At 38.1% G+C, this 288,358-nt stretch overlaps 2 protein-coding genes across 4 annotated transcripts in view; both read left to right on the top strand.

Annotated features, from left to right (window-relative positions):
- Nucleotides 1-70,372: 70,372 nt before the first annotated feature.
- Nucleotides 70,373-254,200, top strand: LOC5569022. Of its 3 annotated transcripts, none has more exons than XM_021844115.1 (8): nucleotides 70,373-70,587; nucleotides 108,601-109,028; nucleotides 147,194-147,498; nucleotides 182,021-182,122; nucleotides 182,185-182,293; nucleotides 253,221-253,397; nucleotides 253,720-253,833; nucleotides 253,890-254,200. In XM_021844115.1, exons 2-8 carry the CDS (start codon nucleotides 108,920-108,922, stop codon nucleotides 254,012-254,014), a joined length of 1,041 nt encoding a protein of 346 aa, XP_021699807.1. In that variant the 5' UTR covers nucleotides 70,373-70,587; nucleotides 108,601-108,919; the 3' UTR covers nucleotides 254,015-254,200. The 3 variants fall into 3 exon arrangements, with proteins under 3 accessions (XP_021699807.1, XP_021699806.1, XP_021699805.1); XM_021844114.1 differs by having other exon boundaries at nucleotides 70,373-70,686; XM_021844113.1 differs by having other exon boundaries at nucleotides 70,373-70,959.
- A 31,310-nt stretch (nucleotides 254,201-285,510) lies between these two features.
- LOC110676393 overlaps nucleotides 285,511-288,358 on the top strand; it is a 12,775-nt gene continuing 9,927 nt past the window's right edge. The window contains exon 1 of the mRNA XM_021844112.1: nucleotides 285,511-285,702. Coding sequence (XP_021699804.1) covers nucleotides 285,667-285,702 — 36 coding nt within the window. The 5' untranslated portion in view covers nucleotides 285,511-285,666. The remainder of the gene's footprint in view (nucleotides 285,703-288,358) is intronic.

Raw genomic sequence — 288,358 nt, 5'->3', positions numbered from 1 at the left:
TTTGGGTATGCGTTATGAGATCATGAAAACATTTTATTAATACTTATTTATTTATTTATTGTTATTCAATTTTTTTACAATATCGAACACTTTTGCATCATTATCAGTACAGTTCGAGTATAGTTTTGCTTTAATTTTATTTTCTGACAATGGAATGAAACAGTGAAATTTTTGGGTTCCTTGGATCGTTTTCGCGTTATTATATTGCTCGCTGAGCTCTGATGCCGTTAATTCGTACTCTTCAGTAGTAGTAAAACAAAATGATAATTTTGTTAAATCTTCTTCTTTTCTGCGATTCGCCCAATCAAATAGTTTTTTTGCAGTTTTAATTGGATGCTCACGTTCTTTGGCTAAACTTGCTCTTGTGGCCATGCGCTTTATGGTTCCTCCAATAGCATCACAAGGACCTTTGCCATGTGACGTAGCAAAGAAATGCCATTCTGCATCAATTCCGTACTTTGATTTAAATTGACATAGGCTCGAAAAATTCTTACGGTTTTTGTACTGCGATGCTGCTGCATCAGACATGAAATATATCTTTCTGATTTCTTTATCCTTATCAACGCGTAAAAAGTTAATCATTTTGGCAATGAACAAATTTACAGATACTGAGTCGTGTCTTAAATCTTCGGAAATTACAATAAAACTAAAATGTTCAATTTGCGTACTTCCATTGAAATAAAGAACGAATGGATGAATTGTAGCTTGTTGTACGTTCCAGTGATGGGACTGCACTTCATCTTGCAATACAAAGCTATAGTTTTCAGAAAAATCACAAATGACTAAAAATTCACCATCTTGTAATGTATTTTTCGTATTTTTTAAAAAGCGGGATTGCTCTGTTTTAATAAAGTCGTGAGGAATTAAACTTTCTAATTTCAAGCAAAAAAATGACACAAACTCATCTACAGGTTTTACAATAGTTTCTAGGTCACACCTATCCGTGGTCACCCATTGCTCAAATGATAACTGATCAATATAATTTTCTTCAAACTCAGCGAATAAAGTATTTTCCAATGATGAAGAATCTGGACAATCCGAACAAGATCGTAGATAGCAATTTGATGTTGTATTTTCACACAAAAGACTACCAGTTAAGATTTTAATATCCTTTGATAAATTGATTCTTTTCAAACTATGTAAGATTAGGTTAATATTTTCGTGTGTTGTGCACACACAAACATTATGTGTTCCTGAATTGGATAGAAGCTTGCATTGCCTTGGACGAAGGCTTGCAAATGAGGAAAAACCTACCTTAATATTTTCGTTAATTTCCTTGAAGCGTGTATACGCTTCTTTCAAAGTAGTCATCATTAATCGTTTTTGGATTGCTTGACGCTTTCCATCTTTTTTTACAGATACATAATCTTTTTGGCCAGGCATAGCTCTACTTACTTCATCGTCTTCAAAATATTGAATTATTTTTTCTTTTGTCTCATCTGTTAATGAAGTACTCGACCTAGCATTTTTGGTTGCAAGACAGTTATTTTTGAATTGTTTTGCCTCTTTTGCTGTATTTCTATTGGTTTTGAACTCATCAATGGCGTCTTGAATAGACCACGAGCTTGGCAGCATCGACAAAATCAATAATTTTTCTTTCCTTGTCGTGGCTAGATTCGAGAACCTTTCCTTCATATTCATAATTACCTCATCGTAGTATTTGTATTTTCCACATCCTCAGGTCCTAATTTGAAGAGGTTTCTTCGTACAGCTTCGTTGATTTCACGGTATTTTTTCTCGGGATAATTGACGTAACCCATCTTCGTCCATTTAATCGGAGTCACTTTTATTCCAGCTATCCCTTCGTTGAAGCGTTCGATGTTGACCTTCTGGATGCACTCATCTTCTGATTGATTTGTTGAAACAGATGTCGCTGATGGTACCGTGGCAAGACTATCTGCACTTGGTACTTCTGGTAACTCCTCAGTTGTTGTCGGTGCATCTAGTAATTCCTCAGTTGTTGTTGTTTTCGAACTTCCTGCAACCTGATCCACCGATGATGTACAGATTGCCCTTTTGTCAACGTTTAAACGGCAGGACGTACAAATGCGTAAATTTGTATTCAAATTAGACATTGGAGCATAACCAGCCGCTTTCAGTTTATCTATGGTGCTTTCGGTGAGATTTCGTAGCTCTTTCGAACACTTTTTTTCTGCAAACGGCCTGCAACAGTTGAGAAAGCGACTACTCATGTTGCTCGTTAGATTTTAATAAACAAAATCACTTTTAAGTTTTTACTGACTAGTTTGGTGTCGTTTGCTTGACTGAAGAAAAATTTTACAATTAAATCTTCTATAACCATAGTGGTAGTATATTTTTAGCTTCGTGAGTATGTTCATGGTATGTACCTATCATGTTTTTGATGTTGTTGAAGTTACTCGCTTTCTCCCAAATATGATTAACAAAGTCTATTCTCTACCAAGGCGGGTCTATACCCAGGTGTAATCAGATTTTAACTTTGTGGAGAAAACCGACCTGCTTTACGTATACTAGATCACCTGGGTATAGACCCGCCTTGTTCTCTACGAGGTAAACTTTTTTTCAGGTAAACTAGTCGTATACCTGTATAGAAAACTTTTTTTGTAGCTTTTGTCTTCAATACTAGATTTCTTATAGGTTTCTTTTATCAAAAGGTTTCAACACTATTGAGAGAATTTTTCTTCAGTTACGTACAATAAAAAATATGACACTATCAAGACTTTAGATCACAACACTGGATCGCGTCTAACTTTCTAATAGATGCTATATTAGTTATGAATAATGAAATAAAATATCATGAAAATGTGCAGTATGATTCCTGATACGCTCACCAATTCTAGCTTTTCATCACCGCCTACAACGCTACTCGATTTTCGGATACTGGGACGCACTGACACTAGCATCATGGAAGCCCCAGAGCCCCCCGCCACAGTCGAGCTAACTCAGCCAGCGATCGACAGCCGTCTCAGTCCTGTGTGCGGGAGCGGTGCAGGGGTCTTCCAATCTTCCGTCAATGGCAAGTACGCTACTTTATCGAACAATGCAATCGTTGATGTAATGACCGCTTCCAGCTCATCACTCACTGTCGACAATGCTATCATCGCTACCTGTTCTCCGTTTCAAGTTGACAACATTTGGCTGTATTACCAGAACGTTCGTGGGTTAAGAACGAAGATTGACGATTTCTATCTCGCCACCAATGACTGCAACCTCGATGTCATTATTCTAACTGAAACTGGTTTAGACGATTGCATCAACTCTATACAGCGGAAGGTGCCATTGGGTTCGTGGAAGCAAATCGACGGAACGGTTGGTTCGACGAGGAGTGTCAGACGGTTTTGGACGAGAAGAATGCAGCGCGGGCGATGATGCTGCAGCAAGGCACCCGTCAAAACGTGGAACGATACAAACAGAAGCGAAGACAGCAAACCCATCTATTCCGGGATAAAAAGCGCCGCCTGGAAGAGTTGGAGTGCGAAGAGATGGAGCAGTTGTATCGTTCTCAAGAAACACGTAAGTTCTACAAGAAACTAAATGCATCCCGCAAAGGCTTTGTGCCGCGAGCCGAAATGTGCCGGGATAAGGATGGTGGTATCTTGACGGACGAACGTGAGGTGATTGAAAGGTGGAAGCAGCACTACGATGAACACCTAAACGGCGCAGAGGAGGAAGATCAAGACAGCAGGAGGAATGGCTTCATCAGTACGGCGGATGAGGGAGACGTGCCAACTCCCACAATAGGTGAAGTTAAGGATGCTATCAAACAGCTCAAGAACAACAAAGCAGCTGGAAAGGATGGTATTGGAGCGGAACTTATTAAAATGGGCCCGGACAGGTTGGCCACTTGTCTGCACCGATTGATAGCCAGGATCTGGGATACAGAACAGCTACCGGAGGAGTGGAAGGAAGGAATAATATACCCAATATACAAAAAGGGTGACAAGTTAGAATGTGAGAACTATCGAGCGATCACCATTCTTAATGCAGCCTATAAAGTGCTTTCCCAGATCATCTTCCGCCGTCTATCGCCACTGGCAAGCAGATTTGTTGGAAGTTATCAAGCCGGATTTGTGGACGGGCGATCGACGACAGACCAAATCTTCCAAATGTTGCGGCAGATCCTTCAAAAGTGTCGCGAATATCAAGTCCCTACGCATCACCTATTCATCGATTTCAAAGCGGCCTATGATACCATCGACCGCGAAGAGCTATGGAAGATTATGGACGAGAACGGTTTTCCCGGGAAACTGACTAGACTGATCAAAGCTACGATGGATAGTGTACAGTGCTGTGTGAAGATATCGGGTGCTTTATCGGACCCGTTTGAAACACGCAAAGGACTTCGACAAGGCGATGGTCTTTCCTGCCTCCTGTTCAATATTGCGCTAGAAGGTGTTATGAAACGGGCGGGCTTCAACATGCGGGGCACGATCTTCAATAAATCCAGCCAGTTCATTTGTTTCGCTGACGACGTGGACATTGTCGGAAGAACGTTCCAGGTGGTTGCTGAACAGTATACCAGGCTGAAACGTGAAGCAGATCGGGTTGGATTGAAGGTAAATACGTCAAAGACGAAATATCTGCTGGCTGGAGGAACCGAGCGCGATAGAGCTCGCATAGGCAGACGCGTGACGATCGACGGGGATGAGTTCGAGGTGGTGGACGAATTCGTCTATCTCGGATCATTGATAACGTCGGATAACAACTGCAGCAGAGAAATTCGAAGACGTATCATCGCCGGAAGTCGTGCTTACTATGGACTCCACAAGACCTTGCGGTCTGGTAAACTTCACTTCCGTACTAAGTGTACCATGTACAAGACGCTAATAAGACCGGTAGTCCTCTACGGGCATGAGACGTGGACAATGCTCGAAGAGGACCTGCAAGCGCTAGGAGTTTTTGAACGACGTGTGCTTAGGACGATCTTCGGCGGAGTATGTGAGAACGGCGTATGGAGGAGAAGAATGAACCACGAGCTTGCGCAACTCTACGGTGAACCCAGTATCACGAAAGTCGCCAAAGCTGGAAGGGTACGATGGGCGGGACACGTTGTGAGAATGCCGGACAACAATCCCGCAAAAATGGTGTTCAACTCAAATCCGGCCGGTACAAGACGAAGGGGAGCGCAACGAGCTAGGTGGTTTGACCAAGTGGAGCAGGATCTTGGAAGTGTGGGGCGATCGAGGAATTGGAGGTTAGCAGCCATGGACCGAGTTAGTTGGCGTAACATTGTGGCGCAGGTCATGTCTTGAAGGACGTAGCGCCAGCAAAAGTAAAGTAAGTAAGTATCAACTCTATACAGCTCTTTGGTACTATCTACAATGTATACCGCTGTGATCGCAGCACCAGAAATAGCCATAAGACATGATTCGGTGGCTGTCTCATTGCTGTTGGTCAGCAATATCCTAGCTCATTGATTGAACTAAGTAACGGCCAAAACTTGGAACAAATTTGCGTATCATCTATCATCAAGGGACAAAAGCTGAAACTGATGGTGGTCTACATTCCCCCTGATCGAAGCCAGGATGTTTCAACAATTGAGGCACATATCGCATCTGTGCAAGAGCTGTGTGACAAAAGCTCCTCGGATGATAAAGTTATAGTATGCGGGGATTACAATCAACCGCGATTGTCATGGACGGTTGGTACCGAAGGACTTACCCCCAACGGTTCTCGTGTCCTACCCCCTGCCGCCGCTGCTTTAGTTGACGGTTTCGACTTCCTCAACATGACACAAGCTAACAACCATCTCAATCATCTCGGCAGAGTTCTGGACCTTGTATTTTCCACTTCCGGAGACATCAACGTCGTGAGAGCTGACTTCCCGTTACTGCCTATCGATCCTCATCACCCTCCGTTAGATATTTCCGTGGCTGCTTCATCTACGCTACGTAGCACTTCTAGTCATCGAGAATCCAGAGTGCTAAACTATCGTCGGCTCGATTTTGTTGCGCTTACCGAGTACTTGTCAAACGTGAATTGGAACGAGTTGTTGAACGTACAAGATGTGAACGAAATGACGGAGCGTTTCTGTCGCACTATTTGCTCTTGGCTTAATGACAACCTCCCTGTAAAAAGGCCACCAGTTCAACCAGTATGGAGCACTTCAGAACTGCGCAGGTTGAAGCGTGATCGGAATGCCAAATAAAGAAAGCTTCGTAGACATTGGTCTGCCGAAAATCAACGAGCCTTCAAAACAGCTGCTGACTCTTATCATCGGTTGAATACTATCTTGTATAAGTCACACGTTTCGCGTGTTCAAGCTGGCATTCGTAGAGACCCGAAAAATTTCTGGGGATTTGTGAATTCAAAACGAAATAGTCCGTCCATCCCGTCCAACGTTTATCTCGACGAAACTGAGTCGGCTTCAGTGGACGAATCTTGCGAGTTATTTGCCGAGTTTTTTGCATCCGTTTTCTCACCATGTAGTACTTCTCAACAGGAAGCCGATGCTGCAGCGTCGAGTCTTCCTACTGACGCTGTCGACATTGATATCTTCAATATTACGTCGGATATGATTATCACCGCCTCCAGGAAATTAAAAAGTTCATACTCACCAGGACCAGATGGTGTGCCTGCAGTAATTTTTCGTCGCTGTATTGCATCTCTAGCCGTTCCCTTAAGTCGTATATTCAATACGTCTTTTGAGCAGAAAACCTTTCCTGATATGTGGAAACAATCTTTCATGTTTCCCGTTTTCAAGAAAGGTGATAAAAGAAATGTGAAGAACTACAGAGGAATAACCAGCCTTTCTGCCGGATCGAAGCTGTTTGAAATTATTGTCAGCAGTGTCATTCTCAACTACAGCAAGAGCTACATCTCAGTGAATCAGCACGGATTTATGCCAGGGAGATCTGTCACATCAAACTTGCTTGATTTCACCAGCACATGCATCTCACAGATTGAAACTAAAGCGCAGGTTGACGCTGTGTATACGGACTTGAAGGCCGCCTTCGACGTTATAGATCACCGTATTCTTCTGTGTAAACTTTCTCGCATTGGCATATCTGATCGACTTTTGTCATGGTTGGAAAGCTATTTATCTAACCGAATTCTGCGAGTTAAGCTTGATTCCGCTGTTTCGCGTGCATTCAGCAATAGTTCAGGTGTCCCACAAGGAAGCAATCTTGGCCCTCTGCTTTTCGCATTATTCTTTAACGATGTTGCACTTCTTTTGGGTTCCGAATACGTGCTTATATATGCCGATGACCTGAAAATTATTCTTGCTGTCAAATCTGTTGAGGACTGTAGGCGGCTTCAAGGTCTGATAAATACTTTTGCAGACTGGTGTAGATTGAACAAGCTTTTAATAAGCGTTTCTAAATGCATGGTTATAACATTCCATCGATCAAAAAATCCCATCATCTTTGATTATCGCATTGAAGGGAACGTACTTGAACGAGTCGATCAGATAAGTGATTTAGGTATCATCCTGGATGCTAAACTCAGCTTCAATCAGCATATTTCGAGCATGATCTCAAAAGCATCTCGTCAACTTGGCTTTGTTACGAAAGTTTCTCGTGAGTTCACTGACCCGCACTGCCTCAAAACTCTCTACTGTGCAATAGTACGCCCAATACTCGAAAATGCTTCGATTATATGGACTCCCTATCATCTGTCATGGAATATCAGAATCGAGCGTATTCAGCGCAGATTCATCCGTATTGCGCTACGAAGTCTGCCTTGGCGAGATCCACAAAATCTACCACCGTATAATGAGCGATGTCGGCTTCTAGGACTTGATTCACTGCAACGACGGCGAAGTATCCAACAATCTATTTTCGTTGCTAAACTGCTGAATGGAGAGATCGATGCACCTGCGCTTCTAACTCGTGTCAACTTCCGTACAATGGGTAGGCAATTGAGGTCTTCAACTATGTTGACAACAAGATTTCACCGCACTTCTTATGGCTGTAACGAACCACTGACCGCATGTTTGCGAACCTTTTCTTTAGTTGAAGAGCTGTTTGACTTTGGAGAGACTACTGGATGCTTCAAAAGGAGGGTGACTAGTTTAAGGATGCTACAATAACTATTAAGTATATTCATGTAGACAACTGTCAGATGAATTAATCAAATAAATAAATAAATAAATAAATAAAACAACTTGTTAACCTCATGTGGTACCCTTAACAAAAAATTCAGCAACAAACTGCGGTCCTAAAAAAAATTAACAATGAAAAAAAAAAAAAAATTTCACTAAGTGTCAAATTTGTGAAATATTTGAAATGTCATAACTTTTTTGTTTATTGGCTTACCATCACCAAATTTTTATGGTGGATAGCTAATATAATGGACCGTTTTTCCTCAAAAAATTACGTTGGTATTCCGATAGGGTTTTGAGATATTTGAGTTTTTGTGACAAAAATGATGTTTTTTAATGCAAAAAAATTTTTTTTTTTACTGTGTGTATTTTTTTTGGAATCTTTATTTAGTTGTCTAACTTTGTTTCTTTAGTTGTCTAACAATCGAACGAACCGTTTTTGCTGTGCAGCTTTTTGAATATTTATGAACCATTTTCACATACACCCTTTTGAAAAGTTAGTCGTGACTCAACTTGAAGATTTGATATCGGAAAATGACGATTTAGATGGAACTGAAAAACTGTGCAAAGTTTCAGATATTTTTGAAATGGTCGATCAGAATCGACTTGCATGCCTCCGTGGAATCCCTCTTTTACATCTCAACTAACAAGACATTCATTCGTGAAATTTCTTGAAGCATTTCTAGAGTAATCCCTGGATCCCTATTGAAAGAATTCTGAAGAAACACTAAAAATCGTCTAAAATGTGTCTGTCACTATTTGGATGAATTGTTGAAGGAAATTTTCAATATATTTTATTAGGTATTCCTAGAGAAATACCTCAGGTAAAAAAAATATTTTGAAGAAATACTAGAGGAATATTGAGAAAAAATATATTGTTATTTTGTTATTTCAAACGATTGCAGAAGAATTGATCAAAATGATTTGTTTTAAATGGTGTAATTTCTTTAATAATTTTGTATGATTTGATGGCTATCCAGAGAAATTCATGACTGTGACATGTGGTATTGTTAGAATAATGCTTGATACTTAGAACCCTTGAAAGTTTGCTTTGCGAAAAACTTTGATTAATTTACGATAGAATCATTGCAAAAACTACAGGATCAAAAAAGTAATGTTTTTAAAAAATTACAGGATCAAAAAAGTAATGTTTTTAAAGCAATATATTTGAAAAAAAAAATCCATTCAATTTCTTGTGGAATTTCTGGAAGATGAAGGTACCAGAAATGCCTAAAAGTATAACTGGAATATTGACTACTGGTACACAAAGAAAAGAAAAATTGGTGTTTTTTGGAAAAAAATCTAAAAGTTTCGCTGGAAAAAACTCGAAGATGTTGTACACCATCCTTGTATTATTCACACAGTTGAAAACCGGAATTTTCGACACCCGAAGAACGGATTTTCTCCAAACCTATGCGTCGGAGCAACGTCGGGCAAGGTGCGCTGGGTAGTCCACCAGATCCGCTGCCCAGCGCACTATGCCCGACGTTAGGTTCAACGCATAGATTTTGAGAAAAATCGATTGTCGCGTGTCGATGATTCCGGCTTCTAACTGGAGTCGCGATATAATCCAGTAGGGAGGGAACTCAGATTGACCCTGGAACTCCTACTAATCTAGGCATAGATTGACCTCCACAACCAGCCCCTTGTTGCCCTAATCAAATAATTAGGTATTTCTTGTCACATTGCGGAACACTTCGTAAATTGAGAATTGAGAATAATTGAGAAAATAGTGTTCCAGAAATACGAAATAAACGCACCGAGTATTTTCTATCCTACGGTACTTCTTTCATATGTAAATTCCCAAAGTAGCATTTATATCAGAACCTTATTATTAATCTCAATCTGCTGATCTATTGCAATAACAGAACCATTTGACAGTTTCGTCATAGTGTGCGTGAAATCTCGCATCGTGAAAGCCCGGTGCACGCCAGGTATGCACGGTCGCAGTGTGAACTGAACGAAAAAGCACCGTCGCAAAATACAAACTTCCCGGACCCGGCCCCGGCCCGGCACGGCGCAATGAGAATAGCCCTTTAAAGTTTTCAAGATCTTTATTTGACCAGAAACCTTAATGCTTATTACTCAAAAACGGCTGCACCAAATTGCTTCATTTTTTCACAACATACTCTTATTAATGTATTGTTTCGAAAAGAGAATGTCCGAATACGATAAAAATTCTGTAGCCTGAGAAATTAATGGGGGTGTGGGGGGGTGGTTATGGTTACGCGTCGGTCCCCCAAGGAATTTTGGAATATCTTCATAACTTTTTTTCGAGAAATTATGAGAAAATGGTGCGAAAATATCGAGAAACAAAAAATCGTGATTTTAATATTCTTTTTGCAGTAAAAAGTGAAGCTGCCGGTAGAGTGGCTCAAAATCCGGACGAGATAAAATATTGCTGAATTTGGCATACGTGAGTGGAAATTTTGAAAGCATCTTGAAGAGAAAACATGCGGCAAATCTAGTAAAAGCGTTATGTGACCCCTCACTTCATTTTCATCCAAAAAGACTGTACTATTTATGTGATGCCGCAGTTTCAGATACAAGCGTTCAATAGGATGTCTACCCGAGCAGAAGAAAATAACTAATGAATGCCAAACTATGGTATTCCATACCAGATAATTTCCAATACCTACAGTTGTGTTCAGAATAATAGTAGTGAAAGCCGATTTTCATACAAAATGCTCAACTTTGGCATGCTGTATCTTTGTTTCCATATGAGCAATCGGCATGAAATTTTGGCAGTGAACTACAAATATACTCAATTTCATTATCACAAAATTATTTTGAGCGATTTCATCTGATGTATAACTTTTTAGCCGGTAGTGTGAAAATTTTCAAATTTTGTGATAATGAAATTGAGTACATTCGTAGTTCACTGCCAAAATTTCATGCCGATTGCTCATTTGGAAACAAAGCTACAGCATGCCAAAGTTGAGCATTTTGTATGAAAATCGGCTTTCACTACTATTATTCTGAACACAACTGTACAACCTGAATTAGGTATAAAGAAGCATAAGAGGTAAAATACCTCAAATAATACCTTCTGCATATTCTACCAACACTATATAATACAAGATGGATTTTCATATTAAAGTGGAATTTTTAAATAGTAGTTCAATACCTCTAGCACAAGTCTCGGGTGATTTACTGATTTACTTATATTTCACATATTTTTGAGCAAGGTAGAGTAAATGAGTGCATCAAAAACGTAACTATGCGGTGTTTAATTGGATTAAGGAACACTTATTACCTATTTTACGAAAATATTTCATGAAGTTATTATTTTGATTCACATATGCCCGGATTTCAAGACAAGGCTTGTTCCAGTTTTCCGAATATAAGGACAAGACAAGAATTATTGTTTTGACTATTTAAATAATAAAATCTTCATTTTCAATCAAAACTCCTTATCATTACTTAGATAAGATATGAATCTATATGTTGCAGCAAGGAACATTATTTAATTGTAGAGATAATCTATTTAAAATAGAATTTGAACATTGGTCCGTTCCTAAGCGTCCGGGTATTGGTTCAGCACGGTTTATCGCCTCCCCTTTTGTACTCTTATACACCATCACATACACACTTAGAAAAAAAAATGACTGAAATTTACGACATATTGAAGCAAGTAAAATTACATTTATTTAAGTTACAAATGGCTTTATATTCCGTCACGTTAAAGTAAAAATTGCTCTGATTACAAAAGCTTTCGGTTCCATTGGACGTAATTTTACAAGAATGACGTATTTTAAAGTTTAAATACCATCAAATTTACTTTATTCAATTTTTTGCATCGAGTATTTTGCTTACCAGTACACAGCAAAAAATAAAGTGTAATATCAAGTTGAATTAGATGCACATCAACCACGTCTCAATTGTACCTCCCATTAATGTTTCAATGTTGTATTGGAATAACAACATATAATGTCAATTAAATGTTTCGATGTTATGAAAAACGTACATAAAAGCTGCCGGCTGGTTTTCATCCATATATATTGTTTTCCAAATTCAAAGTTTTTTTTTTTATTTTCGCATTTTTTTCATTATTTAATCACTTTTGTTAAATCCTTTATAATGAGGGCGGGGGGCGATTTTCAGCTTCAGGGGGGCGATAATTTATAATTCTGAATTTGGGGGGCGAAAACACTAGAAAGGGGGCGAATATTTTAGTATTATGGAAATTGGAAATTCATTACAGGCAAAACTCGGCTTGGTCAATAACACAATATTGGTATTAAACATTCATTGTTTCCACTTCTAAAACACAAAAATGGAATTAATAGTTTTCCCTACCGATAACGGTGATCTCAATAATTTGTGGTTACAGATATCATTGTAAGCATTGTTGAAGTAAAAAATACGTAAGAATTCATTACAATCGTCACATTTAGCTTTCTCGATTCTCGATATTTTAATTTCAACCGGAACTCAACTAACAAAATGCTTTCATTACGAAGGTCACGAAGCACGATTCACTGATACTGGGCTTCTATTTTCTGAGATCTCATGAAATTTCTTTACCGACTACTTGACTGTGCAAATCTCGATTTAAATTAGCCGAGATTGAGCATCCTATGCTAAGAGCGATTGTCTATTTTATACTCTATAAAAAATATCTGAATGTTGTCTGGAAAATTTTTTCTAAACCACAAAAAAAAAATGTTTTTGTAAATAAAAAAAATAGTAAACTGTTACCTTTTATTTGTCTTCGTTAATGGCTTTTCACGGCGAGTTCACCACTCAAATATGAGTGAAAACATTTTCTGGATTTTTACAAATATTTTTGCTCTCAAAGCCCTGGATTGGAAAAAATGTGTTCTCAGAAGTATCCAATGTTTCTGAATCTTATGTAGCATTTTAAGATATAACAGCAGAACATAAATTCACGTTCAACGAACCAAATTTTATTAGATTTGTAAAGCAGGGAGTGGAACATCATTCTATCGATAATCGCAGTTAAGTGAAAACCCTAAATCACATAGGATTTTTGCTAACGTATTTCGAATCGATTTGGTTGATAAGTAATTCCCATTTTGACCAATTTACGGGACCCTTATGCTAAGATATTGATCAAAGCTTCATTATAGTATAATGTTCGGTTTTAAATTTTCAATCTACGCATCAGGGGGCGATTCTTAAATATGTTGGTCTCAAGGGGGCGAAAGCCAAAAAAAAGTTTGGGAAACACTGCTTTAAATCGTCATTTATTTCGATTTTTCTGATTGTTATGTATTGAGTATGAGGGACTTACAAATTTACTCCAAATGATCCACTTACTCCACCGTGGGGGGGCAATAAAAATTATCTATTCTCAAAACAAATGTGGTGTAATTATGTATAGTAAGAATGATATTACTCTCGTTCTTGTTATTAGTGTTAGTAAAGTTACATTTTAATACTTTAAAATTAAAAAGTATCTTTATTTAATCAAAATATAATGAAAAATATGTGTACATTAGTTCACACTGATTCGAATAAAAAAAAACATTGTAACTAGAATAATGAGGAGAAAAATCATTCATTTATACACATAAGTTATACAGAAGTATTGTAGGATAATTCCCAACGATGTTTTCGAAAAATACTCGTAGTTTAAAAATATGAGTAACAGTAACTTTTAAATGACAAACTGAAATCCTTTTATTCTATTTATGAATATATTTGTACGAACGGAGATGAACCAGCCTAGGGCTGAAAATCTCCTTAATAAAGCTATAATAATAATATATTTGTACGAAATGCGAAATGTTAAAAGTTCGTCATCGTAAAAAGCTCGTTTTGGTAAGAAAAAAATCAGGTAAAAATTTGAAGTCTGTACGTGGAAAGTGGTCCCCCAACGACCCTGAAGGTATTAGGTGTAGATGACCCCGTGCGCCAAATCGAGCTCGCTGCTCTAGTGTATGCAACATGAGTACGAAAAGCCACTAGTAACAAATTGATAATCGGCATATAATTTGAGGTAAAATAATATTTTATACTGTGGATATCTTCATAACACTGCACGCTGATATAAAATTCATAACTTCAAAGGGATTGTTCAAATATTACGTAACGCAGCAGGGGGAGGGAGAGAGTCTTCCGTTGTATTACGGTCCACACAAAAATTTTAATTTTTACATACAAAAGTTGTTATGTGGGAGAGGGTCTGAAATTGGCAAATTTTGCGTTACGTAATATTTGAATCATCCCGAAGAAAACAAACTTCTATGCTGATTATCAACGCGCGCAGAACAATTTGTTATTGGTGGCATTTCATACTCATGCTGCGTGCACTAGAGCAGCGAGCTCGATTTTGCGAACGGGGTCATCTACTCCTAATACCTTAAGGTCCGTTGGGGGACCATTTAGCGTCCACGTACGGATTTCAAATTTTTACCTGATTTTTTCTTACCAAAACGAGCACTTTACAATGACGAACATATAACATTTCGCATTTTCGTAAAATAAGGGACGGCCTAATGTACACTTTTAGCTGTCGGTCCAATCGCGCACAGTCCTCATGGATAGCCTTATTCGTATCTAGTATCTAACAATATTGCAAAAGAAAGTACTCACGGTTCCGATTGTAATCGTTGTTTGTGCTTAATGTTCACGAAACAGTTGTTTTTAACAATCTTGTTCACAACACGAATAGACGACAAGAACTAGCGCCGTTATGTTTGGTAGAAACATAAGCTTTATTATTGCCAGTATTTCCACATCATTCTACGTTTTTTTTTTAAATAATATAACGCTATATGTTGTAATATCTTTTGTTATATTCAACATTCAGTTTTTGGACTAAGTGACACCCTGGAAAAGATTTTTGTTTGGCATTTTTTTCGCTCTGATGGAATACGTTCATGTAAAAATGTTTAGATAGTTTCCTAAGTTCGTTTATTTTTAAATAAAATTTCTAAAAGTATGAAAATTGACCCATTTTCACCTCCTTGAGGGAATGAAATTTTACAGTGGTCCGCAGTGTTGATAGACTCACACTCAAAATCTCAAACAATACGCTCTCCCGCGAGAGCAAACTCATTAGAGATCTGCTTCGCAAATCTCATGCTTGATGCAAAATCAACTCAATCAACTCAAACCGTAAAAAATGATTCAGTCGCAAAACCCGGAAAAAACTCGTGAAACCCGATTGTTGTTGTTTACGTTAGAAAGGATTAATATAATTTTACCAGACTAACAACAAATTATTGCCGTGTGTGAGTAAACTGTGGAAATACGAGACAATGATTTAAAAAGGTGAGCCAACTCATCCATGATTTTTGACTGCTGAGTTGCATGATTGACAACTCACGCATGAATAATCTCAAGCGTGAGTTGTGAGAAATTGAGTTTTTCACAATACTGGTGGTCCGGCAAGCAGATATACGCTGGAAGATGCATTTTAGCTTAAGAATACAAATATAGACGAAAACTGCCTAATACAAAGTTGTTTATATTAACTAGGCCCTTTGTTTGGTATTGTTCAAAATTAATGCTTACATTTAATTTTAAGCAACTTTTGCTGCTCTTACTTTAACTGATTTAAAGAATTTTTCCAATATTGACAAGTGGCAGTCCATTAACAACTGGTTTCCTTGCTGTTGCGTTTTCAATTTGAATATCTCATCAAAGCTAACTATGAACCTATGAACCACTTTCAGACTTTTATTTGGTGACGGAAGGAGCTCGCTATTCCTTTCCGTTTAGAAGTTATTGATGGTTTTCTTGAAAAAATATCATGCTTATGTCGATATAAGTTGGGGCAAACATAAAATCAGCTTTTGACGGCATTCAAAAGACGTAATCGATATCATAACTCGATACTGAAGGGATCATCGAGTTAGAGAGATATCGAGTCATAGAGCAAAAACCATTGCAAACGTGATCCTATGGAACCAACTTTTACTATGGTTCTCTAACTCGAAATCGAGACACGGAATATCGAGTCAGGGAGAGCCGAATGTAGTCTATAAACGACATTAAGAACTTGAAATAGATCAAATTTACAATCAATAGAATGTTGAAGTCTGTTTTAAGTCAAAAGTTATTGAAGTTTTTGTAATTAAAATGAACTGGTTTTGATTGCATTTTATTAGTTTTTGATAAAATATAGAAGATTTTGTATTTTGAGTGCCATTAGAGATATTTGTTATGTTTGCCTCAATCAGAGTTATTCACAATCGAAGTAAGCGTGTCTATGCAAAAAAAAAAATTTCAATGTTCTAAAAATGATTCAAAGACTACTTCAATGAGATATCACCATTAAAAACGCTAGAGCCAGAAAACCAGTTTCCGTTGATTACGATCTGTCAACATTAAAAAATTCTCCAAAAAGGTAGAGCAACAAAAAAAAACTTTTCTGGAGCATAGTTCACTGGAATATTCAAATAATTAGTCCAATGAAACACAAAGAAAGATAAATTGCAAAAGGTTGTTTTGAGAATTTCACCATCTCCTACTTGAAAAATCAATTTAGATAATACCCATATAATAGACATTAAGTTTCATCATTAATACTTAAAGGTAACTCGAGTGGCATGTTCAAACCAGAACATAATATTTTCTTATTTTCTCAAATATATCAAATACGAATGTTATGATCCTTCCACGACTACTAACCTGAAGCAGAAGTTGTTAGATCACCAAGCCCTGTTAGAAATAAAATATTTATTTAAATCAAAATTTGCATATATGGTCGGTGTTCAGGCAGATTGGACTTAGTGCTTTTTGATGGTTTCAGGAAAACGTACCCCAGGCATCCTAAATATCGAAATATTTGCATTGTTTGCTGTAAAAATGGTACTTATCTATTTGATGATACATCTGTATGAAACTAGTATCGAAAAATTTAGAATTGATGAAGTCTTTAACGTATTTTTAGACCACCAAAATATCATTTAGTCCGGTCTATCTGAACACCGACCACATGTGAGATACAATTTTGCTTAAATACAATAATCGGGATAAAGATTATTTTTATTTCAAAATACTGTATAACTAATTGACTCAAATAGTTAAAAATTTGCCTAAACAATAAGATTTTGATTCGTCGATTTTCTATTTTCCATCAGCTTTTCATTTTCCGAGCTCCGTTCCGTAGCCACATCTCACATTTTCCAAAATGCAATATTCGCCTCATAAGCTACAAACTGTGTAAATAAAAATAAATTTCTGAAAAGTTATCCCTCCTTAACTTGTTTTTTTATAAGCCACGATCTGCAGTTAGTTGAGCCGCGTCTTCATGAATAATGAAGCAAAATTGAAGAGCAGAAGGCCGAAAATGCATTTTAGTCGCTGAATGCACTTTTTTTGCGCTTGTGGTAACTTTTTCAGTCCGAAGGAAGTTGTTGGGCGGATTTAGAGCGAATATAAACTGGCAGCTGCAAGTTTCGAATAATAACACAAAGTTCCTTCATTCGTGGCACGTTTCATCTAGCATTACTTTTTTCTTCTCAGACTTGAAAATAAAGACTGATGCTTTCTTTGGCGGTAAGACAGCGTTAAACTTTTCCTTTGTGTACATTTCAGTGTGCTTTTGTTACGGGCGGGAAAACCTTGCCTTTGGTGACATTGTTTGGCATCGTCTACGGTATCCGGGCAAATTGAGTACATGTTGTTCCAACCAAGTCAAAATAATTTTCTTATTCTGTTCGGAGCATCTTTATTTTCCGCATGCTAATTAGAAATGCCCCGAGAAGGTTATGTTAAGAAAATTTCTAATGGTTGAATAATTGAGATCTACAATACATCTTATCACCAGGTATCAAAAGGCTGGCTCTAGAGCAGTGCCTCCCAAATTTTTTCAACTTTCACCCCCTTGAGACCAATAGTTATCTGAAATCGCCCCCCTGATATGTAAATTCAATATTTTAATTTAATTTGATTTTCCTAAATGTGTACATTTTAAAATATTTTCTGAAATATCGATAACCCTAACAATTATCTATATAAATAAAAATGGAATGGTGTTTGTATGTCACGAAATGGCTTGAGAACGGGTGATTGGAATTACATGATTCCTTCACAGTTGAATTCGCCCGGAGCTCCGACGTGTTTGTCAGAAGAAAAAGTTCAGGAAAGTCTTCAGGATAGTGGAAAAAACGGGAGAAAACTAATCTGTCATTTTCTACACGGGACTTGCTTAGCGTTTTTAAACAGCCTACTTGATGGCAAGACGAAGTTTGCCGGGACCACTAGTTAGGAATAATTTACTGGACTGCAATTTATAATAGCAATTTTCACAATATTGTGCGTGCATTATAGGCTACTGAATCAGTTTTAGATACAATTTTGGCCCAACAATTGTAAAACAAAATAATGTAATATATGCAAATGCGCCAATTTGTGGCGTAGTTGGGGGATGATTCGTAATTGTGATTTCATACTGATTTATCCGCTATTTCTTTAATTACTGCAATAATCACAGTTTGACAAAAAAAGTTGATCTGAATGCACAGAGACGGGAGACCCCGGACTTGAAAGTATAAAAATAAACAAAAATAATGGCGTTTTCAGAATGTTCGTGTCTGCCCCAGGTCATTCATGAAATTCGATATAAAGAGTTGTACTAAGATTTGCATGGAACCCCCCCCCCCCTTTTGTGTGCTCTCCCCATTTTCAAAGTATCGTAAATGATGGAATATTTGATGTAAATGGTTGAAATAACACTGCGGAACACGATTTTGTCTCAAGCACCAAAATACCACTATTTACTTAATTAAGGGTTGCTGAATCCATTTCCATTTACAGAAATATCATAGCTTGTTTTTGAGATATTGACTGTTGAAAATGCTACATTTGACTATTTCAACCAACTTGTATGCAAGTTTTTCAGCTTGTACGGCAATTTATTTGCTTAATTTGCCTCAGAACTCAAACTTCATGTGTATAACAATACTTATAAACAAAGTTCATAATACTTCCGATGCTCAAAATTTATTTTTTATTGGTTTACAAAAGTATTGTATTTTGCCATATAAGAGAAACGAAAAATTTAGTATGGAGACTGCAAGCATGTTAAAAAAATCGATTTAACTTCAATAAAATCGTGCAATTTCAAACAAGTTATATCTAAAACGAAAGTTAAAGTCCTATTTTGCATGCTTGGTTGATTAGAACATAATATTTTTGGATAAATCATTGTTTAAATTTTATGGGAACATCAATGAAAGCAATGTTTTATACAACTTTGGCGACCTGTAGCTAAAAATTATGACGTGCTGGAACATTTCTGAGAACGGCATCAGATTCAGCAATTCTAAATCTACTAGAGACACATAATTTGATTCTTGAGACACGCAAAAATGTCATTTTTGTTACGCTGTGTAAGCGATTTTAGTGATACTATGAACCACCAGCTATCTTTTCAGAAATATCGTGGTTTATGATACTGTGAAGCCGTCCATAAATTGGGTGTTCGTTTTAAGGGGTGGGGTCTGTTCAAAAATTACGGTTATATAATTCATATAAATAAAAATAAAAAAATTAAGAGTTGACCACAAGGGGATGGGGGATAAAATTACCAAAAATATAATCACGTAGTTTATGGAGGATCCCTTTCAGGTTATTTTGTTTCTTGTTTACTATAGTGAATTTAAGATTAAGAGTCTAACGAACTTTTCATTTATTTCTATCAAATTATAAGCTAGTGTGATGGCTATATCATCTTTGCTTCATTTATCATATATAAACAGGGGGCCCAGATAGCCGTAATGGTAAACGCGCAGCTATTCAGCTCGACCAAGCTGAGGGTCGTGGGTTCGAATCCCACCGGTCGAGGATCTTTTCGGGTGAGAAATTTTCTCGACTTCCCAGGGCATAGAGTATCTTCGTACCTGCCACACGATATACGAATGCAAAAGTGGTCATTGGCATAATAAGCTCTCAGTTAATAACTGTTGAAGTGCTCCTAAGAACACTAAGCTGAGAAACAGGCTCTGTCCCAGTAGGGACGTAACGTCAGAAAGAAGAAGAAGAAGAACAGCACAATGAGAATACTTCATTTGACCACAAAAACTGCCTTTTAATTGTTATTGGGCATTTAATCATTTTCCAAAAATAAAAAATTTAGATTTTTTCGGTGGATTGTGAACTGTATTATGTAATAGGAGCTGTCTATTAATATGAAGTATTGTGATTACGTGACTCATCTCAAATTTTGATAAAATTGGTAGGAAAATGCAGATAAAAACTTATTAATGCAAATATGAGGTTTTCATGATAATATTGTCAAAAGATGTCCCATCGCATTTGTAAATTTAATTGAGATGGTTTTGGAGCTATTGATGCTTTAAAGTACTACCTAGGTCCTAGATAAATAATAATAATATAAGGTTATTTCCGAGGTCTTTTTGGAAAACATTCTAGGCTTCGTGGGCATGTGTTAAGTGTTGTCGAGCATTGAGTACATTGTGATATAGTTGTGCATATTGGAAAATTTTCGTTAAGATTTTTTCCGATCATGCCACTGGGTGTTACATGCAAAACCGTCATTGGGTGGGGTGCTTTATTTAAAAGGCAAATTGGACACTTAAAAAAAAGACACCGATACGATAATGCTTCCAGTGGACGATTTGCCCTTTGAAGGAAGCTCCACACTAGACAATGGACTAGCATGCAACGCCTAGTGGCACAGTCGAAATACTTTTCTTACGAAAAGTGTTTCGGACTGAAGCGGGAATCGAACCCAAACCCTATGACTCGATGCGGCTAAATGCTTGGTAACACTAACCACACGGCCACGAAGCCCACTTGCCCTTTTCAAACTTGAAACTTGTTGAAATTGTCCTTTTTGACAAGGTTTCTCTGCACTGTTCTAGGATACCAATACTACATATAAGTATAAAAATCTTGTCAAGACCATGTTAAAACAGGAAATTGAACCATTTTCAAACAGTTTCAATAAATTATACAGATTATTTTGTAAGTTAGCTGTACTATTGGATACAATAAATTCAAATAGCACATTAATTTGTTAAACGAAATATTTATTGAAATTTTTTATCGGTAGGTGAAACGAAAATTTCAATTCTCTTAGATAAAAACTTAAGCTGGGGCTGCTATGAAATAAGCTGTGTAGTAAAACATACTACGTATATTGGGATAAGCACCTATTCACGATATCAGCAAAAGTCTACTTTAGTTATTTTCTAAACATCCGTACAATTTACTCGTACCTTTTAATTACATAAAAACATTTTCAATTGCACTTTCGTTTCACGTACATTTTCCATTTGTTGAACACTAGCATAACAAGACAGTCTTTGTTTCATCAACAGTTTTACCAGATTTTTTTTATTTTAGTAGCAAACACCTATATTTAAATACAATATCGCATTACACAATATAGTATTGTTTATTGCTTTAAATATCTGTTGAATAATTACTATTAAAAATATCTTATAATGGTGTATGTTGCAATGATGAAAAACGCGATTCAGTAAAGTATAATCAATTGCATCTCTGGCTATATCCTGAATCTTTTTCGAATTTCACTATCTTCACTATGGCATCAATGCCATCACTGTTTGTTTGTTTACATCATGATTGAAATTACACATCGGCTGCCGATTTATGCGGAGTATAACCTCAATCTCGCGATTGATGCTGTAATGTCGAAGGTAATGTACATTAGGAGAAGCCGCTAAAGTCTATGGAGCGCCGAAGGGGACGATTCACTTCCGTCTCAGCCCAGAGTGATCAATGAACGTGCTTCGCGGACCTTACCCTGTCCTCATAACCGACGAGGAGCGCGAACTTGCAAGTTGAATGAACGCGGGAGTAAAGCGATCAACATTTAGCGACAATCGTTCAACATTAGGATAAGATGGGTTGTTATGTATGTGTTCAACAATTGGGTATAGAACTATCTTTTTAAAAATATATTTTTTTATTTCAAAATGGACATTACAGTACACATGTAACAGGAATAATGTTAAACAATCGCCTACGGTGTTGAATGCTTTTTTTAGCAACCTTTCTATCAGAATTTCCATTAAAATCAAATAACATAAAACGTCTATCTTAACCGTTCAACATTTGGCGATTTACCCTAAATAATCGTTCACAATAAAAATTTTGATTTTAGAAAATCAATTCTTATCTGGCCAGCACGGACCCTACATTTTGTTTTTGTTGAAAAGTAACTAGATAATATATTTTTATCAAAATCTTTTACCGTGGTGAGTTAAAATACATTGTAATAAAGATATTTTACATATTTTTTTGTTTGAAATTTCATTTGGCTTTGTTAGAGAACACTTGAAAAATGGTTAAATTTGAAAAATCTCGTATTTTTCTCTCCGCGTAAGACAACATCACGAAGTTATAACTCTTCAGGTATTTAAAATAGTAATAAAAATAATACATTTTAGATTTACGAAAGGTCAATCCCTATTCTCTTGGATAGGCAACTTAAATTTTTGATTTATTCATGTTTTTACTAAACATAAGGATTTGTTGTTTGGCCATTTTTAAATCAACCACGGCATGAATCGAATTTTTAGTTCCAATACAAATTTCACATGCTTAAGTTTAAAATTTCAATTTGAATAAGTAATGGTCTGATCAATTATCATATCGTCGCTGATTAAAATATTTTTTAGATATTTATTACAAGCACGTTCTGACATAGAACAAATTTTGATAAACAAACAAGCAAAAAAAAAAACCGATTTGTGCAAGGCTGATAAGAGACACTTCAAAGAAATGTTACTTTATTAACACATTAATAATTAAATTATCAAATAAAAATCGGAATTTTTAGTTCCAATACAAATTTCACATGCTTAAGTTTAAAATTTCAATTTGAATAAGTAATGGTCTGATCAATTATCATATCGTCGCTGATTAAAATATTTTTTAGATATTTATTACACGCACATTCTGACATAGAACAAATTTTGATAAACAAAGTCGCAAAAAAAACGCGATTTGTGCAAGACTGATAAGAGACACATCAAAGAAATGTTACTTTATTAAAACATTAATAATTAAATTATCCATTAAAAATCGGAATCTACTCTTGTTGGGTACAGTAATCAAATGTGTAAAAATCAGATTTTCATCTTTACTTGTCTTGAAATTGCAGTATGGTGAAGTCGTGTCCATACTTTCTAGGACACCCTATATTGTACAAGTGCACTATGGTCCAGAAAGCAGATTTACGCGTAAAGATGCATTTAAAGTTTTAGAATGAAACATTAGACAAAAATGTCTACTTCAAAGTTGTTTGAATCAGCAAAAAAAAATTTTTTTTTGTCAAAATTAGAGTGGTCCTCAATTTCATAGACATCAAATAGCTAACTATCTTATTAGTAAAAATTATGGCATAACATGCTTCAGCAGCAATGTTATTAACCATTAAATTTCGAAAAACTTTGCCAAAACAGTTTTTTTTTTCTTAATTTGACTTATTTAACCCCATGGGAATATAGACAGTATGAACAATAATAACTATCAGAATAACACGAAAATGGACCAACCGAAGAGTTCCTTACAGACTGCACATACATGCCTTGAGATTATTTAGTCTTAAAGTTGGAAACCTTTCAATGGAACATGAGATCTAGAACAGGATTTCTCAACCGGTGGTCCGCGGACCCCTAGGGGGCCGTGAAGAGTTCTCAAGGGGTCCACAAAGCCATCGAGAGCAAGTGTCGTTTTTCCTAATTGATGAATAAATCTCGCGTAACAATTCAAAAGGGCCAATTCTCAGATCGTTGATTCAGATAAAATTCGATGTGAATATTGTTCATCACATTTTCAATTCCTATTTCTCAGTATTCGCAAATTGATCTATATGATTTCTTGCTCGTTGATTGACGATTTACTATTACTACATGTTAATAATTGATTTTATTCTGAGAACTGCCAAAGAAGTGGAATAAAATATGAGTTTAAATGCTCGGCCCATTTTTGATTTGCAAGCAGGCATTGGCCTATTTATGAATTTTATTAGCGTGCCGTGGTCCAAGGCTAGGACTTGGGTATCGAAGCCCGATTTGTTTATAATTTGATCATTTAGAATTTAGAATTATAGAGCGAGAAATGTGAAGTACTTTTAAACTGAAACTTATTTTGTTTCTTTCAACTGTGTGAATACTAAGAAATACCATCAATGTGATCCTGTCAATTAAGGATTGCAAGTCAACTATAATTAGTCAACGCACATCCATGAAATTATATCCAGTGTGATCTTGAAAATTAAAAACTAAAATAATTTCTGGGGAGTTCCATAGGAAATATCTGGAATATTTTCGGCTTAATCCTTATTAGATTTTGCCAGCTTACTGGCGACATCCAAGGTTTTCGGAGATTTACAGACGATATTATCCCTACGGATTTCGAGGAACACATGAAATCTGCAAATAACTCCTGATAATATTTTTGACGGTTTTTAGCGGAACTCGGAGTGTTTCCTTGTGAAGTATTTTATTGTTTGCAGTCCTGATTCACTTCGACATGTTTTTTTTTTTAGAACTCTGAGCTCATATTTGATCACAATATTCACTGTTTCCAAGCGCTTTTTATTGCCAAGTTTCAGTCAATTTGGCCGAGAGAATTCACCCTGTCAAAGTGAATCCTGGAAGTGCCAAAGTTTGTTACTTCATTCTGAAACGTACATAAATGCGACTTACTGTTGTGTTTTAGACAATTGGATGGCAAAAAACCCCAAGGGTTTGTTCTACTTGCCCTGCATAAATTGTTGAAGTTTATCAAGATCCCTTATGGAAGTTCCTTGTCATATTATTCGAAAACTACTAGGTAGATTCCTGACTCAACTCATAGTGGACTCATCCAATAAATTACAGCGGAGTTCTTGCGTTGACGATTTTTCCATTAAGATCTGTTGTGGATCCCAGACATGATTTGTAGGAATGTCTTCCCAGTATTGCTGTTTTCGTTTGAGGTGCAAATCATGCCCAACTGGGCTTCAAATGCGGTAGCACAAAGTAATCATAGAGATCCTTAGCAATCATGGTACATATCATCGCCAACCTAGCAAAGAAAATCAATCTTTTAATTCGCCTTCCTTGTGAAAAATCTTATCGCATTTGGTGCTCTCGCATTTGATATTTGAATTTCAAACTCACACAGCGAAACATGAGATAACACTTCAATAGTCGCATTGTGTATATTATGCAACACAGTTGATAACACCTCGCTTTTCGTTCACAGCGCTTTTCGTGGTGCTTCTGGCAATGGTCAACCGCGTGTCGATCGGAAGGGTAAATCATTGGAGAGATTCGGCATTTCCACAAACATTGATTCTAAGGACATCCATCTTTAGGGGTCCGTGAGACGTTTGTAATGCTTTAAAGGGGGTCGCGACTCCGAAAAGGTTGAGAACCACTGATCTAGAAAATGTATCTGCATGATATATAAACAGACTAAATTGAATTTGCAATCGGATTTTTTGCTAAACAAAATCCCACCCGTAAAAAATCTCGATCTAATGGAAAATCTAGGCCGACCCTTAACCTCGCTCACTAACTGAAAATATGGTGATTCTAATTATTACTGCTCATATTTTTTCAGGAGAATCGCTGAAATATTTCCTATCTATGTGCTACTAACTTAGCCGGTAAATCTGGTTTTCAAATCAAAATAGCTAACAAAAGCTAAAATCACGTTTTTTGTTGCCTTATTGATAAATGATCGGCGTTAAGTCAGAGTGGACCAAGTGACCAAGTGATCATTGACACATGAGCCAAAATTTAAAGCCATTTATCCGCCTGCATTCACACAACACGCATGACATTTATCGTTCGTGGAAGATAACGAGCCACGAAAAAAAAGACAGACATACACCACCCACTGCTGGGCGCCGATCGCTGTGTGTCACCACGTGTTACATTCGCAGACACATTCTCATTCTGATCAATAAACAAAGGCGAATATTTTCCATTTTCTGTGCTATGTTTGCAACCACAATGTTGTTCGGTGATCCAATAGATTATAATTAAGTTGTTTAAGGTTGTACCTACCAGAAAATATGGAAGGTGTTACTAATTCTACGCAAAACATAAATTACCCTAATGGCTCGACACCATTGTAGTCTGTGAGAGTTACTGCTCTTGAACGCTCTTTCGCCACGAACCAAACAAGAGAGTGAATATAAACATTCATAGTGCTCTCCGATTGCAATGTGCCATGTCGTTATGGTTCGTGAACTGTTACACTCTCTGAATATGGTTCGATCGGCTTATTCGAATCGAAATCCAAACACTGAGCCATCCAAATATAGTAAATGGTCAAAAATCTGACACATTGTTTTCATGATTCTGTCATTACTTTGTTGTAGAAGTACTGGTAAAAAAAAAACATTAAGGCCCAATGTCACCCCAAATCATTTGTTTAAACATTTTTTGACAATATTTATTTTATTTTTTTCTTGAATACCTTTGCGGGAAATGTCTTTTCGAAAAATGGGGTATCCGGGAAATGGTATTGAACCCAGAAAGCACGTATGTAGTTACATGTTTTAATTGCACCTTCAAAATGCAAAAATTCCTAAATTTTTTCAAGGGGGAGGAGAAAGACGAAATATAAAAAAAACTGGCATCTGTCTAATAGGATTTAATTTGTCTTGAAATCAATTTCATCACGCCACAGGTTTATTAAATAAAGTTTCCAAAGTTATTTGCGCTTTTCTCGGTCATTTATTTCCCTTCAGGAGCATGAATGGAGCAAGACAGCTGTATGCCGCCTTCTATCCACACCCAGCAACAAGACTTATCGTTGATTGTGAGTTACGAACGAGGAAAGATGTTGTCGAGAGATTGGCTGGATTGTAATTACCATGAGCTTTCCATCCACTGAACATGTGAGTCGCAATAGCGGAAGTGTAAGCTGGTTAAATTTGAATATCGTGATAGCTCTCTCTCTGTCTGTTGTCTCGTACTCGTCTTGGAACAGAGGGGAAAATATTGCTTCCCAGTCCGCGTTCGGCGTTGTCGATTTCAGAAGCTTGTATGTCATGGCAGTTTCCGTTTTCAGCCATCTCACTGCTCCTAGGGAGTATCTGTGAAAATTTTAAAAAATCAGGATGCATATTTAAGTGAAAATTTATTAATGTAATTAAATTTGAGCTTCATATTTCTTTATTTGAAAAACTTGAGAGGAAAGTGGAATTTGTACGCTTATAAAATTATCGTATTTAATATATTTTGTGCATGAGCAATTCTCGCTGAAACCAGGCCGCCATCGGCACCCATCATTAGAATTCCAATTTTATGTCATTGATCGCTAGTTTTTGATAAAACTTAAGGGTGGTCCTTTCGGTTTTCTCAAATTGGTGGACCCCTCGTACGCCAGCTAGCTAAACAGTTTGCGAAAAAGCTCATTTTTTTGATAAATCTTGAGTATTTCTTCACGTGATATATCTCATATTTCCCTTGGAACACATAGCAAACTTAGTGGCATCGTTTAGAAAAAATATATAGCTTTAATTTGAAGTTAAAAAAAAATTGAATTTTGTTAGAAAAATCGATTTTTCACCATTAGCGCACCGCTCGTTTTGAATTCTGTGATCACCATCAGAAAGCTGAGGAAAAATTGCGTAAGATAGGCTACAAAAAATAGGTGAGCAATGGTATTTACCCTATGAAATGAACGATTTTCTAAACCATGTTTCACGATTTTGACGTATATGGCGAGTGCAATCAATGCAAACATTATTTTTTGTACAACAAAGAAACAAGTTTTCAATCGTTGGTGTTTTATTTGAGTCGAGTGAAGAATAAGAATATTATTTTGAGTGATAAATTCTGGCGGCCATCTTGGATTTTGACGCCATATTGGTTTTTATTAATAGAATTATAATTTTATTTTAATTTATTTTTTTATAAGCTGTTCAAGAAAATCAAGGCGTATCAAAAATTTAAATTTTGCTATGTTAACCAATATTATGACAGAGGTTCAAACCGTATATTTGTTGGAAAACAAAAGTTTATTGAGTTGAATTAGACTTTTCTATTTCAAGCATTATTATTTTTTTGATTAATTTATATGATGAATATATGTAGGTTATTAGTTTGTGGAAGATCCCAACGACTTACATATAAAGAAACTAGGTATGAATAATCTTTGGTGTGTTAACATTAGAAGATCTTCGATTATTATCACAGAATACATTGAAACATGAGCTTTATGCAAAAACTGTTATGCCTACCCTAAATTGCTCATACGCTCATCGGTGACGTCTGCCTCTTGTCTGATGGCTATATGAACGATATGCTGGTCGGCGACGTTATTGGATAATTCAACTGTTCATGCTCGTTTTCTCCATTGCGAAGTTTGCTTCCTTGCTCTGATAACGAACTTTGGCACATTGTGCTCATATTTCATTGAAGCTTGAAATTGTGTTGAAGTTGAGTTTTAAAATAAATATTGTTCCTGCCACTTGTGCTGCAGTTGTTTGTGAGCGTTGGCCATATGGGTTCGTTTACGTGCAGATGTGCGTTTGTAGGGCAATGTGTTCCGTGTGGGTTTGATCTTCTGCTGCATCGAAAATTGAAGCATTCCAAAATTTGTTTAGACTGGACCTTTTTGCAAGCTGATGTTGCAAGTTTTTAGTTCGTTGTATAGATGAGCTCATCCTTTATTTATTGAAACAAACTTTTGCTAAGCCATATCTTTAATTTTTGCTTCTTGGAGAGCCATAGCAGTGTACGTTGTTATGGTCTAAAGGTCATTCTATGCATTGCCAAGGCCTAAGGCTCAACGGTGTAGCTAGGGCCACGGCGTGTCTGATAGAACACTATTATCACAAAAAATAGGCATTGCATAATCTATCACCATTCGAAAACATAGGTTTTAAGCTTTCACCGAGGGATCCCGAACATCTTTTTTAATTTTAATTTTTTGTTCCTTGAAGTACATTATTTTCAAATGTATTCATGGTAAAAGGCAGTTTTTATTCTCTCAAGCTCGATGGTAGCCTAAATGTTCAATGCAAGTTGATAAAACATAGATATAGAAGGTAACATATTTTAATGAACAAAACTGTCCTTTGTGATCTTGTGGATTTAATGAGCCATAGGACACTTAATCGTACAGTGAAGGACACACTCAGTTGAGTTCAACTAATTTTCATTCTTTTACATTATTTTTTTTAATTCCACACGCCGAGCGGTCAGCAAGTTAATTGTATTTGATATGTTCGCAAAAAATTAAGTTTATTTAAAGTAGCACCTTTGAGTGCCGCTGACAGCAAACGTCACTTTTACTGAAATATTAGCAAACGACCATTAACCAAGATTTGCACTGCTGAGATCGGTATTCTGATTTAAGCAGTGAATGAAATTATCGCGGAAATGAGACGAAAATAAGCATTTTTCAAGCAACCCGACAATTAGTTGCCGCCTTTATCTGCGAGAAACAGATTTCGTGAACTGCTATAATTGTTGATCATTGTGCTGGCGAAAAGCCAAGATCGATTCGATCATATGCACTACTGATCCAACTTTATCGGCTCTAAACTTATCGCGATAATTGTCAGACGGGAAATAACAAAAATATTTGCCGACGATGGGGTTCGAACCCACGCCCATGAGCAAAAACGTTTTCAAAACGCGCGTGCGCCATGACAACTCACTCGGCCACGCCAGCTGAACGAAGGGGGAGAGAAATTTGGTACATAAAAGCTACATGCGGAAGCGAAGGACACTCAAAACGACGAAACAAGAGAAGAAAAGAAGGAAGCCAACTTTTCGTTGCTGGTGATAGGGGAACTGGGGGTAATATGCCCATAGGGGGCAAAACGCGCCACCATCGATTTCGACGAACGATGTGTTTTAGAATGCTTTTTTTCACCATAAATCATAGAAAATGGATAAAAATGCTTTTCCTAACATGTTTCTATATGTTTTTCTCAACCAAATCGATAAAAACGTATAAAAACGTTTTTCGCTGTTTTCGTTGCAATTTTGTGCGATTTTCAATGCCATTTTTTAGGGTAAATAACCAAATTTCTGAAACTATTGCCGAGAGCCAACTTGTGCACTGTCGTAATTTGTATTACGCATAAGCAAAACTGTTTCATTTGAGGAACAGAAAATCTATTAGAGATTAAAAAAATGCCATTCCATGACCAAGTAGTTACAGTTTGGACCAGCGTTCGCGCCAAAAGAATCATTGAGTCATTTTTTTTCAAACGGTACGAAACAGTCGATGGAATTCAATTTCTTTGGAAGTTTGTTTATTATGTCTTTCCGCAAATAAGGGTTGATTTGATGATTTGATTTTGATGATCCTAATTTGACTCCTCCAAACGCCAAACCTCAAATTTTCAAGAGCACGAATCTGGAGAACCAAATATCCGATTAGGCTGAAAACTTAATCGATTGGTCACTAGCTGGTGGTGACCAATCGATAAGTTTTCAGCTCAAACGGGTGTTCGGTTTTCCAAATTTATGCTCTTGAAAATTTGAAGTTTGGCTTCGATTCATCTTCACCTTAAGTTTATGGAGCTATTTGAAAAGCAAAGTGTATGAAAATCTTGGACCATTGACGAGCTCAAAGCAAATCCTTGTGCCGATATCATCGCAAAATGCTCCAAAAGGTAATGAAAACAGCAAAAGGAGCTCATTTTGCTACGACCAATAAATGCAGCCACTTGATTGATGTTGTTTTCATGAGATAAGCCCAAATATTGAATAAAAATACCTCATATATAGAAATTGTTTGATTTTTTACAAAGTTATCCAATTTTCACATTCCGACGTAAAAGATTGCGCACCCTGTATTTACTGATGTGCCTACGAATGGGAAGGTATTTTTTCGAGATATTGAAAAGAAAGTCTTAAAAATCTTCTGTAAAATACAGTTACGGCAAGAGGGACACATGAAATTTTACTTGTTAGCCTACTTCATAATACTTACCGTTGCCAATAACCACATAATTAACCATATTTCATGTTGAAAACATATATCATTTGAATATGGTATCAATCTAAAAGAAGTATGAAATGGTAAAACTTGCTTGTTTTTAATCTGCTTATGTGTTTTATTTATTTATACTGCAGTAATTAGTAATTGTGAAAATTGAGTTATTGTTGTAAGCGTCAGAAAAACCACTTTTTCGTTGGAATTATTTTTAAAGGTTTGATTGAACAGGAAATATCTTCCACTATATTCTTGTTAAATTTATAAAATCTATGTATAAAAAATAATCTAAATAATTTCAATACTTTAAAAAAAGACGTTGGATTGTCACTTACTTCGGGGTGCCTCAATAGTATGTTAGGATTTTTTAAACTTTTTCTAAGGCTTGATGTATAGGGCGTTTAATCATATTTCGTTTCCTTTCACAGGCTGTGCAAAATTGTGTGAAGGTTTCAGGCGAACATTTCAGTTCGTTTGGATCCCGCCGGAGACTACGACAAGGTGATGGACTTTCGTCGTTGAGTCGGGCTGAACAGCCGGGTTATGATTTTTACGAGATCCAGTCAATTTGTTTGCTTCGCGGATGATATGGACATTGTCAGCCGAACATTTGAAAAGGTGGCAGACTTGTACACCCGTCTGGAACGCGAGGCAGCAAAAGTTGGACTGATGGTGAATGCAGCCAAGACAAAGTACATGTTAGCTGGTGGGGCCGAGCGCGACAGGGCTCGCCTAGGTAGCAGTGTTACTATAGACGGGGATACGTTCGAGGTGGTCGATGAGTTCGTCTACCTTGGATCCTTACTGACGGCTGACAATAACGTGTAACCACTATATGATTGCAGCGCCACCAGCTGGAGTGGCGGGTATTGAAACTAACGCTGTAAAAACAACTATAGCCAAATTTGAGAACTCCCGTAGATTGGGTTTGGATCGCACTACTTTTTTGGAGGTTTATGTCTCCGATAAACTCACCACAATTTCTAGTCCATATTTAAGTATTAGAAAATCATGCGATATTTTGTGGTCCAATCAGAGCAGGACACGTTAGAAATTGCTTCGGGTTTCAATACGCGATGTGGGACAATCCGTCCCCAATATGACCTGATATGAACAAAGATTAATTCCCGTCTAGCCAGTGAAAGTGATCAGTTCATATTCGCTTTCGAGATCGCTGCAGAAGTGGACTACAAATTAGTACGGAATTTTAAGACACCGTGTGAGCAAATTATAAGAAAATTTGTAAGTCATCCTAATACTTTTCTAGTGTAGAAGTTAATTAATATTAAATTCCTCTAGAACAATAGTGAGAGCCGAGTATTCACCTGTGAAGTGGAGCGTGTATCCTTACTTTGTATTACAAAAGTGAGTCCAGCATAAAATGTAAATTACTTAAACAAATACGAAAACTATTGAATGTATTTAGGCGATCGTGAGTAGTTCTTCAGAACGGTGAATTTAAAATTAGCGGCCAAGAGCCTGCATTTAAGGTAATTATACTTGCTTGTATTTAGCTGACAGTATTTAACTGAAGTTGCTCGTATTCGTCTGAAGAACCTTCAGGCGAAGGTTTTTTTTTGGGATCAGGTACCGTCGTACTACCAGCGTCAGCCCGATAGCGCCCTACCGGCGTTTTCACACGTGGTGCTTCGAGTAGCTCCTTGGAGGATCAAGTCGTAGCTAGGCCCACGTGTGCCCTCCCCCCTCAACAACCACGAGCAACTGCCTTCCAGATTTCACGAGCCACCGCTAGGATCAACGAGAAAGATTTCAGCAGCATAACACGCAGGTTAGATCAAACCATTTATAAGAAACGTACACGTTTAGGGCCTTAGGTTGAAAGCTAGGAGAATAAACTTGGAGAAACATTTATATTTCTCCCTCGTGGTGTATATCAACCATACAGTGAAAGAATTTTAGTTTCTATCAGGTTTCGGTTTAGTTTGATACGGTTTTGTTTGGGCATATTTGCCAATGGTAGTTCTTACCTGACCTGCCCTGAGAAGAACTAGCCGGGTACGGTATTTTGAACACGCCCTTTCGCAGTACGATCCGTCGTACTGGCGCTTAAGCGAAAGGGTTTCCCAAAGGGTAGTTCGTTGAAGAACTTGCCGGTTTTGCGGAAATAGTTTGAAAATATTTGGCTGTAAAAATAGCTATGGCTTAGCGTATTTACCCTCTACTTTCCACCATTTCCTCCTATGCAGTCTACCAACTGTTACAAACGTTAGCCGTGAAATACGGAGGCGCATCATCAGTGGAGGTCGGGCCTAATATGGCCTCCACAAGAAACTGCGGTCAAGAAAGGTTCACACCCGCACCAAATGTGTCATGTACAAAACGCTCATAAGGCCGGTAGTCCTCTACGGGCATGAAACGTGGACGATGCTCGAGGAGGACTTGCAAACACTTGGAATCTTCGAACGTTGGGTGCTTAGGACGATCTTTGGCGGTTTGCAGGAAAACGGTGTGTGGCGGCGAAGGATGAACCACGAGCTCGCCCAACTCTACGGCGAACCCAGTATCCAGAAGGTGGCCAAAGCTGGAAGGATACGATGGGTTGCCGGACAGCAACCCTGTAAAGATGGTGTTCGCATCGGATCCGGTTGGTACAAGAAGGCGTGCTCCAGGCGTGCAGCGAGCTAGATGGGCGGATCAAGTGCGTATCGATTTGGCGAGCGTGGGGCAGAACCGAGGATGGAGAGATGCGGCCACGAACCGAGTATTGTGGCGTGAAATTGTTGATTCAGTGTTATCTTTATAGATGTTAACTAAATAAATGAAATGCTCAACTAACTCTAAGCTAAAAAGCTTGCTATGTCCCAGCAGAGGTGTAATGCCAGTTAGAAAAGAAAGAAATTTAATGTATTCTAACCATTAAATGAAACAGTGTCCGGATCGTTAGACTTCCACAGCACGAATAATTGTCCAACAATCGAACTTCCAACAAGTCAAATCGTATATGTGTCCTATGGCTCATTAAATCCCCAAAATCACAAAGGTTTTGTTTTTTTATAAAATGAAACCTAATATATATGTATGTATATTTATTTTATGAACATTTATATGGAATTTAATAACATATAAAAATAATGTACTTTAAGGAACAAAAATTTACAATAAAAAAAATGTTCGGGAACCCTTGGAGGATTTTTTTGGGGGACACGTCAAATGGAAGCTAAAAACCAATATTTTTGAATGATGAAAGATTTAGCGATGCCTTTTTTGTGATAAACCTCTCCCATATACACGCCGTGTAGGGATATTTGTCATCAAATAATAGCAGTAAAATTCATATTAGAATTGACGTGTGAGAGATATTACCTTTTTGTCTCTAATCAAAGGAAAATAATTATTCTTCAAAAAGTTCATATAGACCACAATATTCACACTTCATTAAACTTTGACGAATAATAAAGGCTTATCAAATATATAAGACGCCAATGCTCTCAAAACCATATATATATATATATGCCATGTGCGTAAATAGCCATCAGACTTGAGGGGGGGCACAGCCCCTTCTCATGAGAGATAAAAGTCGTAAAGGATTAAGATTACTTAACAATGCTTGTTTTAATAATATTTGTGAACGGATTATAGTGGCACACTTTCAGAGATAGTTCAAAGCCTAAAAATCGTCCAAAACCGATTGATCAACTTTCTTAGATACCAAATGTCACTTTTATGGAGAAATAGTAAACGTATTTAAAAAACTATTTTTTCTTCTTATATTGCCAAGATGACTTATTCAACCCAGTCTTATAGATCTCGAATAGAATACAACGATTTAAGAGCATACTTTTTTCAGGATTTGCCTTTTCAATCCGATTTGAACTAGAATTTTTGCAAAGCTATAAAACAAGATAAAGATTTAAATGTATCAGTTCAATTAAGCTTCAAGATGAATGTGAAATTCAAACCTCTTGAAGCCGACAAGTCAAAAAAAAAACCTAAGCCTTTGATAAAAAACGCTTGCTAGTTTGAAAATATGGATTATTGTTGCTCAGCATTTCTGCAGCGAACGATTCATTCATCTAAATCTCTAGAAACCAAAATTTTAACAAAGGATTGAATAATACCTGTTTTGTTAGAGTTAAAACCTTTAATCCTTTTTTTTCGCTTGCTGAAGTTTCTGCGAGCTTTCATGGGTTGAACTTTTGCCCTGCTAATTCAAACTTTTGCCACACTATGGGCCAAAAATTGATTCCAAGCAATTATGTAGTAACTAATACACCTCTACGCATAGCCCTTACAAAAAAAATCAAAGAAGATTTTATCCTTATTTATTTCCATGCAATGCAAGTTTGACCAAATTTATAATTTTTACGTCAAAAAACAACAAATATCCATAATTTTTCCAAATCACAATCGATTCTTATGATATTTGTAGTGAAAGTCTCTAATTTGAATACTATGGCATTTATAAGCTTTGATTTGAATTGAGCTAGAAATCTTAAAAAGAAAATCTTGCCCCACTCTCTCTAGTAATGTTCAATTTTGGGCTACTAAAATCTGAAAATAAAATCCGGCCGGTCTTAAAATATAAATGTACGTTGAAAAACAATCGATTTTATACAATAGATTGACATAGATGTAAGTAAAGGTCGCCTAACAAATGACTGGACTTGGTAAAATAAGAAATCTGAACCAAGAAAAATTTAAAAATGTTTTGTGATTTTACATGCATAAAATTCTAACGTTAGTGTCACTTACCGAAAATTGATTGCGGTTAAGCTTTCTAGATTTGTTCAAACTTGCAATAAGAACATAGAAAAATCACATATAAAAAACATAGCAGTACATCATCGATATCTCGTCATTAATCTAGAAACAAGTTTTATCTATTTTTATTATAAATAACACAACGTTGTCTAATTACAGAAATTTTACATGAATACTTTTATATTTAAAACGAAAAAACATCTCTACCGAATTTATGTGGGGACGAACCTGGTTCCTGGTTCCAGGCCCCCCTGCCCCCTCCCTATTTACGCCAATGTATATGACTCTGGAAAAATACATTCGACTCTCTATTACTCGATATTCTATGGATTTTTCGTTCCCATAATAACTCGATACATCGTGCACTCCTTAAGTCGATATTTATATAGTTCAATATCTCCACTAGTCGATGTCACGAGAGTGGTAAATTACTCTCCATAACTCGTTATCTGTTCTAAAAATCTTCTTATTCGAGGAAACTTGGACTAATTTTTGTTTAGAGTTGAATAAATATTTGCAAGTTGTAATAAAAGCTGAAAAGTATGAGAATAAAAATTAAAAAATACTGTCACTTAAAATAAATGAATTTTTTAGCATTTCGAAAAAAGTTCCCATATAATAGTTTGTAGAATACTATCAACAAAATGAACACATGTATGTATTAGAATATCAGGTATTTGTTCTTTCGTTTTTGAGATTCTTCGAATAAACCGATTTCATAACTCGATAATTCTTTAAGTCGATGGTTCCTTGAATATTGAATCATGGAGAGCCAACTGTATGTTATTGTGGGTATAAAAACAACGTTCTCCAAGACTTCATCCATCAAAGAGCGAACAAACTTATATTACACATAATTATATGTGATTTTTAAAGGTACAAAGTTTATCACCAGTGTTTGTAACGATCAATTGCTCATACAAGACAAAATAAAATGAAAGTAATGGCTGAATTGGATGGCAAGATATTCATCGGAGGCATTTAGGAATTTTAGTAAAGGTTTTTTTTTTTCATGAAAATGGCTAATGTAATTATGGTTCTAAGTGTAAAAAGTTCAAAAATCCCACAACTAACATCGACAAAGAGGCCTGGGGCTAAGATGCTATAAACTTATAATCCAATAACACAATTTATTTTAACCTTTCGAATTCTTGACAAATTTGAGAGGTAAGTAAAATAAATTATAAACCTTACACGCTAATTGAAAAAAAAAATTAAAATGTAAAAATAGATTGAAATTTAATCAATATAGTAAAATTTCGTTTTAAGGTGAAGATGAATCGAAGCCAAACTTCAAAATTTCATGAGCACGAATCTGGAGAACCAAACATCAGTTTGAGATGAAAACTTAATCGATTGGTCACCACCAGCTAGTGACCAATCGATTAAGTTTTCAGCTTAAACGGATGTTTGGTTCTCCAGATTCGTGCTCATGAAAATTTGAAGTTTGGCTTCGATTCATCTTCACCTTAACGTTATTTACGTTTATTCATGATGGGCTTTTTCAGCCTTGGATACAAAGCAATGCGCTTGATTCTCGCACGGTCCAGAATCTTTTCTTAGTTCATATTTGTGCATCTGCTCTTGGAACACAGGATCTCTTCCAGTAGAAACGTACATTCATGAAGAAGATAATTATTTTGCTTTAAATTTTCTCAACACCGAACTAATTGATTGATCTATTCGTATAGCTTCATAAACACATATTTTATAATTTTAATTTTACCCTCGAATAGTATGGTACTAAAAGGCTCTCCTTATCCTTAATACGCTCTGGTTCAATGCAAAATGACTATGCAGTACACACGGGAGAATAGACCTGAACATATGAGTAGGCATTTGAGAGCACTAGTCTTCCTAGACGTAGAAAAGCTTTCAGTTTAGTCATGGTACATCAGCATGCACAGTTGTCTTATGCAGATTTCGTAATAAATGATAGCCTTTACCCAAAATCTGCACCTCTCTCTCTCTGCTGGAAACGATGAAATATTGTTCCCCTGCCCAACACTTGAGAACTACATCTACTTGCAGGACTGGTCTACAGTTGATAATAACTGTATGGCGTATTTATATTGAGGAAATTAATTATCTTATTTCATGATACTGTGCGTAATAAATATGTTTGACTAAATTTGAATCAACATTTCTTAAGGGATGGGTTCAACCTTCCAGTCGTCGCGCAGTTTTCCACCGTCAGATCTACCCCGCTGCTGTTGTGCACGAAAAGCGAGGTTTTTTTTAACAGTGTTGTACAAAATACAACAGCGCGACGACTGAAGTGTTAAAAATTAAATGTTAAAGTTTAAGTTTAAGTTAGCAATGTTCTACGACTTTGCCGAAGACCTCATGTTGAAACATCGTCAAAAAATAGTAGCCACCTGGGTATCAGTTGTTAATATAGTGATACTTGATATAGTTCATATATATGTCAAAAATAATACCATTATCAAGGAAAGTTTTTCATTATTTTGGACACCCCAATATATTTTGGACCCTCAAACTGTATACTTCGATCAACCGGCCTTTACATTTAATTGGGTACAAATTCTAAGACACTGTTTGTTTAAGATGGTTGCGCAAAATCTTTTAAATTGATAAAAAATGGAAACCCGAATAAATTTTACACTTTGAGTCCCGAAGATTGAAAAAAAAAAATGTTTTAGTTTACATTTGAAAATTTTCTAACGGCTTAAATTTCTGTGTGTTGCGTGTTGTAACGATTTCATGAATGAATCATTGAGTTACATTAATTCAAGTCAAATAAAGTTATTTTCTAAATACAACCGGTTTATGTAAGTGTGAAACAGTCATATTTTTACAAATGACTTGCGAATTGAGTTGGTCTTTTGGTGTATGCAGGTAAATCTGTTGGCAAATATCCCAAGGGGTTCAAATTATATTGGTAATTTGGATATGTGTACACTACACTGCGGCAAAATAACATTTTCACAAGTCACATAGATCAAATTATGTGTCTCCAGTTATTTTGCGGCAGCTGAATCTACTGTCGCTCTCAGCACGTAACTATTTTGTGATACAGGTCATCAAAGTTGCATGAAATGCTGGTTAGATTGAAGTTTAAATTACAGTCGACTCTCCACAACTCGATGTTCTATAACTCGATATACTCTATAACTCGATGGATTTTTCGGTCCCTTCGAATTTCCATACATCGTGCTCTCCATAAGTCGATATTTCTATAACTCGATATCTCCACTAGTCGATGTCATTTGAGAGGGAAATTTCTCTCCATAACTCGATATTTATTTTAAAATCTTTCTTATTTGGGGAAACGTGGTCTAATTCTTGTTTGGAGATGAAAAAATACTTGCAAATTGTAATAAAAGTTGAAAAAACATGAAAATAAAATAAAAATGTTAGTCAAAATAACGTGATTTTTTGAGCATTTCGGAAAAAAGTTTCCAAACAATAGTTTGTAGAGTACAATCAACAAAATAATATTAATTTCTTACAGACGTGATCATTTATGCATTAGAAATACAGAAGTTTTTTCCATCGATTTTGTGATTTTTTGTTTCGGTACATTCTATAACTCGATAATTCTATAAGTCGATGGTCCTTTGAATATCGAGTTATGGAGAGTCGACTGTATATTATAAATATGATTAGCTTCCCAGACAACCAAAAGTCGCACAATAGTTCACGTAATAACTCGTTCATTCATACAAATATCATCAAACCCGCAAAACACGGTGCATGAAATCGTCAGATTGATAATCTTCCTCGCATAAAACGCTATTTTTTGAATTCATTTGTACATATTGTTTCGTCCTGTACACTCGTACAAAATAAGTCGAATCAATCCGTAGCAGCTGTCAAATCAACACTTGTTATCATAAATTAAGTCGCATAAGATCGCAGACTAGTTCGATAGAAAACTTATACACTCACATTGTATGCCATTTGTCATCACATAATATCCACGTATATCGCCTCCACTTTTAAACGTAGAAGACCTTTCCGCGACATCTTATAAGTGAAATTTTGCACATGTAAGTCTCGCATAACGCAACGTGACTTAGTTATACGTACATTTTGTTGTCTGGGTTATTTTATGATAATTCAGTTCATCAAGCTTGCAGAAAAGGCTATCAACTTTTATATGTATCTAGTTGTCTCGGCAAAGTAGTAGACTGTAAAGTAGTCCATGCATAAATTGCTTACAAAATGTCAGTGTGTTACGTCACGATTTGTCCCCTTTTTCCTGTTGATTTTCATCAATGTTTTGACTCACAAACACGTCGTATCTCTTGTCGAATCCAACAGTGAAAGAATGATATCGATTCGTTGTAACGTTCTCGAGCCATTTAGTGATTTTTATTTATATAGATAGAAGACAGAAGATAGATAGATATTTTTTGATTGGAATTTCCCAACTATTTATCGATTTAATTGTTTTTATTTTGACGTAGAACTACGTCTTTCTTCTCTATACAGGAGTAAAATTGGAATTTCAAAACCAAGAGCGTTACGTTGGCATGAAATATTTTAAACGTTTATAACTTTTGGCTGGCTTAACGAAATTCCTTGATCAGCACTTCAATCGAAAGACAAGACATCAAACGTTCATGTCGTTTACTTACTGAATCCCGCATACCTGTTCAAATAGTTTAATAACTGTTTCAAAAGAGAACGTTGATTGTAAGCAAATCTATAAATAGGGGTGCTAGAGAAAATTTGACGTCATTTGCTTTTCACTCTCCGATTGGCTCGCATCTCAGCAGGCAACAGATCGGCTTGCTCTGACCGGGCGTGCTTCTCAGGCACAGACATCGATAGCAAATGACCCCCCTGTTTGCCTTGCTTCGCTCAAATTAAACTGTCGAGCGAGCGAGTGAAGATGCCGTCCGAAGCCAAATCCATCACCGCTGCCGCCGCCAAGAAAAAGAAGAGGAAATAGTCCACAGGAGAATTTGTGGTCGAACTGTGAACACGGTCAGGCGAGTCATTATCGCTTTGCGGTTCACCGCTTGTTTGCGTTCACCCAGCCATCGTCATCGGCCGAGGATCTGCTGACCCGCGCTTCAAGATTTTGACTGGTGATAAAATCAGCATTGGTTGTCAAGAAGCAATCCCGTTATGTACACATACCGAGGATCTGCTAATCGAGCGTTGGACTAGTGAAATCGCTCAAGATTTCAAGAGAGAGAGCAACGTTTCTTGATTTCGACTTAAGCCCGGTGATCCACTATCCGTTACTGTTGTGCGCCATCCACTCCACGAAACATTCTGCTGGTTCGTCGTATAAGCAGATAACTTGTTCAAATTTATACATTTGCGTTGAGGATTCCCCGTTTGTCCATGGCAATCAACTGATAACATCCCGCAGTGTTATTTATCTGTAAGAGCATCAAAGCTAACAAAGTCATCGGCCCTTTTCAGGGCCATCAAATTAGTGGGAAAGAGTTAAAAGAGAAATATTTCCGACTTAATTTATGACTTCTTATATTCCTAAATCAATTTCACAGTTTCATATAAAATTTCATTTGTCATGAATAATTGATGACTCAACAATTTGAGACTGTATTCGCGGACGCTGCTGCAGTGCCGTCGGGGTGAGTGCTCAACATTTCACAACGATTCCAACAGCGTCTTTGATGTTCCATATTTTATGGGAACACTTTGATTACGAAAATTATCACATGTAACAAAATTGCGACATATTTAGAATGCTTTTGAAAAGACAACAATTGTTATAATTTTGGCACCCACGGATCAGCTATTTATCTTCATAATAAAGAAAACTATTGATTATCAATAGCTCGTATCGAATATTTAGTTAACGTCAACCCTTCTAACTATGTTCGACCAATTTCTCACGCATTAGCATTCTCCGCAATTTTCAAGTGATTCTAAGCCCTACACATTATTGGCACATACCCATTTCCCAGATTGGTCGATCAGAAAGCGAAGAGTACAAAAAGGAGGAGCCTGCTATTCTACGGTTATAAAACATGCTTTCTTCGTCGGATTCAGTTTCATTCCATTTTCGCTTTTGAGCTGGTTGAGCTCCTCCGAACTTTCTTAGCGAGAAGTACCTCGCTGCTAGAAACCTGCTGAGCTGTTAATCTTCAAGCTGCCAATCCAGCATCTGGTTTGTGAAATCGCTCAAGATTTCTAGGTTGACCGATCCGCGCTTCCAGACTTCGACTCGTGATAAACTCAGCATCGGTAGTGCAGTCAAGAAACAAGCCCGCTAGGCACCAATACCAGAGCCCCCTGAGTAGCTGATCCGAGGAGCTGCTTATCGAGCGTCTTACTTGTAAAATCGCTCAAGATTTCAAGTTTGAGCTACGTTTCCAGATTTCAACTAAATCCCTGTGATTCGCTACCCTGTTGCTGTTGTGCGCCCATGAAATATTCAGCTGGTTTGTCGTATAAACGGAGAATTTATTCACATATACACTTTCGTTGGCGTTTTCCATGGCAATCAACTGATAACATCCCGTAGTGCTATTCATCTGTGACAGCATACAAGCTCAATCGGCCCTTTTCAGGGCCAACAAACGTTGTTAAAAGGGTTTATTGAAAAATATTTCCTGATTTATCTATCATGATCAAAATCTCGTGGTATTCTACTAAACTTGATTTGGTTCACATAATTTATCCCACATAATCTTATGGGGCCTTCCTTAGCCGAGTGGTTGAGTCCGCGGCTACAATTTGCTCGAAGGCAAAACATTTGTGTTTTGACATTGGATAACGTCTAACGACAACATACTGGGGTACAATTTTGAAAAACGAAAATCGTTCGCGTCACGAAAAGTGGTTAGAATTTGACTGTTAATAACATACTAATGCCCGGATAGATTTTTAAGACTCTTGCACTAATCGATTAGAAATCTTACGAATCGACTCCAATAATGGAAACTATTGATTTTTATGACTAAACTATTGAAAAATGAGTAAATATCGAGGTATGTCTTATTTTCCATAGAAAAGCACATTTTTCTTGTGTGTTTCTAACACAGACATCATTAAGCGATATCTTAGCCACTTTCGTCATTCACAGGGAAACGCCCCTTTCGGTATTCTTCTATCGTGTTAAGTCGAAGCTAGCCAAACTCCAATCAATCACGCGCGCATCAGTCAATCGTCGACCATCAACAGGAGAAGGACTCCTATCGGAATAAATTTTACACGTTCGTCGCTGCTGCTGCTGCTGTTAATTCCCAAGCTAAAACTGCGGGTTCCGTGAAATCGCTCATCATGGCCATTGTCACAAGCCCATCTAATTCGAGGAGAACGCGTCCAGAAACCTTGATACCGTCGGAGGAGTGAGCAAACCATCGAAAACAAGGATGGAAGAGGAAGCACACAATTACCGATCGCATTTTAATTTAATCATCTTCGATAATTTTTTGGTGTGTTTCTGTCTGACAATGGAATGAAAATTCAGTTCGATCGACACAGTCACTATCTCCAACCGTCCTTTTCAGGACAAGAATTTCATTCTGAAAGAGTTATGAGAATTTTCCACTGTGAAGAACGACATTACTTTGTTGGCGTTTTGATTTGGTAATATGAATCGAAATACGCACACAGAGAAGACTGCAAAAATGCTACCGCCGTCCGACCCAAGCGACGGGAAACTATGTGAAACTTTGTTTGCTATTTATCTCCGTTGGAATCGAATAATCCGAAATTATAATTGATAATTAAATAAATTAATTAATCAATTGTGGCCTTGAAATGGGCCGTTGTTTGAAATTGTGCCTCAATGCAATTTAAGCGCGTTCGCCACGGATACGACGAGCCAGCTGGATGTCCTTCGGCATGATGGTGACACGCTTGACGTGGATCGCGCTTCCTGCAGGGCCAACGGTCGAGCTCTGGAATCGCAGATCGGTCTTGATCAAGAAGTCCTGAGCTATTTCACGGCCAGGCACTGGAATGGCAACCTGCGGATCTGCAGCTCCGCAACAACGATTGATGTGCCGCACACGATTAGCAAACTCTGCACCTGTTATGATGTAGAACTGGGCTTGTTAGATGATTATGGTGATATCTGCGCTGCCGAGATCACTATAATGAATTGCCGGGCACTACTAGTTTGCCTCTACATTTACTTCATGCGTGGACCTAACGTTCAACCGGGATATTTGTTCGGAGAGCAAAAGTTACCGCTCATGCTTCTTCTTCCATCGACCCCAATGTGTCGTGTTATTGTGTGCTACGCTTGTCTTGTCTAATTCGATTCTTGTTTATATCAAGTAATTCGACTGTATTTTGCCTTTCCGGAGCTGGATTGTGAAGCTGTGAATTTCGCTTCGAAACGTGCGTCGAGCTGAATTGAAAGCAGATAGCTGTAGCAACGATCGAGCAGTTATTACCCGGATTTTTCGTTTCCATCGATGATAACTGCCCTGAATATTCATCAATACGGACCCCGCCATCTCTAACTGCCGACGTTGTCTACACCGTCCTAATCAAAACGTCATCAATATCAACTAAGCGACTGTGCTGCCATCTCTACATGAAAGTTGTAAAGTATTGCTAAAGATAGGGTTTACCGAACCGCAAAATGGCAAATCAATGTACCGCATGTAAAGTTGAGTTTTGCGCTGAAGACATCGTAGTATGTTGTGAAGGATTTTGTGAAAATCTACCTCAATTTCACGCAAAATGTGTCGGATTAACCTACGATGAAGGTTGCGCATGCTTGCACCAAAATATATTTTGAATGTGCGATTCTTGCAGAATTTACATTGAAAATGGTCGCTTTCGCAATACGAAGAATGAGGAAAAGACTAATGATTTTGCGACGAAAACGGATGTTACTGCATTGAAAACAGAAATAGAGCGTATTAGCCAGATCGTATCTGAAATGTCCAGTAACTTCACTATACCGAGGGAAACCTCACCGCTACCAGTTAATCTCGACCTTACTTCGCACGCTTCTCCTTTATCATCAACAAAATTCATCGCTGAGGATCAAACTGTTAGCACTCCTGAAGAAACGTGTCTTGACCTATACGTATCGAATATTGCAGTCGATGTTCCCGAGAATGAAGTAGCACAAATGGTGTGTAAATCTTTAGAAGCGAATGAGGTTCTTCGTGTCAAACGACTTGTTGCTGCTGGGAAGGATATTTCCGTCGATGCGAGATTCCGGAATTCTGCCACCAGGCGATCAATTTGGCCAGATGGAATAAGATGCCGTGAATTCAAAAAATAGTTGTAGGACCGCGTGGAGACCCGAAAATCGATCGATTCAAGGGTAAGCCAGATAAGCATGTGTTTTGTTCGTTAACTGTTAATGAAAATGTTGTAGCAAATTGTAATGTAGTATAGTTTATCGCTCTTTGAAGTTTTTGTATAGACTTTGGTGAATGAACGTTATGCTTTGTTGAATTAGTACATAAGAAAGTAATCTGTGCGACCTAGTCGAAGATGAATAAATAAATAAATAGACCGGTTCTATCGGTGTTCAAGTGTTAACCGAACCAACCAAATAATAACACACAATGTCCATAATAGATCAGAATTAACATGCTATGAATAGTGTGAAAATTGATTAGATCTTTAGGAGTAGAAATCTTTCACAAGTTCGTGACGGTCTCAAGCCAGGAAATAGAAGAAGCTAACGTTATCCAATGTCAACTTGGCGGTCGTATCTCGGAAACAACCTCTTATTTTTTTCGTTTATTGTAAACTATTGAAATAATAATGTTTTATTGTCCATCCGATTGTGTCCATGAATTTTCAAAGATATGTAAATCCTTAACCAAGACATCAACTCCATTTACCTTATGTCCCAGATTGGTCGATCAGAAGAAGGCGAAGAATACGAAAGGGAGGAACATCATTTGCTATGTAAATTGTGTAAAACATACTATTTTCGACTGATTCGATTCATTTCATTTAAACTTTCGAACTAGTAAGAGCTCCTCGTGATAATCGGCCAAGGATAAGTTCAGCGTTCCGGAGCATGTCCGCACTCAGAAGATGTCTTCTAGTGAAGACAGTCGAGGAACTGAAGAAAGTATAGTTTTACATGCAAAAAACGGTTGATTCACAGGTTGTGCAGAATCTTATGGCCGGGGTTAAGGCCAAGGTGCGGGCATTTGCGTATGGACTGTAAATAAAATACGAGTAAAATGGTTAAATAAAGTTTAATAGTTATTTTTAAATCCCTGAAAACTTGATGGCAATCGGATGAAAACTCGAATTTTGCGAATCAATTTTGTGTGTGGCAATTTCATCGTGAACATGCCCAGGGAAGTCAAGGAAATTTCCATTACGAAAAGATCCTGGACCGACCGGGAATCGAACCCAGACACCTTCAGCATGGCTTTGCTTTGTTGCCGCGGACTCTAACCACTCGGCTAAGGAAGGCCCCAACAAACAGGAATCATTGAAACAGTAATACAGAAAGGGTTTCGCCAGTTCCAACCTAGGTCCAACAACAAATTTGACATAAATAGCCCATCGTAAAAAAATACTAAGCTTGAGTGGCAATTTTTGGCTAAGTTATTGCGATTCTTTCCATTGTATGCTTGATTAATATACGATCTGTCAGTTTATACAACTTGGCCCGATCTTGGATTATTCTATTTACGACATGGTTTGTTGTCAACAAAGATTGTCGATAATGAACCGTAGTAGAAAATTTTATACAATTTGTATTAACATTTATTATGTTGGCATATCGTACGATTCTGATTTTAGATGTACGAATATGTGATTTTTGTCACACATTGTTATACGATACGTGGTTCACTGGTAAACACGAATATGCACCCTTTATATTTGATTGGCGGCGGATCGTTCGAGCTATATCGTCTTCATTTTTTTGTGCTTAGTCAAATAGCGCCTCAAAAGACCGCCTTCTTTTGATTGTTTCCTTTCTTTCTAGGCTACCGTCCTGACATTATTCTTCTTACTTTTCAAACCATTTTTTGGGGAAATAGATTATTCGGGAAACTAGCATTAGTAGTGCAAATGACATCCGAAGAAAAATAGCTCAATCGTGAATGTTCCTATAGAACACAAGCTGATAAAAAGCCTTTCTCCTAATAGCATCGTAATACATATTGTAAAAATCATCAAACATTCATCAATGCAGCTGATCCGAAGCAATCAAAGAGGAAATACTACAAGAGATGAACATACTACGTGGATGCAAATATCACCTGTAAAAAGAAAACCGTATATGCGGATCAGAAATGCAGTCAGCACAGGAGCACCCAGCAACAGAGTGAACCAACACGGGGTGCAGAGGGATGCAAATTTATAGTTCAATATGTTAATGGGACACCACAAAACCTAACCATGTTCGATTCGTTCAGCTCTGGTTACTGCCGTTTCTGCCGATGAATACCATGCTATTTAAATCCATGTATACATGGATACAGTAGCAGCAAATAACACTGTTATACTGGCGCTTCCATATATTAATAGGTGGGTGGGATTCGGCATATTTCAGAGCCATACATTAATAAAGAGCAGTATTCAAAAACGGTTTCTTATTACAAGGTGTCTGTGTTTGAATCCCTGTAGATTTAGGATATTTTAGAAATGGGCATTTCCTTGACTTCCCTTGGCGTAGAGTTTCATTGTGGCTGCCACACGATGTGCGAATGTGAAAACGGCTTCTGTCAGATTACAAGCAAAATTGCAGCACATCGGCATGAAATAGATTACCTTATTGTAGTTGTTAAATTAGAAATAAAACAAATAATTTTGACAATAATTTGAGTACTGTTGTAAATTCCGTTGGATTTCTGGAGGTTGAAATCATACCCGATACACTTGTTCTGATCGTAACGGATGTAATAGTTCTCTCACAGGAAGTGCCTGGATTAAAAAAAATCCTCCTATTTTTATGAACAAATCTTATGTTGATATCCTCTACTATTCTGAAGGTAAAGATTAATGATTTCAATTAATAAGATTCCTCTAATCGCTGACACTAGGTCACTCTAGTTTTTTTTTTCTATTTCTATTAACGAGATTTTTAGCCCCCCAGACAACCAGAATGTACATATAACGAAATCACCTTTTGCGTTATGCGATGCTTATATGTGCAAAGATTCCGTATAAGATGTCGTCAAAAGGCCTTATGCGTACAAAAGTGGAGGCGATATATGTGCATAATTTATATGACGAAAATTGACATACAATGCGAGTGTACAAATTTTATTACGAGTTAATCTGTAACCTTATACGACTTAGTTTATGATAACAAAGTTGATTTGACAGCTGCTGCGGATTTATTCGACTTTTTTTGTACGTTTATACTGAACGAAACAAAATGCACTGATGAACTCAGAAAATAGCGTTCTATGCGAGGAAATTCATCAATCAAACGATTTCATTCACCATTGTTACGTGAGAATGGTTATGCGAACCCCTGAACGCTGTCGGACTACGTGCAATTATATGTATGTCAAACTTCGGTGTTTTCGGCTTTGCTTTGTCGTTGTTGATTATAAACAACAGCAGAAGAACCAAGTTTGTTCTTAGACGAAAACACCGAAGCTGTAAGTAATGTCGTATTTTTATGTTTATACTAAAGTATTTTAACAATAAATTTTAGCTTTATAGCATGTGTTAATGGAAACTACCGTGTGTTCATCATTATTGCCCTGCTAAAAGAACGGTGTCTTTCGCTGTTTGTAATAACCATGTTGTGTGGGTGTGATGTAATTCGCACAAGTAAACGACTTTTTATGAGAATTAATATGCGACTTCTGGTTGTCTGGGCCTGGGCTAGTTCATCTTGGGACCAACGGCTTTACTTCCCTTCCGAAGGAAGACGTCACTAAAATTTTTAGTGACTATCTCGGGGATGGGATTCGATCCCAGGTCCTCGGCGTGAGAGGCGTGTGTTCTAACCACTACACCAGGTCCGTCCTCTCCGGTCACTCTAGTGATTTATTCATTTATGGTCTAATTTACTGGAATACCATCCCAGAAAATATATAAAAAAAACGTGCTCAAAATTGGTTTAGATTACTAATAAAACAATATTTGTACAATGGAGAACTAAATCGTGAGTTTTACTCACATTTTTAAGTTCTAATTGTACCCTTAATGGTCGCATAACCCGTATAGGCCTGAGTGAAAGCAAAAATGCTGAAACACTCACCGCTCAGCGAATACTTAACGGATTAAAATATTTTTTCGTAAGTATCTGATCTGATATTCAACATTATAAATGAAGAGGTTTGCACAATTCAGAATGTACCAGATGTGGCCACTCAGACTTAATGCCTCAAAGAACCGGCCATAGCTTTGATGGATACTAAACCGTTTTAATTCTCGAAAACTAAAGATCATACATAGAAGTTCACTAAAGTGCGTTCCAATCCAATAAGCTTGACACAGATGTTTAGATACAAATTGGCCACTTTGAAGTAAATTTGAGGCGTCCCAGGGACCCGAAAATTGACATTTGTAGGGTCAATCAATTGCATGACACATGGTTATCCCATTCAAACGTTTCTCAAAAGTTAGCTGATGACTTTAAATTTGCCTACCTACAGGGGCACAGAAGCCCTTTTTATCTGACCGGACCCAGTGACCCACCGGAATAACTCCGACCACATGAGCATTCCCGAGATCCTTTGGCCACTTTTGGAAACTAGATATGTGTAACAGTATACTGAAAAAATAAAAATAATTTTCAGTGTAGAAGGAAAAACTACTGAAAATCGCATGGTCTCTTTTCAATCCATTTAGCGCATTTTTAATCAACAAAATTGTTGTCTCATCTCATAGCAATTCCTATACGTCGAATATATCATAACGCCTTTACCAATATGCATCACTATCTAGTTGCTGGCAAGAGCGAACACTCTCACGTTCCAAACCTGAAATGTTGTAGGATTTATATGTGTATACTCATATGATACATGCATATACAGATTGACGATGCGACGCCAGTCCAACAAAGTGAAAGCGGAAAGTTTTCCTCTTAAAAGCAATCGAGACACTTGAATGTGATTGGGAAAAGAGGGGTGAAAGTTTTAGTGATTGTCTGAAAAAATGTTATAATTGGATTTGTTTTAACACAGTTTGAAAAATAATGATTGGATATTTTCTTATTATTTCCATTTCTTAGAAACTTTTCTAAGAAGCAATTTTTTGTAATATATTTATAGTGAATCAATTTTATTTTATTTGACATGATGTTATTGCCTTATTGCTTGAAGGGGTGAGGTTAGGCCAGTTTCCAAGTAATATTGACAAAAAGACAAATTAAGTGTTAGTTGAGTAATGAAACTCATTCAATAATGAGTGTGAACTAATCCATTTATAAAGGCATATTCTCCTCTCTGACGACTATAATATGCAGCAACGTAAAAAGACGAATTTCATCAAAAACTTCTAAGGAGTGTATCGAAAAATAGTCGCAAACATTAAAACAATACTTTTAAGATCAAAGTTGAACCCACAAAAATGTTGTTTATTAGAATTATCTCACAGTGTATTTAAAACTGATGAGGTGGTGATATTATTTCAATCAAATGACATTTTGTTTGATATTTTTTTGAAATAACTAACATATAAAAAAGTTTCAAGGAAAAATGTTCTATGTTTGGGCTAATATATTCTTTGTCACAATTCTCATGAAATAATGAAAAAATATATATCCAAAAAGTGAAACGTTAAAGACCTTTTTTTTTAATTTTTCCTTTCTACACGGCTATGGTCTATTAAAAACAAACATTTTTTTTATTGGAGAAGTTTCTATAAGCAATTATGAAAAATCGGTAGCAAAAAATGGTACTATTTCTAATTGCAGCTGTAAACTTGTTCAATCAATCATCCGTTCTCAAGCCATTTCGTGACATACTAACACCCCTCCATTTTTATGTATAAAGATAAGTTATATATGTTAACACAGAGTTCGTCGCTACAATTGTCAACATATTCTTATTCATTTTTACTTTACAAATTGAAATGAACGTATTTATACCTTCGTTTTTAAAATAATTCGACACCAAGAGTGTCGATGTTTTATTCAGTTACCAATAAAGAGCTATCTGTTAAAACTATATGAAGTAATTTTTGAACACTCCCTCTTGAAAAAACCTCTTCCTGTGATTACTATGTCTTGAATAATAATGGATATCATAAACATTCCTTTCTTAGTCTAACGAGCGTAACATGTATCCACAAAATCTTTGTATGGTTCGTCACCATAGGTGTCGACATATGGGGATTTTTTTAAATTTCCGTACGGATTTGGGCCGAAGGGTCTCAGATTTTCATGAAACTTTTTCCACAGGCAGGGCTCATCAATATATGAATAAAAAAAATTGAGAAAAATTCAGGGTCGCTTATTTTCCCGGAAAACTCAGTTGGAATTTTTTTGTTTTCCTCTGACACTACTTACTTTGAAAAATCATAACTCAAGAACGGAGCATCGTAGAAACAATTTTTTTTTATGAAAATGAAAGCAAATTTTCTCAGGAATAAAAAAAATATAAACTGGAAAAAGTTTTCCACAAAATTTCCCACCGTTGAGAAAATTCGTAAAGAAAAGCCGGAAAAACTATGCTCCAACTCGTGGAAAGTTTTCAAAAATTGGCCATAACTCATTTTTTACTAAATTGGCCATAACTCAAAAACGAAAAAAATACCATTTTAAAAATTTCAGCGATTAAAGCTTATGAAATTACCTTCTCAAAAATATTTTTTTGATAACTTTCCACGAGTTGGAGCATAGTTTTTCCGGCTTTTCTTTACGAATTTTCTCAACGGTGGGAAATTTTGTGGAATTCCAGTTAATATTTTTTTTACTTCTGAGAAAATTTGCTTTCATTTTCATAAAAAAAAATTGTTTCTACGATGCTCCGTTCTTGAGTTATGATTTTTCAAAGTAAGTAGTGTCAGAGGAAAACAAAAAAATTCCAACTGAGTTTTCCGGGAAAATAAGCGACCCTGAATTTTTCTCAATTTTTTTTATTCATATATTGATGAGCCCTGCCTGTGGAAAAAGTTTCATGAAAATCTGAGACTCTTCGGCCCACTTTGTATGGAAATAAAAAAAAACCCATATTTTATATTTCGTCTTCATCTTTGCCAAAAGATGACTTTTTCAATTGAGGTTCATGAATCGCATTACTTACCAAGGTGAATCTAGATGGTATAGCCTCTGAATCCTTCCCACCAACAAGAACTCCTTCCCGTGATAATCGTGAAGATGCAGAGGTATACTTGGTCTTTAACAACAATGGATGTCACACTAACATTCCTTCCCTTTCCAAATGACCGTAAAGATGTGACGACCGCGTTATGGACTCTTTAATTTTTGGAATTCTCGGAATTATACACTGAAGAAGGCAAGCTACTCGTAAGCTCTATATGTTGGTTCTTAATGCAATTTTTATTGTTCTGGTCATTCACGGAATAGCAACTACGAATTGTACGGTCATCTATGCTCATTCTTCAGTATTTGACAACATAATAAAGATTCGCTTGGAAAAAATATTAAACAAATCAACTATGCGACATACCGTTTTGTATGTTTGTGACTTCTTTTCGATACACTCCTTAGAGCTGAAAGTTATATTTCAGAGAACTTTTTTTACATGACGTTTTACATCCATTTCTCCTACTCATTTTTCTGCGCTTTCTGATGTTATTGAATGGTTGTGTTTTTTTTTTCGCTCGTTTCTCGTTATTCCTCCCCGAGGGGCAACACTCTTATCTTTCATCTGATTTTCCTAGACCGTTGCCTTCGCACTTGAATGAGATTTGGAGTAAAATTCAAGATTTTCGCCATGCTTACACCCAGTTTTCCGGTTATTGATGATATAAATCAAAGGGAAGTTGCTGGCATTTATTCAAATATTGGATTTGGCGAAGAAAACTACCTCTTGGTGGGAGTTTCTTTTGGGTTTCGTATAGATATGTTGTATACAAATGCGTTCCTCAAATGAATATTCATGTCAACCAGAGGCATCAATGGATTTGTATATTACGAAAAACAATCATTATAGGAGCAGAATATTTTTCCGTATTGTTTTATTACTTTTACGAAACATGTGGCATCAATTGTCATGAAAAAATAAATTACTGATTATATTGTTACAATAAAATGGCTCTAAGTAATGTTGACAATCATTGAAAACTGAATCAATATATGAATGTTTTGCTGCACGAATGTGAAGTTTCTGCAAACTGCGCTGTGAATCCCTAAAACAAATAACAATTGATATTTACTATACGAAATAGAAATGCTGCTAACTTGCACAGACAGAGCTCAAAGTCGTGATAAAGCAGTATTGTAATGAACGGTTGTCTATTCGATGTGTTTATCTTTCTCAAGAGGGTACACAGTCTTCGACACCACACATCTTGCATTCGAAACGTAGTTCTGAAACGTAATAGTCACATGTCTTCTACGAATCATACGAACATGACAACTGGAAACTCTTGAAACCAACAGTTTACTACACCTGGGGCAAAATACAACTTGTTACTTAATGCGTTCTCTACTCCTTGTTAGCATTGCAATAGGATGTCATTTTTGGAATTGAACGACAATGGTTAGATGAGTATTCCCAAACTGTTGGCAAATGTGACAATAAAATAGAGAGATGAAATCACGAGTTTATTCTTCAAGAAATTGTCTTTCATTGTAATTCAAAAATGCAATGCCATCATAATGATAATATTCTTCTTATGCATTCTATGAAATCGACGTAATTGATCGAATAAACTAAGTTGTACGTTCATTGTGGTTAAATCTTCAAAAATAAATGAGGGGAATTCTTTGTCTGCAACAAATCATCCATCCTCATCAAGAATCATGGGTTTGAAATGCTTAATGGGTTTGAAATGCTTCCACAATTTGAATTTCAATTTGTAATTCATTCCTGCTGCTTTTCAAAATGGTATTGCCAAATCAATTGTCAAAATGATATGACACTTCGAGAAAAATGAGCTTACCTGACTTGACCATATACACGTGTTGAAAGGTACTCTTCAATTTCAATATCATTGACTCATTATATTGACTTTCTTGATAATAGTGTTGCCAGTAAAATAAAAAAAAAACAATCCGATAAAAACTATGAAAAAAAAGTTCTAACTGTCACATTACCATGAGAAAAAAAAAACCGTATACGACGGTGTCCCCAAAACAGCGTTACACTCATTTTTCAAAAAATCATTACTCTTCACATATTTGTCCAAATGCTATACATTTTTCTCCAACGAAAACATTGTGGCTTATAGAAAAATAACACACATGGTCGTAACAAGGTACAGGCAAGGTCCGTAAAAGCTGAGCAAAAATTGTCAACCCTAAAAACAAACGTTACAATGGTTTAGAGCTCAAATCTTAACTATCGAACAAATTACTTCAAATTTTATTTTACCGTTGGAGATATTCAAGACCAGCATTGTAGGGACAAATATCGAACAGAGCCGTAGCAAGGCAATTGGAGAAGGGAGTGCCCCAATTGAAATCAAACCAATAAAAATATTTCTGCTTTAGAGAAAAATATTATTACACATGGTTATAGTAATATGTAAGTTTTTTAAGGGGTGTGTCCTATATCTATGTTCAATTGGCCTGTAAATCGAAATTCAAAGCATTGACATGTAGTTTTTTCTCCTCAAAATTGATTTTAGAAGTCAAGTTAATAAATTTAAATAGAGATATATGTTTTTAAAAACACTTAAAACTTGTTTGTACCTGAAAACTACGGAAACCCCTTTTTTCAATCTGTTTGTCTGTAGCTTAAAATTCAAAGCAATAAAATGTAGTTTTTTCGACATAAAATAAATTGCGGAAGTGAAGTCAAAATGTTTGAATAAGAGAAAAAGCTTTTAATTACACTCAAAATGTATTTTACCTAAGAAACTGTTAAAAACTCTATTTCATGAGTCTGTTTACCTGTAAATCGAAATTCATGACAATGACAATTAGTTTTTTCTGCATGAACTTGCTTATAGAAATTATATAAAATATAAATTTTCTGATAACACTTCAGTTTTATCAATCCTAAGAAACAATGAAAAACCATAGTTCATAAACTTGTTTACCTTTAAATCTAAATACAAAGCGATGACACTTAGTTTTTACGGAATAAATTTGGTTATACAGTCAACTCTCCCAAACTCGATATTGAAGGGACCATCGAGTTAAGGAGGTACATATCGAGATACAGAACACAACATCAGTGCAACTGCGAGCCAAGGGACCATCGAGTTATCCATGAAAACCAACTTTAACTATAGCTCTCTAACTCGATATCGAGATACGGAATATTGAGTAAAGGAGAGTTAACTGTAGAATATAAGTGAACATGTTTATGTAAAAATAGACATTTTTGATTACACTCTAAATTGAGAAAAAAAAATTAAAATCCTATTTAATAAATGTATTTGCTGGATGTATAAGTCATATTTTAAATCGATAGTATGTTGTTTTTAACATAAAATTTATTTCAGAAGTCAAATAAACATGCTTTAGAAGCAATACAATCTTTTTTTTGTTTGTGAGCATTAAAACTTTATGTCATCGCATTGAATTTTGATTCACAAGCAAACAGTCTCGTGCAATTTTGAGTATAATCAAAAATGTATTTTTCTACTCCATACTTCTCACTTGACCTCTACAAAAAAACTACATATCGTCGTCTTGAGTAGCGCAACTAGGATTTGGCTCTAGAGGGGTTTTGTGAACTTGAAAATAGTTTTTTTTTGGGAAAATAAAATGGAGGTAAAAAATTAAGGGTAGGAAAATATGAAGATATTTTCTGATTAACATTAGAAAACAATGATATGTTATACAAACTTTATATGAACAACCCTCTTACTTTTTAAATGAACTAGACAAGGCATACCTGGTGAGATTTTCAAAACATTTCTGAATTGCGCTTGTGAGGGAACGAAGATAAGATTTCAATATTCCATTCTCTACAAAAGTTAACGGGGATTTTCCATTTTGAATATGATTTGTTAAATGCGATTACAATATTCTGAAATCGATTAAAACTACAACCTTTTCAGTTTGATCGAAATTTCATCCAAGCTATATATAGATGCACATAAATTAGCATGATAGTGTTCAATCAGCTGTGTTACAGTAAGAAGTTTGTCGATTTTTATTAGCAGTTCGTCGAATGATTTAATTTGAAACGCGGCAAGATTTAGGTAATATTTGCACGGCAAAATCCAAAAGCAATTTTCATCAGAAAAAGTTTTCGTTTTTATAAAACTCTATAAATAGAAGGCCACAGCTTATAGGACCATTACTGTTAATACAACTTACTGCTCCAGTTTGAGAGAATGTGCAAGTTGAGGCTCAAAGGCCGGTTCTTCAACTTCAGCATCATAAACGTGCACAGCCCTCACTCCGGAAGCACTTATGATGATAAAGACGATTTTTACGCGAAGCTCGAAACGCGAGCTGCCCAAGCCATGACGTCAAAATCATCATAGGGGATCTAAACGCTCAGGTTGGCCAGGAAGAGGAGTTCAGACCGACTATTGGAAAGTTCAGCGCCTACCGGTTGACGAACAAAAACGGCTTATGACTAATTGATTTCGCCGCCTCCAAGAATATGGCCATTCGTAGCACCAATTTCAGCACAGCCTTCCATACCGATACACCTGGAGATCACCACAGCAGACAAAATCACAAATCGACCACGTTCTGATTCTCCGACATTATATCGTGGCACTAGCATCGACTCTGACCACTATCTGGTGATGGTTAAACTGCGCCCAAAATTCTCCGTCGTTTACAACGTACGCTACCGACGGCCGCCCCGGTATGACCAAGAGCGGCTTAAGCAACCGGATGACGCAGCCACATACGCGCAGCACCTCGAGACTGCATTACCGGAAGAGGGTGACCTGGATGAAGCCCCTCTTGAGGACTGCTGGAGAACAGTGAGGGCAGCCATCAATAATGCAGCTGAGAGCAACGTTGGGTACCGTAATCCGGGGGCAAATTGATCTCTGGGGTGTATTTGACCAGGTCGGTACCAAAAAACATTTCCTTCCAAGGATGCTGATGGTTTCATTGGCACAACAGACATTCCACGTTTTCTAGTTTATAGATGTCTAATGATGATTTTGAACTATTTCATTTTTATTAGGGTCAGTTTTGCATTGAAATACCTATTCACAGTTTCTGAAGGTGTAAGCAATGCAGTCAGAAATGTCTGTGCCAAACAATCCACTGGTGCAATGCCTACATGTTAACTTTGAGTGTTTAAAATGATGTGTAAGCTTAAGTATGAACTATCGAACTTATGTTTGATATCATACATCATAGCAAGTATAGTTTTTTGCTCATAAAACCGTTTAATCTCGATTGACGTGCTAATTTCAATGGAAATTGCCTACATTTAGGCGTATTGGGCAGATTTTCAAAGTTTAATTTTGCAATAAACTGATCAAATACTCGAGTTATAAGAATTTTGACATCATATTCAGATTCAGGATACACAAATTTAGTAGACAGGGCAATTTTTAATTTTAAAATCTGCTCTTTGATATGGTGATCAATTACGCCCCAATGTGTCATTTTATTTTTTTGATATTAAAACTATTTTTATGAAATGATAAATATTATTTCATGAAAAATCAATTTAATAAACTGATAAAAATCAATGGAGTATTGGTTTTGTCGAAATTTATTTGACAATATTTGAATTATGAAGGATAACACAACAAAAAGTTGTAAAATAGTGATCAATTTGCCCCCGGATTACGGTACGTGACACAGTGGTTTAAAACCCGAAAAACACGATCATCAGCTTTTTCAGTATCAAAGGGTGAAAATATTGTCATACTATATTCGGCAAAGTTACTGCATATGTTAAGCAGCAACTTTTGACATTTACAAATTTTTGATTAATTTACTCATAAGTTATATAAAATTTTTATTTTCTCTGTTTGTCGATAGAAGTAATTGGTGTCTTCGACAAAGTTGTTGGAATTGTTAAATGAAGAAAAGTTGTCGAAGACAACGAAGTCTATTAAAATTATTTATAATTATTTATAGCGATTTTCATATAAAAACCACTTCAAAAGTACAAATACTCACTTAACTTTTTTCGCAGCGATTTTAATGGCTTACAATGTTCTAGGACTATGTATATAATTTCAAAATACAAGACTTCGCTGAACATACCAAGATTATATCTTCATTTTTTCTATGAGTTATAAGCGTTTTATTGTGGAAAATTCACCTTTTTTGCACTGAAATATGAAAAGTTGCAAAAAGTTGCAAACAAAATTACATGCATTAGAAAGACCAACATCTCTACTATGTTTTCCAGGTGGACTCATCCGTGTCTTCGCGTGTCTTTGCCACTTTTCTGCCAGTTGAAAACTTGAATAATTTTACTTATAAGTATCGATTATGCGAATCAGAGCACTATTTATAACTGTTTATAACTATTTATAACTATCTATAACTATTTTTAACAATTTTTAACAATTTTTAACTATTTATAATTACGCATATTTGAAATCTCGATTACTTTTTCAAATCGACGTAAGTAACTTCCATACAGTTTTGAGAAAATTAATTCAGAAGAATCACAACCTGTCTTCTAAAACTGTTTTAAAATGAATCACCTTTTTCACATTTTTTCGCCGTGTACATTGCTTAAATTTTGCATACAATAAGCTCGCATTCAAAAACTAGGGAGTTCCTGTTATTTCCCACAAAAAAATTACAGTAGTTTCTCGATTTTATCACTGCTCGTTTTAATAACGCTTCAATATATCACTCTCGATTTAAGCACGGTTTTCTGTTCTATTTTATCACGCCTCAATAATAGTATGAAATTCATACATTTTACATTGAAAAATGACCCTTAACAATCAACATATATCTATCTGACCCATCGCCTACATGCTTTTCAATTTATTCGCTTTATTACTGCAACATAATTCTCAAATTTTGATGTAAATCATATAGGAGAAAGATACATTTTTATTTTATCACGCTTCGCTATATCACGCCAAAAAATTTGGGTCCGTGATATAATCGAGAAATTACTGTATTACAAAATTATAAGCCGATTTATTCAGTTACTTTCGACGTTTTTGTACCAGTGTAAAATCGGCTCAAGTAGTGTTTTGTTTTGATTCGTGGTTAAGTCACTTTGTCTCTCCATACAGCGGAGCGGCGAAAGTAGTGGTTAGGTAGCGAAAGTTGAAAACCTTACTTTCGTCGTTTTGTAATTCCGGAAAGTAAACGTTCTAAAAGTGAAAAATCGAGTTGGTTTAGAGCAAAATGTGTAGAATTTCGTCTGCAAAACACGCAGAATCGATAAAGTAAGTTTGTATACTTTTTTGACTTGAGTCTGTTTGAATAAGTTTTCGAGAAATGATGGAAATACTGAAATACAGTGATACCTCCATGAGTCGTTGTTCCATGACTCGATATCGACTCATGGAACCATACTAAAAACAAAATGTCATGGCTACTATGATGGTCCCTAGAAGCAGCTTCCCAAAGGATTGCTGTTCTTTGACTCGATATTTCCATGAGTCGATGGTCCCTTCAATATCGTCTCATGGAGGTTTCACTGTACCAGACATTTTCAAAAAAAAAGGTTATCTACTATCTATTAGTATTTTGTTACGATGTGGAACCGTCTCCACCGTTTAGTTTCTTTGGAGTAGTTCCACTAACATGCTTTTTCAATTAACAAGTCCGCTTATTCGCCCTCCCACTTTTTAAAAAGGGTACAATTTATACCGCAGCAAACTTCGAAGCGACATAATTAATATCCTTTGATCAGATTTTTGATATTACAAAATAACGTATTTCAGTGCCACTGAACTGTCCTTTAAGGTGAAACAGTTTTGAATCAACTTCTAAGATTGCACTAAAACTTCAAAGGCACAAATCTCGCAAAGAAAGCATCCAACAACCGTGCACTTTTTATTTTGGCTTTGTGCACTAGCAGAAAGCTTAAAATAAGAAGATCAGAAACGTTTGCCAACTATTTCTCCAGTTTTGTGCCTTTGAAATCGTGAGTAGGGGCACAAGACGGCCATTGTGCCGGCCATATTTGGATTCTGAGATGTTTCACCTTAATGCTCATATAAGACATCAATCAGACAGTCAAAATTTAAAAGGCTGCAATAGTAAGAGCAATCGCATAAAATTAATTGAATAAAATGAGTTTGTTTCGCCCATTGTATAGTACACATATACACGTAAAAAAATGTGCGGTTAGGACTACCATTTTAGAGGGATCACTTGAACGCTCGCACCAGCAATTTTCATCAGACCAGAAATGCGCTTGATTCTACCATGTCTGTACTCGAAATCAGATTGATGAAATTTATTTCTGTCAAATGTACCAGTTCGTCATTAACGTAGTAAATTGTTCTGAAATACCATGGTAGTTTAAGGAATGGGCATAGTCAGCTAAGTAATATTTACCAAAGATTTTTTTTTCCAGTGTACATATGTAACAAATAAACTATTAAGATGAACAAAATAATGACTTTTCTTTCGAAAACTTGAAACTTATAGCTTTGAATGATAGTTATCTCAGTTATGCGTAGTTATAAATAGTGCTCTGATACGCATAATCAGTACGTATAAGTAAAAATATTCAATTTTTCATATGGCAGGAAAATCGCAAAGACACGCGAAGACACGGATGAGTCTACCTGAAAAACATAGTAGAGATGTGGGTCTTTCTAATGCATGTAATTTTGTCTGCAACTTTTTGCAACTTCTCGAGATATTTTGGAGTAAAAAATGTGAATTTTCCACAAAAAATGCTTATAACTCATAGAAAAAATGAAGATATTGTCTTGGTGTGTTCAGCGAAGTTTTGTATTTTGAAAATATATACATAGTCCTAGAACATTGTAAGCCATTAAAATCGCTGTGAAAAAAGTTAAGTGAGTATTTGTACTTTTGAAGTGGTTTTTATATGAAAATCGCTATAAATCCTTTATTTTAATAGATAGAGTAAAAATGTCTTCGACAACTTTTCTTCATTTAACAATTCCAACAACTTTGTCGAAGACACAAATTGCTTTTAACGACAAACAGAGAAAATAAAAATTTTATATAACTTATGAGTAAATTAATCAAAAATTTGTGAATGTCAAAAGTTGCTGCTTAACATGTGCAGTAACTTTGCCGAATATAGTATGCCAATATTTTCACTTTTTGATACTGAAAAAGCTGATGATCGTGTTTTTTGGGTTTTAAACCACTGTGCGTGGGACGGAGTCGACGGAACGTTTGGTTCGACGAGGAATATAGGCAGATTCTGGAGGAGAAGAATGCAACGCGAATGGTCATGCTGCAGCAAGGGACCCGGCAGAACGTGGAGCGTTATAGATGGAAACGGTAACAGCAGTTCCGCCTCTTTCGGGAGAAAAATCGCCGCCTGGAGGAGACGGGGTGCGAGGAGATAGAACAGCTCTGCCGGTCTCAAGAAACACGTAAGTTCTATCAGAAGCTCAAAGTGAAGCCGAAGCCGTTGCGGGATCTTCGTGCCGCGAGCCGACATGTGCAGGGATAAGGATGGGAGCATTTTGACGGACGAGCGTGAGATGATCGAAAGGTGGAAGCAGCACTTAGACAAGCACCTGAATGGCGTTGAGAGCACAGGCAATGAAGGACGGGACAACGGAGGAAATATTTATCCGTGTTTTTATATATGATTTGTGTGTACCCAAAGCGTTTCATAGCGACAATAAGCCATCTATATCTGAAGACGTCAACCTCTTTGAAATATTTCGATTTGAGAAGCTTTAGTAATATCGGATTTCGAGCAATGTGCTATTGATGCATACATTTAGGCGAATTCACCAAACCATTTTGAAAATGAAAGGTATGACGTTTTTCTATACAGGTGAATCCCCATTGCAATTTAATAATGCACGGAAACAAATTTTGTTGTATAATCTACCGAATCCATGGTAGAATTAAGAACTGCACCAACGATTTTCAACCGACTACAAAAATCTGTTAAGTTTACTATAATCTGGTAAAAATCACTGAGCCGTGTAGTAAATATGACTATGTTCATAGTAGCCGCGACTACAAAGCATTGTATTTCAATCCGTGACACCCACCGTACAACACAGTATGGTGAAAAGTACAATGCCAAACTTGTCAAATCTAGAATGTTTCTAGCCATAAATACTACAACTCTGGTTAAATAAACAGAATATATTTTCTTGTTGACTATGTTATGGTAGAGTTAACAGATTAATGTAGTCGGTTGAAAATCGTTGGTGCAGTTCTTAATTTTACCATGGATTCAGTTGTTTCTACAATAAAATTCATTTCAGTGTGACTAATGGAAAATTATTGCCTCTCTCTCTACAAAACTGAGTTTAAAAAGAACACAATAGTACAATAGCAGATAGTTATTGCGAATTGGATTTTGAGCTCGAACCAATTCGACTAGCTGTTAAAAGCTCATTTCTGGTGAAGTGTTCAAACCGTTAAGACGTATATTTTTTGGAAAAGTTTTGGTAAACTATAATTTGATTGTGAACAATACTAAGACTAAACTCGAAGTAAGTGCGCGATACGTTGTATCATTTTTAATCAATTTAATTTGTGTTTAAAATATTTTAGTGGATTCAATGAGTTATTTGGGAAAGTTTGAGAAAGCTTGAAATTTGAAAAAGTTTTGTGAAAATAAATCAGGTAAGCTGGTGAGCCAATTGACCAAAGCCATGTGCTAATATTTCTGACCGCGTTGAACAGGCCTAGCGCATCCAACGTGTGCGGTTAATCTGGGATTCGTCCTAGTTGGATTTTACCCTAGTGAAGCCGAGACCGCAACCAGCATTCAAATAGTCGAGCATCCGTTTCCCAATCACGTGCTCGACAAAAGTGGTGAGTACAGTGAGCCAAGGAACTCGAACTCGTCGCGCCAAGACGTGTGGTAGCGAGCAACGCAACACCTGCTCGAATTTCCACCAAGAGTGAGGACGCATTTACCACACTATTACCCACGCACGAGTTGGCCCATGTGACTCAATCACCTGGTTCATCGAATTGGATCCTGGCTTCGAATTGGTCGACATCGATCGACGTGGGAGCAGCGCCACAGCGAATATTAAAGTCAGACCTTTTATAGTTAGATACGATTGCGCAACGTATTAAGAAGTTTGGCGAATAATAAGAAAAATAGCTCGAATGTGACGTCACACGGTCCGTAGCCAGCTTTTATTTGATTAAGAATCCAAATAATTTGAAAATCGAAATACAAATTGTAAAGCTTATTAAATTTACTATTCAGAAGCAATATTTTATCGGTATGTAGAATTTTAACCTTTTGGTCGTCGCGCGATTTTTTGTAACACGAGTAGTCGCGCGTTGTACTTTGTACAACACCCTTGGTTTTGCGAATATTTCAGGAGTCTGACCACTAAGAAAGATGACGTCTTCGGCAAAATTGTTCAGTAGCTTAAGGGCTATTATTATTTTAGCCAAGAAATTCAGGATTTTTCCACTAGGCGGCGCTAGTGAGCTTGAAACTTTTGTTTCTCAGATCTCAGGATCCTGACCACTTAGAAAGATGGGGTCTTCGGCAAAGTTGTTCGGTAACTCAAGGACTATCATTGTTTGAGCTAATTGATTCAAAATTTAGACACCAGGCGGCGCTAGTGAGCATAAAACATTTGTTTTACAAATATCTCAGGAGCCTGATCACTTAGAAAGATGGCGTCTTCGGTAGAGTTGTTGAGAAGCTAAAATTCTTTCTTTGTTTAATCCTTAAAGTTCGAGATTTTGTAAAATTATGATAGTTCCTGAGTTTCCGAATAACTTTGCCGAAGGTGCCTGTCTGAAAAGTCAAGATCCTGCAGTATCCGCAAAACAAAAATGTCATGCTCACTAGCGCCGCCTGGTGGCAAAATATCCTATTTCTTGGCTCAAATAATGATAGCCCTTGAGTTACTGAACAACTTTGCCGAAGACACTATCTTTCTACGTGGTCCGGCTCCTGAGATATCTGCAAACAAAAGGTTCATGCTCACTAGCGCTGCCTAGTGGCAAAATTTTGAATCAACTAGCTCGAAAAATGATAGTCTTTAACTTACTAAACAACTTTGCCGAAAACGCCAACCTTCTAAATGGTCAGGATCCTGAAATATCTGCAAAACAAAAGTAAAACTTCCATGCCCACTAGTGCCACCTAGCGGTCAAATTCCGAATTAAATGATGTACCATCAGATAGCGCTTCACCTCTAGAACAACTTTACTGAAGACCCCAAGTTTCTACATTATCTGGATTTTGAGATATACCGATTTCAAACTGTGGTTTACTCGAACCGTATATAGTGCGTTCATCATAATGCGACTTCCTCGTTCTTCTTCTTCTTTCTGACGTTACGTCCCCACTGGGACAGAGCCTGCTTCTCAGCTTAGTGTTCTATTGAGCACTTCCACAGTTATTAACTGAGAGCTTACTATGCCAATGACCATTTTTGCATGTGTATATCGTGTGGCAGGTACGAAGATACTCTATGCCCTGGGAAGTCGAGCAAATTTCCAACCCGAAAAGATCCTCGACCGGTGGGATTCGAACCCACGACCCTCAGCTTGGTCTTGCTGAATAGCTGCGCGTTTACCGCTACGGCTATCTGGGCCCCTTCCTCGGCGACTTCCTCGTACATTTGTCGATTTTACCTAATTATAAATGGCCTTACTGTAAATAAAAACTGTCGAGTATTGTTCCTAAAAAGATTCTTGAGGAATACATTTTGGTTTGGTGTCGATAGATATCGTTGGTACAAAATGATAGCATATAAATCACAACTGTTGTACAAAGTACAACAGCGCGACAGCCCGAAGGTTAATAAAGTTTAATAATTGCTTCGAGTTTGCTAAATCCACTCTATCGTTTTTTTTTTTTCAATCCCTTACGAATTTGTTCGAACTTCGAATTCATCGTAAGACTATCGCTCAGTATTGTAGAGAATTTAAATTGTTTAACATAATCTTTAAAAACTCCCTCCGTTATTGTTTTTTTTTTCTTTTTTGAATTGGTTTGGTTAATTTGCATCGCGTCGTTTGGGTCAAACTTGTGGATAAGAAGTTCCTACTGAACTGTTCGGCCTGCTCTGAGCAGGAATTCCCATACCGGGTTATCAAAAGAGGTATCGGTCCTTTAATCTGAGGGTGGCGCTAAAGCCGTTAGTTTGGTGGAACGGAACAGTCCCCACTTTGAGGGAGGTTAAGGATGCCATTCACCAGCTCAAAACAATAAAGTTGCTGGTAAGGATGGTATCGGAGCTGAACTCATAAAGATGGGCCCGGAGAGGCTGGCCATTTGTCTGCATCGGCTGATACACACAATTTGGAAAACAGAACAGCTACCGGAGGAGTGGAAGAAAGGGGTTATATGCCCCATCTACAAGAAAGGCGACAAATTAGATTGTGAGAACTTTCGAGCGATCACCATTCTAAATGCGGCCTACAACGTATTATTCCAGATCATCTTCCGTCGTCTATCACCTATAGCAAACGAGTTCGAGGGAAATTATCAAGCAGGATTCATCGACAGCCTCTCGACAACTGACCAGATCTTTTCCGTGCGGCAAATCCTCTAGAAATGCCGTGAGTACCAGGTCCCTACGCACCATCTGTTCATCGATTTCAAGGCTGTATTGACCGTGTAGAGCTATGGAAGATCATGGACGAGAACAGCTTTCCCGGGAAGTTCACAAGACTGATTAGCGCGACGATGACTTACTTTACTTTACTTTTGCTGGCGCTACGTCCTTCAAGACATGACCTGCGCCACAATGTTACGCCAACTAACTCGGTCCATGGCTGCTATCCTCCAATTTCTCGATCGCCCCACACTTCCAAGATCCTGCTCCACTTGGTCAAACCACCTAGCTCGTTGCGCTCCCCTTCGTCTTGTACCGGCCGGATTTGAGGTGAACACCATTTTTGCGGGATTGTTGTCCGGCATTCTCACAACGTGTCCCGCCCATCGTACCCTTCCAGCTTTGGCGACTTTCTGGATACTGGGTTCACCGTAGAGTTGCGCAAGCTCGTGGTTCATTCTTCTCCTCCATACGCCGTTCTCAAATACTCCACCGAAGATCGTCCTAAGCACACGTCGTTTAAAAACTCCTAGCGCTTGCAGATCCTCTTCGAGCATTGTCCACGTCTCATGCCCGTAGAGGACTACCGGTCTTATTAGCGTCTTGTACATGGTACACTTAGTACGGAAGTGAAGTTTACCAGACCGCAAGGTCTTGTGGAGTCCGTAGTAAGCACGACTTCCGGCAATGATACGTCTTCGAATTTCTCTGCTGCAGTTGTTATCCGACGTTATCAATGATCCGAGGTAGACAAATTCGTCCACCACCTCGAACTCATCCCCGTCGATCATCACGCGTCTGCCAATGCGAGCTCTATCGCGCTCGGTTCCTCCAGCCAGCAGATATTTCGTCTTCGACGTATGTACCTTCAATCCAACCCGATCTGCTTCACGTTTCAGCCTGGTATACTGTTCAGCAACCACCTGGAACGTTCTTCCGACAATGTCCACGTCGTCAGCGAAACAAATGAATTGGCTGGATTTATTGAAGATCGTGCCCCGCATGTTGAAGGCCGCCCGTTTCATAACACCTTCTAGCGCAATATTGAACAGGAGGCAGGAAAGACCATCGCCTTGTCGAAGTCCTTTGCGTGTTTCAAACGGGTCCGATAATGCACCCGATATCTTCACACAGCACTGTACACTATCCATCGTTGCTTTGATCAGTCTAGTCAGTTTCCCGGGAAAACCATTCTCGTCCATAATCTTCCATAGCTCTTCGCGGTCGATGGTATCATAGGCCGCTTTGAAATCGATGAATAGGTGGTGCGTAGGGACTTGATATTCGCGACACTTTTGGAGGATCTGCCACAACATAAAGATTTGGTCTGTCGTCGATCGCCCGTCCACAAAACCGGCTTGATAACTTCCCACAAATCTGCTTGCCAGTGGCGATAGACGGCGGAAGATGATCTGGGAAAGCACTTTATAGGCTGCATTAAGCATGGTGATCGCTCGATAGTTCTCACATTCCAACTTGTCACCCTTTTTGTATATTGGGTATATTATTCCCTCCTTCCACTCCTCCGGTAGCTGTTCTGTATCCCAGATCCTGGCTATCAATCGGTGCAGACAAGTGGCCAACCTGTCCGGGCCCATTTTAATAAGTTCCGCTCCAATACCATCCTTTCCAGCTGCTTTGTTGTTCTTGAGCTGTTTGATAGCATCCTTAACTTCGCCTATTGTGGGAGTTGGCACGTCTCCCTCATCCGCCGTACTGATGAAGCCATTCCTCCTGCTGTCCTGATCTTCCTCCTCTGCGCCGTTTAGGTGTTCATCGTAGTGCGACGATGAACGGTGTGCAAAACTGCGTGAAGATCTCGGGCGAACATTCCAGTTCGTTCGAGTCTCGGCGGGGACTACGACAGGGCGATGGACTTTCCTGCCTGTAGCGCTTGAAGGTGTCATGCGGAGAGCCAGAATTAACAGTCGAGGCACGATTTTTACGAGAGCCGGATTATTTGTTTGCTTCGCGGACGACATGGATATTATTGAGAGAAAATTTGAAATGGCTGGAGATTTGTTCACCCGCCTTAAACGCGAAGCAACAAGAGTCGGGCTAATGGTGAATGCGTCGAAAACAAAGTACATGCTGGTAGGCGGCACCGAGCGCGACAGGGCTCGAGGTGGTGGAGGAGTTCGTCTACCTCGGATCCTTGCTGACGGATGACAGCAATGTTAGTCGGGAAATACGAAGACGCATCATCAGTGGAAGTCGTGCCTACTATAGGCTCCAGAAAAAAACTGCGGTCTATAAAGATTCACCCCCGCACCAAATGCACGATGTACAAAACGCTCATAAGACCGGTAATCCTCTACGGGCATGAGGCGTGAACTATGCTCGAGGAGGACTTGCAAGCTATTGGGGTTTTCGAACGCCGAGTGCTAAGGACTATCTTCGGCGGCGTGCAGGAGAACGGCGTGTGGCGGCGAAGGATGAACCACGAGCTCGCTCAACTCTACGGTGAACCCAGTATCCTGAAGATAGCTAGAGCTGGAACGACACGTTGGACAGGACATGTTGCAAGAATTCCGAACAACAACCCTGTAAAGATGGTGTCCGCTACGAATCCGGTCGGAACAAGAAGGCGTGGGGCGCAGCGAGCTAGGTGGATTGACCAGGTGCACCAGGTCCTGGAGAGCGTGGGTCGCAGTCGAGGATGGAGATAAGCGGCCATGAACCGAGTTAATTAGCGAACTATTGTTGGCGAGGTTTTATCAAGCTAATTGATGTTAAACCAAATAAATAAATAATAATATTTAATGATGTTCGAACTAGTTGAGCACAAACATCGCATAAACATATCAAAACCATATGGTCAGATTGAAAGCTTAGGTTTATATGATTTCATTATAAAATAACACAAAAATATTGGAGAACTAATGTCGCTTACATTAGCTTTAAAATAATGCTGTCAAACAGTACGCTAAAACACTTCAAAACAAGAATCTAATATAAAAATTAAACGAAATAACTGAAACGCCTCAAACTTGTTGTGTTAGATCCAAGCCGAAAGGTGGGAAGAATAACGGTACACACGATCTTTAAAAAGTTTACTAACCGAAGTTCCAATTTGAAACAATACGGTTCGTGCTTTTTTATGTAAAAACTGTATGTTTTCTACGGTGTTTTATTAAATTTAACAGATTGGATTCGACACTTTTTGATCCTTAATCGTCGAGAAAATGTCCGGATAATCGAGTCCGACCTGTACTAACCTTCCAGGGCGCGCATTGTTGTAAGCACTACCAGGAAAATCACGCTCATCCTACACAGCTTGAACGACGAGTATATTTTCGATCATAATCGTGCACGTCCTAAAAGGTTAATTCAGTGTACTGTGATTCATCTAATCTAATCTAATCTAATCTAAGCGCTTGCACAGCCAATATTGAAAAGCATCCTGGAAATACCTAAATTTATTCAGGTATTTTCTTGTCAGCATTAATATTTGCAGAATATCAACGATATGATACAAATATTAAAATGGCCAGGCCCACTGTGCAGACTTTGGGGTTGAAGATAATTGATAAAAATCATGACGATCAGGTTATTCACGCATGAATAAACTGATAGCCAAAACATTTTCAATTCAGAAAGGAAGAAACGGGGACAACCGTACCAACCGTTTCGATTCAGGGTTATATGTAAAATCGTTGGGAGTGGCGCTGCTAAGAAAGTTAATGCACACTCCATTGTTGTACTCCTGGGCTGGGACATAGGCATTTCTTCCTCATGTCCTGGCCTTACAGCCTTGGTTTAAGCGCCTTTGCTCGCTCTCTGAAATGAGATGAAAATTTATTTTGCCCCTCTCCCGTTATACAGAAATTGAAACATTAAATTAAAATAAATGTGCAAATATGCAAAACAATTATTAATATAAGAAATAAAGTTTTAATTGGAAATCTCTCACCAAGTTCCTTAAGTAGCTTCTACAATCTGAAGGCATTGGTGCAGTTTCAGAAACCTTCTGATGAAGTTTAAACTGCAGCACCAGCAGCTTAACCTTTCTTGATTATTTCAGTCACTTCTGTCGTTAGCTTCAATACTAAATTCAAACTCTCCAAGGAACTGCAAACGCGAGCCTTCGTAATCTTCAGGGAAGTCAGCCTCAAACTTCAGTCCATCCGCTCATACGCGATAAACACTTCCGAACAAAGAAAATTTTTCGTCCACTATTTACTTTCCGAATCACAATCGGCCTAAATTCACTAAATTATTATAATCAGCAGAAAAAAAAAAAACGCGAGCGAAAACTTTTGACGTCCGTATCTCAATTCAGTGTACTGTGATTCATGATAAAAAAGTAACTTTTATGTTTGCTCAGTTGACCAAGCAACGTTGAACGAAGAAGTTCAGTTAATGGACAACTAATCATTGTTTAGTTTTAAAATTCTTCCATAGATGATACTGAATTGTTTCGTCCCTATTCCATGAAGTACACCGATAGAGTATGATATTATCATGCATTCCAAGACCTGCAATGCTATTTCGTCAATGATGGAAACTACGTGAATGATGAAGGGTTCGTTTCCAATGCAATGGCTGAAGTGGTTGATTCTCGGCTCTTATTCGGCATGGTAATGCCAGGAGAGATTACAACTTACTTATTTGTTAATGATGATGTGATGGTAAGAAGTAAATATTTTGTAGCAACAGATATTAATTGAAGCTTTCCGTTGTCAATTGATCATTGATGTAAATGACACTATATGGTGGTCCTGTCTCAAAAGTATCAATGTTGTATGTTTCAATCGGCTTTTCTCACACTCTAAGTTCAAACTTTTTCCAAAAAGAGCAAATGTTAGGTTTAGACAGACATGTTCAAAAATATTTTTTGACAAAAAAAAATACATATTCTTACATAAAATGTATCAACAAAATTGTTTTCAATAGGTTGAAAATTCATTGCGCGGTATTCAATAATTCTTAACTGCTGCTGTTTTTTACTGTAAATACTGGTCAAATTAAGGTCGAACTTTTGCCCACCTTACGCTACACGTTTCAATACGGTACGCAGAAAGTTATTTTTGGCAAAAAATAGAAACAACACCTAGTTCGAAGTTTCTATAGTTATTTCATGTGGAATTGCTCGGTGGAAAAGGATTCGTAGGAATCAGCAAGGACATGCGCTGTCTGTTTGTTTTGGTGCGATGTAGATCCTGTCGGGATGTTGAAATCGAATGTAAGAATCAGAGATGTAACATCAGTCCTTCTTTTACCGTTCATCGGAACACAATCGCGTTTCAGAAGCGAATCGGTAGTGCCTAGTCACCCATTAAAGTGCTGGAGAATGGGATTCATTCGGCGGTTATGTCATTGTGATGTAGAGCGGGCAGTATTGGGATAGTGATTGGCGCCGTCGTGGAATGGATAACTGCTGCACTTCACTGGATAAGTAGTGAAAGGTGTGAAGAAGCATTGTGCTTGTGATTCAAATGAGAGCACTTGAAGAAGTTGAATGTGATAGAGGTTCGAAATGCAGAACAATGAATAAAAAATTCAATGTGAGTGCTTTTAATGAGAGTAAAATGTGCAATGGTCAACATAAATTGAATATAAAAGTGTAAAAATAAACCAAGAAAAGTTACCCTGTGAAAAGCTTAACTGGAAGTGGAAATCGTTATCGTTAACTGGGAGAATTTCCGGAGTTGATAAATTGGATTTATTCAGCAAAACTGTAACCGTCGCTTTACCGGCGAGAGGATTTCCAGTTTGGAGTAATTGGATGAACGTCAGCGTAACCATTCGCTAGAAGGAATACCAGAAAAAATAGAAAAGTTTGTACCGACCAGCTGTGTAACCAAATTGGAATAGAACGTACAGTGACGCATATAAACTTCATCTCCACAAAATGGAACATTAATTAGTGGATGCTATGATGGAAGAGTTTTATCGTTGGATCTCACCGCCTGGAAAGATGTTGTGAAGAATCTTCTTTGTGGAAAACTTTGTTAGAGTACGAACGAAATATTACATTGAAAAAGCCTTCAAAGAGTTTACAATCTTGAGTGAAATGCTATAAACGCACATTCACACATTATGTATTTTGATAAAGTGTGTGAAGAGTTGATGAACAGCTAATGTGAACGTTTATGCAGGGTTTACTCATGTTGTTGTGCACATCGCGATACTATATCATTCTGTACCCAGTGCTGGATTTGAGCGTTGTACAATCCAGATCGGATTTCATGAAAGGGGACTATAAGTTCCGTAATCTGGGGGCAAATTGATCCTTTGGAATTTAAATATTATCAAATTAATTTCGGTAAAATTAGTACCTCATTGATCTTTATCAGTTTACTATGAAACAACATTTTACATTTTATAAAATTAGTTTTAATATCAAAAATTGAAAATGACACGCTGGGGCAAAATTGATCATCATAAAACAAAGCATGTTAAGGTGAATATGCATCGAATCCAAACCTCAAATTTTAAAGAGCATAAATTTAGAGAACCGGACATTGGTTTGTGCTGAAAACTTAATCGATTGGTCACTCGCTGGTGGTGACCAATCGATTAAGGTGCAAGTAAGAATGAAGCAAAAGTCAAAAATGAAAAAGCAGTTTTCGCCTTTAAAATCAACAAATCGGAAAAATAAAAACACACAGCCTTTTTATTTTGCAAATAAAACAGCTGTGTCTTTTTATTTTTTTCGATTTGTCGATTTTAACGGCGAAAACTGCTTTTTCACTTTTGACATTTGCTTCATTCTTACTTGGGCCTTAAGTTTTCAGCTTGAACGGCTTTTTAATTCTCTAGATTTGTGCTTTTGAAAATTAAGGAATAAAAAAAATCTTTAACTTCTAAATTTGGGTCTTCTCCTCTAACAATGATGTCAAAATTCGTACAACTCGTATATTGGATCATTTTATCGCAAAATAAATCCTGGAAATCAGCATAATACACCTATGCATAGTAAATTTCCCTTCAAACGAACAGGTTAATCGAGAATAACCGGTTTTATGGGCAAACAACTATGCCTGTAATACTGTACGTTTTCAAAACTAAGTTCAGTAGTTCACACTTAAGCTTACACAACATTTCAAAAATTCAAATTTGGCATTTAAGCTTATCACCACCAGCTTATCAGCTTTGGTTAATGGGCCGTCCATAAATCACGTGTTACATACATTTTACTACGGTCCATACACATTTTAAGTATGGACAAAACACGACCCGAATCTAGAAACCAAAACAAAAATTATCAAATCGTTTATGGATAGTCCACTTTTCGAGATGTTGCAATATTCAAAACTAGTAATGCAATGATATTAGGGTAAGTGTTCCCTTAGTTGTGGGTGTTCCTATAGTTGCGGTAGTGCCGTTTTTACTGATTTTATTATATTAGCCACCGAACCGACACTGCCAATCGACGTATTGACTTGTTGATACACGGAATAGTTGAAAAGATTGAACGCTCTTGCTTCAAAACTATTGAAATATCACTAAAATTGCTAAAACTTTTCTTACTTGTACCAATAGTTGCGGTAAAGTGTTCCTATAGTGGAGGATCCCATAAGAAAACAACGGATACCGCAACTATAGGAACACACATTAAAAATATACCGCAACTAAAGGAACAGTGTACCAATAGTGGAGATATTATTTTTCACTGACATCCCGTGGATAACAGTTAAATGAAGTTCTACCGTGCTTATTGGTACATCTACCCTACCCCACTATTGGTACATCTACCCTATGAAATATATGTGAAGTTTTAATAAACAATTGTATCAAAGGCATGCAACTGCAATGCGGCAATGATTTATTTTTGTGCTTAGCTATTTCATCCCTGTCATCCTGTTTAATCAGGTTTAATCGTCGACTAATAGTCTTGGAGCCTTAGCCGAGTGGTTAGAGTCCGAGGCTACAAAGCAAAGCCATGCTGAAGGTGTCTGGGTTCGAATCCCGATCGGTCCAGGACTTTTTCGTAATGGAAATTTCCTTGACTTCCCTGGGCATAGAGTATCACCGCGTCTGCCACACGATGTACGAATGCGAAAAATGGCAAATTTGGCAAAGAAAGCTCCCAGTAAATAATTGTGTAAGTGCTCATGAAACACTAAGCTGAGAAGCAGGCTTTGTACTAGTGGGGACGTAATGCCAATAAGAAGAAGAAAAAGAAAAATAGTCTTGGAAAACTCTACAATTGTCAAAAAATCATTAGTATTCGAAAAGGAATCCCAAACAATTTTGGTTAACCTAAGCCGATAAATTCATAATTCCTAAATTATTGGTTAATAAGATCTTGCTACCCATTTATGACAGATAATATCATACAGCCATTCCATGAAAAACCGATCTAGTGGGTCACCGAATTCAGTGAAAATTTGTTATTTTGTGGTAAATTTCATACATAATATTCCCTTTTAATTTTGCTGATCATTTTACAATCATTCGTAATCTAGTTACCTTTGCCTAAACATTGATAATATCCAAAACAAAAATGTCGCTCCTGTTGCAAGGGGTTTTTCTGCAGTGAGAATCATTTTCGGTAAAAGTGGCGACGCACGTTCGCCATTCTTGCCTTTCGCGCATTCAGTTGTGTTTATGTGTTAAGTTTATGTGTTTAAAGACAATTTACACCGTCTTCAGCACATAGGCTGCACAGACTGAACGATCACTAACATTATACAACGGACAACACGAAACACCCAGTAGCCCAGCGATGAATTTTTCGTTTGACGAAAAGTTAAGGTGGTGATGAATCGAAGCCACACCTCAAATTTTCAAGAGTACGAATCTGGAGAACCAAACATCCGTTTAAGCTGAAAACTTAGCTGGGTGTGACCAATCGATTAAGTTTTCAGCTCAAACGGGTGTTCGGTTCTCCAGATTCGTACTCTTGCAAATTTGAGATTTGGCTTCGATTCATCTTCACCTTAACAATTAAATAAACGGTAGTATATGCATTCAGAAACTCTAAAATCTAGCAATTCGTATAAATAAGCATATGACGGTGTAAAAGAGACTGTCCGGAATTTCCGATAGGTGGTTTTAAATCCGGACATAATTCAAGAGCACAGTGTTTTTTTTTTCAATTGTGAATATTTGCAGGGTAAATCTAAAAGAAAATTCGCAAAAATTATCAGTTAAGTGTTATCAGTGATAAGAATTCCGTTTTATACACAGAAAAACAGTCCGATTCAAATATTTCTGCGGTTCTAGTCTCAAGCGCCCAGCCATACACATTCCCGTGCATAAGTTTGGGTTCACCTCCTAAAAAATATGCAAAAGTGTTCAGTCCATATTTCTGTGGTTACACGTCCAATTGAAACTCTCTAAGTCGCATTCGAAAGGCAAAGAGTTATCCTTACTTCGTATGTATTTTTCCAAAAACATTCTTTGAGCTTTGTATACTAAATTTTTACTTAATGTTGTGACATTTTTCAAAAAACACACTGTTTTAAAACAAACAAAATTTTAAAACATGGTGTCATTAGAATCGTAATCTTATATTCTTTGAAGAGCACTCATGAAATTTTTGCGGAAAAATCTGAGAAGTATTTAAAACCTATGAAAAAGTCAGTCAAGTCATCGTGCAAAAGTTTGGGTTCACCCCTCAGTATGGTGCATCGTGCAAAAGTTTGAATTACTATTAGACAGGTAATGGTTCTGGTGTCCGGATTTAAGGACAAGACAAGTCTGATTGTTTTAATGATTTTCATGTTATTATCATAACTTTCAACATAGAGTTTATTTATCGTGTCAAGTTCTAGTATAAAACTATGTGTGGCAAAAATGAACTCACATCTTATTCGATGAAAAATGATTTAAATCGGAGTTTGAATATGAGTCCCAGCTCAAGCGTCCGGGTATTGATGCAGCACGGTAGTGAAAATTATGTTAATTCAGCAGGATGTTGTGTTAACAAATCCGGACACTTGAATCAAAATCCGGACATCGATGCATCAAAATCCGGAAATTCAAATCAACACAGCTGTATTTCACATAAATCCTTAAAAAATGAAGCTTACCTCAATGCTACGATTCATAAATTATTGGGTTTATTATAAATAATGTTGCTCATTAGTTATAGGGTCCTAAAACAGCTTTCTACACTGTTTCTTGAGGACTTCAAAAGATAATGCGCATCGTTTTCCCCACATAATTCACACTCATTTGTAGTTTATATTTTTCAAAATCACTACCATTTTATATTTTAAACATTCGTTCAAGATTTTCCAAAAATTAAAATGCTATTTTTGCTGCTTTTTAAATTTTGTATAATAAAATTCATCGTATGAATTACATTATCTCATTCGTTCAGATATTGAAATAAATTGAAATAAATGAATTTCACTAGAGTGTCCGGATATTGGTCCAAAATTTCGTAGGGTCTCTTCAAAGAATATAAGATTACGATTCTAATGACATATTGATTTAAAGTTTTGGTCGATCCAATGCTAAGGAAATTAGATATGATTTTTAGTGTTTTTTGAAAAATGTCACAACTTTGAGTAAAAATTTAGTGTACAAAATTCAAAAAATGTTTTTGGAAAAATACATACGAAGTAAGAATAACTCTTTGCCTTTCGAATGCGGCTTTAAGAGTTTTTATTGGACGTGTAATCACTGAGATATGGACAGAACACTTTTGTATGTTTTTCAGGGGGTGAACCCAAACTTTTGTACGGGAGTGTAGATTGAAAGCTTTCATTAAACATATTAACAGTATTGAAAAGTTTTTGATTGATGTATAGACAATGTTTTTCGTAGGGTGGTGAATATTTGTACATCTACCCTATCTAAAGACGATGTTTTTTACAATCCCGAAAGTTCAACCGATAAATCTCATATTCAAACTCTGAGCAATCAATCAAACAGTTTATCATTCATAAGTTCTTGTATGAAATAATTTAATATTATAGTCATTAATTTGCTCAAAAGAATGAAATAGTTTTTGTTTCGGACTTTCAAACATATTGCATGCTTTTAATTTGTGACGTTTGAAGAAAAGATACGAGAAAATTACGATGTTTTATCAGTCTGATTTCACTACCTTTTTTTCTCAAGAATCAAAATACTATTGTTTATTTAATTTAGTGTTACCTAATTCATCACCGTATTCAAGAATATTATAGCACGACTATTTTTTAAGATATTGGCTGTTAAAAATACAGAATTTTACGATTTCATGTTGCACTTTGAAAATATCATCTTAAATGAAAGTTTAAGTAACATTTTCCATGCTTTACCATTAGAAGTGTGATAAATCATTGTTCAAATTTCATGTGAACATAAATAAAACCAGTGTTTTATACAACTTGGTCGACATATAGCTCAAAACTGTGACGCGCTGGAACATTAGTTAGAACAGCATAACATTCAGCAACCCCAAATCTACTAGAGACACATAATGTGATCCTTAAAACAAGCAAAAATGTCATTTTTGTTACGCTGTGTTTACTATAGTTCAATTGATTTGCTGATCAGAAAAAAAGAGCAAGCCAGCTCTTGCATACGTCCCATCTTTGTTGTTGTCACGTTTCACGTTCTGTCAAGCAATTAGAGTAAAGTGGAGCAAAAGTTCGACCTTAGTCAAAGCTTCTATGTAAATAAAAATGGAGTGGTGTTTGTATGTCACGAAATGGCTTACAAACGGGTCAACGGATTTGAATGATTCTTTCTCCATTTTGTTCGTCAAGGGTTCCGACGTGTTTGTGTGTATGAAGGTCCGCGAATATTCACTGGGAAAGTCGGAAAAACGAGAGTGAACAGAACTTTCATTTTGTATGGGACATAGCGTTTTTCAACAGCCTACTTGTAACACCAGAAAGAAAGCTCTGCAGAGAATTCAAAATAAAATTTTGAAAATGATTCTGAAGTTTCCTCCCTGGTATAGTACCAATGAGTTACATAGAATATCCAATGTTGAAACATTGGAACAAATGTCAAATAAAATAATTAATAACTTCAGGCAAAAATCGTTACAATCTTCTATTGCCACGATTAATACGTTATATGTTTAGGTTAAGTTAGGTTAAATAAATTTAAAGGGCCTTTTTTTCTTATAAGCAAGTGAAATCAACTCACCTGTAAAAATCTGAACACAGGCCTGTGTTGGTAGCAAAGCTCAAAGCTTTGAGCCAACCCATTTCCAGTAGAGAAGCTAGGCAAAATACAGGATGCTTCGATGCTTACTGACTTTAAAATGGCTTGCTCAATTTTCACCACCTAATTAAATTTCAATCTTGTCGCTCCCTTGCGACGCCTATGCACCTATTCGTTTCCATCATTTGCTTCTATAGACTCCCTTTACCTTTGAGTCGCATGACCGATATAGCAATAAAACAATAATAATGCAAAACTCTAAAGTACTTATAAAATAAAATTTTTGTTTTAATATGAAAAATGTAAGTATTTTATTCATCAGTTTGCTACAACCTTACGTTTCATGTACATGTGTGGATATAATACAGATTTTGTATTCGGTTTTATTTTGGCTGTAGGGCCGTCTGTCCATAGAAAATTTACCTTTCTTCTCCAAAATTATTTATTTTGCTTCTTATTTTTGGGTCATTACTATCATTCAGTGAAGTCACTTCATCCTTAATGAAATTTCGATGAGCAAATTATTTTCCATCTACGACATAATAGTTGTCACATTGATTCAAATTACACAGAATGCTTATTTCATTCGAAGCGGGGCCCAAAACGCTGCTCATTGCAAATATTATACATTTATACCAACAGTTGGATTTTTTTTTCAATTTAATGAACCAATTTAGCACCACTCAGATTTGTGCTGCGGACGTGGTAGGTTTTTTTTTATTGTTATGACCAAAGTTGAACAATTTCCCTCTCCTATTATAAGCATCCAAACCAACGTCCAGTTTTTCAATTCACGTCTCCCCAAAGTGGAAAAGTTGTTCACTTCAATGCGATGTGGTATAAAAATGTTATTTTTTTTGTCTCCATAGTACCATTCTTTCGGTGGGATGGAGGTTTGATAAGGTTTTATTTTTTATAAAATCACATGAGCTTTGTTGACTGGGACGGGCGTGAAATTAATTCGTTTACTGATATAATGTAATGGTTTAAACCAGAAGTGACAGGGTAGTAAAACATGCTATAAGGATTTTTTTAAATATTTTTTGCTCAGATATGAAGCCGTCCTATTTAGTGCACTTAATGATGATCTCTAGAATCATTCGTTTGGATCAATGGTGGATCAAATTTGACAAGTTCTTCTTCTCCTTCATAATCTTCTCGACATTACGCACCATCTGTATGAAAACTTGTGTTTAAGCAAAATATTACACGAAAATTTCCACAGTTTTTAACTCAGACTTTTTTATGCCGATGTTGCTTATTGCGGCGCTGAGAATCAAGCTTTGTTCTAGTGTGTATGTACGAAACAAAATATAAGGATGAAAGAACTAATTTGTTTTTCTTTCAACGATAATCTAAAAATTCAACATGATAAGTGCTAACAAATTGAAAAATTAATTCAACTGCTTAAAACTGGAGGTGGAAAAACTCGCTTTTTTACTCACTATTAGTGTTGTCATTCTGACCGTGGCAAACCACGCGACAGTTGGAAGGAATGTTGCACCATGTACTACCAGAAATAAAAAAAAAAGATGATATTCTATTAGGAAACATTGAAACCTAGCAGGTGTGAAAATCAGCGACTTAAATAGATTTATACTTCGTTGAATATTATAATGTTTAAATACATCGACACAGCGATTTTGTTCTTCAACATCTTCAACATCTTCAACATCTTCAACATGGTTAAACAAGGAAGTATAAATATTAAACACATCTTCAGTAAACACTCAATTAGTTACCGATTATTGTTAATGATGTGATGACATGACATGACAAAAAGTGAATACCTGATAAAAGACTATTAGCTAATATGCAGGAGCTTTCATTGAACAATAAAGTTTAGGGATCGAATAGTCTCATTGATGCTTTTGTTACACATTGGCGCCGAAGGAACGTTTGAAACACTTTTAATGTTAAGTTAATCAAAATATGTTCTTTCGTTGAAGCGAAATTGTTCTAGTACCTAGTTGTTCCTTCCCTTCTCGGAAGCACTTAGGCAGCAATGAAGACTGGAACAGGCGCGATTTCATAACAAGCTCCATAGCTGCTACTTAGCGTTTCCCTCCATAAATTTCAGAAAGGAAAAACTTTGAGCAACTCTCGACTCGAGTTAAGTTTATATTCGTTTACTTTGCACAATAGCTTAGCGCGAGAGAGGTGTCGGACGAGAAACAATGAAGTATTTTATTCAGTGCCGCAATTTTATTTGTGATGAAGTCGAAAAGTGTACTGCAAAAGTAGCATTCACCAACCGGCATAATAGAAACGCTGTTAAGGCTCGTCCAAATTGATTTCGAATGACAAGTGGATGGTGGGTTTGGGAATGTGGAAAGAGAAGAGATTTGTTATTTGCTTTACGTAATTGAATAAAGCTTAGAACGACGATTTTATTCACGGCGGAAATCCATCCAAAACAGATTCAGGAATGATTGCCGAATGAAACTTAAGATTCATTTATTTTTCAAAATAAAGTGTACATTTTAAAATGTCAAGTTGTAGGCTGTTCCAGCCTAATATATTTTAGATTTGTAAGGTTTTGAAGTTTACATATACCAGGCTTCTGGCACCACAATACTACCCCATGGGGAAAAAAACGAGACACCATCTCTGGTTCCTACTGGGAAATGGTTCCCCATGACAGTTCAATGTTAGTAAACAAATAGTCGTTTCGGGACAAACAATCTAGAATGGCGAAACAAATTTCATGGGGAAAATGTGTTTAATATCACTTTATGTTGTTTTAAATAAACACACAGTTGAAAACGCTTAATATATTTGATTTCGAACGAAAACGTTTTTTAACGCAGAGCTTCGAAAACAGTTTAGCAAAATTGAAAATTATTATTGATACGATTTGGCCCAAGTGAGTAATTACTCTTGAGTTTGATGCTCACCTCAAAAACATGGCTGCTTAGCAGTGGACTGCTTAAAACGGCTTAAAACGGCTTAAAATGGCTTAAAACGGCTTAGAATGGCTTAAAACGGTTAAAACAGCTTAAAATGGCTTAAAACGGCTTAAAACGGCTTAAAACGGCTTAAAACGGCTTAAAACGGCTTAAAACGGCTTAAAATGGCTTAAAACGGCTTGAATCGGCTTTAAACGGTTGAAACAGCTTAAAATGGCTTAAAACGGCTTCAAACGGCTTAAAATGGCTTAGAATGGCTTAAAACGGTTAAAACAGCTTAAAATGGCTTAAAACGGCTTAAAACGGCTTAAAACGGCTTATAACGGCTTAAAACGGCTTAAAACGGCCTCAAACGGCTTAAATCGGCTTAAAACGGTTGAAACAGCTTAAAATGGCTTAAACCGGCTAAAATGGCTTGAAACGGCTTAAAACGGCTTAAAACGGCTAAAAATGGCTTAAAACGGCTTAGAATGGCTTAAAACGGTTAAAACAGCTTAGAATGGCTTAAAACGGCTTAAAACGGGCTTAAAATGGCTTAAAACGGCTTAAATCGGCTTAAAACGGTTGAAACAGCTTAAAATGACTTAAAACGGCTGAAACAGTTTAAAATGGCTTGAAACGACTTAAAATAGCTTATAACAGCTTAAATTGGCTTAAAATGGCTTAAAACGACTCAAAACGGCTTAAAATGGTTTAAAATAACTTAAAACGGCTTAAAATTGCTTAAAACGGCTTAAAACGGCTTAAAATGGCTTAAAACGGTTGAAACAGCTTAAAATGGCTTAAAACGGCTGAAACAGCTTAAAATAGCTTGAAACGGCTTAAAATGGCTTAAAACGGCTTAAAACGGCTTAAAATGGCTTAAAACGGCTTGAATCGGCTTAAAACGGTTGAAACAGCTTAAAATGGCTTAAAACGGCTTCAAACGGCTTAAAATGGCTTAGAATGGCTTAAAACGGTTAAAACAGCTTAAAATGGCTTAAAACGGCTTAAAACGGCTTAAAACGGCTTAAAACGGCTTATAACGGCTTAAAACGGCTTAAAACGGCTTAAATCGGCTTAAAACGGTTGAAACAGCTTAAAATGGCTTAAACCGGCTAAAATGGCTTGAAACGGCTTAAAACGGCTTAGAATGGCTTAAAACGGCTTAGAATGGCTTAAAACGGTTAAAACAGCTTAAAATGGCTTAAAACGGCTTAAAACGGCTTAAAACGGCTTAAAACGGCTTAAAACGGCTTAAATCGGCTTAAAACGGTTGAAACAGCTTAAAATGGCTTAAACCGGCTAAAATGGCTTGAAACGGCTTAAAACGGCTTAGAATGGCTTAAAACGGCTTAGAATGGCTTAAAACGGTTAAAACAGCTTAAAATGGCTTAAAACGGCTTAAAACGGCTTAAAACGGCTTAAAACGGCTTAAAACGGCTTAAATCGGCTTAAAACGGTTGAAACAGCTTAAAATGGCTTAAACCGGCTAAAATGGCTTGAAACGGCTTAAAACGGCTTAGAATGGCTTAAAACGGCTTAGAATGGCTTAAAACGGTTAAAACAGCTTAAAATGGCTTAAAACGGCTTGAATCGGCTTAAAACGGTTGAAACAGCTTAAAATGGCTTAAAACGGCTTCAAACGGCTTAAAATGGCATAAAACGGCTTAAAACGGCTTAAAATGGCTTAAAAAGGCTTAGAATGGCTTAAACGGTTAAAACAGCTTAAAATGGCTTAAAACGCCTTAAATCGGCTTAAAACGGTTGAAACAGCTTAAAATGGCTTAAACCGGCTAAAATGGCTTGAAACGGCTTAAAACGGCTGAAAACGGCTAAAAATGGCTTAAAACGGCTTAGAATGGCTTAAAACGGTTAAAACAGCTTAGAATGGCTTAAAACGGCTTAAAACGGCTTAAAACGGGCTTAAAATGGCTTAAAACGGTTTAAAATGGCTTAAGACGGTTGAAACAGCTTAAAATGACTTAAAACGGCTGAAACAGTTTAAAATGGCTTGAAACGACTTAAAATAGCTTATAACAGCTTAAATTGGCTTAAAATGGCTTAAAACGACTTAAAACGGCTTAAAATGGCTTAAAATAGCTTAAAACGGCTTAAAACGGCTTAAAATTGCTTAAAACGGCTTAAAATGGCTTAAAACGGTTGAAACAGCTTAAAATGGCTTAAAACGGCTGAAACAGCTTAAAATGGCTTGAAACGGCTTAAAATGGCTTATAACAGCTTAAAATGGCTTAAAATGGCTTAAAACGTCTTTAAATGGCTTAAAACGGCTTAAAATGGCTTAAAACGGTTATAACAGCTTAAAATGGCTTAAAACGACTTAAAACGGCTTAAAATGGCTTAAAACGGCTTAAACAGCTTAAAATGGCTTGAAACGGCTTAAAACGGCTCAAAATAGCTTAAAATGGCTTAAAATGGCTTAAAATGGCTAAATCGGCTTAAAATGGCTTAGAATGGCTTAAAACAGCTTAAAACGGCTTAAAACGGCTTAAAATGGCTTTATACGACTTAAAATGGCTTAAAATGGCTTGAAACGGCTTAAAATGGCTTAAAATGGCTTAAAACGGCTTAAAACGGCTTAAAATGGCTTAAAACGACTTAAAAGCTTAAAATGGCTTAAATTGGCTTAAAATGGCTTAAAACGGCTGAAAAATGCTTAAAATGGTTTGAAACGGCTTAAAATGGCTTAAAATGGCTTAAAACGGCTTCAAATGGTTGAAAACGGATTAAATTGGCTTAAAACTGCTTTAAATGGCATAAAATGGCTTAAAAACGGCCTGAAACGGCTTAAACAGCTTAAAATGACTCAAAATTGCTTGAAATGGCTTAAAATGGCTCTAAATGGCTTAAAACGGCTTAAACAGCTTAAAATTGCATTACGGCTTAAAACGGCTTAAAATAGCTTTAAACGGCTTTAAATGGCTAAAAACGGCTTAAACTGCTTAAAATGGCTAAAATGGTTTAAAACGGCTTAAAATGGCCTAAAATGGCTTTAAATTGCATTAAATGACTTAAAACGGGCTTTAAATGGCATAGAACGGCTTAAACTGCTTAAAATGGCTTACAATGCACAGTGGTCCAAGAATCAGTTTTACGCGGAAAGATGCATTTTGAGCTTTAGAATGAAACATTAGACGAAAACGATCTTCTACAAAGTTGTTTGTATTAGTAAGGTCCTTTGTTTGGTGTTATTAAAAATTAGGGTGGACCACATTTTCATAGAAATTGTGTAACTTACTTTCTTATTTGTAGAAATTATATTATACATGCTTCAGCAAAGTTGTAGACCATTCAATTTCAAGCAATTTTTCCGAAAAAAGTTTTTTTGTATCTCTTAAATTGACCGATTTAGAGCTTTTTTCCTACGGTGACATAGGGTGGTCCGAACAAAACTGGTTTTCTGGCTCTAGAGTTTTCAATTCAAATTTCTCATCAAAGTAGTCTATGAAACACTTTTAGAGCTTTGAAAAATGCGTAATTTGGTGAGTGAAGGAACTCGCTATCTCCTTCCGTTTGGGAGTTATTGTTGTTTTTCTCAGAAAATAATGCCTACTTTGATTGTGAATATCTCTGATTGGGGCAAACATAAAAAATATCTTTTGACGGCATTCAAAAGACAAAATAAAATTGTATATTATATCAAAAAACTACAGATGTGTTATTTTTGTAACTCTAATAAAATGTCATGAAAAACAAAGGATTTTAACCAGAAAAACTTTAATAACTTTTGAACTAAAATAGATATCATCAATATTTTTGCATGAAAATTTGCATTTTGTTAAGTTCTAAAAGTCGTTCATAGACCGCTTTGACGAGAAATCTGAAATAAGAAAGATAGGGTTCTAAAACTATTTTGAAGATTTTCATAGTATGTATTTCTTTATTATTTTGCATTTTGAGCATGAAAATAAAATTTTAGACAAAAATGATCTTCTACAAAATTGTTTCTAAAAATGTAAGCTTTCATACTGTGTCATTTAAAACTAGGGTGGTCCACATTATCACATAAATAATATAATCAACTTTTTTATTTGCAAAAAATCTGGTATATACTCTTAGGCAAAGCAGTAGAACTTGAAATTTTGATCAACTTTGCCAAAAAAAGTTGTTCTGTAGCTCAAAATTTGACCAATCTAGAGCATTTTTTCCTATTCATCGCAGGGTGGTCCAACAAAAATAAGTTTTTCAACTCTAGCTTTTTTAATGTTAGTTTCTCGTCAAAGTCGTCTATTAACGACTTTTAGAACTTAATAAAACGCAAAATTTCATGCAAAAAGATTGTTGATATCAATTTTAGTTCAAAAGTTATTTAAGTTTTTGTGATAAAAAACATTTGTTTTTCAAGACATTTTATTAGAGTTACAAAAATAACACATCTGTAATTTTTTGATATAATATTCAATTTTATTTTGTCTTTTGAATGCCGTTAAAAGATATTTTTTATGTTTGCCCTAATCAGAGATATTTATAATCAAAGTAGGCATGTTTTTGAGAGAAAAACAACAATAACTCCCAAACGGAAGGAGATAGCGAGTTTCTTCACTCACCAAATTACGCATTTTTTAAAGCTCTAAAAGTGTTTCATAGACTACTTTGATGAGAAATTTGAATTGAAAATTCTAGAGCCAGAAAACCAGTTTTGTTCGGACCACCCTATGTCACCGTAGGAAAAAAGCTCTAAATCGGTCAATTTAAGAGATACAAAAAAACTTTTTTTGGCAAAGTTGCTTGAAATTGAATGGTCTACAACTTTGCTGAAGCATGTATAATATAATTTCTACAAATAAGAAAGTTAGTTACACAATTTCTATGCAAATGTGGTCCACCCTAATTTTCAATAACACCAAACAAAGGACCTTACTAATACAAACAACTTTGTAGAAGACCGTTTTTGTCTAATATTTCATTCTAAAGCTCAAAATGCATCTTTCCGCGTAAAATCGATTCCTGGACCATAGTGCAATGGCATAAAACAGATTTAAATAGCTGAAAACTACTTGAAACGTTAAAACGGCGTCAAATGACTTAACACGGTTTCAAACAGATTTAAAGGGCTTAAAATGGCTTAAACGACTTAAAATGGCTAAAAATGGCTTTTAATGGCTTAAAATGTCCTAAAACGGCTTAAAATGGCTTGAAACGGCTTAAAACTCTCAAGCAACAAAATATCGCAATTGTTTTAATTAAGGGTTCACTGAATGACAATGAGTTTAAAAAAATATCATAAAACGTCTATGTTTGAGATGTTTGTGGTTGAAAATGCAGTATATATGAATTTCAGTCAACTTGCATGCGATTTAACGGCGATCAATATCGATAAAATTCAGAATACTTTAGCTACTCAAAAGTAAGGTTTAAGGTTCAGAATTGTATCGCACCATATGAAAAACACAAATAATTTTGTATTGAGTTTTCTTCAGCTTCTCTTCTCGTTGGCATTACATCCTCACTGGAACAGAGCCGCTTCTCAGCTTATGAGCATTTACACAGTTATTAACTCAGAGCTCTATTTGCCGAAATTGCCATTTTCGCATTCGTATATCGTGTGGCATGTACGATGATAGTTTGCACCCAGGGTAGTCATGGAAATTTCTATTACGAAAAGATCCTGGACAGACCGGGAATCGAACCCAGACATCTTCAGCAGGCAGGCTTTGCTTTGTAGTCGCGGACTCTAACCGCTCGGCTAGGGAAGGCCGAGTTTGAAATGTTTGTAGCTCATTAGCGCCTATAATGAGGACCTCTACGAAGCAATATAATGAGGAATAACGTAAATGGATTAACTTGACCAGAAAAAAAAAGACTTAAATGGGACGTTATACTGATTTAACGTTTATAGAAGTTCAGCTGCATTGACCCATTGACTCAAACATTTTCTCAATAATCACAATGCGTCTCGAAAAAAAAAATCCAAATATGCTCCTATTGGTCCAATTTTATCAATACGTATCGACGCATATATATTGTTTGATATTAGATAAATCATGGCTATTAAAACCGCATCAAATGGGCATAAGTACCTATAACAAAACAAGAAGAAATATTATCCTGCTCGTAACGTTTTACAGACCGCGGCAATATGCAAATGTAATAACAATAAAGCGATACAAATTTAATGCCACAATGTGGCCATTATTTCTGGCCGAAATCCGTCATATCTCTTCCTTTCGAGGGTACATGATCGTATTGAGCTTGTTGTGTAACATCGCAGAACACTTCTTTTCGCAGCATTTTCTCTGCCCATAGACTCCACTGGCCTGAACCGCATCGTGAAAGGCGACTGTTGTGGTATCAAAAGAAATAAAGCAGTCCATTTTCAATCAATAAATCATCGATTCCTTATTTATGCTGGAGTAGAAGAAACTCATTTGTTTGCCCTTACTGGCCTTTCCGTTTCTTTTGAATGAACGGTTGGTGTGGAAACAGATTGACTGAAATTTCCATTTCATAAATTTCACCAAACGAGTAGAGTGAATTTTGATATTTTTCCATCACTTAAACTGATATTTGTAAGCATCTTGTGCGTAAGTTACGTGCACTGCTTTATACAGGAATAAGGTTTGGGTCCAACAAAAGAAAGAGTGGAAACCGTTACTAAGTTGATTGTGGCATGACAAAAAATCTATTCACGCACGGCCCGTCCAATCCAAAGTGGTCTTTGTGATTCAGTTTTCCCGAAGGCGAAACAGAGATCCGCTTATGCTGCCAAGGGCAACGCGTTTCTAAACGAAGTATACCATCAACATTCTTTGGAAAGATTTTTTTTTGCATCCCTCGAAACACCCAAAAGTTTCATTGGTAAAAGTTTGACAATACGTCGCAGCATCTCTTTTTGCAGTAAATGTTGAGTAGTATAGGTTAGGTCCTATGTGTATTTTGATCTTGTTTTTTGTTAACAGAAGTTTCCAATTCATGTTTTACCATGTAGAACTATATCTGTACAATTTTAATAGGATATCCCAGCAAATATTCGACAGATATGCTACACGCGGCAGTAAAGGAACTTGGTGCAAAATGCTCCACTGGGGTTAAACGAAATAAAAATTTCTTAAAGGGGGTTTTTTCTCGGTGCACCCCCGCTAATTTGATCGATATTTCATGCAAACCATCGAGGTTTATTTTTGATAGAACTTCTACTATTTCAACCTATAACAGTTTTTCAGGTTACCACTTTGGCTGTTTTGAGTCTGCATTTTATTTCACGACGTTTTATTTCGCTATATTATATTCCCTGAGCAAAATAACGTTTCAACCATTTTAATTTGATTTATGTGCGTGGGGGAAGGGGGTATAAATTAAAAAGTGACCAAAGTAGCAAATTAAAAACCTGTGTACCTTTTTGGAAGAAAAAACTGACGCAATTCAACCGCAATTGGGTTTTTAATTCTCCCTTTTTCTATGAGTGAGAAGACTTTTTGTATGAAAAAAAAAAATGTATGGCACGTAAGAAACCTAAAGCTCCCTTCCCCCATAAACCCTTACGTCACCAACCAGTGGATTACAACAAAATTGGAGCACAGTTATATCAAGATTTGTTACAAATAACAAATTTTGTTCAATTTTTGTTAAATGCAGTTTGAGCTGATGGAGGAACTTATAACATAAATGAAATACAATCAGTTATAATAACAAAGATTCGTTTCAATTTAAAACATAATTATATCACAATTTGTGAGAAATTGCTTATAGCAAATTTTGTTGTAATTCAGTTATGGAAAATAACAAAATGATTAATATTTTTGTTTGATTTGAAACATGATGAGTTCCAGTTTTGTTTAAATTATAAAATATTTTGTTTTAAACTTGTTTAGTGTGGAGGAACATAATATATATTGATAGAAAACGCGCGGTTACTGAGTAACAAAATCTATAACAACTCTGTTGTAATCCACTGGTCGGGTCAGTGAGGGCTCATGTAAATGCGGGAAACTCATGTATTTTAGAAATTTTGCTGGATTTTGCAGAAAAATTAAAAAAAAAAATAATTGGAAAATTATTCAGAAGTCCAAATAAAATCTAAATTGGAGTTCTAACTTGACAAATCGTAAAAACAAAAATTTTATTTGTCAACATTAAACATTTAAAGTAGTAGTAAGTAACGTTTTTAGGCCATGGTCAGATTTTTTGAATGAAAATTAAAAATAATGTGAATGGTGCGTAAGAAATCATAGAGTAAGACATCTTCTTTTTAAGGCTCCCTCAAAACAACGCGTTTTTTCAGCGACCGCAGCGATTTCGTTGTTAAGACTCTTATATGGAAACATATTCTAGATTGAAGTGACGAATATCGTTGCAAAATCGCGTCGCTGTGGCTTAGTCAGGTTCATAAAACACTGCATGCAGCAAAACAGCAGCCAAATCACGGCGATTGTTCGTCGCTGTCGCCGTTAAAAAACTCGTTGATTTGGGGAAGTCTTTGAACATTTCTGTTAACAGCTGTTGTGATTGAGCAACGTGTTCTAGTGTTGAAGACATAAAGGTATAAATATGAGACTGTAGGAGTCTAGTAGATACTACCAGGTTGGCACTAGACGATTCATCAGACTTCTCAACGTTAGGTCAGCATAGTTAAAAATGCTCCACCAAACTCTTCGGTTGATGGAATCGTATATATTCATGTATTTTGAAACAAAGAGGATAACTAATTTATAAGGCTATCTCAGGCTTAATGTTGTACACGATTTCAATTAATTCTGCCCGATGTTTCGGCCAAGGATTTTAGCCTTTTTCATGGGTAAAATTGTCTATCGTTTTGTCCTGGTTGAAATCGTCGTTTCTTCTGTCATTTTTTTGTAGTCATTGCTTTTTTGTATTATTTGTCTGAAAAGTTACTTCTTAGATTTTGGTCACAATGTAAACTTGCACTTACTACTAACGGTTGTTTCTAAGAGGATAACAAAAAAACTTGCAGATTAAACAATACTTCTTCTGTTGGGCACTCATTCATCAAGTCTGACAATTTAAAAGCAATGCTTGAAAAAGTTGTATATATTTTAGATGCAACACCATACACTTATTTATTTTTAATACATGGGGGAAAGCGAACAAAATTAGACACTTCAAGAACTAAGCTCTTTGTAGAATGAATGTTCATTCTTTTGCTTATATGCCAGAAATGAATTGAACGCCTATCTGTTTGTAAAGTCTGCTGTATTGAGATTTTTTTTAATGTTTTTTTTTGTTAACATTTTCTGAGCGTACAAATAAGTGTACGCAAAAAATGAATAATTGTTTTTTTCTGTAAAAGCCTGTTATATCTTCTCGAACTTTTTCGCTTATGTTTCTTATCACATATTCCAAAATTATGAGAATTTTGCTGAAATAGGGAAATTGGAGTAAAAGAAACAAATACTGATGTTTAACAGGGAAGGGGTGGGCACTAGGCTGATGCAAATTTTGAAATTTTTGCTCCCCTATGATTAAACGATGTTCTTCTTCTTCTTCTTCTTCTTCTTGGCATTACGTCCTCAATGGGGCAGAGCCTGCTTCTCAGCTTAGTGTTCTTATGAGCACTTCCACAGTTCTTAACTGAGAGCTTTCTTTGCCAAAGTGCCATTTTCGCATTCGTATATCGTGTGGCAGGTACGATGATACTCTATGCCCAGGGAAGTCAAGGAAATTTCCATTACGAAAAGATCATGGACCGACCGGGAACCGAACCCAGACACCTTCAGCATGGCTTTGCTTTGTAGCTGCGGACTCTGACCACTCGGCTAAGGAAGGCCCCTATTAAACGATGTTAATTATGGTAAATAGTATGCTCGCAAACAACTACCGAAAAACTAAACATTTCATATACGCAACTAGGGTTGTCATGTATACAGGTACCGTTATGACTCGAAATCCGGACACTTAAGCACCGGACTAACTTCAACATCATTTATATAATTAATGATATATGTTTTCATAAGGTACTGAGATATTTCACGACGGTTAATTTTTATTATTTAGGATGGTGTAATAAAAATAACAATTATTTATGCAAAACGTCTAAATATGCAAAACCAAGAGATGTGTCTTGCTTCGAAATCCGGACACTCATATTAAGTTGATTTGAAATCCGGACACTTTTTCTTCGAATTCCGGACACTTCTTTTTGACGAAATATTTGCATATTTTGTATAAAATTCGACTCTCCATCTCTACATTTCAGGATTTTGAACAGTTTACTATACAAAATCACAGAAGTATCAAGTCGTGACAAACTCTGAAGCTACCAGAAATGTATAGGAAGTTTGAGCAGAATCGATTCTCTCACTTCATGGCAACCGTGAGATGCCATCATCTATAACATAGAACTAAAGTTGAAGAATAGTTTTGTGCATAAGTATTACAGTAAAATTCAAATTTACTGTATGAAAATAGGAAAAAATAGTCATAGTGTCCGGCTTTCGAAGCGTCCGGCAATTCGAAGCACAACGGTATACCTCGATTTAGTGGACATTTCGATTTAAAAATTGTCCATAAAATCGAATTGTACATAAAATCGAAGCAAAATTTTTATCTCACTTTTTGTTTTCTATTCAGTTGAAATTTCATTAGAATGTATCATTATCGCCTAAAAACTAATTTTCGATAGAAGGCTCAGTGTTTCAGTGTTTTTGAGTCAACAAATTTTTGATGAAATCAGTCCGTCATTGACGTAATGCATTCTAATACAAATAATGTATTTTTTTTTTCATAAGAATACTATTTAGAAACCTGACAAAAACTGCTTTTAATATGGTTTACTTATCTGTTTATTCAAAGGCTCAAGCACCATCAGGCATAACGGAGCCGAACGCATTTGAAATTTTATTACAATTCTTTACACAGCATAACAAAAAAAAAAACATTTTGCATATCTCAAGGATCAAATGATGTGTTTTCAGTAAATTTGATGTGGCTGAAACTGATGCTGCTCTCAAACGTGTTTCAGCACGTGTAAGTCTCGAAGGAAATTGAGGCCAAATAAAATTATAAACAAAGAAGTTGAAATATTCCAGCGATTTTATTGCCTGAGCTATGGTTCAATAAACGGCATACTATCAATCGGACATGACAGCCAACAAAATATGCAAAAATAAGAACATGATGTTACGTGAACGACAATAGGCATGATTTTATTCAAGATTTAATTAAATTTATTCGTGATTTACATACAAGATAGTCAACATGACAAAAATTATTATTGGATTAACAAACATATCATAATGAGTGACAATCAGTGTCTGCATATTTCAATATACAATCAACAACGCTGATCCTCAGTAGGATCCGTCATCGTTGATTGCTCGTACCTCTAGGTGAAATTGAATATTAAAATGACACCAACAGTGGGTGAAACTGAATGTGTGTGTGTTGCACCCACTCCCTTTCTCTCTGCAATCGCTCTCATAGTCAGATAGGCTTCGTGCTAGCGGAGTTTGTTTTTGTTCTTTTTCGCACTGATTGGGAATCATTCATTTTTACGACACTGGTGACAACAATCATGATTGTAGAACCAACAAACATTTCGGCTTGAATGCAACAAAAATGTTTGCTAGCTCTGAGATGCAGAACAGTTTTGTCGTGTTTGACCCATTTTTTGTTGACCGTCAATCTATTTCGCTGCGTGTATGATTTTTGTGATCTATTTTTTTTGTGATCTAATTCACCTAACGTAAATAATAAGACTTATTTGTTCATATTGCATATAATTTGGTAAAAATCGCATGATTAAATTTCAATTAAATCGTTATCATCAACATGCTTGCCGTATTCATACCAAATTCTTCGTTTCTTTTATATGGTAAGATGTTCTAAAATGTCAAAGAATATATTTTGAGCATCGGAAGTATGAACTATATTTTTGATTAATTTTGTGCGCATACACTTTGAATTATGTGGTAAACGAGCAAATAAATCGTCATACAAGTTGGCAAACTTGCTTGCAAGTTGATTGAAATCTCAAAAGCTAGACGAGCTATGTTATTTTTAAAAACGGCAACTCTAATTTAAGAAAAAAAAAAGAATGCTTGAGACAAAAAAAAATTCCACTGTGTTATATCTAATGTTGTCTTTATTGAACTGTAAAATCGCGGTTTGTACAATGTAAGAGATGTTTTAGATAAGAATGGGTAATAATCTTTTCTTAGACATTCATTCTGAAAAATTACCTGTAACGACATAAAAAGAATGGATTTCGAGGGGGACGAGACGACCGGTAGGACGAATATTATCCGGCAGATATTTTAAAAATATACTGAGAATATTTTTCTAACTAAAGCAAACATTTCACAATGGTGAGTTCATAATGCTTTTATTCCTGGGTAATGTTTTTTATAAGAATATCGTATGTAAGCAAAACTTTTCCTTGTAGCAAAATTTCAGTCTTGTACACGACACTGAAGAAAGCCTCACAGTTGAGGTCTAAATACGCGGTATAGTACTAAATTCATCATTTTCATTGATTTAAAATTTCATAATTCAATTTCGTGGCGTTCCAGTATGACGAACTTCCTCAAAGTATTACAAGTAACACACGAAAATAAAAATAAATCACGTTGAAATTATCTTTAAAAATTTTAGAACGAATTTAATAACGATTTTTTAAAGTTATTTTTGAAAAAGCTCTTGAAACTGTGGAAAACTTTTGAAAGGACTCCTGTAAAACTCAACATAAACACCCATTTTGAGTAATTCGTGCTCGTATCACTAAAAAAAACTGCTATTCGTCTGGAAAGGAATCGTGGAAAAACTAATTGTCGTTCTTCAATACGAATCACTGGAATAATTTTAGCAGATTCGTCTAACAAATCCTGAAGAAAGATACATAATCACGTGGATAATCTGTTGATAAATCCTTACTAGATTAAACAACTTCTCCTTTTTCGAGTAAATTCTGAGAAAAAAAACTCTTGGATCAATCTCTGAACAGCATAAAATTTACAAACAAGAAATTGGATATCTTGGAATTTTTGGAAAAATCCAATGAATACAATAGTGACCTTAGTAATTACAATTCGCACAAATCACTATAGACTTAGTTGTAGCAATATTGCATTTGTGGATGGCAACATGTTAAAAGTTATCGTTTATTTACATGTCACGGCTATACCTTCGCTGGTTGGGATGGGACAAACCCCAAATCAAATGTCTCGAATGCCTTAAAACGGGCTGAGGAAGTCCTACTGAAGTCTTCTTATTTTCAAATTCCTTCCATCTTGTAAAAGCATTCATTTGGCATTTTGCAATGAAACAGGACCCAGCCCCTGTATAAGCATAGCATATACCATTCACAGGTTTTAAGTTTACATAGAGCATGTTTAGAATTGGATAAAAATCAAAAAATTAAATATGAAATTTTAATTTCCATAAAATCGAGGTAAAATGTACATAAAATCGAAGTACATAAAATCGAGGGTCCATATAATCGAGGATCCACTAAATCGAGGTATGCCTGTATTACGGCTTAAACCAACCACACCGTTGAAAAAAAAAACAAAACCTGAAGTTCATAGACACAAAAGTCAATTTGGACAAATTGAGATGTAAAATTGTGAAAAATAGTGGAATCGTTCTAGTGGGCTTCGATCCCACGACTCCCAAAACGTTAGACTGAGCGCGCTAAGCAACTACGCCACAGAACGTCATGTCGCTGCATGTCGGGCAACCTGAAACCAAAGTCCTTCACGACCCCACATTGTCCTTCACAACTCTACATCCACCACCAAGTTACGTAGGAAACACTATAAAATGATTATTCAAAACTCATTATGTTACAAATAATGTATAGCATTCGATGTGCTATGGCTTTGCTTGCGCATTTTTGGCCAAGAATAAAAAATGTGAACTTTCGTTTCAGAGCGCCATAAAAACATTTGACCTGATTTTGAAACCACATGTTTTCTCATTATCAGTTTTCAAATAGATTCAGAAACCATTACAAAACTTTCCGTTTTGATTTCCCTAGACTGAGAAAGCCACAAAATCACAGTTTGATTACAAATTGATGTTGATATTAATCAAAGAACTAAATAGACGAAATATGCTTTTATTCAAGCCAATATGCCAAATGTACCGGAAATGTCAATTTTTTGTTTTGAGAAATTTCAAAAATCAATACAGTTTGTAACTATCGTGAAACTATGTAATTTTGGAGAACTGAAAGAAGTGAAGTTCAAGTTATGTGGATTAATAAATAAATAAGTTTTTCGAAGTAAAGAGATTGTATATCTCCCATAATAGTGCTTTGTAGCCTTTTACATATGTTTTTTTTCATTTGAATGTTCAAACTACTTTTTAAGCTGAGAAACCACTGACCATTGGAGCAATAAAGCACCAATGGCTCCGATCAGTAAACACTTCAAATAAATTAAAACTTTCCACACTGCTCATTTTACCTGAATGCTTCGTTTGAGACTATTCTCCCTTACTGGCGAAACAAGAATTCAGTGTAAAAGGAGTGAGTTAACTTCAATAAATTTTGTGCTTCAGCAGCGCTTTCATATGCTGGTTCCACGAGTCTCATTATTATATTTAATTTATTGGTATTTATTGATGCTTCAGCTGCGTAGTAATGTAAGTCGGTAATTCGATTATATACTTATTGCTGTGATTCAAATCGTCGTGATAAGCATATTCGATACATAGGTGTCTATGGTGTCGTGACATAAAGATTCGCACCGAAAACCTTTCAATATTAGGTTCGCCCAAACTCGTGGTTATTAACTCCTCGGATCCGTCAATCATTATTGTCTGGAAGAAATGCTGGGATAATGAGATTAGATACTCAATGGAGTGATTTGATTCAAATCATTTTGATCCAGAACTCATGGAATAATAAGCCACACCAAGTTCAGTTTATTTATTCCACCTTAACACGAATCGGAGCTTTAATTCGTTTTTAACAAAGGCTGTCTCTACTTTCTTTATTTACCTTCTTTTGGTCAATAAAAGTCAAATAGAATTCAGCTTTAAGAAAATCCAAAATGGTTTCTAATAAAAGATTTGCAATTGATCGACAGTTTTAAGACCAAATTGAATCGCTGTTAGAATAGAATGTTTTTTTTTTTTCAAGCTTAAAGCAAAATAAGTAAGGTACCGTGGGATAAGTGGATACATAAAAATCAATAGTCAACTTCATTGTTTTATACAGCTAACGTGAATAATGTAATTTATTCATTTTTCTGTGGATAACAAATGAGGGACTTATATACTTCAAATTGTCATTTATTCCGATTTTTTTGAGTGTTATGTATTGAGTATGAAGGACTTAAAAATTTGCACCAAATGATCCACTTGCCCCACCATGGTGGGGTAAGTGGATCACCAATAAAAAAAAATCTGTTCTCAAAACAACTGTGGTGCAATTATGTATAGTAAGAATGATATTATTCTCGTTCTTTTTATTAGTGCTAGTAATGTTACATTTTAATACTTTAAAATTAAAAACTATCTTAATTTAATCAAAATATAGTGAAAAATATGTATACTTTAGTTCAAACTAATTCGAACAAAAAAAAACATTGTTACTAGAATAATTTGGAGAAAACTCATCCATTTATACACATAAGTTACACAGTATTGTAGGAAAACACTCGTAGTTTGAAAATATTAGTTACATTTACTTTTGAATAACAAACTGAAATCCTATTATTCTTTGTATCAATATATATGTATCATCTGTCTAGAACAATTTATATGGTCAAATAAGGTACGATTATATGCTTTCTATTGTAAAATTAGCATATTTTGCTCATTTGTAACTCAGCTTAGATAAACCACGAAAAATTTCGTGTGAATTTCTAAATTATTATTCTTTTACTTTTTTTTCTACCAGAAAGGTTAAAAAAATCTTTTAGGTGGATTAATTTAAATTTTCTATGTTTAATTTGCAAATTTCAGCTGGGAATGAATAAAGTTAAAGGAAAACAACATTCGCGAATATAAAAATTTATTAAAATTCTCGTAAGCAGTCTGCCACTAAATAATACTAATAGGGTAAGTGATCCATTAGTTGTGGGTGTTCATATAGTTGCGGTAGTGCCATTTTCACTGATATTACTACATAAGCCTCAGAACCGACATTAATGAATGTTTGCCCTTTACTGGCATGTACCAGATTTGCTAGTATGTCCGAAAAATAGTTTTGGGAAGACATTAAAAAAATACGCGTTCTAGTGAGACTCGAACTCACGACTCCGTGTACGCTAGACCGGCGCTTTAACCAACTTAACTACAGAACACCTTATGATTCTGCGGAATAGAAAGCCAAACTGAATCCGAGTACTAACTATGAACACATCTGTACAGGTGTTCTGTAGCTTAGTTGGTTAAAGCGCCGGTCTAGCGTACATGGAGTACGTGTCGTGAGTCGTGAGTTCGAGTCTCACTAAAACGCGTATTTTTTTGCAAATTCATGTCTCAATTTGTCAAACAAACACACTGTGTCTTCTGATTACAAGTTCCCAAATCCACAGAACTGACACTGCCAATCGACGTATTGGCTTGTTGATAGACGGAATTGTTGAAAAGAGCATTGAAATTGCTTCAAAACTGTTTTACGTGGAACTGTAAATTGCTAAAACTTTTCTGACTTGTACCAATAGTTGCGGTAAAGTGTTCCTATAGTGGACGATCCCATAAGAAAATCACGGATACCGCACCTACAGGAACACAAATTAAAAATATACCGCAACTAAAGGAACAATGTGCCAATAGTGGAGGTGTTATTTTTCACTGACATGCCGTGGGTTACTGCGATGAAATCATTTTTCTCATTGAGTTAATGTTCGTTACTTCCCGTTACAACATTAACATGTACATTAATTGCGATTCTTGAATTGAGGCGGTTAAATGAAGTTCAATCGTGCTTAGTACCTCCACTATTGGTACATTTACCTTACTTGGTCCACATACCCCACCCCATTAAAAAGTAGGGGAAAGTGTACCGTAGGGGGAGATCCCCCAGTACCGGACACTTAAGTCACTAAATTCATAATTCGAAAAATATTGATTTGATGGGCTCGTGTTACCCATTTATGATAAATATTATCATTTTTATAGTGTACAAAAATAAATTTGAAAATATAAATATGAATTTTGAGATTGAGTTTTGATGATGTACACAGAAAGAAAAACCCATGTAAATTTCAGCGCAAAATGATGCACATAAAGGGAATGCCAGATATGTCGTTAATGTACATTACACATCGTGTAAAATTACATCAACATCATGTAAATTTATGTGAACTGTCGTGTAATCGGTTAGAGTCCATGTTGGATTACGCGATGTGTAGCGGAAATTTACACGATGCTAATGTAATTTTACACGATTTGTAATGTAAATTTACGACATATCTGGCATTCCCTTTATGTGCATCATTTTGCGCTTAAATTTACATGGATTTTTCTTTCTGTGTATTTTAGTACCAAATTGATCGATCTTGAACGGTGGCACCCAATACCGGACACGATCTGGAAATGCCTCGAATTCTGTAAATTTGAACATCATTGAATGTCTACACTATAGAAATAGTTTCCATTCGATGCATTTGCAACATTTACAAACATAATTTGAGTTTTTCTTAGTTTGCAAGATGCCTATCAAAAACCTCTTTCATATATGATGAAAAATAGCACATTTTACGATGTTGTTATGAATGTTCATTCTTCTTAATTTTATTGCATGTTTGATACCATGGTCGACGGAACCCATGAAAAATGAAAGTATTTTAAGACACTGATGCAATAATTACAAAGATATCATATAACAAATCAAGCTGTCCGAAACTGAGGGACAGGTGGTGCTTAACCAAAATTCTAATTTGTCCATATTTACTTCAATTGTGGTACAAAATACATTCATACTATCAAATGAGGATTGTGTTCGATCATGCTTGCGGGATCCAAAGTATTTTTTCGTATTCAAAATAATTACTAAATAGGCTCAAAATTAAGAAGATACGTCAATTTTTTAAAGGTTTTTAAACTTTTCTATTTTTTTAAAAAGGGATGCATATTTCAAGGATGTGTTATTCTACGCAAACATTAGTCTACATAATAGCTTTCTTTTCTACTAATACACCATCTTGATTGGACCATGATTTCTCAATGTTTCGACTTTGTCCGGTATTGGGTGCTGTCCGGCACTGGGGGATCTCCCCCTACAATATATCTGTATTTATTTATAAAAATCCCATATTTTTCATTGTGATTCATTCAATTAGAACTGAAATGCTCACCATGTGTCGAAAAAACTTATAGTATTTGATTTTAGACAGAGATACAATGGATTTCGGATTGATGGAAAACAATTTTCAAATTAATTAATTTTTGCAGCTAACAAGTTTGCTAGTGTTGGTGTACGTGTAGTGCCAGTTTTGCAATAGTATCAGTGTGGGCGTAAGAACATAACCTAAAAGATGCAATGGTACGAAATCATTCAACATATTCAACGATTCGTGCTTAATACTGACGAATGATCCACTTACCCCACTGATACACTTCCCCCACTGTACCTTAGTTCATATGTTATATTGATTGATAATAAGCAAGGTTGAGAATGTTATGTTATTTTGTTTGGTTTTCAGCGTGAATTATTTCATTTTTTTTCTTGAAATGTAACAGAATGCAAATAAAAAGTCGTTCATTTTTTATCCAAAGGACAGGCTGGCATATTTTGAAAATTCTTTGGAATGGTTGCTAGGCATACACTCCCGTTTATTCAAAATGCATTGAGTTAATATTACTTCGTAGGTATTTTGACAAAAACAATTTTTGAATTTTATTTACTAAATTTTTACTTAAAGTGGTGACATTTTTTAATTTTTTCGAAGTGCGCACTAAAATAACATGACTAATTTTCTTAGCATTGGGACGACCAAAATTTCAAAACTATGTGTCATTAGAACTGTTATATTCTTTGAGAAGCTCGCGAAGTTTTGGTGGAAAAATCTGTGAACTATTTGTTATTAATAAAATAGTAATTCAAATCATGATGTAAAAGTTTGGGTTCACCAGTATGATGTATCGTGCAAAAACTTGGGTTCACTAGAACTTACTTGCATCACGAAAATGGAATTTCGTACCAAACATTAACGCATTAATATTTACGTTAAAATAAGATATGAACTATTAAAATCGGTTGAAAAATGACAGAATTATTGATAAAAATTATTTGCGTGTGGCTCAGATGAACCCAAACTTTTGCACGATGACTTGAATTACTGTTTCATTGATTTCGAATAGTTTTCAGATTTCCCGCCCAAATTTTGTTAGTGCTCTTCAAATAATGAAAGATAACAGTTCTTTTGACGCATCCAATTGTCTGTTTCGGTCAATTTTCTTTCTTTCTTCCTGGCGTTACGTCCCAACTGGGATAGAGCCGGCATCTCAGCTTAGTGTTCTTATGACCACTTCCACAGTTATTAACTGAGAGCTTTCTTTGCCAAATGACCATTTTTGCATGTGTATATCGTGTGGCAGGCACGAAGATACTCTATGCCCTGGGAATCGAGAAAATTTCCTTTACGAAAAGATCCTCGACCGGCGGGATTCGAACCCACGACCCTCAGCATGGTCATGCTGAATAGCTGCGCGTTTACCACTACGGCTATCTGGGCCCCTCAATCTGGGTTTCGGTCAATATTAAATTGAAAAAAATAGCCATTTTGGGTGCATTTTTTTTAATGTTATAATTTCAAGTGAACCTATGACAAAAGGTTAAATGTACAGAAGATTGAATGACAAAAGGTTGAAGAACAACAAAATGCGGGACAAATGGTCGAAAACCCTTTTTCAAAGAAGGCAAAATTTTCCACCAAGTAAACCATTTTCAACCTTTTGTCCTTTCGACCTTTTGTCCTTTCGACCTTTTGTCCTTTCGACCTTTTGTCTTTCTACCATTATCCATAGACCATTTTAAGTAATAATTGAGTAAACAAAATTCATAAATTGTTTTTGTTAAAATACATTCAAAGTGAATTTATCTCATTGTCATTCGAATACACCACAAAGAGCTTCAATTAGACGTGTAATCACAGAGTTATGGAGATTACACTTTTGTATGTTGTTGAGGGGGTGAACCCAAACTTTTGCTCGGGAGTGTAAGTAAATTAGGCATAATCTATAAACATACGCCGATAGAAGGACAACTAAAGAGCAACAGGGATGAAAGCTTCTCAGAAGAGACAACGTTAACGTGATTTTAAACACTTTTTAGTGTCTTGTTCACTATTTTAAGGCAAGTCTCTAAAAAATCTATTTTTGATGTAAGATCTTCAAAGTCTCTATTTTATTCAAAATGGTATCTTAATTACTTCTTTGCCCTAATTTACATGCAGTGAACACTGGTGCAAAATTGAAAAACTCTAGAGGCTCCAGAAACTATAACGCGACTATTTTACAAATTCTTACTGATATTTTCCTCAGATCCCGAAGAATGGTTCAAGAATTCTAGTGATTTCTACATAGATTCCTTCTGGAATATTTTCAAGTATACATTCAGAGATGCTACCAGCAATTTTTCAAGGGATGCTTAGAAAAAATCTTTTGAATTTGGTCTGAAAAGTCCTAGAGCACTCGAACGCTACTAACTACAGTGATTTTCACAGAGATTAAGGAGTGTATCGAAAAGTAGTCGCAAACATTCAAAAAATATAAAAAAATATTGAATAATATGCAGTCTTAATATAAATACAACGAGGTTTATGAAGCATAGAAAATAAAATCTTGCACAAAATTACATTTTTGAAGTGTCTTTTGAAGATTCGATGATTTGTATTGAACAAAATTTATACCAAACAAATAAGGATGAAAAGCTTAATCTAGCGGAAAATATGTTTACTTCATACAGCACGTAAGACGGATTTCAAAAAAATTAATTATTGCTATAAGAAAGCTCAATTATTGGAATAAGGTCGGTTTTAGAAAGTCATTTTTGTATAATCAACTTTTGAATACAGCGGTAATTGTATAGAGTACTATTTTTTGCTAACGTTACTTCATAAATATACAAAGAAGCATTCCCAATCAAAAAAGTGTTTTAATTCGTTCTAATTGTTCGATATTACCATTAACGTGTGGAAAGAAAAAATCAAAAAACGAAGCCCTCAAAAATCGACTTCTTTCGATTTTTGTATTTGCTCTCAAATGCTCGTTAATGTATTTTTCTATATATTTTATTTACTATGTCATGAGAGTTGTGGCACATAATATAGGTATAAGCATAAACAAAAACCATTTTTTTTTATTAAAATTTAACACATTTTTTAACATATCAATTTTTTAAGAAGTGTTCAAGATTTTCATCGTCATAAGTTAGTAATTTGAAAAAAAAATTTGTATGATAATTTATTGAAACAATACCACCGTATCATAACTTTTAAATACATTGTAAAGTATTTTTTATCAAAAAATTGTTTTGGGTTCAACCCAATATTTTTTAGACTGCTTTGAATGTTTGCGACTACTTTTCGATACACTCCTTACTTTGATTAAATCCTAGCGACTATCCCAGAATTTCCTCCTCATGTTTTTTAGTGGTTTTTCAAATTGTTACTTCTAGGTTATTTTCCACGGATCCTACAGGAGTGCTTCTACAAAGGTTTTTTCCAGAGTTATTGGAAAAAAAATCTTATCGATATTTTCCCGAGAGACGCTACCATTTTCTACGCGTTTTTTTCATTTATCAAAGGCATTTTTTAAGGATAAAATTCATCTACGATCTGGAAACGCTCCAAAAAAATTCTTCCGACTTTATTTGATGAAATCCATTATGAACTTTTTCAAAAGTTCCTCAATAAATTTGACCTGGTATTCCAAATTAGGCTTCTGCAGAAATTTCTCTTGGCATTATTTCTCCAGCATTTCATTAAAATATTATTGCTATCAAGTTTTATTTTAATAAATCTTCCAAATCTCCATGTATTTTTCACAACTTCATTCAAGGTTGCGCACCGATAAATATTACAGTAGTTATTACGGTACTAACATTAATATATAAATTTCTTCAGTGATTGGTCCCAAATTTCTTTAAAATAATTTTTAGGACATTATTCAGGAATTTGAATGTTTTTTTTTTTCAGTTAATTTAGCAATTTATTATGAAAATCCTGGAAAGAAAATTTTCATCAAGAAACTAGGAGTTATCCTAGAGATCATCTTAGGAACTCATCAATGCATACTTAGAATCCACAAAACACGGTGCTCCCCCGACCGTTATTATTAGAAAAAAAAATCTCGATCAAATCTGTGCTTACCAGTCGTTTTCTACAGCTAAGATTGGGCAAAATTTTGAAAAAATCGAAGGGCCCGTTTTGAAGTTACGTCCTTTTGAATGCGTAAGTCTACTAATTTGAAGGGAATGTGAGATATTTAAACGGGTTTTCATTGGCCATGATTATCAGAATAAATATAATATAGAATTTTGAATCAAAGTTTGTTTATATTGTTATTTGTTACTTCTGGAAGGAGTGTTGAATGAGAAGATAAAAAAAAATGGGGTTACGTCCTTTCGGAAGTATAACCATGAAACAATAATTTTGAGTGCTTCGTGAAACCCAAGCAGGACAGTTCGGTTTTGCGTCGTCCGATAGATTTAGCTCACGGTTTCGCGCATGTTTTCGTCGCCGGAGATTTTTTTTTTCCTGTTTTGGAGCGTCTTGCTGGGTAGTGCTTCGTGAAACCCAAGCAGGACAGTTCGGTTTTGCGTCGTCCGATAGATTTAGCTCACGGTTTCGCGCATGTTTTCGTCGCCGGAGATTTTTTTTTCCTGTTTTGGAGCGTCTTGCTGGGTAGTGCCTCGTGAAACCCAAGCAGGACAGTTCGGTTTTGCGTCGTCCGATAGATTTAGCTCACAGTTTCGCGCATGTTTTCGTCGCCGGAGATTTTTTTTTTTCCTGTTTTGGAGCGTCTTGCTGGGTAATGCTTCGTGATGCCCAAGCAGGACAGTTTTTACATTCAGAAATGGAATAGTGAAAAGTGAAAAATGAAAAAGTGATTTGTTTGATTTGTGTCCTCAGTACTGTTGGTTTTTGGCTGCCCTAAGTTCACCGAACCATCCGGAAGTGACAGGCAGCACATAAATTTAGAGAATCAATCCGGTGAGTTTGTTCCAGTATGATACTTTTTCTTTTGTGAGCCTTCCGAATCGTTTTTGTCCGCGTCGTGGAACTTCTGATCGTTTCTTGAATGGAAAATGTTATTTTCGGAGTTTGATAATTATGTTCAGATTGCGCATTCTGTCCGGGCGAGTGTTACGCAACTAACAATCGGTTGTGGATGCTTTTTAACCGTTCGATGACCCTGGAGGGATCGATTCTGCTTTTCGTATAATTTTGAGCAGAAATACCGACTGTGTTATCCTAGGGTGTTTAGCTCGAACGCGCTTCCTTTCGTTTTTGGATTATCTAAAAATACAGTACCACCCAGTACAGTTTTTCAATGAACACAGTTCAGTTTTTCAATAGGCGTGATTTTTTTTTTTTTTTTTTTTACGTGTATCGTTATTTTATACAATCCGATGACCCTGGAGGGATCGGTTTTGCTTTTTACTGGTTATTGAGCAAAAATATTACTACACAATCGACAAGCATTTCGCGAAATACTATTTATACTATAAATAAGCTATTGTTTTCTCTTTTGATTGCCGGCATTCAAAAGATTAATTTGAAAACGCTTAAACAACAAATATTTATGGTCTATCGCCAGCTTTCCAGGCGAATCCTGACAATATACCTTCCCCAACCTCCAACTCCGTAGCACTTATGAGGGTGTCGCTGAGTCGGTGGCCTCTCATTAAGTAAGTGCTACATCAACATTTCCTTCCCCTATCCCAAGTTACGGTAAAGATGGGCGTGGCCGGGAATAGCGATATTCATGCTTTTAGTATTCTTGTTTATGATTTGAACAAGGTATACTCCCCTGCCTTGTTCTTGAAAGTAGTCAGGATGAGATTATTAAAAAGAAACATGAATGTTGCTAGTATCCAATCTACGAAGTATACCGTAACTACGCTAACGCTAACGCTAACGCTATAACCATGAAACAATAATTTTAATAGAATAATTAGGCATTCGTTTACCGTTGAGCATGTTCAAATGTTTTCAACGACATATTGCATTTAAATGACACAAAAGTCTTTCACAATCAACTGATTTCTTACAGGCTCAAGTGCTTTAAGGTGTTACGGAGCTAATTTTATCATATAACCAAATTAGTGCTTGTATCACAATATTCTAGCAAGTTTTGTGAACCCATGTACTCACGATTCAGATTATTTTACATATAACTGATTGCTACCTGTTGTATATAGATTCGAAGTTTAAGTCAAGGAATACTTTCCGAGTTGAGTTTTTGGTTATGGGTAGCAGTGTATGAAATAAAATAAAATTAACGACGTAGAACGCAAACAAAATGGAAGAAAATAATGCAAAGCCACAGAACAATTCACGATTTTCTGGTAACCAAAACTGGAATTCACGTAGAATCCATTTTCATCATATGTTTAAAATTATACCCCTTAACTTTGAATTCCATTACCCCGAAAACCTGAAGACCGTCACCGCGAGTTTCTGTTTCTAGAATGGCATTACTTCGAATTCCCTTATCACGGGACAATGTCATTCAAGGTAATTATATATTCGGGACAATAGCCTTCAGCATAATAGTGCGTTCAGGGTGATGTCACTCCGGTAAATGGAATTCGGGGAAAAAAATCGGGGCTAAGGCTAATAGCCCGTCATTCGTTTTGGTAGCCATGTTGACATTTGAGGTCGCAATTTCAAAGTGATAAAACTCAGTTCGCATAGTTCATATTGATGTGGAAAAGTATCACTAAATGCGCTGACGTACAGAAAGGATGCTGATACTTTTTCAGTTACGTCAGTGCAATACCAACAGATTTTCTTTAACTCAAAATTGTGACTAGGTTAAATTGTGAAAATCTAAATGTAGTAATGTATGCTACAAATGATCACAAAAGTATTGACAGTGGTCTAGAGTTGGATACTTTCGACAATAGTGGATTACTCAGCAATTGAAGTTCTGGTGCAGTAGGGGGAGATCCCCCAGTGCCGGACAGCACCCAATACCGGACAAAGTCAAAACATTGAGAAATCATGGTCCAATCAAGATGGTGTATTAGTAGAAAAGAAAGCTATTATGTAGACTAATGTTTGCGTAGAATAACACATCCTTGAAATATGCATCCCTTTTTAAAAAAGTAGAAAAGTTTGAAAATCTTTAAAAAATTGACGTATCTTCTTAATTTCGAGCCTATTTAGTAATTATTTTGAACACGAAAAAATACTTTGGATCCCGCAAGAATGATCGAACACAATCCTAATTTGATAGTATGAATGTATTTTGTACCACAATTGAAGTAAATATGGACAACTTACAATTTTGGTTAAGCACCTCCTGTCCCTCAGTTTCGGACAGCTTGATTTGTTATATGATATCTTTGTAATTATTGCATCAGTGTCTCAAAATACTTTCATTTTTCATGGGTTCCGTCGACCATGGTATCAAACATGCAATAAAATTAAGAAGAATGAACATTCATAACAGCATCGTAAAATGTGCTATTTTTCATCATATATGAAAGAGGTTTTTGATAGGCATCTTGCAAACTAAGAAAAACTCAAATTATGTTTGTAAATGATGCAAATGCATTGAATTGAAACTATTTCTATAGTGTAGACATTCAATGATGTTCAAATTTACAGAATTCGAGGCATTTCCAGATCGTGTCCGGTATTGGGTGCCACCTTTCAAGATCGATCAATTTGGTACTAAAATACATCATCAAAACTCAATGTCAAAATTCATATTTATATTTTCAAATTTATTTTTGTACACTATAAAATGATAATATTTATCATAAATGGGTAACACGAGCCCATCAAATCAGTATTTTTCGAATTATGAATTTAGTGGCTTAAGTGCCCGGTACTGGGGGATCTCCCCCTACAAAGTTAGCCGGAACATCCAAGGGGGTATTATTTTATAATTAATAATAATGACACAAAAATGGCTCTGTAATGCCTTACAGTACTTGAGTCTGTGAGAAATCAGATTGTGAAAGACTTTTGTGTCATTTAAGTGCAATATGTCGTTGAAAACATTTGAACATGCTCAACGGTATTAGAATGCCTAATAAATCTATTTATAATTAATGTTGTCAATGGTGTTACATTTCAAAAACTACAACTACAAATTTTGATTATCTTCTCATTCAAAACACCACCAAGAGGTTCCAAATAATCAAACAAACCATCCTTGAACCCAGTTTTGATGATATATTGCTTCAGATATTCACGGCCAATGAAAACGTGTTTAAATATCTCAGATTTCCTTTCAATTAGTGGACTTACGCATTCAAAAGGACGTAGCTTCAAAACGAGCCCTATGATGTTTTTAAAATTTTGCCCAGACGAGCAACTTAGCTATAGAAAACGACTGGTGAGTAAAAATTTGATGGAGATATTTTTCTGATAATAACGGTCAGGGAAGCATCGTGCACAAGTTTTATCAGAGATTGCTTTTGGATTTTCTTCAAAAATTCGGAATTTTTCGATTTTTTTTAAAATTTGTTCCAAAAAAAATCTTTAAAATTTCCATGGCGATATCCCTTAGAAAATTATTAGAAACAAAACCTTTGAATACATCCTTGGGAGTTAAAAAAATGTATGAATTTTGAAGAGCATCTACAAGCTACGGAAATGTTATAAGGAAATCATTGGAAGATTCAATGAATACATTTCTGGGAAACTTGATCTTTGGAGGGAATGTTCGTTAGAGAAAATTCAGATTGAATTAATGAAGGTATCTGAAACAAAGGTCTTGGAAGAATGACTCAAAAAGTTCGTTAAAAAACACAAATCAAACTCCTGAATAGATCTTCGTAGAAAGAAATCTACAGCAAAACAATCAATTCTGATTCAAAAACTTAGCAATATTCCTTATGAAATTTCTGTTCAAACGAGAGGTTTCTGTCCAGCCTGATTTCCTAATCTATGAAAAATACAAAACTCTTTCTAGAGAAATTTTATGGGTACGTCGCTAAAAGCACATAAATCTCAAGCCCATTTTAAGAGAAAGGCTATTTTTTTAGTTTGAATATTGACACTTTCATACCATTTGATGAGCATCATTAGTTTTCTTGAAAATTAATCAAAACCACCAAATATTTTCTTAAATTGATGATAAATCATCGAGCTGTTTGTTGTACGCGTATCTGTCAAAGGATACAAACTCTAGTGGAATTAAATGGTATAAATTCGGTCTTTCATCTTCTTTCTTAAGTTGTTTGCACAATTAAAACTTACACATATTTTTTTTTCTTTGAAGTAAACAATACTTTGATATTTATCGTTAGATTTTCTTTTTTATTTAAATGTTTAGAAGCCAAACTCCTAGCCTAAAATATTTTTTTTCAAAGATAGGAGTTTGGTTTCGAAACATGTTTATTTAGTCATCTCTAAAGGAAAAATCGTCAATCGTTTATGTATTTTGGAGAATTTCTTAAACCTGGAATTATTTTTTAAATCCTGAAAAAAAAATGGAAATATCAGAGAATTTCATTTATGTAAATGAGTAGACACCCTGTTCTGATTTTCGTCAAATTTTACGAAAATATTCAATATATTGCTAAAACCAAAGCGTGTCGAACTTATTTCAAAATTGTTCTTGCAAAACATGTAGAACATGTCTGCAAGTGTCAAATATCAATAGGGATTGCTGAATCCGCTGTCGCTCTCAAAAATGTTCCAGAATGTCACAATTTTCTGCTATAGGTCATAAAAGTTACATAAAAATGGTTTTGTTCATATTTAATTGGAATTTGAACTATGATTTATTAATAATTTTGGTAATTCAATCTACCAAGCAAATCCAATCCAAATCATAAAAATAACCTTTTCAAAAACTAAAGTATTGAAAACTTCGTTGATTTGTGTTCTCTATCACCCAAAAACTGATTTCTGTGACAATATAAGCACATAAATCAGTATACAATCTGAAATCGATCATTAATGCATTTAACTATTGGCTGTCTCAAAAGCTAGAAGTGCTGAAAACGGCAATGGATACACTATTAGTATTACACTAACCTCTAATATCTAAATTATGGTGCTTGAGGCAAATCTTAATCCGCTGTGTAATTCATTAAAGATTACTGCAAGTCTTGACTGTAGAAGTATACAATCATTATTTTGAAATGATTATTACTTTCCGAAAAAATGAGAATTTAAATTAACACGCACCATTTCAAATTAAATGGCATTATAATTACTGCAAAATATTCATGTCAAAGCTCATTCCACTCGGCACCAAATTGAGTGTTAACCTCTCTGCTATCGAGAATGTGGTACAGTGTGAATACCCAATTAACAATAAACAAACATTCAGTCTAATGGTAAAACGTTCCAGCTACAACATAATACGATACAATAAAAACAGAAATAATCCTCTTATCTCCCCATATAGAAACTAACATTGCTAAGAAGAGAGTGGCAAGTATAAAATTAAAATGATAATACGGCTTCCGTTGGCTATTGTGCTGAAAGAAACAAAAACTGTGGTAGATTGTGCTCTTAATCCACCTCTGAGACGAAAGAAAAAAGTGCAAAAGCAGCGTTATGGAGTATATAATCGTGTTTTATAATCCAAACACGTTTAGTGGACTATGTCAAATGCTGAAGCTGCCGTGAAAAATTCATGCAATCAAAGCAAAGTGATAACAGGTGAAGTGAGCAGTGCTACGAAGGTTGCTGTACGGAAGAACGAGAACATCAAAGATTGAATTATGATAAACACTGTTTACTTCCTGAGTTTATCGAGAAATTTAAATTGTCTGTTTCGAAGCTGGATTATTACGCTGTATTTTCTCCAAGGGTGCCCGACGTTGCAAACCGGTAAGTAGTTAAAAGATCAACTTCAGAATTTAATACTCATCGCGTTCCTCGCTTCAGTGTGTCTTTATGATTTATGACTTTATAATTTTGTTTGACTGTGAGGTTTTCGGGTGTTGAGATGAAAGTTTATTTGCAATTTTCTGCGGGAAAAACATATTTCGCTCTCTGTTTCTATAGTCACAATGTAAATATGTTATCATACATGATGTGTTTGATTTATATTAGCATGTTTTCAACAACAGATTATTTTTATGATGAGAATATAATAATACTAATATTGATGTGCAGATTGATTATATTTGGGCTCAATCAACTGAAATTTATTGAATGTGTCTATTTCTTTATTGATTCTAAAATTTTGTATTTCATATTACTTTTATTTAGATTCATTTTTTATTTCTCATCTACATTTTCTATTAAATTTCTCAAATATGTTTATCCGGTGAAAATGTCAAACAATGTTCTAAATGTGAATTAACATTTGCTTTTTTAAGCGATAATAATATTGTTTATAATTAGTATAATTACTATAATTTTTTGATTATTATTGGCAGCTGACATTGAATTACATGAAACAACAGTATTTGTTCCAAAAATGTATAATAAGAAGGGATGTAAGAAATTAAAAAAAAAAAATCATTTGAGCCAACCTATAGGGTAACAGATTCAATGGTTGTGAGTGTTCTGCGCTAGTGCCTGTTATCATTGAATTGGCTACAGAACCGCCTATGTTTATTGATAGATAGCTTGTAGGAATCTGAAATATTGTTGGAATTTCATCAACATTGGTTGCATACCTCCAAAAGTGCATGTAGTTTTCTCGCTTGTACCAACACTGGCCGGAATATGTTCATATAGCAGAGGATCCCAAACAGATATATATTGAAGCACATATTAAAAATATACCATAACTAAAGTTACAGAACAGCAATAGATGGAGATATAATTTTTCATCTTCTCTTTACTTATTTTTTTGTTCCTTTATTATTTTAAACATTACATTTATTTCTTATATCTAAGTGTGCTGTATTGCGCAAAACTATTATCCTATTTTGGTGAATGTAAATTAACAACGTATTACACTTCGCTGTCGCAGCAGCAAAGATTTTTTATACGGAGGGTTGATTTAATTTGCTTATAAGAATAAAAAATGCCTTCATTTAACATAACCTTAATATGTAACGCATTAACTACAAGAAGACAGTGCGCATCGTACCTTCGTGCTGTGCGTACACGAATTCTCTCTGCTCTTGGAAGTTTTCTTAAAAACTACCTAAAGCAATAAAACAGTACTTTTCAGTGCTACAAAAACAGTACTTTTCAGTGCTAAAATTAAAAACGGTACTTTTCAGTGCTACTAAAACAGTACTTTTCAGAACTATTTTTTCTACTATTGATCCCTTTACGATCCTTGTTTGGACCCGTGCCTTCGATTTTTCGTTGGACCCGTTGGCGAAAGCTAGCGGTGGTAATCCTTCTTGGACACCGTCTTGGGAAAAAACCTCTCGAAGGTCACGTCTTCTTTCGTTTATTAACTAAACATGGTATCAACAACTAACAAAAGGAAGGGTGAATCTCTGAATTCACTACTTCCTTCCAAAAAAGTGGGTTTTAAAACTGTCACCACACGTGGCAAGAATGGAAGAAAGGACGCTTCCCCGGAATGCGAAGTTTCTTCTAAGGGTGAAATGAATAATTGTATCGAAATGAGCAATCAGTTCGATGCTCTAGACAAATTTTCCGAACACCAAATCGAAGCAGCCTCTAGCCCAGGCTCTTTGATTCAAGTGAGGAAGCAAAGAGTGACGCCTATCGTGGTCAGTTGTTCCGAATTTGGGGGATTTAGGCAGGAGATCTTGAACTCCATTAGGGGAATCAAGGTTTCCTTCCAAATCGCAAAGAAAGGAGACTGTCGCGTTTTGCCGGTAACTCTTAAAGATCGTGAACTTCTTCTCAGACATCTTGAAGAGAAGAAGCACAAATATTTTACTTATGACGACAAAACTGAACGTTTGTTCAAAGTTGTCTTGAAAGGTCTCTCAAGTGACTATAAATCACCTGAAGAGATCAAAAATGGAATAAATGATATACTTGGATTTTCCCCAGTCCAAGTAATCATTATGAAATCATTCCTTGCTTAGCGCTTGAACGAGTCGGTCGACAGGATCCCGGTCTCATCGTACGGCACTTTTTGCAGAGTTCATTTAGGCCTTTTTCCCCACCGCCCGCGTGGGTTTTTGGTTTAATTAGTGAGTTAAACAAGTTTCAGTTTTGTGCAAAGTGAGTGCTTAGACGATTGCGCTTTGCGAAGGAAGCGAACTAGTGAAACTAGTATCGTTCCACCGCAATAAAATCATCGCCCATCATCAATTATCGGTGATTGATTTTCTCCCGCACCGAGAACAACAACAAGGCAGAAGGCCGACCCGGTCGGTCTACTACCTACGGCGCGTGGACGTTCTCCTGCTGTAGAACGGATAAGTATACATTATCTATTGAATTGCTTTCGCATCTCCGAACAACAGTGTTGAGTTCAAGGTTGTTTTTCGCTTCTCCTCTGTCTCTCTCCCGGTGCAATTTTGCCCGTATAGGGGAGTTGGGTACAAAATAGCCCACTGATTGGTTAATTTTTTTTTCTTTTTTTTTTTTTGTGAATTTGATTTACCCATTTAGGGGAGGTGTGTACAAAATAGTCCACTGATTAATAATTTTTTTACACATATTTTTTTTTTGTTTTTGTTATTTTTATTATTATTTTTTTTTCTTCATTTGGTTGCGGTTAAGCTTTTTTCCGCATGGATGAATCGGATGGAGGCGATACGCCTCCTAGAGATCTCGTTGCTCGAACGCGGTTCTATCAACCGTCTTCGGCTGGGCCTTGGGTTGTCTATTTCCGGCGCAAAAAGAAGATTTTGAACGTGCTCTCGATTTCTCGGGAGCTGACGCGTAAATATCCTGGGACCGTTATTCACCAAGTGAAAGAATCCAAGCTGCGTGTAACTGCACCTAGTTACAAAGCAGCGAATGAAATTGCTCAGCATGAGGCTTTTACTGTGGAATATTGCGTCTATGTGCCGGCACGAGAAGTCGAGGTGGAAGGGAAAATTATCGACGCGAGTCTAACATGCGAAGACATTAAGACTGGCAAAGGCGTCTTTGAGAACCGGTCCATTCCTGATGTGGCTATACTGGATTGTAAACAATTACAATCAGTTACCATGGAAGGAAATAAGAAAGTGTTTTCGCCGTCAGCCTCGTTTCGAGTGACTTTCCCCGGTTCCGTCCTCCCGAAATTTGTTTGTATTGACAGTGCTTTTTACCCAGTGCGTCTTTACGTGCCGAAGGTATTCAATTGTACCAACTGCAAGCAGCTTGGCCACAGTGCTAGCTATTGCGACAACAAGCCCCGTTGTGGCAAATGCAACCAAGCTCACTTGGAAGATGCTTGCACACAGGAAGCCGAAAAATGTAGCTACTGTCGCGAGGAACTTCATGACCTGCAGAAATGCCCGGCTTATAAAAGACGCATTCGAAATGAGAGTCGCTCAATTGTGAAGCGCTCCAAGAAGACATACGCGGAAATGGTAAAATCTTTAAATCCGTCCGCAAAAGAGTCTTCATCAGCCATCCCAGTTGGTAACTCTTTTCAAGAGTTGTCTTCCGATGAAGCGAACGACGACGAAACCGATGGGGGAGATTCTTCGGAGGTACACGCTCCCGGTAAACGAAAGTCTCCATCTTCTCCGGGACTGCGCCGTAAGGTATTGAAATCTTCCCTCAGAAGTTTGCCTAATTCCAAAGGAGGTGGGGCAAATTTGCAAATCCCGAAGAAACAGGTCTTTGATGCTTCCGTTCCGTGTTGCAGCAAAGATCTGCCGCCCCCGCCTCCACCGATTAAATATACTTCAAAAAGAAGCTCTAGACAAGATAGCAAGAAAAAAGCTACTGAAGTCCCTCGCTCTTCCTCGAAAACCCCCGGGGCCAAGCGAGGACTGATAACTTTTACGGCCCTTGTGGATCGCATATGCAATGCCCTCGGAGTTTCAGACTCATTCAGAGGCATACTCGACCTTTTTCTCCCCGCAATAGAAGAGTATCTCAGGGAATTGACTATTTCGTGGCCCCTCCTTGCTTCGATCATATCTTTCGATGGATAATTCATCGAGTGAGGTACAAGATATGATCACTGTGCTACAGTGGAACTGTCATAGTCTAAAACCTAAATTAGACACATTTAAGTTTTTGCTTCACAATTCCGATTGTGATATATTTGCACTCTGTGAAACATGGCTTTCTTCTGAAGATGATCTTAACTTCTACGATTTTAACATTATACGCCAGGATCGAGATGATAATTACGGGGGTGTGCTTTTAGGGATCAAAAAGTGCCACTCATTCTACAAAATCCCCATCCCGACTCATCCAGGCATAGAAATCGTTGCTTGCCAAATAAGCGTAAAGGGTAAAGACCTTTGCGTAGCTTCTGTTTATATTCCTCCAAGAGTTTCAATAAACCGCCGTCATCTCTGGAATGCAGTCTCCATGCTCTCATCTCCAGTTTTAATACTGGGTGATATGAACTCACATGGTACTGGATGGGGCGAATCTTATGACGATTATAGAGCGGCTATTTTCTATGACTTATGCGACGATTTCAACTTGAACATTTTGAACACAGGTGAAGTGACACGTATTTCATCCGACGGCAAAGAAAGCCGCCTTGACCTGTCTTTGGGTTCAAGTTCACTATCATTCGATTGCATGTGGAAGGTTATCGATGACCCCCATGGTAGTGATCACTTGCCCATAATAACTTCTATCAGAAATAATTTTGAAAGGTCAGAACAGTCAATTCAGGTTCCATTTGACCTCACTAGGAATATCGATTGGCAAAAATTTGCATCAGCGGTAACCTTTGGTATCGAATCATTCAACACTCTCCCACCGTTGGATGAGTATCGACTCCTAACAGAATTGATTTATAAAAGTGCATTAGAATCCCAAAAGCAACGAGTTCCAAGTGCATCCTTCAAAAGACGACCAGCCACACCTGGTTGGGATGATGAATGCACTCAGTTGTATCGAGAAAAATCTAATGCCTTTAAAGCTTTTCGTAGATATGGTACCTCAGAACTTTATTTAGAGTACTCGAAGCTCGAAAAAAGACTGAAGAATCTTATTAAAGCGAAGAAGCGTAGCTATTGGCGACGTTTCATCGATGGCCTCTCACGAGAAACTTCAATGACGACGCTTTGGAGAGTGGCTCGCAACATGCGAAACCGCTCATCCTCAAATGAGAGTGACGAATACTCCAATCGTTGGATATTCAACTTCGCAAAAAAGGTCTGTCCAGACTCAGTTCCAGCTCAACCGCCATTCTGGGAAACCCAGAGAGACGATGCGTTGGACAGACCATTCACTATGCTGGAATTTTCTATGGCTCTTCTTTCATCAAACAACTCCTCTCCGGGACGCGATATGATTAAGTTCAATCTTCTTAAAAATCTCCCTGATATCGCTAAAAGACGGTTGCTTGACCTGTTCAACTTATTCATGGAGCACAACATTGTTCCACCTGAATGGAGACAGGTCAAAGTAATAGCTATTCAAAAGCCTGGGAAACCAGCGTCTGATCATAATTCGTACCGCCCGATTGCTATGTTATCATGTTTAAGGAAATTGTTAGAAAAAATGATCCTATCCCGACTCGATCACTGGGTCGAATCAAACAACATGCTTTCCAGTACACAATTTGGCTTTCGCAAGGGCAAAGGAACAAACGATTGTCTAGCGTTGCTTTCATCAGATATTCAACTAGCCTTTGCGGACAAGGAGCAATTGGCTTCGGTTTTCTTGGATATTAAGGGCGCTTTTGATTCAGTTTCCATAGAAATATTGTCAGAAAGCCTGCACAATAGTGGATTACCTGGAATATTGAATAATTTCTTGTACAATCTGTTGTCAGAAAAACACATGAGCTTCACTCTCGGTCAACTGACAACTTCCAGAATTAGTTATATGGGCCTTCCCCAAGGCTCATGTCTGAGTCCCTTGCTTTATAATTTTTATGTTAAAGATATTGACAACTGTTTGGAAGAACCATGCACGCTAAGACAACTTGCAGATGATGCTGTGGTTTCTATGAAGGGCCCACGAGCGGAAATCTTGCAAAGACCATTGCAAAATTCCCTTGATAATCTATCCACTTGGGCTAGAAATTTAGGGATCGAGTTTGCTCCGCAAAAAACTCAACTGGTCGTATTTTCAAGGAAGCGGAATCCTGCCCAACTAAAGCTTAAGCTTTTGGGAACAGACATCGACCAGTCTTTGACTTCAAAATACCTTGGGGTCTGGTTTGATTCAAAAGGCACTTGGCGAACTCATATTAGGTATTTAACGGAAAAATGCCAACAAAGGATCAATTTTCTACGAACAATTACCGGAACATGGTGGGGTGCTCACCCGGAAGACCTCATAAAACTCTATAAAACAACCATTCTCTCTGTTCTAGAGTATGGCTCTTTCTGTTTTCTCTCAGCAGCAAACTGCCACTTGATTAAATTGGAACGAATTCAATATCGTTGTTTGCGTATCGCCTTAGGGTGTATGCACTCGACACATAATGCGAGCCTAGAGGTTCTGGCAGGGGTTTTACCGCTACAAAACCGATTCTGGGAGCTCTCGCTAAGAATACTTATTAAGTGTGGAGTGAGCAACACACTCGTCATCGAAAACTTCGAAGAATTGCTCAAACTGAACACTCAGTCAAAATTCATGAGAGTTTATCTCTACTACATGTCATCTGACATTAGCCTTCCATGTTATAACCCTCCACGTGTACGCTTCACCAATGACAGTTCCTCTGTTGAATATGATCTGTCCATGAAACAAGCTATTCATGGAATTCCAGATCAACTTCGATGTATAACTATTCCACGTATTTTCAACGCAAAGTTCCAGAATGTCGATTCCTACAGGAGATATTTCACTGACGGGTCACGTATAAATGGATCCACTGGCTTCGGTGTCTTCAATGAAAACTCTTCCGCCTTCCGAAAACTTCAGGAACCTTGCACGGTTTATGTTGCTGAGCTGGCAGCAATCAACTTCGCTTTGGGGATGATCTCTAACATGCCCGCAGACCACTTCTTCATCTTCTCGGATAGTCTCAGTTCTATTGAGGTACTCCGATCGATGAAACCTGTAAAGCATGCATCTTACTTTCTTACAAAAATAAGAGAGCAGATGTGTGCACTGGTCGAAAGATCATATAAGATTACCTTTGTATGGGTCCCCTCACATTGCTTAATTTATGGCAATGAGAAGGCGGACTCTCTCGCAAAGGTGGGCGCTGAGGAAGGTGAGATATATGATAGAAGAATTTCACACGATGAATTGTTTCATTTAGTACGTCAAAGTTCTCTTCACGGTTGGCAAAGCGACTGGCTAAATGACCAACTGGGACGGTGGTTACATTCCATAATCCCTAGAGTTTCCTTGCGAGCGTGGTGGAAAGGTTGGGATGTAAGTCGAGATTTCATTCGCGTGATGTCAAGACTTATGTCCAACCATTACTCGCTAGACGCACATTTGCACAGGATCAACCTCGCGCTGAGCAATATATGTAATAGGTGTGGTTCCGGTTATGATGACATCGATCACGTAGTTTGGCAGTGCCCGGATATGGACGCCTCCAGAGCACAACTTATGGATACCCTTGTGGCCCGAGGTAGACAACCCTATGTTTCAGTTAGAGATGTGTTGGGCTCCCGCGATCTCGTCTACATGTTGTCGATTTACGATTACCTTCGCTTGTGTTGTATAAAAGTTTAATTCTCTTGTGTTCTCTTCCCCAGTTTTTTTTTTTCTCTCTGTGTTATGGTCCATTTGTGTTGGATTGATGTTCCTGGCCATCCGGCAATCGAAAACCCACATGAAGTTGGTATACGCCATGATACGACAAACGAGCAACCATGAAATACCACCCGGATGAGCTGCAAAGAACCCTGTAACCCAATCCCAACCTAGCCCTTCCTAAAAATATTTGTGACCACTAACCTCGAGTTGCCACGAGTACCCTGGCTCCAACCCGGACTAAACTTGGTACTTAAGAAGTTAAACAATTGTAAAAAAAGTACAAAAATGAATCTCGGCTCCGTAAAGCGTTAAACGCGATAGAGCCTTAAATAAATGAATTGGCAAAAAAAATCATTATGAAAAAGAGAACCCAATCTGGCATTGTTCGGAAAGGGCTTTCTCAAGAATTTTATTTAGTTCACTTTAACAAAAAAGAACTAAATAATATTAAAGCTTTAGAAAAAGCAAAACTTATGTTCGATGTCCGTGTGACATGGGAACATTTCCACAAACCTGGAGGAAATTACCAGAACCCCACTCAGTGCCGTCGGTGCCAAAAGTGGGGTCATGGTACAACAAATTGTCGCATGGATGCTAAATGCATGATTTGCGGAGGTTCTTCTCACGCTAAAGACGTCTGTCCAGTGAAGGAAGATACCACCAAATTCATATGCTGTAATTGCGGGGCTAACCATAAGTCCAATTTTTGGAATTGTCCTTCACGCAAAAGGGTCATTGAGGCTCGTGCCAGGCAGATGAAAGATAATATCCGTTACGATAACGGTCGTTTCCGGAATTTGCCTGGTAGAGTATCGAACAATGCTCATTTTTCAGTTAACGATCGCTTGATCATGAATCATACCCATCAGGAAGATCATAATCATGCTCATTCACAAACTAATTTTAATCCGTCGGGTAGCCGTTCGAATCTTTCAATTTCGAATGTATCTACCCACGGTAAATCCTTTGCCGATATCGTAGCAGGAAATTCGAACTCCTCCCCTGTTCGATCCATGGGTACCCATTCTACTTGTTTCAAATCAAATGGAAAAAACCCTACCGCCACAGGTAACTCCGCTTCTTCGTCTACCGGAAATTCCAATGGGAAATCACAAGACATGTCTGCCTCTGATTTTAATTTTCTAACTGAACAATTGAATCTAATGATTGATGCAATGTTCAAAGCCACCACTATGACTGAAGCAGTCCAAGTAGGTGTAAAATTTACAAATCAAATTGTTATTGGATTACGTTTTTCTAATGGATCCAAATAATAATTTAAATATTTTAAATTGGAATGCTCGTTCTCTGAATGGTAAAGAGGACGAGCTGTTTAATTTTCTTACGGTTAATAACGTGCATATAGCAGTTATTACCGAAACGTATTTAAAACCTGGATCTAAACTCAAAAGAGATCCTAACTTATTTGTTTATCGTAATGATCGACTTGATGGGGCATGTGGGGGAGTTGCAATCATCATTCATAGGCGTATAAAACATCAACTGTTTTCGTCATTTGAAACTAAAATTTTTGAAACTTTAGGTGTTTCTGTTGAAACACAGTTTGGTAAATATACTTTCATAGCTGCCTATTTGCCTTTTCAATGCACTGGACAGCAAGTTAATTTGCTCCAAACTGACTTGCGAAAATTGACTCGCAATAAGTCAAAATTTTTTGTCATTGGTGACTTTAATGCCAAACATCGGTCATGGAATAATTCTCAAAGTAATTCCAACGGCAGAATTTTATTTGATGAGTGCTCTTCAGGATATTTCTCAATTCAATACCCTGATAGCCCTACATGTTTTTCCTCTTCTAGAAATCCATCTACGATTGATTTGGTCTTAACCGACTCTAGTCGTCTTTGTAGCCAACTGATTACTCATGCTGATTTTGATTCTGATCATGTCCCTGTTACATTTCAAATATCCCAAGAAGCGATTCTCAATCCTATCAGCTCCACTTTCAATTATTTACGAGCCGACTGGAATATATATAAAACGTATGTTGACTCTAATCTTGATGTTAACATTTCTTTAGAAACTAAACTTGATATTGACAATGCTCTTGAAACTTTAACAAATTCCATTGTTGAAGCCCGGAGCATTGCAATTCCAAAATGTGAAGTAAAATTTGAATCCGTGATTATAGACGATGATCTTAAACTTTTGATCCGTCTTAAAAACGTGAGGAGAAGGCAATTTCAACGCACTCGCGATCCTGCTATGAAAATTATATGGCAGGATTTGCAGAAAGAAATCAAGAAACGTTTTGCTCAATTAAGAAACAAAAATTTTGAAAATAAAATTTCTCAATTGGACCCTGGCTCTAAGCCCTTTTGGAAATTATCTAAAATCTTGAAAAAACCTCAGAAGCCAATACCGGCATTGAAAGAGGAAAACAAATTGTTACTAACTAATTGCGAAAAAGCTCAAAAACTTGCTATGCAGTTTGAAAGTGCGCACAATTTTAATTTAGGACTTACTAGTCCAATTGAAAATGATGTTACTCAGGAGTTCGAAAATATTCTCAATCAAGAGAACGTTTTCGAAAATGCCTGGGAGACTGATTTGGAAGAAGTGAGAACTATTATTAAAAAATTCAAAAATATGAAAGCTCCTGGCGATGATGGAATTTTCTACATTCTCATCAAGAAACTTCCAGAAAGTAGCTTATCATTTTTAGTTGATATATTTAACAAATGTTTTCAATAAGCATATTTTCCTGACAAATGGAAAAATGCTAAGGTTGTTCCAATTTTGAAACCAGACAAAAATCCTGCAGAAGCTTCTAGCTATCGTCCAATCAGTTTGCTTTCCTCTATCAGTAAACTTTTTGAAAAGGTTATTTTGAACAGAATGATGGCCCACATCAACGAAAATTCATTTTTTGCCAATGAACAGTTCGGATTCCGCCATGGACATTCGACCACTCATCAACTTTTACGTGTAACAAATTTGATCCGTTCCAACAAATCTGAAGGCTATTCTACTGGTCTTGCTCTTCTAGACATAGAAAAAGCATTCAACAGTGTTTGGCATGAAGGTTTGATTGTAAAATTAAAAAACTTTAATTTTCCAACATACATTGTTAGAATAATTCAAAGTTATCTGTCAAATCGTACACTTCAGGTTAATTATCAGAACTCCAGATCTGAAAGACTTCCTGTAAGAGCTGGTGTTCCTCAAGGCAGCATTTTGGGACCAATATTATACAATATTTTCACATCTGACTTACCTGAGTTACCTCAGGGATGTCAAAAATTCTTGTTTGCGGATGACACAGGCCTCTCCGCCAAAGGACGAAGCCTACGTGTCATCTGTAGTCGATTGCAAAAAAGTTTGGATATTTTTTCTTCATACTTGCAAAAATGGAAGATTTCTCCTAATGCTTCCAAAACTCAACTAATAATATTCCCACATAAACCAAAAGCTCTTTATTTGAAACCTTCAAGTAGACATGTTGTCACGATGAGAGGGGTTCCAATAAATTGGTCAGATGAAGTTAAGTATCTAGGGCTCATGCTAGATAAGAATTTAACTTTCAAAAATCACATTGAGGGCATTCAAGCCAAATGTAATAAATATGTAAAATGTCTCTATCCCCTTATTAATAGAATATCAAAACTTTGTCTTAAGAACAAGCTTTTGATATTCAAACAAATTTTCAGGCCAGCCATGTTGTATGCTGTACCAATATGGACTAGTTGTTGTAATACCAGGAAGAAAGCTCTGCAGAGAATTCAAAATAAAATTTTGAAAATGATTCTAAGGCTTCCTCCCTGGTACAGTACCTATGAGTTACATAGAATATCCAATGTTGAAACATTGGAACAAATGTCAAATACAATCATTAATAATTTCAGGCAAAAATCGTTACAATCTTCTATTGCCACGATTAATGCGTTATATGTTTAGGTTAAGTTAGGTTAAGTATATTAAAAACGTTTTTTTTTCCTCTTATAAGCAGGTGAAATCAACTCACCTGTAAAAAAACTGAACTGCTACGGCAAATGAAATGTAATATGTTGTTAACAAAATGTTAATTAAATCTTAAATTTGTTTTACCAAATAAGGATGATAGTGTTGTCTAATAACACAGAACACCTAGATATAAGAAATGAATGTAATGTTTGGAATGATACTAATAAAGAAATTAAAAAAAAAAAAAAAAAAAAAAAAACTACAAGAAGATTGAAACGATTTTTGTCATAAAATAATTAATCATTTTATTCGACAATTGTTCCATTGTTTCGATATTTGATATTCTATGTAAATCATTCATACAAGCTTCAGAATCATTTTTAAAATTTTACTTTGAATCCTTTGCAGAGTTTTTTTTTCCTGTTATTACAATAGCTAGTCCATATTGGTACAGTTAAAAACATGATAGGCCTGAAAATTTGTTTGAAGATAAAACGCTTGTTCCAGAGGCGTCCCTTGAGGAATTTGATTACCTATGCACTGATTTGCACAAACCGTTAAATTTAATTATGAATACGAATTTTGCAATTGAGTTTTAAAATGTATTTCAGTTAGAAAAAAATAATCCACCTTAAAATATAATTTCCAATACTGGACGCAATCTTCAAGTGTCTCGAAGTTATCATGTTTGTTACTCATTAGTTTTCATTTCATAGAACGTTTTCATTTTTATTTTCTTCGTTTTCTTCACTCGTTGCTAGTTTCAGGCATATTGGTTGATACGATGCAAACCAGAATGACGTCCAGCTTGAAACTAAACGATTAGAAGATTTTTGATAAAACCTCGACTCGTTTTACGATGAAGGCCATATTTCGTGGATTTTGAAGCTTCTGCGAAAATGCGAATTTCCATTATCTCTATCGATGTTGTTCGAAATGATAATTCTTGGTATTTACAGCTTGTCAATTGCATTACTATTTGTTAGTTTTTGGACGATATCCAGCAGAGATGGTCGGGTCTCGGGTTTTCAAACCCGAAACATGACGTTTTCGAGTCGGGATCGGGTTTGAAAATTTGATATTTTTCAGGTTCGGGTTCGGGTCGGGTTTGAAGGCTACAAAATTATCGGGTACGGGTTGGGTTCGGGCTTGAAAAAAGTCGAGTTGTGTTGGGTCTGGGTCGGGTTGGGTGAGAGCTGTAAACAGAGTAACAACCTGAAAGCTTCCCTATGTATCAGAAACGATGAATTTATCAGAATTTAGAACTCGGGTTTTATTCGGGTTTTCCTTACAAATATTTTTGGGTTTCGGGTCGGGTTCGGGTTGAAACAGCGAAATGTTTTCGGGTTCGGGTCGGGTCCGAGTTTGCTTATCAATAATTTTCTCGGGTTCGGTTCGGGTCCGGTTTTGAAGAACTAAAATAAGTCGGGTTCGGGTTTGAAAAATGTGAAACCCGACCATCTCTAATATCCATACCTGAGACATATCTTTGTACACTATTTTTGATGCTTACCTCAAGGCTTTAACGATACAGACTGAAGCGGAAACAACAAACCCGCCTATTCCGGAACAAAAAGCGCCGCTTGGAAGATGTGGAATGCCAAGAGATGGAGTTGTTGTACCGTTCTCAAGAAACGCGGAAGTTCTATCAGAAGCTCAACACATTCCGCAAAGGCTTCGTGCCGCGAGCTGAGATGTGCCGGGATAAGGATGGGAGCATCTTGACAGACGGACGCGAGGTGATCGAAAGGTGGAAGCAGCACTACGATGAACACCTGAATGGCGCAGAGAACACAGGCACAGAAGGACAGAACAGCGAAGGCGATGGCTACGTCAGCACAGCGGACAGCGGAAACCAACCAGCTCTCACGACGAGACGGGCAACGATAGACGGTGTGCAAAACTGCGTGAAGATCTCGGGCGAACACTCCAGTTCGTTCGAGTCTCGGCGAGGACTACGACAGGGCGACGGACTTTCGTGCCTGTTGTTCAATATTGCGCTTGAAGGTATCATGCGGAGAGCCGGACTTAACAGTCGAGGCACGATTTTCACGAGATCCGGACAATTTGTTTGCTTCGCGGAAGACATGGATATTATTGGGAGAAAATTTGAAACGGTGGCATGCTGGTTGGCGGAACTGAGCGTGACAGGACCCGCCTAGGAAGCAGTGTTACGATAGACGGGGATACCTTCGAGGTGATGGATGAGTTCGTCTATCTCGGATCCTTGTTGACGGCTGACAACAATGTTAGTCGGGAAATACGAAGGTGCATCATCAGCGGAAGTCGTGCCTACTATGGGCTCCAGAAGAAACTGCGGTCAAGAAAGATTCACCCCCGCACCAAAACGCTCATAAGGCCGGTAGTCCTCTATGGGCATGAGGCGTGGACTATGCTCGAGAAGGACTTGCAAGCTCTTGGGGTTTTCGAACGCCAAGTGCTAAGGACGATCTTCGGCGGCGTGTGGCGGCGAAGGATGAACCACGAGCTCGCTCAACTCTACGGCGAACCCAGTATCGTGAAGGTAGCTAAAGCTGGAAGGATACGCTGGGCAGGACATGTTGCAAGAATGCCGGACAACAACCCTGTAAAGATGGTGTTCGCTACGAATCCAGTCGGAACAAGAAGGCGTGGGGCGCAGCGAGCTAGGTGGATTGACTAGGGGCACCAAGACCTGGAGAGCGTGGGTCACAGTCGAGGATGGAGAGAAGCGGCCATGAACCGAGTGAATTGGCGAAATATTGTTGGCGAAGCTTTATCAAGATAATTGATGTAAAGCCAAATAAGTAAGTAAGTATCAAGGCTTTTAAGTGACATGATGATTGACTGTTGAACGCTGAAACCCACTTCACGCCCACCACAATTTACCAGCTGTCGGTCCGTCGATCAAGAAATATTCACACATATGTTGTTAATAATTTCATAACCACATAAATTTGATTTATTGATCAATGAGATAAAACATAATACATTTTTCAAATATGTGAATTACATCTAGATTCTGATTTAATCAATATCGCGCCTAGTATGTATCGCGCGACACCTGAAAGGTCCATGCAACATATTCATAAGCATGTATGGCGTTGTCGCTTTCGTTTCCAACAGCAGACGTCGTGACGCCAGTTGCGCGCGCTTTTCCGATTCTCGCAAACCGCGCCATGGGCAATTTCTCTCTCGGGTGCACAGAGTGGAGTGCACCAGATTTTACCTATACAACTCCACTGTTGGTCAAGAAATGCCAATACAAATGCATATTCCTGCTGTGTTCATACACGCTATTTTCGTGCACATGAGAGAATACACGGCTGGACTGAATATTCTCTGAAATACGATGGAGAGACACATGGCAGTTTGTCTTGTTTGCTTTGCTGTTTTCGCTTGCTTGTTGAGCGAGCCCAGAGAATGGAGAATCAAACGGTGGAGATTGGGTTTGTTCACTGAGGGCGATGCACCAATTAGGCAGAAATTATATTCAAGCAACTGCATATTACGAATTTAAAAAGTATTGGGTATTATAATAGGGGGAGATCCCCCAGTACCGGACACCTAAGTCACTAAATTCATAATTCGAAAAATATTGGTTTTATGTGCTCGTGTTACCCATTTATGATAATTATTATCATTTTTATTGTGTACAAAAATAAATTTGAAAATATGAATATGAATTTTGACATTGCATTTTGATGATGTATTTTAGTACCAAATTGATCGATCTTGAAAGGTGGCACCCAATACCGGACACGATCTGGAAATGCCTCGAATTCTCTAAATTTGAACATCATTGAATGTGTTTACTATAGGAATAGTATATAATTACCAATTTAATGCATTTCCAACATTTACAAGAACAATTTGAGTTTTTCTTAGTTTGCAGGATGGCCATCAAAAACCTCTTTCAAATATTATGAAAAATAGCACGTTTTACGATGTTGTTCTGAATGTTCATTCTTCTTAATTTTTGATACCATGATCGACGGAATCCATGAAAAAATGAATGTATTTTGAAACGCTGGTGCAATAATTACAAAGATATCATATAACAAATCAAGCTGTTCGAAACTGGGGGACAGGAAGAGCTAAACCAAAATTGTAATTTGTCCATATTTAGTACAATTATGGTACAAAATACATTCATAGTATTAAATTAGGATTAATTTCGAGCATACTTGCGTGATCCAAAGGTTTTTTTTTCATATTCAAAATAATTACTAAATAGGCTCAAAATTTAGGCGATACGTCAATGTTTTCAAGATTTTCATACTTTTCTACTTTTTAAAAAGGGATGCATATTTCAAGGATGTGTTATTCTACGCAAACATTACTCTTCACAAGAGCTTTCTTTTCTTCTAATACGCCATCTTGATTGGACCATGATTTCTCAATTTTTTGACTTTGTCCGGTATTGGGTGCTGTCCGGCACTGGGGGATCTCCCCCTATATATTTTTATTTTATTAGTTTGAATTCTTCGAATGTGTAGTGCACCAAGTGCACCTTAGGACGAGACGCCACAGCTTGTTCTTAAGACAAAGACATTTTATGTATTTGTTACATTTAGTTACCCTGAGATAACTCAGGTAATTCGGGTGCAGGTCGAATACCGTTAGGCCGAATGTCGTTAGGCCGAAGACCATTCGAGTGCCAACGAAGAACTTTAATCTAAACTGTGAACGATCGTCCTCCAGAAATCTAGAGGCCTGCAAACTAACCGTAAAAATATATCAGCATAGGAACGTCATCGAGAGCATAAGGACAGAAACAATCATTGAAAACCACATCAACGATAGCTCATTCTCTTCAAGCTTGAAATGTGATCAATATAATAACTGCAAAATATTCTAATATTGTTTGTGACATTAATCCCAACTGAGCTTTGAAACTAGGTCTTCTATAAGCACTTTCACAGTTGTTATAAAAATTGAAAGTTTCAATGTCACTTCAAAATATAAGAAACATACACGTATCAGAAAGCAATGCTTGTGCTCTATCTGTTTGTGTTAATCGATTTCAATGAATAATCAAAACCGGGAAAATATTGGCCAGTGACTTTTTTCAACATTTTTTTATGCTATCATCCGGCTTGTCATGGCTGCCGAAAAACGGCCATCGTGGAAAGGTGAAAATATTCGCCTGTGCCGCCGGCGATTGTTGGCCTAGTTGTTTCCGATGATTTATTGAATAAATAACTGAATGCTAGACAATAATATCAAGGCGTATAAAGTGTCAACTATTTTCGTACTTAGTTAATGTCATTTGTTAAAATATTTAAAATGGTTAATTAACTAAGAGAGCTCAATAAATAAATGCAGATGTGCTCATAAAAAACTAAGTTGGACCGTAATGTCATTGGGAGAAAGTATTATCATTAAACGAAAGCATATAATTCATGAAGTAATATTAAGTTTGTTCAATGCAATATGCCAAATATTTGTTGGTAATTTAGCTATAAATGACTATCTCGGGCTGAGTTGAAAGCTACAAATGGATTTGCTGGTAGCAGAAAACCCTTACCGCCTTGAGCTTACTGTGCCAAATCGCAATGTAGACAGCCAAATGCAGCAGATTTCGTATTTTGGCTACATAATTAATGGAGTAGTCTTCCCAGTTTTACTTACTAGATACACCCCGTTACGCACAAATGCCTCCAGCTTACAAGTATGTGAGCTTGCCAATGCTATATGTACATATCTGAAGAACGTGATGAAATTCTAAATGATTTTTCAGCAATTACCGCAGTGCTTTCTCGTCTTGTCAAAGAAAATCACCCTCGAATGAGTAAAAACTAGAGTACCATCTTGCGTCGTGTTCACTGTTTAATCAAAAGATGTTGTTGCCGGGTCGTACTGTTGGCCTGTAATGTGGCGGAGTTGGTATTATCGTGATGGAGCATTGCAAGTTCATGGTATGTGCCTCCGAACACTCGCGATGATAGCTTTTTTAAAGCACAATGCCGGGTACAGAGGGCAAAGTCGTTTGCATATTATTATGTCCGTGTGCCATTTTCTTCATGTAATAATAATCCGCTTAAAATATTCAGGACACCAACCTCACGAGCATATCAAAATGCCCATTACCAAATAAACGTCTTACATTTTTGATTGCAGTGATAAACTATTTTTAAACGTTGTTAAAACATTGCTATTTGTAGCGTATTGATTTAAATAAAGGAAAGAGCAGCTTATCGTCTAAATTGTTGATTCTCATTTGATGAGAATGATCAATATTTTCCAATCACAAATGGTTCTAATATGAATCAAGACAGGTATATGTGCAGTTCAGGACACTGAAGACGGCTGTATAGTTGAGGTCGACTAGTGGACCTCAACTACTAGTGGAGTTGTCAAAATATTTATCCGTTTTGAGTTAAAACAATTTCAAATTTACTTGTTAAAACGCGGAATGTTTTCTATGTATTACGTATTTTCATGACAGGAATAAACTATCCCATTAATAAAGTAATATTTGCATAAAAAAATTGAAAAAAAATGGTTAATTGTAATATACCCAAAGGTTTTTCCCATTTTTTTTTTGCATCGCTAATTCGAACTACTGCCTTACTGTAGGCCAAAATTACACAACTCAAAACATTTTCACGATAGGCCAAGCAGTGGCCTTGCATAAAAAATCGAAAAAGCTAATTTTTGTTTATTCTGTTTCATGTCACTATTTGTGTTTTTATTTCAAAAACAACAAATAGTCACAACTATAGTGGTTTGCCCATTGTATATGTACACTACCCGTCATAAATACGGACTCACTAAAACAAGTATTGCAACACTCAGCTGAATATTGAATCACCTTGAAAAATTTAGCATCACCTCAAAACAGGTAAATTCACATTTCTATATCTCGAGATCCTTACGTCTTGCAAAAAAGCGATCTTCAGCAAAGTTGTTCAGGGGATCAAGGGCATCCGGAAGGCAAACAGTTTAGTTCGCGATTTTGCCGCTAGGTGGCGGTAGTGAGCATGTAAAATTAAGAATTTCAAACTAGTTATATCTTTTAATCCACAAGAGAAAGAAAGTTCGAGTCTTCCAGTTCCATCCAGATTAGATCGAAATTTTGAGTCTTCAGCAAAGTTGTTCAGCAAGTCAAGGGCATGAAGTGAATCTCACCTGAAACACTTGAATATGAATTGAATTGGACATGAGTCACTTGGATATTGGACTAATCAAACTTGAAACACGTACATAAAGTGATTCAAGCATGAATCACTTGAAAATGAAGTGATTCAGCCCTATCCTGCATGAACATGGAGTCATATCTGAAAAAGTGGAAAATGCTCCTACATTCTAGATTAATCAAACCTGAACAACTTGAATATCAAGTAATTCGTACTTGAAATAGGTGAATATGAAGTGATTCAGACCTGCAGCACTTGAAAATAAACGAATCAAACCTGAATCACTTGAATAGGGGAAGGGGCGGTAAAATGAACACCTTAAGGATATCATCTTGTTTCTGATAGAAAAACGAGGAATTTGTATAGTTCTATCGCACAGCATCAAAAATAGGGATGCGACACGAATTCAGACTAAAATAGCTAAATTTTCACATATTTTCATCGCTAGCAAAAAACGATACAAATGTTCATTTTACCTGCACTATGTGGGTAAAATGAACAGCTGTTGGTGGTAAAATGAACCACATGCAAAAAACGTAAGCTAAACAAATATTTTTGGAAAGTTCCATTGCATTACCGAATATATAACCATTAAGGATTGTAATCCATTCAAAAAGAAATCTATATGTATCAGATTTGACATCATATCATAACGATGTTCACCGTACTGAAAAACCTCAAAACCTCCGAGCTAAAAGTTTCGTCAGTTGAAATTTTCAAACGTGGTTTTCTAAAATCTTAGTTTTGCTTCGCTCTTAGTTTTCGTTGACATTTTCAATTCAATTATTAACCTCCGTATCAACCCGAACACTCCGATTTATGTTCTAAATCGTCCGTGCGTGATTAAAATTCATTGATATTTGTTTTTCTCGGTAAAAGCACGGTGTTTATTAAACCACTGGAAATAAATCCTAAATCTCTTGAATATGAAATAAATCAGACCTGAAACTCTTGAACATAAAGTGAATCAAACTTGAACCATTTGAAAATGAAGTGAATCAAGCATAAATCACTTGAAATCATTTGAACATTAAGGTGAAGATGAATCAAAGCCAAAGGTTTGATTCACTTAAGGGGAAGATAAATCGAAGCCAAACCTCAAATTTTCAAGAGGATCTGGAGAACCGAACACCCGTTTTAGCTGAAAACCTAATCGATTAGTTACCACCAGCGAGTGACCAATCGATTAAATTTTCAGCTCAAACGGATGTTTGGTTCTCCAGATCCGTGTTCTTGAAATTTTGAGGTTTGGCTTCGATTTATCTTCACCTTAAGTGAATCAAACCTGAAACAGTCGTATATGAGTGAGTCAGGTGAGAATTACTTGTATATGGAGCGAACTGAATCACTTAACTATAAAGTGAATCTGACACTTGCGGGTATGGAGCGAACAAAACTTGAATCTTTTGATTATAAAATGAATATATCCTGAGTCACTTGAACATGGAGTGAATTTGACATGATTGTTATTTGGCTCCATATTCAAGTCAAACCTAAATTACTTGAATATAGAGTGAATCAAACTCGAAAGACATGAATATAAAGAGAATCAGACATCAATCACTTGGATATGAAGTCAATCAAACTTGAATCACTTATATATGAAGAGATTCTGACTTAAATAATTTGAATATGATGAATATGAGTCTTGACTGAATCACTCGCACATGGAGTAAGTCATACCAGAATCACTAGAATATGTTTCAGATCTGATACACTTGAAAATAGAATTGATCAGACCTGAATCACTTTAATTTAATATAATTCCGTCCCTAATCACTTCAACTTCCAAATGCCAAAGGCTTTCTGAACAGCATTCTGGAGATTCTATCTTATCAAATTCATACGGTTTAGGTACAGTCATCCCTCCAGAACCAGAGTAAAAGTTGGTTTTCATGACTAATTTGGACCGTAGTAAAATCAAGATTTAAGATCGCCACATGATGGCAAAATTATAACTCAAACTTTTTCCTGGATGCCCTTGACTTTCCGAACAACTTTGCCGAAGACACAAACTTTCTATCTCATCTGGCTCAAAAAGTAGAAATTGTTTAATATTTCAATTAAATATTCCTACTAGTGCAATCTAGTGGCGAAATTGTGAACCAAACGGTTTGCTTTTCGGATATCCTTTACTTTCTGAACAACTTTGCCGAAGACTCGAACTTTCTATCTCTTGTGGATGACAAGCTAGAAGTATTTTAAAATGCTCAATTTTACATGCTCTTTAGCGCCACCTAACGGTAAAATCGCGAACCAAACTATTTGCTTTCCGGATGTCCTTGATCCTCTGAACAACTTTTCTGAAGATCGCTTCTTTGCAAGTCGTAAGGATCTCGAGATATAGCAATGTGAATTTACCTGTTTTGAGGTGATGCTAAACTTTTTGGGGGGTGATTCAATATTCGGCTGAGTGTTGCAATACTTTTTTTAGTGAGTCCGTAGTGTAGTCCCTATATTTTCGGTATAAAAATTAAATCCTTATTATAAATTGAAGACTTTATTTTCTATGAATATATTTGATGATGATGATGATGGAAGTTACTAATATTTCCAAACTGAACCAAGTACCTAAATGCTTTCAAAATTGGCCCATTTTGAACGTCCAAAGAACAGTTTTCAATAATACATAAAAAATCATCTATATTTTAAACCGATCCCTGTAGTTACTCAACGAATTTTGTAAGCACGAACTTCGAAGTATATAACCGAAACAATTACATGTAGTAGGTATTCCAGTTAATGATGGATGTATTTCATGGTAGACGATAAATTTTCAAGTACCGTTAAACGGGGTTTTGATAATGCGAGCAATTTTGATAGTGTGGGACCCACCACATACAAAACGAAATAAGATAATATCTGTTAATCAGTTAAGCAAAACGAATGCAAAAGTAAAGAATATTAGTATAACACTTCATGTCAGAACTATTTTTGTTTGAAACGAGAATATTTGAGACTTTATATACGAATATTAATAATTGATGAAACTTTAGCAATTTCGAAACGTTTGCGAACAACCTGTTCTACAATCACTATTTGATGTAATTTTGAATAGTTGGTCTCTTATATTTGACATCCTAGTTATAATAGAACTTGAATATGGTCTCAAATCTCTTAGCGAGAACCATTTTTGCAAACTTTAACCAATTTTGTAATCTAAATCAGAAATTTCCATATTATGATAAACGCCTAGAGGTATGCGATGCCCTATAAATGTGCGTAAATCATTCAATTTTGTTTGATTTATGCTCCATTATCAAAGTTACCCCAAAACAGAAAATCGACTGTCGATTCAAAAACGATAAAAAAAACGATCAACTGATGGAACATACACTTCGTAGTTGCTACTCCGTGATCAATCAGGATAGTGATATTGCACAGAGCACCACTTAGATGAAGCTTTGGTTTTAGCTTTTTTTCCTCAATGTACAATCACACTACCCCTGATATTTCTCGATTGATAACGGTGCCGGCCACGTCCTTATGTCCACCGGGGAGAGGAAGGAAGTTAATTAATTAACCGTTGTTACTAGAAAACCGGAGAATCTCCTGCATTTCCCACAGCTACCTGGGAAGTAGGAGTGTTTTGTTAGTGATGGATGATACCACTGTGGTAAACGGTTAAGTCGATATATTCAATTCTAGCGATAGATAGAACTGATCATGTTTGCACCATAATGACGCAGAGAGATAGAGAAAGACAGCTATTAGGAAGAGTGTTACAAATATGTGAAAGGGACGGGCCTGGGATTGAACTCACGACCTTCTGATTGCAAAGCAGAAGCGATAGCCATTAGACCACCAACCCCGTCCCGAAACAGAAAATCGACTTTCGATTATATGAAAAATTATTATTCCATTCAAAATAAATCTTTCGGCAATCTATCAACTGTAATCGATAGCTAGGATGCCAGTACTTGTTTTAAAAATATAAATTAAAATTCTTTGAAACAGCATGCATAAATATTCAAGTTTTCTTCGAAAAAACTATCAAAGCTACCCCGTTGTACGGTTTTTTATTATTTTGAACAAAAAATCGTATATCGCAATAATAAGAAAATCAAAATAGCTTTTTGCCTATTATTCCGGTACCGTAATCCGGGGGCAAATTGATAAGTATTTCACAGCTTTTTGCCAAATTGCTCTGATAGATTCAGATATTGTAAAATCAATTTCGGTCGAATCAGCACTTTGTTGATCTCCACATATCTGCGCTAATGATTTTTAATAAAATTATATTTACCATTTCGTAAAATATGCGAAATTGATTACCAAATAGCACAAACAATTTGAGGATGAAAAGTAGCGGGATAGCGGAGTACGCCAAAAGGTAGGCAATTTTTTAAAGAAATTTTGCATTATTCATTGCAATTTGTCAGTTTTGCTGAATTGAGAATACCGTAATCCTGGGTAACATTGATCCGTTTTTGGGATATTTTTTATTTGAAAATGCAAATGTTGCAAGTATTTTATTTTTAAAACAAGCACTGCCACCACCCCCTCGTGACTATAAACTACATTTTAATTTTCAAAAGATTTAAGTATGTAAAAAAAATGTTTAAGTGATTTTTTGATTTAGCTGATATGGGGTAACATTGATCAATCATGTAAACAATGTCCTGTAATATTGAAAATGTCGTTACCTACTTGAATCATGGGCCCTGAAGCCAAACATGAAGACCAAACTCCTACAAGTCATTTACTTTTTGAGTTATTTAAAAAATAAAAACACTTCGAACCACGGAATACGCTTAACGGTAGGTAATGTCCCAAGGAAATTCGGCATTCCTTACAGTAGTTCGTTAATGTAACTCAACTGAATAAACTTATGAAAGATTTAAAAAGAGAATCGTTTTCGGTGATGCCATTTTTAGTAACAACCACATTTTCCTTGCTCATACCATTTGCAGAACTCATATGAGACATGAATCTTCGATAGTGCCATCCATAATGTTAAAAATCATTGATTCATAAAGTTGAAAAAATTAGGCATGAACTAAATCCAATTTTCGCACAAACCTCAATTTTTATTAGCTCATGAATGTATGAAAGTGCGGCACCATTCATGCTTTGGAAATGTTCCATCAATAAATGATGATTTGAACTGTTTACGAGAAGAAAAAGAAAAGTAACATTAGTGCATTGAAAATATTCCACCGGTAAATGTTGATTCGAGCTTCGAACCTAGTATGGTCATTCTGATCAATTTTACAACGCTGATCAATGTTACCTCGTTTAACGGTCATCTATGAACTAGAAAAAAAATGTATATGATGCTAATGAAACATTAGACATTCTTGAAAGGAACTTCTTTTTGGCTTCGATCTCATCAAAGTCGCCTAAGTGATCAATTCGACACCGAATAAAGTTTTTTCAAAATTTTGAAATGCTAATAGTCGTACTAAATGTAACTGTTGGACACATTATTCATGTGATGAGGATGCTATTTTGTGGCATTTTTTTTTTGAACCATTCACTCTTATTCATTTAAACGAAGGATTTCAAGCAACGAAAAATCAACGTGAGAATACGAACCAGGACAATCGGCGAAGACCACAGCGACGTATCCCGCCGGGGACTACGACAAGGTGATAGACTTTCGTGTCTGTTGATCAATATTGAGCTAGAAGGTGTTTTGCGGAGAGCCGGTTACGATTTTTACGAGATCCAGTCAATTTGTTTGCTTCGCAGATGATATGGACATTGTCGGCCGAACACTTGAAAAGATAACAGACCTGTCCACCCGCCTGAAACCCGAGGCAGCGACATAGACAAAGTACATACTAGCTGGTGGGGCCGAGCGTGACAGGGCTTGCCTAGGTATCAGTGTTACGATAGACAGGGATATGTTCGAGGTGATCGACGAGTTCATCTACCTTGGATCCTTGCTGACGGCTGACAATAATATTAGCAGTGAAATACGGATACGGGCCTACTATGGCCTCCACAAAAAACTGCGGTCAAAAAAGATTCACACCCGCACCAAATGTAACATGTACAAAACGCTCATAAGGCCGGTACTCCTTTACGGGCATGAAACGTGGACTATGCTCGAGGAAGACTTGCAAGCATTTGGAGTCTTAGAACGTCGGATGCTTAGGACGATCTTTGGTGGTGTGCAGGAGAACGGCGTGTGGCGGCGAAGTATGAGCCCAAATCTACGGCGAACCCAGTATCCATAAGGTGGCCAAAACTGGAAGGATACGATGGGCAGGGCAAGTTGCAGGAATGCCAGACAGCACCCCTGAAAAGATAGTGTTCACTCCGGATCCGGTTGGTACAAGAAGGTGTGGAGCGCAGCGAGCTAGGTAGGTGGATCAAGTGCATATCGATTTGACGAACGTGGGGCAGTACCGAGGATGGAGAAATGCGACCATGAATTGGGTATTGTGGCGTGAAATAGTTGATTCAGTGTTATCTGTTTAGATGTTAACTAAAAAAATGAAGGAAAATGGTCTCAGATTGATAACACTGGTTATTTACAAAAAATATCATTAGGGTGATTAGTTTTAATTCTATAATACGATTATCAAAGGCGTATAGCACACTCTTTGAGAATTTATAATATAAGATCACATAATTTAATAGTTTTGGTCAATGTGCAACCTACCAACTCGTTTAGCCTATTTATTACTTATTTAAGACACTTCTAGTGCTTTATGTAACAAAATTTTATCTGTAATTTTAGAAGCAAATATTATCTACAAAGCAATTCAATTTAATAATGAGAATTTTACTTTTGAATAGCGCAAAAGTTTCTAAATCAAAATATTCGTATGGTCATTCTTGAATAGGAATTGGTGATTATATTTTCTATGTATTAAATCTGTATCTCTGTTCGGTGGCGCTCCTAGCGTTGATAGAAGGAATTTGTTGTGAAGGTGTAGCGGGCAAGGTTGCTAGTTCCGCTGTCGTAGCAACATGCACTAAGTAACGTGAAGCACAAATAGCCGTAACAATACACGCACGTATAGAGTAAAGTGGGGCAAAAGTTCGACCTTAGTAGAATAATAAAAGTTACCAGAAAAACAATAGCAGTTGAAACCAAATAAATACCATACAGTGAACCTCCAGCATATTGGCTATTATTTTGTTGAACAAACTTGTGTCAAAATATTTACCCATTTTTAGTTAAAACAGTTTCAAAATTGATTGTCTTAAACAAACTTTTGCCCCTCCGGTGGGCCAAGAGTTCGAATCTAGTGTGGGGCAAAAGTTCACTGGCTTAAACACAAAATATTGATAATTTTATTACAGACATACTCTATACCAGCCGTAAACTTATGTTTGCCGAAAAATACACACTAAATTTTCATCCAAAAATTGCCCCAAACAGAGTTAATTGAAATATACCCCAAAAAGCGGTTTTTCGCAAAACTAAGTGAAAATGTAAAATTTTTGTTAGATTTTTTGCACGATCAGGCAAATGTCGCGGAATTTGAAGATAATATGTGAATTTTAAGCAATTTGAAAATTTTTCCGTGAGTTCATACATGGGTCGAACTTGCCCCGCTGATTCGAACTTTTGCCCCACTATGGGTCAAAATTGTTTCCCAGCATTTATGCAAAAACTAATACACCTCAAAGCATCCTTATGTTAGGCTTAGAAAGGCCCTTACATAATATATTAAAAAAGATTTTATCTATATTTGGTATCATGCAACGAAAGTTTGACCGAAAATTACAATATTCACGTCGAAAAACAACAAATAGCCATAACTTTTCCAAATCTCAATCGATATTTATGAAATTTGGAGTGGAAGTTTCTTACTGAAATAGCATTTGGACCACCATGGTTTTTATAAGTTTTGTTTTGAATTGAGCTAGAAATCTTAAAAAGAAACTTTTACCCCACTCGAACTTTTGTCCCACTTTACTCTATATATGGCAAATGCTGGGGGTCTTGGGTTCAAATTCTACCGGTCAAGGATCTTATCGTAATGGAAATATTCTCTGCTCTCCAGGCTATACAGTTTTCTCGTGTTTGTTCGTGCAAAAAAGGTTAATTTGCAAAGAACGTTATCTAACTGTAGAAATGCTCATGAGAACACTTAACTAAAAAGCAGACTCAGTCCCTGTTGGGATGTTACGCCAGAAATAGAAGAAGATGAAGAAGATATTTACTAGACTGAGCTTTCAATTATTGTTACGTATAATTTGTATTGGAATTGAGTCCCCAGTCGCTGTTACGCGGTAAGCTTGTATTTACGCCATAAAATACATTTCAACTGGCGCGTGACATTATTGATGAATGCCGGAGGAAATGCTATCCTGTGTGATGCAGAAGATTTCTCCTTTGATTGATTTGCACGAACGATGTGTCATTGATTCATAAATCAACATCATTTACAGGAGTTCACATAGTTTTCATCACTGGCTAAAATAAAGTTTCATAGCTTCTATTCACACATGGATGTTTTTAATTTTTAAGGAATTACAGCAGTATAAAATATGAGGAAAAACTATTAAATAGGGATACGGATAAATACAAAGCAACTTTATTGGATGATAAATGATTGAGCAGATGTTCGGTAAACTAACTTCATGATAACAGCAGTTTCTTGAAGATGATATTTTATAGCGTTTGCACTCATAATCAACCGTCTAAAGGCTTTTATCGACTTCGTGCGCCTCTGATTAATGGGGCACCATTATTTTTGCTTAGGTCATGTTTTCTGCCATCTGGCTAAGCGTTTTCTGGTAAATGTGCTGTTCATGACAAGAAAGACAATAGCATCCCAAGGGGGCGTCCATTTATTATGTATTGTGAAAATTGATAATATTTGATAAAACTTCTCTCATCTTCACAATATTTTTTGGTTCGTAGTGCTAATACTCAAACCACGAATCATTACGTAGTCAATGAGTTCCTCCAAGATTTAGTAGTGGAAACAGCACAAGAACAGAATATGTAATGTTATCTTTGCTCTTTACATTTTTCATTTACTGTACATAGAGTAGTTGTGACCAGATGATTGTACCGTAAAACCGGGTATCTTTGATAATGGGGGTAACTTTGATAGTGCGGGATAGATAGTGACAAGAAATAAACAATCCTTGAAGTAAGCAAAACATGACAGATACCCTACACATTCAAAAATGATCATCTGCAAAAACAGCTCCTAGTTAACAACTTTAGTAATGTACATAATACATTAAGCTGAGAAACAGTCCCTGCTCTAGATAAGGTGTAAAGCCATGAACGAGGAGAAGAAGAAATCTAGTTTTGATAACTCAATTGTCAACTAATTCATCTATATGACAAATGGCGTTTGCCCTATGTTCTGAGAATCCTTTTTCATTTGATTGATATGTTTTTCAGTACGAGTTGTTCGAGACTAGTCAAGTTGGATAATTGGCTTGTTTAGGGGTATCCTGTTTTTTTACATAATCTGATTCTACGTCAAAAACTGAGCCAGAATTCAAAGTTTCGTAATTTCCTGTGCCCGGGAACTATTTTTAAAACACGTTTGAATTAAGTATGGAAACCGCGTTTAAATCACCCTTGGGCAAATTTTACTTCGGAACGAGCTATCATTATGTAAATTGAAATGTCATTGAGTGGACGAAATGAAATCTTTTTCAATCATTGACTTTGTCAAAATTAAGATATTAAAGCGCAATAGAATCGTGTTATACTTAAAGTTGAAGTTGAAGGGCGAACACGAAATTATTGCGACACCGAAAATGTCATGCCAATTTTCTTCTAATATTTAGAATCAAACCAAAATTGCAGGGTAGTTTTATACATATATTTACTTCAAAAATCAAAAGAAAAGTAATCGACGGAGCCTTGAGTGTAAAATTGAAAGCATTTTCGCTTGATGCTCTCCATCAAAGTCTTTACTGTGTCATCCGGTACCAGTTTCTCAGTTTTTTCCATTTTCTTAACATGTCCTCTCGTCGTCTTTGACTGTCCTCTTGCTCTTCCGAAGTTCCCGCTTCATTATTGCCCAGAACTGCTCCACCGGGTACAGCTCCAGACAGTTTGGCGGATTCATGTCCTTTGGAACAAAAAGGACAGAATTGGCCTCATACCACTCCAGGACACTTTTAGAATAGTGGCATGATGCCAAATCTGGCCAAAATAGCGGAGTTTCGTCGTTCTGCTGCAAGAACGGCAAAACCCGCTTCTCGAGGCTTTCAGATTTGTAGATCTCGCTATTTACTGTGCCCTTTGTCACGAAAGGCTCACTCCTCAGTTCGCAAGAGGAGATGGCCTGCCAAATGAGATATTTGGAGGCGAACTTCGACATTTTCTTCTTCTTAAATTTGTCGTCCACATCGAACTTGCTCTTGCTGGTGAAAAACTCTAACCCCGGAATTTGCTTAATTTTGGCTTTTATATACGTTTCGTCGTCCATCACACAGCAGTCATATTTTGTCAGCATCTTCTCGTAGAGCTTCCGTGCCCGAGTTTTAGCCGTCGATTGTTGCCGCTCATCGCGGTTTGGGAAGTTCTGGACGTAGCTCTGCGACATGCCGGTCTTTTTAGCCAAATCACGGCTTAAGACGTTGGAATTTGCTTTAATCATCCGCTTCGCCTTTCCCTCCGTCTTTCTGTTCTCCGGTCACGGTTTTCTTCCAGCTCCTTTGCCGTGGTCCAACATCAACCGCTCCTGGAACCGCTTCTACACTCCGGAGACGGTTGAATGGTGAATGTTCAACATTTTTTCCAACTGCCGGTGCGACAGGTCAGGGAATTCCAGGTGTTTGGAAAGGATTTTTTTTCTCTCGACTCGCGTTGGTTCACCTGCATTTTCGTTGAATCGAAAAACACGACTTCGAGTTTAACAGCATGTAAACAATACACATCAATGAGAAAGTGTGCAAAATTTGGTTGATTTTTACACAATGGTAGAAAAGTTATGCCCTGTTGAATGTGTCGCAATAATTTCGTGTTCGTCCTTTATTTGAGTTATGCAACTTTTAACGTACAACACTTCTTTCAATTTCTGAAAAGGTCATTTGACGGTATCAGAAATAATATCAGGATACACTCATAGTTTTGCAATTTCTGAAAGTTTTTGGGTAATGAATAATCACGCAACTTAAAAAGTTGCGTTATTAAAAGCGTTGCCTAACGTCTCATTACGCAACTGAAGTCATTTGCATAATGATACTTACGACATTGCACTGTGGTCCAGGAATCAGTTTTACGCGGAAAGATGCATTTTGAGCTTTAGAATGAAACATTAGACAAAAACGGTCTTCTACAAAGTTGTTTGTATTAGTAAGGTCCTTTGTTTGGTCTTATTGAAAATTAGGGTGGACCACATTTTCATAGAAATTGTGTAACTAACTTTCTTATTTGTAGAAATTATATTATACATGCTTCAGCAAAGTTGTAGACCATTCAATTCCAAGCAACTTTGCCAAAAAAAGTTTTTTTGTATCTCTTAAATTGACCGATTTAGAGCTATTTTCCTACGGTGACATAGGGTGGTCCAAACAAAACTGGTTTTCTGACTCTAGAGTTTTCAATTCAAATTTCTCATCAAAGTAGTCTATGAAACACTTTTAGAACTCCAAAAAATGCGTGATTTGGTGAGTGAAGAAACTCGCTATCTCCTTCCGTTTGGGAGTTATTGTTGTTTTTCTCTCAAAAACATGCCTACTTTAATTGAGAATATCTCTGATTGGGGCAAACATAAAAAATATCTTTTGACGGCATTAAAAAGACAAAATAAAATTGTATATTATATCAAAAAATTACAGATGTGTTATTTTTGTAGCTCTAATAAAATGCCCTGAAAAACAAAGGATTTTAAGCAAAAAAACTTTAATAACTTTTGGAATAAAATAGATATCATCAATATTTTTGCATGAAAATTAGCGTTTTGTTAAATTCTTAAAGTCGTTCATAGACGGCTTTGACGAGAAATCTGAAATAAGAAAGATAGCGGTCTAAAACTATTTTGAAGATTTTCATTGTATGTATTTCTTCATTATTTTGCATTTTGAGCATGGAAATAACATTTTAGACAAAAATGATCTTTTAAAAAATTGTTTCTAAAAATGTAAGCCATCATACTGTGTCATTTAAAACTAGGGTGGCCCACAATATCACACAAATCATATAATCAACTTTTTTATTTGCAAAAATACTGGTATATACTCTTATGCAAAGCGGTAGAACTTGAAATTTTGACCAACTTTGCCAAAAAAGTTTTTCTGTAGCTCAAAATTTGTCCAATCTAGAGCATTTTTTCCTAATCATCGCAGGGTGGTCCAACAAAAATAAGTTTTTCAACTCTAGTTTTTTCAATATTAGTTTCTCGTCAAAGTCGTCTATTAACGACTTTTAAAACTTAATAAAACGCAAATTTTCACGCAAAAAGATTGATGATATCTATTTTAGTTCAAAAGTTATTAAAGTTTTTGGGATAAAAAATATTTGTTTTTAAAGACATTTTATTAGAGTTACAAAAATAACACATCTGTAATTTTTTGATATAATATACTATTTCATTTTGTCTTTTTAATGCCGTCAAAAGATATTTTTTATGTTTGCCCCAATCAGAGATATTCTCAATCAAAGTAGGTATGTTTTTGAGAGAAAAACAACAATAACTCCCAAACGGAAGGAGATAGCGAGTTTCTTCACTCACCAAATTACGCATTTTTTGGAGCTCTAAAAGTGTTCCATAGACTACTTTGATGAGAAATTTGAATTGAAAACTCTAGAGCCAGAAAACCAGTTTTGTTCGGACCACCCTATGTCACCGTAGGAAAATAGCTCTAAATCGGTCAATTTAAGAGATACAAAAAAACTTTTTTTGACAAAGCTGCTTGAAATTGAATGGTCTACAACTTTGCTCAAGCATACATAATATAATTTCTACAAATAAGAAAGTTAGTTACACAATTTCTATGAAAATGTGGTCCACCCTAATTTTCAATAACACCAAACAAAGGACCTTACTAATACAAACAACTTTGTAGAAGACCGTTTTTGTCTAACGTTTCATTCTAAAGCACAAAATGCATCTTTCCGCGTAAAACTGATTCCTGGACCATAGTACATTGCATGATAAGTGGCATGATGAACATTTTACGATGAGAAATGAAAAAATCCTCCGGCTCCCATTGCAATATGGGCCAGAAAACCAAATTTCGCGACAGAATTCCAAACACCTTCAAAATAAACAAAAAAGAACCTAAAAGTAATACAAACTTAAGGAAGCATGAAAATGTCATGTTTGGGATGACTTAGATGCATTTTGAATTGAATTGAGAATATTTGTAAGGATTATGAGTATTTGGGAAAATATGTTAATTAAGGCATTATTAATTCAAATTCGCTAATATATCATTTTACAAAATATATAGTACATTTTCAAAGATATGTTACCAACATTTCAAAGTATTTTGAAGATACACTGTTAAGTTTCTCAGAATAGTTAAAAAAATGCATGAAAAATGTGATCATAGTTATCATAGTTGTTTAGAATGCATTGGCAACTGTTTATTTGCTGTATTTATTGGTCTTTCACCGTACATTTGCATATAATTCACTATTAAAATTTTATAACGCAATATTGTTACTGTGCATAACCTATGGAAAAGCCATACAATCATCAGAGAGTTATATAGGCATGGTCCAAAATTGAACAAGATAATATGAATCACATATTTGTAGATGATATGTTGTTTTAGAATGTGACGATTCAAATTGTTTGAAGCGTTTCAATCAAATTCATTTTCGAAAAAATATTGTCAGAAATACTTTAGCTGTAATGGAGGCCTTATTTGGTATGTTAAAACATCATAACATCTGGTTTACCCAAGCTTATGAAATCCATTATATGATTACGTGCAGCAGGTTCTTATATAAGAAACGTGAATTTTTGTCCAGATTTCGTATTTGATTGATTTTAAATTGAAATAAATCAAGTAGAATTGATAATCTTCATTTCCTTTCGCCGGAATAAGATGATTGGTTTATGTACAAATGAATAGTTTATCTGATTAAACTAGTAACATTCTCCCGACAACATTACGATTAAATAGTCGAAATTTAAAAGGATTCAAACGATTTTTTCAACGTTCTTCGTTGATGGGCATTGACCTGGCCATTTGGTGCTGTCTTTTTTATTTTTATTTTCTTTCAATTTTTTATACTGTTTTTTTTTTATATTTAAACGTGGTTTAGGAAGATAGTACAGGAGGTTGCCTAATTTTTTTATAATCTATAAGGGAAAATCAATTCTCTCTATTTAAATTATCAAACTTAAAAATGGGCAAATTTTGGATGTTTCTACTTATTTTTTTATAATTTTTGTAAAATGTTATACCAATGATTCAATCCTGGTTAAAAAATAATGAACAGAGTTTGTAAGATATTTTTTTGAAAATTTCTACTAAATGTCTATATTAAAATGAAGCCACTTCGATTTGAACAAAAAACATAGACACATAACAATCTTAGCCGTATCGCATTTCTTCAAAAATCTGTTATTTTTACCTGGATGTTGTCCAGAAACCACGTATTAGTCCCTATACCGCGAACCTCAAACGGATTCCTCTGTTGTGGTCTTATCGTATCATACAAATCATAGTCTCGAAGAAAATTAGCAAAATTATTAATTTTTGTAATTTTTCAACCGACTCAACTCAGATTTCTGGATGTCACCTAGCTCATGAACGGAAACTTGCTCAAAAGTAGTAGATTATGACTGCTTTAGTTTTTTATACCAATCAAACTTATTTAATTTGTGATTATATGAACAGCATCAAAGTTAAAAATATAGGGTTAAAAAATCGACTAAATTATCGCATGTACTTAAACCGATGTATCTCGGCCATCCGCAAATATATGCAAAAACTTTTGGTAGCACATGAAAGAGTGGAGTCTAGGCTTCCACCTCATACTGGTTGCAAGCCGAATACGATGGAATACCTTAACTTTTAAGGTGAAATAGTAAAAATATAGTATCAATGCTAAAATTTAAAATTTACGTTATTTTTATGCCAGACTTGTAAAATGCAGTTAATTTGCTTTCCAAAAATGTACTCACAATAATTTTTCTTGCCATTTTTCCCCTCAAACCAAATTTTCTTAAGATAAGGTGAAATTCAAGTTTTACAGTTTAGACCAGAGTTGCACAATATCAGTCATATCAGCTGATAGCTGATGTACTAAAACTATCAATATCAGTTGCGAGCTATCAATATCACTTTGATCTGACAGCCAACAGCAGTGATGCGACATCGCACTCTAGATCATAATCACTGCAGAATGAGTGATCACGTGGTAATTACCCACGCTATTAATGTTTTTCAGTGACCAACATACAGTTTTAATCTATCTGCAGCATTGTTAAGAATATTGTGCTGATGAATTGCCATTTTATTTGCTAAATTTAAGGCTAAACTTAGACCATCAGTGATATCCTTAGTCTATCGCCATCAATGCACTAGTGATGGAGCAGACAGCATGATTTTGATGTGATATGGAACGATCCGAATTGTATCGCAGTCGGCCTGTACAAATCAGCAATTTTCAAGCGTTGATGGTGACATCGAGCAACTCTGGTTTAGACAATATTGAGCCCCATAAAGTGCAATGGAATAATGAGAATAATCAAATAAGATAGTTGGTATACAATCACACATGTTCTCAATAATGAGAAGTTCATCTCAATAATTCATTTAATTGAAAAAAGGTTTTTGGACTTTTGTCGCGAAATTTTTATTTCTGGTCCATAGTGCATTGTTAACCGATGTAGGGAAAAACCTCCAAATTTTGACCAATTCATACGGTTTTGACCTACTTTGTATGAAACTCCAAAAAATGGCCCGAAATGTTTGTAGGTCGAAAATTAGTGCCTTTCTCCTTTAAGACTATGTGCAAGCAATTTAAGCGAACAACACCGAAAGAAAAAACTATGTTAATTTCAGCGTAAAATTATGCACGCAAATTTATGTTACACATCATGTGATTATTATTGTATGTCATGTAAATTCATGCGAATTCTCGTGTAATATATTAGGGTTCAAGCTGGATTACGCGATGTGTTTCTGAAACTTCAGGCTTTGGAAAATTTAACGATCATTGACACACGAGCCAGAATTTCATCCCATTTATTCGCCTACATTCATGCAACACCCATGACATTTACCGTTTGTGGAAGATGACGGGCCATGAACATAAACAAGACAGACACACACCACTCACTGTTTGGCGCCGATCACTGTGTGTCAACACTTGTAACATTCGCTGACCCACTCTCATTCTGATCAAGAAACAGAGGCGAATATTTTCCATTTTCTGCGCTATTTTTGCAACCAAAGAGATGTTCAATGAGTCAATAGATTATAATTAGGTTGTTAAAGGCTGCATTATCAATAAATATGAAAGTTATTACCAATTTTATGCAAAACATAAATCACCCGAACGACTCGATACTGTTGCAGTCTGTGAGAGTTGCTGCTCTCGAACGCTCTCGTGCCACGTACCAAACAAGAGAGTGAATGTTTACATTCATAGGGCTCTCCGAATGCGACGTGCCACGAACTGCTATGGTTCGCGAACTGTAAAACTCTCCGAATATGGTTCGATCGGCTTATTCTGATCGAAATCCAAACACTGTGAAACTTACATGATGGTAATCTAATTTTATACGATTTGTAATGTAAATTTGCGACAATTATGTCATTCCTTTTACGTACGTGATGCTACTCTGAATTTTACATGCAATGTTATATCTGTGAATATCTTAGACTTTGTGTCTCATTCGATGTCCAAAATATATACTTTGAGGGTAAAGAATAAAGAAAAGTAGTGCATCACAATTGAATTATTTTCGACATGTTTGGACTACGCATGATCGTGTTAGCATTCTAAGCACATAGAGAAAGTTTTCTGTCAACTTATTTCTATGTTCATTGAGTTGATTACGCTGTGCAATGAATTAATTTTGATAAAAAAAATACTTGAAGTAAGCAAAATACGAGAGATATCCTACACATTCAAACATGGTCTTTTGCAAAAACAGCTCCTAGTTAACAACTTTAGTAATGTACATAAAACAGCTGAGTAGCTGAGAAGCAGTCCCTGCTCCAGATAAAATGTAAAGCCATGAACAAGGAACCTAGTTTTGATAACTCAATTGTCAACACATTCATCTTTATGACAAGTGGTGTTTGTCCTATGTTCTGAGAATCCTTTTTCATTTGATTGATGTGTCTCTTCCTTAATGATCCTCTCTGGCATTCGAGATCTAAATGCTTTGTTCGAATTAAAACATCCAATGGGCATGGGAAAACTTCCATTTCCAGTTAACAAATATGCAAATACTAAAAGTGGATAGTTATTACATGCATGCATGAGCGTTGACGCAGAACATCACTTGAAGGCTCTGGGTCAAGACAAGCGTTCCTATTGATAACGATATTTGTATACACATAATATGCATGAAGTGTCAGAGTTGACAGTGAATAAATTATATTCTGTCGGTCGAAGCTATTCCACCACGTCTGTCGACTTCTGTAATCTTGAGGGAATAGAGTTAGGAAGCTGCAGAGTAGAAGTTCCAGACGGTGTGGAATGAAGAATGAATGTGAAAAGCGAGTGTCATGAAGACGATTATAAGAATGTGTAGTCTACGTGCAAACATGTCACAGTTCAAAGCGTCTCAACTTGCATTCTTCATATTCCTTCCTCATCCGGGCAACAATTTATATTTGTTTTCTATGGGGTTCATATTGAGGTTCTCCTGTGGAAAGTCAAGCTGTAAAACCTCGTTCCCATCCCATTTGGGGGTGAAGATACGGTGTGACAGAAGACGGATACAGCATTTTCCTTTTACACAAGAACTGGGAAGTTGTGGTAAGATGGACAAGCCATGTTGCTGCACTGGTTAATCAGCTTAAAAAAAAATTGCACTTCTTGTTCTTATATTTTTTGAACTTTTTTATTGATCGGCAAACTTGTAAACCACCATTGAAATTTATTTTTTAATTCGGTTAAGATTGTTTTTATTTTCATTTTCATTTTCTTCCCACTCTAATGGGTTTATGGTTTATATCTCTGCATTCTTATATGAAGGGTCAATCATGCCCATGCTCATGCTATATCTCTGCATTCTTATATGAAGATTAAATATTAACCAAATTTGATTACAGCAGAGGTAATCGGAATGGTTTTGATAATCGGTTGAAATGAATACCTTTTTTATGAACTTTATTAACAAACTTAAATCATGAGAATCTAAGACATGTGAAACTAGTGTTTCGATGTGAGAATTGTTACCACCAATACAAGTTTCTAAAATTCCATGCACAATGCACAATTGACATATTAACGATAGGGCTATTAAATTGGTCAAATTGTCCCACTTTCTTCAGTAAAACTCAACCATTTTCTGGAGATTTCATGAAGTTTCTTTGGGTTCTTTTGGAATGACGAGCAATATTTTCCAAAACTCCAATGGCCTCTGGTCTGGAATTCCGCAAGGTTCAATAGCTAAAAGAAGTTTCTATACAATCTTTTGAGTTTCCATTTCACTCTAGTTTCCCCTAGTAGGGCACCGAGTCAGTATGAAAATTAATAGACTAGAAAATAATAAATGGAGAGAAGTTCCCGTCTGAACCAAAACACCGCAAACAGCAGGGCACGTATGGCTTGTTGGTGCGATTTTTGCTAAGCTCGTGATGGAATACTTGTCGCCCACATCTTTCAACCCAATTCTTCAAATTTCAATTAAGAGAGATGGCTTTTCAAATACAGCAGAGGTAGCACCACACAACCATTCATTTGCAAGTTTGGGAAAGCTGCAGTTGAGCTGGAGTTTCCCTTTCAGAACTTGTTAATGTCAAATTATGTACGTGATTTATTGTGTATACGGAACACGTTTTGCCTTGGCTTCCAACTTTGGATGTAAATGAAAATTCGCAACTATCAACGTTTTCTTTTCTCGTAATAGATTATGATGAGATTTGCTTATTAGTTGTCTCGTTCTAATATGAAGCTACTTTTGTAAAGTTAATGTTGTATGAACTGAAAGTGTGCCATTATTTTGTCGCGTGTGTCATTATTGAATCTTGTTCATTATGTTTTAGCAATATATTTTCTTGTTCGATCGCTGGGATATCTAACTTGATTTTTTTTCACCCATCCTAAGTTACTCTTATTTAGTGTTGTTACATATTTGATGAAACATTAACAATTGTTACATATGTGACCGTTTATTGTAGTACAAAAACTAAAAAAGATGTGAAAAACTGATTTTGTTTTATTTTCTTTTCCACTTTCAGGAATGATATCATACGAAGAAACGAGTGGCAATTTTTTTCGGACAGCATCTTTTCTGCTTTCACCTCACGTTCCAGGTGACAAAGATAGTGGTAAGGATAACAGTGATAATCAGAATATTGTTAATAGTGGTGATAGTGTCGAGTTGGAGCCAAGTGTGTTTGATTTTGATAGCGAAAGTGACGATTTACTTAAGTACTACAAAACACCGATGCAGTTTGGTACAGAGAACTCCACGATAATTACATCGCAGGTGGGATCGACAGCTCACATTCCCTGCAGAATACATCACATTGGAGAATGCGTGGTAAGCTGATAACAGAACTTATTCATAAGTGAAAGATAGTACAGAAGTGCTGTTGTGCCCGTGCGTTAAGATCATTCCTTATATTATTGTATTCTTTGCTATCTTTTAGATTTTATAATACTGAACCAATCTGTTGAAAACATTTTATCAATAATTCTACAAAACTGGACTAAACGTTACTTAATACAGAAGTAGGTCAAAATTTAAAAAGTGTCCCAACTCGATTGATCAGTTTTATTTGATGATGTTATACCACTTTCATGGAAAATGAGTGTACGTCATAAAATATATATATATTTTTTCGGTATATTTTGCTAAAATGACGTTAACTGCCCAATCAGATAGAACTCGAATGAAATACTAAGGAAAAATTAATCGAGACTAAAAGCAAGGATACAAGTTCGCCTTTCCAATTCGGTTTTAACTAGAAATTCACCAGAATTATGAAACAGCCTCTTGAGCATAAGCATAAGCATAAGCATAAGCATAGATGACCGTACAATTCGTAGTTGCTACTCCGTGATTGACCAGAACAATCGAAGTTGCACAGGGAATTAATGAATGGGGCTTGGGATTAGCTTACCATTCTTCAATGTGCACAAATCGAGAGCTCAAATTTTAAAAGTCAATAACGGCGCCGGCCACGTCCTTACGGTCATCGGGGAAGGGAAGGAATGTTAGTGTGACTACCGTTGTTACTAGAGACCGAGATCACCTCTGCATCTCCACGGTTGTCATGGAAAGGATATTGGGTTAGTGGGTAAGGTAGAGATCTGGGAGTCACCAATGGTAGGTGATGCGATCCACGATATAATTACGCCTAACCGAATTCACGCAATAATTCGATAATCGCGTTGTACGCCGGACAAGTGTTCATCGCTCGCCCTCGCAAGAGCAAGCGATGCGATCAATAGATCAAACACTACTAAGCGATCGCGGCACGTTTTCACAACTACGCGAACCCGACGCGCGACATGTTTGATCCTGCCCCCATCGCTCGACCCCGCAGGAGCAAGCGTCAAGGTCGAAGGATCAAACACAACTAACGGATCACGCCACTTTTCACTTCACCCGACCGACGCGCGACATGTTTGATCCTGCCCTCATCGCCCGCTCCCGCAGGAGCAAGCGTCAAGGTCGAAGGATCAAACACAACTAACGGATCACGCCACTTTTCACTTCACCCGACCGACGCGCGACATGTTTTATCCTGCCCTCATCGCTCGACCCCGCAGGAGCAAGCGTCAAGGTCGAAGGATCAAACACAACTAACGGATCACGCCACTTTTCACTTCACCCGACCGACGCGCGACATGTTTGATCCTGCTCTCATCGCCCGCTCCCGCAGGAGCAAGCATCAAGGTCGAAGGATCAAACACAACTAACGGATCACGCCACTTTTCACTTCACCCGACCGACGCGCGACATGTTTGATCCTGCCCTCATCGCCCGCTCCCGCAGGAGCAAGCGTCAAGGTCGAAGGATCAAACACAACTAACGGATCACGCCACTTTTCACTTCACCCGACCGACGCGCGACATGTTTTATCCTGCCCTCATCGCTCGACCCCGCAGGAGCAAGCGTCAAGGTCGAAGGATCAAACACAACTAACGGATCACGCCACTTTTCACTTCACCCGACCGACGCGCGACATGTTTGATCCTGCTCTCATCGCCCGCTCCCGCAGGAGCAAGCATCAAGGTCGAAGGATCAAACACAACTAACGGATCACGCCACTTTTCACTTCACCCGACCGACGCGCGACATGTTTGATCCTGCCCTCATCGCCCGCTCCCGCAGGAGCAAGCGTCAAGGTCGAAGGATCAAACACAACTAACGGATCACGCCACTTTTCACTTCACCCGACCGACGCGCGACATGTTTTATCCTGCCCTCATCGCTCGACCCCGCAGGAGCAAGCGTCAAGGTCGAAGGATCAAACACAACTAACGGATCACGCCACTTTTCACTTCACCCGACCGACGCGCGACATATTTGATCCTGCCCTCATCACCCGCCCCTGCAGGAGCAAGCGTCAAGGTCGAAGGATCAAACACAACTAACGGATCACGCCACTTTTCACTTCACCCGATCGACGCGCGACATGTTTGATCCTGCCCTCATCGCCCGCTCCCGCAGGAGCAAGCATCAAGGTCGAAGGATCAAACACAACTAACGGATCACGCCACTTTTCACTTCACCCGACCGACGCGCGACATGTTTTATCCTGCCCTCATCGCTCGACCCCGCAGGAGCAAGCGTCAAGGTCGAAGGATCAAACACAACTAACGGATCACGCCACTTTTCACTTCACCCGACCGACGCGCGACATGTTTGATCCTGCCCTCATCGCCCGCTCCCGCAGGAGCAAGCGTCAAGGTCGAAGGATCAAACACAACTAACGGATCACGCCACTTTTCACTTCACCCGACCGACGCGCGACATGTTTGATCCTGCCCTCATCGCCCGCTCCCGCAGGAGCAAGCATCAAGGTCGAAGGATCAAACACAACTAACGGATCACGTCACTTTTCACTTCACCCGACCGACGCGCGACATGTTTTATCCTGCCCTCATCGCTCGACCCCGCAGGAGCAAGCGTCAAGGTCGAAGGATCAAACACAACTAACGGATCACGCCACTTTTCACTTCACCCGACCGACGCGCGACATGTTTGATCCTGCCCTCATCGCCCGCTCCCGCAGGAGCAAGCATCAAGGTCGAAGGATCAAACACAACTAACGGATCACGCCACTTTTCACTTCACCCGACCGACGCGCGACATGTTTTATCCTGCCCTCATCGCTCGACCCCGCAGGAGCAAGCGTCAAGGTCGAAGGATCAAACACAACTAACGGATCACGCCACTTTTCACTTCACCCGACCGACGCGCGACATGTTTGATCCTGCCCTCATCGCCCGCTCCCGCAGGAGCAAGCGTCAAGGTCGAAGGATCAAACACAACTAACGGATCACGCCACTTTTCACTTCACCCGACCGACGCGCAACATATTTGATCCTGCCCTCATCACCCGCCCCCGCAGGAGCAAGCGTCAAGGTCGAAGGATCAAACACAACTAACGGATCACGCCACTTTTCACTTCACCCGACCGACGCGCGACATGTTTGATCCTGCCCTCATCGCCCACTCCCGCAGGAGCAAGCATCAAGGTCGAAGGATCAAACACAACTAACGGATCACGCCACTTTTCACTTCACCCGACCGACGCGCGACATGTTTTATCCTGCTCTCATCGCTCGACCCCGCAGGAGCAAGCGTCAAGGTCGAAGGATCAAACACAACTAACGGATCACGCCACTTTTCACTTCACCCGACCGACGCGCGACATGTTTGATCCTGCCCTCATCGCCCGCTCCCGCAGGAGCAAGCGTCAAGGTCGAAGGATCAAACACAACTAACGGATCACGCCACTTTTCACTTCACCCGACCGACGCGCGACATGTTTGATCCTGCCCTCATCGCCCGCTCCCGCAGGAGCAAGCATCAAGGTCGAAGGATCAAACACAACTAACGGATCACGCCACTTTTCACTTCACCCGACCGACGCGCGACATGTTTTATCCTGCCCTCATCGCTCGACCCCGCAGGAGCAAGCGTCAAGGTCGAAGGATCAAACACAACTAACGGATCACGCCACTTTTCACTTCACCCGACCGACGCGCGACATATTTGATCCTGCCCTCATCACCCGCCCCCGCAGGAGCAAGCGTCAAGGTCGAAGGATCAAACACAACTAACGGATCACGCCACTTTTCACTTCACCCGACCGACGCGCGACATGTTTGATCCTGCCCTCATCGCCCGCTCCCGCAGGAGCAAGCATCAAGGTCGAAGGATCAAACACAACTAACGGATCACGCCACTTTTCACTTCACCCGACCGACGCGCGACATGTTTTATCCTGCCCTCATCGCTCGACCCCGCAGGAGCAAGCGTCAAGGTCGAAGGATCAAACACAACTAACGGATCACGCCACTTTTCACTTCACCCGACCGACGCGCGACATGTTTGATCCTGCCCTCATCGCCCGCTCCCGCAGGAGCAAGCGTCAAGGTCGAAGGATCAAACACAACTAACGGATCACGCCACTTTTCACTTCACCCGACCGACGCGCGACATGTTTTATCCTGCCCTCATCGCTCGACCCCGCAGGAGCAAGCGTCAAGGTCGAAGGATCAAACACAACTAACGGATCACGCCACTTTTCACTTCACCCGACCGACGCGCGACATGTTTGATCCTGCCCTCATCGCCCGCTCCCGCAGGAGCAAGCGTCAAGGTCGAAGGATCAAACACAACTAACGGATCACGCCACTTTTCACTTCACCCGACCGACGCGCGACATGTTTGATCCTGCCCTCATCGCCCGCTCCCGCAGGAGCAAGCATCAAGGTCGAAGGATCAAACACAACTAACGGATCACGTCACTTTTCACTTCACCCGACCGACGCGCGACATGTTTGATCCTGCCCTCATCGCCCACTCCCGCAGGAGCAAGCATCAAGGTCGAAGGATCAAACACAACTAACGGATCACGCCACTTTTCACTTCACCCGACCGACGCGCGACATGTTTTATCCTGCCCTCATCGCTCGACCCCGCAGGAGCAAGCGTCAAGGTCGAAGGATCAAACACAACTAACGGATCACGCCACTTTTCACTTCACCCGACCGACGCGCGACATGTTTTATCCTGCCCTCATCGCTCGACCCCGCAGGAGCAAGCGTCAAGGTCGAAGGATCAAACACAACTAACGGATCACGCCACTTTTCACTTCACCCGACCGACGCGCGACATGTTTGATCCTGCCCTCATCGCCCGCTCCCGCAGGAGCAAGCGTCAAGGTCGAAGGATCAAACACAACTAACGGATCACGCCACTTTTCACTTCACCCGACCGACGCGCGACATGTTTGATCCTGCCCTCATCGCCCGCTCCCGCAGGAGCAAGCGTCAAGGTCGAAGGATCAAACACAACTAACGGATCACGCCACTTTTCACTTCACCCGACCGACGCGCGACATGTTTTATCCTGCCCTCATCGCTCGACCCCGCAGGAGCAAGCGTCAAGGTCGAAGGATCAAACACAACTAACGGATCACGCCACTTTTCACTTCACCCGACCGACGCGCGACATATTTGATCCTGCCCTCATCACCCGCCCCTGCAGGAGCAAGCGTCAAGGTCGAAGGATCAAACACAACTAACGGATCACGCCACTTTTCACTTCACCCGATCGACGCGCGACATGTTTGATCCTGCCCTCATCGCCCGCTCCCGCAGGAGCAAGCATCAAGGTCGAAGGATCAAACACAACTAACGGATCACGCCACTTTTCACTTCACCCGACCGACGCGCGACATGTTTTATCCTGCCCTCATCGCTCGACCCCGCAGGAGCAAGCGTCAAGGTCGAAGGATCAAACACAACTAACGGATCACGCCACTTTTCACTTCACCCGACCGACGCGCGACATGTTTGATCCTGCTCTCATCGCCCGCTCCCGCAGGAGCAAGCGTCAAGGTCGAAGGATCAAACACAACTAACGGATCACGCCACTTTTCACTTCACCCGACCGACGCGCGACATGTTTTATCCTGCCCTCATCGCTCGACCCCGCAGGAGCAAGCGTCAAGGTCGAAGGATCAAACACAACTAACGGATCACGCCACTTTTCACTTCACCCGACCGACGCGCGACATGTTTGATCCTGCCCTCATCGCCCGCTCCCGCAGGAGCAAGCGTCAAGGTCGAAGGATCAAACACAACTAACGGATCACGCCACTTTTCACTTCACCCGACCGACGCGCGACATGTTTGATCCTGCCCTCATCGCCCGCTCCCGCAGGAGCAAGCATCAAGGTCGAAGGATCAAACACAACTAACGGATCACGTCACTTTTCACTTCACCCGACCGACGCGCGACATGTTTTATCCTGCCCTCATCGCTCGACCCCGCAGGAGCAAGCGTCAAGGTCGAAGGATCAAACACAACTAACGGATCACGCCACTTTTCACTTCACCCGACCGACGCGCGACATGTTTGATCCTGCCCTCATCGCCCGCTCCCGCAGGAGCAAGCATCAAGGTCGAAGGATCAAACACAACTAACGGATCACGCCACTTTTCACTTCACCCGACCGACGCGCGACATGTTTTATCCTGCCCTCATCGCTCGACCCCGCAGGAGCAAGCATCAAGGTCGAAGGATCAAACACAACTAACGGATCACGCCACTTTTCACTTCACCCGACCGACGCGCGACATGTTTGATCCTGCCCTCATCGCCCGCTCCCGCAGGAGCAAGCGTCAAGGTCGAAGGATCAAACACAACTAACGGATCACGCCACTTTTCACTTCACCCGACCGACGCGCAACATATTTGATCCTGCCCTCATCACCCGCCCCCGCAGGAGCAAGCGTCAAGGTCGAAGGATCAAACACAACTAACGGATCACGCCACTTTTCACTTCACCCGACCGACGCGCGACATGTTTGATCCTGCCCTCATCGCCCACTCCCGCAGGAGCAAGCATCAAGGTCGAAGGATCAAACACAACTAACGGATCACGCCACTTTTCACTTCACCCGACCGACGCGCGACATGTTTTATCCTGCCCTCATCGCTCGACCCCGCAGGAGCAAGCGTCAAGGTCGAAGGATCAAACACAACTAACGGATCACGCCACTTTTCACTTCACCCGACCGACGCGCGACATGTTTGATCCTGCCCTCATCGCCCGCTCCCGCAGGAGCAAGCGTCAAGGTCGAAGGATCAAACACAACTAACGGATCACGCCACTTTTCACTTCACCCGACCGACGCGCGACATGTTTGATCCTGCCCTCATCGCCCGCTCCCGCAGGAGCAAGCATCAAGGTCGAAGGATCAAACACAACTAACGGATCACGCCACTTTTCACTTCACCCGACCGACGCGCGACATGTTTTATCCTGCCCTCATCGCTCGACCCCGCAGGAGCAAGCGTCAAGGTCGAAGGATCAAACACAACTAACGGATCACGCCACTTTTCACTTCACCCGACCGACGCACGACATATTTGATCCTGCCCTCATCACCCGCCCCCGCAGGAGCAAGCGTCAAGGTCGAAGGATCAAACACAACTAACGGATCACGCCACTTTTCACTTCACCCGACCGACGCGCGACATGTTTGATCCTGCCCTCATCGCCCGCTCCCGCAGGAGCAAGCATCAAGGTCGAAGGATCAAACACAACTAACGGATCACGCCACTTTTCACTTCACCCGACCGACGCGCGACATGTTTGATCCTGCCCTCATCGCCCGCTCCCGCAGGAGCAAGCGTCAAGGTCGAAGGATCAAACACAACTAACGGATCACGCCACTTTTCACTTCACCCGACCGACGCGCGACATGTTTGATCCTGCCCTCATCGCCCGCTCCCGCAGGAGCAAGCATCAAGGTCGAAGGATCAAACACAACTAACGGATCACGCCACTTTTCACTTCACCCGACCGACGCGCGACATATTTGATCCTGCCCTCATCACCCGCCCCCGCAGGAGCAAGCGTCAAGGTCGAAGGATCAAACACAACTAACGGATCACGCCACTTTTCACTTCACCCGACCGACGCGCGACATGTTTGATCCTGCCCTCATCGCCCGCTCCCGCAGGAGCAAGCATCAAGGTCGAAGGATCAAACACAACTAACGGATCACGCCACTTTTCACTTCACCCGACCGACGCGCGACATGTTTTATCCTGCCCTCATCGCTCGACCCCCGCAGGAGCAAGCGTCAAGGTCGAAGGATCAAACACAACTAACGGATCACGCCACTTTTCACTTCACCCGACCGACGCGCGACATGTTTGATCCTGCCCTCATCGCCCGCTCCCGCAGGAGCAAGCATCAAGGTCGAAGGATCAAACACAACTAACGGATCACGCCACTTTTCACTTCACCCGACCGACGCGCGACATGTTTTATCCTGCCCTCATCGCTCGACCCCGCAGGAGCAAGTGTCAAGGTCGAAGGATCAAACACAACTAACGGATCACGCCACTTTTCACTTCACCCGACCGACGCGCGACATGTTTGATCCTGCCCTCATCGCCCGCTCCCGCAGGAGCAAGCGTCAAGGTCGAAGGATCAAACACAACTAACGGATCACGCCACTTTTCACTTCACCCGACCGACGCGCAACATATTTGATCCTGCCCTCATCACCCGCCCCCGCAGGAGCAAGCGTCAAGGTCGAAGGATCAAACACAACTAACGGATCACGCCACTTTTCACTTCACCCGACCGACGCGCGACATGTTTGATCCTGCCCTCATCGCCCGCTCCCGCAGGAGCAAGCATCAAGGTCGAAGGATCAAACACAACTAACGGATCACGCCACTTTTCACTTCACCCGACCGACGCGCGACATGTTTTATCCTGCCCTCATCGCTCGACCCCGCAGGAGCAAGCGTCAAGGTCGAAGGATCAAACACAACTAACGGATCCCGCCACTTTTCACTTCACCCGACCGACGCGCGACATGTTTGATCCTGCCCTCATCGCCCGCTCCCGCAGGAGCAAGCGTCAAGGTCGAAGGATCAAACACAACTAACGGATCACGCCACTTTTCACTTCACCCGACCGACGCGCGACATGTTTGATCCTGCCCTCATCGCCCGCTCCCGCAGGAGCAAGCATCAAGGTCGAAGGATCAAACACAACTAACGGATCACGCCACTTTTCACTTCACCCGACCGACGCGCGACATGTTTTATCCTGCCCTCATCGCTCGACCCCGCAGGAGCAAGCGTCAAGGTCGAAGGATCAAACACAACTAACGGATCACGCCACTTTTCACTTCACCCGACCGACGCGCGACATGTTTTATCCTGCCCTCATCGCTCGACCCCGCAGGAGCAAGCGTCAAGGTCGAAGGATCAAACACAACTAACGGATCACGCCACTTTTCACTTCACCCGACCGACGCGCAACATATTTGATCCTGCCCTCATCACCCGCCCCCGCAGGAGCAAGCGTCAAGGTCGAAGGATCAAACACAACTAACGGATCACGCCACTTTTCACTTCACCCGACCGACGCGCGACATGTTTGATCCTGCCCTCATCGCCCACTCCCGCAGGAGCAAGCATCAAGGTCGAAGGATCAAACACAACTAACGGATCACGCCACTTTTCACTTCACCCGACCGACGCGCGACATGTTTGATCCTGCCCTCATCGCCCGCTCCCGCAGGAGCAAGCATCAAGGTCGAAGGATCAAACACAACTAACGGATCACGCCACTTTTCACTTCACCCGACCGACGCGCGACATGTTTTATCCTGCCCTCATCGCTCGACCCCGCAGGAGCAAGCGTCAAGGTCGAAGGATCAAACACAACTAACGGATCACGCCACTTTTCACTTCACCCGACCGACGCGCGACATGTTTGATCCTGCCCTCATCGCCCGCTCCCGCAGGAGCAAGCATCAAGGTCGAAGGATCAAACACAACTAACGGATCACGCCACTTTTCACTTCACCCGACCGACGCGCGACATGTTTTATCCTGCCCTCATCGCTCGACCCCGCAGGAGCAAGCGTCAAGGTCGAAGGATCAAACACAACTAACGGATCACGCCACTTTTCACTTCACCCGACCGACGCACGACATATTTGATCCTGCCCTCATCACCCGCCCCCGCAGGAGCAAGCGTCAAGGTCGAAGGATCAAACACAACTAACGGATCACGCCACTTTTCACTTCACCCGACCGACGCGCGACATGTTTGATCCTGCCCTCATCGCCCGCTCCCGCAGGAGCAAGCATCAAGGTCGAAGGATCAAACACAACTAACGGATCACGCCACTTTTCACTTCACCCGACCGACGCGCGACATGTTTGATCCTGCCCTCATCGCCCGCTCCCGCAGGAGCAAGCGTCAAGGTCGAAGGATCAAACACAACTAACGGATCACGCCACTTTTCACTTCACCCGACCGACGCGCGACATGTTTGATCCTGCCCTCATCGCCCGCTCCCGCAGGAGCAAGCATCAAGGTCGAAGGATCAAACACAACTAACGGATCACGCCACTTTTCACTTCACCCGACCGACGCGCGACATATTTGATCCTGCCCTCATCACCCGCCCCCGCAGGAGCAAGCGTCAAGGTCGAAGGATCAAACACAACTAACGGATCACGCCACTTTTCACTTCACCCGACCGACGCGCGACATGTTTGATCCTGCCCTCATCGCCCGCTCCCGCAGGAGCAAGCATCAAGGTCGAAGGATCAAACACAACTAACGGATCACGCCACTTTTCACTTCACCCGACCGACGCGCGACATGTTTTATCCTGCCCTCATCGCTCGACCCCGCAGGAGCAAGCGTCAAGGTCGAAGGATCAAACACAACTAACGGATCACGCCACTTTTCACTTCACCCGACCGACGCGCGACATGTTTGATCCTGCCCTCATCGCCCGCTCCCGCAGGAGCAAGCATCAAGGTCGAAGGATCAAACACAACTAACGGATCACGCCACTTTTCACTTCACCCGACCGACGCGCGACATGTTTTATCCTGCCCTCATCGCTCGACCCCGCAGGAGCAAGTGTCAAGGTCGAAGGATCAAACACAACTAACGGATCACGCCACTTTTCACTTCACCCGACCGACGCGCGACATGTTTGATCCTGCCCTCATCGCCCGCTCCCGCAGGAGCAAGCGTCAAGGTCGAAGGATCAAACACAACTAACGGATCACGCCACTTTTCACTTCACCCGACCGACGCGCAACATATTTGATCCTGCCCTCATCACCCGCCCCCGCAGGAGCAAGCGTCAAGGTCGAAGGATCAAACACAACTAACGGATCACGCCACTTTTCACTTCACCCGACCGACGCGCGACATGTTTGATCCTGCCCTCATCGCCCGCTCCCGCAGGAGCAAGCATCAAGGTCGAAGGATCAAACACAACTAACGGATCACGCCACTTTTCACTTCACCCGACCGACGCGCGACATGTTTTATCCTGCCCTCATCGCTCGACCCCGCAGGAGCAAGCGTCAAGGTCGAAGGATCAAACACAACTAACGGATCCCGCCACTTTTCACTTCACCCGACCGACGCGCGACATGTTTGATCCTGCCCTCATCGCCCGCTCCCGCAGGAGCAAGCGTCAAGGTCGAAGGATCAAACACAACTAACGGATCACGCCACTTTTCACTTCACCCGACCGACGCGCGACATGTTTGATCCTGCCCTCATCGCCCGCTCCCGCAGGAGCAAGCATCAAGGTCGAAGGATCAAACACAACTAACGGATCACGCCACTTTTCACTTCACCCGACCGACGCGCGACATGTTTTATCCTGCCCTCATCGCTCGACCCCGCAGGAGCAAGCGTCAAGGTCGAAGGATCAAACACAACTAACGGATCACGCCACTTTTCACTTCACCCGACCGACGCGCGACATGTTTGATCCTGCCCTCATCGCCCGCTCCCGCAGGAGCAAGCATCAAGGTCGAAGGATCAAACACAACTAACGGATCACGCCACTTTTCACTTCACCCGACCGACGCGCGACATGTTTTATCCTGCCCTCATCGCTCGACCCCGCAGGAGCAAGTGTCAAGGTCGAAGGATCAAACACAACTAACGGATCACGCCACTTTTCACTTCACCCGACCGACGCGCGACATGTTTGATCCTGCCCTCATCGCCCGCTCCCGCAGGAGCAAGCGTCAAGGTCGAAGGATCAAACACAACTAACGGATCACGCCACTTTTCACTTCACCCGACCGACGCGCAACATATTTGATCCTGCCCTCATCACCCGCCCCCGCAGGAGCAAGCGTCAAGGTCGAAGGATCAAACACAACTAACGGATCACGCCACTTTTCACTTCACCCGACCGACGCGCGACATGTTTGATCCTGCCCTCATCGCCCGCTCCCGCAGGAGCAAGCATCAAGGTCGAAGGATCAAACACAACTAACGGATCACGCCACTTTTCACTTCACCCGACCGACGCGCGACATGTTTTATCCTGCCCTCATCGCTCGACCCCGCAGGAGCAAGCGTCAAGGTCGAAGGATCAAACACAACTAACGGATCCCGCCACTTTTCACTTCACCCGACCGACGCGCGACATGTTTGATCCTGCCCTCATCGCCCGCTCCCGCAGGAGCAAGCGTCAAGGTCGAAGGATCAAACACAACTAACGGATCACGCCACTTTTCACTTCACCCGACCGACGCGCGACATGTTTGATCCTGCCCTCATCGCCCGCTCCCGCAGGAGCAAGCATCAAGGTCGAAGGATCAAACACAACTAACGGATCACGCCACTTTTCACTTCACCCGACCGACGCGCGACATGTTTGATCCTGCCCTCATCGCCCGCTCCCGCAGGAGCAAGCGTCAAGGTCGAAGGATCAAACACAACTAACGGATCACGCCACTTTTCACTTCACCCGACCGACGCGCGACATATTTGATCCTGCCCTCATCACCCGCCCCCGCAGGAGCAAGCGTCAAGGTCGAAGGATCAAACACAACTAACGGATCACGCCACTTTTCACTTCACTCGACCGACGCGCGACATGTTTGATCCTGCCCTCATCGCCCGCTCCCGCAGGAGCAAGCATCAAGGTCGAAGGATTAAACACAACTAACGGATCACGCCACTTTTCACTTCACCCGACCGACGCGCGACATGTTTTATCCTGCCCTCATCGCTCGACCCCGCAGGAGCAAGCGTCAAGGTCGAAGGATCAAACACAACTAACGGATCACGCCACTTTTCACTTCACCCGACCGACGCGCGACATGTTTTATTCTGCCCTCATCGCTCGACCCCGCAGGAGCAAGCATCAAGGTCGAAGGATCAAACACAACTCCAGAATTATGAAACAGCCTCTTGAAGCCAAAAAGCAAACAATCAAACAAACAAATATTGCATGTTTGAAAATGTTTGTTGCTCATCATTTCAGCAATTTTGAAAATTTCTACCTTTTGTTACATGTTCTGAAAATTTCTACCTTTTGTTACAGTTGAAGATTCTACATGCTAAAACTACATGACTGTTATAAAACTGATGGATTGAACATTTTTCAAATGAAGCTGTCGACTTCAAATTCAAATTGTAACAACTGTTTGAAAAAAGTACGGCATACGATACCTTAACAATATCCCATTTTGAAGACTCGTTCACATTTGAACTACTGAAAAAGTCGAAAAAAATCCAATCAGTCTTAAATATTGAATGTACGACTGAGAAATATAGATTTACTGAAGAGTACACGAGATAATTTCTGTAAATTATCAATTTTATTTCAGAGAAACAAGAGTTAATTTTGAAACCATCAGCTGCTCTCATGGGAATGAATTTTGAAAGTATTCTGAAGCTTTGCTTGTGACATCAAAATATATATGTATTTACGGAACAAAGGATTCCAGTAGGCTACAAATGTCTTCAGAAATAATTTATATATCTTTCATAGATTTTTTTGTAAAACTATGATGTTTGGTGTGTCGCAAAGAAGGTGGCAATATAATTCTAAAAGTGGCCACTTTCCTAAGGGTACCACATCCCCGGAATTTGGCAGCAGAAGGCCGATGTTATAAAATTTTTCTATTGAGCTTGTTTTGTGTAACCATGAAGTTTCGGATGTCGCAAGAAAGATCTCAGAATTAAACTAAAAGCGGCCATTCATGGAGGGCACCACACGAAATGTTATACTACTTTTTCCCCGAATTCAAGTTCCCCGAGTGTCAGTTGCACGAATACTCTGTTCCCTGGATAGTCCATTTCCCCGTAAACTTGTGGCTCTCGGTAATTGTTGTAAATTCTCCGTTATGCCAGATGGCGCTTGAGCCTTGAAATAAACTAATAAGTTAAACAAAATCAAAAACATGTTGTTGTTTTCAGCGGCATTCCAATGAAAAATCGAACACAGTTTGTATTATAACACAATACTTGAATATATTTCAAGCCAGCCTTAGAACACTGATTTTTATAACGGTAATTAGTTTTCAGTGATAATGATGCATTCTTATGAACTTTGAACTGAATATAAAACAAGAAAAAAGATAGTAAATTTGCTTCGATTTTATGGACAATTTGATTTTATGAACAATTTTTAAATCAAAATGCCCACTAAATGGAGGTATAGGGTGCCGGTGCCATTAGTGGACTACCTAAGCTATAACAAATCATAACATAATAACGAAAAGCCTCAAAGTGAAAATGAATCGAAGCCAAACTTCAATTTTCCAAGAGCACAGATCTGGAGAACCAAACAACCATTTAAGCTGAAAACATAATCGATTGGTCACCACCAGCGACATTTTTTGGCGTCAACAGCAAGATTTCAACCTGTACTAAGGACTGTTCATTTTATAAAGTGGACACTTTGTTTATGCTATATCTTTTTTATTTATTGATAAAATCGTAATAGGTTTTTTGGGCAGTGTTCAACTATCATTCTTCAATGTTTTTAAAATATAAAATCTTACAGAATGCTTTTGGTTGAAGAATTAAATAATTTTTCAAAAACTCCTAAGAAAACCTGTTCGTCAAAGTTAAGCATTATTTTTCGCATAACAAAAATCCTCATTTTTTATGAACAAATTGTATGTTGGTATCCTTTACAATTCTAATTCTACTAAAGGAAAAGCTTCAAAAATATCAATATTATTCCACCATTCTCTGATACTAGGTTACTTTAGTGAGTTATTCTTTATGGTCAAAATTACTTCAACACCATCATTTTACTCCCAGCAAAAACGTTAAGTAAAATGCGTTATAAAAACTGGTTTAGATTACTAAAGAAACTATATTTATATGAAAGAGAGCTAAATCTTGGTTTTTACCGCACTATTAGGTGCACATTTTTCTCTTTGAGGAATTGGTATTCGGGAAAATGACGTTCTGAGAAACGACATTCTGGGAAACGTAGTACAATCCACGGAATATGCCAGCAGGTGGTCAATATCATCAGAAGCCATTGAAATGTATTCTATAAAAATTGTTTTGCATAGCCACTCCATACGTCGCAAAGAACGTTCTATTTTTTTTTTTTCTAAAAGTGGCCTCCTCACTGAATCCCAGGCAGTAGGTGGCCAAAATTACCAGTAGTAGTTGAAATGTCTTCTGTTGAACTTGTTTTGCATAACCCTTGCATAACTTGTTTTGCATAACCCTGAACGGACAACGGCTAAGCATGCTCCAGTAGTGTACAGTGGTGCGATCTAGAACAAATGTCGGCCAAAACCCCAAACTCTCTTTTGAATGGCTTAAATTATCTGTTTGACATACTTCATACCATGTTCGAGATGGGCGTTTGTTTTCAAATATTTATAGTTTTGAACTGATAATTAGGGTATGGTGGTAGGTCATTTGGCATAAAGTCGTTTGGCATAAAGCCGTTTGGCATAAGGCCGTTTGGCATAATGGTCATTTGGCATAAAGTCGTTTGGCATAATGGTCGTTTGGCATAATAGTCATTTGGCATAATGGTCGTTTGGCATAATAGTCGTTTAGCATAATAAGTCTGAAACCAAGAATTTCTCATTTTGACGTTTTTTCGTTTTTACGTTTCTATTGAATCTTCCTAATGACATCAGGCTTGTTTTGGAGTCAATTGATACAAAATGACACTGTATTCATCAATCATTCGCTCTTGAATAAATTTAAGCATATTAGGAAAGTTATTGCCAAAAGTATTTTATTATTTATCCAGAAATTACCCTTCTTTCAAATATTAATTCTTCTTTTGAGTTTCTCTATTGGAACAAATTTTTGCACTGAAGATTTTTATATATTTAGCAGAAATTTACCCTTCTTTTAATTGTTCTATTTTTTTTTAAATATGATGTGACCATGATTATTAATATGAAAACCGTTGATTTAAAATTTCAACGAATTTCTTCTTCTTTTATACATAGGCTGTTCTTTGGAGCAATATTTTTTTTTATTTATTTTTTGTTTCAACTGACAAAAGGGCGGCAATCGATAACATTGATCTGCTCAAATTATCAGCAAAAAGAGAAATCGATTACTGCAGTTGCTTCGATGGGTTGTGCTACTTTTCCCTGAATGTCGGTTCCCCGAATGCCAGTTCACCGAATATCCCGTTTCCCCGACTAGCCCATTTCCTCGAAAAAAAATTAACACTGACCATCTAATATCTACCCTTCTTTATTTAATTGGCAGTTCTTTCGAGTTTTACCGTCCTCAGCATGTTTGCCAAAATGTGTTTAGCCGAGAATGACAGAATACTTCCTTCTTTTGACTGTTTATCGTTTTTACTCGTCACCACTTTTCGGGGAAATCGTCATTCACGGAAAAGAAACACAATCCCTTCGATGATTCTGAACGCACTTTTTTATGTCGGTTCGTTTTATTATGCCGCCATATTTTTTGGCGTCCATTCTTCTATTGGTTTGATTATAAATTTTGCCTTCTTTTAAAAATACGCTGTTCTTTATTTTTATACTGATTTAAATTTTATTATTTAGTAAAGCTAAATGTTAATTATTCATATATGTTGCTGATTTATCAATCCTTGCCAGATGTGTTGTTAGAATGATAATTACATTAGAACCTGCCAATATTAAACATATACCTTTTTGGGGCAAACGCGTGATCTCCTTCCGAGATATGCTGGAAAAAATATTATTTCAATCACAAATTTTCCCTTCTCTCGATAATAGACGATGTACACTTCCAGAATTAGAGTATATATTGAACCGTTGAAAAGTTTTGCCACATATATTTTCTTTTAAAGATATGTTGTTCATTTGAGCTACACTGTGAAAAGATTTTTTTGCGTTAGAGCATTAAACATTTTAAACCAAAAATAATCTGTTCTCGTATATAGGCTATTTTTGCATTGTTAGATCTTTGGATTAGAGCTTTGGATATGTTGCAAAAAAAATTCCATTATTTTATCAAGTAATTTTCAACGAGTGTTACGTCCTAACTGGAACAGAGCTTGATCTGCAGCGAAATATTATATGAGCGTTCCTTTGATGAATAATTGCAAACTTTCGTTGCAAATTTACTGTTTTCAAATATGTATATCGCAACAAGCTCGAAGATACTCTATGTTCTGAGATGTAGAGACCCGTCACGAGTTTTATTTAGTAATGCTCTCTAATGTCACAACAATTTTTGAAATTCTTAGCTTGGAAAATCTCTGAACGAACACCACGCTTGTTTAGAACCTACCAATTTTTTTTTGCTATGGGCTCGGTGGTGTTGATCTCGGTAAAAGCCAAAAAAATGCCGATATTTATTTTAATTCAATCATTATGCCAAACGGCCATTATGCCAACCGACCATTATGCCAAACGACTTTATGCCAAACGGCTTTATGCCAAACGACCTTATGCCAAACGACTTTATGCCAAACGGGGTACAATCATACAGTATAAGACAATTAATTAAGCAATATAAAATTATTAACTTTGGCAGGCTACATCTCAGTTATTAATTGATCAATTTTAATAAAATGTTCTCTTCATGTCAGTAATTACTTGAATTTCAACATCTTATTTTTTCAGTAAGTCTTCTAATCACGATTTCAAAAGTAAAAACATTTAGACTAAAGTGATATTATTGACGCCAAAATAAAAAAAATGTTTATCAAAAAATATGAAAGCCTTACGCAAAATCTGTCATGATCATCTCGTCAAAATCTACAACTTTGCTGAAAATATCATGAAATTTTTTCTTTAATGTTATGAAATTGTTCAATGATTTCAATTTGTCAACAAAATCACAATGGCTAAACTTTAATTGCTTTCGAACTCGTGATTCAAAAATGGCTCAAAAATGTGGGCTTCGTAGCCGTGCGGTTAGTGTCACCGAGGCATTTAGCCACATCGTGCCGAGAGGAATGTTTTCCGATTGTGCCACTGGGCGTTGCATGCTAGTCCGTTATCTATGTAGTATGATGCTTCCTGCAAAGGGCAAATAACCCACTGGAAGCATTAACTTTTTAAATATATCGAAAAGCTAATGAATTATGGACCGCAAATATAAATTTTCTTGAAAAATCATGTCCATGGTCCACTCAAGGAGCTATATAAAATTCAAAATCCAATAAATCTGCTTCAAACTTTGGATTTAAATAGCAGAAGCGTTAAGGAAGTCGGGAAAAATATTACCGTTTGGAGAAAACAACTTTGCTCTTGAGGTTTTGGCCGCCTTCGGACCATTGTGCAGTGGCACAGCCGAGAAACATTCCTGACGAAAAGTTTCAATAGCTGAAGCGAGAATCGAACCCATACCCATAGACATGATGCGCTTGCTTGACGACACTAATTGCGCGGCTACGAGGCCTACTCCCTGAGAGCACATCCCTGGAATATGGTAATAGGTGACCAATGCTGCCAGAATTCATCGAAATTTCTTCCATTACACGTGTTTTCCAATATCATGAAGTTTGATGTGTCGCAAGAAAAGTTTTAGAATAATTCTAAAAGTGGTCACTTCCCTGGAAATGCCATTCGTCTTTACCAGGGGTTCCTGAGTATTCTGGAAAAATTGTGTGCCCTTTAGATGGTTAGAGTCAATCTGAAATTATATTTGGCCAATTTTAAATTAGTCAGAAAATCAAAAACAAAATATTTGTGTCACAGTATAGGCTTGTAGAGCTATAGGAGAAGGTTGGTAAATGGCTGGGCATGGCGTACCATTGGTACCTCGCGTACCTGAATGAATAAAATAGACCCCTCTGTGCGGTCCTTAGCCTCTTGCCCAGCAACTCCTATCCCTACCTCCTCGCGGTACTGGCCGGGGTACGAGTAACCTTAGGGAAGATCGGGTAACCAACCCCCGGTGGGAACTTTGGTCGTATGCTGACAGGGAAGGGGGGGTTTGCTTTTGCTTTTTGCTTCTGCAAACCTTGAGCGTCTGTACTCCATGTTAGGAGCGGCTCACAACAGCGTCTGTTCCCCATGTCAGGGGCGGCTGATCATCGTCCGAGTGCCAGAGAAGGACTCTAAGCTAAACTGTGCACTATGGCCCTCCGAACATTTAGGGGGAATGGTCCTCCGGAAATCTAGGGGGTTGGTGTCAGGCCCTGCAAGCCAGCCGTAAAAAACATCAAGCAACGAATAATCAACGAGAGAATACGAACCGGGACAATCGGCGAAGACCACAGCGACGTAAAGGAACTAGCGATTGGAAGCTCGGTACGTGGAACTGTAAATCTCTCAACTTCATCGGGAGCACACGCATACTCGCCGACGTGCTGAAGGACCGCGGATTCGGCATCGTAGCGTTGCAGGAAGTGTGTTGGAAGGGATCAATGGTGCGAACGTTTAGAGGTAACCATACCATCTACCGGCAACACACACGAGCTGGGAACAGCTTTTATAGTGATGGGTGATATGCAGAGGCGCGTGATCGGGTGGTGGCCGATCAATGAGAGAATGTGCAAGTTGAGGCTCAAAGGCCGGTTCTTCAACTTCAGCATAATAAACGTGCACAGCCCTCACTCCGGAAGCACTGATGATGATAAAGACGCTTTTTACGCGCAGCTCGAACGCGAGTACGACAGCTGCCCAAGCCACGACGTCAAAATCATCATAGGAGATCTAAACGCTCAGGTTGGCCAGGAGGAGGAATTCAGACCGACGATTGGAAAGTTCAGCGCCCACCGGCTGACGAACGAAAACGGCCTACGACTAATTGATTTCGTCGCCTCCAAGAATATGGCCATTCGTAGCACCTACTTCCAGCACAGCCTTCCATACCGATACACCTGGAGATCACCACAGCAGACAGAATCGCAAATCGACCACGTTCTGATTGATGGTCGGCACTTCTCCGACATTATCGACGTCAGGACCTATCGTGGCGCTAACATCGACTCCGACCACTATCTGGTGATGGTCAAACTGCGCCCAAAACTCTCCGTCGTTAACAACGTACGGTACCGACGGCCGCCCCGGTATGACCTAGAGCGGCTCAAACAACCGGATGTCGCAGCGGCATACGCGCAGCACCTCGAGGCTGCATTACCGGAAGAGGGTGAGCTGGACGAAGCCCCTCTTGAGGACTGCTGGAGAACAGTAAAAGCAGCCATCAACGATGCAGCTGAGAGCAACATCGGGTACGTGGGACGGAGTCGACGGAACGATTGGTTCGACGAGGAGTGCCAGGAGGTTTTGGAGGAGAAGAATGCAGCGCGGGCGGTCATGCTGCAGCAAGGGACCCGGCAGAACGTGGAACGCTATAAACGGAAACGGCAACAGCAGACCCGCCTCTTTCGGGAGAAAAAACGCCGCCTGGAGGAGACGGAGTGCGAGGAGATGGAGCAGCTGTGCCGGTCTCAAGAAACGCGTAAGTTCTATCAGAAGCTCAACGCATCCCGCAACGGCTTCGTGCCGCGAGCCGAGATGTGCAGGGATAAGGATGGGAGCATTCTGACGGACGAGCGTGAGGTGATCGAAAGGTGGAAGCAGCACTTCGACGAGCACCTGAATGGCGCTGAGAGCACAGGCAATGAAGGACGGGACAACGGAAGAAATGCCTTCGTCGGTACTGCGGAAGATGGAAACCAACCAGCCCCCACTTTGAGGGAGGTTAAGGATGCCATTCACCAGCTCAAGAACAATAAAGCTGCTGGTAAGGATGGTATCGGAGCTGAACTCATAAAGATGGGTCCGGAGAGGCTGGCCATTTGTCTGCATCAGCTGATATGCACAATCTGGGAAACAGAACAGCTACCGGAGGAGTGGAAGGAAGGGGTAATATGCCCCATCTACAAGAAAGGCGACAAGTTAGATTGTGAGAACTTTCGAGCGATCACCATTCTAAATGCGGCCTACAAAGTATTATCCCAGATCATCTTCCGTCGTCTGTCACCTGTAGTAAACGAGTTCGTGGGAAGTTATCAAGCCGGCTTCGTTGACGGCCGATCGACAACGGACCAGATCTTTACTGTACGGCAAATCCTCCAAAAATGCCGTGAATACCAGGTCCCAACGCATCACCTTTTCATCGATTTCAAGGCGGCATACGACAGTATCGACCGCGTAGAGCTATGGAAAATCATGGACGAGAACAGCTTTCCCGGGAAGCTCACGAGACTGATAAGAGCGACGATGGAAGGTGTACAAAATTGTGTGAAGGTTTCAGGCGAACACTCCAGTTCGTTTGGATCCCGCCGGGGACTACGACAAGGTGATGGACTTTCGTGCCTGTTGTTCAATATTGCGCTAGAAGGTGTTATGCGGAGAGCCGGGCTTAACAGCCGGGGTACGATTTTTACGAGATCCAGTCAATTTGTTTGCTTCGCGGATGATATGGACATCGTCGGCCGAACATTTGAAAAGGTGGCAGACCTGTACACCCGCCTGAAACGCGAGGCAGCAAAAGTTGGACTGGTGGTGAATGCGGCCAAGACAAAGTACATGCTAGCTGGTGGGGCCGAGCGCGACAGGGCTCGCCTAGGTAGCAGTGTTACGATAGACGGGGATACTTTCGAGGTGGTCGACGAGTTCGTCTACCTTGGATCCTTGCTGACGGCTGACAATAACGTTAGCCGTGAAATACGGAGGCGCATCATCAGTGGAAGTCGGGCCTACTATGGCCTCCAGAAGAAGCTGCGGTCGAAAAAGATTCACGCCCGCACCAAATGTACCATGTACAAAACGCTCATAAGGCCGGTAGTCCTCTACGGGCATGAAACGTGGACGATGCTCGAGGAGGACTTGCGAGCACTTGGAGTCTTCGAACGTCGGGTGCTTAGGACGATCTTCGGCGGTGTGCAGGAAAACGGTGTGTGGCGGCGAAGGATGAACCACGAGCTCGCCCAACTCTACGGCGAACCCAGTATCCAGAAGGTGGCCAAAGCTGGAAGGATACGATGGGCAGGGCATGTTGCAAGAATGCCGGACAGCAACCCTGCAAAGATGGTGTTCGCCTCGGATCCGGTTGGTACAAGAAGGCGTGGAGCGCAGCGAGCTAGGTGGGCGGATCAAGTGCGTATTGATTTGGCGAGCGTGGGGCAGAACCGAGGATGGAGAGATGCGGCCACGAACCGAGTATTGTGGCGTGAAATTGTTGATTCAGTGTTATCTGTGTAGATGTTAACTAAATAAATGAAAATGAAGCTATAGGAGAATCGTTCGTGACTCATATTCCGAACACTTAAGGCCAACAGTGACTTCAAATGCATCTCGTAAGCATAAAATAGATGATATCCGTGAAAATTTCATATTCTACGTGAAGTATAACTGTTAGTTGTTGGGTGTGCCAATGAAAATGTTCATTCACATTTGTTTACTATTGGATTTTATGTAAAAGTATGGAATAACATTTTGATTTAAATGTCGAACACTGTGTTCATTCTGCCTCAGATTCCCCGAACACCTTGATTCAAATTCCGAACAGCACGAATAAATCGTATTCAAATGAATATTTTCGGAAATAAATATATCTGAGCTAGTTTTACTGACCTCGAACTGAGAATCATCACTATTCCCGAGGTATAAAATAAATTGGAACATGTTGAAGTTGAATTGCAATTGTCTGCCATTTCATGATTATTTGATGACGATTCGAGTGTTCGGAATATGAGTCTGTTCGGAATTTGAGACAAAACGGTATAAATTTTCGGAAACCACATTTGGCCTTGGAGGGCGCATTTGGCTAATAGTGAGGCAAAAAGTGGCGAATAAGTGGATCTTTTTGTTTATAAATCAACACAATATTTTATTTAAACACCAGTACGGGTTTCAAAAGATATGTAGCAGAACAAAATACAACAGTCGAACTCGTAGAATTCCTGCTTAGCAAAATAAACAGTAAGTGTATAGTTGGGGCCTTCCTTAGCCGTGTGGTAAGAGTCCGCGGCTACAAAGCAAAGCCATGCTGAAGGTGTCTGGGTTCGATTCCCGGTCGGTCCAGGATCTTTTCTTAATGGAAAGGTTTGAAAAACAACATTATTAAAAGTTATTTAACGGACAGGCTGCAATTCGTTGCTATCGAAGGTTGCCGCAACTCTCTATCTGTGTTGGAGTTCCGCAGGGGAATAATATTGGGTCGCTATTATTTCTAATTTACATTAACGATCTTCAATTCACTTCATCAATCGTAACTTCCATTAAAAAAAGGTCGGACAATTTATTATCTCACGGAAACATGGACATAATGTCAAAAAACTACATTTTATCTTTAAATTTAGCGAAATATACCTGATCTTGCTCAGTGACCAGAATTGCAATTTTTACCTTAATTTTCCAAAAAACTCCTGTTATATACTTCAATATTACAATCATCCCATTTTTGGTAGGTTGAAGCGCCCATCTAGCGAATAGAGACTCGTGGGTTCGATCCCCACCGGAGCACGTTTCAATTTCAATTTGAACATTTGACACGTGTGCATATAAACTTCAACACAAATGTGTGCATATGAAATTTGTTAATATAAACAAACTTCAAAGCTCGATCAAAGTGTAGTAAGTATTTTTAAGCAAACTTGACATTATAGCAATTTTACTAGCTATAACAGATTTAATATTTTGTGTTTCGTTTGGCGAACTTTTGCCCCACAGTAGTAGAACTCTTGACCCACATGTGTCGCAGATGTTCGTTGAAGATAATCAATTTTGAAAATTATATAACTAAAAGTGCTCAAATATTTTGGGAAACTATACGGCAAAATTTTAGTTAATATGTTAAAGGTCTACTTTGCGGTATTTATTCCTTCTTTTATTTCTCTATATTTTATTTCTTTATTGGTATCAAATTCAATGAACCTCCATGGTCTAATTGAATGTCTTATTCGATATTGGTGCTTAACTATAACAAATATCAATCAACATGATCCACAAAAAAATATCTTTGGAGTTCAATATAAACAAACTAAAACATTTGCAAACTCACTTTATAACAAAAGACATCAAAGTACACTGAATTACTCGAAAACTAAACATATGTTAAAATACAGCAAATACATAGCGACATTTATTTTGTTTGAGGATTATTCATTTAGATTTAGGTACTAAGGTTTCCATACATTATTTCGGCAGCTAATAAATTCACGAAATTTTATTCCGGTAGGCCATGTAGAGGATTGCATTGTTAAAGCTTTCCATCTCCACTTCAAAACTACTTTGAACGAGACATAATCTAACAAACTGTGTTCAATACTTCTAGACACTAGTTTAACAACTCCGTCACAGTCGTCCGAAGGGGCAATTAAACTGTAATAGTTGTTCTGGAAATATCGATTGATCTATTATATTCACATTTTTACCCTATTTTAACAGATACGTTAACTGATTTCCAGTTTGAAATAAGCATCAGAGACTCCTGAAACGACGCCAAAAGTAGACGGACAAAATTCTACAGCTGGCCATAAATACGATGAACTAAACATGTATTGTCTCAGAATTCCAGTTCAATCAAACTCATATGTTGCAACCTTCGTTTACAGAATAAAAAATCTACAAATATAAATCGATATAATTAGTTACGCCCATACTTTTTACTTTAATTTTATTAGCAAACTAATAATGCAATGAGAATAAGAACAATGCTAAACCAGAGTTTATGGTTTGCCATCCGTGACTGTTTTTTCCTCATCTGTAGAGCCTTTTAACCACTGCTCTCATTATTTAGGAATATTGTGGTATGACCCATATTTTATTTGGTGCTCATCAAATATCCTTTCACAATTGAGATGTGATAGACATTGGTTGTTGTGTCAAACTGTCCCAACTGGGCACAACTTGTTTTATAAAGTCTATTACCCTATTAGTACCTACCTTGCAAAATTTCAAAGGGCTCTATTAACCCTTTTCCGAATGCTAACATTCTTTGATCAAGCAATGCTCCGTAAGGGTACCTATGCGAAATACTGAATGATTCCGTCAAACATGCTTCGAATCGAAATACCGCGGAATTCCACGGAATTCATACAAGCGGAATTTTTATTGTACGATTTCATTTCGTTTCGCCAAATTGTAAAAATATTTCCGCGGAAAATTGAAAACAAACGGAATCAAACGGAATTTCGCGAAATTTCAAGTTTAATTTCGAACAAAAACGGCATCGTACACGCTTCTACTTCTATGTAGTATATCGCCAAACAAATGTAAAAAAAGCATTTTCGCAATATTCTCGCCGGACAGGAGTACTCAATGTTGAGCATTAGCATGAGCACAGATGACTGTACAATTCGTGGTCGCTCAGAGGTTTAATGAATGGGGCTAGCGATTGGCTTGCATTTCTCAATGTGCAACTTTTAAAGTCAATAATTGCGCCGGTCATCGGGGAAGGAAATGATTGAGAATTGAACAACCATTGTTACTAGAGACCGAAGAAGGCGTACATTGTTTTACATTAAAAAAAATCAAGCTAGGTATATTCACGTCTCCTCCACTTATAGCGTGACATAATTTCGGCACGGTTCTAAATAAAAAAAGGCTTTTCCGGGTTGTTTAATATTGGTCACTTATTATTACAAGTACGGAAAATACCGCAAAGCATTGATCTTAACTTTTACAGTACTGGGTACCGACATTAAAGTTTCAAAATTCTATAGATTTGAACGATTTTGATGATTGTTTATAAGGAAAAATCACAAATGAGTTATTGTTTTGATTCATGCATTTATTATTTTGAAGTTGATGATGGTTCCAGATTTTGATCCAATTTTGTTGGGGTACTTAGGGTATTTGTAAATTAAAAAGCACAATTGTGCTCTCCCGATTTATTGACACATCTGATCAGCGAGAAATCAATTGTCCAAACGAACATGAATGAAGTTTTCAATCTAATTCGCAGATCCTCAAAGCTCTATTGTCCAGGATCAGAACTTTTTTTTCATGATTTTGGAATAATTTTTAAAATACGTTCGAGGCTCAAAATTATATAATCTCAAAACTACTCATAAGTCCAATTCTCACAGAAATCGTCCAAAAATTCCATCACAGATCATTTTTTCCAGTATTTGCTCAGGAGAACCACCAGAAATACCTCCAATAATTTCCATATGAATTATTACAAGAAATTTCTTTCCGCCAGATTTTTCCATTTTTTCTCCAAGCTATTTATAGAGTGATTTCTCCAAGTATTAGTCAACCTTTTCCAGGAAATTAAATAGAAACTTCTAATTAAACTCGACCAGGAAATCCTTGTTAAGTTTCTCCGGCAATATCTCTTGCAGGACATTACTCTTGCATTTCTTCCAAATTTATCTCGATTTGTAATGATAAGTATAAGTATAATTCAGGGGCTCTTCAAAATTGTAATACTTTAGCAAATACTACAGCAATTATTCCGGTGATTACTCCGTCTCTTCTTTTTCTCCTTCTTTGAAGTTATGTTCCAACTGGGACAGATCCTGTTTCTCAGTGTTCTTATGGGCACTCATCAACTTCATATTCACTCCTATTTACGTTCTTTCAAGGCACAAAGCATACATATGGCCAATTTGCCTAAAATCGAAAACCATTATATCATGTTCAATAATAGTTAGTGATATAACATCATCACTGCATGATTTTTAAATACATTGTAAGGCATTTCTAAGAGGTAAACTGCTTGTAGGCTCAACTCAATATATTTGAGATTGTTTTAAATGTTTGCGACTACTTTTCGATCCACTCCTTAGTTGTAACAATTTAAAAACGTCCAGCCACCTTGGTCGTTATGAAATTTGTGAATGGGCTGTTATCAAACAAGACTTAAGACATATAGGTTTGTCCTTGAAAGTAAGAAAAGTTTCCAACACGAAAGGATCCCAAACGAGACCGGGCTTCAAACCGGTCACCCTCAGCATGATTTGCCGTTTACGCAACTGGGTTTTCGCATCGGTTAACAATTTTCTTCGTTTGAATTTTTCATAGTTTTATGAAATTAAAATTAAAATAAAAACAGTCACAATTTTTACAAGATTTTTTAAAAGTGCGCAAGATTACGCTCTAGGGACGCAACGTATGGTGCGTGTTGGCGCATTAACCCGTGGCCAACTCCGGTCGGGTCGGGGTGGACTGTATTTCGGATGAGAATATTCGACACCACTGGTTTACTAAACACTGCACTTTATTCACTCCACTACTTCACTACTTTACTATTACACTTCACTTTCACTGTCGATCATAATCACGCGGCGGTTAAAATAATAACTGAGTCTGCTACGCATACGGCTCGCGTATATATAGCACCGCGCTCGCAATCTAGAAACACGCGGAAGCTTCTAGAAGCGCGTGGAAGCGTCGCGATTCGTGTGCTGCTACCGTCACTGCCACTGTACGATGAGCTCCCGGATGAACCATGCAATGAGTGCCACGATAACGATGACGCTGATTGTGGGACACTCACTGTTGGCACTCACACTCGATGTGGGAACTCTCTCTCTCAGTGACGTAGGCAGTGTGGGTCGTATCAGGGGCTGCAATTGGGTGAGTTCATCGTGTGCTTCAGTGACGATAGAATGTGTGTCGTTGTTTTTCATGCTACTACGGCAGTGATTTGGGACACTCGTTCCACACGGAACATACTCCCCCCGGTTGACACGATAGTTCAAAGGCATGCTGGACGGTATTTCTCCTTGGTGAACAACTGGATCGGATGAAGGAACGTCAATACCTATTCGTTGTGCTGAACTCGTCGGATATATTCGATGATTCTCTATGGGACTTGGTGGATCGGAAACGATGGATGAGATGCTCTTCTTGTCGTCTTGGCGCATGACGGTCTGCGATGTTGTTAGCACGGCTACTGGTCGGTCATCATGTCTCATGTACATGTTGTAGTGAATCGGTTCCGGATCGATATTCGTGTTTTCTTCAAACTGCTCACGGCGTCTACGTGGTCGGCTGGAATGGTGTACATAAGTGGTGAATGAATTTTGGATTTCCTCGATGACGGATCTGTTTTTCAAAACTCCGGTAACCACCCATCCTAGTTGGGTTTCTCGTAACTCGGGATAGTCCTCGTCGATCTTGATATGTCCTCGTTGCAGTAACTCGAAGAACAACTCTATACCCAGCAGCAGGTCGATTTTGTTCGGTTTGTGGAAGTCTGGATCAGCAAGACAAATACCAGATGGGAACCCCCAAGTCGAAGCATCAGTTCCTGCTGACGGAATACTGCTGGTTACGGTTGGCGTTATCAAACATTCCACGCTTGCACGATAGTTGGTGATTCTGGATCGGAAATTCACTACAACCGTCTCCTGAACCATGCTCTTGATGTCGTTGATGCCTCGTAGCGGAACTTTTGTGGGTTGCCTTGAGACTCCCAATCGGTTAGCCAGATCGCTTGAAATAAGGTTCACTTGTGAGCCACTATCCAGCAGAACACGGCATCGGTGCGATTGGCCTTTCCTATCAAGCACATCTACAACAGCGGTTGGCATAAATACAATCTTACAGCAGTCGGCGTGATTGCAGGTCAGTGAATTGTTCGAGTTCTCTTCTACATGGGCCTGTCTGGATACTCGGTCTTGTGTGTGATCTGGTCGAGCTGGATCGGAAAAGTTGGGGTTCGGATCTTGGTTCATCTTTTCCCTATGCAATTGGGTGTGATGTCGCTTTTGACATTTCTGACACGCTTTTGAAGATGAGCACTCTCTGAACGAGTGTCCTTTTCGGAGACAGTTGAAGCATGCTCCAGTCTTCCTTACCTTGTCCATCCTTCGGTCAAAAGGCAGCGATGCTAGTATATAACACTGGAAGTTGCGGTGAGGTCCTCGGCAGAAATCACAGATATACTTCTTGGGTCGTTCGGTTGTAGCGGTGCAAATATTGGAAGTTTTTGTACACGATTGGGAAGGCTTCAAACTCGGGTCGGAAAAATACTGTGAGCTAGACTGGAAAGCGTTTTCACAGTTCTCCAACATTTGGTGTCGCGCTTCAAGGAACGAGATGGTTTGCGAATACTGAGGTAGTTCGCCTTTCCTCTGGGTTGCTTCCCAAGACATCCTAGTAGCGTTATCCATAGCGGACGTCACGATGTAGACGAGAAACAGGTCGGAAACACCTGAAAACTCCTGGTTGAGATACTTCAGGCTCTCTACGTGGCGGATACATTCGTCGAGTAAGCGTCGCAACTCCTTGGACGACCCTGATGACATTCGCTTAATATCAAACAGATCGCGGATGTGCGTCTCTACGATGATTCGCTTGTTCTCATAGCGGTTCGTGAGAATAGCCCATGCTTGCTGGTAATTTCCCTCGCTGATCACCTTCGCGTCCAGAGCTCCTGCAGCTTCACCAACAAGTGCCTTGTCGAGATGGTATAACTTGATGGCATCCGAATCTGGCGAGTTGGCCATCAAGTCCTGAAATATGGCCTTGAACTTCGGCCAGTTGGCGTAGGACCCATCGAAGGTGGGGATCGGAGCCTTCAATGGTTGCTGTTGAATTATGACTTGTGGCTTTGGGTCAGGAACTTTGGCATGCTCCACTTCGCTGGCAAGCATTAGCTCATCAATGGTTGTCCGGATCTGAAGGTGACGCTCCTCAAATGCAATGTACTGCTTTTCTTCCTGTCGAAAAGCCTCATCGGGAATGATTGCAATTATCTTGCTATGTACGGTGCTGAATTCGGTGTAGGCATCATCGGCGTTCTTCAAATATGTCCTCAATAGCGACTGGTTGATTTGGTGATGGGCGGTACCAAGTGCCCTTTGGACTCGTACTAGCTTAAGGCTCACCTGGTCTCTCTGGCGGCAAAGTGACGACAGCTCCTTGAGTGTAATGGGGTCATCGGAAAATTTCCATTCGGCAGTTTGGTCATGGAAAACGGCTTCTCGTTTATTCGATTTAGCGGCTTCAGCTGCAGCCTCAGCAACTGATCTGGACTTCGGCGTACGATCTTGCTGCATGGCTCCGAAGCGATCCTCAATGAGCGGGTAACTGTTGAGTCGAAACGATAACAGTGATTCCTGGAGAAAGAAGCGTCGGACTCGATTTGGCTTCACACTACTTCGTCGGGTTGAATTTCGGGTCGGATAATCGGTGGGCGATTCCTCCTGGTGTTATTCGTTGTGGTTCAGAACAGTTTGGGATTCGTAGCGGGTGACGATGTGAACAATTCCTTCACTAATACACGTCCCGGTATATGTACCACGCAGACGTGTCGGACGGCGATGGTGATTAGTAGACCTCTCTGGAATACACGTCCTGGCTAAAGTCACGCTAACGTGTCGGATTATCTCGTCACGACGAGCGGATGTGTCGAATACTTTCCTACGGTGAGCGGCGCTGGATCCGGCTCGAAGGACCACTATGTTGGCGCGATAACCGTGGCCAACTCCGGTCGGGTCGGGGTGGACTGTATTTCGGATGAAAGAATTCGACACCACTGGTTTACTAAACACTGCACTTTATTCACTTCACTACTTCACTACTTTACTATTACACTTCACTTTCACTGTCGATCATAATCACGCGGCGGTTAAAATAATAACTGAGTCTGCTACGCATACGGCTCGCGTATATATAGCACCGCGCTCGCAATCTAGAAACACGCGGAAGCTTCTAGAAGCGCGTGGAAGCGTCGCGATTCGTGTGCTGCTACCGTCACTGCCACTGTACGATGAGCTCCCGGATGAACCATGCAATGAGTGCCACGATAACGATGACGCTGATTGTGGGACACTCACTGTTGGCACTCACACTCGATGTGGGAACTCTCTCTCTCAGTGACGTAGGCAGTGTGGGTCGTATCAGGGGCTGCAATTGGGTGAGTTCATCGTGTGCTTCAGTGACGATAGAATGTGTGTCGTTGTTTTTCATGCTACTACGGCAGTGATTTGGGACACTCGTTCCACACGGAACAGTGCGTACGCGGTAATTCAGTGGAAAACGGGATGTTTATTGTACATAGGAGAACTTGGGTATTTTCGGCAGTTTTCTTCGTCATCTCTATGTCACCCAAATCAACTGAGGTTTAGTATTACGAGGCACGTAACATTTAAAAATATTTTGAGCCCAATGGGTTATAAAAAAACCCTTCCTGGCAAATTGAATATAGCTGTCAAAAACATAAGAACATTTATAATATAAAAATATAAGAAGTCACCCTACGTGTATATGTATACCAAAATTATAACTACACAAAAACAAAAATTCGCGGAATATTAAGAAAAATTTCGTTTCGTAACATTTCGTATCGGTTTTTACGGAATATTTTAATTATTCGTTTCGTTTCGCTACGAACAGTTTTGGAAATTCCGCATATCGTTTCGTTTCGTATCGCCATGGAAAATACTCATATCGCATACCCTTAATGCTCCGCAGTTGCAGAGTAAATGCTCAGCAGTTTCGTTTTCAGCTTGACAAAAACGACACTCAGAGGATTGGATTTTTCCTATCTTTTTAAGATGATATCTACTTGGGCAGTGACCGGTCATCAGGCCAGTTATTTCCCTAAGATTTCCTTTATTAAGATTCAGTATAGCCCGGGCTTTAGCTAGACTGAGTTTTATGAATCTTTTCGCTTACTTGGATGTATCCGTGGCGTTCCAATTGAATTCTACCATGGACATTTTCCAATTTTTCAGTTTCATCCTGAGAGTGCACTCAGGAACACCATAGAACGGTTCAGGGCCGACAAAGCTCGAAGCTGCACCCTGTCTTGCTAGATTGTCGGCGATTTCATTCCCCTCAATTCCACAATTGCCGTGACTGTTCGCAGCTCAGCTTTTTCAAAAGCCTCACAATTTCACAATCATTCATTCAATTCACATTATTTATAACGAAAACCACGACTTGGATTGCAGGTTGCCGCGAAAACATGTTTTGTTTTCAAAATTTGGTTTAATAAGGCTATGATATGAATTTCAACCCGATTTATTTTGGCGAATTCTCATAAGTGATTCCTATGTATTTCGATATTCCATTTGCGTAAGTGTACTCTTAAATGCTTTTCGCGAGGAAAATTTTGAAATTTTGTATGAAACATAGCGTTTGGGCCAACCACACCTCTTTCCTACTAGAGCATTACGCTATTTATTAAGAGCTCCTTTGTAGTCTTACGTTATCCAATGCCAAGTATGCGGTTGTATCATGAACACCATTATTCTATTTTCTTAGAACATGTAACAACCTTTTTATTCGAGCGAACCATGTTTTTGGTAGTACAGCCAAAAAGCAAGAAGCACAAATGCACGATAAAAAAAGAGCTAGATAAACAATAAAAAATTATGTTGTCTAGACATTATTAGATGCTTTAGCATAATTAATTAAAAATATAAAGCATTAAAAGCAACATGTGTTAAAGTGATAATTTGCATTCATTCACTTTCAAACAGTTACATCCGGTCAAAAGCAAAGAAACGTTTGTCATTTGAATCGTTCAACAAATTTCTGGACACACCTCCTTCCCCTTGGATTTTTTGTTCGGATCAACTAGATTGAAATTTTACCATGAGATAATTTTGTCGTAGTGCATGCAGGCGTAGTTACATTCTCCGAAATCCGTTAATTAAAACGTGAATGCAACCATTGTTATAAAAGGAAGCCATCTTTTTAGCTGGTGAAATTTGCTTGGGGATTTGTGTGGGTATCTTTTATGCAGTGAAAATGACAAGGAGGGTAACACACGACGAAGTAGTGCAACACAAATTCAGGTATTACCGTTAGTAAATGAGCTTGCATTCACGTTCGCTAACCGTAAACACCTTCCTGTATTTTGCGCACATCCTGTCTTCTTTCGGTACGGTATTATCACCACATCTAGCAGGTCGGTCCGTTGCTTTTTTGCAAGTGCATACGCAATCTTAGGTCGATCCTTCGGCGCTATTATATGTGCGGAAAGCAAGGAAGCACTTCCCATTCTGTACGACCAACTTGAATATTTATTCTTATGCTCTACATTATCCTTGCGTCGCAGTGCTCACCAGGGTTGGAAAACTTTTTTTCTATAATAAAAATTATGCTAAAATTATACTTCCTTTTTTGAAATTGTCTCAGCACTTTCAAGTCCTCGATCATTCTACAGTGTTTTTTTATACCATCACTCATTTTAATCATTACTCGAGAATTTCATGCTCGGTTCTATCCCGGATTTCATTTCTATTATATCATCTTTCTTATGAATGTTGTAATTCAGGGGTAGTTTGAACTCATCCCGTGTTGGAACATCATTTTTTACAATTTCTCATCGTAATATGGTGTTTTTCATCACGCCAATCCGTTATGTAACAGTCTACATTCTTGCACTGAATTATGCAGTGTGGTAATGGTTAGTTGTGTAATGACTATTACGTGATGCTTTTCCATTATGTAACTGTTTTGATTTTGATTACTCATTGCACAACAATTTTCAGAAAATGTAATATAATGTTAAAATCATCGCGATATGATTTCTTATACCCTAAAGTGGTCTTCAACGTAATCGCAAAAAAATAAATAAACGCAACTCGTTGCAGAACTCGATTTAGGTATTTACTAATTAAGGCAAAACTAGCTTTGTTCGGTAAATTTATATTTTAATAGAAATTGTATTAAAAAGTACATATAGTACACACCAAATTAAGAATTCCAAATCATGGTTAAATAAGATAAAAGCTTAAGCAGTTAGGTAGTTAATCATAAGAGGTCGTTCAATAACTATTTAGGCATTAACATTAACATGCTTTTAACCTAGGTCACCTTTTCTACAAGAGAAGGGGGGGGGACTCACTTGAAATCTTGAATAGCAAAGAGGTTAACTATTTTGACCATTCGTTGAAGTTGAATTAAATTCGGTTTAAAACAAATAGAGGGCATTTGGGAGGAAAAAAACAGTAAATCTTACTTTATTTTACATCTGTCAATTTAATGCCATTATAAAACAACGTGACAATTTGTTTGCCCAGTAAAAAGTGTTTAGCTGAGATTCTCACAACCAAACTCGGGATAAAAAAAAATCAATTTGTTAATCAAAACCCTTTTTTGTGATTCTTCATTCACGTGTTAATATATTAAAAGGAAAAAAACTTCGCTGAAAAAAGACAGAACACGACACGGAGTATGTTATGGAGAAATCTGACATTTCAGGAAGCTGTATTGAAAGCTGAAGAAAGTTGATTCAACGCAATTCCGTAGTTGGGCTTAATGAAGCAATGGCTTAATTGCCAAGGTCATCACTGTTTGAATTTAATTAAAACACATTTTGTTATGTTCATATTACTATTCATACACTTTTTGTTATAATTTTAGTTATTTTAACAACATCCTGCCAAGTTTGTAACAACCTATGTTCGAAAAAAACTTATAACATAATAACATATGCTTATATAATTTTGTTATGTACCCTTAATCGGGTATACACAATACATAGTACATATTATAAATTATCTCATGTATCAAAACCTTGGAATGAAGAAAATATAAATTAAAGAACTAATGTAAAGCATAAACGGTATAGAATCCCAAGAAAGATTATTCGCAATATTAAATCCATTGTCATCTTTCAAATATGACCCTTCGCAACCTCAAGTCGGCTCTGATCCATGGTTTCCATTACTGCTTTTCTCTGCCTTTTACACAGGTGTCATGGATTAGGAGAAAGGACTATCATCTACTGACGGTCGGGCTGACGACTTACAGTAGCGACGAACGATTTAGTGCCACACACCTGCAAAACTCCGAGGTCTCTCCCCATAAGAAGGCAAAAATGCACTCTCTTGAATATATATTGCTTTGCAATTGCAGGATTGGACGCTGCAGATAAAATTCGTACAGGACCGGGACGCAGGATGGTACGAGTGCCAGGTTTCAACACATCCACCAACATCCATCCTCTTGGAGCTGCGAGTAGTGGGTAAGTTTGAAATAAAACAAGTCATCTTTGGTGCTTTTAGTGATTTATTGTGATGCACCAACTCTTTCGCTTTTGTGTCTCGATTTTCCTCGTTCTTTCGAAAAAAACAGATGATTACGCAGACCAGCAGGTACCACTGGATGTGCACATACATTATTGCTCAGTACTAGTAATAAATCATATACGGTAAACGAACTTTTTAAAGTTCGTCTCAGTACCGTTTTTATGAGTCAACACTTCCGAACACTTAAGGCCAACAGTGACTTCAAATGCATCTGATTGGCATAAATTAGCTGATATTTGTGTAAATTTTAATTTCTTCGCAAAGTCTGACTGTTAGCTGTTGGGTGTACCGATAATAATGTTAATTTGATTAGTTTTAGTATTGTTTTTACGTAAAAGTATGGAACAACATTTTGATTCAAATGCCGAACACTGTGTTCATTCTGTATCATATTCCGAACACCTTGATTCAAATTCCGAACAGCACGAATAAATCGTATTCAAATGAATAATTTCGCAAATAAATTTATCTGAGCTTGTTCTACTGGTCTTAAACTAGAGAATCAACACTACTTCCGCGTTATAAATTATATTGGAGACGTTAAAATGTAATTGCAATTGACTGCCATTTCCTTGTTGTTTAGTGACATATTTCAACGAAACATTTCAACTAAATCGCCATACAAAAACCGAGTGTTCGGAATATGAGTCTGTTCGGAATTTGAGACAAAACGGTATTTTTACAATCAGAAAAAAGTGGAACTTGCAAATGTATTGCGATATATGTATTGTGTAGGACATGTCAATCTAGTCCTAACTGAGATGGTTTTAAATTGAGAAAGGTTTGAGATGAGAAATGGTTAGGATCACATAATTGCAACAAAGTTTTATGTTGATTTTGTTTTCATATCATATGACAATTTGTGGGTTTATAAAAAAAATAGACACTCTATCTACCTAGATGACAGCCAAATTGATATAAGAATAAAGCAATTCATACAAATTCGTAGGTGGTACGTCTTAGACCGTCGCACAATGCGCTGAATGTATGGAGATGCGGGACAAAAATCAAAACTGGAAGATCAAGCCATTTAAGCACCTTGGTATGGAAGGAAAGGTTTTTTCTGGTAAAAAGAGCTGCAATTTGCATAAATGACATATGGTATACGAATAATCTCAAAACTGGCCTAAGCGCCAATTCCATTATTTTTCAAGAAAAACCTTGTAATTTGTACTATTATTGCCTATAATGATGTAAGAAGTTATTTGCAAATATGTCTCTTCACACTCGTAACTGCAAAAGTGACTTAAACGCCTTTATGCAAAAAATGCGCATTATTTTAAGATTTTCTAGTTTTTAACATAAAGTTTAAATAAAATCTTAGAAACTTCATTTAAAATATATTATTCTAAACATAAACTTGCTCTGGTGTAATGTCTGGTTCAGCTTTGACCTCATAGCGTTGCGAGATTTTCGGATTTTTTATCACAAACAACTCATTTTCATACTTGTGCTGGTTAAGGAGTATACCGAAAAATAGTTGAAAATCTCGAAGAGTTGCAGGGAGTTGCAGCTGTATCTTTCAGATCTCTTAGAGGACACTCTAAGAAACATGTCTGTGAGTGATTTAGGGTGGAACTCGGTGGAACTTTTTTTGAATCGATAATCAAAGTTACATGTTAGTATATCATAAGTTTGATTTCATAGCCAACTCATCGTGCCGATTTCTCATATTCAAAGTTAAAATTGATGTGTTTATCCCATCAAATATACTTTACCAACCTTCAAACATGTTCTCTTTCAAATTTTGATTGAATGGATTCGTTTCAACACCCTCCGTACTAGTTGAAAGTAATGTTGAAAACATGCGACAAAATTAAGTTTTTTTTTTGCTACTCCGACAACTGTCACTTTCGACGCTTGTTGTAGTCGTTTTAGTGCTTTATAAATCTTATCAATACACGTTTCAATAGCCGATGTTATCTATCAACACTTGTGGATACTTATTATCGCCGAATAAAATAACTTGAAATTTGATTTTTGTCTATGGAGCAACGCACTGTGCGTCGTGCCGATTTTCTTCTAAATCCGGACACCCAAGAAGAAGTTCAATGTTAAACTTGAATATCACAAGCAGATTCATACATACTCAAGCCATATTGTATTTCTACAACGTTTGTTGGTTCTTATTTGCCATAATGAATAGGAAAACAAGTGTGTTCCGTTTTTATTACGTTCCGATTTCTTCAATAAGCTATTCTGTTTTTATCAACGTAAAAAAACTTGCATTTTTCTAAATGTTCAGAATATTGAAGACTTATTTTGTAGCAACCCAAATATATTTTTCGAATGCTTTAGGGTTGAGTTTTAGACATTATTTCAGAATTGACCATATGTATCGTAGATGTCAACTACAGTATCATTCAACGAGAGTTGATTCCCTCCGGGCAATCCAAATTTAACTTAGGCTATTAGACAAGATTGACGCTAGGGGCAAGACACCTTTAATAATATTAGCGGGATTAGGTAAGATTAGGCGATACTAATCTTTATATAAGCGTGGATTCCATTGAGTTGGCCATGATTTAGATTTATGTTTTGATGCTTGACAAAAGGAAATATGCCAAACCTAGCTCATGGCTGATTAAAAGATGGGCAAAATGAATCGGGATCATTTGAAACATAATTGAACGAATGATTCGTGGCTCTTTTTTGGCGAGAGTTGGTTCGTTCGATCTGCAGTCGTTAGTCGTACGAACTGATTATTTTCTGCTATTCTGTTCGTTCGTATACCGTTTGGAAAATATATAGGGAGCCGAATCCTATTCTAGACACTTTTGATTCACTTCGACAGTGGGGTTTTTTGAAAGCTACAGGGCTCATATTTGGCCACAATATGCGTCGTACTAATGCTTATAGCAAAATTTCAGAAAATTTGGCCGAGAAAAACCCCCCATGCCAAAGTGAATCATGGAAGTGCCCAAGTGGTTCTGCACCCTACCTTGCTTTGCGCGCGTTTGCTGCTGCTCTGTGCTCTCATAACTCTCAGCATAGACAGACAAATTTGCCCCGCCCCACTTGCATAACAGGCAAACGAAAGATAAAGAGAGAAAGTGCTCACGTGAACCGCAAAGCGCATAGTTTTGCATCCTTCATTTGGTTTGGGTAGGGGAAAGCTGACGAATATTTTGTTCGTGTCCGGTCGAATCTTGAGTTTCTGTGGAAGAATGTACGAAAAATGAGGATGCTTAAGATCGTACAATACATAAAGCGAGAGTCGCGCTACACGGAATCAATCGTTCGATCCGTTCGCTCTTCGTTTACGAGCCGCTGAGCCACTGAACCGTTCAAAACATCCGATGCAGCGAAGTGAGTGATTCGGATTGCATCCGGTCAGTGAATAGAGCCATTTTGCCCATCTTCTGAATTATTGTTTATTTTGTACAGTCATCCCACAGGTATGGATCAACTAAGGGTTATTTTTCAGAACAAAATATGATTGAAAAACATGGTGACGCTGTACAAAACAAAAATAAAGGAAGACGGGGTAAGACGGACCACCTTCAGTTTGGCATGAAAATGGCAATTTTCTTAAAAGTTCACCAAGCACTTTCCATAAACACAAGATTTTTGTCATTTCGGAGCATTTAGTGTGATATTTACATCACATTTTTCATAACAAATGTCAAAAACTAAGTTTCTGCTCGTCGATATTGAATTTGATCTAAATTTAACAGATGCTCACTTAAGGATTTCGGAAGGGATTTTTTTTGGAAAAACATAACACACATACCCGTCCATGCTTTAACATATGAAATATGCTTCGGTGAAGTGAAATATGAATTGTAAATATTAAGCTTTGAAATAAGGCCATATTTGTGAAAATTGCACAAGCGGGGTAAAACCGACCACTGTTGACGGGGTAAGAACGCCACCCCTAATTTATACCAAATAACTGTATAAACAATTTTAAAAGTTGTAACTACGTTGTACATACATTACTGTTCAAGTAAAATGAAATCAATTTTGTGAAAAATACAAGCCAAATCCGCATATGTTTTCCAAAATATGGGTGTTTAAAGGTAAGAATAAGTATGTATTTAAGTTTTTTTTTTAAATAATTAACCCTAAAAAATGATTCAATATCCACGATAATCAATGTAGAATTGATAAAACATTATACTTTTAAGAATCACAGGAAACTGATATATTTTTTCGCAAAATTGTGTACGAAAATCGTGGTGGTCGCTCTTACCCCGTCGCTAAAAATAATCATGATAAGACATCACTTTTTTAAAGCTTCAAGAAATAATTACTTTTAAGAAATACAACACCTGTGATTAGCATACGTTTGGCGTTTGTTTCGGAATGGTGTTATCTTTGATTCATAACTGTGGTATGGTTTTCAATGCCCCACAGTAATGGATCAGCGCTTCTGGGAATACGGTTGACATTTTATTTCCTACGAACGGAAAAATATACTTAAGCATATTATAATTGATTGCGATACTGTACAGATTTATGGCTCACGTTGGTAAAATGTGTTCTGCCTGAATGCAACTCTATTTGATAAGATATTCCTGTTTTGATCCAACTCTGATCCATATCTGTGTGCTATCCATAACTGTGGGGTGACTGTACACACCTTTCATAAATCATGGCATACTTATCAAAACTCAGACTTGATTTTTCCAAGTATTAGAAATATTAGCTGGATAAATCCCGATATTAGACAATGTCTTGCCCCTAAGATTGACGCATCCTTCAACAATCGAAAGTTACCATGGTAACGCTCTAGCAACTACTGAAGATTGTGGGTACCGTCGTTGGGGGTGACAATGGGTCAAAATGGCATATGTACGATTTATTTATTGAATAACTATCGCATTTTAACTCCAATAAACTTCAAAATTTGGTGTGTATGTACTTTGATGGTACATTAACAATTGTTCAAAAAATTAAATAAAAATATTTATTCACAGCGGCACCACAAGTGAATGAAAAATGACCCAATCTCACCCCATAGAAGGGGTGACATTGGGTCACTGTAATTAAAATAACTTGTTTTTGAGAATATGACTGCAAAACCATTCATAGCTGAAAAATATTGATGAAATACGAGGCAAACAAGTCGAAAAGATATCTAAGACGTTTCACAAGTATGATAAACCCACTTAAAAGAACGAATATACCAAAAAATTAAAGAGCTATGAGAAAAAATATGTAAACCCAACATTTATCGACAAGTTTACATAAATTGTCTTGTTTTTTCCCTCAAATTGTCTTCAAAGTCTCATCCCTATTGCTATAAAGCCTATTCAGTTTCCCCCAAGGTGTACTGAAACAGTGATTATTTTAAACCTTCACAAATAGTTAAATTTCGGTGCGACATTCCATGATCAATACATTTCAGGCAGATGTTGACGTCATAATCCCGGTATTTCAGCGGTCCAACTCATTTGTACTTTCGTGAGATGTTTCTATAACATGATGTAACAATAAATTTTAACATGGATCTTGTTCACCGTTAATAAAATTAACAGTGTAACCAAAGCTTCTATAAATTTAGACCCTTTTGCAACACATGCGCCATCTCCCGTATTAGTAGAGACATCTGAAGCTTTGAAATTCAAAAGTTCCGATTGATCGTTTCAAATAACCGGTGAGAGCCTCCACAGGATCTCATTTAGCTGACCAGAAGACAAATTTAAAGAACCTATTTGAACTAATTTGGACTGCAAGCGGAAATCTGCTACCTGCGTGTATAGGATTTATACAGCGAAAAAGGTAGAGCGAGATCGGAAAAATATAAACGAGTAAGGCAAAATGAGATGGGGTGTTTCTAAATTGCGTTCAACCAAAAATAGGTACGCAATTGGGGGGATTTTATAAAAACTAAAATTTGGCTGAGGACATTTTATTCTCGTGCGATTTGTCAACGATTCGAAATCGGTTTTTGAGAAAAGTCGAACAATTGAACGAAGAATTGAATAGTTCAATATTTAAAACTAATCGAAATCGAAATTACTTGTGAAAAAAAAGTTAAAAGTTATTGAACAGTATTTAGAATATTTGAATTGAGTTGTCGGAAGTAATTAGTTTAGACTTTAACGGTTAGTTTCGATTAGTGAATTAAATTATATAATATTGCATTGAAATTTTCTACCCGTATTCGATTTTGATTAAGGTGTTCAGTACCTTAGTAACAAATTGAACCAAATTTGAGTTTAAACTATAGTTTCACTTTTAATTTTTCTTTAAATACTAAATAATGATGGATGGCTATCGCATTAATGCGAATGACCTCCTTGAAGAGGAGTTGGACTACGAATTGAGTCTTCGGTCGCAACCGACTAATGTACCGATTGTTGCCAAACGTCGGACGCTTCGTAAATGGCTTAGAGGCAACGAAGATCCGAACTATGTATTGAAGTCTCGTTATGAACTCGCTCGTGATTATGTCACTATCCCGTACAAACTCGACGAAATTCAAGATCAAATCGTGAATGGTCGTGGTGCAGGTTGCTTGTCGCGGTTGGTGCACTACCATAAACGTGTCCGTCGTTACGTACCGCGAACAAGTGAAGAGAAAGATCGTCAGCACACGCTTTTGTATGTGATTGCTCAAGTAGCAGTGAAACATTATGCAGTGGATTTTAGTGAAGCGATGTGGATGGTACCAACATGCCAAGTTGTGCCATTTTCGAGACAGCCAACCGCTCCAACGATGTCGGATGTCAATGAGGACCAAGGACCAGTAGCAAGTACCAGTGGAACACAGCAGGCGGTTAGAGGTTCATTGGGATCAACCGTCCCTGGTCAGATTCATGCAGTGTCGAACGCCAACCGTGAATTAGAATCACAAGGCCTGTTGAGCACAGAGGCGCCGGTCGATGAGCAGTGTCAAGCTAACTCGACGGCGGAAGAAGGTGCCGTTGGAGGTGTGTCTCTCACACAGGCTCTGAACAATCCGTTTATTTCATCGGACAATGTACCTGCGTCACGTGTGTCCGATTATGTGGGACGAAATGTAGCCGCGAATACAGATCGTCGCCGGTCTGCTCCTGGATTTTTGGGTGATCAGGATACTCAGGCTATATACGAGCAACCACGAACGAGTAGTTCTCCTACAGCTATGGGTAAATCAGTCAATCCGACGATTTCTGCAAGTTTTTTGGATAAAACGTTTTATACTCCGCCTTTCCGCCAATTTTGCCCAACAACGTTCGGTGAAACCGTTTAACCCAAAATCTTTGTCCGTATCGCAACCACCACCGGTGAGAGAACCGGTTAGGCAGACAGGTCCGTCGCTGGTTGAGGTAGCGACCTCGCCGGTACATAATAACCCTGAAATTAATGAAAGGAGTATGAGTGAATACGTTCATGCTTCAGAAATCGAAACGTATGTGAGAGCTTATCTGGAAAAGTTGATAGACAGTGGTTCTCAACGCCTTTCGCCCTCGAACTTAGATGTCAGCCGGTTGGCCGATCGAATTGCCAACGTAGGATTCCGAGACACTGAGGTGTTTCAGATTTCTCGCGGTGATATGAGAGGTCTAATAACTCCTGATCATTCTATTCCACCGTTGCAGTTGCCTTCGCAAAATCCTAGCGAGCGGGTCGCAGACATGGAAGGCAGACCAATGCAACCGAACCGTGAATCAGGTTCGCCACGGGACCCTCCCTTGACAGCTCGTCAAGGAATGTCACAGTCATCGTGGACACCTTTCCCGAACCCCTATGATCGTACCGTGTTTCCCAATGCTCACGGCTCTTTCGGTTATTCTCAACGTCAGCCACATCAGCAATGCAACATTATCGAAAAGTGGCCAAAATTTAGCGGCGATAATAACACGATCCCCGTTACCGATTTTTTACGTCAAATCGATATTTTGTGCCCAGATAGCCGATATTTAGGGGCCCAGATAGCCGTAGCGGTAAACGCGCAGCTATTCAGCAAGACCAAGCTGAGGGTCGTGGGTTCGAATCCCACCAGTCGAGGATCTTTTCGAGTTGGAAATTTTCTCGACTTCCCAGGACATAGAGTATCTTCGTACCTGCCACACGATATACGCATGCAAAAATGGTCATTGGCATAGTAAGCTCTCAGTTAATAACTGTGGAAGTGCTCGTAAGAACACTAAGCTGAGAAGCAGGCTCTGTCCCAGTGGGGACGTAACGCCAGAAAGAAGAAGAAGACGATATTTTGTGCCGGTCTTACGACATAAATAAGCAGGATTTGCGTAGACATGCTCACTTGTTGTTTAAGGAGAATGCATACGTGTGGTATACGACATACGAAGATCGGTTTCAGAGTTGGGAAACTCTAGAGAGCTACCTTAAAATGCGATACGATAATCCCAACAGGGATCGTATTGTAAAAGAGGAGCTCCGTAACCGCAAGCAGCGTCCGAACGAGTTGTTCAGCGCGTTTCTCGCGGATATTGAGATGCTAGCCCAGCGACTAAATCACAAAATGACCGAAAGGGAGAAATACGAATTGATCGTGGAAAATATGAAGATTGGCTACAAACGTGGCCTCGCTTTGGAGCCAATCCATTCGATTGAACACTTGGCACAAATGTGTTACAAGTTTGATGCACTCGAACCAAATTTGTATAGCGTAGGAGGTCAAACTAAACCGATTATCCATCAGCTCACAACCGAGGATGAAGAGGGAGAAGATTATGACGTAGAGGATATGGAGCACATTTGCGCGCTGCAAAAGCGGTTTGGAAAATTTTCACGAGTGAATAAAGATACCACCGGGGCTGTTCCAACGTCTAGCCTCGAAAACCCGGCTAAGACCACCGTGTCACAGCTAGTGTGTTGGAATTGTAGACAGACTGGACACCTGTGGAAGGACTGTAACCAGAGAAAGGAAATCTTCTGTCATATTTGTGGACACGTAGACACGACTGCGTTCAGATGCCCCAATCGGCATAACTTGAAGCCACGTGATGATGAGGAGCCAAAAAACGAATGAGTGAGGAACCGTTTGGGAATCGCTCTTCCTCCTCCGTAGAAATTCAGATTCCTACCACTCATTATTCCGTGTTTAATAAAATCCTGCAAATTGACACCCTTGTACACAAGTGTCCGCATCTAAAAGTGCGAATAATGTCGGAGGAAGTTGAAGGTTTGGCCGATACGGGAGCTAGTTTGTCCGTACTAAGCTCAGTCAACCTTATTAAGAAACTTGGTTTGATTATTCACCCTCTTAAACTCCAAATAACCACTGCAGATGGAACTCCATACAATTGTCTGGGGTATGTAAATCTACCGGTGTCCTACAAATAAACAACCCATGTTTTACCAACAATTGTAGTGCCGGAGATGAAAAAAGATCTCATCCTTGGAGTCGACTTCTTGAACAAATTCGGGTTTCAATTAGTTGGTCCTAGTTTATCTGAACATAAAAGCTCTCAAGAAGGCTTGATGTGTGCCGAAGAGTACTTTGAAGACCGAGAAAAGATTTGTTTTCAGTTGGAGCCCATTACACCATCCGAACAGCTAAAAAAACCAAAACCTTGAAGTTGATGATAGTCTGGAGATACCAACTATTGAAATTCCAGAAAATCCGTTGAACTGTCCTGAAGATATTGTTACTGAACATTATTTGTCCGAACAAGATCGTTTAGCCCTGTTTAATGTGGTAAAACAACTCCCTGCCACTAAATCTGGATCTCTAGGGCGTACAAAAATCATGGAGCACCAGATAGAGTTACTTCCTGGAGCACAGCCTCGGAAAATTCCATCCTACCGTTGGTCTCCAGTGGTAGAACAAGTAATCGACGCTGAAGTAGATCGGATGCTAAAATTAGGGGTCATCGAAGAGTGTTCAGGAGTGGTAGATTTCGTAAATCCCCTCCTGCCAATCAAAAAAAGTAATGGTAAATGGAGGATATGCCTAGATTCGAGACGACTTAACCAGAGCACGAAACGTGACGACTTTCCCTTTCCAAATATGATGGGAATTTTACAAAGGATCGAAAAATCGAAATACTTTTCAGTGATCGATTTATCGGAATCCTATTATCAGGTGCCCCTTGCCAAGGATGCGAAAAATAAGACGGCTTTTGAAACAAATAAAGGTTTGTTTCGCTTTACCGTCATGCCATTTGGGCTCACCAATGCCCCGGCGACAATGGCTCGTTTGATGTCTAAGGTACTCGGTCATGACCTAGAACCCCGGGTATACGTATACTTAGACGATATCATTATCGTTTCTAATAAGCTTGAAGAGCATCTTGAACTCATCAAGATTGTAGCCGAACGGCTCCGTAAGGCTGGATTGACCATCAACCTTAGCAAAAGCCGATTTTGTCAAACTCAAATCCGGTATCTGGGTTACGTTTTGTCCGATCAGGGTCTTGCCATGGACGACAGCAAAATCCAACCCGTATTGGATTATCCAAGTCCCAAAACTGTCAAGGAAATCAGAAGACTCCTCGGATTAGCTGGTTTCTACCAGAAATTCGTACAAAATTATTCAGAAATTACTACTCCGATAACCGACCTTCTGAAGAAGAGCAAGAAGAAAATCATATGGACCGAGGAGGCCGAGCAAGCTTTGACCAAACTCAAAACTGCGTTAGTCACTGCCCCTATCCTTGCAAATCCAAACTTTCAAATTCCTTTTATTCTGGAAACAGATAGTTCGGATTTGGCTATTGGTGCCGTGCTGGTACAGACTCAAGATGGTGAACGCCGGACCATTGCTTACTTCTCCAAAAAGCTGTCTAGCACTCAACGCCGGTACAGCGCTACAGAGCGTGAGTGCTTAGCGGTCCTGATGAGCATTGAGCACTTTAAACATTTCTTGGAAGGAACGCAGTTTATAGTGCAAACCGATGCTATGAGTCTGACGTTCCTGCACAGTATGTCTATAGAGTCGAAGTCCCCCAGAATTGCTCGGTGGGCGTTGAAATTGGCCAAATACGACGTTTTATACCAATATAAGAAGGGATCTGAAAATATTCCCGCGGACGCGTTGTCACGGTCCATTTGTACTATTGATCAACCGATGTTGGACCCATACATCGATCAATTACGATCAATGATCGAAAAGCATCCTGAACGCTACAAAGATTTCAAAATCAAGGATAGCAAAATCTATAAGTTCGTCACAAATAGTACCCTGATCGAAGACCCCGGATTCAGGTGGAAATACGTTGTACCCTTTCCGGAGCGTCGAGATCTAATTAAGGCTACTCATGAACAAGCACATTATGGTTCCCTCAAAACCTTAGCATGCCTACGCGAACGCTATTACTGGCCGAGAATGGCTTTTGATGTGCAACGTTATTGCCATAACTGTTTGATTTGCAAAGAATCAAAAACGCCAAATCTCAATGTTCGACCGGTCTGTGGAAAACCAAAGATCTGTTCGAGGCCCTGGGAAATGATATCCCTAGACTTTCTCGGGCCTTACCCAAGATCAAAGAATGGAAACATTTGGCTATTGGTAGTATGTGACCATTTCTCCAAGTTTATAATGGTCCAATGTATGCGCAGTGCAACCGCCCCCGCAGTATGCATGTTTGTTGAAAACCAGGTGTTCAATTTGTTCGGAGCGCCGGCCATATGTATAACTGATAACGCGAAAGTCTTCAAGTCTGAGTCGTTCACAAAGCTACTGAAGGCGTATGAAGTCTCTCACTGGAATCTCGCAGTGTACCATCCCTCCCCGAATCCAGTTGAAAGGGTGAACCGAGTTATAGTAACCGCAATACGCTGTTCTTTACATGATCAGAAAGATCACAGAGAATGGGATCGTTCTATTCATAAAATAGCTCAAGCCATCCGAACAACTGTTCATGATAGCACAGGACACACTCCGTTCTTTATAAACTTCGGACGGAATATGGTTAGTTCTGGGGCCGAGTATGATTTCTTAAAAGAAACAGACGACCCAGATCGTACTCCTATCAAACTCAGTGAAGAGATGAAACCACTGTTTGGAATTGTCAGGAAGAACCTTATGGTTGCGTATCAAAAATACTCTAAAGCATATAACCTGCGAGCAAATACGAGACATAACTTTGAGCCAGGCAACATAGTTTTTAAGAAGAACGTCAATTTGTCGGACAAAAGTCGTGATTTTGTGGGCAAATTAGCAAGCAAATTTACCAAAGTCCGCGTAAGGGAAAAAGTAGGTACCAATTCCTACATTGTCGAGGGCTTAGACGGTAAAAGGATCTCCGGAGTGTACCACGGGTCATTCCTCAAAAGAGCTTAAGCAGACTCCCAAAAACTCAAGCTATGTCGGTGTCATCATTTGGTGCACATAAACGAAAAGTATTAATATCATAAAACACTCTCCAGAGGTTGTTTATTACCTACCAACGTTAGAGAAGTCATGTCCATGTTACCTCACGTTGAAGGCATCTCATGCAACAGGCAAGATGCAAAAAGAACAAGCTATGTCGATGTAGAGCCCAGTATCCATCAACCACAGCATAAATTGTCCAAAAATACTCCTCGAGGTACTCGTATCCGTGTTCGAGATGTCACACCTGTGTTTCCTCGCACGTAGATTAGCCATTAGTAATCGTTTGTTTTGTATCCGTAACTGTAAGTGATAGTTTTAGCAATCAATGTACATGTCGGTATGTTTCGAATAAGAATTAGGGTACTTACAGATAATATTCTATCCACTACAATAGTTTCCGTATTGATTCCGAGTAGAGCAGTCAGTATAAGACGTTTTTTTCACAATAGTACCGAGTTCCATTAAAATTTAAACATAATTTCACTACAATTTTCAATTTGTTTTCACCTTCCAAAGTAATTTGACAGTTTTGTTTTTGTTTTGATTCCTTTTCTCTCATTAGCGTATTTTTGCGATGTTTTCTACACGGTTATTCTGAATGGAAAGCACTCCCTCTCAGAGAGCGAGCTTTTGGGCGTGAATGAGTATGAGTAGGTTTAAAGTTTCGGTACACGTTCGTCAAGAAATAGTTATTTCCAATCATTATTGGAGTTATTTCATTAGTGAACAAAAAGTTTTCAGATATTTCTGAAGTTATTCGGTTAATGGTTAAGAGAAGATAATCAGATTTGTCTGATGTTAATGAGATTTGTATGGATGAATGAAGAAAGGTTCAATGTAGGCAAGAGTTAATACTGGTTCAGAATATCCGGTGGAACATTTCAATTTGTGTTTAAAGTTCAAGTTGTTAGAATTCCATTCCTTACATTACATTTTCAACTCGATAGTAATAATTTCTCAATATGTGTTATGTGTAGTTTCGGTTCACTGAAAAGTTTTTGTATGACCATAGTTATAATGAATAAGCTCAAATTTCAAAAAAAAAAAATGAAATTTGAAAATTTCATTTTTATTTTTAATTTAAGCATCGGCGAAAATGTAACAATAAATTTTAACATGGATCTTGTTCACCGTTAATAAAATTAACAGTGTAACCAAAGCTTCTATAAATTTAGACCCTTTTGCAACACATGCGCCATCTCCCGTATTAGTAGAGCTGAAGCTTTGAAATTCAAAAGCTCCGATTGATCGTTTCAAATAACCGGTGAGAGCCTCCACAGGATCTCATTTAGCTGACCAGAAGACAAATTTAAAGAACCTATTTGAACTAATTTGGACTGCAAGCGGAAATCTGCTACCTGCGTGTATAGGATTTATACAGCGAAAAAGGTAGAGCGAGATCGGAAAAATATAAACGAGTAAGGCAAAATGAGATGGGGTGTTTCTAAATTGCGTTCAACCAAAAATAGGTACGCAATTGGGGGGATTTTATAAAAACTAAAATTTGGCTGAGGACATTTTATTCTCGTGCGATTTGTCAACGATTCGAAATCGTTTTTTGAGAAAAGTCGAACAATTGAACGAAGAATTGAATAGTTCAATATTTAAAACTAATCGAAATCGAAATTACTTGTGAAAAAAAAGTTAAAAGTTTCAAGAAGTTTGTTAATAGTGCAGGTGAAGAATTCCAATAGTGTTAAAGGCGATAAAGTTTAATTAATTTGAATAATTCTCCTTAGATCAAAGAAAAAGTGCCAAGAACGCCATTTTGAAATTCGCCCTTTAGTAAATTGAATTCCCAATTATTTGAGGTAAGGTGAATGTTCTCGATGGTCAGAACAAACACCGTTCTTTTCAGTTGCAGACTTAGCAGCTTCAAAGCTGTAATTTATTAAATTAATTATTATAAAGTTCACAGTTACAGTATACAGTTTACTCACATATTCAGTGTTCTTATTATGATTCTTCGCTGATTCGTTCAACTGTTACACCGTCAAATACTGTCCTACATGTACAAATATTACAGTAACTGTTACAACTAATTCACGTGGGTATTTTAGGTTATCTCAAATTGGCAAAGAATAGATTCACAGTCCCTGACAGACATACCTCAGTTAACTACCGACTCTCCACTTACTGCGTGGGATTTTCGTGATTGATTCACTGTGCTATCTAAAGGAACAAATTCGATCAGTTTACACGACAGTTGTACAGTATTAAATTCACTATTAAATTTCACTGACAAATACAATCAGTTATGGAATTCACTTGATAATTATACTTTTATTGTTAAGAAAGAACTGCTAACTAATGCTTTTGCTGTTTCTTTTTGACGCAAATATTGTTTTTCTCCGATCTGTCATTCCACTCGGCGGTTACCGCTCAGTTGCGAGGGATCCGACAGTGGTCTCACTACCGTTTCGCGGTCAACAGTGTTGCCGGTAACATTCCCCGACCCGTGAACCACTTCCGTTTCCGGAGCAACTTCCTCCGGCTTCGTCCTATCACCTGCAACGTCCAGGACTGCCAGTTTAACAGCAGGTCTGGCGAATACTCCTCGAGCTGTTTGTACAACTGCACGTCGCACTTGGTCAGATATGTTCGGAAAGACTTCCAGGATCCGTCCTCTTTCCCAACTGTTACGGATCTTATCGTCGATTATCACAACCAAATCACCCGGCTCTAACGGCTTCACGTTCTCAAACCACTTTGTCCTTCTTGTCAGCATCGGCAGATACTCCAACACCCATCGGCGCCAAAATTCGTCCATGATATTCTTACCGATTGCCCAGCTGTCCCGGAGAGTTACTGGCTGATCAACTGTAACTGTTGGTTGCTTGACTCCACTCGTACCGTACAGCAAGAAGTGGTTTGGAGTTAGCGCTTCTTGATCAGCTGCATCCAACGGAACGTAAGTGAGAGGACGGCAGTTTACAATCCCTTCAGCTTCCAGCATTATCGTTTCAAACACCTCATCGCTCGGATGGTGTGGACTGTCCGAAATAGCTGCCATAGCCACTTTCACTGACTTAACCATCCTCTCCCATGGTCCTCCCATGTGGGGGGCAGCAGGAACGTTGAAGTGCCACTGCGTGCAAGCATTGGTAAAGGTAGATGCACAATCTTCGTTAATAGCCTTAATCCTTTGCATCTCTTCTGTTAACTGACGGTTGGCACCCACAAAGTTGGTGCCATTGTCTGAGAAGACCTCGAGTGGAGCTGCTCGTCGGTTGACGAATCTTCTGAATGCCATCACAAAAGATTTAGTAGACAGACTGTGTGCTTGCTCCAAATGAACTGCTCTAACTGTAAGGCAGGTGAACAAACATATCCACCGCTTGACAATACTGCGTCCGACTTTTACTTCGAAATGACCCATATAGTCCACGCCCACATACGTAAACGGCTGAATAAATGGAGTCAGACGAACCTTTGGAAGCGGTCCCATCAACGGTGGTGCTGGAGTTGCCCTTTTTATCTTACAGTACTGACAACTGCGACATACGCTCCTCACAACTGTTCGCATCCTCGGGATGTAGAACTGCCGTCTCAGTTCGTTGCAAACTGTTTCACTGTTGGCGTGAAGGAAACGCTGGTGAAAACTGAGTACGATGAGATCCGTGATTTTATGGTTTCTTGGCAGCACTACTGGGTGCTTCGCTTCGTAAGGGATGTTTGGGGCGTTCTCGATTCTGCCCCCGACCCGTAAGACCCCATGATCGTCTAAAAATGGGGTCAGCGCACGAATTGCACTCCCTTTTCCCATACTATGACCTTCGTTTAACAGATTAATTTCTTCAATAAATGCCTCTGCTTGTGCTTGACGCCACAGTGTTTCCCTTGCCTTTACAAACTCGCTTCGACTTAATATTTTGAGTGGCATTCTCTCGTTTGACGAATGTTTCCATACTGCTACAGCTCGATGAACGTATGCTACTGCACGTAGTAGTCTGTTCCAGTTTGAAAAACGCTGTACATCTATCACTTCCTCAACTGTGCGATGGACTGAAACGAAGCGTATTTCTTCACATGTAGCGTCTGTTTCCACAGTAACATCTGATCGTTCCGTTGGCCACTGACTGTCCGGATCTTGCAGGAACGCTGGACCTTGATACCAACGACAGTCTAGATCGAATGATGGACCTGCGCTCCATTTTGTCGCATCGTCTGCTACATTTTCACGAGAGGGTACGTAGCGCCATTCATCCACGCTAGTAAGCGACAGAATTTCGCCGACGCGAAAGGAAACGAACTGGTGATGACGACGACTGTCAGAGCGAAGCCATGCAAGTACTGTGGCCGAATCTGTCCATAGGAAACGGCTTTGGATGCTAACTGTAAGCGCTGAGCAAATATTCTGTAACAGGCGTGAGCCCATCATAGCTGCTTGCAATTCCAAGCGTGGAATGGAGAGCGTACGGAGCGGTGCTACTTTGGTTTTTGCAGCTATTAATGAACACTGACTCTCTCCGTTAGCTGTCACTCTCAAATAAGCCACGCATGCACATGCAGACACACTTGTGTCCGTGAAGACGTGAATCTGGATATCACTGACTTGTTGCGGCCAGAAGTTTCCGAAGAAACAACGGGGGACACTCACTTCGTTGATCTTCCGGTACTGTTCGATCCACCTAGTCCACAGCTCGTGTAACTGTTCTGAGATTGGTTCATCCCAGTTCGTGCCAGTACGCCAAATCTCCTGCATTAGTATTTTACCCTGCACAACAAAATGCGCGACGAATCCTAAGGGGTCGTACAGCTTCATAACGATACGCAGCACCTGTCGTTTTGTTGGAATCGCCGACTCGATGCTTAACACTTCCTCTACTCCGTGCTGACTGAATGTAAATGTATCCTCAGATGGAATCCACGTCACACCCAGGACTCGTTCATAGGCTGCGTCTTTGTCGAGAGGAAGTTGCTTACTGGTCTCTGAACTTGTTTCTCCTAGTCGGTCTAGTACCTCCTGATTGTTGGACAGTACTTTTCCGAATTGGAAACCGGCTGCTGCGTGAATGTCTTGTACTTGTTTCACCAGCTCTACTGCTTCTTCTACAGAATTGACGCTATCGAGGAAATCATCCACGTAGTGGTTCTTAGTTACTGCTTCTACTGCCCTGGGGTACTGATCACTGTATTCGGATGCGTTCCAATTCTTTACAAACTGCGCTGTGCATGGAGAGCTCGTGGCACCGAACATGGCAACGTTGATCACGTAAACTTGTACATCGTCTTCAGGACTGCTTCTCCAAAGAAAACACTGTGACCATTTGTCTTCATCTCGGATGAGAATACGCAAAAACATTTCCCGGATATCAGAGCAAACAGCAATCTTCCCTTGTCGGAATCGCAACAGAACCTCCATAAGAGACACTAGAAGATCCGGGCCCTTAAGGAGCATATCGTTGAAGCAAACTCCACCCACTTTCGCAGCCGCATCCCAAACCATACGGATTTTACTTGGCTTCTTGGGATTGATCACTACCCCAAGAGGTAAGTACCAGACCCGGTGAGGATTCAGACTGGCGATCTGTTCTGTTGATGCTTTAGCGATATACTGTTTTTGTTCGTAACTGTCGATCTGTTCGTTGACTCTCCTTCGAAGCTCTGAGTCTCTGGATAAACGTTTCTCTAGTCCCCGGAGTCGGCTCATCGCCATCTGGTAGCTCTCTGGAAAGTGGATGTTCTCCTTACGCCACAACAAGCCGGTCTCAACTCTAGATCCTCGGCGCACTGTGGTTGCTTCCAAAATACTTCGGGCTCGTAGATTTTGTTCAGATTCAATGGGCTTCGTCACAACGGCTTCCTCGACGGCGAAGAACTTCTTCATCGAGTCATATAGGTCACTGTTACTCATCTCTTGCTCGATGTGGAGATTTAACTGTTCTACGGATTCATCGTTCCCAGAATTTCTTCCGTAGACACACCAGCCAAGGCAAGTTTTCGTTGCCACTGGATCACTTTTTCCGCCTTCACGGACCTTCAGATTAGTGAGGAGATGTACATGCTCAATGCCGATGATAATACTAGGTTTTGCATTAGCATAACTGCTGACTGGTAGACCCCGTAGGTGCGGGTAGGTCTTTGAGAGCTCACTGTAGTTTAAACTTTGACTGGGAAGTCCCAACTCATGCACTGTCCTTACGTTGCTTATCTGGAATGATTCCTGCTCACCAGTTCCAGAAATTTCTACACCAAACCTTTTGGAGTTTTTTTCATGTCTGCCGATCTTTCCGGTCCATCCTAGCCAGAGGTTGTCCGGCTCTCCTTCAATCCCCAACTGAACTGCAATCGCCTCGTCCAATAATGTTGACGACGACCCATCATCAAGGAAAGCGTATGTTTCCACTTGTTTTCCATTTCCCTTAAGCGTGACTGGCAGATAACGGAACAGGGAAAACGACTTCGTGTGGTGGTAGTTGTGGTGTACTGATTCGATCGGCTTCGTGGTTTCCACAGGTCCACTTCGACTAGGCTGGCTACTGTGCAGCAACGTGTGATGTCGGATACGACAGCCGTCGACTCCGCACTCCTTCTTTGAGCGGCATGGCCACTTACGATGCGGAACTAGACACAACCGACACAAATTCTTCTGGCGCATTGCCTTCCATCTCGCTCCGATATCCAACGATTTGAAATTGGAACAGTTCAGGATCTGATGATTATCATTTCCACAATAGGAACAGGTTTTTGCAGTTGTCCATTCCGCAGACGTCTCCTTCGGTGCACAAGAAGATTCATTGGCATGTGTGAACAGCTTCTCCCTCTGTTTCGGCTTCTCTGCTCTGACTGATTTTTGATGATTCTGAGCAGAGTCTACATCGATGGTCAACTCTGAGGCCAAATTAACAAGACCCGCCATGAAACCATTAAATGTCGCCAGGTTGACAATCGCGAATGCTTGCTTATAAGTACCCCACTTCATCTTCAGTGATGTGGGTAGTTTGTCGACCAATTCTTGGAGTAGCATTGGATTTGACAAATGCGCCTGTTGATCGGCCAAGATAATATGGTCGACCAAGTTCTGAATCGCTAATCCGTAAACGACAATCGTACTCAAGTTCTCCGCCTTGGCTGGTGGCACCTTCTTCAGTAGCGAACTGATTAATATCTCTGGTCGTCCGTAGAGCTTATGCAGCGTATCCATCACATATGGAACAGATGCCGGTAGTAGAAGACGACTGCGTACCGCCTCCAATGCAGAGCCTCCCAAGCTTCGCTGCAATCTAGCCAAATTCTCCGCATCGGTGTATCCGCAAACCTCGGTAGTGTTCTTGAATGAACTGTAGAATATAGGCCACTCCTGTGGATCACCATTAAACTTCGGCAGCTCACGAGGCATCACTTGTCTGGCCGCCAGTTGGGCACTTGTTGGTCCCACAACAGATCTCGATGGTGCCATATCTAAGCCTGGTACGAATGCTCCAGATGGTAACATAGTTGGTACTGCTGGTGCCACTGAGCTGGTTGGAAATGGTTGCGGAAGAACATTACTAATACCGACTTGCGATGTGTTTACTTGATTTAACGCACTTGTCGGTATCAGATGAGCCATGGATGCTGTATAATATGGATGGTTTCCGTAAACTGTTGTCATCAAACCGCTTGAGCTGACTGAAGATTGTGGCGCAATACCTGTTACTGCAGGAATAAACGTATTCTGCGTTGAGAAATTATTACTGGGTAAACACGATGCGACGCAATCAGAAACTCGAACGTTTTGCATAGCTGAAGACATCCCGTTCGAAATTTCAGAAACCGCTGGCCTAAACGGAACTGATATTCCACGCAGCTGTGATACAGCAACGGTTGGAACTCCTGTTGCACCTTCGTTCAATGTAGTGACCGTTTGCCCAGACAACAGCTGCTCATATGATTTCGCCAACGCTGTGACATTTCCCATGTTTGTTGATACAGAAGGACACAGTAAATCCACGTTCGGGGGAGCAGGAACCTGCAGTGAAACAGCTGGTGTTTGTGATTTGCTGACTACCACGGACTGTTGATTTGATTCACTGACTGTGTGAACCGGCAGGGCAACTTGGGTTCCTGACGAGGATGGCTTCGACTGTCCAGCTTCGTCCACCGTAGCTCCCTTCAACCACTTTTCCAACTGGTCGCGCTTACTCTTCACACTTACACCGCTCCTAACTGTGCTCCGCTTGCTTTTCAGGCTCACTCCGCTCCGTCGACTGGATGGATCCTTTTCGTCTTCAATCTGCATCAGTAGGTCGTACCTTTGCTTCAAATATTCCTGCTCTTCATTTAGTTGCTTCAGCTCTTCTTCCGATTGCAACTTTTTCAGCCTTGCTTCTTCTTCCTTCATCTTCCGCTCTTCCACAGCTCGCAGTTTGCTCAGCTTCCGTTGCTCCTCCAGGTGCTGCAAACTGAGCTGCAATCTTTGTGATGCTCGACTACTGCTCTTGCTTACAGATGATTCGTTGAACGATACTCCCGACTTCGATGTAATGTCGGTACCGTCCCAGTCGGCAAGGCAATCACTACACTTCCAACTTTTCTCCGCGATCGATTCGTTCACACCCGCGCACTGAAAATGTTCCCACATTTCGCATACATCACAGCAGACCCAATTATCGTCACCCTCCCTTTTATTGCATTTCTTACACGGCTTATCTATACCCTCAGATTTTGTAACATTTTTACCGTTTCTAGGCATGATTAGGCTGTTCGGTCTAATTTCAGCTCTCTAAAGGCAAACTTACTCTACTACTAACTGGAGGGACACCAACTGTGGTGGAAGCAAATCAAAAAGAGGGAAGTGTTTACTGACTTGGTTTTTGCTGTAATCAAACCTCCAGTTTCCCGTCGGCAGTGATGACGATAGTGGTCTTCAGTCGTGGGTCGTTCGATTGATAGAAATCTTCCGGGTAATCAACTTCTCCTCGGGACAGCGATGGGCAACAATCATCCAACTTCGGATGAAAATCTTTGAAGAATGTTCTCGATGGTCAGAACAAACACCGTTCTTTTCAGTTGCAGACTTAGCAGCTTCAAAGCTGTAATTTATTAAATTAATTATTATAAAGTTCACAGTTACAGTATACAGTTTACTCACACTTTCAGTGTTCCTATTATGATTCTTCGCTGATTCGTTCAACTGTTACATCGTCAAATACTGTCCTACATGTACAAATATTACAGTAACTGTTACAACTAATTTACGTGGGTATTTTAGGTTATCTCAAATTGGCAAAGAATAGATTCACAGTCCCTGACAGACATACCTCAGTTAACTACCGACTCTCCACTTACTGCGTGGAATTTTCGTGATTGATTCACTGTTCTATCTAAAGGAACAAATTCGATCAGTTTACACGACAGTTGTACAGTATTAAATTCACTATTAAATTTCACTTACAAATACAATCAGTTATGGAATTCACTTGATAATTATACTTTTATTGTTAAGAAAGAACTGCTAACTAATGCTTTTGCTGTTTCTTTTTGACGCAAATATTGTTTTTCTCCGATCTGTCATTCCACTCGGCGGTTACCGCTCAGTTGCGAGGGATCCGACAGTGGTCTCACTACCGTTTCGCGGTCAACAGTGTTGCCGGTAACAGTGAATTTTCTGTTAAACTCAATGTACTATGAATTAATGCGAAATATCGAATGACCAGGTGAATCCCGCTGGTCATTGCGGGCGTTTATGCTAGATTGTGAAGTGCGTACTCAACTGAAGAAACTGGAATTACCCGTCTTCGAGTCGAACCACCCTAGCGAACTCTATTGCGAGCGGCTGGCCAGCGTGCAACATCCAAAAGCTCTTCGCATCGTCTTGTGTCGCATCAGTAACTCGCTCACCACGCTCGTCGCAAGCTCCCTGTCGCTCTCGAAACATCGCACCGGAAGGCACCGAAGCTTTTGAGTGTGCCATCTGCAGGTGAGAAGTGACAACTTTCCGTACTGCTTAGGGAGTACGCGACCAACGATTTGATCGGTACGTGAGCAAGTTAGTTGCGAAGGCTCGAATCGATTTTGGGAATTGCACTTTTGCATGCGCATGCGATCACGTGGGAAGGAGATCACGTGGCAGGATTATCGCCGTTGGAGTGACCTCATCAGTGGATCGGAGGATTCCTGGGATACAGCTGACACCCGGCAGGTTTGCAGATAGAAGGTCAGAGATTTTATTTGTACATTTTTTTCTTTTTAGTTTGGTTCTTACAAAAAATAATAGCTTTAGAATTTAAACCAAATTCGGTGACGTCACCTTCAAGCAAGTTTAGGCCTATGTATATTCTTTTGAAATGCAATAAACTGGATTTGAAAACGCTAGGCCGATCCTATTTCGAAGGTTGACGAGTTATACGATTTGAATTACCAAAAAACTTAAATAATTCGTCTCATTTAGCTTTATTATTTTTCGTATTGAATTAGTTTAAACTTTTTGTAGATATTTTCATAATTTAATTAGTTCAGTTGGGTACACTTTGAAGCCAACCTTGTGGTTAGCTAGGTGTGATCGGTGTTTGAGGGAGAAATTCAACCCGCCCTAGATAAGAGCCTTTGCCGGGCCATTAACAGCCTCAGCAGCCTCACTTTTGGTGAGTGGCGCTTAAGCTGCTGCTGGTCTTGAACCTGAAGCATTCGTTACAATGAAAACACTGATAAATAATTAAATTAAAAAAAATCCATGTGTTCAAATTTTACGATGCTGCTGTGCACGAAAAACAGGTTTGAAAAGTTGTCAAAATGCGTTGCATTGTTATTCAATGCACGGAATACTCAAGTAGATTTGTTTGATGTCTCACAGATGCTGTATTTAGAAAGAATAAACACATCTTAATGAAAAAAGAAAACACCCGGCACCGTAAAATGTCAAAAAAGTGGACTTGCAATTTCATGTACTATCGTTCTTGCTTGACCCAATCTCACCCCCATTTTTGACCCCCATCGTACCGAAAAAAATGAAATTTTTGTGGAAAAATCAAATAGATTACGGAAAATACGTGTGAAGTGTAATGAAAAGACTATCAACCTTCTACTAATGTAACTTTGCACAGGAGAAATTTAATGTTGTAAATTTTACCTAGTTTCAACATACAAGTTTATTGAAATAGTTAACAAAAACTATAATTTCTAAAAATGTATATTGTGATGAGTTACGTGTAATAATATGTTCCCTAACATATGAATAATTAATTTTAGTAATATCAGCGTTAATAGCTGAAATATTTCATAAATCATATTTTTCCGTTTTGACCCAATCTCACCCCCTAGACCCATTGTCACCCCCATCGACGGTAGTTGAATACCTGCTTAAGGCTGTAAACCATTTCACTGGTTCGTTCAAATTTAACATTTGGATAGTTATTTTCTTCTCAAATGAATATAATGGCTTCGGCAGAAATCAAGACAGCCATTTTATTGTAACTATTATTCCCCAAGCGTCACGAGTGAGTTGTGCGCTGTCCGGTTTGGTGGCTCTGCGGTCGACCCTTTTGAACTTTGTCAGACAAATGGTTATTCTCAATTTTCCGGGAGCAAAAACTAACTTTTGAACTGACAAGTTTAACCATGCTCCTCATCGCAGTTCAGAAACAACATGAATTTCTCTCAGCAGGCATTTCACAATATTTTTTCTACATGAGCTTCTTAATTATTAAAAAAAATATTTTACAAAAATGACAAGAATTGCTTTACTAATTCGCTAAAAATTATTTTTCGATAAACCTTTTTTTTGTACCAAACAGTTCAATTTCGCAGAAAATCATATTGCTCTAAATAATTTCATCTGAAAGTTATTGCTCAATCTAAATTTAGAAGACACGGACACCATCTTCAGTCATTTAGCTACATAGACTGTAACTTAACACGAGACAGACAATGGACAAGCATACTCCAATGGTGCAGCAGAGAAACATTCCTGACAAAAAGTTTCAATGGCTGCAGCGGGAACCCAAACCTCATGACACGATGTGCTTACTGCCTGACAACGCTAGCCACATGATCACGAAGCCCACTGAAATTGATATTGAAGATTTGCGATAAGTTGAAATATCAGATATGACAAACTGTGAATGTTCAGCCGAGATCCATACCACTAAATAAATTTCAAGTTATTTTCAAGCTGCGGTAAAAATTTCAGGTAAATCGGAACACTAAGAACTGAGATCCAAGCATCAAACATGGGCTGGATTTTCTAGGAAATAAAACTGTCAATACTAATATAACATGCCTTCATACAATGTTTGTTGTGAATGTGTTAAACATATACGTTCAAACAAGGTTCTTGGAAATGGACTGACGATGTGTGTGTGTGTGTGTGTGTGTGTGTATACAATTCACCTCCCACTGACCGGCAGTGCTTTTATGGAAGAAAATTGTATGCATGTATTTTTGATACCCTTCGATACCTTTATATCTGCAGACAATTTTAGCCCGGGAGATGAAAGGTGATAGCTCTACTGAAATTCCAACGACCCATTTCAAGAATGGCAGTAAATACACACACATTCTGAGGTCATTTTCATATACAGTAAGCCCCGCATAAAAACACCCAGATATCAAATGGATATATGAAATGTTTTTACACTTCCCGAATCGAAAATTAAATTTTCGACCCTGGCACGTATTTAGTTTCAAATGGTAATAGGTGGTAATGGTAATGGTAATAGAACGATTTTACCTGGATGTAATGCTCTTTTTTTCCGCGCCACACTGAGCTTACCGCCAAATACTATACACTTTTTCACTACACTACGCGCATAACATGATCGCTTCACCCGCCCCCGCAGGAGCAAGCGTCACGGTCAAAGGATCACACACTACTAAATTATCACGCCACTTTTCTCCCCCTCCACTGCACTACGCGCGTAACAAGATTAATCCTGTCTGACCGCTTCACCCGCCCGCGCAGGAGCAAGCGTCACGGTCAAAGGATCACACACTACTAAATTATCACGCCACTTTTCTCCCCCTCCACTGCACTACGCGCGTAACAAGATTAATCCTGTCTGACCGCTTCACCCGCCCGCGCAGGAGCAAGCGTCACGGTCAAAGGATCACACACTACTAAATTATCACGCCACTTTTCTCCCCCTCCACTGCACTACGCGCGTAACAAGATTAATCCTGTCTGACCGCTTCACCCGCCCGCGCAGGAGCAAGCGTCACGGTCAAAGGATCACACACTACTAAATTATCACGCCATTTTTCTCCCCCTCCACTGCACTACGCGCGTAACAAGATTAATCCTGTCTGACCGCTTCACCCGCCCGCGCAGGAGCAAGCGTCACGGTCAAAGGATCACACACTACTAAATTATCACGCCACTTTTCTCCCCCTCCACTGCACTGCGCGCGTAACAAGATTAATCCTGTCTGACCGCTTCACCCGCCCGCGCAGGAGCAAGCGTCACGGTCAAAGGATCACACACTACTAAATTATCACGCCACTTTTCTCCCCCTCCACTGCACTACGCGCGTAACAAGATTAATCCTGTCTGACCGCTTCACCCGCCCGCGCAGGAGCAAGCGTCACGGTCAAAGGATCACACACTACTAAATTATCACGCCACTTTTCTCCCCCTCCACTGCACTACGCGCGTAACAAGATTAATCCTGTCTGACCGCTTCACCCGCCCGCGCAGGAGCAAGCGTCACGGTCAAAGGATCACACACTACTAAATTATCACGCCACTTTTCTCCCCCTCCACTGCACTACGCGCGTAACAAGATTAATCCTGTCTGACCGCTTCACCCGCCCGCGCAGGAGCAAGCGTCACGGTCAAAGGATCACACACTACTAAATTATCACGCCACTTTTCTCCCCCTCCACTGCACTACGCGCGTAACAAGATTAATCCTGTCTGACCGCTTCACCCGCCCGCGCAGGAGCAAGCGTCACGGTCAAAGGATCACACACTACTAAATTATCACGCCACTTTTCTCCCCCTCCACTGCACTACGCGCGTAACAAGATTAATCCTGTCTGACCGCTTCACCCGCCCGCGCAGGAGCAAGCGTCACGGTCAAAGGATCACACACTACTAAATTATCACGCCACTTTTCTCCCCCTCCACTGCACTACGCGCGTAACAAGATTAATCCTGTCTGACCGCTTCACCCGCCCGCGCAGGAGCAAGCGTCACGGTCAAAGGATCACACACTACTAAATTATCACGCCACTTTTCTCCCCCTCCACTGCACTGCGCGCGTAACAAGATTAATCCTGTCTGACCGCTTCACCCGCCCGCGCAGGAGCAAGCGTCACGGTCAAAGGATCACACACTACTAAATTATCACGCCACTTTTCTCCCCCTCCACTGCACTACGCGCGTAACAAGATTAATCCTGTCTGACCGCTTCACCCGCCCGCGCAGGAGCAAGCGTCACGGTCAAAGGATCACACACTACTAAATTATCACGCCACTTTTCTCCCCCTCCACTGCACTACGCGCGTAACAAGATTAATCCTGTCTGACCGCTTCACCCGCCCGCGCAGGAGCAAGCGTCACGGTCAAAGGATCACACACTACTAAATTATCACGCCACTTTTCTCCCCCTCCACTGCACTACGCGCGTAACAAGATTAATCCTGTCTGACCGCTTCACCCGCCCGCGCAGGAGCAAGCGTCACGGTCAAAGGATCACACACTACTAAATTATCACGCCACTTTTCTCCCCCTCCACTGCACTGCGCGCGTAACAAGATTAATCCTGTCTGACCGCTTCACCCGCCCGCGCAGGAGCAAGCGTCACGGTCAAAGGATCACACACTACTAAATTATCACGCCACTTTTCTCCCCCTCCACTGCACTACGCGCGTAACAAGATTAATCCTGTCTGACCGCTTCACCCGCCCGCGCAGGAGCAAGCGTCACGGTCAAAGGATCACACACTACTAAATTATCACGCCACTTTTCTCCCCCTCCACTGCACTACGCGCGTAACAAGATTAATCCTGTCTGACCGCTTCACCCGCCCGCGCAGGAGCAAGCGTCACGGTCAAAGGATCACACACTACTAAATTATCACGCCACTTTTCTCCCCCTCCACTGCACTGCGCGCGTAACAAGATTAATCCTGTCTGACCGCTTCACCCGCCCGCGCAGGAGCAAGCGTCACGGTCAAAGGATCACACACTACTAAATTATCACGCCACTTTTCTCCCCCTCCACTGCACTACGCGCGTAACAAGATTAATCCTGTCTGACCGCTTCACCCGCCCGCGCAGGAGCAAGCGTCACGGTCAAAGGATCACACACTACTAAATTATCACGCCACTTTTCTCCCCCTCCACTGCACTACGCGCGTAACAAGATTAATCCTGTCTGACCGCTTCACCCGCCCGCGCAGGAGCAAGCGTCACGGTCAAAGGATCACACACTACTAAATTATGACGCCACTTTTCTCCCCCTCCACTGCACTACGCGCGTAACAAGATTAATCCTGTCTGACCGCTTCACCCGCCCGCGCAGGAGCAAGCGTCACGGTCAAAGGATCACACACTACTAAATTATCACGCCACTTTTCTCCCCCTCCACTGCACTACGCGCGTAACAAGATTAATCCTGTCTGACCGCTTCACCCGCCCGCGCAGGAGCAAGCGTCACGGTCATAGGATCACACACTACTAAATTATCACGCCACTTTTCTCCCCCTCCACTGCACTGCGCGCGTAACAAGATTAATCCTGTCTGACCGCTTCACCCGCCCGCGCAGGAGCAAGCGTCACGGTCAAAGGATCACACACTACTAAATTATCACGCCACTTTTCTCCCCCTCCACTGCACTACGCGCGTAACAAGATTAATCCTGTCTGACCGCTTCACCCGCCCGCGCAGGAGCAAGCGTCACGGTCAAAGGATCACACACTACTAAATTATCACGCCACTTTTCTCCCCCTCCACTGCACTACGCGCGTAACAAGATTAATCCTGTCTGACCGCTTCACCCGCCCGCGCAGGAGCAAGCGTCACGGTCAAAGGATCACACACTTCTAAATTATCACGCCACTTTTCTCCCCCTCCACTGCACTACGCGCGTAACAAGATTAATCCTGTCTGACCGCTTCACCCGCCCGCGCAGGAGCAAGCGTCACGGTCAAAGGATCACACACTACTAAATTATCACGCCACTTTTCTCCCCCTCCACTGCACTGCGCGCGTAACAAGATTAATCCTGTCTGACCGCTTCACCCGCCCGCGCAGGAGCAAGCGTCACGGTCAAAGGATCACACACTACTAAATTATCACGCCACTTTTCTCCCCCTCCACTGCACTACGCGCGTAACAAGATTAATCCTGTCTGACCGCTTCACCCGCCCGCGCAGGAGCAAGCGTCACGGTCAAAGGATCACACACTACTAAATTATCACGCCACTTTTCTCCCCCTCCACTGCACTGCGCGCGTAACGAGATTAATCCTGTCTGACCGCTTCACCCGCCCGCGCAGGAGCAAGCGTCACGGTCAAAGGATCACACACTACTAAATTATCACGCCACTTTTCTCCCCCTCCACTGCACTACGCGCGTAACAAGATTAATCCTGTCTGACCGCTTCACCCGCCCGCGCAGGAGCAAGCGTCACGGTCAAAGGATCACACACTACTAAATTATCACGCCACTTTTCTCCCCCTCCACTGCACTACGCGCGTAACAAGATTAATCCTGTCTGACCGCTTCACCCGCCCGCGCAGGAGCAAGCGTCACGGTCAAAGGATCACACACTACTAAATTATCACGCCACTTTTCTCCCCCTCCACTGCACTGCGCGCGTAACAAGATTAATCCTGTCTGACCGCTTCACCCGCCCGCGCAGGAGCAAGCGTCACGGTCAAAGGATCACACACTACTAAATTATCACGCCACTTTTCTCCCCCTCCACTGCACTACGCGCGTAACAAGATTAATCCTGTCTGACCGCTTCACCCGCCCGCGCAGGAGCAAGCGTCACGGTCAAAGGATCACACACTACTAAATTATCACGCCACTTTTCTCCCCCTCCACTGCACTACGCGCGTAACAAGATTAATCCTGTCTGACCGCTTCACCCGCCCGCGCAGGAGCAAGCGTCACGGTCAAAGGATCACACACTACTAAATTATCACGCCACTTTTCTCCCCCTCCACTGCACTGCGCGCGTAACAAGATTAATCCTGTCTGACCGCTTCACCCGCCCGCGCAGGAGCAAGCGTCACGGTCAAAGGATCACACACTACTAAATTATCACGCCACTTTTCTCCCCCTCCACTGCACTACGCGCGTAACAAGATTAATCCTGTCTGACCGCTTCACCCGCCCGCGCAGGAGCAAGCGTCACGGTCAAAGGATCACACACTACTAAATTATCACGCCACTTTTCTCCCCCTCCACTGCACTACGCGCGTAACAAGATTAATCCTGTCTGACCGCTTCACCCGCCCGCGCAGGAGCAAGCGTCACGGTCAAAGGATCACACACTACTAAATTATCACGCCACTTTTCTCCCCCTCCACTGCACTGCGCGCGTAACAAGATTAATCCTGTCTGACCGCTTCACCCGCCCGCGCAGGAGCAAGCGTCACGGTCAAAGGATCACACACTACTAAATTATCACGCCACTTTTCTCCCCCTCCACTGCACTACGCGCGTAACAAGATTAATCCTGTCTGACCGCTTCACCCGCCCGCGCAGGAGCAAGCGTCACGGTCAAAGGATCACACACTACTAAATTATCACGCCACTTTTCTCCCCCTCCACTGCACTACGCGCGTAACAAGATTAATCCTGTCTGACCGCTTCACCCGCCCGCGCAGGAGCAAGCGTCACGGTCAAAGGATCACACACTACTAAATTATCACGCCACTTTTCTCCCCCTCCACTGCACTGCGCGCGTAACAAGATTAATCCTGTCTGACCGCTTCACCCGCCCGCGCAGGAGCAAGCGTCACGGTCAAAGGATCACACACTACTAAATTATCACGCCACTTTTCTCCCCCTCCACTGCACTGCGCGCGTAACAAGATTAATCCTGTCTGACCGCTTCACCCGCCCGCGCAGGAGCAAGCGTCACGGTCAAAGGATCACACACTACTAAATTATCACGCCACTTTTCTCCCCCTCCACTGCACTGCGCGCGTAACAAGATTAATCCTGTCTGACCGCTTCACCCGCCCGCGCAGGAGCAAGCGTCACGGTCAAAGGATCACACACTACTCTGGGAAATGGACTGACGATGTCATGCAAAATTTGTTGAGATCCTGAATTTCTAGCAGACACGCACCTTTTCTCTACTTAGAGACCATGAGATTTATAAAGAGTCTCATATCGGGCTTTTTCATTTAGAAATTCTTATATTGATAATTTCAATAAATATCCATGATGTATGGCAGTTTGCATTCCATACATCATGGATATTTATTGAAATTATCAATTGGATAATTTCCAAATGAAAAGGCCTAATTTGTGGGTGTTCGTTATGGAGTATGCACATTTTTGTAATTTCTATGAAGCTATTCAATATCAGTTTTACTAAACAAAAAACTAGGTTTAGTATGTTATAGATTTCTTTAGTTCAAAAATATATGGTGTGGTATTTCTTATTGAGTGACGGTTTCAGGCAGAAGATATCTGCGTACAAACAACAAATTCAAAAAAAGTACATTGATAAAAATGCATAAATTTAGGCGATTTTGCATTCAATAATATCATGCACTTTGAAAGATTAAAGGGTAATTTACGGCTTGGGCACCATTCGACTGTTATCGGCAATCAAATTTCATACACCAAATACACAGTATTTTCTATCAAAACACACAAATGAAAAAGTTCAGATGGTTCTTTATTCTGTTAGCTTACCCCTTGCGAGATTTCCAAGAATAGTCACACTAAAAGGAGAAGTTCGAAGCCTTGTAAAAACGGTTCCAAAAAAAGCTCTTAACAAGTCTGTTGGTGTGAATCGATAGAGGATTGAGCAGCGCATAAGTATAAACATAAAATCACGTTAATTGTCTGCTGATCGGCTTAGACTGCCGAGAATACGTAAATTCTCCTAGGGTAACGGTCGTATTTTGGACCCTTTAAGGAAGTGATTTCGGGTTTTCGTCCCATATAATTTATTTCAAAGCATAACTAAATCAATGAATATGCCAAAATGTGGAGAAAAGTTTCCACTTTAAGATAAAAATACGCACATGGTAATGTATAGTTCAAAATAAGTCACAATAATGGAATTCGATTACATTAAATTAAAAACAAAACCTAAGAAACTGTTTGTTTAATAGCTTGCGGATAGTCCAATCAATCTACTAACAATAGAAAACTATAGGAATTGCATGCTTTAGAAATTTGAAAAAAGTTATTGTTGACATTCGTAAAATGCGGGTATAACGAAATCACCTGGAGGATTTGCACGTGCAAAATTTCACTTATAAGATGTCGCGAAAAAGCCTTCTACGTGCAAAAATGGAGGCGATATACATGCATACATTATGTGATGAAGAATAGCATACAATACGAGTGTATAAATATTCTACCGAACTAACCTGTGATCTTATGCGACTTAACTTATGATAACAAACGTTGATTTGAAAGCTGCTACGGATTGATTTGATTTACTTTGTACGAGTGTACGGGACGAAACAAAATGTACAAATAAACTCAGAATAAAAGCGTTTTACGCGAGGAAACTCATCAATCTGACAATTTTAATCACCGTGTTTTGCATGTTTGGTGTAATTTGTACGAACAAAAGAGTTATTGCGTGAACTTTTATGTAACTTCTGGTTGTCTGGAAGCAAATTTCTGATAAACCCTATAATATCAAATTTTCCTTATTCGACGTAAAGTATTCTGTAGCATGAGAAGAAGTTCATTTGGCTATGCTATATCCAAAATTTCCTTTACAGTTTCCTTGAAAAATGCGGAAGGTCTTCTGTCAAACAGCTGTAAATTACTTAAACGAAAAGTGGGAAGTATCATAAAAGTATCATAATGCGCAATTCCAATTCAAATGTTAAATCCTCAAACGATCTTAAGCTCGATCTGTAAAGCTCAAATGTTTTCTGAACTGAATTTATGTAGCAAAAAATAAACTCAGTCATCGAGAAAATTAAATTGAATGAAACTATGTTATTCTCATGATATGCATCTCCTCTTTGTTTACCAAAAAAGTATCGAGACAATGGCATATTTGGACACCAAATTCCATAAACATGTAATCAAGCGAGAAACTTTGTCATAACCCTGTCAACGTGAGAAATGTTGTCTTTCACCGCCGGAATCGCCTTAGGAATCAGGCCACATTCCAATCACAGTTATGTTTTCCTTTGATAAACACCCTTCGTAATGGCTTCAATCGCCAATGAAATCTTGCTCATATCTTCGGGATTACATGGCAGATCATTAGTTGTAAGCCATTATTGTTTCCTGTCTCTGTGCGTCCAATTGCGAAAGTTTCATGCATCGCGGAAAGTTTTGCCGTTATGATACGGGGGTTGAATATCAATCTAACCGGTGAGTCTAGCTGCATGAAAATTCAAACGTACACCGAAAACTTCCAGTCACGTCTTGTTGTATCCGGTGAATGCTAAAACAGTAGGAGACTCCAGCGAAAAATATCTTGTCATTGCTGCAGTATGATACATATGCTTGAGTTTGGGTATAGGTAAGGTTGATTTTTGATAACATAACCATTTTGTTAACGGAGAATCCCTTGTAGTTTGAGTTTAGATAGATCGAAAGAAAAACTGCATAAATTTAATTTTTGATTGCGGATAGTTTCAAATTCGAAGTCGTGAATCTAGTCAAATAATTAAAATAAAAGAGAGGTTGACATCGGAGCTAAACTTAACCAGATGGGCCCGAAGAGGTTGGCCATTTGTCTGCACCGGCTGATTGGCACATTTTCATTCTCGCAATCCAGTTTGCAAGTACGAGTGAAAATTCCCCTTGATCTGTGGATGCCTTCCCGAACCATTTACATTTTTGTGTTAACACTAGTCCTACAAACCGGGTAACCAATGCACCAACCAAGATTTATATATGGGAAGATGCATTTACTACTTTTCTCTGAATGTTGTTTCTCCGAACGCCAATTCCCCGAATGGTTCGTTCGTAAATCCCATTCGTAGAAAAAGTAGAACAACCTGAAAAGATATGTGGGTCCTGTCCTTCGATGACCCATCGTGGCCCTCCTTACCCTATTTTTATGAAGCTCTACATTTTTGTTTAACACTGGGGTTGTTCATATCTGACATTCCGGAATCATCCAAAATTTGAGAGGGGTCTAGCATAAACTTCGACTGATCTTTACAAGAGTATAATATCATCTAGTCCAATCTGCCTGAACACCGACCAATGGGGATCGGGCTTTAGGACTCTATTGCTGTGGCTTATTGGACTTGAAGTTATACATTGATTTAGATCAATTTTAATAAATTTAAAATATGTAGGTAATGTAATTGACAGAAGATGTTCGGTATAACAAAAATCAACGCATTTATAAATTAAATTCTCTGTTCTGCATTCGTATTCAGTTCTGCAATTGTCTGCCTCACCTGTTCGCACTGTGCTGTTGATAGAGCACAGTGCTTGGTGTGCTAATTTAGGTTCCACCATTGTTATCAATGAAGCCTCCCTGACGGTTCCCATTGTCAAAGCGCTGAGGCTTTTGTCGTACGTGAGCAGCGAACGTGAGTGGTTGACAGTTTCGGTGATTAATTAATGGAATTTTACTGCAGAATACCTGTCTCGCTTTGATTTTTGACACGGTTTGTGAAAGCATCTGGGATTTTCACGACATCAAAAGCCCAACGAAGCGCTGCTACCCACATTGTTATCACGCGTTTTGCTGATGAGGAAGTAATATATTGTGACAAATTCTTTGCGTTATTCAATTTATCATTCGGAGTGTTCGGGGTGTTTAAGCTAATTGGTTTGTGAATTGGGTCCCTTTTCCCATATCCTTTTCTGATATTGAAAGAAGCTTCTTGGCTAAAGATTGATTGTTTTATGACGTCACGGGTACGATGATGTGAGGCCGAATATACGTTCAAAAGAAAAAAAAACTAGGTTCTAAGGTATACTGTATGATTCAAAAAGTAAAAAAAAATCCTGAAATATCTTCAACCAGTTGAATTTAGAGCCATCGACATCGCCTTGCGTTTACTGCTACGGTTATTTGTGTTCCAGGCTTCACTTTTCAATTCTAAATACATTCAACCAACTGAATTACGTTACACTTAATAAGGTTATTTTGAATCTCTTTTCTGCCCTTGTTGTGCTTCTTGTGTGAATTTTCTAAGAATATTTAAATATTTACCACGATTCAAAAGACTTTCGTAGAATACACAAATAAGCTTCTTATATATCTTATATGAATTGAATTTTATTTTTTTTGTAGAAATAATATAACTATATGTTGTAAACCTGCCTTATAAAATCCGCGGAAATTTTCAGGATCCTGCTATGAAAGCTCAAGAACCCAATAGAAATCTTCAGGTGTTCGTAAAAAAAACTACAGGAACACGCGGAACTCTGAAGCATGTTGCTAAGAATCCACATGTTGAGATTATCATTTAAAATCTTAAGATTCCGCTGCGGTATTGGTGAAAATTCTTTAGTCTACGAATAAAGTTTTCAAAATTTCCAAGTTACCAACAGTACTCTCCGAATTCCACAGGAAACCTTTTCAAACCTCCTCAGATTTACCACTAAATATTCACAGTATCCCGGTAGGAATTCACAGGATGCCCTAGAAATCTTTAGAGTTTATTATGAGTTATCATCAATAATCATTTATACATTATCAGCATCCCACAAGAACCTCCCAGTGTCCGCTAGGAATCTCCAGACATCCTTAAGAATCCTTTGAAAGTTTGAGAAGCCCCCTAAAAACCAAGAATCCACTAAGGATTCTCCAGACCGCGCTCGTGAGGAATATTTTTAATATATAATGGGACCCGTATCCTTGATTGAAAATCTTGTATGGAATGTCGGATTGTCTCATAAAAATTTATAGCAAAGGGTGAACGTAGCTCAAATTAATTGTAAAATTGTTAAAATAATTCTAAAACATGATACGATTGAGAGTATGTGTTACACGTAAAGAATAAAGTGTATTTTGAACTGTTTTCGTATTTGTCATGTGGGCGGTATTGAATGGTTCATTGTAATTCAAAAATTGATATTAAACAGTGAAATATGCACACTTTTTGTGGATTATAGTTTAAACTTCTAAAATTCACTAGAATACTGCAAATTCCATAAAAGTAAAGACACTCGTCTTTTTGCTTTGGTTGTTTCTATTACTGCGGTGCGGTTTTATATACGCAATGTATGTAATTCCAATGTAATAATAAGAACTGTAAGCTAAAGAGGTGAGACTAAATTTCTGATTGAAACTATGTGAGTCATACGTTACTTCGCTAACGCTTCTGTGTCAGTAAGTAGTTGTGCTTTGTCCAAACTACCTGTTTCAAATCTGAAGAAAAGTGTTTTAATGTATATTACATACCGGCAGACTCAAGTGGGCTGGTGAATTCCTGAGAGAAAAGGCTGATCTCAAGTTAAGATACTTGTGGTGATTGATGACTATATAAAACGATGCAAATGCATGACCAAGGACCATATAGAAGTAAATAAGCGCGTACGATAGCCCTTAGTATTTCGTAGGATTTTTGGGAAATATCGCCGAAGATGGAGCTCTGAAATATAGTAGATGTGCTTTTGACCTATTATTCAAATGACTAAAGCAACAGACCCGATGATATTTACAAAAAACTTACAAATTTTAATGGTATTCAAAAATGTTGCCAAAAACGGATCTATTTAGTGACCAAAATCAAGGGGTGCCACAAATGGAGCATGCCAAAAACGGAATTTCACTGTAGTTGGTAGAAGTGGGTAATAAGATTGAATGAACTCAATAACTTTGTGGTTTTGAATTTAAGGGCTTAGGTGTTCGGTACTGAGTGATCTTCCCATATACGAGTTTTTTGTTTACTTGCTGTATAAAAGTTTTCAGCAAAGAAACAAATTTTCATGTGAGATTTCTTCTTTAGAGTGCTTTGAAAAATTGAAATCATTGATCTAAGAAATTGAGCATAAGTGAGATGAATAGAGTCCTAAAGCCCTGTCCTAATATTAGTACCAAACGCTCCATTTTAGGTAAGAAAAACATATTTTACTGCTCTTTGAGATTTTGTCACTGCCTTTGGTTTTAACTCAAACTTTGGGTGTATTTTGTTTTTCGTGTCCCTCCAGAAATGTCGGATAGGAACCAATCCCGAAAACGAGTTTTCATCAAAAAAAAAAAAAAAAAATAAATAAATAAATAAATAAAATGGGACCCTATTACATAGAATACCAATGTTAAAACATTAGAGAAAATTCCAAATGAAATTATCAATGAGTTTCTTTTATAAAAAGCGTTTAAATTTTGAGTTTTAATTTGGTTAAGTTAAATCAAAAGCTTTTTTTCCTATGAGCGGGTGAAATCCTTTCACATATAAAAATTCAGATACATTGTTAACAAATATTAACAATAGCTTAGCATTGCAAAAGAAAACCATAACAAGGTACTTAAATAAATTACCAACATATCATAATATGCTCTTCATAAGATGGCAATAAAAGATAACAAATTACAAAAATCGATACCATAACTTTCAATGACCAACACTTGCAAAATAAAAGACTAGAAAAATTCAATAATGGGTACATAGCGTTATCGTTAGCGTTAGCGAATTTCAATAATGGGTACACAACAAAAGGTATTAAGAGTTTAATGAGTTATTAAATAGGTGTTGAATTACATATGAACATCATATTATTAAATTGGTATTTTTTAATCATATTTTATCGCAAAAAATGTAGGAATTGTTTATAAGGTTTGTAAGCAGCTTATTCTGTTATGGTAGCATGAAATGTTCTTCATCAGTTTCCCATTGTTATCCATATAATAGAAAGGCTAAACTAAGCGTGGAAGAGTTAGGCGCAGTTCCCGCTAACTCGAACAGATGATGGCAGCACCCTCCTTGGCTATGATTATTGTGCTGTTCTGCAGGCATCACTGAATATATGCAGCAAAACATAGTAGCCATGATTTGTGCGTGCTATCTTTCGCGCCAGGTGCAGCAATGTTGCCTGTTCAGAAGTTAAATGAGCAGTGTTGAAGAATTTGTGACTGGATATAAATCAATAACTAATTACTGAAGCGTCCGGTTTGAAAACGGTCTTCGGCAAAGTTGTAGCTGATGAATGTATCTAACAGTATCAACGTAGCTCATATCCAGAAGAGCACATGGGCAAACACTATAACCGATTGAATGGATTGGTTGCTTTTTTTCATAGTAATTCCCATATAAACTTTGAAGGGCTTGTGCAGTCTCAGTTTTCATCCAAATGAGCTCAAATTTTGGGAGGACACTCAGAATTTGATCTTAAATCGAATGAGCGGTGTGGAGCAAAAACGATTTTTTGAACCACACTAATGGCTATGTCTCTCCAACTTCGATTTTGGCCCACGTTCTCCAGATCTTGTTGCACCTGATCAAGCCACCTCGCTCACTGTGCTCCCCGCCTTCTTGTGCCAACCGGATTCGACGCGAACACCATCTTTGCAGGATTGTTGTCCGGTAGTCTTGCAACATGCCCTGCCCAGCGCACCCTTCCGGCTTTCGCAACCTTCTGGATACTGGGTTCGCCGTAGAGTCTAGCGAGCTCGTGGTTCATTCTCCGCCGCCACACACCGTTCTCCTGCACTCCGCCAAAGATCATCCTAAGCACCATTCGTTCGAACACTCCAAGTGCTTGTAGGTCCTCTTCCAGCATGGTCCATGCTTCATGTCCATAGAGGACCACTGGTCTTATAAGCGTTTTGTACATGGTACATTTGGTGCGGGGGTGAATCTTTCTCGACCGCAGCTTCTTCTGGAGACCATAGTAGGCGCGACTTCCACTGATGATGCGTCTCCGTATTTCACGACTAACGTTGTTATCAGCCGTTAACAAGGATCCGAGGTAGACGAACTCATCAACCACCTCAAAAGTATCCCCGTCTATCGTAACACTGCTTCCCAGGCGGGCTCTGTCGCGCTCGGTTCCGCCTATCAGCATGTACTTTGTTTTTGACGCATTCATCACCAGGCCGACTTTTGTCGCTTCACGTTTCAGGCGGGTGTACAGGTCTGCCACCGTTCTAAATGTTCTGCCGACAATATCCATATCATCCGCGAAGCAAACAAATTGGCTGGATCTTGTGAAAATCGTACCTCGGTTATTGAACCCGGCTCTCCGCATGACACCTTCTAACGCGATGTTGAACAGCAGACACGAAAGTCCATCACCCTGTCGAAGTCACCGGCAGGATTCGAACGAACTGGAATGTTCTCCCGAAATATTCACGCTATTCTGCACACCGTCCATCGTTGCTCTTATTAGTCTTGTGAGCTTCCCGGGAAAGCTGTACTCGTCCATGATTTTCCATAGCTCTACGCGGTCGATGCTATCATAAGCCGCTTTGAAATCGATGAACAGGTGATGCGTTGGGACTTGGTATTCACGGCATTTCTGGAGGATTTGCCGTACAGTGAAGATTTGGTCCGTTGTCGAGCGGCCATTGATGAAACCAGCTTGATAACTTCCCACAAACTTATTTGTTATTGGTGATAGACGACGGAAGATAATCTGGGAGAGCACTTTGTAGGCGGCATTCAGGATAGTGATCGCACGATAGTTTTCACATTCCAGTTTGTCGCCCTTCTTGTAGATGGGGCATATGAACCCTTGCTTCCACTCCTCCGGCAGCTGTTCCGTTTCCCAGATTCTGACAATCAGCCGGTGCAGACAGGCGGCCAACCTCTCCGGGCCCATTTTGATGAGTTCAGCTCCAATACCATCCTTACCAGCGGCCTTGTTATTCTTGAGCTGGTTGATGACATCCTTAACTTCCCTCAATGTGGGGGCAGGTTGGTTTCCTTCATCCGCCGTGCTGACGTAGTCACTTCCTCCGCTGTCGGGACCCTCGGCGCCTGTGTTCTCCGTGCCATTCAGGTGTTCATCGTAAAGCTGCTTCCACCTTTCAATCACCTCACGTCCGTCCGTCAAGATGCTTCCGTCTTTATCCCTACACATTTCGGCTCGCGGCACGAAGCCTTTTCGGGATGCGTTAAGCTTCTCGTAGAACTTTCGCGTTTCTTGTGAACGATGCAGCTGTTCCATTTCTTCACATTCCGCTTCTTCCAGGCGGCGCTTTTTGTCCCGGAATAGGCAGGTTTGCTGCTTATGTTTCCGTTTATATCGCTCCACGTTTTGTCGCGTTCCTTGCTGCAGCATTGCAGCCCGCGCTGCATCCTTCTCCTCCAAAACCTGCCTGCATTCTTCGTCGAACCAATCGTTACATGTCCTCCTTTCCACGTACCCGACGATGTTCTCGGCTGCTTTTATGTTGCCCCAGCAGTCCTCAAGAGGGGCTTCGTCAAGCTCGCCCTCTTCCGGCAACGCTACCTCGAGATGCTGCGCGTATGCGGCAGCGACGTTCGGTTGGGCCAGTCGCGCTAGGTTATACCGAGGCGGGCGTCGATACCGTACATTGTTAATGACGGATAGTTTTTGGCGCAGTTTTACCATCACTAGATAGTGATCAGAGTCAATGTTAGCGCCACGATAGGTTCTGACGTCGGTAATATCGGAGAAGTGCCGTCCATCGATCAAAACGTGGTCGATTTGTGATTCCGTCTGCAGTGGTGATCTCCAGGTGTATCGATACGGGAGGCTGTGCTGGAAGTAGGTGCTGCGAATGGCCATGTTCTTGGAGGCGGCAAAAGCTATCAGTCGTAGGCTGTTCTCGTTCGTCAGCCGGTGGGCGCTGAACTTTCCAATCGTCGGTCTGAACTCCTCCTCCTGGCCAACCTGAGCGTTCAAATCTCCTATGATGATCTTGACGTCGTGGCTTGGACAGCGGTCGTACTCGCGTTCGAGCTACGCGTAAAATGCGTCCTTGTCATCATCAGTGCTTTCGGAGTGAGGGCTATGCACGTTTATGATGCTGAAGTTGAAGAACCGGCCTTTGAGCCTCAACTTGCACATTCTTTCGTTGATCGGCCACCACCCGATCACGCGCCTTTGCATATCACCCATCACTATAAAAGCTTTTCCCAGCTCACGTGTGTTGCCGCAGCTCTGGTAGATGGTATGATTACCTCTAAACGTTCGCACCATAGAACCTGTCCAGCACACCTCCTGCAGCGCTACGATGTCGAAACCGCGGATCTTCAGTACATCGGAGAGTATGCGTGTGCTTCCGATGAAGTTGAGAGATTTGCAGTTCCACGTACCGAGTTTCCAATCGCTAGTCCATTTTCGTCGCTGTGGTCTTTGCCGATTGTTCCGGTCTGTATTCTCTCGTCGACGTTCCTGTGCTGGTGTATTTTTACGGCTGGCTTGCAGGGCCTGACACCAACCCCCTAGATATCCGGAGGACCATTCCCCCTAAATGTTCGGAGGGCCATAGTGCGCAGTTTAGCTTAGAGTCCTTCTCTGGCACTCGGACGATGATCAGCCGCCCCTGATATGGGGAACAGACGCTGTTGTGAGCCGCTGCTAACATGGAGTACAGACGCTCCAGGTTTGCAGAAGCAAACCCCCCCTTCCCTGTCAGCATACGACCAAAGTTCCCACCGGGGGTTGGTTACCCGATCTTCCCCAAGGTTACTCGTACCCCGGCCAGTACCACGAGGAGGTAGGGATAGGAGTTGCTGGGCAAGAGGCTAAGGACCACACAATGGGGTCAATTTTATTCCTGTAGGTACGCGAGGTACCAATGGTACGCCATGCCCAGCCATTTACCAAACATCATATAAATAAAACAACGAAAATAGATAATATTTAAGTTCTATAATCGTAGAATTTAATTTTTCTTTTTGTGATTCGAATATCCGGAAAATTCAATTATCCGGAGAGAAAAATAAATCGATGCTCCGGATAATCATTTTGTTATCGCTTGGATGGTTTAACAAACCCAAGAGACTTTTATTTCATACCCGAACAAAAAAATATATATTTCGCTTTGTAAGTTAAAAACTCAAGTGGATTTAAATGATCTGGTTGAAAACACATAAAAAACAATAATCGTAAGTCTACAAAAAAGGAATATTTCCAAATATTATTAATTGTGAAAATGCACAGATATGTAGGTATTGAATTTTATAATATTCAATAACAATAACATATTATGTCATATTTTTGTCATAACATTTTCTTTGGATTCTTCTTCTTGGCATTAACGTCCACTTCCACAGTTATTAACTGAGAGCTTTCTTTGCATTCGTATATCGTGTGGCCGGCACGATGATACTTTATGCCCAGGGAAGCCAAGGGAATTTCCATTACGAAAAGATACTGGAGCGACCGAGAATCGAACCCAGACACCTTCAGCATAGCTTTGCTTTGCAGCCGCAGACTCTAACCACTCGGCTAAGGAAGGCCCATTTTCTTTGAATTACGATGCCTAATAAAATTATATCATAATGAGATATGCAAATCATATTCTGATAAAAGTTTATAATATTTTTGTTATGTGTCTAGTCGTGTAGACCCTGACCAAAAAAGCCACTAAGCATACTTAGTTTCTTTAAATTTTATCTGGATTATCATTTGATAAAGGTCCAAAGTTTTTACCCGTTTTTTTTTTCAAACTAATGTTATCGAAAAATGACAACTCCGACAAAAAAAGTGTTGTACTGAGGACTTGTGAATAATCGTCTAAATTTTTGAATGAAAAAGTTTAAAAAATATCTCGTTTACACTGAAAAACGGATGATTTTGAAAATTTGAGTCGATTTAAAAACAAAATGGCCATTTTTTATTTGGATGAAATGTATATCAATGATGATGTATCCTTCTTTCAGAAAACGCTGAATAAGTTTTTTGAAATACAGCTTGGAAATCTATTACAAATGCATGCTAGCTGTATATCACAATTGATTTTCAATTTCGGCCACACGGCATTCGGCCAAATGGTATTTGGTCAACTGACTCGGAAAAACCGCCACGTAGTGGAAAAAATGCTAACTAAACAGTGCTGCCTCATATTGCTGTCAAGGTTCTTAACAAATTTGTTGAAGACACGAACTTTCCAGGTAGTCGGGATCATGAGCTAGAGCCTACTTGAAGTATGCACGCCAGCACCACGTAGCGGCAAACTTACGAACTGAACAGTGCTTTCTCAAATTGCTTTCAAGCTTCTTAACAATTTTGCTGAAGATACGAACTGTCTAGGTAGTCGGGATCATGAGCTAGAATCTATTGGAATGTAATCAAATAACATGCACACTAGCGCCACGTAGCTTCTGAACAACTAGCTTTAGATGCAAACTTTCGAAGCGGTTGGGATCATGAACTAGAATCTACTGGAATATGACCAAATTACATGCAAACTATCGCCACGTAGCGGTAAAATTGCCAACCTCAATTGCCACAAATTGATTTCAAGCTTCTGAGCAACTCTGCTGAAGACACGAACTTTCATTTGGACTTCTGATAGGACTTGAAACATTGGAGCAAAGAAGAAAACGGGCTAAAGCTCTGTTTGTAGCTAAACTAATAGCCGCGGAGATCGATGCGCCCAACTTGCTCCAAATGATTAACTTCAATATCCCTAACTATGCCATTCGCCGTCCCGAGTTTCTTCGATTACCATTTAGACGACGTGACTACGCTTCCCAAGAACCAGTGCGATCAATGATGGAGTGTTTTAACGAAGTTTTCCATCTGTTTGATTTTAATATAACGACCAAGAAATTCAAGACAAGGCTTTTGCGATATATGTTTAACTAGTTCTAAGATTTTATTCATTAGGACACAAAAGTTGGATGAAATATACAAATAATAATAATAATAATAAAGAAAATCGACCAAATATATGGGAAAGCACTTTTAATGATTGCATTGCAGAATTCGTTCTCAATCAATTTCTTAGCACGATCAAAGCAAAAAAAAAAATTATTCCAAAATTGTAACAAGCTTGATAAACTGCAGCTGCAAAAGAGAGCCCCAAATAAGAAACGAATCCATTTTTATCGCTTATTTCCCATGGGGGGTAGTTTTTTTACTCTAGTGCCATGATAAACAATACCTGAACATCCTATAGCAATAGTGCCCCCAGTTTTGGAGTTTTTTTAGTAGGGTTGTATCATGCACTGTTATCCCCCCGATACAATCAAGGATCCCGTCTACTGCTAAACGATAAACAGACTCTCATGATGTGTTGCAGATCATGATTGTTACAGAGAGCATCGATTGTTAGTGAGAGATACTCTCAATTCTCTCAGAATTCAACCCCTAGTTCTAATCCCATTTTCAACTATTGGTGGCGCTGAAGATGATGATTTTTATATTCATTATCAATTTGAAGATTATCCAATAATATAAAAAAAGAAATAGGAAGTCTTTCCGTTTATAAATAAAAAAGGTGTTCCTAGGAAAACCGTAATTCAGTTTTTCCCCGGTGAAACGGTCAGAAAAATCAATTATAAGACCACTATAACCGAAACAACGACATCTGTTTGGTACTGAGGCTTACACATCCACCCTGAACTACATACCTGGATCGAACGGCAATAACTAAACTTGCATGGCTAAGAACCCTACCCTACATCTCAAGACTCCACAGACCCACTGAGAGAGTTATATTTGGATGAGAGCAACATATGACGTCATCGTCGTTGATCACCATTAGACCTAGAGAATATGTAGTGTAAAGATTGTACCATTTTTAGTGTCCATCATACTCTCTAGACAAACGGTTGTGCTTAATTGTTAAATGTTAATTACGTGTAAATACATGTAAATTGTTCTTCCAATAAAGTGAAATTAATAAGGTCAATAAATGTAGTTCAGTGTTAAGTGTATGTGCTACTGTTTACTATCTGGACGGATGAAGGAAGATTTCCTACAAGGAATTGGAAACCCCAGTGATGTAGTGGCCACCCTACATCAAACCATCCCCCCCCCCTTGGAAAGGATTCTTCCGTGGGCATAAACACCAAAGTACGTGTTGGGGCTCGGGCGAAGGGAGCTCCCCGACAACATCGTTACGTCTTCATAATATAAAAAAGTTTATAATTTTTGAACCATGTTTCGACTCATAAAATGTTGAAGAAATTGTAGCTTTTTTTAAATAATTCTGTTTTACCACTTTTTTACAAATAATTCGCTGTTCGTTTCACCCGGGAGAAACCGATTTTACAAGAATTGATCAATACACAAAACCTAGAAAATAATATTTTAATCATGAATAGGGGAAGAATGTGACAATATATAGAAGTTGAGCAATTTACAATAAAATCGAACTCTCTTACTGATATCCTGAACACGACTGTAGCAACACTTCTCGCACATTTGGCCTGATTGCGACAGTAAGAGACATGAATGCTTCGATTATGAAAATTTAAAGATCCGAATCGCATTTATGGGAGAGCTCCAACAAACCGTTATGCTTGTGGCCACTTATGAAAATTTAAATACACTCCACTCGTGTATGATACCGGTCTGAATTGCGCTAGAATGCACTGGGATCTCAGTAGCAGCTGACAACTCCCACAACCATTGCCGCAGATAGCTCGTTTTTAATTAAACTTTTTCAACTGTGATTAAAACCATTTTTTTGTTATATAAAGTTGGGAGATAACGATGTGAAGCAAATTGCTTTTTCACTTCCTTTGCTATTCTTCTTATGAATGCTCTCGAAACCTCAAGAATAGACTAATGCCAGCCCGATGGGGATATGCTGTTCATTATGAAAAACAATTTTAACAACCCGCTTTCTCATGAAAAAATAAAATTTCAAATTAACCCCTCTACCGGCAGCTTCATTTTTTATCGATAAAAAATATTCAAATCGTGATGACTTTTTTGTTACTCGATATTTTTGCACCATTTTTTCACAAAACCTCAAATAACTCTTCTAGTTTAAAAACTTATGTCGATATTAATCATTAGTGATCTAGTTTTGAAGATATTCCGATGTTCCTTGGGGCACCGACTTTCTCCATATAAAATGTCTTTGGTGGTTGTTTTGTTTTTGATCAATTTATCAAGAAAATAAAATGTGTACTATAGAATGCCAGGAAATAAGGAGCTACTCCGAAAAAATCATATAAATCGTTTCAGTATTCTTGGAGAAATCTGAAAATAACGATATGAGATTTTTTAGAGTTTTCAAGATCTTTAATTGTCCAGTGTGGTACTAGAAACATAAATGCTCATAACTCAAAGATGGATGCACCAATTTGCTTAATTTTTTCACAACATACTCGCATTAACGTATTATTCCGAGGAGTGAATTTTCGAATACGATAAAAATTCTGTAGCCTGGGATATTTACTTGGCTTATTGCTACGCGTCGGTCCCCCAAGGAATTTTGGATTTTTTGCGGATCCAGATGACCAATAATCAACACAAATTCTTAAACTAGAAGAGTTTTTTGAGAACATGTGAAAAAATGGTGCAAAAATATCGAGAAACAAAAAAATTATCGCGATTTGAATATTTTTTTAGGGGTAAAAAATGAAGCTGACGGTTAAACGCTCTCTTGTTTTTGAATGAAGTCATTGAACCTTTTAGTTTTTTGCTTGGAGTTAAGCCGATGCAAAGCTTTAATTCAGTTTATTAAAAAATATTGATTTATTGAAAGCTTTTGGTCAGTAATGTTTTGGAAGATGCGATTTATTATGTACATTTGACGAATACCAAACTGATTTTCATTTTTTTTTTATTTTTTATCTCTTTTTCAAAATTTAGGTTTGCACTTTTCGTATTGTCAGATATTTAGGTGCATTGTGCCTTGTCAATGTCAGTTCGGGAAACTTTTCGTCTGGAACGCTTTTCAATTGTGCCATTGTATGCTAGTCCAATGTTTCGTCTTGTGCCTCCTTCAAGACATTTTCTTTTTCGTGAAATACCATAACATTCCTTCCACACTTGTTTCTATCGTTACTTTTGTGATTCTACCCCATTACCTCGAATACTTTGAGCCTGTATTCCTTGTTTTTCGAGTTTACTGTTTTGATTCATATTACTGATACTTAAGGCATATATCCTGATGTATAACTCAGCATAGAGCATGTAAAATAAATAATTTTGTACACTCAGCGAGCTCGACTATCGAAATTCATACATTTTGCCTTATAAAAGGTGGAACTTTTATTGCAATACGAACGCCTTATGTATCGTTTAAGCATTACACCACATCAAACTGTCATGTCAATAGGCGCGTCGTATACGCATTGGCCTATCAATCGCAAGGGGTTTGGTTCGATTCCAGGTTGCAGTGAAAACATTTTTTGTTATATTAATTGACTCATTACGCGTGGTAAAGATGGATAAATTATGGGTGAAATTATATAAAAATCCACGTGCTCGGCTGGGATTCAAACCCAGAACTCTTGTATGCTAGACGAGCGCTTTACCAACTAAGCTGTCGAGCCACTTGGTGACATAGATGGTTACAAGTTTCGAATTCAAATCCTCACAGATCACGCAGACCCTTTTCATAACCCACATCCATCCATCTCATGTATACTACACACGCGCGTAGAGCGAGTGCCATTTATTTAGTGTTGAAACTGTTTGACTATCATACTCACATCGCTTCCACAACATATGATTCAGGGTAATCGTTCATTTGGGGAAATGTAATTCGGGATCATGATTTTAGGGTTAATGGCATTCTTTTTTTTTTTTTTTTTTTTTTTTTTTTTTAATATGTGAATAATATGTGAATTTATAAACGAGCAACTAACCATTATACAGATGAATTATTTCAATAGCATGGTTTCTGGAGTATACAAGTTACAAGCTGTCAATTATACCTCATAGCTCTTATCTGCAAAACTTTAAGTACATTCGAATGTGTTACCGTAAAAGATTCTCAAGAATTGTTCATTTGAATGAGGAAGTGCGAATGAATAATACAGTTGTCCAGTGCTGTAAACATTCGACACTTTACGCGACGTTCGTTTCGTTTCCATGGTCAGCAGTCACAGCACGAGCTTTAGAATGAACGTCGACAAACACAAAAAAGTGTCAATTGATTGTCGTCTTACACGATGACATTTGCATAAATCATAAGTTTTGCATAGAATTCTGACATCGGATCATAAACAACATGAATAGTTTGATCTTGTCTGTTATATTGAATGTGACACACATACAGTGAAAGCAGAACAAAACAAACAAAACCGTTACGTTTCCTAGCAAAGCTATCGTGGTCAGTGACATTCAATTGACATTTTTCTTTTCGATATCCGTTTGATCGCTCGTGTTGTGAATGTTTAACGGAAGCGTTGCTGAATATCAGCGAAAACGTGTCGACTACCATGATTGCTTACAACACTGATCAGGGTATTGTATTGAAAAATATGCTGAAGAGCACTCATCAAATAAAATTTTGCCGTTGGAATTACTTTGAGAATTATTCCATGACCGATGTTTGGCATTAAAGTCACCAATGACAAAAAAATTTGACTTATTGCGACAAATTACCTGCTACGATATCGGCAAAGGATTTTCCTTGGGAAGATACATTAGAAATTAAAAGATTCGCACGGCTACCCGACGGATTAAAATTAGTTTGTGAATGAGCATGATTATAATCTTCCTGATGGGTATGATTCATAATCAAGCGATCATTTCCGGCAAAACGCGATAGTCTCCTTTCTTTGCGATTTGGAAGGAGACCTTGATTCCCCTAATGGAGTTCAAGATTTCCTGTCTAAATCCCCCAAATTCGGAACAACTGACCACGATAGGCGGCACTCTTTGCTTCCTCACTTGAATCAAATAGCTTGGGATAGAGACTGCTTCGATTTGGTGTTCGGAAAATTTGTCTAGAGCATCGAACTGATTGCTCATTTCGATGCAATTATCAACATTATCGATTTCACCCTTGGAAGAAAGTTCGCATTCCGGAGAAACTTCCTTTCTTCCATTCTTGCCACGTTTAGTGACAGTTTTAAATCCCACTGTTTTGGAAGGAAGTTGTGAGTTCAGAGATTCCCCCTTCCATTAGTTTGTAGTTGCAACCATGTTTAGTGAATAAAGGAGACGAGACCTCCTAAGAGATTTTTTTCCCAAGACGGTGCCCAAGTAGGATTACCATCGCTAGCTTTCGCCAACGGGTCCAACGAAAAATCGAAGGCACGGGTCCAAACAAGGATCGTAAAGGGATCAATAGTAGGAAAAAATAGTACTAAAAAGTACTGTTTTAGTAGCACTGAAAAGTACCGTTTCAAATTTTAGTACTGAAAAGTACTGTTTAATTGCTTTAGGTAGTTAAAAAAAACTTCCAAGAGTAGAGAGAATTCGTGTACGCACAGCACGAAGGTACGATGAGCACTGAAGGAAAGCAAAGTCATTTTTGTCAATTGTCTATCACGGGGAGCGGTCTAATGCATAGCTCGGCATAAAAAAAACTGTTTTAAGGTAATGAACTTTTGATAAAAATTTGGTCGAAATCCGCGTGCTGTGGTTACGAGGTAGGCAATGAACCAGACATACCATTTGGTTTTATGCCTCATATCAATTGGTTGATATATCAAGCATTTTTATCGATAAAACATCTATATATTTTTAGTATCCAAAATAATTACTAAAAACATCATATATGTATGTGATCGTGCATAGAGGACATGTTTCTTATTTACTAATCTGTAAAGACATAGATATAATATATTGTGTGAACTACTAATCACCCAATAGATATTGTTCATGTTCTTAAATTAATTGTCGTTTCTGAAAAACATCTAGTGTCGTGCCAAAGAATCTGTTCAGCCATACAGGGCTTTCTTTCAAGATGGCCAAACACTAGCAAAAAAACATTGATGTAAAAATGGATCTCAGGTGATATAAACTAATATCCATTATTGAGAACGATGTTGAATCTTTACATTCTATATTCAGTCAAACCTTGGTTTAGATGGAGAACGTTAAAATGTTAGATTAAAATCTTAATTTAGCCGAGGGCGTATTTTCATGCACAAATTTCTAAACAGCAAGATAGAAGTGGAATGAATAGCTTGCAGCACAAAGCATAGTTATCGCAGAATACAACAAAGTGCCACACGATAAAGCCAAAGTTATTGCTCATTGTTTGAAATGGTTGGCATATCCCATCCTGGGGCTAGAAAAATACGAAATATGGGCAACAAAAACACTCCTGGGCTACCCGTAACACATTAATCACTTTCAGGATATACACAGATCTGACACAGGAATGTACGAAGGAAGGAGATATGGAAAGGATACGCACTATTAATTTAATTTCCATTTCATCACCATTTCACTACTAGGTACCTAATCGCAATTTGCCTGCTGGTGTTTTCGTAATAAAGGAACCACTGTATTGTTTCCTTGATGAGTTTATATGTGAAAAACTTGCTGTGGGACTTTAGTGCATACCTGATATCATTATGAATGAAACTGACAGCTCTCAAACGAGTTGAGGAGAAAGTAGGTTAGTGAAAAAGTTTGGGTTGTTTTATTATTTTGCAATTTTATTTTACAACTAGGCTTCAAATAAGCGCATGGAAAATGAGCAGTATCAAAACATCACTCCAGCAGAAAATAAGTAGCAAAAGTGGTTTGGCTGGGTTCCAGAAAAGCAAGCTAAAGTCTGCTCTGGTCAGCTGCAGGCATTGAGCTCAAGCCAGTGTTTCACGTGAAGTATGCATAGAGATGGTTTATCCACTTCTCCTCAGTCTTTTCCGGTAAATACGCTGTTCCCAAAGCCAGATGTTTCCAATTTTCTCAAAAACACGGCTCATTCAAAAGGAAATCGAAAACATCATTGAACACTTAAGTTGATGTGTTGTTGTATTTTGTATAACGGTGATGAAAAAAACTCGATAGTTCTGATGGTGGCATAAAACGCGCGACTGAAAGGTTATTATTAAACTTTTGAAACTTTGTGTTAAACCAGAAATTCAAGCGACTTCGGTAAGGCATTCCTTGTTTGCACTTTAACAAAAAAAAAACGAAACACGTTTGCGCGCAACGCTGATGTTGTTCTTTTTCAATAAAAAAAAGGTTTTAAGAATCCTTAGACTTTTAAGTGGGTCTACCATGTGTCCTAATTAAACCTTGATTTAATGATTTTTTCAACTTAAATTGATTAATAAATTTGGTATATTTTGATCATCTCTTTGAACATGTATGATATGTCTTAGTTTAATGTAAACTGCCAAAAGATATCACAACGTTTGCAAAATTCTAGCGAACAAGTTTGAGAATCTGTGCTTTTTATTCTAGTATCTCCCTATAAAGTTAATATGCTGTTAGTAGCTTTGGCAAAAGATGGGTATTGTCGGTCACCCAAGCATTTGCACTGCACTCGTAATAGATTCGTAATTGCAAACGGAACCTTTTTGCTTACTAATTATGTAACTTTGGTCCATGGAGGACCCAAAACAAAAACGAGCCGCTATTATTAAGCGGCGGAAGCGTCCACTGGTACAATGTGCTTTTCTCTGGTTAACTAGGACAAGCCCAAAAATGAGCCTGCTGTCTATCATTGCTGGCACGGAGTCAGAATGCAGAGTCAACATTACATTGCTTTTTGGCAAGTTTTTTAATCACTTTTATTGCCTCGGGCATGATTTTAACTTCTTATGGATATTTTTTTCATAAGCCCAATGTGAATAGAAGGCTATATTACACTACCCCGAATGCCGTTATCCCGAATGCCGAATCCTGAAGCATAAGAAATTATTACATCACGCAAAGTTCGTCCATTTTCAACCACCGTCCCCATCCCTTTATGACACGTAGTTGGTATGTAGACTCCAAAAATTCAATGACTTTCTCACATGGGTCTTAACAAACTTCAAACATTCCATTGGACCTTTTTTCAAATCGATTCAATGAAAGAGTTTCCAAACAAATTTTATAAGAAAGGTGACAATTTTCAGAAATTTTAAATTTAACCCACGGTGCTTCCCTGACCGTTATTATCAGAAAAAATCTTTATCAAATTTGTACTCACCAGTCGTTTTCCATATGTAAGTTGCACGTCTGGGCAAAATTAAAAAAAATCGTAGGGCCCGTTTTGAAGTTACGCCCTTTTGATTGTATCAGTCTACTAATTCAAAGGAAACCTTAGATATTTAAACGGACTTTCATTGGCCCTGATTATCAGAAGAATTATACTATCAAAAATGATTCAAAGTTGGTTTATTTAGTTATTAATAAGCTCCTGGTGGAGTTTTGAATGAGAAAATAGATGAAATTTGGAGTTACACCCTTTTTGAGGTGTAACCATTGAAAACACTAATTTCTAATAGATTTATTAGGCATTCTAATACCGATAAGCATGTTCAAATAATTTCAATGACACATTGCGCTGACATGTCGCCAAAGTCTTTCAAAATTGATTTCTTTTTCAAGGTGCTGTAAGATATTACGGAGCCATGTTTTGTGACATTATTATTATTCAAAAAATATTGTTATAGCCCAAATAGCAACCCTTCCGGTTGTTCCGGCTAACTTCGTACTGCCCTAGAACTTAAACTTCATTCGCTGAGTAATGGACTATTTGCCAAACTATAGAACTCTAGTCCATTGTCAATTATTTCGTGATCATTTGTAGCATACATGGCTACTTTTAGGTTTTGAACAAATTTACATTTTTTCCTTTGGGTTTCCCGTTTTTTCGATTACACAATCACAAAAGAGCCATGGATAAATACAATAGTGAAAGAATTATGTAAAATATTTAACTCATTCTTCACGAGTTAGCGTGAAGAGAAAGCCTCAGTACTTGAAATACGCTGAAGAGAAATAAGAAACATGCATTATTATTTGGTTTAATTGATTTTAAAATCATCACACTTGCAGAGCTTAATGTTACATATTAGTATCTAAAATCTTTTGAGAAGATTCTAAACCCCGAAATTCATCAACCCGTGTGTCATCACACGCTGAATGCTATTGACCCGAATATATTATCACCTTGAATGACATTGTCCCGTGATAATGGAAATCGAAGTAATGCCATTCTAGGATTTGGAACTCGCGGTAATGGTCTTCAGGTATTTTGGGTAATGGAATTCAAAGTTAAGGGGTATAATTTTAAAAAGTTATATTAAGCATGATAAAAACAGAGTTGTTCATGGATACTACGTAAATTCCAGTTTAAATTACCAGAAAATCGTAAGTTGTTCTGTGGTCCTGTTGATTACCTGCTGGTATACCTACCACAATATGGATCCAATATAGAATCCTACACAAACTGAAGATTTATATTTAAACCTTTTTTCGATCGCGAACTGTGCTTGTGAAGTAAGGACACACCATGCTATGACCCTTCACAAACGATAAAAATATTCATGCTTAGAAGCTACACAAAGTTTTTCAAACTGACAAAGACGAACATTTAAAATTACGCTCTGTGAATGCTACGATTTTGGATTCCATTAAACAAAATAATAACGGATGTTCTAGACTTTGCATTATTTTGTTCTATTTTGTATCGCTGCTTTCTACGTCGATAATTGTATTATTAGTGTATCTTCTACTCATAAATGAAAACTCAACTCGAAAAGTACCTCTGACGTATAATTCGTTTCGATATACAACAGGTAGAAATCAGTAGAATGTAAAATAATCTGAATCGTAAGTACATGGGTTCACCAACCTAGTCTGAATATTGTGTTACAAGAACAAATTTGGTTACATGATGAAATTAGTTCCGTAATGCCTTACAGCACTTGAGCCTATGAAAAATCAGTTGATAGTGAAAGACTTTTGTAAGTGCAATGTGTCATTGAAAACATTTAAGCATGCTCAATGGTATTAGAATGCCTACTTATTCTATTTAAAATTAGTGTTTCCAATGGTTACACCTCAAAAAGGGCGTAACTCCAAATTTCGTCTATTTTTTCATTCAAAACTCCACCAAGAGGTTACAAATAACTAAACAAACCAACTTTGAACAAAATTTTGACAGTATATTTCTTCTGATAATCAGGGCCAATGAAAATCCGTTTAAATATCTCAGATTTCCTTTGAATTAGTAGACTTACACAATCAAAAGGGCGTAACTTCAAAAAAAGCCCTACGATTTTTTTTAAATTTCGCCCAGACATGCAACTTACATATAGAAAACGACTGGTAAGCACAGATTTGATGGATATTTTTTTCTGATAATAACGGTCAAGAGAGCACCGTGTAACCTGAATAAAAAACATGACTTGAAATCATGTTATTGATAACTAAGCTTGTTCGGGATTTGGTTGCAATTGGAGATGTTGGTGTACTAACCAACAGAGTACTGGAACCGTGGGGGTTAATTTGCGTGCGCATAACCAACGTTGGGAAGCACTTAACCCTCTAATACCGTTCCTTAGCCTTTCTTAGCCGAGGGGCCTTCCTTAGCCGTGTGGTTAGTGTCCGCGGCTACATCGATTCCGGATTCCCGATTACCGATCGATCCAGAATCTTTTCGTAATGGAAATTTCCTTGACTTCCCATATAGTATTATCGTACCTGCCACACGATATACGAATGAGAAAATGGCAACTTTAGCAAAGTTCTTAGTTAATAACTGTGGAAGTGCTCATTGAGATGTAACTAAGATGAGAAGCAGACTCTGTCCTAGTGAGGACGTAATGCCAAGAAGAAGAAGAAGAAGAAGAAGAAGAAGAAGAAGAAGAAGAAGAAGAAGAAGAAGAAGAAGAAGAAGAAAAAGAAGAAGAAGAAGAAGAAGAAGACCCTTATAATGATTTTGGAATTTTGTGTATTTTTTCTTAGCTCAGAAACGAACACGCGTATTAAGAAAGTTTTATACGACTTCTGAAACATTTTTGAATCTTTGAAAAATGTTTGAAAATTTGCATTATTCTATAACCTACAAATGCCTGGGTCTAACCTAACATACGATACAAAAAAATGTACATTCTATATTTTTCTACAATCACAGAAGCAGAGCCTGGTAGAATTGAAGACATCTCAAATCGATTTTCATTTAGTTACACGGAAAACAAAATGTCTACCAGAAAAAAAAAGAAATTATGTTTTTTCGAAAGATCTGCCAAAACTCTAATTTGTATTATTGTAAAAAATCGGTATCCAGAAGAGGAGTCAAGTAAAAATTAAAAAAGGATACGGATGTTCGCAACTCGAAGTTCTACAGCCAGCAGAAACAGCCGTTTGGAAAATAATGTAAACAACGATTGCAACAACAATTACACCAATGCCCCGCGCCGCACAGTTTTCGGCAGTCGTAGATACGATAACGACAACAGCAATAAATCTAATATGAACGCAAATTATCTTCCACCCGATCGTGAACTCCTTGCGGCGGCAAAAAATCAATTTTCTCGACCACCATCTAATTATCGTCCAACTATTCGATTTGAAAAACGGGAAACACTCAACCCTTATCAACCGGACGGCCCCACGAATCCACAACACATCATGACACAGAGAAGTCCACCTTCACCACCTTGCGAAGCATGCGCATGCAAACATTCGTGTTTTCGTCGGACTTGACGCTCTCTTCAGAGGAAGTAGATGACAACTTGACGCGACCCAGATAGCATTAGATAGTTTTAATGAAATTAACTCATCGAGTTCTTCAGTTAACTCATCAGGTACTTCAAATGAAATTATAACTTATTGTCAAAATTTTAACAGGATGAGAAGCGCAGCCAAATTGACTGAAATTCATCGTAAAGTATCAGGTTGCGCATACTCTGTTATTCTGGGAACTGAAACGAGTTGGGATGAGAGTATACGGAGTGAAGAAATTTTTGGAAATAATTACAATGTTTATAGAGCTGATCGTGATTATCAATGGTCTGAAAAAAAGTCGGGTGGCGGAGTTTTAATCGCAGTTTCAGCAAAATTGAACTCTGAAATTATCGTTACCACTAAATTTAAAGAATTTGAGCACGTGTGGGCGAAAGTGCAATTGTCTGGCGAGACACATATTTTTGTCTCCGTATACTTTCCTCCTAACAATGCGTGCAAAGAAATATACGATAAATTTTTTAGTGTAGCGGAAAATGTTATGTCTAGTTTACCCCCTGAAGTTAAAATTCATATTTACGGTGATTTTAATCAACGCAACATTGATTTTATACCAGATATGGACAATGATTATATATTACTCCCAGTCATTGGAGAAAGTGAATTGCTACAGTTTATATTTGACAAAATAGCAAACATAGGTCTTAATCAAATCAATCATGTAAAAAATCAACAAAACTGTTATCTTGATCTCTTGCTGACAAACGTCTCTGATGACTTTTGTGTTAATGAGGCATTGACTCCACTTTGGAAAAATGAAGTGTTTCATACGGCAATAGAATTTTCTCAGTTTATTTCTAATACAGATTTCTATATTGACAATGAATTTGAGGAAGTATTCGACTTTAATTCAGCTAACTATGACAACATTAGAAATAAATTAAATAACATTAACTGGCAATCGATTTTGAGAAGCAAAGATGATGTAAATAATTCAACAGAAGTTTTCTATAACTGTTTGTTCAAAATAATATTAGAAGAAGTATCAATCATTAAAAGAAGGTGTAATGGTTTTTCAAAACATCCTGTTTGGTTCAATAATGAAATAATAAATTTGAAGAATCGTAAACAGAAACTACATAAAATTTACAAAAAGCATAAAAGTCAAGAGAATTTACAAGTATATTTGAATATGAGCGTACAGCTCAACTCAGCAATGCGATTGGCATATGAAAGCTACAACTCCAAAACTGAGCAAGAAATCAAAAACTGTCCAAAGAATTTCTTCAACTATGTTAAATCTAAACTAAAATCCAATAACTTTCCTTCTACAATGTATTTTAATGAAAAGGTTGGCCATACCTCACAAGATATATGCAACTTATTTTCAATTTTTTTTCAAGAAGTATACACAACATACTCTGAAGCTGATCGTGATTATGAATATTTCGATTTCCATCCTGAATTTCCTAACGATGTTGGTATCAGTCATATAAATGTGCATGAAATATTGAATGGTTTGAAAAACTTGGATGCAACCAAAGGAAATGGACCGGATGGAGTTCCACCAATCTTCATGAAGACTTTAGCAATTGAATTAACTACTCCCTTATTTTGGCTCTTTAATATGTCACTGGAGTGGAAAAGCTCATACCTTGTTCCCATTTTCAAATCTGGCAAAAAATCTGATATTATTAACTATCGTAGCATTGCCCTTATTTCGTGCATCCCGAAGCTCTTTGAGGCCATCATAAATGAAAAAGTATTCATCCAAATCAAAAACAGAATAACTACAGCGCAGCACGGCTTTTTTAAAGGGCGATCGACAGCCACTAATTTGCTCGAATTTGTAAACTATTCACTGAGTGCTATGGAAAATGGAAATCATGTAGAAGCTTTATACACAGATTTTAGTAAAGCATTTGACCGTGTTGATATACCCATGCTTATATTTAAACTGCAAAAAATTGGTATTGAAGCGAAATTGCTGAAATGGATTGAATCATATTTAACCACTCGCGAGCTAATAGTGAAATTCAAAGGAAAAAAGTCAACTCCAATACATGCCACTTCAGGGGTTCCACAAGGCTCTCATTTAGGTCCACTTTTGTTTATACTGTTTGTGAACGATTTGTCGTTTATTCTTGACAAAATAAAAGTATTAATCTATGCTGACGATATGAAACTTTATTTGGAAATAAAAACAGCACAGGACATACATACTTTTAAACACGAAGTACAAATCTTCCACACGTGGTGTCAGAAAAGCCTACTACAACTGAATGTAAAAAAATGTAACCTGATATCTTTTAACAGGAAAAGAGACATTCCCAATGTAACAATAACTTTAGGCAATCAAAATGTTGAAAAATGTAATAGAATCAGAGACTTAGGCATAATTTTAGACTCAAAACTTACTTTCATTGATCACTATAACACTATGATAAATAAAGCTAATAATATGTTAGGCTTCATTAAACGCTTCGCTTATAACTTCAATGATCCATACACAATAAAAACATTGTTCATTGCCTATGTTAGATCAATACTTGAATATTGCAGCATAATTTGGTCACCTTTTTCAACAGTACATGATGAAAGGATAGAGTCGGTGCAAAAACAATTTTTATTATATGCTCTTCGCAAATTAGGTTGGACAGAATTTCCATTACCATCTTACAAAGCTAGATGTATGTTGATTAATATTCAAACACTAAGAGAGCGTCGTGAATATGCAATGATTTCATTTATAAACGATATTGTATCCCATAAAGTTGATTCACCAGAATTATTATCTAAATTAAACTTTTATGTACCATCCAGACGATTACGCCATCGAGAACTATTTGCAATCAACTATCACCGTACTAATTATGCAAAATTTGGGCCAATGAACCAAATGATGACTACTTATAATAAACATTACAATTCAATCGACTTAACTTGGTCAAAAGCGAAGCTAAAACAATACTTCCGCACATTATCTTAAGAAGAAATATTAGGTAATTGAATGTAGAAGTGTAACTAGCGCATAAGAAACTCTCTGTAACGGTCTACAAACATGATTGACGACAATAAATAAATAAATAAATAAATAAAAATGACCAAAGGTGACCGTACAATTCGTAGTTGCTACTCTGTGATTGACCAGAGCAATCGAAGTTGAGCAGAGATTTAATGAATGGGGTTTGGGATTAGCTTACCATTATATAATTTGATAAACACAATACCACCATGCTACGCAAGCGACGCGCAAATACGATTGATCCTACTCACATCATCCGCTTCTGCAGGAGCTAGGTTCACCACCAAAGGATCAAACACTACTCTGTTCAAAAAAATTATAATGATAATAAATGGAAGAATCAAAAACCAAAACTCATATATTTGCGAATATAAATAATTCATTATCCAATAAGTGTTCAGATAAGTTTTAGATAGCGAAAAATGTTACATTGATCGAAAATAAAAATTTGGGTATAAGAGAGTTAATGTAAAATAATTGATTTATTTCGCCAATCATAATATAGGAAATATGTATACGTACGTCATATTTTCTTATTTCTTAAGTTGATTTGACAGCTGTTACGAATTAGTCCGACTTATTTTGCTCGAGTATACAGGACGGAAAGAAATGTACATGTGAACTTAGAAAATGTAAATTGTTATGCAACTTCTGGTTGTCTGGCTCTTATCAACTAATGGTTTTCAAATAACAGACAAACCATAAATGCTACAATTAACAAATTATATGTAATAAAAGTCCCGGCCTTGACGAGATCCCTGACTTCTTTATAAAGACGCATCACGCTATATTTGCTTCGTTAGTAACAAACACGTTCAATAATTATATTTCCTAGGGAATTTTCCCTGAAAATCTGACGATTGAACGCATTGTTCCAATTCACAAATCAGGCAATAAAACGGAAGTGAATATCTTTCGACCGATATCGATCCTATCTCTAGAGTTACTCTTAGCCGACAGAGTTTCCAGTTTTTTGGACAAACAAAAGGAAATTTACGATCACCAATTCGGTTTTAGAGCTGGTTCAAGTAACTGTACGGCTGCGAGTGAGCTTTTTGACGATATCTATTGGGCAATGGACAATCGTAGTATTGCCGGAGTCTTGTTCCTGGATTTGAAGTAATCCTTCAATACCATTGACCATGACGTACTATTGAAAATTTGAGTACCGTAATCCGGGGGCAAATTGATCACTGGGGTGAATTTGACCAGCATTCCCTCTTAAGGATGCTGCAGGTTTTGTTTGCACTACAGACATTCCATGTTTTCTAGTTTATAGATATCTAATGATGATTTTGAAATATTTCATTTTTATTAGGGTCAGTTTTGTATAGAAATATTCACACTTTTTGAAAGTGTAAGCAATATAGTTGGAAATGTCGGTGCTAAACAATCCACTGATACTATACCTACATGTTACTTTGAGTGTTTAAAATGTTGTGTAAGCTTAAGTATGAACTACTGAACTCATTTTTGATATTATATATCTGAGCAAAAAGAGTTTTTAACCCATAAATTCGTTTATTCTCAAATAATGTGCTCATTTCAAAAGAAGTTGCCTACATTTAGGCGTATTAGGCAGATTTTCAAAGTTGAATTTTGCAATAAACTGATAAAATACTTGAGTTGTAAGAATTTTGACATCATTTTCAGATTCTGGAGACCTAAATTTTGTAGATAGGATTTTTTTTATTCGCAAACCTGCTTTGTTATATAATGATCAATTTCGCCCCTATGTGTCATTTTAAGTTTTTGATATTAAAACCACAGACAAACAGACGTCACACTCTCATCGATGTCTATCGACCACCTTTTTAACTGTCGAGTCGAATATATGGTAGGTGGCCAATCCACCGCCCGCAGCGCTGGCATCGTTTTTGTTCGTGCTTGACGTTTACACACTACCGCCACCTGTTGGCTTATCGGCCAAACACAGTCATTTTAGCATTGGGCGTACATGTTCTCGCGACTATGATTTTGATTGCGATTTGTTCTAAGTGTTACGTCTGTTTGTCTGTGTTAAAACTGTTTTTATGATATGTTAAATATAATTTCATGGAAAGTCGATTACATAAATTGATAAAGATCAATGGAGTACTAATTTTGTCGAAATTCATTTGACAATATTTGAATTCCGAAGGATAACACGACAACAATTTGTAAAATTATGATCAATTTGTCCCCGGATTACGGTACTATGGAATTTGTGGCACGGTAAACGCATTGTTCAGGAGCTATCTAACCGCCTCTAGATCACAATACGTATCAGTCAATGGCGCAACTAGTTCTAAGAGAGAAATGACAGTTGGAGTGCCTCAGGGGTGTAATTTAGGACCCTTACTGTTTTTGCTTTATATAAACGATTTGGCAAAGCTACCATTGCACGGGAAACCGATTTGACAAAGCGACTATTCGTGGACGATACTCTGTTACATACATATACCGCAACCGATCTTGCCTGCCTTATAAATCTGATGAAGGAAGATATCCTGAAGCTGCAAGTGTTCTTTGCGGAAAATCTACTGTCGTTGAACCTCGGAGAGACGAACTACATGATGTTCCACTCGCAGCGAAAAAAAAGTTGATCGCCATGCCGAGCTAGTAGTCGGATTTACCGTTATTGAGAATGTCGTGGTGTTTGAATACCTTGGGTTGATCTTCGACTCTACCTTGAGCTGGAGCTCCCACGTCGATAAACTGAGAACCGATATCAGTACATATTGTGGTCTCTTCTGGAGAGTTTCCAAGTTTCTGCCAATGCCATTACTATGTATCAAACGTTTGTTCATTCTAAACTTCAATACTTTGTTTCAGTCTGAGTAGATGCATCAAAAAGTAAACTGAAACCACTGCAGAGTACACAACATCGATGCCTCAAAATTGTATACGGCAAACCCTGACTATGTTCAACAATAAACCTGTACACAAATACAGCTCTTTCAATCACCTCTATATTACCTCTAAAAGAGCTGCAAACCATGGTTATGATAAAAAAACATCCTCTACAACCCACGGATCCACCACAATTTCACTCTTCATTTATCTATTACATACATGAAACGAGTAATCGAAATAACTTATTCGTAACTCGTCGTAATACGGAAGCTGAGAAAAAATCTTTCACGTACAATGGATTCCTGCGATATAATGCTTTACCTGCGGCGTTGAAACCAGAAACGAATCTAATGAAATTAAGGGCTGATGCAAAAAGATAAAAAAAAAAACAATATAAACCTGAACTTGATCTAGTTTGTCAAAATTAGCTCCAACTTCATCAATCCGTATCCGTATCCACTTCTAAGTAATATTACCAGAACTCAGCTGCAACGCTATCTTGTTGATACTACCCGCACTGGAACTCGGTCTGCAGCAACACTAGTCTTGCCGAATCCTGTGATACTACGCCCGTAACGGAGTTCGTTAACACTGTTCTCCTTGTTTTTTCTTTAACCTGGTATCCTTGGTCAGCAGTAGCACCTGTTTCTCTGTCAGGCAACATAGATTGGTAATTGTCTGGCCGAAGCCAGTGATATGATACTACGCCCGTAACGGAGTTTGTTAACGCTTCCAGAACCACGCCATGAACTTCGCCCAGAAGTTATTCCAGTTTTGTAGCACTATCTCCAGTCTACAGCGACAACATTTTTCGTCGTTTTTTATCTTGGTCCTTAGTCAGCAGCAACACCAGTTTCACTGTCATGTAACATAGACTGGTATATGTCTGGCCGAAGCCAGTGATACTACCAGTCATCCAGTTTTATACTTTTATGTGTGCTCACAAGACTTATGCCCAATATAGGTGGTCCTAGAAGCAGTAAGAGGCGTCTTCTGGCTGTCGTATCAATATCTCTACTAAGATATGGTGCGCTAGCCTGGGGCTATAGACCAAGCGGAATCGGGATAAGTAAGGATTCGTTCGCTGGCTAAGTGATACCAATAATGGGATACCTCCGAGAAAGGAAGGTGGACCCACAGGCTTATCCCGAATCTATCGGCCTGAGTGACCAGGGAGCACGGAGAAGTGAACTTCCACCTGACACAGTTCTTGTCAGTTCACGGCTGCTTCAAGCTGTATCTGCATCGATTCGGCCATGCGTTTTCACCATTCCGTCCTGAGTGTATGGAGATTGAAGTAACACCAGAACATGTTGTCTACGACTGCCCGAGGTTCAACACAGTACGAAACACGGTGACCGTTGCTTTTGGTGAGTCCTTCAGCGTAGAAGTATGTATGGTAGACTTCAGTGTAGAAGTATGTGTAGTAGACGGAATGATAAGCGATCCCGATCTTTGGAATATGATGACCAACATGGTAATGAAAATAATGTCTGGCTTTCAGCGCAACTGGCAAGAAGAACAGCGAAACGAGACGCAGAGAGCAGCGCTTGACGTCGGGTCGTCAGGTGCTGATGAACCAGAAGCCAACCTCCCACCGGAATTGTCGGACCGACCTCGGCACTCGACACGCCAGTCTGTTAATAAGAGGAGACCGTCGGACGCGATCGGAGTAGGTTAGATCCTTCGTCGGGGACTAGACCGAGTTGAACGAGCGTAACGTTGTATCGGTAATAAGTCGTCGAGGCGCCTGTGAGCTGGAAGTCACCCTCCAACCGGAATTGCAGAACCGACACTGACACTTGGCCGACCACCATCAAGTCGGAGTTGGCTAGATCCTCCTCTGGGGACTAGCTGAGTAGATCGCGAAACAGCACCGGCAAATGGTCGTCGGGGCACCTGAGAACCGGAAGCAAATCGTCACAAAACGCACATATACATACACACTTAGCTATCTGGTTGAATAAAACAACCGAAACCGTCGGATGTAAAGGCAAACTTGGCCGAAAAATATCCTCAGATAGTTAAATTGTCCAGTCGAAAAACTACCATTCCATACACATTTATTCTATACATGGAGAATTCAAAGCGACGGTTCTAGACGTCAAAGTCGATTTGAAAACTTCTCTTGACATTCGGGTCCTTTTGGTTGGATTTTTTTTCCAACCAGCGAACAGCCAACCATCGAGTCATTCCATGTAGCGGACCCCCAACGAGCGAATTTCCACTATATATTGGCTTTTTTACGTTTTAGTTATTGCGTTATTAAGCTGTTAGTTGGTCAAACACATTGGTTTCTTATGAGAGTTGTCAAATTAGGAATATCCTGGCTAGGTGAGGGGTATGGAAGTCAAAATTATAAGGAGAATTATATTTTCTTTTAATTTTTGAATCAATGCCAAACAACTGAATGTGGGAAAACAAATTCGACGGCGAGCCTGATTGACTCATACATACAAATGTGATTTTAGTTCTGAAAATCATTTCTGATATAAAAAACTGGGGATCCTATTCCAGGATATTGAAATAGACCACTTGTCAGAACGATTATTGTTAGTTTTGAAAACAACTTTACATTCTTAATTTGGGCTCCCTAAATCCGAATATGCTTGCCAAATTCTTAACAATACAATGTTTATGGGAATAATAAATATCCAAACTTCATAAATTTCGCAGAAAACGCCTAAATGTAGGCAATTTCCAAAGGAATCCTCTGATATCTCACAGAAATTGTAGAAATAATAACAAAATGAGCAAATTGGTACGAATTTTGAAAATAAAATCTGTTTCGGGGATATATTATAACCATCATCACAAACTTTCAGGTTGACACCATGTCCAGATCCTAGTTTAAAACTAGAAGTTTATAGATGTCTGCCGAATATGGTTCTGGAATGTTACATTATTTTCATAGAAAGTAGTTTTCTTTAGACAATAGTTAAGAATTAAGTTAATTTTCAAAAGGTTGCATTGATATTGAAATTGATGCTCTATAAACAAGAAATAATATCGTGTTTTTCACCCGAATTCACGGTACATCGTGTCACAAGTACAATGATACTCTATACCTAGACAAGCTAAAGAAATTTCGATTCCGAAAAGAGCCTGGACCGATCGGGAATCGAACCTTCAGCATGATTTTGCTTTGTAGCCGTCAACAATATCACTGGGCCGAGGAAGACCACTAATTTGTTTTAATATAAAAATATAGCTTTATACCGTTTTGATTCATATTACGGACACTTAAGGTCTTAGTGAAGTATAACTTATCAGAAAGCATATAAAATGAATCATTATATATGATTCCTCTGCGTTATCGAGCCTTCAAACCAATTAACTTTCAATTGGTTGGTGAAGATTTTGATTCCGCAACATGAAAAAAATTAAATAAATAGAAATGTGTGGACTTTTCATGATTCTAATTACGGACGCTTCCTTACTTTTGCCTCATATTCCGGACACTATGATTAAAAATGCGTACTGCTCATGAAAATCATAGATAGAAATGTCAAATCATTAATTGAGATCGGCAAACCACTAAGAAGGCGTCTGAGGCCGCTGAGCATTATAAGTTTTCATAGATATCGATGGAAAATGTTGACAAAAACGAGCCTCGAAAGAGAGAACTTTTGAACGGCAAAAATTGAAATATTTCGTGTGAAATGTTTCTCATACAAAGTGCAGTGTCCGGAATTTGAAGCTGTTCGTAATATGAATCAAAACGATAATACGATATGCATTTTATTTTTTATAAATTGATGGTTGAGACTTGTTAAAGTGCGTTAGCGCTCATCATACAATAAGCCTTGTCCTGAAGTTTCACATCTTCCCATTTTCAGGTCCTTAAATCAAAGGCGCTTCAGTTGCAAGCAAACCAAGCTGCCTTCAAAATGTGTGGCGCCGCTCGAGAAGCAGTGAAATATTGTAAATTGATTCCTGCTCATTTTTACGGTCAATAAAAGAGCCCGAAATCTTGGTTCAGATTAGATAACGATTTTGCACATGGTGCCATCCTGGGCACGATTCACAACATGGGCAAAACGGTGAACCGACCGGAAAGTGGCAGGAATTTGAATTTATGTCCTATAATCAGTTTATCGTCTGTATTCCAGTAAACGACTCAGCCAAACGCCGCGCAGAGTACAAAGCTACAAATTCAAAGGTAGTGAGATATTGACGTACGCCAAAGTCATTTACATACATTACATATAGTACGTTTGCATCATATGATTCAAGCCATCCGAGAAGTTCCTAGTTTTGTGTCAGAGTTGCGATAATGAGGAATGGAGGTTACACGATATTTAGATTGATAAAATAATGGCGTTCTGGTGTATTGTTAGCGAGGTAAAATGCTCCCTTCAAACAAGTTTTCCTTTTTTTCAGCAGTGCATTGATTAGACAGACGGTCTAAATAGTAGAGGAAAGTGGAGAGTTCTTGACCGAGTTTTGTTTTTAATTTTCAAGTGGTTGATCATAATAATCATAATGGTTTAAAATTATTCCAAGAGTCTTATTTTATTATCGAAACGTATTCATTTTGACAAATAACCCAAATTTTAAAAATTGGGTTGAAAAAGTTGTTCTGAACTTTTTGAAAAACTTTTTTATATAAAATATCTTCATCATGAAACTTTGTCCCAAACATCTGTTTTTATCAAGATTCTAGTGTAAAAATTTAAAAAAATAATAAAAACGGGATTTTTGTGAAATTCATAGTTTAAGTTTTGTTTTTTACATGATAAAAAATAAAAATACTTTCAGTGTATATTTGTTTCGTGTAGTCCAAACGGTTCACTACAACATTTTTATCTAAAATCAACAGTTTCGGAATTAGATATGTTCAAATGTGTTACATGCAAAAACTCATAGGCCATTTTCTCAAGTTGGTCTTGAGACAAAATGAGCGATTTATCTATGTCTAATTTATATATTTCTTATTCTACTACACTAGGAACATGTGTAAAATATTATCTAAATCGAAGATAATCGGATCTTAAAAAACGAAATTCAAAGGACTGGATTGTTCCAATTTCTGTATTCGTTTACCGACACTACACAGCTCTCTAGGCTGTTCAAGTACAGAAGCCGACATTTTTTAATTTTTTTTATAAGTATCATTCTAAACATGTTCTGCGTAATTAGACAACACTATCATCCTAATTTGGTAAAACAAATCTAAGATTTTATTAACATTTTGTTAACAACATATTACATTTCATTTGCCGTAGCAGTTCAGATTTTTTTACAGGTGAGTTGATTTCACCTGCTTATAAGAGAAAAAAACGCTTTGAGTATACTTAACCTAACTTAACCTAAACATATAACGCATTAATCGTGGCAACAGAAGATTGTAAAGATTTTTGCCTCAAATTATTAATTATTTTATTTGACATTTGAATATCTGATATTTGAAAGTTAAATTCTTATCTAGCATGAGCCCTAGATACTTAGTTTCATCTGACCAATGTATTGGAAACCCTCTCATCGTGACATGTCTACTTGAAGGTTTCAAATAAAGAGCTTTTGGTTTATGTGGGAATATTATTAGTTGAGTTTTGGAAGCGTTAGGAGAAATCTTCCATTTTTGCAAGAACGAAGAAAAAATATCCAAACTTTTTTGCAATCGACTACAGATGACACGCAGGCTTCGTCCTTTGGCAGAGAGGCCTGTGTCATCCGCAAACAAGGATTTTTGACATCCCTGAGGTAATTCAGGTAAGGCAGATGTGAAAATATTGTATAATATTGGTCCCAAAATGCTGCCTTGGTGAACACCAGCTCTTACAGGAAGTCTTTCAAATCTGGAGTTCTGATAATTAACCTGAAGTGTACGATTTGACAGATAACTTTGAATTATTCTAACAAGGTATGTTTGAAAATAAAAGTTTTTTAATTTTACAATCAAACCTTCATGCCAAACACTGTCGAATGCTTTTTTTTATGTCTAGAAGTGCAAGACCAGTAGAATAGCCTTCAGATTTGTTGGACCGGATCACATTTGTTACACGTAAAAGTTGATGAGTGGTCGAATGTCCATGGCGAAATCCGAACTGTTCATTGGCAAAAATTGAATTTTAGTTGATGTGGGCCATCATTCTGTTCAAAATGACCTTTTTAAAAAGTTTACTGATGGAGGAAAGCAAACTGATTGGACGATAGCTAGAAACTTCTGCAGGATTTTTGTCTGGTTTTAAAATTGGAACAACCTTAGCATTTTTCCATTTGTCAGGAAAATATGCTAATTGAAAACACGTGTTGAATATATCACCTAAAAATGATAAGCTACTTTCTGGAAGTTTCTTGATGAGGATGTAGAAAACTCCATCATCGCCAGGAGCTTTCATATATTTGCATTTTTTAATAATAGTTCTCACTTCTTACATATCTGTCTCACAGGTATTTTCGAAAACGTTCTCTTGATTGAGAATATTTTCGAAGTCCTGAGTAACTTGATTTTTAATTGGACTAGTAAGTCCTAAATTAAAATTGTGCGCGCTTTCAAACTGCATAGCATGTTTTTGAGCTTTTTCGCAATTAGTTAGTAATAATTTGTTTTCCTCTTTTAATGCCGGTATTGGCTTCTGAGGTTTTTTCAAGATTTTAGATAATTTCCAAAAGGGCTTAGAGCCAGGCTCCAATTGAGAAATTTTATTTTCAAAATTTTTGTTTTTTAATTGTGCAAAACGTTTCTTGATTTCTTTCTGCAAATCCTGCCATATAAGTTTCATAGCATGATCGCGAGTGCGTTGAAATTGCCTTCTCCTCACGTTTTTAAGACGGATCAAAAGTTTAAGATCATCGTCGGATTTAAATTTTACTTCACATTTTGGAATTGCAATGCTCCTGGCTTCGACAATGGAATTTGTTAAAGTTTCAAGAGCATTGTCAATATCAAGTAAAGAAATGTCAACATCAAGATTAGAGTCAATATACGTTTCATATATATTCCAGTCGGCTCGTAAATAATTAAAGGTGGAGCTGATAGGATTGAGAATCGCTTCATGGGATATTTGAAATGTAACAGGCACATGATCAGAATCAAAATCAGCATGAGTAACTAATTGGCTACAAAGATGACTAGAGTCGGTTAAGATCAAGTCAATCGTAGATGGATTTCTAGAAGAGGAAAAACATGCAGGGCTATCAGGGTATTGAATTGAGAAATATCCTGAAGAGCACTCATCAAATAAAATTCTGCCGTTGGAATTACTTTGAGAATTATTCCTTGACTGATGTTTGGCATTAAAGTCACCAATGACAAAAAATTTTGACTTATTGCGAGTCAATTTTCGCAAGTCAGTTTGGAGCAAATTAACTTGCTTTCTAGAGCATTGAAAAGGCAAATAGGCAGCTATGAAAGTATATTTACCAAGCTGTGGTTCAACAGAAACACCTAAAGTTTCAAAAATTTTAGTTTCAAATGACGAAAACAGTTGATGCCTATGCCTATGAATGATGATTGCAACTCCCCCACATGCCCCATCAAGTCGATCATTACGATAAACAAAAAAGTTAGGATCTCTTTTGAGTTTAGATCCAGGTTTTAAATACGTTTCGGTAATAACTGCTATATGCACGTTATTAACTGTAAGAAAATTAAACAGCTCGTCCTCTTTACCATTCAGATAACGAGCATTCCAATTTAAAATATTTAGATTATTATTTGGATCCATTAGAAAAACGTAATCCAATAACAATTTGATTTGTAAATTTTACACCTACTTGGACTGCTTCAGTCATAGTGGTGGCTTTGAACATTGCATCAATCATTAGATTCAATTGTTCAGTTAGAAAATTTAAATCAGAGGCAGACATATCACTTGAAGTGGGTACATTATCTGATGATTTCCCATTAGAATTTTCGGTAGACGAAGAGGCGGAGTAGGAGTTACCTGTGGCGGTAGGGTTTTTTCCATTTGATTGAAACAAGTAGAATGAGTATTTTTTTTATGTACTGACTCTTGTTTTAGTTTGTAGTTTAAATTACCATGGAGCAACTACAGGAAAAAAAACTGTTTAATCCTACTATTACCTTAATACTTAGAATCCCAAACATTTCTATAAGAAGGTAAGAAATCATACAGTGAGGGACCACAATCCGTACGGGATCCATATACTTTATACAAATAGTAGAAGTTTTGTATGAAGTGGACGGATTTAGATTTATTTCTTAGGTGTGTGGATCCCCCACGGTAAACCCTCCACCGTCTCCTATGGACCAATGTTCTAATCCAAAAAATCTTTAAGGTGAAGATAAATCGAAGCCAAAACTCAAATTTCCAGGAGCACAAATCTGGAGAACAGAACATCCGTTTGAGAAGAAAACATTATCGATTCAGCAATCAATCAAGCTTTCAGTGTAAACGGATGTCTGGTTCTCCAGATTTGTGCTCTTGAAAATTTTTGGTTTGGCTTCGATTCATCTCCACTTTAAGGCTAAGAAGCCTGTTATTTGATTTGGCAGGCATGATGGCTTTGAAGCTCGCAATTTAAAGTACAAACAACTCTCAATAACTCGATATGCAACCCAAGGGATCATCGAGTTAGCCATGAAAACCAACTTTTACTATGAGGGTAACTCGATATCGAGATACGGAATATCGAGTAAGGGAGAGTTGATTGTAATAAAACTCAGATCTCATAGCTAATATTGATTTGAAAAAGCCAATCGATCAAATTTTTAGCTTAAGCGGTCGTCTGGTTCTTTAGATTTGTGCTCTAAAAAAATCGAAGTTTGGCTCGCTATGTGTAGTTACATGCAGAAAGTATTCTGATACTTTTACATAACTGACAGAACAAATCCAACTGATTTTCATTAAGGTATGCATCGAAGCCAAACTTCGATTTTTTAGAGCACAAATTTAAAGAACCAGACAACCGTTTAAGCTAAAAATTTGATCGATTGGTCACTCGCTGGTGATGAAATTTTTAACACAGTTGTTGGTTTTCTGGTACTTTAAAATCTAGTTATTGAGCACAAGAAAATTCGAGGTTTGGCTTCAATACATTTTCACTTCAATTCAAAATTGTGGAGTAGACTGGCCCTTAAACAAAAAAGTTGTAAAACTCAACTGGGCACCCCCTAGATATGTGCCTTAAGATAGGAAAAAAGCTCTCCCAAAATTTCAACTCATTTGGTTGCTCCCCCAGCTGGCGCATTCAATTTGAAGTTTGTATGGAATATTCGTTTCAAATATATTGAAAATTGACCCTACGTCACTGTTTCGTTCCGTATACTAGTTAATCGCGTTCAATTGTGCCCAGAATAACAAATTCACTAGTTGATACCCTAATGAGCATAGTTGCAGAAGATTGTTTCTGGATTTAAGATCATTTTCATTAACCTTTCAGTTGTTGAAAGTTAGGCTTAGATCAGCACTTCCGTACAATCACATATAGGCATGTCTCATGTACCGCAGCTCGCCCAGCGTCATAGGTGGCTATGATGCGCTTAGTGGCTACCAAAAGAAAGAAAAAAAAAAAGAAGAAATACAAAGCAGTATTGCAAATCTGTTTCAGATAGTTAGAACACAAACTTTCTTAATTTCAATCATCATACAACCTTCTACAATATTGTTCACTATGGTATCAAGTAGTGTTTTTGACATTTTGAGTTCAATTGAACGCGATCGACAATGTTCCTGATCCAAACAGGAGATGATGTGCTGTTTCTCATATGTTTAAGCTGAAAATCCCATATTAATTTCAATTCAATTGCGCCAGCTCATGGAACGACCAAATGAGCTGAAATTTTCAGGAAGTCTTCTTTTAACCCTAAGGAATAATCCTGGGGTGCCCCGTGGAATTATACAACTTTATTTTTCTCCCATACTGAGCTGGGCCAGTCTTTTGTGGAGTGTATTAGCAACAATAATCATCTCCGCGTACAGATGTCAGGCCCAGGCCTACTTAACCGCAAGCGAAAAACTTTGATGCAATATGTCCCATCCCCTTCAAAGACTCTTCTAGCGTACGAAATAAAGATTTATTAAACTCCAAGGAAACGAAATGAAGTAATAGAATGGGCACGGTGTACTATATTAAGAAGGTGATATATTCCGAAAACTGACAGCTACTTGACGACGTTATTCCTATCCACCTCGAACAAATTTATGAAAAAAACGATCTTGTGGTCCGGAAGATATATGGTAAGATAGGAGTAACGTCACATGTTTACAATCAAACTTGATATTTACATCAGTAAAGAGCCTGCCTTGTTAATTTTTATGCCGGGAGAATGGGTATCAAACTTTTAGCACGCGAACCGAATTCATCCCCAGTATATTAATTGTAGTTTCCTTTTTTTCGTATTTTTAGAAGCACGAGCCGAGATAGTTGGACCGCAAATTAAGTACTTGACACCTGATTCAACGCTGAAGTTGATATGCCGTGTTGTACAAAGCACTGAAGCATCTGCTTTCATATTTTGGTATCACAACAACCGGATGATAAACTATGATGTCGATAGGGGAATCAATGTATCGACAGAAGCAGGTTTGTATGGCTACTGAAATATATTTAGAGCTTTTTTTTTCAAAATAATAGTAATAACTGAGACATTTGATTTCGATCTAGAACGACCAATAAACTCCTGTAAACATATAAATTTATTTTTTTATTTTAATTTTTTAATTTGTAGAATAAAATATGCTTAAAATATTATTATTGAAGTTCATTTTATTTGTGGTTTTGAGTTTTTAATAATAATGATTTTCAAAAGATAAAATGCTATAATAGAGTGTGGACTAATTAAACGAGAAAATATGTGTAAATTTGAATTTTATTTTTTTTTCCTCAAATTTAATTCATGTTGTAGATTTCCATTATTCAGAGTTGACCATTAACCATGCTGGAAAAGAGCACTCTGGGAATTACACGTGCGTTCCCAGTAATTCGCAACCAGCCAGCGTTGTTGTACATATATTCAAAGGTAAGAAATAATTGATTCCTCTATCCAACTGAATTTCAATCCATCTGCCATTTCAGGTGACCATCCAGCCGCAATGTATCACGAACACCGCAGCTCTTCCACAATTCCATACCGAGATGAGCGGCTGTTAGGATTGGTGCTACTCGTAAAAATGTTGTCCTTTTCAACGACGTTCTATTGAAAAGTTGTCTTTGGCCTGGTTTGTTTGCAAAATTCGGAGAAACCATGCTACGGACACCGATCGTTTGTAGTTAGGAGAAAGTTTGGAGAGTTTTTGAGGAAAAGTTTTGTTTTGCGAATCAGTTGTGCAAATTATTAAAGCAACAACTTTTGGTTCATTTGGCGTAATAGAAATAATGACGATGATGAGTTGGAGGCTTTCATTTTCCCACTTTTAACGATGATCAGAAAAGTTGAGTTTTGGAACGTGACGGTTTATGAGTGTGTTTGGAAATTTTACTTTGTTTCGTGTGTGTTGCATTTAGATATATATGCATATTTTATAAAACGAGGGATTTTTTTTTCAACATAAGATATCACCTCCTTATGGAATAAGTTGGGTGTTTAGTTTGATCATTATCCACTATAACCACCACTCGCCTAATCAACGCCCGATTTTATCACGGTTTTTATTTTGATTATGTCACTCTTCACCTGAGCACTATAATTCAAGCATAGATTAAACTAAGAGTGTAAAAAAACCAGAACGAGACTGCTCTCGCAGATTAGATTGGCATTGTACTCTGACTATATAAAACGTAAAACGGGGTAAGTTTGATATTTTTTTCGAAGTAAACTTGAATATTTAGGCATTCTATTTCAAAGAATTATAATTTATATTTTTAAAACAAGTACTGGTATCCTAACTATCGATTGTAGTTGATATATTGCCAAGAAATTAATTCTGAATGGATATATAATTTTTCATATAATCGAAAGTCGGTTTTCTGTTTTGGGGTAACTTTGATAATGGAGTATAAATCGAACAAAATTGAATCAATTACGGAACATTTATAGGGCGTTGTATACCTCTAGGTCTTTAACGCTATATGGATATTTCTGACTTAGATGACAAAAAGGATCCCAGTTTGTGAAAATGGTTTCCACTAAGAGATTTGAGACCGAATTCATGTTCTACTACAACTAAGCTGTCAAGTTGTCTCGAAACTGCACAACTGAATTTGTAGTACCGTAAAACGGAGTAACTTTGATAATGCGGGCAACTTTGATAATGCGGGACTTACCACATACTAAACGAAATAAGATAATATCTGTTAATCAGTTAAGCAAAACGAATGCAAAAGTAAAGAGTATAAGTATGACACTTCATGTCAGAGCTATTTTCATTTGAATCGAGAACATTGGAGACTTAATATACGAATACTAAAAATTTATACAACTTTAGCAATTTCGAAACGTTTACGAACAATCTGTTTTGCAATTATTTGCACTATTTGATGTAGTTTTGAATAGTTCGTCACTTATCCTTGACAGCCTAGTTGTAGTAGAACATGAATTCGGTCTCAAATCTCTTAGCGAACACCATTTTCACAAACTGGGACTATTTTTGTAATCTAAGTCAGAAATTTCCATGTAGCGTTAAATACCTAGAGGTATGCACCGCGCTATAAATGTTACGTAATCCATTTAATTTTGTTGGATTTATACACCATTATCAAAGTAATGGAGTATAAATTGAGAACGGGTGAAAAAAATATAAATATCAAGAAAGTCCTGCGCCTGAAATTGCAAAAATCTTGTCAGGTAAATGTGATTTTTCTTCCAAAGTTATCACTAGAAATTTTAATTAAGATGTACTAATCCCTATTCTAGAAGAGCGCCATCTACGCATTTTAGCCTTGCGTTAGATCATCAATAGCTTAGTTGTATACGCACGCAACAAATGTGTAAATTATGTGACAATTCCATAAAGAAATAAAAAAAAAATGGCATGAACAGTGTCTTCACTATTGCATGTATTGCTTACAAATTTTATCTCAATATGAGAGTATAAGAATGAATTAAAATGTTTGAGCTTCTTACATTACATAGGATATTTACAGTCTATGACAAAATGTGCGCCTTGACTATATCCCTGCATTGCAATTCGTTTATTATATTGTATAGGTTTTTTGCTATCAGTAGTTCTTAGCGTTCAATTTCTCGCAAATAGTTCATTTATTGGTGACCCAACAATTATAATCAGACGATCAGAAGTAGAACTTTTTCTGTATTTGAACGTTTGATTTTTTTGACTTAGCGATTATCTTATTTTTAGCGTAATGGCTCAGCATTTAGGTTGATCCTTTAGAAGTTCCGTGCAGCATTCAATGAGTTTTTCCATTTTCTGGTTAGAGGAGAATTGCGAATGAATAACAAATTTACCATTAAAATAGAATGTTTCAAGCGTTTAAATAATGTACATATAAACTAAGTTTGCATGGCATGAAAACTAGATAATACCATATTTTGCCATTGCACAGTGGTCCAGGAATCAGTTTTAAGCGGAAAGATGCATTTTGAGTTTTAGAATGAAACAATAGACGAAAACGGTCTTCTACAAAGTTGTTTGTATTAGTAAGGTCCTTTGTCTGGTGTTATTGAAAATTAGGGTGGATCACATTTTCATAGAAATTGTGTAACTAACTTTCTTATTTGTAGAAATTATATTATACATGCCTCAGCAAAGTTGTAGACCAAAACGCACTTTTTCATGCAAAAATATAGTTGATATCTATTTTAGTTCAAAAGTTATTAAAGGTTTTGTGATAAAAAATGTTTGTTTTTCAAGACATTTTATTAGAGATACAAAAAATAACACATCTGTAAATTTTTGATATAATATATAATTTTATTTTGTCTTTTGAATGCCGTCAAAAGATATTTTTATGTTTGCCCCAATCAGAGATATTCTGAATCAAAATAGGCATGTTTTTGTGAGAAAACAACAATAACTCTCATCGCGAGTTTCTTCACTCACCAAATTACGCATTTTTCAAAGCTCTAAAACTGTATCATAGACTATTTTGATGAGAAATTCGAATTGAAAATTCTAGAGCCAGAAAACCAGTTTTGTTCGAACCAACATATGTCACCATAGGAAAATAGCTTTAAATCGGTCAATTTAGGAGATACAATAAAACTTTTTTTGGCAAAGTTGCTTGAAATTGAATGGTCTACAACTTTGCTGAAGCATTTATAATATAATTTCTACAAATAAGAAAGTTAGTTAAACAATTTCTATGATAATGTGATCCACCCTAATTTTCAATTACACCAAACAAAGGACCTTACTAATACAAACAACTTTGTAGAAGACCGTTTTTGTCTAATGTTTCATTCTAAAGCTCAAAACAAATCTTTCCGCTTAAAACTGATTCCTGGACCATAGTGCATTGTAATAACAAAATATTAATTAAAATATAGATAAACGTTAATAACAAAATATGTTATTATTTAGATATTGATAACAAAATAATAACTCAATAAGCTATTCACGTGTTGATCAAGATAATGGTAAATTTAGTTCTTCGACTTGAATACCTAAATTTAGCATGAGCGAAAAATAAACTTTTTGTCTGCCTGCAAAAAACTTTAGCTTTTTAAATCTTTAATGAATATCATACCCCAAGTAACAATTTTAGTTTTACGAATTACTTCCAGGGTGCTATAAATAAAAGCCCATAAAACCATGGTCAAGGCACTGTTGCCTTCATCACATCTCCCAAAACCTCTTGTATATCAGAACGTGACTAGTTGGCCCACTCTGAAAGAGGCTATAAAGTGTATAATTATGTCATACGAATAAAGTAAAATAGCATTTATGGTAGCTGTTTTGAGGCCACCTGTTCTAGATTAATGTCGCATCATCTTAAAAATGATTTTATAATAACGTCGATCTTGCCGGATTCATTCCAACGTAAACAAAACAAAATAAGATTGAAAACACGTCTGTGATAAATTATTTTGTAGTGCTTTTTATTTGAAGTGATTTATTTGTGCTAATGCTCAAATCTTTAGTGCCGAGTGAGATTTACTGTGAAATGTGATGAAAAAGAAGATAATTTGCCTGTACCCCCTCTGAAAGTGGTATATTTCTAGTTATTTAGCATTTGCTAAAATAAGCCGCCTGGTGAAGAATTCAACATTTCTTGGTTGGATTGGGCAGTAATTGTGCTTTCAATTATTTTCATTCAGTTTAATCATCACACCATAGCATGAAATGCGCGAATTCATGGAGGTAATATGATTTGAAAAAGTGAAATTGTGGCAACCGGAGTGAAATTAATATGGCGGAACCATAATTGATAGATTGTCATCGACAAATGCTATTTTGTCATCATAAATACACAAATAAGGACACATTGTTATGATTCGGCATTTGTGGATGTAAAATTGCCATGAAAAATGCTGATTGAAGATGATGCAGCTTTTTTTTCGCTTTTCATGGTAGCCAAGCAGCATTCAACAAAGTTTGGGTATGCTATTATGAAGAATATAGGTACGCACAAACAATGAAAATGAATATTAGGTTATTTTTTTCGTCAGGAATAAGTGTTCGCAATGCATCACAATTTATTCGCAGTTCATCTGAAGAGCCCAAATACTGATTAATTAGGTATAAATAAGGTAAGTTATCAAGATTGAAGTGCAAGTCAATCAGTTTACAAGCAGCTTTTATGACAACAAGTTGTATTATATCTATCTTTTATCATAGCCGTCACATATAAGTATCATTCAGCCACCATATGCAGTTTAAATGAGGTATTATATGCTACAATAAAGCTGGTTTTGTGGCCACAAAATTTTAACTTTATAGTTTGTCTCTAAAAGGTTTTGAAAACAACTAAGAGCTGACTTACAAAATATCATCTTCTAGCATCTTTAAATGTCGCCTCTAGCTATCATAGCATTCACGTAACTGTCATAAAGCATTAATAAATCCGCACGAATGCCACATTGCTGTGGAATTGTTACTTGGGACGTATAGTTAAATGAGCTGTTATGGCAAAATTTTATATTGGTTTGTTCCCATGAATTATTTAAATACAGTTTTTAAATATCAAATTAATTACATATTTTATTGTGATGGCGAATTTTTTTGATATTAAGTTTTTAGTAGTTTTGCACAAACTACAAATTTTACCTTGGTAGAATATTTTGTTATTGATTAGATTATTAGATTATTAGATGACTTTCAAGGATAACACAACAATGACAATTTTTGCTATGATTGCATGTTTTGCTATAGATGAGATATTTAATGTTATATATTAATAACATGTTCTTCTTCTTGGCATTACGTCCCCACTGGGACAGAGCCTGTTTCTCAGCGTGGTGTTCTTATGAGCACTTCCTTAATAACTGAGAGCTTTTTTGCCAAAGTTGTCATTTTCACATTCGTATGTCGTGTGGCAGGTACGACGATACTCTATGCCCAGAGATGTCAAGGAAATTTCCATTACGAAAAGATGCTGGACCGCCCGGGAATTGAACCCAGACACCTTCAACATGGCTTTGCTTTGTAGCCGCGGACTCTAACCACTCGGCTAAGGAAGGCCCCTAAGCATGACTTGTTGGTGTTAATTATTAGCTTGTAGCCTTGCGAAACAGTTGAATTAAACAGTTCTAGTATTAAATTGACTAAAGCTACTGAAAATTGGTTTTAAAACCGTTGTCTTTGTACCAGTTATAGCAATAGTGTTCCCAGCATTCGACATAAAAGTGTACCAATTATGAACTATCGAATATTTGCACGGAATGAATATGCTAATATGTAATAAAGTGATTGCTCATAAAATTTTCCAAAAGTTTTGTGTCAAATAGATTGTTACATCATTTTTCCCAAGCACAAGGTCATTAATGGATCAGTCCATATATCGTTGAATAATGTTCTGATGAGCAGTCCTACAATACTATAATATCTGTTTAACATTCTCCGGTTTCGTTATCAAAGATATGCAACAACAGCTGACCCTGAAATATTTTTTTAGGCAATTTTTGATCTACTATAATGATTAAAAACTGCAATTGGCTTGTTTAGGGGTATCCTGTTTTTTTTTACATATTCTGATTCTTCGTTTAAGACTGAGCCAGAATCCAAAGTTTCACAATTTTTTTTTTTTTAAACACGTTTGAGTTTAGTATGGAAACCGCGTTTGAATCACCCCTCGGAAAATTTTACTTCGGGACGAGCTGTCATTATGTAAAATAAAATATCATTTAGTCGACGGAATTAAATCCCTTTTAATCATTTACTATATCAAAATTAAAATATTAAAGCGCAATAAAATCGTGTTACTCTCCGAAAAATGTGCTCTTTCGAACAAACTTCAAGAAACTGTGAATTTTTCATCACTAAACAACCCAATTGATGCTATGAAGATTTTCGCCAGGCTGTCGTAAACAGTGTAACCTAAGGATTTTTAAAATGGGGGTAAACAAATGTTTTCCAAAAATTTTAAACATACATTCCTGGGAGAGCGATAGATTGGCGGCACATGCTTTCAAAGCATGTAGTTTCTATGTGTTATTTTGCGTGCATTGGAGGTATTGTTTGTGTGGTAACCATCATCTGGAATTCCACTTAACGCAACAAACACGGATACGGCTAAACACTATTTTTTACACTCCACAATATCCATCGCTCTTCCAAGCCTTTTCCGCTAAACACTCTAAATCTGCAGCACCCATTCTGCGTTACCCTTTACCCAGTAACGAGATGTATTTACCTTGTCGACCAAGGTTTATTGATGCAAGGTACCACAGTTTACACAAACTTTGAAAGTGCCGAGCATCATGGAGATTTGACTATAAGTATGTGCCGATTTGGCCAGGTGTAGAGATCGTGATAGTCCATGGAGTAATGTCTCAGATTGAATATTGTTGAACGAAAATTAACTACAAACATCCTCAATGAAATGATCTTAAGGTGAAGATGAATCGAAGCCCAAGTTCAAATTTTCAAGAGCACGGATCTGGAGAACTAAACATCCGTTTGAGCTGAAAACCTAATCGATTGGTCACCACCAGCTAGTGACCATTCGATTAAGTTTTCAGCTGAAACGGAAGTTTGGTTCTTCATATCCGTGCTCTTGAAAATTTGAAGTTTGGCTTCGATTCATCTTCACCTTAAAGCATATAGGAGTACTCACTACTCGATCGTTTTTCCAAATTGAGCAAAAACTGCAGTGATTGACAGCATACTGTTTGTGATTCAAAAGGAATTGTGAAGCCATGTCCAAAGGTATACTGATGATGCAAATACTTGAAGATGTACAGTTGTGTCATAAAAATGGTACAAAACAGAATGTTTGCAGAAATACAGCTGTTACTAAAGAACAAGCCCTTGTTCAGTTCCAGCTTTCCTATAACTCCAACAATTTTTAAGACGATTCCAGGTTTTTCGCGTTGAAGTCGCAGGAGTGAGTTTTGTCCAACAGCGTTAATTGATTTTGTCAACTAAATGCATACTAGAACACCTTCTGGCAGTTAATTAAAAATTTGTAAAACTATTATACGACAAGCATGAAATGTTGGCCTATAAACGATCAAAACCATACACAAATGGTCGAATGGTTAATCAGTCTATAAACTGATTCCGTAGCAAGCGTAAAGTTAATCAGATAGCTCCGATTGAAAGAGTAAACCCAGGAAGATCATTCAAAATTTGTAGAATAGACATTGGAGTACTTTTAATTCTCAGAAAGCACATAAGATATATTTTATCTTATTCATTTGTCTTGTCATTTGCCATTCAACTCGAGCAGTTCATTTAGAATTAATAAGTGCACTCTGCAGTCTCAACCAGGGTTGGGAAAAATCTTGAAATTCACTCTACAGTAGCCAAGCAAAGCCAATCACAGTCAGCGAAGCCAGTGAAACTCACGCCCATCGCTGCTGTAGGCAAAAAGTCTTGAACATAGCAAAACACCCGTTGCTAAGGGCAACCCAGAACTACTGTAGAAAAATGTTCTATTTCCCGCTGCATTTCGCGCATTTAGAGCCTTCAATGACACTCATGATTTAGAAAATTCGTGCACCCAACATAGGCTACTTGATGAGATTCACGTTTTTGAACTACTGTACTTTAGAGCCACGTGATTTTCGCGAAAATTCAAGCCTACTACTATTACCATTCCCAGCACTGGTCTCAACTGCAGATTTTATTACTGCCGTTCGGCGATCTGCAGGTCAACGAGGATGTGGCTTAACGATCAACGCTCCGTCATAGTAATCATCGTCATCATCGAAACTTCAAAAGCAGTTTTTCTGTTCATAACTAAAAATTATTCGATGAAAATGTGTTCACTGTATTTCGGTTGGAGAATGTAATACAGTGAACACATTTTCCTGTAAATTTCATTGATTTTGAACGAAAAAACTGCTTTTGAAAATTCAGAAATCAATGACGGATCCTGCACCCTTAACTGTGGTTATGCAACTAATTTTGTATGGTCTAAACATCAAATCAAGACGCTCACCTTAAGTCTTAAGAATTTTGTAATACACAAGTAGTAATATTATAGAAATATTTACCTCCAGAACAAATTCAAAAAACTTTTCAAAGTCTCTAGGAATGATGGAGACTAGAGTTACTGTTCACGTGGTGTAGCCTTATGTGCAGAAGCCACATTTCTTGCAGGCGCACGGGCGCGCTGTTCGTTTTGGATGCACCTAATATTTCTTGAGAAGTGCCTCAATTCGTCACATGGTCTGTTTAAAAATCAATGCAATAATTCAAGTGATGGCAAATTTTCAACGAGGATCGAAATCTGCAAATTGACTCCTGAGAAGGTAGTTCAGGAAATGTAGGATTACCGCATCAACGACGACCCACGAAAACAAGCAAAGAAGCATAAATATTCGAAACTACATCAAATAGTGATCGTAGAACAGATTGTTTGTACACGTTTCGAAAATGCTAAAGTCGTATCAATTTTTAATAGTCGTATGTAAAGCCTCAAATGTTCTCGATTCAAATGAAAACAGCTCTTACATGAAGTTTAAAACTAATACTCTTTAGTTTTGCATAACCGCTTAACAGAAATTATGATTATTGGTTTAGTATGTGGTGGGTAACGCACTATCAAAGTTACCCGCCTTATCAAAGATACCCCGTTTTACGGTAATTGCGCTTTCACTTACACCCAAATTAAGTCAGAGACCAGAACAATCGAAAATCCCGGAGTGCTAGTAAAGAATTCTGTCAAAGCCCATAAGACACGACGTTAGTCGCATCGCAATTTCCCATGTTAGTTGAATATTACGCTGAAATTACAACTCATACACATGTTAGTAAAACAACTACATTTTTCGTGTTCAATACATCCCTTGTCATTATGACTCCAACTTTTAGGAATAGTACCCCTTTTTTAATTTCACCACAAATGAGCTATTCCGGGAGGTCCCCTCTAGCCCCAGGGTACCTTACATATATTGTGCAGGACCCTTACATACATTATCGAAACCAAATTTACTTTTGATTTAATGTATCTTATCGAATTTGTAATCGAGAGCAAACGATAATTTTCTTTTACCAGTAAGCTATTTTTCTAGAGAAGCTTTTCTGTCACGTTAATACATAAAGTGCGAAGCTTCAATTATGGGAGCTTTATCCTATTTTCCATAAGGATCATGCGCAGTTTGAATTTTAGGTTGGGTCCGAGGTATTGATTTTCTGCACTTCTTCTCATTGGCATCAGATGGAGCTCTGACGTGCATGCGAGATGCTATATGTCAGTGAATTGAAGTTGTATTCAACATAGTACTAGAGCTTACTTACTTATTTTTATCAAATTTAAATACAGCTTACTCATATTCAGCATTCTGTGGAAAAAAAGCTTTATAAAGATACATATTTGGAAGATTTTTAAAAAGCTCGCCAATCGTCTTCTGCTTTGGCTCATTTAACCAACGTTTGTCTTGTAATGGTCTACCATCTTTTTGAGCGTTTTCGCTTAACTATGAAACTAAACTATGAAACTTAATGGCGCCCTCAAATTTATGATGGTTTTGCTTCATAATATTATCCTCTCTATTTGGCTCTGAGCCACCCAAAAACTCTCCTAACTTGTCATCTTCAGGATCACTCAAGTTCATCAGACGTTATGCAGTTTCTTTGTACAGATTCATTACTCCTCGAATACTCGTAGATGAAAAAAAACGAATTTAGTACTATACCATTTAATTCCACTAGAGTTCCACTAGAACTCTAGTGGAATTAAATGGAAATACTTATAGGTATTCTACTAAACAGCTCGATGATTTATTATCTCGAATATTCATTAGAATGTCAAATTTTTGTTCTTCTTGGGCTAAATCCACTACTGTCATCTTGTAACTGCGCTCTTTCCAGTGTCGCAATTGAGATATCCATTTTATATCAATGTCTCCTTTAAGTCCCTCTTATATGTCTTCAATCTTTCTCTGAACTAGCGGAAACTCATTTCAGTGATTCCAAACAACAGCACCAAAATTTGGTAAATTTTTTAATTCAATTTTTTTCTATTGAGCTGAAACTTTGCACAGTTTTCCAGTTCCATCTAAATCGTCATTTTCCGATATCAAATCTTCAAACTAACTAACTAACTAACTAACTAACTTTTCAAAAGGGTGTATGTGAAAATGGTTCAAAAATATTCAAAAAGCTGCACAGCAAAAACGGTTCGTTCGATTGTTAGACAACTAAAGAAACAAAGTTAGACAACTAAATAAAGATTCCAAAAAAAATACAAACAGTAAAAATTTTTTTTTTTTGCATTAAAAAACATAATTTTTGACACAAAAACTCAAATATCTCAAAACCCTATCGGAATACCAACGTAATTTTTTGAGGGTCGGTCCATTATATTAGCTATCTACCATAAAAATTTGGTGATGGTAAACCAATAAACAAAAAAGTTATTACATTTCAAACATGTCACAATTTTCACATTTAGTAGAAAAAAAAAACTTTTTTTTCGGTGTAAATTATTACGGGAACCGCAGTTTGTTGCTGATTTTATTGTTAAGGGCCTTGCGTGAATTAAACAAGTCGTTTTCATGTATTCATTAGTATTATGTATATTATATGTATAAATATTATGTATATGTATAAATATTATATGTATATGTATATATGTATAAATATGATATAAATAGATTCGAGAACCTTTCCTTCATATTCATAATTACCTCATCGTAGTATGTATTTTCCACATCCTCAGGTCCTAATTTGAAGAGGTTTCTTCGTACAGCTTCGTTGATTTCACGGTATTTTTTCTCGGGATAATTGACGTAACCCATCTTCGTCCATTTAATCGGAGTCACTTTTATTCCAGCTATCCCTTCGTTGAAGCGTTCGATGTTGACCTTCTGGATGCACTCATCTTCTGATTGATTTGTTGAAACAGATGTCGCTGATGGTACCGTGGCAAGACTATCTGCACTTGGTACTTCTGGTAACTCCTCAGTTGTTGTCGGTGCATCTAGTAATTCCTCAGTTGTTGTTGTTTTCGAACTTCCTGCAACCTGATCCACCGATGATGTACAGATTGCCCGTTTGTCAACGTTTAAACGGCAGGACGTACAAATGCGTAAATTTGTATTCAATGTAGACATTGGAGCATAACCAGCCGCTTTCAGTTTATCTATGGTGCTTTCGGTGAGATTTCGTAGCTCTTTCGAACACTTTTTTTCTGCAAACGGCCTGCAGCAGTTGAGAAAGCGACTACTCATGTTGCTCGTTAGATTTTAATAAACAAAATCACTTTTAAGTTTTTACTGACTAGTTTGGTGTTGTTTGCTTGACTGAAGAAACATTTTACAATTAAATCTTTTATAACCATAGTGGTAGTATATTTTTTGCTTTTTCGTGAGTATGTTCATGGTATGTACCTATCATGTTTTTGATGTTGTTGAAGTTACTCGCTTTCTCCCAAATATGATTAACAAAGTCTATTCTCTACCAAGGCGGGTCTATACCCAGGTGTAATCAGATTTTAACTTTGTGGAGAAAACCAGCTCCGAGAAAACCGACCTGCTTTACGTATACTAGATCACCTGGGTATAGACCCGCCTTGTTCTCTACGAGGTAAACTTTTTGCAGGTAAACTAGTCGTATACCTGTATAGAAAACTTTTTTTGTAGCTTTTGTCTTCAATATTAGATTTCTTATCGGTTTCTTTTATCAAAAGGTTTCAACACTATTGAGAGAATTTTTCTTCAGTTACGTACAATAAAAAATATGACACTATCAGGACTTTAGATCACAACACTGGATCGCGTCTAACTTTCTAATAGATGCTATAATAGTTATGAATAATTAAATAAAATATCATGAAAACAACTTGTTAACCTCATGTGGTACCCTTAACAAAAAATTCAGCAACAAACTGCGGTCCTAAAAAAAAAATAACAATGAAAAAAAAATTCACTAAGTGTCAAATTTGTGAAATATTTGAAATGTCATAACTTTTTTGTTTATTGGCTTACCATTACCAAATTTTTATGGTAGATAGCTAATATAATGGACCGTTTTCCCCTCAAAAAATTACGTTGGTATTCCGATAGGGTTTTGAGATATTTGAGTTTTTGTGACAAAAATGATGTTTTTTAATGCAAAAAATTTTTTTTTTTTACTGTGTGTATTTTTTTTGGAATCTTTATTTAGTTGTCTAACTTTGTTTCTTTAGTTGTCTAACAATCGAACGAACCGTTTTTGCTGTGCAGCTTTTTGAATATTTTTGAACCATTTTCACATACACCCTTTTGAAAAGTTAGTCGTGACTCAACTTGAAGATTTGATATCGGAAAATGACGATTTAGATGGAACTGAAAAACTGTGCAAAGTTTCAGATATTTTTGAAATGGTCGATCAGAATCGACTTGCATGCCTCCGTGGTAAATTGTTTCATTCATTTTAACCGGTTGATTGTCTTCATTCTTGAAGCAGGCTTTCAATCGTTCTCGTTTGTGCAATTCAGATTCAAATTCCAGGTTATTTCTTATTCGTAGTTTTTAGTTTAATTCATCTTCACTTAAGTAGATAACATTTTTAAAAGCCATTTTTTAAACTTCTGTATTTTTTTCCTTTAGGCAGTGAATTGGTATTGGTAAACGAATAAATTAGAAAATAGTAATGATAAATAAGAATAATGAAAAAAAAATCGTGTATAGTAAAGTAATTATACAAAGTAAAGCAAAAAAAATCTACCGTGAGTTCTATAAGCTAATCCGAATATGTTCCCTTAAATCTAACCTATCTTCAATTTGATGTGCAGTGCTCGAATCAATTTTAAGTTAATACTAAACTACGAAATCTAGACTTAACTAATTCAATGTTGTTCAATTAAATACTTGATCAACTATATATACAAATAATAAAGTTGGTGTGAACTAAGCCTTCAAGAGTTGGGCGCCAATGTAAGGAGGGTCTTAATGGGGCCAAATCCAAGCTTATGCGCCAGACGATCTATGTCCGTCTGCTAGGAATTACAGATCGGTTTTGATTCTCACATGACTCTCGTTTTGATCAATTAAGGAAACTTAAATGTAGCACACCTCTGAAAAACTAATAAATAATTTAGAACCACTATTCAATTATATTTGAATCTTTTTCATACTAGATTAACGATATTATTCGCTCACGATCTCACTTCACTGAGTATAACTTTCACTGTCTTTCTGACTCGGCGGTCCAAAAAAAAAAAAAGACCAAATATGTATTCCGTCCCCTATACTGCCGTGAATCGCAAGTCAGTCCCATCTGTAAAAAGTAGGCATTGAGAAAATGGGCTGTGAAGTTTTCAAACTCCCTTTCCATACGAATATTCAAAAAATTCCAGAGGATTGAAACATGTTCAAATCTCAATGAAACTTTCACAATTTGCTTTTCACTACGATATCTTTCCGAGAAAATTATAAAGATAATCAAAACACAATTCATTTTTGAATTACACGGTGCGGCAATCTGCGATTATTTTTCATAATGGGACAATTAGACTTGCTACTTTTTACTATTTTTTCCGAACAAATCGTATTATCTCATTAGTGCAGCTGAAAGAGCATTGAAAGATATGTTAAAAACTGTACTTAACTCAATTTTGACGGAAATGCAGATGGGACTGACTTGCGATTCACGGCAGTATAGAAGACCTCCCAGTTCTATTATTCAGTGATATTCCAATATGTAATATAATTACTGGTTTCTTGATTTATTATTATTTGTAATGATTTTTTTTGCTGGGTTGATCGAGTAACTAGCCTTATTCAACACTTATTTATTCACCCTTGCTAATTGGGCCGCACTGCATGATTCGAGCACTTGCGTTTTCTAGGTAAAACTTATCGTTTTTCTTTAAAACGATCATTGCTCGTTTCAGGCATTAGGAGAAATCTTCCATTTTTGCAAGTATGAAGAAAATATATCCAAACTTTTTTTCAATCTACTACAGATGACACGCAGGCTTCGTATGGAGGCCTGTGTCATCCGCAAACAAAGATTTCTGACATCCCTGAGGTAAGTCAGATGTGAATATAATGTATAATATTGGTCCCAAAATGCTACCTTGAAGAACACCAGCTCTTACAGGAAGTATTCTAGACCTGGAGTTCTGATAATTAACCTGAAATGTACGATTTGACAAATAACTTTGAATTATTCCAACAATGTATATTGTAAAATTAAAGTTTTTTTTTAATTTAACGATTAAACCTTCATGCCAAACACTGTCGAATGCTTTTTCTATGCCTAGAAGAGCAAGACCAGTAGAATAGCCTTCAGATTTGTTGGAACGGATCAAATTTGTTACACGTAAAAGTTGATGAGTGGTGGATTGCTCATAGCGGAATCTGAACTGTTCATTGACAAAAAATGAATTTCCAGAGATGTGGAGCATCATTCTGTTCAAAATGACCTTTTCAAAAAGTTTACTGATGGAGGAAAGCAAACTGATAGCTAGAAGCTTCTGCAGGATTTTTGTCTGGTTTTTAAAATTGGTACAACTTTAGCATTTTTCCATTTGTCAGGAAAATATGCAAATTGAAAACATTTGTTAAATATATGAGCTAAGAATGATAAGCTACTTTCTGGAAGTTTCTTGATGATGATGTCGAAAATTCTATCATCGTTAGAGGATTTCATATTTTTGATTTTTTTAATAATAGTTCTCACTTCTTCCAAATCAGTATCCCAGGAATTTTCGAAAACGTGCTCTTGAATAAGAATATTTTCGAAGTCCTAAGTAGCTTGATTTTCAATTGGACTAGTAAATCTCACATTAAAATTGTGTGCGCTTTCAAACTGCATGAGCTTTTTCGCAAGTAGTTAGTAATAATTTGTTTTCCTCTTTCAATGCCGGTATTGGCTTCTGAGGTTTTTTTTTCCAAATTTCAGATAATTTCCAAAAGGGCTTAGGGCCAGGGTCCAGTTGAAATTGCCTTCTCCTCACGTTTTAAGACGAATCAAGAGTTTAAGATCGTCGTCTATAATCACGGATTCAATTTTTTTTTGCTTTACTTGCAATGCCCCTGGCTTCAACAATGGAATTAGAATTGGCGAGCATAGTCAATATATATGTTTCATATAAATTCCAGTCGGCTCGAAAATAATTGAAAGTGGAGCTGATAGGATTGAGATATTTGAAATGTAACAGGGACATGATCAGAATAAAAATCAGCATGTGTGACCAGTTGGTTACAAAGGTAACTAGAGTCGGTTAAGACCAAATCAATCGTAGAAGGGTTTCTAGAAGAGGAAAAACATGTAGAGTTATCAAGGTCTTGAATTGAGAAATATCCTGAAGAGCAATCATCAAATAAAATTATGCCGTTGGAATTATTTTGAGAAATATTCCATGACCGATGTTTGGCATTAAAGTCACCAATGACAATTTTTTTTTTTGACTTATTGCAAGTTTTAGAGACTTTAGTTTCAAATGACGAAAACGGTTGATGTTTTCTACGCCTATGAATGGTCATTGCAACTCCCCCACATGCTCCATCAAGTCGATCATTTCGATAAACAAAATAGTTTGGATCTCTTTTGAGTTTGGATCCAGGTTTCAAATACGTTTCAGTAATAACTGCTATATGTATGTTATTAGCTGTAAGAAAATTAAACAGCTTGTCCTATTTACCATTCAAAAAACGAGCATTCCAATTAAATTTTTTTAAAAATTATTATTTGGATCCATTAGAAAAACGTAATCCAATAACAATTTGATTTGTAAATTTTACACCTACTTGCACTGCTTTAGCCATATTGGTGGTTCTGAACATCGCATCGATCTTTTGATTCTATTATTCAGTTATAAAAATAAAATCAGAGGGAGACATATCATTTTAAGTGGGTACATTATCTGATGATTTTCGTTAGAATTTTCGGTAGACGAGGAGGCGGAGTAGAAGTTTCCTGTGGCGGCAGGATTTCTTAAATTTGATTTGAAACAATTAGAACCGTTACTCGTACCCATGTTATATGTCTCGCTGCCGACGTGCCCATTTTGGAACCACCTGGAATTTCTAACTATGGAACTAAGAACCAAAAACAAATTTGCGCCGAATAGCTTTGCTTTGTAGCCGTGGAATATGCCATTATGCTAAAGAAGGCCCCAAAATTACCATCACTTTATTTCACTTAAATTACTTCAACGGCTGGTACTGTTGAATGTTTTTCTTGAGGCAAACTTACAACTGTGAATCATTTATCCTCAAACTTCGAGAAACAGAAACATACACGACAGACGAAAAAGCCCTGTTGCCACCGAACTCATATCAGTTCAGTTCTCCTTTGCGAAAAACTTTTATCACTCCACCGGTAGATGAGCTACTTTTTTCTGTTACTGTTTCCTTGTTCCCTGTCGCGTTGCTGGACATCTATATGAAATGAGATAGCAGGAAACTACTACCTCGTTGTGACAGATAACATTTTGCCAGAGGGAACTTTTCTTTGTACAGTCAAGTCTCCTACTGCATGGTTGTTTAAGACCAATATGTTATCTTGTTAACATCAATGTTCAATCTTTCTCCTTACTTTTCAACAAGTCTGGCCGTAGTTGCAAAGCAGACATTATAAATTTAGCATTATGTGCGTTGAGACCGCACCATGGATAACCTAACTAAACCGTCCGGTGAGAGAAGAGAAACGGTTAAATAGGTATTACCATCTGGGTAAAAGCAATTACAATATTCCTGTAAATGGAGATTCACAAAAGTATTTAAATCAAAGCTTTGTATTTTCTAAGGACATCAAAATTTCGTGCCAAATTTATTTGTTACACAATTAAAACCAATATACTTGATAAGTATCGAAGAGAGCACATTGCATGTCAAAAACTGCATGTACCAAATATTAAAAAGCCCATTCAGCATAAGCATTTTATTAAGCATGATGAAAGCGATTATTCACAAACCGAAAGGGATTCAAGCAAAATATCACAATAAACCACCAGAAAGAGGAAAGTGGGTAACGTAATTCCAGATATCTGGAATTCAAACCCAAAAAATATGAAATAATTATCCGTTAGAATCATATCCAACCTTCTTCGGAAATTGTGACCAGGATAACATGATAAACTTAGGGTTTTTTTTTCAATCTGATCCATGGATCTGTTGAATATTTCGCAGTATCGCATTGAGAATCATGCGAAAATGCGCTTAGAATTTCGTTAGAATCTCACTAACATACACGGGTTTTAAAACGTTATTGCAATAAAATAATAATCGTATCATTTTTTACGGTAGTTTTGACGTAGGACATTAAAAAAAAACATCAACGATTCTCCACTGGCCTTGTCTGCAACATTCGGAAGGAATTACACAGCGTTACCAAAATGAAATGTTCCAGCATTCCACAATTTTTAGCTACAGTCGCAAAAGCTGTATAAAACATCGGTTTCATTGATGTTTACATGAAATTTGATGTATGATTTGTGAAACTTTTTTGTAATCTAATACGCCAAGCATGCAAAATAGGACTTTAACTTGCATTTCAGATATAATTTGGTTGAAATTGCATGATTAAATGTAGTTCAATTCGATTTGATCAATATGCTTGTCAGAGGCGCGTCCACGTTTTAAACCATGGGTAGTACAAACGTTGGCAAATATTTTGAGCACAGTAAAGCTAAGAAAAAATTTTACCCTAGGGGTCATAAAATTGAAAATTGAAAGGCATTATAATTAAGGGACTCAAACGCAAAGGGTACCAGTCGTTACCACAAAACTAAGAAAGCTGTCTTTACAGGGCTGCGACTGACTACCTTGAAGAATAGGATATTGAAGACCTGTTGCCTGATAAAAATAGATCGAAAAGGAATCATAAAGAGGCTGAGGAGGAATCGAAAAGAGGCGAAAACAAGAGTAGATATTTATCTAAAATCTACGAATTTTTATTGAGAATACCTCGTGATATTACGACAAGCATTACTGCTCGTATTACTGTATGTGTATTTTCATGATCTTCTCTAGGATTTCATCACAAATTATTTCATGTATGTTAAGATATTATTTCAGAAATTTCTACAGGTTGTTTCACATTTAGCTATTATTTCCCAAGAATTTTGTTTAGGATGCCTCAATAATTCAGCCTGGATTTTCTTAAGGAGTACCACGGAAATGGTATTTCTCCAAAGATTATTACTGAAATCATAAAAATTCTTTGAGAATTCTTTCAGGATAGTCCTAATTCATTCAAGATTTTATCCAGTCATTCATCCATAGATTTCCCTGGGATATCCTCCAAGATTCATGGTCAGAACATCTTCTAAAATTCAATCTATAACTTCTCCAGAATACCTCCAGGAATTTATAATAGTCTCTTTGGATTTATATCAGATTTCATCTAGATATTTATCCAAAGATACCTTCAACGATTACACAGCGCAACAAAAATGACATTTTTGCGTGTCTCAAAGATCAAATTATGTGTCTCTAGTAGATTTGAGGTTGCTGAATCTGATGCCATTCTCAGAAATTTCCCAGCACGCCACAATTTTTAGCTACAGGTCGCCAAAGTTGTATAAAACATTGGTTTTATTAATGTTTACTTAAAATTTGAAGTATATTTTATCAAACTTTTTGTGATCTTATCCACCAAGCATGCAAAAGAGGGCTTAAACTTTCGGTTTAGATATATTTTGGTTGAAATTTCACGACTAAATTTAGATTAAACCGATATTTTCAACTTGCTTGCAGTCTCAATACAAAATTCTTCGTTTTTCTTATATAGCAAAGTACAATACTTTTCTAAACCATCAAAAAATAACTTTTCCGCATCAAAAGTATTATAAACTTTGATGATAAGTATTGTCATACACATAAACTTTGAATTCTGTGGCAAATTAAGCAAATAAATTGCCTTATAAGCTAGCAAACTTGCATGCAAGTTGGCTAAAATAGTCATTTTTTGCATTTTCAACGACCAATATCTCAAAAACTAGACGTGCTATGATATTTCTGTAAACGGCAATGGATTCAGCAACCCTTAATTTATTAAATAGAGGTATTTTGATGCTGGAGACAAAAACGTGTTCCACAGTGTTACTCTAGAAGTTCCTTCTAAGAATTCTTCAGGAATTCCTCCATCAATTCTTTGAGTTTTTCTTAAGAAGGTAAGTTTTTAAAGTTTTTCAGGAATACTCCCAGAAATGTATCCAGGGAAACGCCAAGAATTTTTTTCAGAAAAATAAATCCGTGAGGTATTTTTGTAAAAAAAAATCCTAAAGAAACCTCTGGTAAAACCTGTTTAAATTTCAAATTCAACTTTATTGAAATCCCTGGACTAACAAGAAAAATTTGGAAGATTTCATGGATAATTTGTTGAGATAATCGGGAAAAAATCAATCGAATCTCGGGATAGTATTTCGCAGGATTTTTTAAAGGAATTTCCCGAAAAACATTGGACAGAATCTCGAAAGAAATTGTGCAGGAATGATGAGAGTAATTATTACGAATATTGCTGCAGCATTTACTGGTGTGAAAATTAAAATAGACTTATGAAGCTCCTAAGTCCCTGGGAGAAAACGTGAATGAAATCTTGAAGTAATCCACATGAACAGGTAAAGCAAAGAGTTTCTTGGAAAAAACCCCTAGGCTATTTTTCAAAAATTATAGAATACGCGTTTGTGGGTTTTCTTGGGAAAAATTCTGGAATTCTTTGGAAGATCTGAAAAATTCAGCTGTATGATTAATAAAAAAATATATGGAGGTAATCCCAGGATAGTTTTGGACAAAAAAAATCAAAATAATACATGAGGAAATTACTTGAAGCAGTAGCTTTGGATTTCTCATGGATTTCTTGGAGCAAATTCTGGAGAATATATTCTAAGCATGGTCTGAAAAATCGCTGGGAGAATTGGAAATCCCTCTGATAATAATAAATCTTCGAGCTGTTTAGTAGAATACCTATAAGTAGATGAAAAAACCGAATTTAGTACTATACCATTTAATTCCACTAGAGTTTAACTAGAGTAACTCTAGTGGAATTAAATGGTATAGTACTAAATTCGGTTTTTTTCATCTACTTATCCCTCTGATAATTTCTGAAGCTTTTCCTTGGGGAATCCCGATATAGTCCATGAAGTTTCTATGGAGGCTGTACGACTCTCCTTCCATTGAAGTAGAAACTTTTAGAGACTTGCATTAGAATAAAAATAACAAATATCAGTGGGAATTTGATGAAATCATTTTTCAGTAATTAACTAAGAGCCATTTCCAGAAATTTCTACGGAAATTTTGAATCAGCCAAGAATTTCTTGACACTCTGGGAGTTCTATAGGAATTGTTCTGAAAATCGTCAAGATGTTCAGCAATGCTTTGATAGATTATATCTAAAGGGATAGCATGTTCGGAAATCGCTAGCACCACCACACTCGTGCTTTCTATAACACAATGCAACTGGTAATTCATAATCCCTTCCATAGATTATTCAAGAGTCTTCTGACAATTCTCTATGGATGTTCCAAAAACTTCTCATGAATTACTTCCAGGAATGCTCACGGAAATTTGTCCCAGAACATATACAAGTTTGGTCATTGATATTTTAAATAAACTATCCATTGATTCATTCAGAAATGCCATAGAGGATTGCTACATTAGTTTTTCTAACGATTAGTTTATTTTTATAAATCTTACAGTTATTTTCCCAAGATTTTCACTATAGATATTCTCAATTGTTCTTCACACAAGCCAGAATTATTTTGGGTCACTTCACTAGAGCATGAGCATGAGCATGATTGACCGCCCGCAGTTGCTACTCCGTTATTGCAAGAGCAGCTGTACTTACACAGAGAACCAACAGACACTACTCGGGATCAGTAGCATCCTCAATGTGTAAGTACTGGTGCTCTCATTATTATAATTAACAATACCGGCGCCGGCTGCGTCCGAATGCAGGTCAATTTGGGAATGGGAGGGAAATGTTGACGTTTACTTGCTTTACAGAAGCCGAGGAGTCCTCTGCACTTCCACAAGAAAACACTGGGAGTTTGGATATGGGAAAGGATTCGTTTTGGTAAACGATAAATATATAATTCGTAATGAATACGTGAGCATAAACACGGATGACCGACACTGATAGTGCGGTTACTAAGCAAACCGGACACGATACTGATTTCGTTGCTCGCTCGAGAGGAGCATACAACAGGTTCAACATATCAAACACTACTGACACGTTTTTTTTTGTTTTTCACCGGCGCATTTAGTTTTTTCTTCCGCGCAACGCGAACCGGACTCAATTGATTCGGATTCCGTCGCTCGCCCACAAGGAGCATGCAACAGATTCAACGGATCCAACACTATTGACCTTATTTTGGGTCACTTCACTAGACATGATAAACTATGAAAAACCTTATCGTGTCTTCCATCCTCCATAAGAATAAGCACGACGTTGATCTAGTTTGTATGTAGGTATATTGAACAAATGATAAATAGTTTAATTTAATTTTAAAGCTTTCTGCTGATCTCGTTTTTGTTGAATCATGGGTAGGACAATCATTCGACTGTCCTACTCAGGTTTTTTTTGTGCGTAGTACATGTCCTACCTGTCCTACCCACTTCCCGCGCCACTGATGCTTGTAGTCTCCATACAAAACTCTTATATGGCAAAATACTTTTCTGTAAGTTTTGTTATGTACGATTGTCCGACATTTCCCCGAAAACCATTTCCCCGAATGATTTTTCCCCGAAGGTTTTTCTCCCGAAAACCATTTCCCCGAATGCACTGTTTCCCCGACTGTACTGTTTCCCCGAAAACTTTCTGCACACATTCTGGACACATTTTTTTTTTAACTAGCAGAGTAATAGACTGAATTCAGTTAGTGAGGTAATCGCTTCAAACTAATTATTCTCTTATGAATCATTTGAATCGAGAAACGACAGACGAGATATTTGGATTGGAAATCGATGACAGTTTTTATTGGAAGCCTATGTTAAACATTAAGTTCAGGATTAAAATTTAGGGTGCAGGTCGTTAGGCCAAATGCTATTAGGCCAAATGTCTTTAGGCCTAAGGCCATTAGGCCGAATGCCGTTAGGCCGAAAAGGTCGTTAGGGTAACATTTGATCATTTACTTTTATTTCATAAGGCTAACACATTCATCAGTGTTTTTTTCCTTCTTATAATCAAAGGCTGTTCTTTCTAGTTATATTTCACAGTGGATATTGTGGTCATTTTCGGCCTAATTACCCTTTCGTCCTTACGGAATTTGGCCTAATTACCTTCGGCCTAACGGCATTCGGTTCTACCGGTATAGAACGAAAATTTGATTATGCTAAGAATAGCAATAAAAATGTGAAAAATGTAGAATGGGTTTTGAAAGATTATCCAAGGGGTGAGCAAATCTGATGCCTTATGTCGTTTGTCCGGACATAATTTATCTTAATGACATCTGGCTGAACGGCCGGCATTGACAAAATTACTAAATAAAGTTTTACTGATTGAAAATCGTGTGCAGGATTCAAAGGCGTGACCCAAAAGGGACATCTTGATCTTTACTGCTTAAGAATTTTAAAAGAAAAAATGAGTCAATAAGTTTGTTTGGGACGCATCTGACAGATAAGTGCATCGTTTCGAGGCTTTTATTCGATCACTGCTTTCGCATTAGTAGTTTGTGTCCCGTAAAGCATAGGCAAATATTCTATTTTTTCTGTAACAATAAATTAATACCATAAAAGTTGCTTATTTTAAATTTTGTGAATATTCCTTCTTTAAACATAGGTTGTTCTTCTTTATTTTACTGCTCTAATAATCATTTTCTTTTTTTTTTCTGTTAGGAACATAAACCACTGCGACCAATATTTGATCTATTGTAGTATTTCTCGTGTCCTTTGTTTAGTGAATGTCGTATTATTCTGTCACTATCGAGGTTCACTGATAGATCTTTACCCCATAACGCACCACGAAAAGGGGATAATTTTAAAGCTAGGCTTTTCTTTTTTCAATCGTTTCAATCGAAGCTTTCCTGTGTTAATATTGTTTTGCTCCCAGCTTCTCTTTATTTCAACAGGAATTTTTCCTTCATTAATTAGAAGGCAATTCTTCATAGATAAATATATCAATAGAAAAATGAAAGAGCTACTGAAACTTTAAGCAAATATTGTTCTGGTAATTATATGCTATTTCATAAATTATTATTGTAAATGCAAATATTACGGATTCTAATGTTTTGAACCAACATTTTCAATGCTTCCGATCAACTTTTGATAGAGATTTATCATTGAATAGGCATTTTTTTCTATTTAAGTAGTGATTATTAGCATTTTGGGTATTCATTATTAACATGCTCACTTCATTTGATGTTTTCGGCTATTAGTTTTAGGCATTTTTCGATTAATTTGTTTCAAATGAAGACATTCATCTTTAAACTGATTTATTGTTAGAAAATAGAAATAGAAGCATGGTGATGCGTCTTTTTAAAAGATTCTAGAAAAATCGATGTCTAGTTATGTAGGGCAAGATAAAATAGATTCTTTAATTATCCTACCATACTAAAGCTTGGCTTATTGTAGTTACAGTCATTTATGGCACGCTAAGTATTATGAAAGAATGGTTTGACTAAATGAATACATGGCAAAAGAACATTTAACCGAATAATGAATATTTGCGAAATATTCCGAAACAATTTGAATGAACAGCCTATCATTAAAAGAAGGGAAAATTCAAATTGAAGTATTATCAGCTAATTGCCAATAATTATTGAAACAGTTTAAATAAAATAATAGCTCATAATTCTAAGAAGGCATAACTCAGCCAAATGTCCATTCGCCCAAATGTCCATAAGCCAAACAGCCATAGGCTAATCATACCGTTTACAATGCAACTGCCTATCATGAGCTTGTTTTTTCATGTCAGGCTATCACATGAGCGATTTTTAAGTGGCTTTTAGTATAAAGCACGCGGCACCTCATTTTGAACACCAGTTTCTTCAGATACATGAATTTTTTCAACAAATGTAGCAATTTTTCATCCAACCTTACATCAGCTAGCACGTTAAACACCTTTTGGCCGCAGTATTATGTTTGACTTTAAGTATGTAGCTAACATTAAGATTTTTTCGGGGAAATGGTACATTCGGGAAAAAAGTTTTCGGGGAAGTGGTTCATTCGGGAAAACGTCATTCGGGAAAATTGCAATCGGGGAAATGGTTTTCGGGGAAATGTCGGACAATCGTTATGTACATAAAGTGTGAATTCTGTAATAAATTAAGCAAATTAATTGCCATATAGGCTATCATACTTGCATGCAAGTTGGCTGAAATAGTCAATTGTCTCAATAACTGGACATGCTATGATATTTTTGAAAACAACAATAGATTTAGCAACCCTTAATCAAGTAAATAGCGGTAGAAATATTAACATTTAAAGGTGGTACAAGCAACTGGAAGGTGAATTTTCATGTTATAAAAAATGACCTTCAATAAAGTATAAATGACTTTGTTATTTTTCAACCAATTTTGATACTAAAGCAAATTTGTCTAAAAATTGTCCAAATTTGTCTAAAATCAAAATAAGTTTTAGTTAAAAGTAGTTTACCGCAAGTTTTTCCTCATTTTACTAAAAATTTCATCTTAATTTGAGCATTCATGAATGCTCAAACCAAATCCTTCAACATGCTGTTGAAGGTATTTTAATTGTTTCCAAACTGTTCATAAGGTCTGTTCTTTTAAGAAAGTGGACACCTTAATATTAAAATTTTGGTGTAAAAATTTCATGGAAACAAATAAAATTTTGTTTCAGTGTGTACCCAAGTGTTTATTTTGACAGCAGGCAAAAGTTTACATCAAAAAAATTATAAATTCCAAGCGATGGGTCGGATTGACATGGCAACACGCATTTTTTTTCTGCACAAATGGTGTACAGAAAAACTGTCGTTCCGAAATTTGGCTAAAATCGCGAAGTGTCCAAATTGAATTTTTTCAACCCAGTGGCGAAAACAGATATTTCTGACGACGTACGATACATCTCAACAGAAAAATTTGGGAAAAATGATTTGGTATGGCAAGCAATTTGCTCCTGCGGTATGAAAATACTTCATATTTCACGACGGGTTCAATCAACGGCTTAAATTACAGAACTGAATGCATTAAAAAATGGCTTCTGCCCATCTACTGAAAGCATACCATGCCTCCATTGTTTTTGCCAGACCTAGCATCGGCTCACTATGCTTCAGCTACTTTAGAGATGCTCAAGAAGCAAAAAGTCGAATTTGTATGAAAAGGATCGAATCCATCAAATTTCCCAGAACTACGTCCCATTGAAACATATGGGGCAATAATCAAACGGCATCTTAAGAAGGATGGAAGAGAAGCAAGCTCCATCGATTTTTTCAAGAATATGTGGTCAGCAACACAACGAAAAGTTACGGAAAAAGTTGTGCAGAACCTTATGGGAGTGAAATATGCTGGAACCACTGATGAAGAAGCCGGAACCCGCGGACCACTTTGGTCATTACTTACGAACCGAACACTGGCAGTGATATATATTAAAAACCCATTTAGTTGGCATTGGTCCGAAGACCTGATGGAACTGACCTCCTGCTGGTGCAGAAGGCGCTTTTATTCACACATTGTCACCAGTCATTACTATCAACAATGATGATACATTTACGAATTTGCCTAGACCTTATGGGCCAAGACCTTTGGACTCGGTTACGATCGATGATGGTTTAATGATTGGCACCGCGCGAAATGCCACCGAACAGTCGCCAACAGGTGCCTGCAGTTCGGCCGGACATTTCGCGTGTGTAATCAAAACAATTTCGTCGATGCTCCAAGTGAGCACCGGATTAATTAAATTTGCATGGGCACGTCTTTGATTGTGCACCACAGGAGGTATCAAGAGAAAAGTAAGAGCAATCTCCACCAATGCTCAATAAATGTTTAAATTTATGTGAATTTGGTCGAAATTACGTTGATTTCCATGTATTTTAGGTGAACTCATAAATTTGTTCGAAAATAAACAGTTTACTGTAAAAAAACACGTGTCCACTTTCTCAAATAAACAGGCTTTACAACACATTTCAATAAAAAATTTTTTTGACCAAGTTATTAAACAAAAACAAACAAGTTGGCTGAAATAGTCAATTGTCTCAATAACTGGACATGCTATGATATTTTTGAAAACAACAATAGATTTAGCAACCCTTAATCAAGTAAATAGCGGTAGAAATATTAACATTTAAAGGTGGTACAAGCAACTGGAAGGTGAATTTTCATGTTATAAAAAATGACCTTCAATAAAGTATAAATGACTTTGTTATTTTTCAACCAATTTTGATACTAAAGCAAATTTGTCTAAAAATTGTCCAAATTTGTCTAAAATCAAAATAAGTTTTAGTTAAAAGTAGTTTACCGCAAGTTTTTCCTCATTTTACTAAAAATTTCATCTTAATTTGAGCATTCATGAATGCTCAAACCAAATCCTTCAACATGCTGTTGAAGGTATTTTAATTGTTTCCAAACTGTTCATAAGGTCTGTTCTTTTAAGAAAGTGGACACCTTAATATTAAAATTTTGGTGTAAAAATTTCATGAAAACAAATAAAATTTTGTTTCAGTGTGTACCCAAGTGTTTATTTTGACAGCAGGCAAAAGTTTACATCAAAAAAATTATAAATTCCAAGCGATGGGTCGGATTGACATGGCAACACGCATTTTTTTTCTGCACAAATGGTGTACAGAAAAACTGTCGTTCCGAGATTTGGCTAAAATCGCGAAGTGTCCAAATTGAATTTTTTCAACCCAGTGGCGAAAACAGATATTTCTGACGACGTACGATACATCTCAACAGAAAAATTTGGGAAAAATGATTTGGTATGGCAAGCAATTTGCTCCTGCGGTATGAAAATACTTCATATTTCACGACGGGTTCAATCAACGGCTTAAATTACAGAACTGAATGCATTAAAAAATGGCTTCTGCCCATCTACTGAAAGCATACCATGCCTCCATTGTTTTTGCCAGACCTAGCATCGGCTCACTATGCTTCAGCTACTTTAGAGATGCTCAAGAAGCAAAAAGTCGAATTTGTATGAAAAGGATCGAATCCATCAAATTTCCCAGAACTACGTCCCATTGAAACATATGGGGCAATAATCAAACGGCATCTTAAGAAGGATGGAAGAGAAGCAAGCTCCATCGATTTTTTCAAGAATATGTGGTCAGCAACACAACGAAAAGTTACGGAAAAAGTTGTGCAGAACCTTATGGGAGTGAAATATGCTGGAACCACTGATGAAGAAGCCGGAACCCGCGGACCACTTTGGTCATTACTTACGAACCGAACACTGGCAGTGATATATATTAAAAACCCATTTAGTTGGCATTGGTCCGAAGACCTGATGGAACTGACCTCCTGCTGGTGCAGAAGGCGCTTTTATTCACACATTGTCACCAGTCATTACTATCAACAATGATGATACATTTACGAATTTGCCTAGACCTTATGGGCCAAGACCTTTGGACTCGGTTACGATCGATGATGGTTTAATGATTGGCACCGCGCGAAATGCCACCGAACAGTCGCCAACAGGTGCCTGCAGTTCGGCCGGACATTTCGCGTGTGTAATCAAAACAATTTCGTCGATGCTCCAAGTGAGCACCGGATTAATTAAATTTGCATGGGCACGTCTTTGATTGTGCACCACAGGAGGTATCAAGAGAAAAGTAAGAGCAATCTCCACCAATGCTCAATAAATGTTTAAATTTATGTGAATTTGGTCGAAATTACGTTGATTTCCATGTATTTTAGGTGAACTCATAAATTTGTTCGAAAATAAACAGTTTACTGTAAAAAAACACGTGTCCACTTTCTCAAATAAACAGGCTTTACAACACATTTCAATAAAAAATTTTTTTGACCAAGTTATTCAACAAAAACTGCACAAAAACATGGTTTTTGAACGGAAAATGCCAGTTTTTTTTTTCAATTTATTGCCAGCTAAACTTTATCTCTAAATCTGAAAATGTTTTTTTTTTTTCATTTGTTGGGCCTTTTAAAAGGATTTTGCAATGATTTTTAAATAATTTTGCAACCAAAATGTGTATGCACATGTTAAAATTATATGCACTATTCAACACGTAATTGAAAAAAGATGCTTTATAAACCTAAGCTTTATAGAAAAAACTTAAATAATCCAAAGAAATTTTATTATTTTATTAAAAATCATGTTTTGAGTAGTTTTTAGCAAACAACTAAGTCAGAACCAATTTTTAGAAAAATGTATTGCATGAACAGTTTGAAAATAACTAAATTTGCTTCGAAAACGTTTGAAAAGATTTGGAATCAGCTGACCATTTATAAAGTTTTGGTCAAACAAAGATGATTTTTTTAGTAAAATGATGAAAAATTTGGAGAAAACTATTTTTAACTAAGGCTAGTTTAGATTTTAGACAAATTTGGAGTTTTTTTTATAGTTTTCGTAAATTTAATTTTGAAGAGTTTTGCTAAGAGTTTTTAAATTGGTTTGAAAATAACGAAGTTATGGTGACTTCACTGAAGGCCATTTTTATAACTTGAAAATTTACCCTCATGACGCTTGCGCCACCTCTAAATCTTAATATTTTAGCTCAAACTTTGAGGTTTCTCTTTAAAAGTGATTTAAATTCATAAAAGCAAACAAATTTTTGGGTTTGAAAACTTTAAAAAAATAAGCCACACCCTATTATTTATCCGTTTTAAGTACGAAATACAGTCGACTCTCCGCAACTCGATATTCTATAAACTTCTGAATTTTTCGGTACTTTCAAATTCCCATACATCATGCTTATGGAGAGTCGATATTTCTATAACTCGATGTTTCCACTAGTCGATGTCATGTGTGAGGCAGGCTTGATAATGCTCCTCAACATCATTAGAGTTCGGTGAAATACTCTTGAGCAGCGTACTGCCTTCGCCTCTTTGCGAGGGAGCGAAAAAATGCTTAGAGGCAACAGAGTAAAATTCCATCAAAAAAGGGTGCTCTCACAACTCCCCTAAGACTGTTTGTTTGGGCGGCAGACTCAAGAGGTCTTTGAAGTGTGAGTAAAGGTGAGCATCGCAACAAGAGAGAGAGAGAGAGTACCAGAAAATATCCTCGCATTTTTTTTGCACTCTCACTCGAATCGCTTGAAAATTTTGATTTCAGTTTTTTCTCCTCAGAAAAACGGCAAAATCGCCTACTCTTTACATCGCAGCCGAGTTTCTATCAAGCCTGGTGTGAGACAAATTTACCTCCATAGCTCGATATCTATAAAAAAAATCCTTTTATACAGATAAACATGGACTTGGAAGTGAATAAAAACTTGCAAGTTGAAATGGAAATTTAAAATATATTAATATAAAGATTTTAAGTAAAAAAGTGTTGCAATATATTTTTTTAAATGCTATCAACAGTATAATATTGCTTTCTTACAAAGGTGATCATTAAAGTATTAAAAATACACACTTGAAAAAAAAAAATAAATACAGAAGTTTTCCTTCCATTTTAGGATATTTGTGTCGGTATGTTCTATAACTCGATAATTCTATCAGTCGATGATCCCTTTAATATCAAGTAATGGTGAGTCGACTGTACTCGATATTCAAGTGGATCAGGTTCGATTCACCTAGAATTTAAATCATTCAAAATTGTCTCACTGCATTTTCCTGCTGCTCAGGTATAATTCACTTCATGTTCAAGCAGTTTAAAGTTGTTTCGCTTCATTTTCAAGCGGATCAAGTCTGATTCACTTTATATTCAAGTGTTTCAGGACTTCATTTTCTGAAGATTCAGGGTTGATTTATTTCATATTTGATGACAGTGAATCAGTTATCACTTAATCTTTGAGTGACTTAGGTCTGATTCATTCATTTACAAGAAATTTATGTCTGATTTACTTTATATTCAAGTGTTTGCTACTCCGTGATTGATAGGAATTGGTAAGAATTGCAATAACGATAATAACGGCGCCGGGCACGTCCTTACGATCGCCGGAAAAGGAAAGGAATATTAGCGTAACATCCATTGTTACCAAAGACCGAGTATACCTCTGTATCTTCATAATTGTAACGGGTAGGAGTTTTTATAAAGTGGGAAGGCTACACAATCTGAATTCACCTTGGTAAGTGATGCGATCCATGAAACCTCTATTAAAAAAGTCATCTATTGACACTGAGGGAGACTAAACATAAAATATGTCGACATATATGATGACGAACCATTCAAAGATTCAGTGAATACAAAAACATACATGTTTTTTGTGTTTTCATGTTACGGTCATTAGGTGAAGAAACAAATGATTGTGATACTCATTATTTTCAGAGATCGAGTATACTTCATGATTATCACAGGAAAATACTTCTTTTAGTAGGGAGGATTTACAAGTTACATCTTGAGCTTTTATTAGATAGTTCATTATCAGTATCTAGAGAAAACATCGACTTTCTTACTATCAAAGCTCCCAAAGTTGTTTTTTTATAATTACAACAACAAAAGTAGAGTAATGTTTATTTAAGTTTGTTATGTAAAAGAAGAATTAGAATATATCAACAATTATAGTGACGAATTAATCATTTTTAATAATAAATGCAAAACCTTTAGATTAATCCGTTGTCGTGAATCATATTCCGAACAGTCGTCTTTTTATAGTGATTTTTTAAGAAAACCACTCAAGTTTCTTCACAAGATGATCGATTGCTATATGATGTGCTCTATTTCTGAAATTGGTGAAAATATCAATCCTCACCTTTTAAATTACCACTGTTCGGAATATGAGTTATGTTAGTAATTTGAGGCAAACGGTATTTAAGGCTAAAAGCTACAATTCAATCCAAGTTTATATTTTTCATAAAGATAAGTTTGACGGTATCGGTAGATGTAATTATATATGTGGTCAGCCAAATTTGATGGTGCAACAATTCCGAAGAGTGTATTTTTCAATATACTTATTGATCCTATACCATCTTCAACCCAATATTTACTGAACCGTGTTACCTTAAATCCAATACACATAACAGTCAGTTTGTTTTTTAGAATGGTGCACAAACAAAAACTTTCACTCAATGAGCCCGCCAGCTAGACAAAACTGTCAATTACTGGTAATCTTGTATCTGTCCATATGCGTTTCCCATGACAGATAAGGTCGCTGCGAGCAGCCGGACACATTCCATCATTCTTTCAACAAACATTCGAAAATGGTCTTTCCGTTGGACGAACCGTCCCGGAGACCAGCAGTTAGAGTGTATATATAAAGTTGTTGCATGTGAGCAATGCTCAATCAGTGCTAGTCCACTTGAAACCCACTCCGTTCTACGTTATTCCGTAGCATACAGGGAAGGCTCTCGTGTGGTGTGAAGATAAAATCATTGAGTCGTTCCCTGTGGCGTGAAAATATCCAACATGAGTTCCTGGTTGCTGAAAGTGGGAGTATTGCTGGTACGAAGAGAATTTTCCAAAAATCAAAGTTAACCAAACCTAACTGCCACCTGATGAGATCATAAACACAAAAGCCAAAAGGACTAATCCTTCTACATACCATGTGAACTTTGAACTACGGAAGGCAGAGAAGATAGAGCCGAACGGCAGGTTCATACAAAAAAAAAAGTGTATATTGTTGAAGTTCGATGAAATGAAGCACGAGAAAATAACAAACCGGTGAAAGTGCATGCTGTGCAACTGGGATAAGAGAAAAACGAGCAATTCGATGAAGCTTGCAAACAATATCACAGGTTGTGCTGTAGTACACTAGATTGGCTAAAGTGAGGTCATGCCATAAATAACCGCAAAAAATGTGATCCGGAAGTGTGTTGCAGGAAATTAAAACTGTGAAGATATTTCTCGCTCCCTGAGGGAAGAGCCTGTGCACGTTGAATTTCAGGCACTGCGTTTACATGAATGCAAATTATGCAACGAAAAACTTTAAAAATCTGTATTTTCTGAACACGACAATTTGGAATCCTTGCTTTAATGGTTAACTTTTTATGTTACACATGTCATTTATTTTAAACATTCAAATTTACATTTAGGGGAACATGGTCCAAGACGCACTGATGGGGTAAAATGGCTCACATCATTAAATCATTCCTAGAACGTTTAAATTTGTGTTCTTTGCCAAACGATGTTAAAGTATGTTTACCCAAGAGTTGCTGCCACAACTCTTGGGCATAAACTCATAGATTTTTTCCTTAATTTTCCGGAGAAATTCTACATTTTTCACTTTTTTGCTTAAATTTTAAAGTATTCCGAAGATTTCATTAAGGAATAAGCGTTTCCATACTACAGAACAAACTCATGGAGGAACTTGGTTGATAACTACTAGTTCTCCATACTAAATGGCATTCTACCCCATCTATTTGGTCATTTTGAACCACCCCCATTTTTCAACCAACTTTTCTACATGATTTAAACCCGTAAAAAAACTCCAATTTGGGAAATGTTTTCATGATGGTAGCAAATATTGTGACGTTACTGTTAGGACTTCGGATGGCGTTTAAATGTGGATTAGGAGAAAACGACACAAATCCCTAAAGTGGCATTGTGGAATATTTGACCCTACACGGCCTTTTTTAGCTCGTTATTTGGTTTTCAATTCCCAGACAACTAAGGATCTTTTCGTAATGTGAATTTGATTTTCTTGGGTCGGTAGTGTCATCGTACATACCACATGTTGTACTTATGCAAAATAGCTATCTAGTCAAAGAAATTTCACGGTTTATAACAATAGTAGTGCTAATAGAACATAAAAATGAGAGGTAGCATCTATCCGAGTGGATACGTAATGCCATAGAGAGGATAGATTCATTTGAATTTAATGAGTAACATTTAGATTCAGGACACATTGCGAAATGCATGTTAGTTAACCCCTCTACCTGCAGAATTAGTATTGAACCATATTTCATTTTTCAAATTACTAGTATTTTCCAAGTTCTAAAAAGAGTGTTTTTTTCTATTAGAAGCACCGGTTTTATCAAGCCTACGAAAAAAGCTTTTATAAAGTATAGAAAGCCCTATATGTGTTGCAAATTCGCAAATGAAAGCTTTCAATTTATATCATGTATGAAAAATATCGGAACTGAGCAGAAACCTTATGGAAGTGGCTTAACTTGGAATGGCCAAATAGGGTATATGGGATTTAAATTAAATTAAAAATGGATTACACAGCGCAGAAAAATGACATTTTTGCGTGTTTCAAGGATTAAATTATGTTTCTCTCGTAAAAAAATATCAGAACACGTCACAATCTTTATCAACAGGTCGCCAAAGTTGTATAAAACACTAGTATGATTTATCAAACATTTTTTACGATCGAATCTAGCAAGTATGCAAAAATGGACTTTAAATTTCATTTCAGATATAATTTGGTTGAAATTGCACTTGAAAACTTAGATTAAATCGATTTTTTCTACACGCTTGTATTTTTTTTAATAAAAATTGTTCGTTTCTTTCATATGATAAAATATTATACTTTTCTAAATCATCAAGAAGTAACTCTTGAGCACATTATGAACTTGATTGATAAGTATTGTTTTACATATAAAGTTTGAATTCTGTGGCAAATTAAGTAAAAAATGCCATTCAAGCTGGTAAACATGCATGCAAGTTGGCGCAAATAGTCAAATTTTACATTTGCAACAGCCGATATCTAATCAACAGCTGAACAAGCGTATTATTCATTATTCTGCTTTTTAGTGCTGATCCAAGCGGAGTTCAGTCGGCTATTTTTTTATTCCATAGTGAGAAAATTCATGTCAATGATGGTTATGAAGTAAATCATTTTTTTTAGTTCGCACTATTCAGTTGAGAAAAAATGTCATTTCATATGTAGACATTTTCTAAACCAATTCTGTCAAAAAAAATTCAAAATTTCTTGTACGGAACAACATTTTGAGCAGGCGAAAAAAGTTTAGCAAAAGCAAATTATAATATGGGTTGCTAAAAGTGATATTAACTTGAAAGATGTAGGAGGTAATGCATTCGGAACTCCACACAAATTTCCGATATTTTGTCCATTTTCCGAAAATTTAGCTATAATGTGACCTCTTTCACAAGGTTTATTTATTGCTGAACAATGTGTATATTAATCGTTATTTTG

Source organism: Aedes aegypti, chromosome 2, assembly GCF_002204515.2.
Source record: "Aedes aegypti strain LVP_AGWG chromosome 2, AaegL5.0 Primary Assembly, whole genome shotgun sequence".
In the NCBI taxonomy this organism is placed as follows: Eukaryota; Metazoa; Arthropoda; class Insecta; order Diptera; family Culicidae; genus Aedes; species Aedes aegypti.
This window is presented reverse-complemented; position numbering and strand designations above follow the sequence as displayed.

What these genes read in the sequence shown, in the direction of transcription:
- LOC5569022 (XM_021844115.1), top strand. Translation starts at nt 108,920, where the DNA reads ATGATAAACACTGTTTACTTCCTGAGTTTATCGAGAAATTTAAATTGT. An exon ending in CACACCTGCAAAACTCCGAG is followed by an intron (nt 182,123 to 182,184) that starts GTCTCTCCCCAT and finishes TTGCAATTGCAG; the next exon opens with GATTGGACGCTGCAGATAAA. An exon ending in CAATGTATCGACAGAAGCAG is followed by an intron (nt 253,398 to 253,719) that starts GTTTGTATGGCT and finishes TTCATGTTGTAG; the next exon opens with ATTTCCATTATTCAGAGTTG.